The sequence below is a fragment of the Xiphophorus couchianus genome, chromosome 11, assembly GCF_001444195.1.
Source record: "Xiphophorus couchianus chromosome 11, X_couchianus-1.0, whole genome shotgun sequence".
Lineage (NCBI taxonomy): Eukaryota > Metazoa > Chordata > Actinopteri > Cyprinodontiformes > Poeciliidae > Xiphophorus > Xiphophorus couchianus.
The window spans coordinates 4,815,262-5,103,619 of NC_040238.1; the positions used below are offsets into that span (position 1 = coordinate 4,815,262).

General features: G+C 38.7%; 1 protein-coding gene and 3 long non-coding RNA genes across 6 annotated transcripts; 2 read left to right on the forward strand and 2 right to left on the reverse strand.

Moving 5' to 3' along the window:
* The first annotated feature begins 2,462 nt into the window (after positions 1–2,462).
* On the forward strand, positions 2,463–14,471 carry LOC114153446 (uncharacterized). Its single transcript, XR_003597328.1, has 3 exons — positions 2,463–2,591; positions 13,276–13,485; positions 14,211–14,471. It is a non-coding gene; the product is annotated as an uncharacterized LOC114153446 (long non-coding RNA).
* A 617-nt stretch (positions 14,472–15,088) lies between these two features.
* fstl4 (follistatin-like 4) lies at positions 15,089–225,339 on the reverse strand. Of its 3 annotated transcripts, none has more exons than XM_028031338.1 (16): positions 224,528–225,339; positions 204,249–204,397; positions 197,418–197,451; positions 145,929–146,171; positions 89,642–89,832; positions 86,284–86,404; positions 53,398–53,564; positions 49,985–50,105; positions 46,693–46,854; positions 41,221–41,355; positions 37,108–37,134; positions 35,335–35,453; positions 32,952–33,101; positions 27,221–27,328; positions 21,475–21,584; positions 15,089–21,331 (listed from the first exon to the last, which is right to left on the reverse strand). In XM_028031338.1, the coding sequence occupies exons 2-16, from the start codon at positions 204,390–204,392 to the stop codon at positions 20,629–20,631; spliced, it is 2,535 nt and encodes an 844-aa protein (XP_027887139.1). In that variant the 5' UTR covers positions 204,393–204,397; positions 224,528–225,339; the 3' UTR covers positions 15,089–20,628. The 3 variants fall into 3 exon arrangements, with proteins under 3 accessions (XP_027887139.1, XP_027887140.1, XP_027887142.1); XM_028031339.1 differs by lacking the exon at positions 224,528–225,339 and adding an exon at positions 207,207–207,467; XM_028031341.1 differs by lacking the exons at positions 197,418–197,451; positions 204,249–204,397; positions 224,528–225,339 and adding an exon at positions 147,363–147,535.
* On the forward strand, positions 29,625–43,236 carry LOC114153072 (uncharacterized). Its single transcript, XR_003597270.1, has 3 exons — positions 29,625–29,788; positions 42,345–42,391; positions 43,081–43,236. It is a non-coding gene; the product is annotated as an uncharacterized LOC114153072 (long non-coding RNA).
* A 2,126-nt stretch (positions 225,340–227,465) lies between the features above and the next one.
* LOC114153071 (uncharacterized) lies at positions 227,466–231,437 on the reverse strand. Its single transcript, XR_003597269.1, has 3 exons — positions 231,203–231,437; positions 230,995–231,126; positions 227,466–228,186 (listed from the first exon to the last, which is right to left on the reverse strand). It is a non-coding gene; the product is annotated as an uncharacterized LOC114153071 (long non-coding RNA).
* Between the last annotated feature and the right edge of the window lie 56,921 nt (positions 231,438–288,358).

Genomic DNA, 288,358 nt, shown 5'->3' on the forward strand with positions numbered 1-288,358 from the left:
GTCAGAGTTTCATTGGTTAGACTGATGGGAAATAAAATAAGACAGGTTCATGTGTGCAACACTTTGTAGGAATAAAAATGTAAATCATGTGACAAAATACAAACAACTTTACAGGAATTAACTTCTGGTGTAAATTCAGCTGATAATTAACTGATAATTGTTTTTATATTTCTGCAGAACAACTTGCACTTGAAGAGCTTTGCAACTTTTCCTAAACTATTTTGGTGTAACATCTGTCACACCAAACTCTATTAGGCGGTCTATAGCTGGCTTTTTTTTCGTTAAATATATATAATTGGCCTTTAAAACAGCCCTCTTACAAATGTATTTTTAAACGCATGATGTCTAAAGTGAGCCAAACTCTTTCTCTTTGCTTTGCTTTCCTCTGTTGCAAATCTGACAGTCAATAGTTTACAGCAAAGCTTAGAGTTGAAATGAAGCATAGTGCAATATGCTGTAAGTTTTCCTGCCAGACAGATTTGCCTAAGCAGCAGTGAGCTCAATGACCCGATTCCCTATCAACAAAAAGGGAGAAGACATGAAATATGTCACTTTTCTTGCTTTATGCTCTGCTAGGGTGAGGCAGATCTGAATGCAAGTGGGAAGCAGACACCTCCACATTTCCCTCTTTCTGCCTCAGGTGGGAATCTGAGTCATGCCGTCTGTGCAGCTTATGGAGGTGTGACATGTTTTCCAAATTGCACGTCATGTCATTGTCTGTATCTTAAAAACCCAAAGTCACCAAGCATTTAGCTGCTCCTCTTCCATGATTATCTTTGACTCGCCCCATGCTGCGGATTCAGAGCCTGGAGCCTGAGACTTAGTGCAAATGTTCGACTCACAGCAGGGAAATCGCTTTAAATGTAAAATTACATTTTACATACTTGTCTAGAATGTAAACACAACATTTTTAATAATTAAACATACTAGATTTAATTTAATTGCTGCATAAATTGCAGTTTTTAATTTCTAGAATCCATGAATGCAATGTAAGTCGTTGTCTCTGAGCCGAGACGTATTTATGCTCTGAACATTTCCTTACATTAAATCACACACAGCAGTGTCATCGCCATAAAAACATAATTGTAATTTAAAGACAAAAATCTGATGTTTGGGGGTTTATTTTTTATTTTGCTGCACTAAAATAAGTCCCAAACTTAAAATACACCTTCCAAATAATTTTCTGTACAACTGAGCAACATAATGAAGGATATCAGACTGTTGGTACTAGGCAGATTAAAATGGTGAACATCACATTTTATTTTAAGAGGACATAAACAAGCAGAAATTGTTTAGTCATACTGTTGGTCTCTTGAAAATGGGAAAGAAAAAAAAACAACAGAAAACTCCCTAAAGATGTCAAAAAGGACTCAACTCCTAAAAGGCTTTACTGGAACTTCAGATGGTCTAAAAAAAGTTTTTGAATTCCCTTCAAACCAGGAGTCAAAAAATCGTGGTAAAGGTTTCTTATTTTTTCTGAGCCAGTCCTTGAGAGTTGATGTTCTGCAACTTTTAGAGTTTTCTCTGGTCCAAATAAGAGAATCAAATGAGTGCATAACTTCCTCCTGATGAGATTCAGCGCTACAGAGTCCTGATAATGACCTGAATATTTAACTGAGGCTTGTTTGAAGCAGATGCATCCAAAGGTTGCAGGACATCGTCCCCCAAGTAACTCTAGATATGAGGTTTACACAGAAGCTAAATTGGCTCTGTGGATCAAAACCGACACCAAGGACTGAATATACAAAGTATTCATGAAGGCCCGGCCTCAAGCATCTGTGTGGGTGTCCTGCTTTCTTTCTCCTTTTTTTGGAGTTTTCATAGCTGGTAATGAAGCAATGAAAGCTGGACACAATGTTGGGTGAGAGAAATATTAGATATGCAATGAAAATAAGATATTCGAGGGGAGATGACAAAGGTCGACATTTAATTTGCTTTTCTTGATTGAAAATGATGAGAGATTTTCAAATGCAGGGAAGTGCATTTGAAAATGAAGTGTAGAATAAAGCTGACCCAGAGAGCAAAAAGCAGAAATTAAGTGGTTAAAATGTATTTATCTGCGTTATTTTCTCTTTTGGTGTGGCCGCTGTGATTTTTAAACCTGCAATACAAAGAAACCGGACTAATTCCGTCATGTTTGTAGAACGTGGCGATAGTCATAATCAAACAGGATGAAGTATTTCATTAAGTATATAGAGTCATGGTTAGTAACATTTTAACAAACTAAATGTAATTATGTAAAATGAAATTACTGACCAATTCTTGAAGAAGTGAAACAGGACAGTTCACATTAATATTTAATTTCAAGTTAACACATAAATATGTGTTTGTTGTGTTTAATTCTAGTAAAGATATGATTTTGTTACATGTTAACCTAATGAAATAAGTTTGTTTTGTGTGAATACAACAAAATTTAGTTAGGTGAATTAGCCCACCGATACCTCTCTTGGCCATAAGGGGGCAGTAATCCAACAATAAAACTGCACTAAAAGAAAAACCAGTTTAAACCGGATTAGTCTGGATGTTCATCCGCAGACTACGGTGGTGATCCCGCCACTTTCTGAGTCCCAATTTTCTCAAAGTTTGATCAGGTAAGGATTATTTTTTTCTACCAGTTTGCTGTTATTGTTGTTTATTTATAATGTACTTAAAAAATATGTGAGGAGCGGTTGGGGGTGGCAGAGACAGGAACAGATTTAACGGCTCAAACTAAACAGGCCGCCTGTTCAACCCCGGTAGGATAGAAGAAGTAGTCCGTCAAAATGAATTGGCAAAGGCTTACGTGTTGAATGGGGCGATCTGTGCTTCTCTCGTTTTTATTTTATTTTAACTCGGCGCCCATCACCTGGTCCATCTTTCTTTTAAAATGGTCTACCTGTATGTTACTTTTGCGGGAGGGTTTGCCTGTATTGGAATTTATATTATCTCTCTATGAAAGCTATTTTTCGTTTAATATAAAAGAGAAATGTGTTTAGTCCTCTCTTGCATCTTGACAAAAACCAAACTGTTTATAGATTTATATCCAGGGAGAAAACATATTTTACATAACAGAACATGAGTCATATTTTATATAAATATGGTAGAAATCAGGATGCTAAGACCATTTTTGTGACAGATTCCTGTCAAGGGGCCAATAGGCGAAACCAAACCAGTAATTTCTATCAATGGAGAAATCCTCCAACCGAAAAAATCGGCGTCCGATTTTTGAAGAAAGAATTTTTGCTCAGTTTCTTCTTCAGTGGTTTTTGTGTAATTTCCTTCAGTTATTATTGATGCAGCGCCCCCAAAGGCGAGGAGGGGAACAGGAACAGGTTTTTCAATTAGCTCGGTAAAAAAAACGAACCGCAGCAGCTGGAAATGTAATAAATGTCCGAGTCTACCGAACTATCAGGTGTGAAAACATCCTTCTAGATTTCAACCAACAGCTCTACTGAGGAAAAAGACATAAAAACACAGACTAGAGCTTTTTCTTCCCTGCAAAGCTTAAATTGCATGGAGGAAGGAGCTTTATGCTTGTCAAAACCTCAAGAGAACTGGAACTTTGGTTTGATGTCTAAAAATACACAGCAGAAATTGCCAGTGTTGCAGCAATGTGCCAATTAAGGATGAGGTTATGAGGTAAGCCAGTGATAACAATAAGGAGCACGGCTTTTTCAACCCACCAACGCGTTACATGAAGGGGAGGAGAAAAACTGTAAAAACAACTTCCTCTAGTCAAGACATAAATCACATGGTGGTGTGTGATTCACCTGCGGTGTAATAGTTACTGTTCAGGGTGATTGTAATTAGAAGCCTTTGTGTTTGTAGTACAAGCAGTCTTCAGTTTCTAATTATTAAATTCTTCAAACATTAATTTCATTTCAGCTCTTGTCAGGTTTTAGTAACATGCTAATCAACAATCTCTTCATATTTCTGAGTATATCTGTAAATGTCAAACAGCTGTTGCTCCTAGTTTTGAATGGGAATAATTTCCTTTGACTTTTATTAAGTGGATGTGTAAATTACAAGGTGGAGGCTCAGCATGTGCAGTAGTCTTCAATTAATCAGATTAATGGTTTAAATTGAGGGATTTTATGAAAAGTCTCTTTTTATGGAAAGTATAGCTGGAAAACTAATTTATAAAATACATTTGATGGCATCAGAAAAGGTGGGAGAAACATCCAGACTTATAAACTAAAATTGTAAATAAAAAGGATACATTTTTATTAAAATCTGACTGGTATCTAAAAAGTCATAAATGAGATAAGTATAATTAATGAAATTATTTAAAAGCGAAAAAAAGCCAAAGTGCCATAAAACAACAAAGAAAAAAGTTGAAACTGAGAATCCTCGATTCCTAACGTTTTTATAGGTTTGATATTTCACTGAACCCTGAAAGTTATGTTAGCTTCAACTTTCTATTTGACCTTTGGATTTCTGTTTGGAGTAGATGACTCTTTATGACTTCACTTTCATTTAGAAAAGGAATGAAGGAAAAACTGTTTCTGAATGTCATGTTTATCAGGTTTATTACCCTGTTAGTGCAACTTGAGAGGAAGCTGTGAGGACACATCTTTATTGCAATTATTTCAAAACTTGTGTTTATTGCACAAGCTCCTACTTAGCTTTATCTTATTTCAGGTGCACTAAGACATTTTCACTAAAAAGTAGACCAAAACTACTTGGTAATATTTTGTTTTTGCAGTGAAATAAACCAAATCCTGTCACCTGAGCATAAATCCCTGTTATTATTTCCCTCTGCTTTCCTTTCAGAAACGTAGCTGTGAACTGTCTAATTGTGCTCGTTTCTCAGCTCTGTAGAGGCATGTCTGTGTGACAAAGAAAATGTAATTGTGTTTGAGGGTGAGGGCTGTGAGTGTGACAGGATGTGCAGCTGCTCTCTTGTTCACAGCTGACTTCCTGTTTGTATTTGTGTGCCATCGCTGCTGATGAGTTATTGACTGCTGTGTTCAAAGCTGTATAAACAGACTCTTCCTCCCTCTGGAGGGCAACCAGATCATGTGCTCTTGTAGCTACAAAGGAGTCTGGCCAGCATGGATCATCGGTTGTTCTAATCAAATTAAGGTCAAATCAGGAGAAAAAGAAAATCTGTCCATACAGTGACCCAAATCTGGACCGCTGTAGCTTTTATGTGACTCCAGACGCCAAATTACAACAATTTTCTCAAGTTTATAATCCAAACTCAACAAATCCCCAATTAGTGCATAAATGTGCAATTTGTTTTTTTTTTTTGCGAAAATCGTCAATTATTTGGTTTGTTATGCTAACTCCCACCTGAAGGTGGCAGTATTTACCATTTTTACGACACTGCTTCGTCCACCTTATTTGATGTTGATACGGCAGGTAACAAAAGTCACATTTAATGTCAGATATTAATATTGCAAAATTCCTTGCAAAAATGTCTAAATTAGCAACATGAATTTTGTGATTTTGATTGCAAAAATCAAAATTTTTGATTTCACATGAAAAGATGTGCAATATCATTTAGTTTTAAAAATTCCAGATGCAGAGACCGATATTATTTTTGTAGATTAATGGGTTTTATCAATACATGCTGGTTCAGTCGGCCCTTTGAGAACATTAGTGTCAAACTTAATTTCATTTTGTGCCGCATCAAAATCGTTAAAGGATCAAAATCTGTTGACATTTTTAACTTCCTGTCTTCAGAACAGGAAAGAAAACTGTCCAATTTGTTAGATTTTTTTTACAGAACAATAAATCAGTTTATAAGAAACTTAGTTTTGCCATGTAGATGCCAACAGGGCTAAAAGTTGAAAAGTTGATCTACAATAAATATTTATTTTTGAAAAAAAACATCGAACTTCTTTATTTGCTTGATTTTTTGTTGTTTTTCTATTCCACAGTTTTGGCCCATATGACAAAAAGTTTGGATACAAAAAGTTCATCCATATCGTCTTACGTTTTTTTAAAAGCTTTTCCACTAAATTTAATGCAACCTTGAGGAAATTCAAATGCAGAAAGAAGAAAGTAACCCAGTGGTTTGTTTTTCATCACAGAAATGAACAGCTGGTTAACAAAATGAATAAAATCCATTGCATCTAATGAAATCTTCTGCTGCAAACCGTCTGACCTCCAGTGGAGCATGTCCTCATGTTACATGCATGTGTCGCCTTTCTGTCCCATTACAGCTTTCTTAATGAATCATGACAACATGTAATGAAGTAATTTTCTGGCAGGTATGGTGTGCTGTCCTGCTGTGCTGTCAGCTTCAACACCAAACCTGATGTCTCTTATTTATAGCGGGAGCCAGATGCAGCTGCCTTCCTTTAAATAATTAACTGCTGAAGACTAAGTTAATGTGCGGACGCGCAGTCTCCTCTTTGACCCATCTGTCAAGCAGAGAGACTAAGAAACTGTCAGTGGAAATAAACAGACTTAAGATAACAGCTTAACAAATTGTACGCAGCTGGCAGCCATTGCTTGCCACTTACTCAACACACCTAACACTGCAAAAAGAGAAAACGAGTCTGTCAGTATTATTACTGTTATGCTCCAATTTGGATCCGTCACCAGGGCTGGAAAACTTGCCCATCAAATGTTATTAATGTAATTATAATGCTGTCAACGTCTTAATCAGCAATAATATTAACCTGATCTGATTCAACATGACAATACAATTCAGTTAATATATGCTTTCAGACAGAGAAAATGTTTGGTTAGGTTTGTCTGATATTCTTCAAAAATCAGCAACATTATGAAATGATTATCCATTTTGTTTTTGGGACATTTCTATAGAGATGTAAAGATAATGAACCACCTCCATATTTCTCAAAGGAAAGTTTGTGGAATGTGGTTTCTGTCAACTTTTACATTTGTCTAAATTATAAATTGTCACACTGCAAAAACATAAAATCTTACCAACTATTTTTTATCCAGTTTCTGGTGCAAATATCTTAATACACTTGAAATAAACGAAACTAACTTAAATAACGTTTCAGTAAGATAATATACATCAAAAAGTTCTTGCTCCTCTGGAGGATTGTTTCACAGAGAACTGTGCCGTTACCTAGCAACCCTGACCAAGTCCAGCCCGTTATCTAGCAACCCAGTTCTAGTTACATTGGCAGACTACTTTACTAAAAATGGGGAAAAAATCTTGTAAGTAAAATAATCTGCCAGTGGAGCAAATATTTTTTTAATATTAAGGAATTATTGATTTAAAACAAGCTCATATTTATTGGTGAAAAGTTACTTGGAAGTTAATTCTGTCTTATTTCAAGTGTAATAAGATATTTTCACTAGGAACTAAATCGAAACTACTTGGGGTTTTTTCTGTGCATTGGCCAGTAAACATTACTGATTGGATACATACAAAAAGAAAAAGAAATGGCAGCTCAACGAAACATTTATATGCTGATTAAGAAATGAAGATATAAATTTACAACAAAACAAAATGTTTTGATTTACATTGGACCCCCGGTATTTGTGGGTCCAGTAGCTAAAATCTGCAACTACTTGAGAACTCCTCTAAAAACAATTACAGCTGCCTATTTAATAGCTCAAACACAAATTTACCCTAACATGCAAACTGTTAGCAGTTCAGCCAATTAGCTCCAAGGAAAATAAATGGCGCTTTGGGATTGGCTGATTTGAAAACATCAACCAGTCATGTGAAGTGGCATTCTGTCAGTATTTCAGCTTCCAAGCTGTGTTATTTTAAAATATTGTAAATGTGCTCTATGAAAAAAAAGTAAATTAGGGAATATAAATATCCTTTGTGTGGTTTTATAAATATGTAGTAAGAAAAGAAATGAAAATAATAATCTGGAAACAATTATTCTACTTCTATAAATACTATTTCACACTCCTGCAGTTAGTCGTGTATTCATGAGACCCAGGTTTCAGTTTATTTAAAGAGGACAGTTGCTTTTAACTTAATATTTCTCTCATCAAATAATATTCAGTGATTTGTTTGCAGCTGAAATGTCATGATGTCGAGGTGACATACTTCCTGTAAAGCTGCTTCATGTGTTTTGCAGCTTGACGGTTTTGAAAATATTTCAGTTTTTAATGAGTCTGGCTGCTTTTAAATAATCAAACTTTAACTGCAAAATCTGAACAGATTCCTAAAATATGAAAACTTTTATATGTGGAAAAAATAGGAAGGGCTGTTTTTAAAAAGTCTATACCTACTAATGGGTAGTAGCTAGTTACATTTACTCAATTACATTTGCATAACTTTTTTGAGAAAAAAATACTTTTAGGAGTATTTTGTCTTTACTCTTGAGTAATTTCTTGGACGGCTATTTTCTACTTTTACTTGAGTATAATTTTGAAGTATTCTTCCATTTATACTTTCAGAGTCATTATGATGTAGTATATCGGTCTCAGTATGTGATTTTGAAAGTTAATTTAGCTAAATTCCATAAACATGAACCAGTACTAATGCAACTAATCGGTAGAGTTCACACTTTAGAATGAGAATGAGAATCTTTTAAAACCCAGTCCTTAAACCTCAGAGTACTTTAGCTCAAGCTGCGTCTCCTAATCTTTACTCAAGTGTTTCCCACTCTGAGGTCCTGCTTCATGCTGAACTGGCGCCTCCTGAAAGTTGTAGATTGTGACGCTTTTCTCTGCTGCTTCACAGTCAACAACCAAAAAGTCAAATCAGTTTTGATGTTGCTTGGATTGCTTTTGTTGGACAGTTACCCACAAAACAAAATCTAAAAACCTTGATTTTCTATTTTATGTCTGGTTATTTTAATTATTGTGGAGCTTTTGTTTTGTCTTGAGACGCTATGAATTACAGCAACTTCTGAAGTTTGCTTTATTTTCCTAATATTATTCACCTGCACAGCTTGAAAGTGACTTCCTGTTTGGTGTGTTTTTGTTTTCACTTCATATCTGAAATGAAATGGTCCCTCATGTAACACGTTAATTATATTGAAATTAAGCTTCAATTTCCACCAAATCAAATTGTTCCCTACTAAAATAAACCAACTGCACTGATTTAAAAAAAAAAAAAACAAGTGTAGTTGAGTAAATGCAACTAGTTACTGCCCAACTAACTTTGATTAGTTTGATTAGCCTTTGATTAAGGCTGAAATATTTGAGACAAATGGTTCAGTTGGCATGGAAATATGAACAGTGGCTTTGCAACATGTCAATGTTGACCAGGCCTGACAGTTGTTGTGTTTGTTGTTTAGGCATTTTGGTGTTCAAAATATTAAATCAACTATTTATCTATTTAAAGCAAATTGATGTCACCTTTGTAAAAATCATTGGATAAAAACCATAAATGAACATTTCTCATGATTATTTAAGAGTTTTAGACTTTATAGACAGCCCACTAAGGAAGTTGAAGATTATGTTACAGTAAGTACTGCATAAAAATGTTGGATTCAAATAATAATCACTAACATATCCTTTAACTCTGCAGTGGAGCAGCTTATATTTTCTGAATTTATTGATACTCCTTATGCAAACAGTGCGTTTTGAACTATCTGTGTGAGTGTGTGTTAAGTCTGGGAAGCCTTCTCTGTCCTGTCAGTGACACACACACAGCAGACCTCCTGCTTTCTGGATGGCTGACTACTGAAGAGGGATAAGACTGAAGTCTTAGTTGTTCCAAATCGGTTTGGGCCGCTGCCAACTGCAAAGCACATTTCATCGTCTGCAGGAGCCTCCACTGCTGTGCAGAGTTTCACTCAGCTGAAAACTGAAAGCTGAGGACTCTTTTTCATCAAATAGATTTGTTCCCTCCAAAATAAAGCGGCTGCATTGATTTCTTTTGCTGACAGCAACCAGTGAAACTTTGACTGGTTACATGGAAATTAGAGTTCAGGTTCTGTATATCAAGATGATGTATATCAGACAATGGCAGTTAGAACTCAATCAATCAATCAATCAATCAATCAATCAATCAATCAATCAATCAATCAATCAACTAATCAATCAACTAATCAATCAACCAATCAATCAATCAATCAATCAAGTTTATTTATGTAGCACATTTCAACAGCAAGGCAGTTCAAAGTGCTTTATATCGTAAAAATACAAAGTCATAAAACACAGTCAATAATTGAAGCATTACAATGACCAGATAAAATCTCAGTATCTGAGAACGGTTTTATGCTTAAACATGTTTTATAAAGTCCATAAATCTATTCTAACTTGTTACAAAGGAAGAAGCCCAATGATAGTAAAGTTCTTTCATTTCCTTGTTGGTTGCAGTTTGGTGTGAAACTTTACAGTTTGCATAATAAAACTTTTGTACCAACTTACCAAATTCAGTTCAACTTTTTCAGCTGTTCCAGATCAAATTGGAGGTTTGAAACTTGAGATCAATTCAGCTGTAAGAATAAGATTAAATCATCCTTTATTTGTACAAACGTCATTTTCTTAAGCTTCTTGTGTCCTGAATGGGTCAGAATAATAAAAGCTCTCAGCTGAACATACTAAGTAACAAGCGCCATCTCTTGTTTATATTTCTGGTCTCTTTATGGCCCCAGACGGCACCATAATGTTTATAACTCCACCTTTAATGTTTCACAAAGACGGAGCAAATGGGACTCCTTGTTGTACAGTGTGATGAATTATGCATGTATTCTAATAAACAGAGGTATCTTTGCCCTTTAGAGGGATTTTTCTCTCACATACAGAATACATAAACGCATTGCTATATTTATATGTAGTATAGAATATTTTCTCTTATGGAAATTTGTTATAAGATTAATGCTGTGGGGGATAAAAGATGTGGTTTTGTTAGCAATTACTGTTAATGGTTTTGAGCAGGAAAGTTAGGTATGTGGCCAAAAAGCAAATGGATTTTTTCATCATAATCCCGCAGCAGCTCTGATGTTCAATTTAATCATCTGTGCTTTTGTAAAACAGAATCAACAGGCAGGACACTGAAAACACACTCACTGTTTCTGAGGATTTTCTCCTCAAACAGGAAAAATCCACCGGTGGCCAAAAACACGATCCTGGAAGAATCACACAGACTCACTCATCCAGATTCCCTTCAGTCTGGAGAAACGCAGCTTCCTTCACTTTCAGCTGTTACCTTCACATTTCCTCACACAAGAAGAAAATTCAGATTTTCCCAGTTGAAGGATCAAACTCAACAAAAGATTCATATCAGTAAGAATATTCTGTAGAATATTCCTCAGATGTAAATAATTCATCTTTCACTTTGGCCTTGCCAACAGAATATCTGCCTCTCCTCTCAAATTTTGACTTTATGAAGCGATAAATCATATTATATTAGCACGTTTGATGTCTGTTGTTTCAGATTTCCTGAGTGGCATCTTAACTGTCTTGAGAACAAGTTATCCATTAAATCAGTCGTTATTTATGACGGTTATTAATCTGTGCTCAGTGAAGCGCCTTCACTCTGCGGCTGATATAACTTCTCTCTCTTACTTGTTTTTGCTCTGATTCTTATTTTATGAACTTTTTCCTGCCTCCTGCCCTCTGGCTGCTGGAAAACCTTTAGATTCATAACTCCATTAAATATAATTGATTGAGCTGGAACATCTTGATTGCAAATTAAACCTTTTTACAAAATATTTTTAGCAGTACTCACAAAATCAGTAATTCCATATAAAATCAAAACACTTCAACGTTATTCTTCTTTGTAATCATTGAGAAAACAGATTCTCTGGCAGAGCGTGGAAAACGTTTGACTTGACATGGAAATAATGAAACATGAAGATTCACCGTCACAAACGCCACAAAGCAAAAACAAAATCAAACTTTGACATATAGAGAGAAACCAAATAATTTATAATCCCAGCATGGCTGTTCGTGCTTTGGCTTCCTGCTCCCAAATTTACCAGAAGGAAAAGAAAACTGCACAAAACTACATTTAATACAAATAAAAGGGACAATGTTGAATTTAAGTCTGACAATTAATTAATAATTTTAAATATTTTGTAAAACTGAAGCTGCTTTTACTAATCATCACTGCTGATAGAATCAATACATAACATATTGATACATCTTTTTTTTAACCAGGAAGTTAGTAAATATAAATATGATTATTTATGACACTTTCCAGTCATTTCCCTAGAAAAAGGGTTTTGATTAGTTGATCAGTTGTTGTGCTTATTGGTAATGTAACTACTAACATTTACTCAATTATATTTACTTTAGTAACTTTTTATTTAAAAAGTTTTACCTGAGTAATTTTATTAAGTATCTCTACTCTCGAGTAAAATGTCTGGATCTTCTTGTTTGGGTCCTCTACTCGCAGCCTCTGAACGTTTCAGAGTGAAATGTGGAAACTTTCATCTCTCCGTATCCCGCTGAGTCTCGCTCTCTGAAACGGTCCGACCACGGAACGTGTGGGTCCCACTGCAGCTGAGGTGTCGGTAATATTGACGATATTATCGTTCCATCTGATGACGGTTGTGATGAAAAGTGTCAGAAATGAAGGTTTGCTCAGCAAAAAGCTTCATACACAAATTATTTCATCTCTCAGCACCGGCCTGCAAAGCGCCCAGTCGTCCTTCACTAACTGGTTTGAAACCAGAGGCAAAATGTGACGATTTACCAAATGTTGGTATTTTAATTTATATAAGTAACAAATAATAATAATAATCAGGCAAAATAATTTTTTTCCAAATCAGTTTCTTTCAATAAGAAACGTGTTAAACTGTAACAGAAGCTGCAGGTGTTTTTCTGTTTCTGGTTAAAACATGTTTGTTTTTCATTCAAGGGTAAAAAAATCCAGAAATTTTACTCAAGAGTAGAAATACTTTATGATAAAATTACTCAAGTAAAAGTAAAAATAAAACATAAATGTACATAAAAAAGAAAGTACGTTCACAAGTAAATGTGTTGCTGTCCGACTCTAACCAGGATTAATGATGGAAAAGCAGGAAAATGTTTTCCTCTCTGCAGCTGGACGTTGAAAATCTTTACTTTTACTAAACGATTGTATTGTCTGATTATGTTGGTTGTAAAACACATTTCTGTTTGTTCTGTTTTGATCAGATATATTAGATTGTGATTCACTTTGTCCATTTTCGTTAATTTATTTTAATTACATTGCATCCAATATTAGACGTAATCTTAAGACCAAGCTTTTGCATTTGAATAAACCCAAAAACTTAAAGAATTTATTCAAAAGCAATCCATATTTATAACATAGTTTTAACAATCAATTATAACAACGTTAGTTATAACTGATTAATTGTTTTTGGGCTCTTTAAGTAAAAATGTTGATACAAAACGTTGTAGCAATCCGAAAGTTGCTTTCATGGTTTTCCAGTTTCACCATTAATAAATCAGTCTGTGTTTAAACTGCAGGCTTGTGGCTGGATGGAAACAAAATGGCTGCTTTCCTGCAATGAAAAGTGAGACCTGCTGAGAACAGATGCAGAGTTTGTGCTGATCTCAGTCGCTCTGTCATCCCAACGTGGACCGGATCCCAGAACGGTTCACACTCCTGCAGACGCCCTGCCAGCATGAACCGGATAAAAATAAACCTACTGATGAAACACAATCGGCCTATTTAAAGTAAAAAAACACAGAAAAATTAACACATTTTCTCATTTGTTTCTTTATGTTCGCAGGCTTCATATTGGCTGTTTGGTGTCATTAAGGGAAGAAACACGAGAAACAGCAAACATGTTTTAACCAAAATCCACCAGACAGACACAAACCTGCAGCTCCTGTTAAAGTTTAACCCTACAAACCTCAACCCAAGTTTTTTAAGGACCAAAATTACAATAATTCAATAAGAATTTTTTCCAAATCAGTTTCTTTCAATAAAAAACATCTGAAACTGCAGGTGAATTTTTGGTTAAAACATGTTTTTTATTGAGTGGATGGAAAATCCAGAAATTTTACTCAAGTAAGAGCAGAAATACTTTATAATAAAATTACTTAAAGTGAAAATAAACTACATTTTTCAAAAGCTTTACTTAAATACCCAACTCTGATATTAAATGATTTATAATTTGATGAGTTATTCTCAGTACTTGATTAAACTTTTTACCAAATATAATTTCTTGGACGGAAACGTTTTAGTTTTAAAATCATGTTGAATTATTGTAATTTCTGGATTCTCTTCTCCGTCTGAATGCAGTAACTTGCCTGTTCTTTCCGTCTTTCTTCTCTTTAAAAGCTTTTGACACGTCGGCGTCTTGTGGTTTCACCATCCTGTAATTATCCTGCTGAATGATTACCTGTAAATGCTCTGCAGACAGATTGAGATCTGCTCACTCATTTCAAACCTCCAGGGAGGCGTTTCTTCAGGTTTACACCAGATGTTGAAAAGGTGTAAACGCGCTTCCTGTCAGCGCCGCCGCCACCGAACAGACGCGTTTCCACGTCGCCTCGGCTCACACAGGCGGAGCTGTTTTCTCCTCAGGCTTCACTCGGTGAAGTGAGATCTCCAGTCAGGCAAGTGTTTGGTTTTTTTACCGCTATGGACAAAGAAATGGTTCATATGTGAAAACTGGGATTGTGGATGCAAAGTAAAACTGAGTGACGGCTTACAACAATTTGAGAAACTGTTTCCTTTTTTTGCAGAAAGAAGTTTATAAGAAATTTTTACTGCCTGTAAACGAGACTTAATTTACTTTAAAGATTCATTAATCCATGTGCAAACTAACACACTGCATAACTGCTTTAGACATTTGGTAACATTTTCAAAGTCAGGGAAATGTTCAGTTAAATCACACTGCTGCTAAATCATCAGCACCAATCCGAGATTAAACTACCACTCAGAGCTTAATCTATGCTAATCTAATAATCTTAGATTAAACTATGATTGTTAGCGTTTTGAATCTCTTTAGTTCAGATAGTTTATAATTATTTCATCTTTTTAGTTTATAAAAAAACATTATTTTAATCCACACTTAATGAAAACTATCCTCAGTCAGTTTTGCTTTTTGTAAAACGTCCCTGAAAAAATTTGTAATTTTATTTATGCATGCAGATCAGAAATGTTTCAAATTAATATTTTAAAGGGAGCTGCTAATACAATATCACAGATTAAACTTTATTTGACTGATTTTGCATTTAGATGTAAATTAGAAATGCTGCACCTTTATCATCAAACTTTAACCATTTATACCAACTTAGTTGGAAAAACCGACTCTGAACCACATGAAAATGATTTTAACAATATATTTATTTCCATTTTTTTCTTACAAAACAATTCCCTCATAAACCAGAACACACAAAATGCATAAAGAAAACTGTACAGGTTCATGTCATGTCAGAAGGTGTCCTATCTGGAACAATGTTATCTACAGCAGTGGTTCTATCACACTGAGCAGCGCGGCTCTACGCCGCTGCTCTTCGGCCTAAAACAGGAACGCTGATCCACAGAACGACAGCAGCAGCCAGAATCATCGGTTTGCTCTCGCTCCTTGGCTCAGCAGTGGTGTGTCTTACTGAAAAGTGACTTTTACAAGCAGCTTTTGGGCGATCAGTGCGAGGTCAGAGGTCATGTTGCAGAGTTGTTTGGTTACATGCAGGATTCAGATTTAGATGGGAGTGAATTTGGATCATTATGTAGTTGGAACTTCAGACAGCAGAGCCAAAAACAAGTTCAACATTTATTTAAAAAAATAAAACGACAGCATAACGTATTCAGACACGTTTGTCTTCTCAGTGCAACAGTGGTCTAAGAAACATCAACAAATCGCTGTTGATATTCTCAAAATTGTCTTTAGTTTTAAATGTTGCATTAGCAGCAAATATCTTCAGACAAATAATTAAACTAAACTGGGGTTGCTACATGCTAACACCACACTTTGACATCTTAGTTTGTGGATTTCATTTTTAAGATGTTTGACCTGCCAAAATAAAAGCCGGCAACATTTCATTTAAATGGCTGTGAGTACTTGTGATCTGCAGAGTTAAATTTCTGTTTTTCTTCATTTTAGCGTGTTACAACCACAAACCTCAGTGCTTTTTATTTAGATTTATTGATATTTTGTTTGAATATGATGTAGATTTGTGAAGTGAAAGAAAAGAGGATGTTTTGTTTGGGACATTTCTGCCAACTTTGAACAATTAAAACTAATATTTGCTCTTTGTGAAATGGTTCAGGCTCAGATTGGATTCTCAAGCCATTTTTTTGTTGAGATTTTGTATATCCTTTGAATGAAATCTATGTATTGCAGCTCTGTCTGTTAGTGCTGGAAGGCAAATATTCACCACAATCTGATATCTTTTTCTGCCACACATTCATGAACGGCTAAAAGTTTAATTTTAATCTCATCTGATCTGACACTTTCTACATGTTTTCTGTCATCTTCTGGTTTTTAACAGTTAGTTTCCAAATCACCAGATGCTTGTGTATTGCACCTTTAAATTTAAAGTAATTTTAATGACATGCCAGAAAACGATGGATTCACTGCCGTTTTCTCCCTCATGTTGCTGCGCTTTGCTGGTCAGCTGGCTCAAATAAAGCTTAGGAAAGGTTTAAATAGAATTTTGTGGAAAATGTAGCTGTAAGCAGGATGTCTGTTAAGCTGGCAGATAATCTAATTGATTTTCCACCTGATATCAGTTTGATGTAAATATAAAATTCTTAAATTAAAATATACCATTTCTCAGAAAAATAGCTATTTTTGTGTCTCTTCCCTAGACGTGAGATATGTGGAATCCTGTTCTAGTAGTTTTGGATTTTATAACTTAATTTTTTGATTAGAGAAAAGAGGATTTAATGCATTTTATCCTACTTTAGGATGTTCTACGTACTTTGAAATTTGTGGTCGTAACGTCGCAAATATGCAGAATGATGAAATGTTTAATCTGTACTCACAGAAAAATCACATGAACCTCTAGAAACTCATGTAAAAACTCATAATTGTTGATAAAAATGTCTCCATTCTGCCTCAAACTAAATTGTTGTGGCTGCAGACAAAACACTAAATGCACAAGTTAACTATTTAGCAAAACGCACAAATCTTCTGATGAGAAATGCTGAATAAGTGAGCTGCCTTCATGATCCAAAGGATCAACGTTTATAGTAACAACATCTTAGCTACATAATGTAGATTAAGGCATTGTGTGAATTTAGAGCAACTAACTAAAACTAAAAAGTAAAGATTTGGATCTCTTGAATTTATCCACTGAAGCACCGCGGCTAATGAGGTTAGCTTAAAAACTGATTACATTTGAGCAAAAGAAGCAAAGTTTCTGTCATGACACACATGTGACCTAAACAGATTAATTTTTTATTTACGTTTATTATTATTAATGTAGCAAGTCACTCAGAATAACGTCGTTAAAACTGTAAATGAATAAAACGTTAATTTATCCAGATAGTTTTCAGGTTTTGCTCTCAGATTTGAGGTTTAAATTTTGTAGCATTTTGTTGACTTTGTTCATACAGCGCATAACTGCATGAATAATTAATATACTGCAAAAACGTACTATATTACCAAGTATTTTAGTCTAGTTTCTAGCATAAATAGCTTTATAGACTAAATTAAATTAAATATAACTTATTAGCAAGATACAGAAGCTGTTTTAAGTAAATTTAACTGCCAGTAGAACAAGAACTTTTTCATAAATATTAAGTAAATATTTACTTAAAACAAGCTTCTATATCTTGCTGAATATACTTGTAAGTTTTGTCTTAATTCAAGAGTAACATTTTATAAGCACTAGAAAAAAACACTAAAAATACTTGGTAAGATTGTTTTTGCAGTGTATCTCTTCGTTTTGATTCCTGCTTTCTGCTGCTGAAGACGGAAAGTTAAGTTAAAGTTTTCAGACTTTTTGATAACTGCTGCTGTGTTATTCTAAATATATGATTTTCCTTAATCATCTACAAATAGACCTAGAATCAGCTTTCTGACTAATCTCATCATTTGAAACAAAAGTTGCTCATCAGCCGTTGTGGTCCGATATGTGAGTCCATTAAGCGAGTCGTCCAAGCTGAGCATTGGTGTGCAGAGCAGCCCTGCTGTTGAGAGGCAGATGTGCTTAGTGAGGCTTTCTTGTTCCAGTCATTATTACAGCAGCACAGAAGCTGCAGAGATGTCTGGCTGCTAATAGCTCATCATTGCGATGATTAGTGCAACTGCAGAAACACAATTACACCAAGAATGATGCAGTTCGGCTGGAGAAAATGTGCTATTCTCATACAAAGAGTTGCTGGTGTTCATTTAGTAACTTCTCTAAGAATCCATGAACCCATTGCAGCGCAACGTCACACACCAGATCCGGCCCCCGGCTTCCTGCTGGAGGGCAAAAAGCTGCTTGCTAACGATGACTAGCATTGGTTTTATCACGTTATATCAAGTTGTCAATATAACGTGATAAACATTACATGTTCGTTTTATATATGAAAGAAAAAGAAACAGAGCGTTGCTGCTAATTGTCATCACTACAACTAGATAAGGTAAGAAAAAAGTTTAAATGTAAAAAAAATAGGGAGAGGGAAGTAGATCAGTTATGCTAGCTTGACTATGACAAACGTAACATGTTGCAGAATTCAGTGGGTTTTAGTTAAATTAAAAAGTAAAGGAAAAGGCGACCTAAGCACCAATTATAACAGATGATCAGTACAGCAGGTGTTTAAATTAGCTAACCAACCACCGCTGTGTTAGCTTAGCAGTTAGCAGCGGTAGCTAATGTACCACAGCGATCACTTATTAATAATCACAAAATTAAGCCTGAACTCATAAAAGTATAACAGACCGAATGTTCTGCTCTGTGTGGGAAATGTTGGAGTGATTTTTGGTGTTGAATCCTGATACATTAAGTGGCATTGTTGTCAGTTGCTATGACAACCAGTCTGTGTGTAACGTAGTTGACAGAGCAAAAAAAAGAGGTTTTGAGTTTTTGTTCAACGACTTTTTCTGTGTTATTTTCCCTTTGCTGTGGCGCTCTGCACTGAATGAAAACCAGATCCAGTTAACGGTTCTGCCAGCGCCGCCGTGGATGGAAAAGGAAACAATCGTCTTTTTGCTCTCCAGCGTTGTGCTGGAAAAATGTAAAAAACAGCATGCAACGGGTCCATGGGATTATTAACCTTACAGCTAGCTTATATTCTCAGTGGTTTTGTATAAATTACATATTGCTAATGGTTTGCAAAGATAAAGAATATATTTTAATAAACAGTTACACAGCTTGCTTGAACTTGCTTATGTTTTTAAAACGTTTTACAGCCACAAAATATTTCTGGAGTACCACTGCTGTGATTTAAACTCCTTTCCAAGAGATTTTCTAAACTCAAACTGCAGCCATGTTTCCCATCCAGCGGATTTGAGAATCAGTCGGTCGGGTGTGAAAGAACGAAGGACGGCAATTCCTGAGAACCAAGCTGATTATTGGATAGTTGAGCTTTCTGCTTCTGTTGTTTAACAGAAACGCTGTGTATAATTTCAAAAACAAGCATTTAAGTTTCTCAAACAGCAGATTATTTGTGTTTCAGCCAGCTGACTGGCAGTGTGCAGAGAAAACTCCAAATGCTTTTTTCTGGCATCTCATTTAATCCTTGTAGGCCGAATGTGTCGACAGCCAAATTTGCAGTATCGTAATTCAGTGACACTTTGCGCCATCTGAAAAAATTCCAACGGTTTCTGAGACGTTGCGCTTTCCAGGCAATGTCAGGTTATGTCACTTCCTGCCAGAGCAGGAAGTGAAATTAATCTGAGGGCCACTCTTAATAGAAGGTAAATTATGAAAATGACTATTATGTTGAAATTTCCAGTTATGGATAAATGAGCGAATCATTTACTCACAGGAGATTTAAAGCACTTCGTACAGTTAAAATAATCCAGGTGAAGTTTTTAAACTTGGGGCTCAAAGGGTTAAACCAGAACTTCTTAAAACGTGGACGCCTGTTGATGTTCTGAATGGATGCACAAATGCTCATCAGATTGGATGTACGATGCTGCTTTTCCTCGGCCTCAGAGTAAAACGGAGCCGTTGCCTCGATGGATCGGCTTAGTGGTGTTTTTAGGCTTCACAGCGCGGCGCTGTGCTGTAAACATGGCTAACAGCGAGTTGGGGGAGATTAAACCATTGTGGAGATCGCTACATACTTTCTGTTTCCTCTGCGACTGAAGCATCCAGAGTTACTTAATGGACCAATTGGACTCTTTGGATAGGCAATGGAAATAGAGGGAATTAGATAAGTGCATGAAGCCAACCTCTGCCAGTATGAATGAAAGCTTTCAGAGAGTACAGTACAATACCATGAGTGAACATGTTCGCTTTTAAAAGGACTCAGAACACTACACACTAGAGGCAGACAAGACAGACTGGTGACTATATGCAGCACTGGTGAGAACGACAAACATGAGATTAACAAAACTGGGAAAGCTTTTTATTCTTAAAAAAAAGTGAGCATTGTGCATAGTTCATAGTTGTTACTTTCGCCTCTTCAGGTACCTATTTGCTGTGATAACATGGAAGGAAGTGCAATAATGTACAATTCTGTAGAGTTAAGTGCACATAGATCACTGTTGCACTGAACGGCATTGACACTTTCTCCCAATAGAACTATCACAACAGATTTTCTTAGTATTTTCTCTATTTTTAGGTGTATTTTGATACGTCTCTCAGGCGTGTTTCCCCTCTCAGTCCCAGGTTGGGTTCACGTAAATCTTAATGATAGGTAATTTGGCCTGATTTCTTATTTACTTCTAATTCTAAGTCTCCGTTTTTCCGGCTTTTCTTTTTTACTCATACCTCTCCAACCCAGACCACTGTGTTGGCTCTTTTGATGTCTGAAACCTCGCAGTGTGGCGTTCTCTGTTTGCCGTCCAGGATGAAGAGCGACTCGACCGACGGCGTCACCAGATACTGTCCGAACAAGCCGCTGGAGACGATCACTCGGTTGGCCCCCCCCCACGGCCAGGCCTGGGCGGCCAGGGGCTCTTTGAGGCTCCGGAGAACCTCCGTGCGTCCTGATGACAGATCGGCAAACAGCAGGTCTGAGCCCGACCCGGACGCCGCCACCAACATGTGCTGGTTCGATTCCGTGAAAGAAGGCTGGAAAACCATATCGGAGACGCTTATGGACTCGTCCAGTTCCTGGTTTAGCGTTAGCTCTCCCTGGAAGGACACCGTCTGAACCGTCAGCTTGGAGCGCCTCGGGTCCGGCGTCACGACGTAGCGACCGTCTGGCGACACGTAAGCCTGGCCTGTAATGTTGTGATTGGGGCCGATGACGGTGTCCGTCACGCTGTCGACGAGGAGCTGGGCCGGAGCGCCCAGAAGGCTCTTGCTCTGGCACTGGATGAAGTAGAAGCCGCTCAGGTGTGTGTAGGCCATGCTGGCCGGGATGCAGCTGTAGTTCTTCAGGCTGATGGTCTTGACGCGGTGGAAGGTCTCCAGGTCAATCTTGTGGACCGCCGGCTCATTTTTCAGGAAGACGAATGCAAACCTACACAGACGAAGATCAAACAGGAGGTTAATTACCTGTCAAGGCTTTTTTGGAGGGGACGGGATTATTACACAAGGAAATTCTCATTTGCTCTGATTGAGCAAGCAGGAAGGCTACTGGAGAGTCAGACGTGGCTGGTTTACCTCACGTGAGTTATGATGAGGTTAGTTGGCGGGATGAAGAAATCTGTCACCCTTTGGAAAGTGGTTCGGATGGCGTGATGAACTTCACCCACACTGGCTTGAGGAATTACCTGGAAACACCAGAAATATGCAGAAACTTGAGCTTTCTGTAAACTTTGTTGTACGTAGTTCCCACAAGTCTGAACCGGAAGTGATCGGCGCCATCTTGGTAGGCAAACAATAGATGAACCACGGCTTCCCAACAACAAACACAAAGTTTACTGACCAAATTCAAAAGAAATTTATATAAACATATTGGCTGTAAATTGTCAGATGACGATTTACTGTGATATATTTCACTACTTAGTGAACAGGAAGAGTTTGTACAACATGGAGGAGCTTTGTAAAGGATGTAGGAAATCTTTCTGGTGACTGGCAGAGTGAGTTCAGGTAATAACATCCATGAAGGCTACATGTCCGTCTTAGCTAGCAGAAAAAAAGCTACATTAGCTAATTTTGCAGTACGCAGTAAATATCACTGATATTTATCACTTTTACCCAGAGGTGGGTAGAGTACTCAATAGTTATGTACTTATATTATTTATAAGTAGATTAGAAGATTAGAACTTTGCTGTAGATTAGAGTTTTGTCTGTTCAAGTATATAAATGAATCCCTTCCGATAAGCAGTATGTGATATTTTAGCTCCTCCTGAACACCTTGGGATTTGTTTTTTCTTCTTGTCAGGTAAAACGAAGGCTCATCTGTCAGATCCTAACCACCAGAGCTTGTTCAGGTGACACCCTCATACATCCTGGAGCAGATAAACATCTGCAGTTTATGACCTGAGCCGATGATATGTGGCTCTGCCTCAGTTCTCTGTAGCAGCGTCTCACTCAGAGATGGTTGTCTCAGGAGAACAAGCCGCTGTAAAAGCCTCATCTTTCATGTCAGCCTCCTGGCTCTGAATCAGCAAGTTTGCAAAGTGAAGCGAATGTTCGTCGACCTTTGATTCACCTCGGAAAGTTCTCAAAACACGAATCATCCTCATAACATGGCGATCAGGTCCGAGTCAAATCGGACCGAAGTGTTTGACAAAAGTAAAATGCCCTTTGACCCGCTGTGCCGTCTTCTTTATTTTGTAGACGTTTGTCCTTCTGTCCCCCACAGGAGACTCACGGTTGGTTTAAAATGACAGTTTTGTTATTCTTTGTTACTAATATCAATTATTGCCATTTTGGTCCTTAAAATACCAAAATTTACACTTTATATTTTGGTCCGTCTGATGATGTAAGTTACTTTTTTAAAATTATTTTATTTCCATTTTTTTCTCCGAAGAGTTTTTGCGGCGCTAGTGGCTCATATTTTTTTCTACAGCAGGCAGACAGGAGAGGGGGGAGGACATGCGGCAAAGGTCGCCGGGACCGGGAGTCGAACCCGCGACATCCGCGTCGAGGACTGTGGGGCGTGCTAACCCGCTGCACCACCACAGCACGCCCCAAAGATGATGTAAGTTTTGAATATTAAATGATTGATCATTTGATCAGTTACTCAGTATTTGAGTACTTTTCACCAAATACTTCTTTTATCTTCAGTATTTTCTTGGACAGCTGCTTTTTGACTCTGACTTCAGTAATATTTTGGATGTTCTACCAACCATTGATTTCTTTTTAACCAACTGTACAACTGTGTTCCCCTATTGCATAAAGTAACCAACTTATTAAGTCAGACTTTATTGACCCGCCTCCTTCTTGGGTGGACAAAAAGAAACAAGTTATTAATGTCTCAGTCCCACAAAATGCTCTTTTTTACATTTCTCTGGACAAACCAGCTTGTTTAAACAGAACACAGCTTCGTTTTAAAGAAAGAAAGAAAAAACCTCGTTAACAAAATGTCATTAGCAGCACTGCAGAGCCGTGGCAGTGATGGGAGTTAATGAGTTTAATCTACAATCACTCATGTATTATTAGGCAGCCGCCGTGCTGCAGGTGCTCTCCATTAATGCCACAGGCGCCTTTGTTAAAGCTCATCCACTCAGCGACCCGCTGGAGTTTCACTCCGACCCAAAACCAAACGGGATTTGGTTCTGGCACAGCGGAGAGTATTCACTCTGCAGGATTTGGACGTTTCTAAATTTAATACTAATCCTAACAATGGTTCTATTAATTCGTCATTTAGAAAATTCAATAAACCTTCCAAGGTGTTTTAATATTACTGCTTGTATTGCGTGTCACACTGGATTACTCTTCTTGTCGCTCCTGAGAAGCAATAACCCGTATTATGGATTATATTATGGATTATGAGGAAAATACTCAATCAGTGTTTGATTCTTAAATTAAAAGTGTAACTTAAGAAAATGATCAAAAGCCTGCAGGATGAATCAATTTTGTTTTTCTCCACATTATGTCAGTCAAATTACATTATAATTACAATTATTTCACTGGAAGCATTTTCTTGCTTTATTAGTGAATTTATGGATGTCACATTTGACCTTTCACCTTTTAACCACCATGGCAACTTGTATTAACCAGAAAACGGTTAATGCAAGTTGTTTGGTAGGAAGTAATTGTTCAAATGATCATTTATTCAATGATCATTGATCATATATTTATTATGAAATTGCTCCTTTTGAGAAAAGGCAGTTAATCCTAATATCAGTTTTCTATTGACTCTGCATCATGTAGCCTAGCATGGAAACAGCTGCTTAGCATCTCTGTATGTTAAGTTGCTCCGGTTTAAGGGGAAACGTTGTTTATGAAATAAATCATAACTTGTGGATTCAGGTAAAGTCGGTAATTTGATCAACACTCAGGAGTTTCGGGTCGGTTTCTAAACTAGCTGTTTAAAACTGTTTTGAATCCCGTTTATGAGCAGAACCAGGTGAGTTACATGAACCCGACCTGAACAAGAAGAAACTGAAAAGCTGAAACCGTTTTCAGTCGCTCTGTCCGGTTCTTTCTCTCCATCACGGCGTCTCCAATGATTCAGTTCAAAGGTTCAGCAGGTATTTTTATTTACTACAATGAATTAAATATGTTCACTGAATCCTGTTTATGCAGATGTGTACATTTAGTTATAATTACATTTTTTTAAGGCCATTTGTCACCCTGACCTTTAGGTGACCTTTCCTACCATCATTTCCTGTTTCTCCTGTTTTCTTTTTCAAACTCAAACACTTTTCACCAGAAAACGTTGTTGCACCTTCTTCTACTCAGTTGTGTTGCTTGTTGTGTCATCACCATGTTGTTTACTGCGTTTAGAAATGAGCTGATTATTTCACCAGTTCTCATGCAGGACTGGGAAGGCCGTGTCCGTCTCTGACTGGGAGATTTCTGCTCTCGTCTTTGATGAATCGACAGCCACTCTGATATTTACTCAGAGTTACTGAACCGTCCTGAAGCCCAGCGGTTCTCAAACCGTCACACGTGTTGGAGCCGCTGAAGCGAAGCCACATCGCTGCTGCCGAACGGGTCAATTACTTTCACTTCAAATGACATTAACATTATCAGAACATTTATTTGCGTTGTGATCCATGTAGCCTGCAACCCATTATGCGGCTTCCGTGCAATTGCGTTTTTTGATAGATTCATGCCCTGCTCTCTAATTATTCATTACTTCTGGAGGTTTGCAGGGACGAGATGAAAAACATTTCTGTGCTAAACGTCTCTCTCTCTCTCGCTCGCTCTCTCTGGTTGTTTCAGATTAAATGAGGCTGAAATTATTTTGTCTGAACAAAATATTTGAATCAAATCCAAATCATTTACCAACCAAAGCTGAAGCACTAAAAACTCAAATAAATTGTACTTTTTCATTCTGCGCTCAGACTTGCTGCCTGTTGTTTGGCCTCACAGATTGAAACTCAGCAGAAACTGTGAAAACCAACACAGATGGTGAGTTTCCCATAGTGGCACCTTTAGATCTGCAGAAAGACAAATATTCAGTAACTAATAGAAACTTTACAGAGTTTGTCTGCAAAACATCAGCATGACGAGGTGAATCCAGATTACAGATTAGATTCTTTTTTTGCTGTTGTAATTTTAACTTAAATCCTAATTTAACATCATTTTTGTCAGGTTCTTCTGGAAGTTTATTTTCTGTTCAAACAGTTTTCCTGTCTACTGTGACCACATGCATGCTCAGCATGAGCTGCAAATTTAATGTGGTGATGCGATCAACTGTCCTCTGCAAAGTCAGCCAGTTCCTCTGGAAAACATTTTAGCTGCTGGAAGAATAAAGTGATTTATAACTGGGGTAATAAAATTACATCTTCTGTGACGTATTTCTGTAATAAACAGTCTTTGTTTTATTCAAGCATAGTGTCAGAATCAGTTTGGTAAAAGGTTTTGGAAACGTCTCCTGAGATTTACACTAAAAGTATGAAGTCAGTTCTGCTTGAAGGAGAAAACGATCCAAAACATAAAGAAATGATTCACTGGGCACAAAATGAACATCAGTCATTATAATCTCAGATTAAAGATTGAAATATTATTCAAAGTTTGAGGAGTGAAATGAGAGATTAAACGCTGGTTTATGTTAACAGGAGTTCCAATAATTGTGAAGTGATGGATTTTACTAAATATTTAAAATATATTCTTATTTTTAAATGAACTTTGTCTTTTTCCACATCTTTGCTAAACGTGGTAATCTGTAACCGTGACGACGCCACCTTCACATTTTTCCACCTGTACTCATGAAAACCAGCAGCTGTGCTGGAAAAAGATTCATTCATCTCTAATTGCTCATTCAAACAGAAACATAATAAATTTGATTGCATATCACCTCTGCGTATTTGTTAGAGCAAACAGACAGAACTTCCCCAAAGAGCGAGCAGAACCCGGCTGCGATGGGATCCCCTCCCTCCACGTTTGTGTTTGTTCCAGAGATTATGATCAGCAAACACAAAACCTTAAAACAACACCATCATCGACCCTCTGCAGCCGCGCTCTCCTCGCTCATCTGGGCCGGTTCCCCTGAGGTGGATTAAACACAGCCACACCTGCGATCATCCCTCATCTGTGAAGCCTCCAGCGCCAGCGGTCCGAAGGGACGCCAGGCCTGCAGCTGCTGCTTTGCTGCTAACCGCTCTGAAACATGGATAGTTTAGCTGCTGCAACGCATCACGTTTAAATCACACCAACACAACTGAGCTCAATTAGTTATCAGGAACGGGTTCTTTACTCTGAGCCGCCTGCATAGTGGAGCCCTGGTGTAAAAACGAGGCAGCAGCAGCAGCGCTGCTTCAACATCTGCGTTGCACAAACTGACATTACAAAAATTAATTTGCTTAATGGAAACAAACTCATGTTTTTCCATAAAAAAGCTGCAGGATGATGTGGTTTTTCAGCCGTACTGAAATAGATATATGTCGCTGTAACAGGATGTTACTACTGGCGAAAACCACAAAGAAGACAACAGGAAGTAGTCTTCTTCTTGGTTTGTAGTTTGTTTTTTCGGCTGTGAGCTCTCACAGCATCACAGTTCATTAAAAGTTTTGTTTCATTCCAACGTGTTGAATCCACAATATAGTTTCCACAAAACGCAACAAATAGGCGGGGCTTATCGCCAAGACACCGATGGCTCCTCTGATTGGCTGTTCACATCCACGTCATTTTTATTTAATGTCATTTAATGGAAACACCACAATTGCAAAATACAGACTAAAGATTTGTGGACATTTAATATTTTCCATATTGACATCAGAGTATTGGAAAATTTAACGATCATGGCTGATCAATGCAAAGTAATATAACATTTACATGTCACTCTTACCTGGAGAGTTGGGTGAGTTTTGTCCATGTCGCCCCAGGTAATAATCCACACCTGGTCATGTGACTTATCGTAGAGCATCTTCACAGGAAACGGGTCTGTTGCCACCGCCTAGAGGTCAAAACGAGGAGAAACGGCTAAAATGTTTTAACTACACCAGAAAAAGATGCAGCAAAAAGCAGAGCTTGAGAAACAGCAGCAATAATTCAGATGAAAACTGGAAAAGCTTCAACATCCCTGAAACATTTTTACATTTTGGCACATTAGACCCTTTAATGTAGGCGTGTCCAAAGTCGGTCCTCAAGGGCCGGCATCCTGCATGTTTTTGTTCTCTCCCTGGTTGTAGTAACAACCTTCTCAGCTTGTCAATGTTCTCCTAAGGCCTCTAATGAGCCATCATTGGATCCAGGTGCATTAAACCAGGGAGAGAACTAAAACACACAGGATGGCGGCCCTCCAGGACCGACTTTGGACACCCCTGCACAGACCAACACAAAGTCCAACTGATTGAAAATGTTTTTCAATCTGAAGAGAGTGGAGAGCATTTTTAACAACAAAACAACATTACCGGTGTGGTTAGTGTCATTATGTTGAGCAAATTTAATTTAAATTTGTTCCATAGACAGGGAGACCACTGATCTGAGTCATTATAATGTATTCTGGTCCTGCTGGAGGAAACCCTACAGACTAGCCCAAAGTGCTTTGGAGCCTCTAACGGGTCCAAAGAATCTGGCTAAAGAACAGATTTGTGGAGTCAGCAGCTGCTTTGCGTTCTACTTTACTGAACTTTTGACCTCTTGTCTTTTATTTGCCAACTAATGCAGCAACAAACCAGATTCTGTTAAGACTGTAAGGCGTTTGAAATATTTAAAATAGTTTCTGAATAAAAAAAATCTGGTATCAAACTACCAGAGAAGACATTTTAATAATACGAAGATATGAATGTAACTACAAGGTTTGGCCTGCAGCAGCCCCTGAAGTTAGTTTTGGGTTTTCTCTGCGGTTACCGTCTGTCCAGCTGAGCAACGAATAAATACAAGAAAACATATTAATTCAAACAGTAAGGTTTTATATACTGAGGATTAACTTTCATTTTTTAAATACATCTAACAGGAGGCGTCACTAACAGAGTGACACCTTTTAAAATGCTGTGAACTCAAACCTTTGCTCAGGTTACAGATTTTATTTTTGGATTTTAGCTGCTCTGAAATCATCAGATTAATTATCCTGCTGCTTGGAGCTGGAAGGACAGATTTAATGTTGGATTCAGTGCAGACTAATAACCAAGAAATGCTTTGGATACGTTGATAAAACTAACACCAGCTGGGATAAACTTTGCATGAACTGTGAATGAACAGATTTAGACTCAGGAGAGGCGTCAGGGAAACGATGAGACGCTGTACTGTACTGTGCTGGATGTACTGTATGTACTGTACAGTATGTACTGTATGTACTGTTTGTACTGTTTGCTGCTGGAGACGCTTTAATGATTCTGTCTGAAACGCAACATGAGCAAGAATAGACAGAATACACAATAAAGCAGGGAGAGGAAAGAACACGGAGGGATCGGCGAGGTGAGGGAATAAACTCAACCTCAGATCTGCTGCAATGTCAACAACAAGGAATAACACAATCCATTAGCCGGTCTGTGGCCGGGCGGCCGGCCGGCGGGGAGCTGCTGACACGCTCACCAGCAGCTCTGCTGTCAGTAATGGGGGGTGCAGCCCTCTGCTCCGCTCCGGTCAGCCAAATGTCAACTCAGCGTGAGTCTATGAACACTTTGAGGAGAAGCTCTGCGTGTTTTCAGTGTGATGGGAGCAAAGGTAACGCTGAGGCCGGGCCCTCAATACTGCAGCCTGGGAGCCAGTCCACCAGCATGTTGAAACCGATGGAGCAAGAACTTAGAGGTGACCTACTGAGCAGGTAGGGGTCGCTCTAAACATCTTCAAATCTGCCTCTGTCTCTTTAAATCCAAACAAGCTGCTGGCCACGCCCCCAACTCAACGCTTACACTCACACAAGAAAATGGCTGCAAACAGATTAACTATTATAGAACCGTACATCTTTGAAAAGCAGAAGTGGAGCCTCCTGCACAAACAACCAGAATGTAGCGGGTGGTTTCTGGGTGTCTTTTCCAGCAGCCATTGTACAATGCATAGAGCGGAAAAACCAGCTGACTAACCGTGCTGGAGCGGCGGGCTCTGCTGCAGTTGCTAGGTAACGGTCAGTGCCTGTGTTAGATTAAAGTTTTTTAAATGGCTCATTTTCCAGACACCAAGAAATGTTAACATATTGCCAATAAGTGGCTGTTTTGTTTGTTATGTTTTTTAGTGCATAGTCTGTTTTCAGAAGCAGCTGAGATTTAAATGGAATTACAAAAATGTACAAAATGTGAATTTTGCAAAATCTCGGTTTTAAAAATGCTCTGGTCATGGATTCTGCCGTCTCCTCTCTGCTTCTAAGGGACATTTTTGAAAGAGAAGTGCATTGTGCCTGAGACACCAGAGAGGGAGAAGAAAGAGGAGGAGGAATGGAAGATGCATTAACCCTCTGCAGCCAGAGGCCAGCCAGGTGAGCCGCAGCGCTCAGAAAGGGCAATGAAGGATGGGAAAGAGGTTTTCCAGTGTTTGATGGAGTAAAACAGGGAAGTGAGCAGCTGGTGGGTCACAGGATGATAAAGGTTGAAGCAAAGTGTCAGGAAAACATCTTTATGGACGTAATGTGCCTTTCTTCTTCCACTACAGAACTAGTATTATTCTTAATTGAAGATAAAATGTTATATTTGATAGAATTAGAAGTTATCTTTGATCTGATTATACCTGAAAGAACTAGGGATTTATTTAGACATGCAGAACTGTTAATAGATTTAAAAAAAAAAGATTTTAAATACAATAATGTTAACAATATCTCAGTGTATCAAAGTAACAGGGAATGAAAGTTTGTAAAACCCCCCAAAACAAATAAGAACTCAAAGACATTGTAGGGTGACATCATGAATGCAAGATCCCGCCCCAGCTTCCTGCTGGAGGGCAAAAAGCTGCTTGCTAACGATGCTTAGCATCAGTTTTAGCTGTCAAGTTGTCAACATAACGTGCTAAATCTTAAATGTTCGTCTGATATAAAAGAAGAATAATGAACGGAGAGCTTTGCTACTAATTGTCAACACTATAACAACTAGATAACAAGGTCAGAAAAAGTTTTAAAGAAAATACCAAAGGAGAGGGAAGTAGGTCAGTCATGCTAGCTTGACTATGACAACCTAAACATGTTGATGTGCTGCAGAATTCAGTGTGTTTTAGTTCAGTTAAAAAACTCAACAACAAATCATCAGTAGAGCAGATGTTTAAATTAGCTAACCTACCACTGCTGTGTTAGCTTAGCTAATAGCAGGTGTAGCTAATTAACCATCACTGTTAGCCAGTAGCAGAGGTAGTTATTAGCAGCAGCAGCTAATCTATCACAACAATCACCTATTAATAATCACATTGAGCCTGAAAACATAAAACTGTAACGAACTGAATGTTTTGTTCTCTGAGGGAAATGTTTGAGTGTTTTTTGGTGTTAAATCCTGAAACATTAGCGAGTTGTTGTCAGTTGCTATGGCAACGAGTCTCCTTGTAGCAAAAACGACACAGAGTGCGAGAAAAAAGTGGTTTTGAGTTTTTGTTCAACGATTGTTTTTGCGTTATTTTCCCTTTGCTGCAGCGATCTAAATTAATAAAACTTCATCTCCAGGTTTCATTTGTTAACGGTTTTACGCTACGGATGGAAAGGAAAAGTATCGTCTTCTTGCCCTCCAGCTTTGTGCACAGGCACAAAATTTCTACATGTAAACAATAACATGCAACTATGTTTCTACAACTGAACTAATAAATCACCATAAATTCTAAAACTAAACCAAAAGTTAAAAAACAGATTAGAAACAAATTGTTACTGATTGGGAGAAAAATCTCTAATTATTGTAAATCAGAACCTGAGATTGAAAATGAGCAACATTTCAGCAGCAGTAGTTTGTTTGGATGACCTTTGACTCGTCTGCCCTCGGGCCACTTGTTTCCCCACATAATGAGGCCGTTTAACTGGTTTAACTGGTTTATAACGACATGTTTGCTCTGCTGCCTGCGCAGCGCCTGTCCCTCTTCCTCTTTGTCTCTTACTCAAGCTTTCAGCTAATATCCTTCCGTCTCTCCCACCTCCTTCGCCTTGAGTTTGGCCAATTTCCTCTCTTCCTGCTCCTCAGTATAAATGATGCTGACCCTCTGAGGGGCCCTGAGGGGCCCTGAGGGGTTCGGGCTCTAAACAGCCGTTACAGGTAAGATAAATGGCAGCGCAGCCGGCACCCACCTGGGCAGCACAACGCTGCAGGTAGCCTGATTTATCTTACCTAGCATACATGCCGAGACAACATGCATGTAAAGATGTGAATATTTAGTGTTTCCTTTAAGTTCTGACTTCTTATTTCAGCTGAGGATCAAAGGGGACAAAAGGTCAAAGGGCACACTGCAAAAACACTAAATCTGAAGTATTTGTGCCCAATTTCTAGTGAAAATAAAGCAAAATTAACTAACAAGCAACTTTTCAGCAAGAACTATGAGCTTAATATCGATTAAAAATATTATATTGTTCCCTATTATTTCACTTATGACAAGATATTTTTAGTAAAATAATCTGCCAATAGAAGCAGACGTTTGTCATCAATATTAAGGAATTATTGACTCAAAACAAGCTGAAAAGTTGCTTGTAAATTAATTTTCTCTGATTTCAATGATTTTAAGTGCATTAACATATTTTGTGTTTTTGCAGAATATTTTGGAAATAAATGAATAAATCTTAAACTTTTGTCATTACAAACACAAACTTCAGAGAATGTTATTTGTTTTTTATGCAATAAACCAACAAAAGTTTATGATTATTCTTCACTAGTCAAACCAACTGACTCCACATTAGGAAATAATCTGTTGCTTTAATCTCTGCAGAAACGCAGCTCTTCCAGATGTTTCTGGAGAATGTTAGTGGATAAACCATGAAGACAAAGACAGACCGCAGCAGATCTGGGACAGATGTGTAGAGATTTTTAAAGCAGAGCTCGGTTATTAAACCAATATTTCACCCCGACGGATCGCTGGCCGGTCCATTATCCAGCATCCTGTAGTCCATGCACTTTCCAAACTCTCCTTTTGCCGCCAGTTATAAAGCTAAACCTGTTAGCTTAGCACTAACAACCAAACCAGATGCCGACCAGAACATAAGCTGTGAAGATCTGGACCAAACAAACCACTGAATCAGTTCATTTATTGTCCTGGGTTTCCTTTAAATACAACATTAGCACTATTTTAACAAATTTTACTCCTGTAAAAGTAAAAACTAACCATCCAAGAGTAAAAAAGTCTACTCAAGTTAATAATCATTTAATATTTAAAATTACATCCAAAATGTAAAATTAAGTGGACATTTTGATATTTTATAAACAAAAATGATAATAATTCATATTAATATAAAAAATAACAAAATCAGGCAAAATAAAATGTTTCCAAATCAGTTTGTTTGAATAAAATCTTCATAAACTTTAATAAAAGCAGCAGGAGTCTGTCTGGTGGATTTCTGGTTAAAACATGTTTGTCTTTCATTCAGTGGGAAGAAAATCCAGAAATTTTACTCAAGTAAAAATAAAATACGAATGAAAGTAAATTTTTTCAAAAAGTTCCTGATGGTTTATAGCTGCAGCTGGTCTCACCTGAACCACTTTCTGGGCCTGGATATCGACGACCAGCAGCCGGCTCTGGAGCGGCTGGGTCACGTAGACGTACTTCTCCCTGACGTTGACGGCTGAAGACCAAACGCAGCGCTGCGGAGACACGCCCTCACCTTTAGGACACATCTCCTCCTGAGGAAATCGGATGAAACAAGCAGAAACGTTAGCAGCAGATTCACAGGCACTGGGATCATCACCGAGTGATTCAGTCCGTTTAAGAAGATATTTTTGAGGGATAATTCAGCCTGTTGGATCGGTTTCACCTGATCTAAGGATGCTAAAGTTTAAGAGGAGCTGAGCTGCCTGTGTAGCTTCTGTAGAGTTCAGTTATCACTTTATGCCACCAGTACAAACATTGACCCTTGACCTGATGTGAAACCAGTGAAAAGATGAGGGAGCAAAAAGTCTTTGCCTGTAAAACATTCCTGTGAATCAAAACTCTAAAACTGTTGTTAACCTTATTAGCTACTGATTCTATTTTATGATTAAAAAGTGTATTTTAATCATAAAGTGAACTAGCGGCAGTCCAGATTACTTAAACAGAGTGAAATTAAACTTTAGTTTTTTTGCACTAAAAAATATTTTTGTAACCAAATCGTAACATTAGCATTGCTAGCTAGTTGCCGTACTTTTACTGTTTGTATGAATCCTTCACATCTTTTCTGCCACTTCAAAATCCTGCTGCACAAAAGATTTCAAACTGGTTCTGATTAGGAGCATAAAGAAGAACCACTGTAACACAGACTGCTACAGGAGAAACTCAGCCACTGAAAAAACACAAAATCTTACCAAGTAGCTTTTTATTAGTTTCTAGTGCAAATATCTTAATACATTTCAAATAAAAATAACTTACAATTTGTTAGCAAGATGTAAGAGCTTATTTTAAATATATAACTTTTTAATATTGATGAAAAAGTTCCAGTTCCACCGGCAGATTATTTCGCTTAGACATTTTCCCCTGTTATAAGTGAAATAATCTGCGTTTTCATCAATATTGAGGATTTAAAACAAGCTCTTATATCTTACTGAAAGTTTCATCTGATTTCAAATGTACTAAGATATTTGCAGTAGAAATCTGACCAAAAATACTTGGTAATATTTTGTGTTTTTGCAGTGTTGGAGTAACTTACTGCAACATGACGTACAGATTTTATTTTTAAATTTGTTGTTTCCACATTTTTAATTTGACTTATGACTCTTAAAGCAAAAATCACATTCAAAACAACCAAATTCCCTTAAATTAAAGTTCTCCATCATAAATCATCTCATCCGACCTCAGAGCCGCCAGACGGCTCTTCACTTTGACCACAAATATACGATCTCATTTCCTTCCACTTAATGTTTTGCACTGATGATGCTTTTGATAATTGGTAATATAAAAATAATAAATTATCAGGTAGAATCTTTAAAACCTGTCCTGAGCTTTTCTGATCCACTCAGAAACTTTAATTCAGATTTAAACCCAAACTATCCTGGTTTTCTAACCCACTAAGCCCAGAGAAGCCGGACACACACCAACATCTGGACTCAGGAACTGGCCGCCACACGGCTTCCTGCGTTTACATCGATCCTTAACACCATCACACTCCTGAAAAACCCAGTTTTCCTCTGGAAAACAAGAATCTTGGACCTTTAAAGGCTCTCGTTCAGATCCAGTGGATGAAAAGCCCAGGGGTCAAAGGTGGACTGTGTTCACCGTTTAGTTGGAAGCCATTGACTAATGGACACAAATAATCCCATTATATTTAGAAAAGCAGAGTCACATTGTGACAGCAGGAGGAGGGAGGACAGAGGAAATCAACCTGGACTGAAAACCGCTGTAGGAAGATTTAATAAAGAACAAATTTAATAATCTGAAGATTTGATATGCAATTTGAAGAGGAAAAATAAGAGTCGTACCAATATTTCCAAATAACTTGATGACTGTCGCCGCTGTTTAATAGAAACTGAACACAAAATGTTCAGCAAAGACCAGAAGCTTCACTGCGTAATACTTTGGTGCCTCTCTCACACTTTCATCCGCCATTGTACAAAGAGACCGGCCACGGAAACAGCGGCTCGTCCCAACGCATTTAAACCCAAAACGTTAAAACGCTCAGACATTTGGTGTGAACACAGCATACTTCCTTTTTCTGAAAAAGAAAAGTCTGGCATATATTTGTATTCAAACATTCAAGTCACCAAGAAAGGAGAGAATCATCCTACAGTTTTACACCAATAACTGAAACACATCTAGACTTCACCTGGCTTTTCTCTTTAGCATGTTCAAACATAAGCAACAACATGTAGCTTCCCTTTGGGATCTAAAAGGTTTTGCAAAAGTTGAGTTGGTCTGAGCAGGTTTTCATGGTTCAGATCTACGTACGTAGGTCGCGACAATCCTCTCTGTCCGCTTCAGGTGTCTCCGTATTTCACATTCGCTGGGCTGCAGGACGGTGATGCCTTCATCAGAAAACACGTAAAACATGTTTCCCACACTCAACCCTACAGCAGGACAAGAAAGGAAATGTTGTCAAAATGTCGCCTTAAAAAGAACAAATGCAGTCTGAGCCACTCTAAATGCCACTCTTGTCAAATCTGGCATGTGATGGACATTTCAATTTCAGAGGGACTCAGTGGGACTCCTGTTAGCGAGCCATTATATTAGCAGGCTGGGACAGTGTGCAGGCCTTCAGACGCTGCTGTCAGCTGGATGAAGCTGCAGCAGGAGGATCAAGACACGGCGGCTCTAAATATCCCAGATCCAAGGGAAAAACGAGCCATTTGCATAATAAAATACAGTACCGCTTTTCTAAATGTCATTCTGTATCGCAGTCTCTCTCAAACTGTGGTTCCCAGGCGCCCCCTAGTGGTCCGCCAAGTACTGAGTGTAAACAACCTTTTATTTAAGGTGGCTTGAGCTCAAAGTTCAACGCTGCAGCTAGCTTACCACAGCACTGTGTTTAAAAATAAAACCGGGTCACTAAAAAGAAAAGCTGAAGATACCGGTGGAAAGTTTAGAATCCATAAATTCAAAACTCACAATAACTCAAAATGTCCCGAGTCGACTTGTTCGTGGTTTTATTTCAGCCAGTCACATTTACGAAACAGCGCCATCTTTCACATTAGGAGGAACAAACACAATGAGTTCAGAGACTAATATTCTGATGTCAGGCTGTGTATAGTAAGATGTTGTGTCGTCGTGGGGGCAGTTTAAGGTCAGGTGGTCTGTGAGAGTTTGTTAAATGTTGTAAGTGATGCTGCCTGACAGAGTTTGAGAAACCGCCGCATCGGGCTGGGAATCAAGAGCCGGTTCAGTTCCTTGGAACCATTTCGCTGCTTGCTTAACGATTCTTCTAATCAGATCCCGTAACGTACTAGCATCCTGACGTATCGAACACGCTCCGTATTTTTGCTTTAGAAAACATCCAAGATGGCGTCGCAGCAGAAGCGCTCCACAACATGTTTATATTCCACCGAAAGATGAAACCGGGCCGCTGGAACATGTGCAGAACTTCAACTCCATTAAAACGGGGAAATACATCCAGCGTCCTCCAACAGCCTGCAACCAATCTGTATGAATGTAAAGTGTTTGATATGTTGCTTAGCAACAACTGTGCCTCTTAAAGGGGCGGAGCTTCAAGCGTTAAACTGCTGGTTTAATGGTGACCCAGATGAAGATCTTGGACTTCATACCAACTTTACAACTTCAAGATTTCAAACACATTTGCTGGTAAAGTCATGAAAAAGTCTTAAATATATTGGAAAAGGTAAAAACTAAAGTTTATTGTGATACTTTCCTACTTATTCAACTGAACCTTAAAGTAAAAATCACATTAAGCTTCTGTTGATTTTGTATAAAATGTATTTATAAAGGAAAACCCACAAAGCTGTTTTCATTGTAGCCACAAAACTGGATCTGCCATAAAATATGGATTGTTTCCCTTTTTCCTCCTCAAAATGATTAAAGTAAAACCTCTGCTCCTCTATTTTCTCTTTCTGGTTGGGACTTGCAGACAACATTTGCCTGGAGGAAACAACTTTGTGGGATCTTTAGGTCAGTGGAGTCAGTAAATCTGCTGACCTCTCAAAACAAGCCTGCAACAACTTCAAGTGCATAAAGAAAAAACATATATTTTAAGAACTGATAATGTATTACCTTCTTCTCTCCAAAGGATGTTTGCAACTGCAGAGAAGAAAAGAGGTGGAAAAGGAAGAAAAACATTAATTAATCTTAGCTTACACATATGCTGCAGCTGCAAATTGTTCCTCACTGGTGATGACAGGCCATGTTTTCTTCCAACTCTGAAGTTTATTATTTTTCCTTAGTGGAGACATGCAGACAGTTTTTCAGTTTAATGAAATGTCTAATTAAATCTCTCTAAGCACTGAACATCATCTCATAAAAGTGATGCAATCTCCTCAAAAGAAATATTTGCAAAACAAAGTATTTTCCAGTAGGATCAGTGTGCACCTTTAAGCAGTCCATAAAACATAAACATCCAAATTTCCATAAACATTTAATTTATCATTTCATTTGAGTCGGCTGAGATAAAGGGGTTTTCTTTGTTTTAGATTCTAACATGGTTGCTTATGGTTTATTGATGAAGCTCTTGGTAAACTTTGAAGCTTTTATGAATAAACTAACATTTCACATCAGCTTCTGAGAAAGTGAGTATTTTCAGATTCATTTGGTTTTTTTCAGGGTTTTTATTCTTTTCGTTGACTTGGCTCGTCCCAAAGACGTCCAGGAATTTGATTCTCCATCTAAAATCAAAGCCAAATAAATGCTTAAAATCTTACAGTACAATAATTCATTACATTTCATTATTGCTACACAGTTTTTAAATCAATTGTTTGTCTTCCACTAATAAACACAGAAAACACAAAATTGTACCAAGTATTTTTGGTCTAGTTTTTAGCACAAATATCTTAGCACACTTGAAATAAGACAAACGTAAAAGTCATTTTTCAGCAAGATATAGAAGCATGTTTGAAGTAAATAATAATAATGAAAAAGTTCTGGCTGGTTCTATTAGCAGATAAATTAACTTGTAACGTGAAAAATGTCTTGTTACAAGTGAAATAATCTGCCAATGAAACTAAAACTTTTTCATCAGCTGCTATGATATTCAGACAATGAATCACCTAAAAGGCACAAACCTTTGTCAGATCTTTTTAAAAAATATTTGACTTCCACAAAATCTACATTTGCTAAAGTGCTAGGTCAGGCTAATGCTAGCGTTTGTACTCGGTTCTGACAAACACCAACTGACAGATGATCAGTAAAGCAGGTAATCTACCACCGCTGTGTTAGCTTAGCTAATAGCCGCTAATCTACCACAGTGATCAATTATTAATAATTGCAAAATAAACATGACTCCTGAAAACATAAAACTGTAACAGACTGAATGTTCTGCTCTGTTTCTCACTGTTTTTTTTTTTGCTGAATCCTGATACATGTGGTGGTGTTGTTGCCAGTTGCTATGGCAACAAATCTGTGTGTAACGTAGCCGACACAGAGAGCAAGACAAAAGCTATATATCCAGGTTTCATTTAGTTAATTGTTAAACTTCTGGATGTAAACAATAAAACGCCAGCGGTGCGTAGCATCTGAATACATATTAAGCTAATCTTGTGTGATCAAGGCTAAACAGAAAGGTTTTAGTTTTTTTTGTTTTGTCATTATCATAATAAAACATAACCTCTAATGTTCATCCTGAACTGTCCTGGGATATCTGGGAGCTGAAACAGGGAGTCCAGTCTCTTCCAGTGAGAATCAATAAAAAACCAAATGATAAAAGAAAATATTTGGCTTCTTTTGTTGCACAAACAGTGAAACCAACAACTGGAATCAGAAACTTGGTTGGAAATCAATCAATCTAAATCTGTCCCAGAACCTTTTTTATAATAACTTTTCTTAACATTATGACAAAAGCATCAAACCTGCACTGAACCTGTCATAAAATGCTACAGCCACATCCGTCACATATTCTGCTAAATGCAGCTAAGAGAAATCAGACCCTGCTAACCTGTGTACCTACCGATTCACTTCTCTGTTCTCAGAATCATGATCTGCTCATCGTTCCTCTGCAGATTAGAAACAGAGGATCGGCCTTTCAGGCCCTGCGGCTGTGAAACTATCTGCTTTAATCACTCAGTTCTTTAAAAAACACTTAAAATAAAATCTGTTCTTTCAGGCCTGAGCCTTCGGTACATCCTGGATTTAGCAGCTGTCTATTTGCATATGTTCTTATACCGGCTTCTTTCATGTTTTTATTTCTATTGACCTTTAACTAATCTAATGTCTTTAGATCTCTTCTGATCTTAAGTGCTTTGTGAGTGTGCCGATGAAAAGGGTTTTATAAATAAATCAATTATTCATCCATGGTTGGCTCTGTAAATGACGGGATCTTGATCTAAGTGGATGTTATCTCAATGTGTTCGACAGGGATTAGAAATGTACATTTGCATTTCTAAGCTACAGATTCTACAGTTTTAAAAATAAAAACAAATTATACAGTAAAACATTTTTTCAAAGCTTCAGATTTTTTCCAGGAGCCTGGTTCTCATACATTCTTTATGAGAATAAATAAATCTCTTAACTTCATTTTTCTTTTTCTAACCGTCTTTCAAGGATGGAATAACAATATAACTTTGCTCACCTAAGAAGACCAAAAATCTAAATGAATTTATGCATTTTATCGATTCCACACGGGCAGAAAGTTATACATATGATAATAATTGGATAAATATCCATTAGCAAATTTAGGTCCACTTCTTCTGGCCACCCAAAAGCTTCTGGTATTAATAAGATTTTATTAAATGTGGGATTTGACATGAATCCAATGTGAATAGAGTTGATATAAACATTTCAGGCTCAAAGTGTGACATCCGGAAAAAAGTAAAAATAAATTTCAAATTTGTGCACCATTTTTAAAAAACATCACTGTTGTGTAATCCTTCAAATTAAAAATATAAAAAAGTTGTAAATAAACGTTAATAAAATCTTCACTGGAATGGAAAGGAATAAAAACTGTTTCTAAAAATATTCTCTAAAATGTCAGATAATCTAAAGAACTTCCACTTTAAAGATTTACAGATTAGAAAAATAAAACTGTTCAGTTTGTATTTTGTTAATTGTCTGATTCTTATTGGCAGGCCTGATAAAAGCTAATCTAAGATAATAATCTATCTTAGATTATTAGATTATTTTAAATACCTTAAAATCTCAGTTTACAAACATAAATCCTCAGGGAGCTTTGAAAAAATAAAATGCGATTAAAACCTGATTTTAAAACCTCTAGATTATTAAATTAGTGTAATTTTTAAGCAGTAGTATCTATATTTAGCGTTTACTACTTCAAAAAGGTTAAAAAACAAACATTGAATCTTTTCTAAAACTGTGACTAAATTAAACTAGATTCATCATCTCTCTGCTTGAAACACATTTATTGTTTTTAATCAGTTACGTAATTTTTGACATGAATTCCCTCTCACATGTAAATGAATGAGGGCTGCACAGTGGCGCAGTTGGTAGCACTGTTGCCTTGCAGCAAGAAGGTCCTGGGTTCGATTCCCGGCCGGGGTCTTTCTGCATGGAGTTTGCATGTTCTCCCTGTGCATGCGTGGGTTCTCTCCGGGTACTCCGGCTTCCTCCCACAGTCCAAAAACATGACTGTCAGGTCAATTGGTTTCTCTAAATTCTCCCTAGGTGTGAGTGTGTGTGTGCAGGGTTGTTTGTCCTGTATGTCTCTGTGTTGCCCTGCGACAGACTGGCGACCTGTCCAGGGTGTACCCCGCCTCTCGCCCGGAACGTAGCTGGAGATGGGCACCAGCAACCCTCCCGACCCCATTAGGGACAAGGGTGAACAGAAAATGGATGGATGGATGGATGGATGTAAATGAATGTTTTATTGGTTTCTGCTTTTGACTCCAAATCATTTTATCACGTTAAGAAAAACAAATGAATTAGATTTACTTGTCCTCATTTACTTTTGGGTCAGATCTTTTATTTTCATGTTTTATTATTTTACGCTGCGTTACGTCATTTGTTTTATTTTTTATTTAGGATGTTTGCTTTTAAATGTAGCACAGAAATAACCCAGGTCCCTCTTGAAAATGAGATCTAGATCTCAACGGGGTTTACCTGATTGAATAAATAAAATAAAAACACTAGTAACAGAATGTTAAATGACCCAGCACCGTCAACCATTTTTGGAAACTTGTGCAGCATGCATCTGAGCGGTAAATGAAATAAAATGTGACTTGCGTGTTTTCTTGGCTGAATCTTCCACGAACAGAGAGGAGATGTCCTCGTCCACTCCCACCTCGTTCTTGGCGATGCAGGTGTAAGCGCCGGTGTCTTCGTAACGCACGCTGCCGATGAACAGCTCGCTGGCATTAGCTACCAGGAGAGCAAACAGAAAGCAAACAATAAACGGCAGGTTCTCTACGCTACAAACCCCCTGCATGTTCTTGTTTACATCTGGAAAAGTCGCACAACGCTGGAGGGCAAAAAGACGATTCTTTTCCTTTCCATCCGTAGCGGCGCTGCAGCCGTAGAACCGTTAATAACTGAAACCTGAGATGAAGCTGTTATTAGTTTAGTGCAGAGCGGCGCAGGAAAGGGAAAATAACGCGGAAAAAACGTTAACAAATAACTCAAAACCACTTTTTCTCGCTCTCTGTCTCGGTTATGCTATGGCCGACTCGTTGCCATAGCAACAGCGCAACTACACGTTTCAGGATTCAACACCAAAAAACACTGAAACATTTCCCAGTTTTATTTAAATCACACATACATTTAAGATTTATCCTGTTATATTGACAACTTGACAGCTAAAATAAATGCTAGTCGTCGTTAGCCAGCAGCTTTCTGTCTTTCACAGAGATAAAACATATTTACACACATTCAGGTCAAGTCAGTGTTTGACCTCTGCATATACAGCAGACATCATAACAGCCTCATGTTTATAATCAACTGGATGTAAAGGAACCAACTGAGCAGAGGGAAATGATTACCCATAAACACCAGCTTCTACTTTAAGGTGCGGAGGAGGAAAACGGTTTAATCACCTGGAAAAATGGCCTCATGAGATCGTGTGTTACTCCATGTGTAACGTAATACACACAACACCATGAATCACTGTTGCTCTGCGATAGTAGTTAATACGAATCATTTGGATCGCTGCAGCTGCTGGTTCGATTCCCAGAATCAGGAGAAGATTTCCTTCAGCTAAAGTCACAGGAATAAACTGCAGGAAGCCACAGAAACAACAGAGCAAACCTTCTTCATCCTGAACAACACTGCATTGTTCTGGCTCTATAGAAGCAGGTGATGTAGATTGTATTAAGAAAAAATCCATCATCAAAGTCAAACTCTGATGTTTGCAGAAGCTGTGGTGCAGCGGCACCCTGACCCGTCCGGCTCCGATCACCAGGTGAGCCGGCGCCGCAGTGCAGCTCACAGGTCACTTTCTGCAGAAACATTAAAGGAAGATCCAGTTCCTGTCTGGGAACAAACACACGGATCTTTTTACTCACTGTTAGAACCGATTATTTCTTCTTTTATGCTCATATTTACATCCTGATTCTATCAGATGATTCTCACTTAAAGAGTTAGGCTCCATTTTTATTTTCTAAATACTTTGAGCTGTAAAATAACGCTTCAAAATACCTAAAGAATTTTTTAATATTTCACAATATATTAAATGCAAATTATTTTTTAATTTAATATATTTTGAATTATACATTAATATATATTTATAAATACATTAAATTCATATTAATGTATTACAAATTCTAATAGAATTTAAATGTAATATTTTTTAAAATATCTAAATATATTTTTAAAAATATATTGATATATCAAAATATCTTAGTATATATTGAAATACAGGGCTGTATTATTTATTAATGTATTAATATATATTTCAAAATATATTAAATTCAGATTATATTACAATATATTCAAATATATTAACTTGGATTTAATATATTTTGAAGTATTATTTACTACATTTATTGATATATTGTGTTAATATATTTTAATATATCTTGAAATCAACTGTATGATTTAGTTTTTTTTGTTGCATTCAGAGAATCTGAACCAAACATTTTATTTCTCCAGGTGGTTCTGGTGGTTCGTTCTGAACGTGTTGGTCGTTTATGGGCCCCTGAACCAGAGGAAGCTCTCAGTCTGAGTGTCAGTGGGTTGGTTATAGGCTGTTACCAACGGTAACGACCCACACTAGGCAAATAAACTCTCCTTAATGAGAATCAGGCCGTAAAGGAGCGGGTCCGCTCCGTTCTCACAGAACATCCAGAAAGCTGATATTTTAATTCTAGTCTTTCTTGATCCGCCGTCTCTTTGCTTTTCAGAGCCTTTTTGTTGCCAGAGGAGCAAAATGAAGGAAGTTTGGCTGCAACCCTGAGAGGAGAAGCCGATCGCCCAGGACGACGCTGAAAGTTTTACTTTCATACTGAAGTTCTTTCTCCATGTTTCTGAAAAAGTATTTTATAAAAATCCTCTTGCATCTACTACAGAGGTCACAAAATATTTCATATTTTTAATTCTAATTACATAAACTATTAAGGTTTTTTTATTTTTACGTGGCAAATAAACAAACCAAACATGATAATTTATTGAAATTGGCCAAGAATTCAGATTTCTGTAGTTTGTTGTATATTTAGAGGATGATGCAGGTTTGAAAGATTAAAAACAAAAAACAGCAAAGCCCATTTTAATAAATGGCGCCTCCAAGTCTGGATTTTAGTAAAAGTCACTGGATGTTTGTTGTTAATAAATTAAAGTAAAAGGAAATTTAATTGACCTTTTCTTCCCCCATCAGTGAAAATTTGACCAACATTGATTTGACCTGCCTGAACCAGCAAACCCTTTTTGGAGTCCTTAGAGGGGGTACTGGAGAGTGCTCCTCCTGGGGACTCCCTTGTTCTGCTGGGGGACTTCAACGCTCACGTGGGCAACGACAGTGAGACCTGGAGGGGCGTGGTTGGGAGGAACGGCCCACCCGACCTGAACTCGAGCGGTGTTCTGTTGCTGGACTTCTGTGCTCGCCATGGATTGTCCATAACGAACACCATGTTCAAGCATAAGGGTGTCCATATGTGCACTTGGCACCTGGACACCCTAGGCCGCAGTTCGATGATCGACTTTGTCATCGTTTCATCGGATCTGCGGCCGTATGTCTTGGACACTCGGGTGAAGAGAGGTGCGGAGCTGTCCACTGACCACTACCTGGTGGTGAGTTGGCTCCGGTGGCGGGGGCGAAAGCCGGTCAGACCTGGCAGGCCCAAACGTGTTGTGAGGGTCTGCTGGGAACGTCTGGCGGAATCCCCTGTGAGACGGAGCTTTAACTCCCATCTCCGGCAAAACTTCGAACACGTCCCGGGGGAGGTGGGGGACATGGAGTCTGAGTGGACCGTGTTCCGTGCCTCCATTGTCGAGGCGGCCGATCGGAGCTGTGGCCGCAAGGTTGTCGGTGCCTGTCGCGGCGGCAACCCTCGAACCCGTTGGTGGACACCTTCGGTGAGGGATGCCGTCAGGCTGAAGAAGGAGTCCTATCGAGCCTTTTTGGCCTGTGGGACTCCGGAAGCAGCTGATGGGTACCGGCGGGCGAAGCGGCATGCGGCTCGGGCGGTTGCTGAGGCAAAAACTCGGGTGTGGGAGGAGTTTGGAGAGGCCATGGAGAAAGACTTCCGCACGGCTTCGAGGCGATTCTGGTCCACCATCCGGCGTCTCAGGGGGGGGAAGCGGTGCAGCACCAACACTGTTTATAGTGGGGATGGTGTGCTGCTGACCTCTACTCGGGACGTTGTGGGCCGGTGGGCAGAGTACTTCGAAGACCTCCTCAACCCCACCAACATGCCTTCCACTGAGGAAGCGGAGCCTGGGGACTCTGGGTTGGGCTCTCCAATCTCTGGGGGCGAGGTCGCCGAGGTGGTTAAAAAGCTCCTCGGTGGCAGGGCCCCGGGGGTGGATGAGATCCGCCCGGAGTTCCTTAAGGCTCTGGATGTTGTAGGGTTGTGTTGGTTGACGCGACTCTGCAATATCGCATGGACATCGGGGGCAGTTCCCCTGGATTGGCAGACTGGGGTGGTGGTCCCCCTGTTCAAAAAGGGGGACCGGAGGGTGTGCTCCAATTATAGAGGGGTCACACTCTTAAGCCTCCCTGGCAAGGTCTATTCAGGGGTCCTGGAGAGGAGGGTCCGTCGGATAGTCGAACCTCGGATTCAGGAAGAGCAGTGTGGTTTTCGTCCTGGTCGTGGAACACTGGACCAGCTCTACACCCTCAGCAGGGTCCTGGAGGGTGCATGGGAGTTCGCCCAACCAGTCTACATGTGTTTTGTGGACTTGGAGAAGGCGTTCGACCGTGTCCCTCGGGGAGCCCTGTGGGGGGTTCTCCGGGAGTATGGGGTACCGGGCCCTTTGATACGGGCTGTCAGGTCCCTGTATGACCGGTGTCAGAGTCTGGTCCGCATTGCCGGCAGTAAGTCGGGCTCGTTTCCGGTGAGAGTTGGACTCCGCCAGGGCTGCCCTTTGTCACCGATTCTGTTCATCACTTTCATGGACAGAATTTCTAGGCGCAGCCAAGGTGTTGAGGGGATCCGATTTGGTGGCCTCAGGATCTCATCTCTGCTTTTCGCAGACGATGTGGTCCTTTTGGCTTCATCAGATCGTGATCTGCAGCTCTCGCTGGAGCGGTTCGCAGCCGAGTGTGAAGCGGCCGGGATGGGGATCAGTGCCTCCAAATCCGAGGCCATGGTCTTGAGCCGGAAAAGGGTAGAGTGCCTTCTCCGGGTCAGGGGGGGTGTCCTGCCCCAAGTGGAGGAGTTTAAGTATCTCGGGATCTTGTTCACGAATGGGGGAAGAAGGGAGCGGGAGATCGACAGGCGGATTGGCGCAGCGTCTGCTGTCAAGCGGGCGCTGTACCGGTCCGTCGTGGTGAAGAGAGAGCTGAGCCAAGAAGCGAAGCTCTCGATTTACCGGTCGATCTACGTTCCCACCCTCATCTATGGTCATGAGCTTTGGGTCATGACCGAAAGAACGAGATCGCGGATACAAGCGGCCGAAATGGGTTTTCTCCGTAGGGTGTCTGGGCTCTTCCTTAGAGATAGGGTGAGAAGCTCAGTCATCCGGGAGGGACTCAGAGTAGAGCCGCTGCTCCTTCACATCGAGAGGAGCCAGTTGAGGTGGCTTGGGCATCTGGTCAGGATGCCTCCTGGACGCCTCCCTGGTGAGGTGTTCCGGGCACGTCCCACCGGGAGGAGGCCCCGGGGAAGACCCAGGACACGCTGGAGGGACTATGTCTCTCGGCTGGCCTGGGAACGCCTCGGGATTCCCCCGGAGGAGCTGGAAGAAGTGGCTGGGGAGAGGGAAGTCTGGGCCTCCCTTCTGAAGCTGCTACCCCCGCGACCCGACCTCGGATAAGCGGAAGAAGATGGATGGATGGATGGATGAACCAGCAAAGTCATTTTGAAGCTTTTCTTGAACTGTGATCAAGACAAAGTTGTTTGAAGGGCCGCTAACGGCCCCCGAACCACAGTTTGAACAACCCTGCAGAGTTATGAGGCTGAATTTGTCTTGATAACAAATCTTGCTGGATAAATTGTCCCAGAAGAAAAACGATAAGTCATGCAAATGGAAATGACTGATTGATTGATAGTTTATTGTACCGCTGCTCTGCAGTTTCTGCTGAAACAACCTGCTGCAGCTGCTCACCTATGAGGGAGAGTTGAGTGGAGGAGCTGAGCTGCAGATCCATGCCGTTCTTCAGCCAGAGCAGTTTGGGGTCAGGGATGCCGTCGGCGTGGCAGTGCAGGCTGGCCGACACGCCGGGCTCCTGGGCCTGCGTCTCCGGGTAAACCAGGATCACCGGAGGGACTGGGCAGACAGCAGAGGGACAAGTGAAGCCATAATTACGTCCCGTTTCATGGTGGGCCGCAAATCCCAGGGGATAAAAAACACAAACACCCAAACGCTCCGTGGCAGAGAGAAATTTATCTCACCCCACCATGAAATATATTCACAAACAACAAGAACGCGAGAGCTCTGGGGGGCCGTTATTACAGCTCCGGCCGGTTGGACGACTCTGCCACTTACTGCGTCCTCTGGGGGGACGAGTGCAAATGAATGCTGAAGAATTGAAAGTCAAAGGAAATATGAGGTAATAGTTTGCATGAGCAGGTAGGATTCAGTTCGACGCTGATGCAAACCTGCTGCTCTCATTTTCAAGAGCCTACATCACTTTAACCTTTAACCTCAGTAAATCTGATGACACCCTGGATCTTTACGTTTATTTTTAGTCACTATTAAGGTTGGTTTAACATTTTATTATAGTCACATACTGAACATTTTCTTTTTATTGTATCCCTCTTTCCAAAAGTCTTCAAATCTCTGGAAACTTTTCAGGATTGTCTGTCAGTCGCACATCAGATTTATTTATGTAGCATTTTAAAAATGCTAAAAAAAAAAAAGGCACATCAACATGTGCAGGAGGAAGCTGGAATCGAACCTACAACCTTCCGATCGCAAGACGACTACTCAACCATACAGGGAATTACTGACTTAAAACAAGCGATGTCTAAGCTAGTGCACTGGAAATAAGACAAAACTAAGATTTACACTAGAAACTAGACCAAATTATGTGGTAATATTTAGTATTTTTTGCAGTGTAGTACTTATGTCAAGCTGTTAGAGCTTCAGCCTGTTGACTCGATGAAAACCAGAAACACCACAGAGCTGGCGGTAAGGACTCGTCGTTTCCTCTTTCAAAAAAAGGAAATTCGCCCCAAATCCTCCATGGATTCTCCTGCATGTTTTGGCTCTTAAAACAACTGTTGTTTACTTCACTGGAAGTCGTACTTTACAACTCCTTTTCAGTGTTTATTAGGTGTTACTTTATGGCGCAAACACCTTTTCAACAGCGATGGCGTCACACTCGTAAGTGCTAAAATAATATAGAGCAGAGTTTTACACTGCAGTTCTGTGTACTTAGGGAAAGCTGAAGCTGCAGCATTGTCATTCTCCTCAGCGAACAGATTGCTTTAATAGCGAAGAGGGATGCAAACCGCCCACTTAGTCTAATGTGGCACTTGGCTCCACTCCATTCCACCTTATCTCACCTCCTCCTATCTGTTTTTGAAATACCCTGAATACCCAAAGCAAACATTTGGTAATTGCCCTCTGCTGATAACGCCTCCCCAGACATCTTCTCTGTCTGCATGGCTCCTCATAAGAAGAAAATCTGCTGTGTTTTGTTTCATATTAATTAGCTTCATTTATTTAGTGGGCAGAAAAACCAAGCGATCACATATTTTTATTGAAAAAGTTTTAATTAGGGGTTGAGGAGGTCAGAAATTTGAAACTGTGTTCTGATGTTACCAGTTTTTCTACCAGCTCTGGTTTGTTTGTGGATTTTTAGAAAAATAAAATATCCTGTGGCGTTTGTTCTTCAAAAGGAGAAGCTTTAAATAATCAGATCTAATACTATATATGCAGGCAGAGCCAGCCCAAAGCATAAGAAAACTAAAAATACCAAAAATAATTTCAGAATATTCTATTTAAAATGCATAGAGCTGTTACTAAATACTGTAAAATTATTTATTTAAATTAATTTGGAAAAGTATTTACAGCACTAAAGCTATGGCATGTTATTGTTTATATTCATGCGCTCGACCCTGGAGGGCGAAAAGACGATTCTCCTCCTTTCCATCCGTAGCGGCGCTGCTGCAGTAAAACCGTTTACTAAATGAAACCTGAAGATGTAAATATTAACGCAGGTCAGCGCTGCAAAAGGGAAAAAATAACGCAGAATAAAGCAAAACCACTTTTTTCTTGCTCTGTGTCGGCTGCGCTACACCAGACTTGTTGCCATGGTAACTGACCACTTCATGCATCAGGATTCAACAACAAAAAAACATTTCCCACGCAGAACATTCAGTCAGTTATGTTTTTAGGCTTTATGTTTACTTCGCGATTATTAATAATTGATCACTGTGGTAGATTAGCTACACTGCTATTAGCCAAGCTAACACAGCAATGGTAGATTAGCTACACTGCTATTAGCTAAGCTCACACAGCAATGGTAGATTAGCTACACTGCTATTAGCTAAGCTAACACAGCGGTGGTAGATTAGCTCTACTGATCCTCTGTCAAAGTTGATGTGTGGGTCGCCTTTTTAAAATTTTAACTGAACCAAAGCAGACCAAATTCCACAGCCCATCTACATGTTAGGGTTGTCATAGTCAAGCTAGCATAACTGATCTACTTCTCTCTTCCTCGCTATTTTTTCCAAAAATTAAAACTTTTTCCTAACCTTGTTATCCAGATGTTGTAGTGTTGACAATTAGTAGATAATCACTGCATCCATTTTTCTTTTGCATATCAGGTGTACATTTAAGATTTGGTGCTTTATATTGATAACAGCTAAAACCAATTCCAGTCATCGTTAGTGAGCAGCGAGGGGCCGGATCCTGCATGCGTGACGTCACGCTGTAACGGGTCCATGAGTTTACATTCATGTTCAAAGAACTCCAAACCAGATTTTATCAGTTTGTTTATCTGAACTAATTACACAGTGCGTGGTTTTATTTTGAAGAGCTGGAAGTGAGAAATTAAGATGAGTTTTCTTTTGAAAGTCTCCAAAGTAATTTCTTACAGAATTCACTTTGTCTTCATTATTATGATGCTAAAACAAACATGAAATTAATAACCCACCTTCCTGAAACAACCTGGGCTGATAAATTAAAAAGACATGAAAATATGAAAATCTCTGTCAGATCTCTGGATCCATACATACTGATCATTGAAGGCAATGACTTTTAAATTGGCTTCTGATTGGCCTCTCTAACCCAGACTACCCAGTAGTTTGTTGTTCCATTTTTATTTGAAATGCAACAAAACAAAAAAGTATTTTTCTGCCGTCTTTCCTGGCGTCCACAAAGTAGGACAAGGACAAATGTTTTTAACATTTCTTCTGAAATTTTAGGAAAGAAATGAGCCACTACTGACCATTCACCTGCAGCACATGAGTCTGATAGAGGTCTTCATAGCCATAGGCATGGCAGCTGTAGTTCCCCATGTGTATTGTTGTCACCTTGGTGATGTACAGCGAGCCGTCGTCCCCAAAGTCCTGCAACACAAGGAAGAGATGGAAGAGAGGAATTAGGACTGGTGGAGATGGGAAAAGAAGCGAGACTGGAGAAGGTGGTGAAGAATTGGGTGCAGCAGATCCACAGGGAGCCGGTGGGAAACGTAGGCAGCTTGATAGACTGCAGAGAGGAGGACTGCAACAACAGGGAATGATGGGAAGAGACAGGGGAGAGAAAGAGTGATGGGGGAAGGAAGACAAACCATGAATCAAGGGTTTCCCTGTTGAGCTGAAGCAGGCAGTTGGGGATTTGATCCTGCTCTCCCCTCATGACGCTGCCTCAGTCTGATAAATGGCAAGGGTTAAAAATATAAAGCCCATTAGACTGATGAATGGAGCCAGAGTTGTTGGTGCAGCGTGAGCCAATCAGCAGGGACTTCCTGCTACAAGTTAGCGTGAATTAAAGCATTAAACTCTCTGCTGTCCCACCAAGCGGTAGATCTGACGGATCCGACATGACGTTTAAACTTTAAATGGTAAAAACACAAAATCTCACTAAGTAGTCTGGTCTGGTTTCTAGGACAAATATCTTAGTACACTTGAAATAATAAAACAAAATCAACAACAAGAAATAAGAGCTTTTTAAAGTCATTAATTCCCTAATATTGATGAGAAAGTTCTAGTTCCACTGGCAGATTATTTTAATAAAAATATGGGGAAATATTTAGTTGGAACTGGAACTTTTTTACCAACATTAATGATTTAAATCAAGCTCCTATCTTAGTGAAAAGTTACTTGTAAGTTAATTTTCTCTTATTTCAAGTGCACTAAGACATTTCACTAGGAACTAGATGAAATCTACGCGGTGTGATTTTGTGTTTTTTCAGTGTCGTAAACATGACAGTGAATGAAGAATCAAGTCTAGCCTTTGAACAAAAAATGAGCCAGAGGTTATTCTTTGTGTTACAGTTGAAAACATCTTTTATTCTGTCTGAAGAACATGAGCACATGAACTAAAGTCGAGGACATTTTATTCAATTTTTGCACAAATCTACTTGCACTTTAATTAGTAATAATGCAGAATATATTTTCTGTTAAATTACATTTTTAATTTGGCCTTAGTGTGACTTCCTTGACAAGAACAGTTGATAAAAATCAGATGAATGAAACATTTATCACATCCAAGTGAATTAAATGTTTTTTTGGAGCCTGATTTATCTGCATATTTTTCTACAATCCGGTTTAAAACATAAAGTCCTTCTCTTCTTCTATTTCCTCCAATGGATCCATGCAGCCAAACATTAAGTTTAATTCATTTCTTTTGTTTTGGCTTCAGCAGTTCGCCAGCAGCCATTGCGCCGGCCCCGGTCTGTGTGAGATCCACTGTGTGCGGTGCAGAGCTGCAGGCTGACATTCCCGTTGGAGTCACGGCCCCAACATGTGAGGCTGTTTATCCGCTCATCACCCCAGCAGACCAACATGCTGCTCATTAACTTGCAATCAGCACATTGTGATAAAGCCACGCTGAGCTTCCACCCAAACAGAAAGCGTTCATTAAGCGCAGAGCTTACATTAATCGTATTGTTTCATGGAGGATGCTCGGCAATCATTGTTCTCTTATTTCCACTCGTTTGTTCGTTTTCTTGTAATTAGTCTTCCACCCTCCTGCAGCCGAATATCGGAGATGAAGGAAGACAACCACTTCGCTTTTGTCTGCAGGAACATAAATTGTGCAAACTTAAACCACAAAGTAAAGACATGAGTATAAATCAGCTGAGATACTCTCAGGGTTCTTTACGGCTCTCAGCAGCATCGTAATTTTCACATTTTGCATTTCAAAACCGGGCTGTAATTAGTTTACTTTAATATAAATGTGAAGAGAACACCCAGCGCGCCTCTTGCTGCTAAAATCAACCAGATATTAATTAGGCAGCCCACTCACATTAAGTAATAGGTTTTATTTAGAAGTTCAATGTATTTTTATGTGGTAATTATGCCAGAAACTACAAAGTCTCAGATCAGAGAAACTCATCCAGGCTTTAGTTTCTCTTTAGTGGCTTTGATTCCTGCAGCAGCGTCTTCACAGGTCTGATTGACAACCCAACAGTCCAGAACGCTGCTGCTGGAGTTCTGACTAGAACCAGGAGGATAGAGACACCACCCAGTTCTACATCACCCAGTTCTACACCACCCAGTTCTACATCACCCAGTTCTACATCACCTGTCTCTCAGTCCTTCACTGAGAGACTCTAAACTACAGCCGGTAGTTTATAAATCACTGCATTAAAGATTAAAGATCTACTGCTGTTAGATCCTTCCAGATCTCTCAAACATGGAGAAGCAGCTTTCAGCTTCTATGCACCATAAATCTGGAATAAATTTCCAGAAAACTGAAAAACTGCTGAAACACTGAGTTCCTCTAAATCTAGACTAAAAACCCGCCTGATGCTTTGATGAAACATTTGATGATTTTGATGGCAGAACTTGGAAAAAAAACAATGCTTCAGTTGTTGATGACTTTGTGTTTTATGATGTAAAATCCTTTGAACTGCCTTGATGTTGAAATGTGCTACAGAAAAAACCTGATTGATTGATTGATTGATCTGTGTGACTGATTATAAGTGGAAAGAAAACTATCCATCCATCCATCCATCCATTTTCTGGTCACCCTTGTCCCTAATGGGGTCGGGAGGGTTGCTGGTGCCCATCTCCAGCTACGTTCCGGGCGAGAGGCGGGGTACACCCTGGACAGGTCGCCAGTCTGTCGCAGGGCAACACAGAGACACACAGGACAAACAACCATGCACACACACACTCACACCTAGGGAGAATTTAGAGAAACCAATTGACCTGACAGTCATGTTTTTGGACTATGGGAGGAAGCCGGAGTACCCGGAGAGAACCCACGCATGCACAGGGAGAACATGCAAACTCCATGCAGAAAGACCCCGGCCGGGAATCGAACCCAGGACCTTCTTGCTGCAAGGCAACAGTGCTACCAACTGCGCCACTGTGCAGCCCGAAAACTATCCAAACTATGCATATTATATTTTCATTTTATAAAAACGTCACAAAGCTTCAGACTGTTTACCTACTAGATTAATGCAGCGTTCATTGATCCTCATAACAAATTTCAAAGTGTTCTTAACGCCATGTTAGTATTAACACTTTGTTTTCTTTCTTAATTGAAAGTAAAATTACATGAGTGAAAATTATTTAGTGATTGAAATTAATTGGTTATTGGAGGAATAATGGATCCAGAACCAATATTTGTGGTCTGTACTCTCTGCTGTGGCCTCAGGAAACAAAACATCCAGTAACAGTTTGGACTCACGTTGATGTCCTCCAGGTCCAGGAAGTTCAGGATGATGCCGTTCCTCTTCCAGATGATGGGCGGGCGCAGCGTTCCCTGGATGGCGCAGGTGAGGACGGCGCTGAGGCCCACCGTTACGGTCGAGGTGCTGATTCGCTGATCCTCCGCCAGGCTCAGCTGCACAACTTCTGTTGGTTTGAAGCAAATCAATCAGAACAGATGAAGGAGGCAAAATGGAGGAAAACGAGGAGGACGGAAAAACAGGCAGGTTTTAAATCACATCTAAATGTTTGTGCTGATGAGGTGAAACTGCAGCCAAGTTAATTGGTCTGATTACCGCCGGGGCACAGAGGACAAACATCTGCCCACTGTGAAGATGGATCAGAACCACGGATCAGAACCATGTCTCATTCCTCTCAACAGGGACATTTATTTTTCTCAACATTCCTCTTTGTGTTGTAAATATCACATAATACACAATTATTATTATTATTACCACAAATGATAATTTGATACAGTAAATCCCAACATTATTTAACCATCAGTTTACAGGAACAATCAAACATTTTTATGTTTCCTCTGGTATTTTTGATATTTTATCTCATGACTAAGAAACCATCACCCTAATTTTTAGATTCCTTCACATATTCCCCATCAGATTTAAGTTGAGACTCCAAAACATTATTTTCACTTCAAATCAGAAAAAATATGTTGGTAAAATTAAAAGATTACTAAATAGGACAACTCTGGGCTTTGGAAGAACATGTCAATATGTGTAAACATTCATCCATTCATCCCTCTGGGTTTGGGAGGAGCCAATGGGCGAGAGGCGAGGTCACCTGGACGGGTCACACCTGGACGGGTCACCAGTCCATTGCAGTAAAACAACAATATTTTATATATATATATATATATATATATATATATATATATATATATATATATATATATATATATATATATATAAATATATAAATATATAAGGAGGACAAAAATAGAGTATTTCCAAAATTTAAATTGTCTGGGATTTTATTGAATGTCTCAAGTGAAGTAAAATATCTTGGCCATGTGTCGACAGACCGTCTGTCTGATGATGAGGACATTTACCGTCAGGTTCGGATGTTCTGCGCTCAGGCAAATATCCTGGTCCGTAAGTTTGGATTCTGTTCTGATGAAGTGAAACTGAACTTGTTAAGGTCATATTGTACATCACTGCATACTGCACATTTGTGGTGCAATTTTAAAAAAGCCAGTCTTCAAAGATTGAAGGTGGCTTATAATGATGCACTGAGAATCTTGTTAAATAAACCCAGATGGACCTGAGCCAGTGAACTCGCGTCAGCACTTTGATGGCTGTTTTAAGAAAGCTTATGTATAAATTTATTTGTCGTTTAAATGAGTCTAATAATAGAATTATAATACTGTTGACTAATGTTAAATATAGTGCAGTATAGTACTCACCTGTACTCTGGAGACATTGGTATGATTCTGAATGGCTAGGAGTCGTTTTTTATTGTACTTTTTATTCTTTTATTGTCTTTGTTTTCCTTTTTATGTAATCTGGACTCTGAGTCTGTAATAAAATCTATCTATATACACACACACACACTTTTTCAGAAGCCAACAAAAAGTATTTTGTTTTATTTGCTCCAAAACCTAAAATTTGAAAGAAATGTTTGTTTACTTTGATACTTCACCCAAACTTGACATTGTAGTTCTTTTTTTTATTTTGTAGTAGTATAATATAATATACTATGTAGTAATATACTACTACATAATTATTTAGTTTTTTAAATTTGCTGACCTCTGACCTTAACTGTTCTTGTTTTTTGCAGCTGAACTGGGTGAGTACAGCAGACTTATGGTTTCTCAGAGATAACTCTGCTACATTTTTCAGACCTCTTCGTTCCCTTCAGTTCTATCTGACACCACTATCCGCATCCATACGTCTGTTTATTGTATCATAACTTTGCAACATAAAGTCAAACAAATCTTTACTGTTATGACAGAATGCCAGCGATAAGGCCAGTGGAAACAAACCTTCACTCCAGCAGCCACAGGTGACAGTATTTCATTGTCCAAACAGACTTCAGGTAAGATGGCTAACAGGCTCTGAGATGTTTGTGGGAAGCCTCCTGTCACAATGCAGACTTTGACAAAAGCAGTTGTAAAGGACCCGAGGATATTAGCTGTCTGTTCCTCGCAGCTCTCCCAGTGACAGATGAATGCGGGATGACGGCTCGGTCTGCCAGTGGCTTCTCAAAACGCCCTGGGTGCTGTACATCGCCGCTCCAACCAAATTATAACTCAGCACATCAGTAATCTGGGTGGCAGGACAGGCTTTGAGTGCCATGTGACAGATGAGAGATGAAGTGCATTGATCTGGCTTAGAGGGCCAGTTTCAGGTCGCGCTGTGAATCTCAACTAGACGCCAACGATACCAGACTGGTGAGGTTTGCAAAGTCAGCAGGAGCAGCCGACTGTTCAGACGGACATCTGAGGCCGCTTTGTATCGATTCTTTAAAAGGGAGACGAGAATGTAACGGCTTAAAAGTCTGCTGGTGAGAAAATCTCTTTAGAGTTCAGTTCAGCTGTAATTAATAAGACTGTGGCAGATAAAGCACAGTGAGGCAGAGAGGTTATTTTAACAGCTACAGCTGGAACATACAAGCAAATACTGCCTCTCTGGAGTCCAGGCTGGAGCGCTTAAACATGTAAAAACAGGAGGGCTCGGGAGGAAACAACTGAAATCTGCTTATTGAGGATGACTTGCTGTTTAAATATTTGCATACATACAAACATACATTTTCCTGAGAGCTTCCTTTAGATAATAGTTGTACAGATAGTGATTTCACCTGCAATACCTTTAATAACGCTTGAATATTGGCTTTTTAAATGAGAAAATAAAACAATGAGAAGTATTAAAAACTTTCTCTGCGTGTAATGTGACGTTAATAACATCTAATGAACAACTACTGCTGCCGGAGAATAAATATAACCATTAAAAAATAACTTGGGTTTATACATGTGGAAACCATGAAACCTGCCAATAACTTGATTCAGTTCTAACATTTAATGTTCACTTCTGAATCAGGTCAGGTTACAAAGGATCAAATCGTTTATGTTGCACCACAAATGGCCCCCGGGCCGCACATTGGACACCCTGTCAGCTGAACATGTTTCCAGCAAGAGGAAAATGGAAGAAATTCATACTGAGTTCAAATCTCAGAAACAGGAAAAGAGTTGAATGAAATAAGAAAAATGCAGAGAGAACGAAGAAAAGCATGAAAAATAAAACCTTGAAAAAAAAGGAAAACACAGCTGGAGTCAGAGAGAATTTAAAAAACTAACTGATATTTGACTTGAAACAGGTAATAAGATTTTAAAAAATGTCTTTCCATGTGTCAGGATGAAGAGACATTTGATGCAGAGCAGGTCGAATATCTGGAGTTTGTCCCTTTTCTCCCTCCGTACGAGGCGAGCCCCTGGTCAGCGAGAGAGAGACGTCAAACCAGGACGCAGAGAGGAGGAGCGCAGCGACGTCTTTTTAAAGAGAAGCAGGAAGGACGCCTGCAGGAACCATGAGGGGGAGAAAACCGGTACAAAGGTCAAAGGTGAAGCTGTGGGATGCAGTGAGCCGGACCAGAAACTAAAGAAAACTATTTCACAAAAACAAAATATGAAAAGAACAGGTACATTGTTGTTTTGGAAATCAGTGTACAAAAAAACAAAACTAAAATGCAAAGAGTGCTTCAATACAACACTGCAAAAAACTAAATCTTACCAAGTATTTTTGTCCAGGTCCTACAGCAAAGAAATGGGGATTTTATTTACAAATTAATTGACTTCAGTAGTTAGATACCGAGTTGTTTTAATTGGGATATCAGAGTACAGGTAACTATTCAAATGAATTCCACATTTTCACACTTATTTGAAAAAAATAAATAGATCTGAAAACCATGTGTTGGTTTAACACATAAAATCCTAATATAATGTGAAAAGTTTTACTTGTAAAAGTCACAGTAAGTAAACATGTTGGTACTGTCAGCAAATTTATAATTTAGTTCCAAAGATTGTAATTGACCTTCAGATGGTTTTACTTGAGCTTAATTTGCGCAGGTGGTCTTAATGGGACCCAAGATCTCATTTACAAGAGAGACCTGCTTTTAAATTGCAAACAGCAGCAAAAAAATGTAGAAGTTACTAAGATATGAGCTAAAAACAAGAGCAAGTTTTAAACACCACAAATGGGAATGAGCGATATAAACTTCATACGGTAGAAACAATAGAAATTTAGCCAACAATATAGATCTGTAATCTACCGGCTAACTGCGGCAATGCTTGTTGATGATGTAACCGATCGGCATCAATACAGAGGAAGCAGGAAGCAGCGCAACAGAGGGCAAGGGAAGAGCTCATTAAAAAGGCAGATGCAAAAAACATTAATTATCTTTACCTGGTTTTGATTTAACCTCCGGCGGTTTTAGCGCGAAGCTCAGGAGGAGCACAGCAGATGTCACGGTCAGACAGCGGGGAAGCGAGGGATAAAGGCACAGGGCAAAGCTCGCCGAGTCCAATGGACCTGGTTTCTCACCTCTTACCATGATGCTCAGTAGAAGCACAACAAATTTCACGATCGGACAGCAAGGAAGCTCCAAAACCATGCAAAAAGAAAAAACTCGTAAAAGTGCACAATGCGACCCCACAGGAGCGAGCACAGAGTCAAAACCAGTGCGGTTTAAATGACCCCGTCTCTTAAGACCTCAGGAAGGTTAAACAGACCAGGAGCAGAAAAATGTAATCTGCAGTGTGTGGAAGAGAGAAAATACAAGCAATTTGTTGTTTAATGAAGCAGCAATGCTGCCGATTGGTTCCAGTCACAACACTGGAACAAAAGGCAGGATTTTACGCAGACATCCATTACATTAAAGTTATTATGTTTCTATATAGAGATATATTTTCCATTTATATATTTAACTTTGAGTCACCCATCGAGATTTTCAGGGAGACCTGGCAATGATTGGCAGCAGCATAAAACTGAAGATACATACAAATATCCACAAAAATGACCCAAAAAAACGTTTCAACACATAATATATATATTCCACTCAAGTAGTATGTGATTGTTTTTAGTTTCTAATGTAAGTTTAATACAAATCATATCACCAGCCATCACATTATGATATGAATTTTATGTCACATTCCTGACCACAAACCAGCTGGGATGTTAAAAACAGCGACGCCTGAGCAGCTTTGCCTCTCCTGATTAGTCATGAGCGCATGAACCTGATGACTAAGATGAAGTTGAGAGAGAAACCACACAAACCTGCTCTCTGTGAGAACCAGGTCTTCATGCCTGACTCTTCAGATCCCCCCATTTATGTCACCGCACGGCGGCGGTGTCACTGTTCTGACATCACTTCCCCTCCGTTCATGTAAATCATGTACGACACGCTGGATTACTCATATTCATGAAGAGCTAGTCTGATTTGATCTGATCTGCTAGATTAATTATTTTACCCACTGCAGAGTGAAAAGCATCTGCTGCCAAACCCAACACGGATTTATTAAATAAAAGACTTCTTTAACAGCAACTTTAATTAAACTAAATGTAATTTTTAACATGTTTTGTTCAGCTTGATGGCTGCTATGCAACAATGAAATATCAGGGTAACCAGGGATTCTTTTGGACTGTAAGAGTCAAACACAAAGATCCAATAATAGTAGCACATGCTAACATTATTAATGTCATTTAAAGGAGCAGAAAGAAATACTCAAGTGCCTTAAAAGGGGACATATCACAAAAAAATCCACTTTTTAGTCCTTAAACGCATCTTGTAGTCAAAGTTCAGGGATGCCAAAGTTACGAGTGAATAAGTTAAACTCTTTGGTTGTGGAGTGAAATAACACACAACTCATTATAATGTCACACAGCCTCATCAAAGCGCCTGGTTGAATTTCATTTTTCTTGGAAATGTCACCACATCAGTGGGGAAAGTCCTCTGTGCAAAGACGAACGCTTCAACAAGCTTCACCAGTATCTAGAAGAATTTGACAAAATAATTTGTCGGACTGAAGGTTCAGTTCATTCTCTCTATGGAAACACTTGAATAACAAACTTTATATTAGATATAAATTCATTGTATGTTTATATCTTAGTTATTGTCTTGATAGCAGTAGCATTGGGCCTTCTGCTAATGTTAGCACTGTGTGCTAGCTTTTACCTTCTTACATTAGGGTGACCAAACGTCCGTATTTCCCGGGACATGTCCGTATTTCACGTCCTGTCCCGGGCGTCCCGGGTTTTTTTTAGAAAGCGAGGAAATGTCCTGTTTTTTAAATTACCTGCATTGGACCATTAAATTTACAGGCACTAGGGCACTGCGCTGCGTGTGACGTAATCCCTGAGCCGCGTCAGTGCGGGCAGCCCTGTTCTTAATCAGAAGATAGATAGCGTGGCTGCCAGTACGCCAACAACATGCCAAAGCCCCCCTGCTACAACGTGTCCTGGTTTTCCCAACTGAAAATATGGTCACCCTACCTTACATACAGTATATACTGTATCTGTACTGTATGGTTGGATTAGGATTATAAATGCATTATTTCAGTCGGTCTTGTTGCTAGTGTCAGCTAACTCATTAGCTAACTCGTTAACTGTGTTGAGGCTTGTTTATGAGATGAAAGGCATTTTCTGTCTTGAATTTATGAGTGGAGAAGGACATGTCTTCCATCGTTGACCTCTTTTAATCAATTCAGTGATAAAAGGTTGATGGCATCTCTGCTCTCAAACTACAAAAATGGCCGAATGTGGTGGAGTGGAGCGCTCTGTGATCTGGAGGGGGTGAAGTGTCTCAGATGCATTTAAAAGAGACGCCACCAAAATCAGATGCTCTAAGACACAACTCAGATTTTAAAAAATGGTCAAAGACAGAAAATATTCACTTAACGCGAAATTTGACCCCAAAGTTACCTTGTTAAGATACTAATCCTGCCCACAGCATCATAGATCCTCCACTGTACTTAACAGGAGTCTGCATTATGCTTTATTGACATTCATGTTATATGTTAGATACTAAATTATTTTATTAATGTAGACAAAGTACAGTTTGTATTTTCCATTATTTTAGTGTGAGATTACACTGCTGTAGTAAAAGTTCATCTAACTGCACATTGGATGAGTATCCAATTCATTTCAAGAGTTTACAGAATGTATTTTAATGATTTTAACTGACTGAAATCTGGAAACAGAACAACCCTTTCTGTGTAATTTGTGCAGTTTGAGTATCTAACATGCACCTTGACGGAGAATGTGGAGAAAATCTGCTGCAATTATGCAGGGAATTTTCATGTTAATGGAAAAATAGCTTTAAGTTCCTCTCCAAGTCACACAGACTTTCATGTACAAACACACAGCTGATGGTGGAAAATGCAGTGACCTGCCCACTGGGAGCAGAGTCAGGGCTCAAGGACGCGCTCATGTGCAGTCAGGACCGATCTTCTGATTAATGGCAGATGTGCTGAACATCCTGAGCCGCAGCTTTTAACCCATACTTCATCTTTAAAAATATCTCCTGTTTTTACTGCAACCCAGCTTACAATTCACCTTCATTACTGCATCCATTTAAAAAACAATTATTGTAAAGTTTCCTGAACATAATGACAGCAGCAGGTACGTACAGTACATGTAATGAGACAGAACTCCCACTGGAACCCGGAGAGAGCACAAATTATCTCGGAGTGTCACTGTGCATTTGTTATGAACTCGGCTCTCTGCAGGCGGCCTGCAGCCTTTAGTAAATACATCATCAATATTTCAAACACACTGACACCAAATTAATGACACGCAGCATTTCTCTTCAGCCAATCAATAACTACACACTCTCTTAATCATATTCATACTGTATATACTTCACGTATTATTTAAATGTTACACGCAGCCTGATCATTTGCTGTGTTTCATGCATAAAGGCTCCGGCTCGTCTGCATCTCTTTTGTTAAACAAGCACTTATTCTCTCTCACGGATATGCAGAAAATCATGCTTTTTCAGTGAGTGCTGGGTGGTGATTATTCATGGGAAGGATAGCGGGGATGAGCAATCAGTGGCCAGCTCATTAATCATGCTGGATGCAGACCCTTAATCTCCTCCACAGGTACAGAGGAATCCTCTGTTAACTCTTCCTCTCTCTTTCCACCCACCAGCTCATTTTCTCCCGTTCGCATCTTCGGCTGCAGCTCTCTGTCCTTCGCAGAACCTCTAACCCTCTCCATATCTATGTGACTGTAACTGCCTGTCAATCTCTTTTTCTCCTTCTCTGTGCTTCTATTATGCTTTTCTCCTTCTCCTTTCGTTCCACTTGATGTGCGTCTTTGCCCGGCTGTCTCTCCATTTGCTGCAAAAGCCAAATGTTAGCTGCGTTTTCCTGAAGGACTCCTTAACTAGGCAGTGAATATGCCTTGTTAGGATCACAGACCAAAAGATTGGGGGCAAAAACGAGGCAAGTATAGTAAAAATGTGAGCAGTAGGGACTATTTTAGGAAAATATGTCACAAATTGCATCAATAAAGTGACTCCAGAGGATTTCTGCTGAATATCTGTCAAAGGCTGATATGCTGCCAGGGAAACATTCAGAAGAAAACGGAGGGCGATTTCTGGTGAGGATGGAACAGTTCAACAAAACTGCTACACAACATGGAGGCATACAAACTGGAAAGAATTATTTTTATTGCATGAGAAAAACTTCACAGTTAATACACTCACTGGTGCCAAGAGACTAGATGTTTTAAGAACTCTTCTACAGTTCCTCAGCCGCAGAGACAGAAATTTCCTCAAAGAAATTTATAATTTACATGACGTCACCAATCAGTCGGTCAGAGAGATTTAGAGGAAAGTCGTGGTGCCATCCCGACAGCCGTTACCCAGACAGAGGGCGGGGTACCATTTATTACATCCCCAAAACCCAAACGGAGTCTGGAATAAGTTGAATGAAACTGATAGACAACGACTACCACATGTTCATCTGCACAGAGGTAACTGATAGCAAAGATAAAAAAATTCTCTCATAAAAACACTTATTGATAGTCAAATCAAAGGTCAATAAGTGGAGGTAGTTATGCTTAACTGTGTGTGTAAATTTGATTCTCAGAGTTCTGTAAAGGTTGTGACCCAAACTGGAAAGCACTAACCCTTACTAAAGCTGATGAGTTCGATATGAGTGAAGTGGTTTTTAAAACGAGCCTCCATATTTCCATCCAGCTTCCTTTTATTCCTCTCAGCTGCTAGCATGCACAGCCAAAACTTAACCCAGCTGGCTGGGAGCTAATGCCAGCACCTGGGCCCTTTGCCACTCTTTGGTGTGATTGCTGTTCTTATGCTATTGTTTGGTTCAACATGTGAAAACCTGCAGGGGCCAAACAGACACAGGCTTAATTGTAAAAGTCACACAGACACTGTCCAGGATTTATATGGTTGAAATGGTAGATTTAGAGAGCTGTGTTTGTTTTTATCATCCACTGGTTTGAATATTTACTTTGTTCTGAAGTACATAAAAATGTAACATGTCCTGTTCTTATGCTTTGTTTGCAAGGAAACCAAAGCAGCTTTTATCAGTTTAATGCCTCATTTTCGTTTGTCGGAAAGGATAATAAAAATCTAGTTTAGGTGATAGATTGGAAAGAAAAAAATCTTATCTTCTCACTTTTATTTGATAAAAGTGAGAACACCAAGTCTCAGAGGCTGAAAAAGCCATCCTGCTCTGGGAGGATTAGTGCCAACAAGCTGACAGTCTGGAGCTAATCTCCCATACTTCATTTGGCCGGATGAGATCCAATTCATTAAAACTATATTCTCATCTGACAGCAGCATAAGATCTCTGACAATCTCAGTAATCTTTCATCTTTATGGAAATAAAAGGCCTGGATGTATCTGCTTACTGTAAAACTCTGGAGCATCTTGTGACAGCCTGGCTAAGTGCTCTTTCTTGTAGGAAAGCCATTTGAGTTTTGCAGCCAGCAACAACTCGGCTCTGCTGGAGCCGGAGCGTGACCCGACCCGAGGGCCCGCCTCTGCCCAGGCAGAACGCACAATAAGAAGAGTTTGGCTGTATGTGTCCAAATGCATCAGCAGGACTAGTTATTTAAGCTCTGTGGGAAATCTTTGTGAGCGTGCAGACTTTGAAGCATTCACAAACATTTTAAAAACAGCATGGCTACTGCTGCAGGAAGGCCTGTAATGCTCTTTATTTACACTGGAACGAGGGCGAAACACTGAGGGTAAGGAGCGAGGGTATTTTATGCTCTAAAATAATACACAGAATTCAGTTTCAAACAGGAAATTAGATGTTTGTTTGACTTCAGCTGAATTTTAATTTTTATTTAAACTTAAGTCTTATATGCCTACTTTTCCCTTACATTTTTAATTAAATCAGTTAAATCCTCACATATTACTTATATTCAATAATTTACTACTGATTTCATATCACATGTTGTAGTTCTAATCCCTAAATTAAAAGATTTGGTCTCTCAGGATGATCAATTTTGCTAGATGATAAATTGTCCCAGACGTTATTGCGATAAACCAAAGGAAAACAAAAAAAAAGCGAAAAGGTTGATCTGACCAGAACCAAGCTGAAACTTTGTGACATCTTAAAGACTCAATATGCAGAAAAAAAACACAATACTAAAAATGAGCTGCAAAAAACTGGATTCAGAAATGTAATGTAAAGGAGGACTGAGTCAGAAAACTGCAGACCGAATTTACCTGTCCCAGGTAAGTTAGGCCAGAAATCAGGGAAGATCAGGACCAATCCAACAACAGGAAGCAGAAAAATCTTCATTCACTTTATTATTAATGGTAAATGATAATAAAGTTTTATTATTAAAACTTTTACTTGTCAATTTCCAAAAACTTAACCAGATAAATGATTTTACTCCTGTTTCTGTAAAAAGTAGTTTCCTTTTATGCATCGGCTCCTCATCGCTTATTCCAAAGGTGTTTCACGGGTTTTATGATTAATGGTCTCAATAGGTTAGATAGTCCCAAAATAGATTCTCTATATTGAGAAAAATTACTTTAAATAAAGCGACAAAGGCCTTATTTTAACAGTAGGAATGTCGGTAAAACACAAGGCCGGACCGGGCCTCATTGATCTGTTCTGACAGAGTAATTTGGGTGAGAAATGGCAGAGGTTCAAGTGTTGTCAACAACAATAACAAAGCGCACCTGGGATGAAATGCAAAAGATAAAAAATGGTGTCATTTTTACATGATGTAAAGTTTGACCTTTATCAGTTTTCCAATTACGGATCAAAGTCTGGTGAATTTATATGACCTGATTCTACCTGCATCAAATTTTCACAGCTTTTAGTTTAGTTTGCTAAACAGCTTATTTTCAGATTTTCATCTAAATGATGACTAATATGCACGATGAAGCTGTTTCCACCATCTTGGAAGGCCAGGTGACATGGCATCACCGCCTCATGGTTAAACTGCTGCTGCTGCTTTACTGCAGTAAAATTCATGCTGCAATATTTTGTCAAAATCAACTCAAATCATTTGGATTTTCAATCTTTTCAAGCATAAAAAATTCATCCATACAACTTGGATCATGTTTTGCAAAGGTCAAACACGACACTTTGTAACTGTTAATATCTCAGCTTTTCACATCCAATCTGAAGGCATTTCTTTGCAAACGGCCACAAACGAAGGACTTATTGTAGTTTTACAGACACGCTGAGCAACGCTTTGGCCTTGAATCTGAAACGGTGCAACATCGAGTCCATCGCTCTTGGAAAAGTGCTTCTTCACATGTCAGAGATAATTACCCTCAACTAAAAATACCCTTTTGGCTTCATTTCTATATTAAAGTGGTACAGACCAGAGTTTGGTAATAACCAGTTGAAACTTTAACAGTAAAGAAAAGTAAATTTTTTATTTACTTATACCTGAGTAATTTTATTATGAAGTATTTCTACTCTTACTTGAGTAAAATTTTCTACCCACTGAATGAAAATCAAACATGTTTTAACCAAAAATTCACCAGAAACAGACTCACCTGCAGTTTTTGTTAAAGTTTGAGACGTTTTTTATTGAAAGAAACCGATTTGGAAAAAAAGTCTTGTTATTTTTTGTTACCTGTATGAATTATTGTCATTTTGGTTCTTGAAATATCAAAATGTCCTCTTAACTTTATATTTTGGTCCATCTGATGTAATTTTTAAATATTAAATGATTATTTGATCAGTTACTCAGTACTTGCATAGACTTTTTAACCAAACAGTTTTTACGAGTAATTTCTTGGACGGTTCCTTTTTTCTTTTACTTGAATAAAAATATATTGAAGCAGTGCTATTCTTATTTTAGTATAATTTTTGGGTACTCTACACTTGCCTGGCTACAAGATAAAATTTACTCTCAAGCTGAGGCCTTTGACTTTAAGAATTACCCATTTTTAAATAAGTTTATATTTCTTCCATATTTTGTATTAATAACTAAACTTGTGGTTGTAGTTTCATAATATAATTCTTGTCTATTTTACTGTAGAAATAAGAACTTATTTATAGATTGTTTTCATGCAATCAAAAACGAAGGTATAATTATTTCTCTTCTGGTCTTTTTATTGTGGGTAATAATAAAACATATGCTGATTAATTGGGAGAAAGTGAAGCAAACAGTGACTGCAGCACTGCTCTATTATATCAGCTAACAGGCTTTTAAAAAGCTGCTGATGAGTTGATGAAGTTGATTAATTGCTGGATAATTTATCCTGAAGTACTCCCTCAGTAATGAATTATGGGAGAGTAAACTTTGTCTACAGCACGTTTACTCCACTCTGCTAAATCATTATGGATCCTCCAAGCATGACAGGAATCTTGGAAATAACTCTGAAAGTTTCAGGCTAAATACCTGCATGCTTGCTGATTAAATTAGACGTAGGCAGCGCAGCAGCTCGGAGGGAGAAGCGTCTGCTCAAAGAAATGATCCCCAAGCGGACCTGTAATGACCCCGTGTGTGTTTACAGCAGATAGTATGCTAATTTCTGCACACACAACCCGCCGCATTAAGCATGCAGGTTACCAAACGCTGCAGCACAGCGTCGGTATGGAGGGTTGCACAGCTCTGCCATCATGGCTGTTCTGCCCATTATAACTGATTTTACAGGTGGCGTCTGTATTGGGAAGCTAACATATTTATAGGCCTGTCACAATAATCCATAAATCCATTAATCGCACGATAACCTAAACTCAATAATTTCCATTTGCATGATTTATTGTTTTTCTGTTTTCTCTCTTTCTACCATAAACTGGATGATAAAACTCTTCAGTCTGGTGCTTTTTAAACAACCTGCTTTTTAAAAGATTATTTTTTGAATTTTATTTGTTGTTCCTGTTGTTTTGTTTATTTATTTTGGATATTTAAAATGTCTTCCAGTTTCAGTGTTAAATGCTCATTAAATGGTAAATGGACTGAACTTATGTAGCGCTTTTCCAGTCATTTTGACTTTTACACTAGAGTCACATTCACAAACGCATTTATACACCGATACGCAGATCAGTAGGCAATTTGGGGTTAAGTGCCTTGCCCAGAGGCACATCGACATGTGGCAGGAATCGAACCTACAACCTTCCGATCGCAAGACGACTACTCTACCAAAGCGCCACAGTCGCCCATTAGAATTTAAAGTCATTAATCTTTGACATTGTGCTTGAAAATCTTCTCAAAACAACAACAATATTATCGTTTATCACAATAAATTCTGGGACAATTTATCATCCAGCTTAATTTATCGCGGAATCTTCATTCTGCTTCCACCAAACATTCAGTTTCTCAACACATTTTAAGTAAACTTTAAATTCTAATGAACATAAGACGCTGAAACTTGCAGACGTTTTAAATATTCAAAAATAATAAAACAAAACAAATAAAATTAATTATAATGTTTCAGTAAGCAACATTTTCCTTCAAAACCAGATCTAGTTGAGACCACAGCACCAGACTGGAGACTTTTATCATCCAGTGTTTGGTAGAAAGAGAAAAACAATAAATCATGCATATAGAAAATATTGAGTTTGTTTTAGTTTATCATGTGATAAATTGATTTATTGCTTATTGCGACAGGTTGGATTCAACTGGCCGACAGGACGCATGGAAAGTCGCTGAGGTCACAGCAGGTCAGCAGACTGGACGGTAAATCAAAAGGTTGTTTCTGGTCAAATTCATGGAAAATCCGGTTGAAAATTCATTAGGTTTTACAGTTGAACCCAGAAAAACCTAATATTTAACGTTTTTGTGTTTGTTAAACACAAATGGTTTCTATAATGTAACACTTGGTGTTTCTGATGCGTTTGTTTCTCGCGGCCGGGTCGGGCCGTCCAAACAGCTCCACTACTCTGACATTAATATACATTTAATACACTGACATTAAAATTTAAGATTTCTCTCTGGATTTCTGGGCTTCAGTACAGCAACTCATCAATGAGGATTGACCAGTTGCTGCTTCTGATGTAAGATTTTGCCTGGAAAAACAAAGCAACTAAACAATGAAATTGGCATTTAAAAAAAAAAGTCTAAACGTAAAACAATCTCAGCATTTGTAGTTTGAACAGACGGATCAGTAGGAGCCTGCAGCAGGCTCAGCAGAGCTCAGTTTTCCTGCTGGGACTCTGGACTCCTGAGAATCAAGACTTTGGTGATTCCAGGTTGCTCTGCTGTGATCAACATCTTTTTCCCCTCATTCTTCAAACTGTTTGACTGTTTCAACTTCCTGAAGCCATCAAGGATGCTCTCTGAAGGTCAGCTGAATGAAATCCTTTGACAGCCACTAAACGGTTATGGCTGCTGGTATGAATGGTCAGCAGGACTACTTTAATTCTTTTTAACAGTTAAAGAAAAGCTCCGGCTTCCTGTGGCAAAACTAATTTAAACTTCTCTAAGAAAAAAGTGTCTTCTCCTCAGAGCAACTTCTGCTGAAACACAGAAGGTTATCTGCAGAAATATCTTTCACAAAGTTTAGTGATGCTTGGTGTTGGGATACCAAAATGAAATGAGGACAATTCTGCAGGTTTACCTCATTTACAGCAAATTATACTGCAAAACACAAAATCTTACCAAGTAATTTTAGTCTAGTTTCTAGTTCAAATATCTTATTTGCTGGAAGAAGTTCTTGTTCTATTAAAGTAACTTGTAAAGTTAAAGTTACTTATAAAATGGAAAAAATGTCATTACCAGTGAAATAATCTGCTAATGGAAATAGATTTTTTTAAAAAAAAATCAATATTAAGGAATTATTTATTTAAAACAAGCATCAATAACTTGCTAAAACATTATTTCTAAGTTAGTTGTGTCTCATTTAAAGTGTATTAGGATATTTGCACTAGAAACCAAACAAAAATACTTGGTAAGGTTCTGCATTTTTGCTGCATAGGCTGCATGTTTTGTTTTTTCCATAAAAGATTACTTTAAATTTATTTTACAATTTTAGATTTTCAATACTTTTTTAATCATTTTAATAGATTAGGAATTTCTAAAAGGGATTCAGGAATGGTTTTCTGTAGCGCCACTGTCTCTTTTCTCTGAGAAAACAGAGGACAGATATTCTGCTGGACGTTTCAGGACTGGCCTGCAGATGAACGAGTTCAGACCCAGTCAGACCAGTTAGACTGCAGGAAAATGGACTGAAGAGAAGAAAAGGTCAAAGTTGTCCTAAACTCTGGATTCTGCTGACAGTGAACCGTTGCTTCTCCAAATGTCCAATGGGATCATTTATAATATCACCTAAAAACACCGTCATTAATAAAGAATTGGAAAACATCCCAGCTTCACCCTCCACTGCAGGAGCAATTTAGTGATAGAAGATTTTTTCCAGTACAGTGGAGGAGAAACATGACAGCACAAGTGGTTCAGGGATGAAAACATTAAAATGTTGGATCTATGGCCATAAAACTCTGCAGACCTTAATCTCATTGAGAAATGTTGGTGGAAAAGATGCGACTCTCAGAGCGTTGATGAAGCAGAAACATGTCAAAATTATCCTGAATTTTGCCCATAAGTTGATATTCAGTATGTCAGGGTCAATTCTGGAAGATAAAATTTGCATAAACTAGATATAATTTGCAATTCTTGAAAAAAAGATATTTGTGTTAATTTCTGAAGTTCATTATATGATGTAAACATCCAGAGGCGGGTAGAGTACCTAAGAATTATAATAAAGAAATACTTCATAATAAAATCACTCAAACAAAAATAAAATACACCTAAAAGTAATGTTTTTCCAAAAAGTTACTCAAGTAACTGTAATGGAGTAAATGTAACTAGTTCCTGCCCGACTCTGCTAACGTCTAGCAGAGTGATGTAACTTATGGCTCCATTCAGACATAAGAGCTTTGACAACTTTTGCTTTAGGCACAAATTCAACGTTTTCTCCCAGTTCTCATCAGAAGAAAGCATTCACAGCGTCTAAATATTCAGAATAAAGTTCAAAAGAATTGAAAAGAAGACAACCCAAACCGTTAATGAGCCTGTAAGAGAGGGAAAGAAAGAAAACCTCCACTTGCGTAGAAATGCGACCTTGTCACAGTTGGTGACCTGCCTGTTAGCGGCTGCCTCTGTTGTATCGCGTTGTTCTACGTTGCATCATCCTCTAACTTATGCAGTTTGGTGAATTTGAGAAAACACATTTTACAGACTCTGCTCCTCACACTGCTAAAAAACAAATACTGTCACAGTTGATAGTCCAGGTTGAGTAACGTGTGTCTACCTCTGTCCTCTTAAAAGCATCAGAAAACAGAGGAGAAAAGCACAGATGTTTTCCTGAATTACTTCCTCAGATTAAGAGTTTAGATGCCCTCTGGCTGAAACACATCCAAATCTAAATTACCAGCTGAGATTGATACATCTGGACACTTAAATCATCCAGGTAAACATGCCTGAACAGGACAAAACAAATGACAAAAACCAACAACTGTCCACTTGTACAAATGGTTCAAGTTTTATTCTATAAGTAGTTTGTAAAGTTAAGTAGATTAAAACATCTGCTGATCATATTTATTCAGCCCCTTTATTCTGCAACTCTAAATAAAATGCAGTCTAACCAAGTTTTTTAAAGAGCCATATTCTCTTTAATATGAGAATATGGTCGAGAGGAGAGCTGCATTAATCACAGGGTTAAATAAAAATAAACAATCCACCTATGAACAATGGAGAAACATGGCTAACCTTACCCTCAGGGATGAGATGAGCTGTGGACGTCGCTCTATTTACCTTCTGAAAATCAAAAATACAAACATCAATATTTGAGTCTTCACCTTTCATGTCAACATGTACGTCATTACTTTCAAAATAAAATATTTTGAAATCCTAATATTTAGTCAGACTTTTGGTGCGTGACCTGATAATCACCACTGATGGAAACCAACATCTGCTAACTTCACATTCAGCTTTAAATGCTTCAGTTGTTTCCAAACAGGTTGACATGTTGTTCACACCTTTTCTCTCTGCTCTTCCTGACCTTAAGGGACATGATAAAATATTTATTCATTACCTTCTATTTATCTTCAGGATCTTTATCTCTTTCCATGCCTCGACTTTTCTCCTAAAGGCTCCTAGTTAATAACATAAGCAGGTGATGCATTTTTACAGTCTAAATATCTGCTTTCAGTATGGAAACAGTAAAAAGGAGAGACTCTAAACCAGGGGTGGGCAACTCCAGGCCTGGAGGGCCGGTCTCCTGCAACTTTTAGATGCGTCTCTACTTCAACACACCTGAGTCAAATAATGAGGTCATTAGCAGGACTCTGGAGAACTTGACTGCACTTAGGAGGTGATTCAGCTGTTGGATTCAGGTGTGTTGGACCAGGGAGACATCTAAGAGTTGCAGGACACCGGCCCTCGAGGACCAGGATTGCCCACCCCTGCTCTAAACTTTGTGTTGGACATGATTATCTGAGCGTTTTGGATGTTTTGAACAGGTACAGGAAGTAAAACCTCATCTTACTACTTTTACTTTCATTCCTCCAAAGATCTCCATTATTTGTTTGGAGATCAGTTTGTTGCCATGTTTGTTGGCCCTGGCCTCCATTCAGCCGAGAAAAGAAAAACTTCTTTCATTAAATGCAACCTTATCAGTATTAGCATACCATCTGGAACAACTTTCTGATGATTTGCACAAAACAGATGTTTGCCCAAAGAAAACAGGTCTGACTGCATCTATTGGACAATATTTCTTTCCCTCACACACAGCAGTGTGAGGTTATCCAGCTGTGACTGATTTCATAGCTGTGCTCTCACCTTGATTGGTCGTTTCCCATTTTATATTTATTTTCCAAGTAAAAATGCCTTTCATATCTCTTTACTGTCTCTTCCTTGTTCTGAAAGTGCATTTTCAGAGCTGATAAAAGTGGTTGCTAGAGGGGATTTGCCAAGTATGATGAGAGGAAAATAATGGAAGCAAAGGACCTCAATGCAAGCAGACATTAAGCCAGAGTAGACACACACCCATACGAATACACACTTGTTTGAAATTGAAGAAGGGTGTTAAAATAAGGAGGAGAGAGAGGAGATTGTTTCACCGCAGAGGCAAGACAAAGACCAAATCAATGGAGGCATGATAATAAATTATGTCCTTGCTAGAAACGAGTTAAAGAAGAGAGATAAAAGCAGACCACATGCTGTGCCACTAACAGCCTGGAGGCTGCTGTCTGTGAATTATGGTGTGCTGAAACACACTCGCTGCCCTAGGGGCCCATCGGCTGCAAACCAAAGGGGAACGGGGAAAAAGTCGTAGTAAGAAAGTGTCTAAGAGATGAGGGGACCAGAAAATAGATGTCAGAGAGGATAACGGGTCAAACCGAAGGCCCTGGAGGCGCAGAGGAGCGTGGATTTACATCTCTATGCCTAATTAGAGACATAACGATGAAATTAAAGTGGGGAAAATGAAAGACGGATAGATGGAGATAGAGGGATTCCGAGAAGCGGAAACTGCGGGTGAAATTATTCAGCGTGTGGGTAATTATGAAGGATATTAGATGTCTGGTCGGACGGTGAGTGTGTCACCAATCAGAAGTCATAACTTAATAATCCTAACATGATACTCTGGATGCACCGTCAGAGTTTAACAAGTGGATTTTTCCCCAGTGCAACATTACGTCCACTTAGCGGTTAGGAATACTCAACCAAACTGAAGAGATGGTCGCCAACAGGAGAGGGTGGAAATTACTCTGAGTCTTCCTCTTGTTCTACCCAGACACCCTGCTGGGCCTGTGGGCTTGATTTAAGTTAGCCTTTACAGCTAAACAGCTAAATGGGCTGAATTTACACACCGACTGCTGTTTTAGTGGAACACTGTCCAGCTGAGGGGAAGGACTCGGTTTCAGGAAACGTCTTTTCAGATTTACCAAGATCCTAATCAGCAGCTGAGCTTCACCAGGTGAAGCCTGAAACTAAAATACTTTAAAAGTAATTCATATTCTGGAAAACCTAACAGTTTATTTAGTTAATGTAGAGTTTCATTTAAACTTTATGCATCATCCATCTTTGCTGGTATCATACTCAGCCTTTGGTTTGTAATTTACATGCACATATTTCCCTTAAACTCTTATCTTTTTCCCTTGTAATAAATTTGAAGTTGTTTTTAGTAGTTTTTATAATCCTAAAACTATATTTCATTACGGATCCCAAACAAAGTGAACTCCGTAAAAACTAGGCTGCACTTATGAGTTCATCCGAATATTTTAGAAAATCAAACAAGTTGATTTATTGAATACAATACTTTGCCCTTCATTTCATATTATTGACAGAAACCAAACACCAGTCTAGTTTCTACACCAAACAATGTTCAAGACATATTTTACCATAACAGTAATTGTTTCTTCCAATTAGATGCCTGGACTAAAGTTTCTAAATTAAACACAAATTGCCCACCACGAAGAGTAAACCAGCATGTCAACTAACGTTTTGCACAAAACCCAAAAACATAATATTTACCATTTACTTTACAATTATAAGCCAAAATGTAGCAAAGTTCCAGGTTTTATACAACATTTCCCAAAAGTTGTTATGTGAGCTAATAAATATTTGTTGTAAAGTTTCAATTCCAGTTTTAAATTAAAAGGATATTCCTATCTGAGTTTTTACAGGTGGATATTTTACACTTAGGCAGTGTAAACTGGTTCCAATTGGTTCCAATTAATTGACACAAAGACTCAGATCTTCTCTAAATCTGGAGAAACAAATCTCCAGAAAAAAAAGAAAGACACTGTTTTTATTCATTTATTACTTTTTACATATTTGTGCCATAAAAAATGGAGTAGAGGTGAAAACACACCAACAGTTTCACATCTTAAACCCAAAATGGTCAGTTTTAAGTATGAACAATTAATTTTTAGCAGCATAATGACACTCCGCAATCTTTCACTTCTTATTTGCGAGTTAATTACTCTGAAGTACAATAACTAAACCCGTTTATGTTGAAGTCTGGTAGAGGTTTGTGAAGCTCAGTGAATAATGCCTAATAGAAGCAGTGCAACAGAAGCATATCTATAACATCATAAACAGGCAGATGGCCCACTGCCTCCATTTGTCCTTTGAGAACTGCTCTCGTCTTCCTTTGTGTGGACGCACACTGGAGCTGAAACGTTTCAGCGTGAAGACGATCCCTCTGTTTCATAAAAGATGCTCACTACTGAGCCTGGGAATGTCCAGGGCTGCATCTGAAACTACACAAATCTGTAACGTCTAACTGTTAATCGTTCACTTCGCTCAATTTGCCTCCTTAACTCTAGTTCTCCTTTTATTTTCCGTTTCTCCTATCCGCAGGGAATTAGCTGCATCAGGAAAGTGTTCCACAAAATAAATAATTTACAGATTAAACAGACAGCCACAGTTGCTATGGCAACCTACTGGGCATCTCTTACTATTGTATTCACATCACGGCAAGGTGACCACGGCTTTGAGGCGATGCTTCTCTGTGCCTGTTCCTATGAGATGCAGCATCGTCTCTGTATTAAAGTGTATGGTCAATGTACATTAAGTAAAAATGGCTGAATTACAAATAACTACTTGTGATGAATCTGACTGTTTAAATCCTGATTGTTCAACAATAATTTTATGTTTCCCTGCTATAAGACGTGATTGGTAGCAACGCCCGGTTGACAGAGATGTTTCTGTACCGAGGCATGGATCATTTCTGTCACATGTTCTGCTGCAAAGCAGTTTATGCAAATGCAATACAAATATGACAGAAATTATTCAATTACACTATTTCTTAATCTCATGTTATGCTATGCAAACGCTCTGTCTGTTCGGATGAATTTTCACTCATGTCAGGATGCTGAACGGCACATTTTCTAAATTATTCAGAGTGATAGTTATGTCAGGACTGATGGTCAGATGATCATTAAATCTAGGCGGCTGTGCATCATCAGAATACATTCATGTATTCTTTATGAATAATGCATAAGATTGGGTGGTATAAAGGTTTATCACTAAATATTGCAATGACAAAAGCAACGTTAACTCACTCTTTTCTTCTCCCTTGGTCTTGGGATCATTGAGATAATATAATGAGTTTCCAAGGACAGTTAAAGTCCATCCAAGTGTCCAGATTTATTCAAGCAGAGCTTTTAATGCCTTGCACTTGAAATATTATAGTCTAGCAAATATTGTGTCATAGCAGTCCCATAAATCTGGCAGTACATAAAACGGAAAGCTTCACAAAGTGTTCCAGGGTTTCTACCAAACTGAGTAAGATTCATTACAAATTAAAGACGAAATTAATTCACTTGATTTTACTTTATAATTTAAGTAAAACAATTTAATAACCTTTGACATGTTTCCAAGCAAATTCTAATTAACTTATACATTTCCAAATCAAATGATAGAAGACAAAAGTTACAAAAATGTTTTAATTGTATTTTCCTTGAGACAACTTAACAGCTTTCGTTTGCAGGCTTATGTGGGAGGATAAATTCTTTCTGACAGTTTTCTGCTGCCTTGCATCATGGGGCTTATAGTTTTGTTACAGCACTAAGTCAGAACTAATTTAAAGCTTGCAGCTCATTTTGCAAAAAAAAAAAAGAAATTAAAAATTAAGAAGCAATGAATATATCAACTTACAAATTTAAGACATAAAGTCAAGACCTACAGCAGTTTGGTAAATCTGGGTCTATTTGTGAGATTATTGAATATAAGGAAACTAAAAGCCTTCCAGAAACCCCTTCAGATCCTTTCTCCCCTGGTTGTAAGCCTATTGATGGTTCTTATATTTCACATTAGATTTCCTTTCACTCAACAACACGTATTGATCCGCGGGTGTAAACAACCAGAGGCGTTAAAGAGGCGCTGATGTTTTTCATGTTCTTATGGCGAGCCTGCTCCATTTATGTTTTTGCAGAATTTAAATGCTGCATCACTTATTTGAGTTCATATTAACATGACTGTAGTGGCAGAAAATATCATCTTTCTCCATGTTTAAGCTCATTAAACACGTGTTATATTACTAAGGGTCTAATTAAAGTACTGCAGAAAAATCTCATGTCACCACAGCAACTGGCTCGGCTTCATAAGAGGTTAATAACCTCATCTCCATGCAGCACTGTAAATTCTTCTAGAGTTAGATATTCCTCACAAACATGTCCTTTTCCACCTTAATCACATTAAGCTTACAAACCACCAGAGGTGGGGACTCGAGTCACATGACTTGGACTCGAGTCAGACTCGAGTCGTTAAAATCACGACTTGAGACTTGACTTGAAAAAATGCTCAAAGACTCGGACTTGACTTTGACTTTCATGCCATTGACTTGGGACTTGACTCGACTTGAAGCTGTTTACTTGAAAAGACTTGATATTTTTTACTCAAAGTCTTAAAATTTAAAACACATTATTTATAAAGTGGCGTCATTAATTAATGTCACTCATTCCGTATCAATATGCGCAGACCGTCACTATGGTTTTCCTCTCTCCTTATGTATGTATGTGTACGTAGCTGCAGCACAACCAATCAAATTAACAGGATTTGGACGTTTAAAAAAACGCGGCAAAGCTACAGAGCTCAGGGAACGAAATACGAAATAACCGCTCGAATATGCTTCCGCGAGTAATTTCTTTTGGCTACGTAGGTTATGAACTTTCGACTAAAAACCGAACTGCAACTTGTAAAACATGCAAGAAGAGAATATCGGATGGAGATGCCACGACGTCCAACTTTGTCCGGCATTTGAAGCTTCACAAAGATCGGTAGGTGGCGCTTTTCTTTTGCTGTAAGATAGCTGACTTTAGCTAACTTCGTGTTAGCTAAAGGGTTAAATTGGTGATTATTTACCATAAATCCGGTCCTTCAAATGCCTCCACAAATAATGTGCACCGTGTTAGCTCAGGAAGCCGGTGGATAGTGAGCGGGGCTCCGGAACAGAAAGCAGATTCTGGACCTGAACACAGGGAACAGAGTCTCTCTGTCCCATCATGATGATGAGCCGGGTCTAGTATCATCTAAGGATGGTTGGTGTATTTGAAGACATCTACGTTGGAAAATTATATTGACAATATATTGTTTACTGCAGTCAGTGCATTAAGTCAACTGTTTTTGACTTAATGCACTGACCGGCGTGACTGTCACATGTCGCACAGAACCCATTTCCAGATTTCTATCATTTGAGATAAATACATATTTTAAAAAGAACAAATGGTCTATTATTTGAATTTTATGTATAATTGCAAATTATAAAAAAAATAAAAATAAAAACGACTCGAAATGACTTGAAATTAAAGGTTCCTGACTTGAGACTTGACTCGACTTTTGCCTGTCTTTACTTGAGACTTGACTCGGACTTGAGGACAAAGACTTGAGACTTACTTGAGACTTGCAACACAGTGACTTGGTCACACCTCTGCAAACCACAATCAATATAATGAGATAAAAAAATATGATAAACTGGAAATGACTGACAGCCCTCCTTCAGGTGAAGTACGCATCTTTTAGTTTCATTTATGGGTGAAGTTGGAGAAGCAAAGTTCTGATTTTTTTGTGAATCATGATCACCTGGATTCCAGCACAAGTTAGCACAAAGCAGCTAGTCGGTCAAAAGCTATTTTATTTTGGTGGACCATTTACTTAAAGTCTTATATCAGCAAACTGCATTTTAAAGCCATTACATTATTGTCCAAAAATGTTTTTTTTTCTTTGCATTAGAACAGAACCACCCAATATGGCTTCCTCTGAAATGATCTGAATGTAAATAACCATTTATTTACAGTGATGTGGGCCATTGCAGCTTACCAAAGGATTGTGTTTAAAAAAGAAAAAGTGGCTTAAAACTGGATCATTTAAAAACAAAACCTGAAGAAACCGGTGCAAAGTTTCTGAACATTATTAAGATACATTCTGTACCACAGGCATGTAGATCCAAGCTGTGCTGAATGTGTTAAGATGACGAGACGGCGAGCAGCGCTGCACCCCACACTGACCAGCTGCATCTTAACACCCAAAATAAAATGATTTATGTTGGGCTATTTACTGGCTGAACTTTAATTATCCTTCTAAATTACAAATGGCCCTAAAATGTTATTAGTGCACACAACACTTGTAGTAAAGAACTTGTTTGGTTTTCATGTGTCTTCCATCACTGGAAAGCTTGGCAGGTAAATGAGTCAAAACGCCCCGAGTCGACATGTTCATGGTTTTATCATGGCCAGTCACATTTACAAAACTATGAGTTGGGAGATTAATATTTTCATTTCATGTTGTTTATGTTAAGATGTGTTATTGTGGGGCAATTTCAAGTTAGATGGTCTGTGAGTGTTGGTTAAACGTCCTCGGCCTGAAAAAGTTTGAGAAGCTCCTAAAAGGCAAACTTTGCTTTCAGTATATTCAGTATACTGAGATATTCAGTAAAATCCAGGCAGGTTTCAGATAAACATGTTTCTCTTTAATGCTGTTCTGAAAGGGAAGTTAAATCACTGCTAACCTTAAAACAATCCACACAGCATCTTCTAGAAAACCTCAAAGTGAGCTTCAGATGTGTTCTGATTGGGGAGCAAACCACCAACGGATCACACAGGAAAGTGTAATTTTTTAAATAACACGAAGCTGCAGAGCCTCAGGCAGAAAGTAAATCTGTCTTGGATTAAAGCCTTTACAGTCCCTTACCTGTTAGTGCGGCTCGTGGACAATGGGTAATTACCCAGGAATAGAGATGACACTTGGAAAGCACCATAGCCCCATATTCACACTGGCAATTAGATGTTAAGGTCCAGTGAGCCGTAATGAGGCATCAGACACAGGCGAGGTGGAGTGGTGTGGTAATGATTTAAAATGAGAAGAATTAAAAGAAGAGAACAGGATTTTCAGGGAAATAAATCAGAATTGTGTGTAAAGGTTGAAGGCATATTAAAGTACAACAGATAAGAAAAGGGTACGGACAGCAAACAATGGAAGGTGCAGGCCATGTTCAGAGGAAAGAAAAGACTCCAGGATCTCCATTTCAAAGTGACTTTGCGGTTGACGGCTCCGCTGGAGGTCGCTCACCCACTCAGCTGTCAGAGAACAACAGGCGCCTCTTGTAAAAGTGAGATCTGATCTCAGCGAGATCATTTCAGCAGATTAAGGGCAAACTTGAGCAACATAAAAGATCAAACCCTGGCAGGTGCAGCAACAAAGAGACATTATCTGGCAACACAGGAATGTAAATGTCCAACATGGTGGCAGAGTTTAAAGAATAATCATTCTGAGACACAAAGCAATGTACCCGACTGACCACTTAACTGGATACAACACAAAGCAAATCCATCAAAGAAATGGCAGAAACTCAATCCTGAAGTCATTTAGAGAAGAGAAGATGACTCCTAAAGTTAAAACAGAGCATTGGGAAGGAAGAAGGAGATTTGAGTCACTTTGAAAGGCTGATTTTTATACACTGGGGTGTCCAAAGTGTGGTTCAGGGGCCATTTGTGGCAGCTGACTGCAATCTGGCCATCCAACACTTTTAGTAATTTTTAAAGGATGATATTTTCCATGGCAAGTTTATTTCTTCTTAAAAGGAAAATATTAAGTATAGCAGAGAGACTTTTTTTTTAGTTAGCCTTTAATTTTTATTGCTATTATTATTGTGTTCTTTTACATTACTAAAATTTGTTTTTATCACATTTTGATAAATTGACTCAAACTGAATGAGTTATGTACGCATAAAAACCTCCTCTTGAGTTAAATTAAAACTTGTTTTTGTTTATCTGCAGACAGAAATGCTCCTTTAATTAAAACCCTTGAAGCTGCTCTTCTACTTGCTGATTGTTTCTTTGCAATTAGATATCCAGACAAAGTGGCTGCAGTCCTCCCCGTTCTGTTTCTTATAATCATTAAGTTCTCCTCTTGCGTTAGTGAAGGTAAAACCAAATTACTGAGAAATGTGAGACTTCGTGACATGAAGCCAGATCCTCCCATAAACTGCTCCACATAAGCATCAGGAGACACAAACCTCTCACCACAAACTGACTGCTTCTCTCACCAGGCCATCAATTACAACTATAATATTTCATTTCCCCCATTTCTTCCACAGGTCTATCGCTTTAGATAGGAAGCACCAACACTCGTCCAAGGCTTCCCTCATATCCTGTTCATCCATTTCAGCTCCTTGTCTTCTCATTCTCATCCTCCCTCTTGGTGTCTCCTTTACTTTCTTGATAAATTAGTAAGAGCTGCTGAGTGGTGCTGCCAGTGCTGCTCGGGATCTCCTTATAATTACACTCCTTACTGGAGTCATGGAAAGGAAATACAGCAGAGGATTAGCTGAGAAAGGAGCAGCTGCTTTAGGAGCAGCAGGAGGAAACAATAAGAAAGTTGCCCTGGTTTAAATTACAAACAGTTGTTCTTTTTAAGTAAGAAAAGTCAATTTTTGCTTAAGGTGTATTCCTTTGAAACAATGAATCTCAAAATGGACTTGTTGGATATTCAATCAAAGAAAAAGCTTTAAAAACATGACTGAAGTTCAGATTTTAAGAAGAATGTTGACCTGTGTGTATTTTTAAGGGTTCTTCTCCCAGAAAAGATTTAAGCCAACGTTGTTATTACAGCCGGTAGAATATAACTCAAAGTTTGCCAGCTTGCATCGCCACATCAGCGCCAAAGTATTTCTCGATGACTAAGTTTTGATTTCACAGATTTAACTGGAACTGTGCTGACATGTACCAAGCTGAATTATCAGTAAGTCATATTAAAAACGTATAATAAGCTTGCTGGTGTTAGCACATCTCTATATGTCTTTACGTAAACAAATGTCAGACTATATATCTTGGTGCTGTTATCAGATCACTCTAGCTGTTCTTAGCTGAGTTAATTTTGTGTTGAGCAGCAATAACACTTATATAACCCAGAGTGGTAAACATTTCACATGACCGATTTTTATTTCTGTGGATTATTAAAGGGCTATATAAATAAATAGGGCTTTGAGAAAATGATATCCTTGTTATTTTTCTCTGTGTTGTTCCTGATTCTGCTGTAAAATGTTTGAATTAATGGTAAAGATTTACAGAATCAGCTCCCGCAGACTGATGGAGCCATCTTCATTCTCCTGCCTGCTTCTGTCTCGGCGGGACCTGGAGGGTTTCCACTGCTCTCCATGTTCCCGTCTGTACGCCAGATGCACCACATTCTCAACAGGATCACACGCTGAGGCCCCTAATTTCTCAGTGGAAAATTAAAGCGCACCAGTGCTGCTGTGCATCAATCCTCCTGTGATGGAAAGTTCCCTTCTGGCATGCTGATCTGACAAATGCAACAGTTTCAGTGACAAAACCAGCAAACAAATCTCCTCCCTGATTATCTGGAGAGGCTCTGAACGCGATGCAGGCCGACAGTTCAGACAAAAGAAATTACAAAATCAGAGCCAGATCTTTATGTATGCTGTTAAAATTTTAAGTGATACTAAAAAATATTAAATATTTTTACAAACAAAAATCCAACAACTTTTATGTGAAGTTGTATTCATCCTTACTGTACTTAGTCCAAGGGTTTGGTAAAAAGTCTACTCACGTAGAGTAACTGACCAAATTATTAAACATTTAATATTTACAATTTCATTATGAATTGGACCAAAATATAAAAATAAGTTGAAATTTTGGCATTTTAAGGACCAAAATGACAATATTTCATGAGTAGCAACAAATAAAATGTTTCCAAATCAGTTTTTTTCAATAAAAAACTTCAGAAACCTTAACAGAAACTGCAGGTGTGTGTTTGTGTCCGATGAGTTTCTGGTTAAAACGTGTTTTTCACTCAGTGGGTAGAAAATCCAGAAATTTTATTTGAGTAAAAAGTACTGCGTAGTAAAGTAAATTTTCTCCAAAAGTTACCCCAGTAAATGTAACTAGTAACAGCTTTGTTAGTCAGTAAACGTTAAGCAAGCGAATGTGGAAGAAGGAGCACAAGCTGGAAGCAACCAAATGTTTTTTCCAATGGGCCATAAAACTAAAACAGACCAACAGAGACATAGTGGTGGCAGCATCATGCTGTGGGTAAACATTTCTTCACTAGGACAATAAAGTCGATCAGAGATTTTTTGAAGATGGATGCAGTGAAACAGAAGTGATGCCTAGTCAGCGTTAATGGTTAATGATGTGGTGCATTAACTGCAGCTTCTGTAGGGAATTAAGTTTGGATGAACATAACACACTGATTTACCATATCCGGCTCTTTCTATTGCAGAACTATGAGGCAAGAAAGCCATAAAAGCCAAATAAATGCAACAAAGTCTTTCAAATGCAAAGACTTTGAAAACAACAGGATACATATCCAATTTAGTACCACATATACAGGAAAGACATGAGAGATCTCTGCATTGAACCCCATTGAAAACCTCCTGGTTATTCCACCAAATATAGATTTCTGAACTCGTCCTGAGTAAAATCATTAGTATTGTTATTCCTAAATGAGTATCAGCCACTTTTCTTTACATTATTTGAGGTCTGAAAGAACTGCATCTTTTTTCCTCTTTTTCTGCAAATACTAAATTACTGCTTGGAATTTCAGAGACATGTCAGTAAGACATAGAACAAATGTTCACTTTACTCAAACTTAAGTAGAATCAGAGAAACTGATTATTTTATTTTTTTCCGGAGCTGTAGATGTGATTATAGACGTGAGAATTGGGTGGAAACTTGGATAGAGGTTAGATATGGACCAAAAATACAGATTTTGGTCACAATGTGAACATAGTCTTAGAAATTGTACATTCCTAAATCTGTTTTAGTTTGTAGCTATCCTTTAGAAATGACGTTCACAGAAGTTTTATCGACTTAATTTAGGAAAATGTTCATCAACAGCCAGTATTTTTACTGAGAATCTCACTGCTGCCGTTTGAATAGTTTTCCAATAAACTGTACATAACATGCAGATAATGTACTTCTGCATTGTAGCACGTTTCCTTTAGGGAGCTCTGACCTTGTGTGTGGGTGTGTATATATGTATATATTACACCTGTAGGCCATAGAGCTCTCTCAATAATCCCTCTCACTTATCGACTCTACTGTTAATGCACTGCTGCCTTTAGCTGTACAGTTAATGCGATCCGATAGCAGCTTTCATGTCTGTGAGGCAAATTCCTGCACATTTGCTATTGTGTAATTACAGGGTTTTGATTCTGATACAAAGGGCATCTCCTCCTCCACAATAATGACAGTGTAATGAATATTAGGAAACACAAGCCTGTGAACCTGCGAACCATTAGGGAACCGCAGTGCTGATTCAAAGCTATTAGGTTGTTATCTCTGTCCTGCAATAAGCTCCAAAAGAATGGGAATTATTCTGTTGCACAGAGCAGTCGCTCTTTTCTCAGGCTTTATTGAGCAAACCTGCAGAATTATTGGTGTAAAATGCACCAGAGAAAACATTGACAACATTCCCCTCCAGTTTATCTCTTCTTACCTCCAGGAAACGAGACTTCAGGCTCAGATTCCCAGGAATGTGTGATAACCTTGCAGCATGAACTCACGCTTATCAAAGGGATTATTACAGGATTTACAATCATTTTATGGCTGCATTTACTGATTGAATTAGACACACAATTGTAAATCTGATTGCTCTGACTACTTTCTGTAGTTAATTATCCATAATCTCTATGGATAAATCAGTTAAAACCTGCAGTCTTTAGGAAAGGAAAAGGTGTTGAAGCATTTCTGTTCTGTTCAGCAGCCGAGCCGAAGAGACAGGAGAGCAGAAAACATGACAGAATAAGGAGCAGTGGATCGATAGGAATGCAATCAGGACTATTCGCCAACCATATTTTCTAATCAACTTGTTGCAAAAAAGAAAAAGAAAAAATATATAACAAGATTCATGTGGCAAGACAGCAAAACATTGTGATGCGCTTGTCAAGATTTATGTGTTCGATTAGTGGTGAGTTTTACAGGACAGGAGGAAACCACAAAACAAGGCAGCACACAAATAAATAAAGTAGCTTAAAAATCAATTTATGACCCTTTTACTTTTCCACATTTTGTCCCAGTGTCACCACACACTTAAGTGGTTTTACTGGGACTGTTTGTGACAAACCAACAGAGAGAAGAGAAACATTTAGAAGTGGAAAAAAATGAGATGAGATTTGTATTCATTTCATTTTTTTAAATAAACTAAATCTGTGGATCCAACTTCAGAAGAAATTAGCTAATAGTCTGCTTGTGTAATTTAATTTGATAAATTTGTTCTGAGAAGGGAAACAGGATCAGGTTTTATTAAAGGGTGTTAGATTAAAGTTTACCATTACAACAACTTTGTCAGAAATATTTTTGATAAAAACACTGAACAGTCTACAGTATTATTATTACTGTGTTGTTTTTACATCTAAAATAAATATTTATCAAATAAAGTCTATTGTTACAACTAATGGATCATTTAAAAGATCTTCAACATGTCAAATAAAGTTATTTTAAGAGTTTTCACCTGCTTCAGCCGCCTGTGCTGCTGGCCGAATCCAAATCCTGTCTGACGGGTCACAATAAACATTTCAAAGTTTTTACAGGTCAATTTTTTGTAACCTGGTAAATGTGGCCACAGTTCAAACTGTATGCACATTTCCTAAAGTTTACATTTTAGTTAAAAGACTTTAAAATGTCACCAAGAGCTGTGGGGAATAAGTTCACCTGAAATCAGATATTTGGCCTGAAAAATAAAAATAAAAAAAACATGAAAAAAATACCATCATTCTGGTGCATAATTTTCCTGCTTCTTTCCAAGTTTAAATCTGCATTGTCAATTTCCTCCCTGCTAAGCACACCTGCGATTCCTGGCTCTGCTGTTTCCCAGATCATTTACTGGATATAGAATTGAGATTATTCCAAGACATGCACACACACACACACACACACACACACACACACACACACACACACACACACACACACACACACGCCTACACACACACAATCATGATAAATCGCACAATTTAACAGCATCCACATGACCTAAAATACCAGATGTGCCACTCATACATAATGACTCCCTGTGGTTGTTGCCTTTCCACCGACCAACACTTAACCTTGAGCTTTATCTGATCAATATCTTGTTATTGGTCCCTCCCCACCTCTTCAGCTGCTTGTCAAACACAAAATGCTTTGACAAACTCAGCCTAATACCCCGTGGGCAAATCTGCAGGTAGATAAATAGTCAGATTTCTGCCCATCTGGAAAGCAGCAGCCAGCGGTGAGAAGTTTTCCGCTGTAGCCTCTCGCTGAATTAACGGCTAAGCTTAATAGAGCATCACCAGATGAAATTAAAGGCTCACAAATGGCCGACTGCCATTGTTAACTGCTGTCCTCACACATTTCCCATCACCTTGCAGGACCTGACCTCTTCTTCTACTCATGTCTGAAGTGACGTTTGGAGGAGGGGCGTCGGTTTTTAAATCGTAACGTGGTTCCCATGGCGACTGGAAAATGTTCAGGTTGGCGTTTCAGTGGCTTTAGTGAGAGGATGGTGATCATTGGTCCTAATGAGGCGGAAGCTCCCAGCGGTCGTTCAGATGCTCTAATCAAGGCTGAGGCCGGGCGCATGGCGACCGCGCAATCATCATTTGATCTGAAACACTTTCATCCTGATTGATGCAATGGTGGCGCTGAGTGGAGAGGAAGGGATGCTGGCCCGCTTTAATTGGTGCAAATGGACAGTTTTTGTTTCCAACTACAGCCGACATATGGACTGAAGTGGACGCAATTCAAAGTGTGTTTTATATAAACCAGATGGTGAAATTATAATCTTCACTGTGGATGTTGATATGATATGGATGGAGTGTTTAGAATTAAGTTATCAATAAAACATTAAACAACAATCTGATGACAAAATACAATGCTTTGATAGCCGACTGTGTTTCTATGACTTTGTATTTTTATGATGTAAAGGACTTTGAAATGCCTTGTTGCTGAAATGTGCTGCGCAAACAAAGTTGATTGATAAGTTAGAGAAAACAGATGTGATTTCTTGGTTCTTTAAATTGCCAAAGAACAACAAGATTTTCCAGCAGATAACAGGAAGAGATAATATGTTATATTTTGTTTTTCGTCATGAAAAAATTCTTGATTTTAAAATGTTCTGCAACATCTTTGCTGTTTTAGTAATGCTTGCTAACCACAATATTTTATAATCATTTCGAATCAAACCTTGTTTTGCAGAACATCTTACTTATACACACACATCTTAACGTTTCTGCTCCTATAAACATAAAATAGCCACTTCCAGCAGGAATACGAGTATTAAATATTTCCAACGCTATTCTGATATCTTCCTACATAACGGCTCTAATTGAGAAATAAAAAAAAAAAAACAGGCCAAAGCTCAACAACAACCAGCGATGGTAGATTGGCCACAAAACACTGACTGGTGGAAACAACGAACAAAAACATTCAGATCTCTCTGAAAGCAAAGATGTGAAAACTTACGGAAAGCTGTGTAAAACTCATGAAGGCTCAGATGTCCATCGTTGTTGTAGTCGTCGTAACGCAGCAGGTCCTGCATGGTGCACTCCAACAAGCTGCTCTCCATCTGCTCCTTCATCGATATCTGCAGACAGATCGCATCAGTAAATTGAAATGTCTCACTAGAACTATGAAGTGTCTTCTTCCTTTTGCTCCAAATATTCCCAATTTGATTATGAAAATTTTAAGAAAATAAACTCAAATGTTAAACAAGATGTCAAATAAAAAAATGTATATTTCAGATCACGCTGTTCAGCTAGGCAGTGGTCCTGCATTATTTCACCATTTAAAGTAAAGAATATTGAGGAGAGTCTCCAAACTGCTGCAGCTGCTCGTCGATATTTTTTCCAGACCGTTTTTACCTGAACGCCTCACAAAATAAGCCGGCAGGGTTGCTGGTCAGAGTCAAGTGCAGCCTCCAACTTCACACAATCACAAAAGTACAGCGTGTAATTTCCTTCCTCGGCGTCTCAGTGGCGCAGCGTCAGATCAACTTTAACCTCCGTTCTGATTCTCTGGTTTCACCCCAAAGGCAACAGAGGAACATCCAGTCAAACCCGAGAACGTTCTGCAGAAAGGAGGGAACGCTTTGGCTTTAATGACCTCAGTTTTAAAGTCAATGGACCATTAACTATTTAACCACATATAAAAAAAACCACATTTGTTTAGATTGATATGTCAAGGATTTATTTAGTTCTCTCCCTTACAATCTACAATATGGAATAAAATTCATATCACATCATACACATTGTGATGGTTCGCGGTAACAATATTTATCGCGATATGATTTGTATAAATCTTACAATACAAACAAAAATATCACATAATTGAGTGGAATATATACATCTGTATGTGTTAAAACTCGTTTCTTTGTGGATGTTATTTGTCTGTAATGTTTAAGTGTTTTGCTTTATGCCCATCATTGCCAGGCCTCCATTAAAAGTCTCACTTTAAGCACCGATCCCTCCTGCACTCGCAGGAGGGATCGGTGTCTGCCCCGCTGTCTGCCCCGCTGTCTGCCCCGCTGTCTGCCCCGCTGTCTGCCCCGCTGTCTGCCGCGCTCCTCTAGAGCGTTGCACTCAGACCGCCGGAGGTTGAACCCAAACCAGGTCCAGATCGTTGATGATATCTGAGCCAACATTAATGAGCTCTTCCTTTACGCTCCCCTCCACACGTCTTCTCGCTTCCTCTGTTTTGATGCTGACCGGTTGCATCATCGCCGTGTTTAGCCGCTAGACTACAACTCTCCATCGTAGGCCTAATTTCTACCATACATCTCACACATTCCTACTCTACAGTTAGAGTAAAAAACTAGATTCTTCTATCAGATTCTCATTTAAGTTTTGCAGAATGCATCATAGAAAACATTACCACAGGCTGTTTTCATAACTGATTATTGTACTACTTTGCTTTTTAACAAATAAGTTGCAAATACATGAGGACAGCAAGCTTACATCACACAGAAAGGAGAATTATAATCATGTTGCTTTATATTCAAACTCGGTTGTCAGTAGAAGGAGAATGGCTGTGAATAACAGAGAGCTTCAAAAGGAAAACATTAAGCTGTTTGAAAATAAGACGAACAAAAAACTATAGCTTCCATAACAGAATTACCAATCCCATCAAATCTGCCAAAACACAAACAAATTATTCAAGAGGCAGAGATTTCTCCATTGCCCTATTTGCAAACTCTATAGAAAAACCTCAAAAGCATCCAACACAGCGAGAGAATATTACAGATTTAGAAGCATTTTGCATGAAGAATGAGCAAAATCCCCCAAAGAAGAAGAAAAAGCCTCTTAGCTGTCACAGAGTTTAAAGGCCATGAAACATGCAAAGCAGATTGTTAGAGTGTAGATGCTGCAAAGAGCTGATGGATTTTTTTTCTTTTGGTTGCTTGAAAGCATAAATTTATCTAGATTAAATTAGTAGTCAGATTTAATTTTATGATTTACAGAAATTAGATCCTGAGAAGTGCAGTGTGAAAGAATCTAAAGGTAATGTAAGGAAAGCTGCATCATATGTCTCATTCCTGGTCTGTAACTATAACCCCGTCTTCCCAGTAATCTTCTTTTAAATGGTTTATATGGACACGCACATGTGACATGGCAGATTAAAGGATGTGAAACTTTTTATGCACCCTCAGCCGACTGCTGCCATATGTCTGCTGTCACAGGGTGCTCTGCCCTGGGGCGTCTGAATAAAACATCTTCAGACCCTCAGTAAAAGGACTTCACCATCCAACATTATCTGTGACAAAAGGCAGATCGCCGAGTGAAGATGCTGCGGATGGATGACTGCACTTCCACTTTGATCCGGAAAGCCGTCATCGATGCAAAGCAGAACTCATGAATTCCTACATGATAAGAATGTCTTATCAAGGGAGTTCTCTGCGTTATTAAATCTTTTAATGCAGCGCTGACATAAAAGGGTGAAGTCTCTTAACTTTTTTTTCCTCCTATTGTAAAAACTGAATAAAACTTGTTGGATTTTCACACAATCATCCAACAAAAGACCAGCATTCTGTAGCACTTTAAGACTATTTGGAGGTGCTAATAAATGCTCAGCTTCTTATGAGATTATTAAAAACAACGTTTGGGTTTATGACACACAAGAAATGAGAGATTAATGGAGATTTCCATTTCCTGGTAGCAGACGATGCTCACAATTACTGACCAGAAAAATCAGTTGTTTAACTTTAAAGACTCATATCTAATTAAACACACAATAAATGCATTAATATTTGTTAAAACTTAAACAAAAAATCTTGTTAATACTTTATAGTTGAATTGCAAACCACAACACTGGTTTAAGGGACGTATGAATATAAAAACTGATCTGATTGACTCGTACATGCAAACATTTTTAAAAGTGTGCTAATTTGGATTAAGTCAGTTTATTGTCATTTGGTAATCAGAATCAAAAATGTACTTTTAGAAGTATTTCTACTTTTACTTGAGTCAAATTCTGGATTTTCTTCCCACTGAATGAAAATCAAACATGTTTTAACCAAAGATCACCGGACAGACTCACCTGCGGCTTCTGTTAAAGTTTCAGGAGGAAGTGACGTATTGAAAGAAACTTATTAGGGAAAATTTTGTTTTGCCTGATTTTTTGTTATTCACATGAATTATTATAATTTTGGTCCTTAAAATACCAAGATTTCAACTTAACTTCATATTCTGGATGTAATTCTTAAATTTTAATTTGATGAGTAACTCTGTACTCAGAGTAGACTTTTCACCAAATACGTTTTTACTGAGTGAAAATATGTTGAAGTAGTTGCTACTCGTACTTTTTAGGCACTCTGAATAAAACTCACCTTCTCCAGTTCGTCGCTGATCAGCCGACCGTCTTCGTTTCCATCCAGGTATTTAAACATGGCGTCCACCAGCGCCCTCTTCTCCTCCATGTCACGCTGCTGGCTCCGCTCGCCGCTCCCCAGCGCTTTCGGTTGCATCTCCAGGAGCGTGCTCTTCAGCTTGTTGTACTCTGACATGGTGCATGCGCTGCCTGCAAGGGTAAACACACAGACATGGATAAAAAGACATTTAAATAATCTCGATTATACAAGCTTTTGGATTGTAGCTGTAAATTGGATTTAATGTGCTAGTGTGTTTAATAGTGGGAGTAGAGGAAAAAAGGGTTAGAGAGAAATGTAGCGTGTGTATCTGCACACGCATGTGTGTCCTTGAGACCTCATCTAAGGAGATGAAGCTTATATTTGCACGGTTTGTTTCAGAGCCTTTTGGTTTCTGAGGTTCTAAATAATTACATATAATCCCTGAATTCACATTACAGACAAAGGTAAATGTTCTCATTTAGTGCATTTTGAACGACATGGCATATTGTTGCCTGGATGTTGTGTTGTGGCTTTGAAGCTTAAATGTAAAACAATATTGGTTGCTGCGGCGGCGCAGAGGCAAAGCACTCCACACATGGAGTCGCAGGTTCAATTCCCAGCCTGGCGACATTTGCCGCACGTCTCTCTCATTACCCTCTTTGCTGTCTGACTTCTTTCAAATAAAGGACAGTAGAGCCAACAAAAGACCTTATAAAAAAGGTGTAAAACAGGGTAAAAAACTGTTTTCTTAATTACATTTATCCAAAGAGTCCCAAGAATAACAATACGTTTATTTTTTTACTCTTCTAAGTAAATGTTTATCCAAAAAATGTGTAAGGAGGAAGTGACTAAGCATGCAAAATATGGAAGAAGAAAGAATGTTTTCTTTCAGTGTGGAGAGTGAAGCTGGTCGTAGTTTATAGGAAACTGGATGGAGTTAAATGATTTCCAGTAAAAGTCACATTGATGGAAAGATTTGAAATAAACAAATTAAGCTCACACATTCTAGCATCCCAAACTGAGACCAGAGGAGAGAATCTCCTCATCCAATAAAGCTAAATAAAAACCAAGCAACATGCCGAGTTCAACAGTCTGATTCTTCTGGGTCAGCAACTCATTTTGATTCCACACCTGTAGCGTTATTTACCAAGGTGTTAACACTGTCCAATAACGAGGTTCCAGCTGGGCGACAGCTGAGAAAAGCTCCTTCCAGACCAGACTCTTTCTAAACGCACATCTGGTTCCCATACAAACACAAACAGCAGAACGTCTGATACCCAAAGAAAAGGTCGAGGTTTAATTAAACCCTCAACAACCTGAGGAGTCCAGGAAGGAGTTTAATAACCAACATGGGGGAGTAACTAGTAACTCAGGAAAAATACTTTTAGGAGTATTTTTACTATGCTTTACTTTTACTTGAGTAATTTTATGAAGTTTTTATCAAGGTGGATTTTCTACCCACTGAATGAAAAACAAACATGTTTAACCAGAAATTCACCAGAAACAGAAACAGACTTTAACAGGTTTTTTATTAAAAGAAACTGATTTGGAAACATTTTGCCTCATTTTATTATTTTTTGTTACTTGTATGAATTATTGTCATTTTAGTTCTTAAAATACCAAAATTTCCACTGAACTTCATCTTTTGTTCCATCTGATGATGTAATTGTAAATATTAAATGACTGATCAGTTACTCAGTACTTGAGTAAATTTAAACCAAATACATTTTACTCTTAGATGGCTGGATGGATACTTTCTACTTTTACTTGAGTGAAAATATGTCGATGTAGTTCTATTCTGACTTGTATATTATTTTTGGATACTAATGCTTATTCATGCAATTCATAAATGACATAAAATATTTAATGTTTTAGCAAAAGGAAGTTTTGCAACTTTGACTACAATAACACGTTTACTTTTTTAAAGAATTCATAAATACTGTCTGTACATGATGTAAGTTTTTAATGCAGGAAAGTTATTTCCTTAATTTCCTCCGTGGAATGGACCTTGCTCTGTAATTTAGTGGGGGAACAACACATTCGCTGTAGCTGCAGGAGTTCAGCGATGCTCAGTGATCAGAGTAAAAATGGAAGGCCTCTTGTACCTGCTAATGAATTACTTACAGAAGAAAGTCACATTACAGTCCAATTTGTGAGAGAGCAAACAAGGTTTTAGAGAGGACTTCTAATTTGTAGTACTCAGATTTACTAATCAACTTCATCCATCAAAGTGTTTTGCTAAATGTTGGTCAATTTAAAAAGGTTACAGGTACAATAAATCACATTAAACTCTGCATATTTCTAACTCGACTGAAAAGCGAGACACAAATGACACTGTTGACCCTTCGAAGACTCTGAAAGCCATGCAGCAGAGACAATGCGCATTCTTCCCTGCAAGCAGGCAGTCACGTCAAGGTCTTTGCTAAATCCATGCTCAATGTTATTCCTGCAAGGCGAATGAGGCGTGAGAAGGCTCAGATATTAGGGATCATCACCTGACCGTCATCTCTGTCCTCGCACCGCAGGGACAGAAATAAATTCACCTCCATGCCAATTTAGATCTTGTCATATACGGCAGGAATTAGGCTCTCCTTGCCCCAGTCTCACCGCGCTGCTTCACAATCTATGCAGCAGATAGCAAGGGCACCTGTGAGAAAACTGTTTACTAAATATTTAACATACATTCTGCTGCACCAATATTTTAAGACTGAAGCAGAAGCAGAGCTGAGTGCTACAGAGAGTCATGTCTGCTCTGTAAACCTCCTGTCCTTTGACTCCAGATTTCTTATTTTGCTGAGCGCAGCAGCTGAAGACGTGGCAGAGAAATATCCGTCTGCATTACGGAGGATCCACCTCTTACTGCTGCTTTATTGCTCAGGAGGGACCTGGACTCTCTTTACAGCCTGTTTGAAATATTAGTTATTTAAGTGAGCGTGCCAAAGCGGCTCGGACGCTCAATGTGCTTCTCTTCTCCCTGAAACGTTCTGCAAACTTAAACCTGGGAGGAGTCCAGCAGAGAAACAAATGGAAAGTAGGAGGAAACTTCAAGGTGAAAGGAAAACTACTGGTAAAGTACAGAAGCTACAGCAGGACTCCTGCAGTGTTGTCAGGCAGAAAGCTACAAAGCACATGCCAACTTCAGCACCACTAGCGGGCAGGTAGCTGTAGTCTCTCAAAAATCATTTAAATTTAATCTCTCAGTTTTTCTTGCTTTTGAATCGATAGCAGGTCTTCATAAGCCAACTCTGTCAACAACAACTCAACAACTATTACCGTTAAAACGTTAAAACGTAGTCTAAAAAACTCACCGTCTCATCTGGGGGTTTTATAATAATGTGGTTCTTTAATATTAAAAAACTTTTTTTACACAAACTTTATAAAGTTCCACTCTGACTCTTCATATTTAGAGACAATTGAGTAAATTGTTTAGTTTCTAGAACAGACAGGCATAAACTGCACTTCAATTTAATATCTGATGAAATATGCATCATCAAATTGCTTAAAGATCACATTTTTAAAAACTAAAGAATAAAGTCAACCCTAAAAAAAGTTAATTAAGAAAAGCCTAGTGCATTTCATAAATAAATCAAATAAATATTGAGCGTAACTCGTCCAGGTTCAGTGTGACTGAGGAACACGACTCACTAGCAATTATCCATCAATATGTGATTTATGCAAGTCAAATGTTGCTTTATTGAAAAAATTGTCAAATTAATATTAATGGAAAAATAGGTCAACGTTGCTACACGTCTAGTAGAAGTAAATTAGTGCATAAAAACATCAGTATTTCCTGGGCACTGGGGCGTTTGGCGACCCAAAGCATCAATCCTTCATGTGATGAAACCTCCCACAGTGCCCTGCAGCATGTAAAAGTGCTCTGCGTTAAATTTATGTATGCCTGACCTCCTCTGGCTGAGATGATGGGATTATTTACTGCCATGCTGCCTGTATGCTAGTAAGATGCAACAGTGATGGACCTCCCCTCCAGATAATTATGGATATGATGGACACTTTCTGCTCCTGAGGGCAGCTGGGTCTGAGAGAGCACAGCCAATCTGGGATGGGTGACACAAGCCACAGAAGAACCACATACTGCATAATCGCAGCTGGCAGCTGTTTAAATCGGCTTACTGTGAGCTTCATAGTTTATACAGAACTTCCTCTGTGACAGAAACTACTTCAATATTCCTCTTGTTGCTTTTTCCAAATGCTCTTATTTAAATCAGAGAACGCAAAATGTTCACCTATTGACCTTTTGCAACTACGTCACTCAGGAATTAGCAATAAATCAATTAATGAAATGATAAATTAAAACGAGCTCAATAATTTCCATTTGTGTGATTTATCATTTTTCTCTTTTCTATCTTTCTACCAAACACTGGATGGTCTCAACTAAACCTTTTTTTTCTTTTAGGAAAATTTCATTTACAGAGACTTTATAATCCATTTTATTTGTTGTTTCTGTTTTGTTTATTCATTTAATGTCTTACAGTTCCAGCATTAAATGCTTGTTAGAATTGAAAGGTTACTGAGCTTTAAGAATGCATTCGTCCATTGTTATGGATATTATCTGAAAATGGACTCAAAACAACATCGTTTTTCATGATAACTTCTGGGACAATTTATTGCCCACAAAAATTTGTTATCATGACATCAACAACGTCATTTAATTGCTTGAGGGATGGGAGTGTTGAACAGAACGACTGAAAATGTTTTTTCCAGTTTTTTGTGGTTTCTTCTTATTCGAGTCGAGTTAATTTGTGAACGTAACTCATCTGGTTGGGCTTTGGATTCCCAAACGTTTTAAACAGCTAGTTTAGAAACCGACCCGAACCTCCTGAGTGTTGGTCAAATTACCGACGTTACCTGAATTCACACCACATGATTTATGTCACTGTGTCCTAAACAGCGCTTCCCCTGAAACCAGAGATGCTAACCAGCTGTTTTCCATACATGCTAGGCTACATGACGGTGTGGCACTGTCTCCATGGTAACCAATGATTAGACATGTACCTTCTCCATAATGTGATGTTTGGCATCTTTCTCATCATATTTACTTATAAAGTATATGAATGTTAATATTCATACTTTGTAAAAAGTGTTTGCAGCAAATCTGCGATTACACCAAAAGTTGACAGTCATTATGATTGACAGCCGCCACAACTTTCCTCACTAAAAATTATAAAATAAAAAGACAAATTTGCTTTCTGTCCTTGCCTGTGCAGCCGACTGCGCAGCACCCTATGAATATTTTAAAGTGAAATCAATTAAATAAAAGCGATATTAAACTACCAGCTGCTTGTTTCTAGATTAGCTTTTAAAGAGAGCACTGGTTGTTTTGACGTCCGTCATGGCGCAGTTCTGAAAAGCGTGACATCACGTGCAAAGGGTCAGTAATAAAATGATGTTATTTTAAAATAGTGAGGACTGCTGTCCAGGAAGAAAGTGTGATTCAGTCTGGGTTCTAAAATATCTTGTGTAGGAGAGCTGGGAGATGCAACAGTAAAACTGAGGCTCAGAAAAGGAGGGACTGGAGGGATCAGTCAGTGGGATCAACTGAGATGCAACAGCAGACTACTGAGTCTAAGCGATTTTTATTTTCAGAATTAATATCTTACGGGGGAGATCACGTGGGTCCGGACCAAGATGGACGCTTGAGGCTCTTCTCCGCTCCAGGCTAAAAATAATTTTACATCTTCCTCCAGTTAAACTCGTTCTTGTCTACTTTGAAACATTTCGGGGATGCCTCGATCACAACGTGAAAAAGATTTCCCAATCTTTTCCCCGCCGGGTTCTTCCACCAAGAAGAAAACCGTTCCGAGGGAATCAAGTCAGGGTGAGGCTAATGCTAGCGTCTCGGAGCTAGCCGACCAAACTACAATGGAGCTGATTTTATCTGAGGTAAAGTCGTTGGCCTCCCGGATGAAAGATATGGATGCATCCATCGGCACCCGACTCGATACTATTGATGTCGCATTGGGCGATTTAAGGGCCTCTGTCGGTTCGGTCCAGAGCTCCCTGTCGCTGCTCTCTAGCAGAGCGGCGGACTTGGAAAAACGCATGGAGGAGGCCGAGGGGAGAATCTCCGGGACGGAGGACAGCCTCGGCGCCCACGGGACAAGCATGGCCGCCATGGAGAAGATAGTGGAACAGCTACAGCTAAAAATAGATGACTTGGAGAACCGTGGTCGGCGTAAAAACTTAAAAATCATTAACTTACCAGAGAAAGTAGAGGGCAACACTCCTCTTGTGGACTTTCTCCAAGAAATGCTACCGACCTTGGTCGGTTTACCAGCTGATCATCCAGCATTGGAGACCGAACGGGCCCACAGGGCTTTAGCTCCTGCTCCGGCCCCGAATAAACCACCACGAAGTATCCTGGTTCGTTTCTTGAGATATTCGCACAGAGAGGCTGTGCTTAATGCAGCAAAGAAGAAGCGTGACATATTCCATGACGGCTCTCAACTGAGATTCTACCCCGACCTGTCGGCGGAGGTCCTGAGGAGAAGGAGAATTTGGTGCTGTGGTGAAGGAGCGGATCCGCCGCGACAAATACCGTGGATTCGCTTATCCCGCTCGCCTCAGATGTCTTCATGAGGGGCGAATCCGTTTTTTCGATACATCTGAGGCTGCCGCTGCATTTCTGGACTCGCTTAAATGAGGTATTCTGTTTATTATTGTTTCTTTTTTCCTGCTTTATTCAGGAAATTTGGAGGAAGATGGACTTTATACCCACGCTGAGACCTAAAAAACAATTTCTCTTTTTCTCCTTTTTGAACTTACTATGTTGGGAGGCCTCTCACTGTGGCTAAATCTTATTTCATTTTTTTGCCTGGACCACGGATGGTGTTTTGAGCATCCAGTTGTCGCTGTGATCGAACTTAGAATCGGGAGTTGTATGCTGTTTGGAAACGTTAGTGACATCTTTTTGGGTTGTTCTTTTCTGTCGTTTGGGGACAGGATAGGGGAGGGTGAATGCTGCTGTTTGCAGATTCAGTATTTTATTTATTTTATTTGTTTTTATGTTAAATGTCAGGAACCTAAATGTGTTTTTTCTCTTTTTTATACATGCACAAATGTCTATGTACAGCCCAACCTATTCAAATATGACACCCAGGGTTTAAGAGCTGTTTTCTGCCCTTATAGTTTGTATGTCTGGCTCTCTTAGGATTGTTACCTGGAATGTACAGGGACTGGGCCATGTGATCAAGAAGAAGAAGGTTTTGTCTTTCTTGAAAAAAAATAAACTTGACATAGCACTATTACAAGAAACTAGGTTATCTGCTACAGAACATTTGAAACTTAAAAGGGACTGGGTAGGTAATGTATATTTCTCCGCCCATTCACAAAATAAGAAGGGTACGGCCATTCTCATACACAAGAACCTTCCTTTTATTCTGGAGCATGAGGAGAAGGATTCAGAGGGGAGATTTATTCTAATTACAGGGTCGATCCATGGACAACATATAACTATTCTCAATGTATACGCTCCTAATGATGACTCGCCTCAGTTTATGTCACGAATGATCTTATTATTTAACCATCATTGCAAAGGAATTGGTTTTTTGGCTGGTGACTTTAATTGCGTAATGAACGCATCTCTGGATAGGTCCTCCTCTGCGAAATTGTCGAACCCAAAAGCTTCAGCTGTCCTAAAAAACTTATGCACAGATACTGGTTTGATAGATATTTGGCGACATTTACGTCCTAAAACAAGGGACTATACATTTTATTCACATCCCCATAACTCTTACTCCAGGCTGGATTATTTTTTTATCCCCAAATCGCTTTCACACTCAGTTCAAAGCTGTAACTTAGACCCCATAGTCTTGTCAGATCATGCACCAGTATTTTTAAGTGTTGCTCCAGTATTACGTATGCCTAGAACTTTCACTTGGAAATTCAATACCTCCTTTTTAGATAATAAATCCTTTTGCAACTTTGTCCGGAATAACTTATTGCAGTTCTGGCTTGACAACAAAAACTCTCCTGTATCTTCTGCTATGATCTGGGATGCAGCAAAAGCTACTTTGCGCGGCCATCTTATTTCTTACTGCTCTCACCAGAAAGCGGCTCTAGCGGAGAGAAGAAATAACCTTGAAAAAGAGGTGATTCGACTAGAACAAATACACAAACAATCACCAACATTGTCAAATTTAAAGGCACTAATGGCTGTTAAATCTGAGCTTAATATAGACTACACCCGCCAAGTTCAGAAATTATTACTTTATACTAAACAGAAATACTATGAATTTGGTAATAAGTCCAGTCACATGCTTTCTCATTTATTGAAAAATCAAGTTAATAGTCGCTTAATCAATATGATAAGAACGCAAAACGAAGACGTCTCATATGACCCAATAATTATCAACAGCACTTTCCGGGATTTTTACACATCTCTATACAATACAGACATGGCTGACCCAGAAGATATCACCTCCTATTTGAGCAATATATCTCTACCTTCTGTCACGGGAGAGGACCGTGCTTTTTTAGATGCTGCAATCACTCCGGAGGAAGTTTGGGCTGCAATTAAATCTATGCCAAACGGAAAGTGTCCTGGACCTGACGGGTTTCCATTGGAATTTTTTAAGTCATTTTGGCCAGAGATTCAACCAATATTAATGCCCGCTGTTAATGACATTCTGAGAAATGGCATCCCCCCCTCGTGGAGACACGCTTCCATCAGTCTTCTTTTAAAAGAAGGTAAAAGTCCCCTGGACTGTTCCTCCTTCAGACCTATTAGTTTGCTTAACGTTGACTATAAAATTGCGGCAAAAGTTTTGGCCCGGAGATTGGAAAATATCCTCCCTAAAATAATAAACCCAGATCAGGCAGGTTTTATAAAAATGAGATATGGCAGACAATATACGACGCGTTCTTAATGTTGTTCAGTACCTTAACACTCACAAAAAGCCTGCAGTAATTGTTTCCCTTGATGCCGAGAAGGCCTTTGACCGAGTTGAATGGCAGTTTCTTTTTCAGGTGTTACATAAATTCGGTCTGGGCCCAAATTTCATCAACCTGGTTAAAAGCTTTTATTCAGACCCAACAGCCTCAGTTAACACAAATGGCTTGATGTCTGAGCCTTTTAAGATTCGTAGGGGCTGTAGGCAGGGGTGCCCCCTCTCACCCTTACTGTTTACATTGTTTATTGAACCTCTGGCCGAGATCATCAGGACTAATCCAGATGTATCTGGAATCAATATAGGCGGTAGAAATCATGTAATTTCACTATTCGCAGATGATGTACTTCTGTATGTGTGCAATCCTGAGAAATCAATTCCAGCTATCTTGGAATCTATGGCCACGTTCAGTGCTTTGTCAGGATACAAAATCAACTTAGGAAAGTCTGTCGCCACCCCTTTCGGCATCCCCCCAGAACAGTCCATGCAATCTCCCTTTCAAATATCTACGAGAGGCTTCAAGTATCTGGGTATTTTTGTTACACATGATCTGAATAATCTTTTTGGAGCTAATTATTCACCTCTAATTCAGAAGATAAAACACGATTTAATAAAATGGGCTCCCCTGCCTACTTCTTTCTTAGGGAGAATCAATATTATAAAAATGAATATTCTTCCGCGACTTAATTATTTATATCAAAATCTTCCCTGCTACTTATCTCCTGCACACTTTAAGTCACTAAATTCTCATTTATCTCGCTTTGTTTGGAACAACAAACACCCAAGAGTTAAGTTTTCTATATTAACTAAGCCAAAACATCTTGGAGGACTGTCATTACCATCCCTGCAACTTTATTATTGGGCAGCACAACTTAAAATAATTTCAAAATGGTTTATGGATAGAAGTAACTCTTTATGGTTAGATCTGGAATCCCAATCCTGTTTCCCCAGCAAACTTAATTCTCTTTTCTTTATAAGTGGCATAGACCAAATACCCCATCTCAGAAGCAACTTTATTGTTTATAATACCTTGCTGGCTTGGCGAGATGTGAAGAAATATCTTAATATCTCTCCCATCCTCTCTTCTTGGTCGTCGTTAACCTTGAACCCAGATTTACCAGCGGAGATTAGAAACATTGGTTTGTCTGAATGGTCATCTAGGGGACTGTCAATTATTATGGACATACTGGACTCTGACTCTGTTAAACCCTTTGAACAAATTAAGGCCAATTTCAATATTTCTAATAGAGATTTTTATAAATACCTACAGATCCGTCATTTTGTGAACTCTCTCAGGAGAACAGGAGACTTACGCACAAGATTGTCAGAGTTAGAAAATATAATTGTCATGACCAAATCTCCAAAAGGACTTATCTCCAAGATATATAGTTTATTATCTGGCTCCGACTCCTCAGCTTACGATGCTATGAAGCTGGTGTGGGAACATGATCTAGGGCTGAAGTTTGATCTAGCAGATTGGGAGGAAATTTGTATTGGGGTTTTTCCCAAATGCACCTCAGTTTCTATACATGAGCAGAACTTTAAATTTTTCTACCGAACTTATTATACACCTGTTCGCCTTCGGAGGATGTTTCCAGACACTTTAGATCTTTGTCGTAAATGCAAAATACATAGAGGCACACTTATTCATCTGTTTTGGTCTTGCAATTGTATTCAAGTTTTCTGGAAAGCAGTTCATCTGATGATACAAGAGATCTTTGGTAAACGGTTCCCACTAACTCCCTCCTTCTGTCTTTTTAATCATGCTTCGGAAATTCTATATAATGCAGATACTAAACATTTGCTTGTAATCCTCTTATTTCTGGCCAAGAAATGCATATTACTGAGATGGACAGCACCGCAGGCCCCTACGGTTGATATGTGGATTTCACAAATCTTTGATATTGTTTTAGTTGAAAAGTTGACTCATGATCTTCATCAAAATTCAGACAAATTCTGGAGGATCTGGGACCCAGTACAATCTTTCTTACAGAGAATGTAATCTTTATTTATCTTATTAATTTACTTGTTTTTTTTTTTTCTTTTTTTTATTTCTTTACATTTAACATATCGTTCACTTGGCTGTCTGGGAGTTTTGACTACTTAGAATGTTGCCTGGGAATGTCTGTCTGTACTTTGTGTATGTGGGCTGTATGTATGTTTTGTTTTTTTTGTTGTTGTTTTTTTCTTTAACCTTTTTCCATGTTGATACTGTTGTGCTCCTTGTTTATTTGGGGTGGGTTGTTTTTGTTTACTTTTGTTGATGTTTACATATAGTAAAAAAACCAATAAACAAATATTTAAAAAAAAAAAAAAAAAAAGAATTAATATCTTACATTAAGTTGCTGCTCTGAGCTATGATCCTATTTCTGTGAAGCAGAGTTGATCCATAGTTTAACCGACTCCCACTCTTCCTGGCAAACATAACTTACAGTAGTTTAAAAACGACACCCTTAGACTTCCTGAGTAAAGACGAGCCGTCTGCCAGTTTGCCTCTGTTCGTACGGCAGAGTGGATCGCTGTGTGTTCAGGAAGCCTTATCGGTCCCTGCAGCTGGGAGCCACTAAATGAGAAACCTATTGCACATCCAGAGTTATTGGTAAAGCAATGAAGGAGAAATAGTAGAGCAGCTTTCACTACCTGCCTACATGCATGTCAGCGAGCCCAACGTTATCGGGTCTGTACACGTCGGACCCGACCGTCTCTCACTCTGGATCAAATCGCTCCAGATTCAAAGCGCTTCCATTACAAATGTGCGCAAATCTTTGTCTGCATTCTGCAAACGTCAAAAAATAAAAACTATTTGGTTCTCGCAGTGTTTCCATTAAATGAGAAATGAAATTAGTCACGTGAAAAAGTTTGATGATGTCATAAGGCATTAAAAATCATGGAAGCAAAGTCCTGCCTATTTGCGCTGTCAATCATGTCCGTGTACACGCTGATCAATGTTTTAATGGCGGAGAAACAACTTACTGTTACAGGAAAACTATTTCCTCGCTGTCATCAGTGGCTATGCTAACTAGCCTTAGCATTAATGAAATTGGATGTTTTCACAGATTTTGTTTCTCATATACTATCAGAACATAAAACATTTTCTTTCATAAACCCAGCTTTAAAGATGTTTCTTTAAGCGGTTTCTGCACATCTCAGCTGGTGATCCTGGAAACCTGTGACTTATTACCCAACGAGGTCGTTATGGTTCACAACAGATTTATAACTCTAAAAGGTACCAAGACTATTGGACCTGTGTATTTATATAAAGTGCAGTGATTTCAGAGCTGATAGCCAGCAGCTGATGCATACCTAGTAAAATGTCACCAATGCACAACATCGAATAGCTTCATGAAGAGAGAAAAGTCCTGCTTTTCTTTTGAGTGTTTCTACCTGCTTCTACCTCTGCCAAGCTTTGTCATTATTTTTACTTTGGCGCTTTAATTTTGCTATTAGCACTATAATGGATTTAGAACGAGTTTTCTTACTCTCATGATGACTCTTTGGATTAATTATCTACAAACTTGAATGGTTTGCAAATATCCAGTTTTCACGTTAACCACAAACACTTAAACTTGAAATGAAGGACAAAAAAGCTGATCACAGCTCATTTTATATAAATTTAAATCTTTAAAGCTTTTCAAAGCGTCAGAGTCCTAAAAAGCACTATATAAGTTTGATGTATTATTATTTATCATCTGTCTCTTCTGTATAAATTTGATTCCACCCTTTACAAGAATTTTAAATGGTTTTCCACAAACAGCTGGGAATTTAATGATCTAAAACCCTTTTTTGTTTGTTTTAAATTTATAAAAAGAAAAAATGACCAATACATCCAGTTGTCCTGAGTTTACTGTACATTTTTATTAACCTACATAAAACTACAGAAAATTGACTGCTTTTATACTTGCTGCAACATCAATTGCCCAATTCGGGATACGAATAAATCTGAAATCTGGTTTGTGAAGAAACCACTTATTCTGGAGAACTAAAGGACAATTTTAGCAAAAAAAAAAAAAAATTAAAACTGTCCAACTAAAGAAAAGTGAAGTAAAATTTATTTTAAGCTAGCTAATCATTTCACAACTTTCATTTAGTACTTTTGCTAAATGTTTGTGCTGATGATTCACATTTAGCAACTAAATTTACAAAATACTCAGACAACTCTTGGAAATTTGGTTATTTGTCTCAAATAATATCGATATTTTTAATCACCGAATTTTGGTCCACTTGACTTCTAAAAGTGGGAAAATATATATTTTTTATTTTAAAAAAATTTATCCACTCATTGAATTTAAGAGATTTCTTATGATTTACTGTTAGTAGATTGGTATTTTTAAGCTTTACAAAAATAACACTGCTAGAAACAAACACCAAACAAAAGAAATATATTTGATACATATTTGAATCTAGGCATCGTTTTGATTTTTTACTGCACCACCAAACACAGTTATATTTGCCCTTTGGCCCCAAAGCTCCGGTGAAGCGGCTCAAGCCCCCAAAAATAATTACAAAGGTCCTGCTTCCGCTAAGAGATTAAGATGGGGAACAAGCGGCGGTGTTGATTACATTTTTAGCGTCTCTCCCTCACACCTGCAGTTCCTGTAATCCCCAGACATTTCCCGGTTCTGGCTGAGGCCTGCGAGCCGCTGCCTGATCATCCCATGAGCATACACATTTTAAATTGCCTGAATGAGGAGGCTGGAGGAAATGGATGCCTCTGGCTGAATGTGCCCCTCTGACAACGCAGCGCCCCGGACCAACTTATCACGTTACCCCTCACAAACAGCTCGACCTTGTGCAGAGTTTTTAGAGGTTGGCGCAGACAGAAAGAGCAAGCTGGAGGCTGAACACTTTTAGGCAAATAGATTCTTACTGTCTGATGGCTTTTCACACATTTGTAAAGTTTATTTTTTGCCAAAACAACCAAATTAGCATCGCATGATATTAGGAAAGTATGAATAAGCTCAGATGCATGCAAACTATCATTTCTATTAAAATCTGTCAGTTGAGGGCATCAAGAACATTATTTTCTAAATATTGAGCCCAATGAGTTATGCTATTACAATATTACACATATTGATACTTTGGTGATTAAATTAAGACATATTGTGCAGCTTTTATGTAAATGAGTCCTCTGTGCTTCCAGCTGAGCGATATAGTAGTAGCATATCCTCTCTGGACATAATTAGGTGTTTGCTAACCGAAATTGCAACTCAGAGAATCAAACAGCAGTGACTCGATTCCCTCAGACATCTAAAGTAGCAAAGACAACTTGCTATAAACAAGCTGAGCATCTGAATCAGGGAAAGAGTGGATTTATTTGGTTTTAAAGCACATTGGTTTTTCCAAAGGCTCACATAACCAGGACATCAACAGTTTGGAAACACTGCAAAAAACACAAAATCTTACCAAGTAATTTTGGTTAAAGTTCTAAAAAAATCTCTTAGTACACTTGAAATTAAACAAAACTAACTTACAGGTAACTTTCCAGCATGAAATATGAAATTGTTTTAAGTAGGTAATTCCTTAGTATTGATGAAAAAAATCATGTTCAATTGGCAGATATTTTCCCCATAAGTTTAGTAAAATATTCTGCCAATGTAACTAGTAATTTTTCCATCAATATTTAAGAATTATTTACTTAAAACAAGCTCATATTTTGTGCTGAAAAGTTATTCATAAGTTAGTTTTATCTCATCTCAAGTCTACTAAGATATTTGCTCTAGAAATTAGACCAAAAATACTTGGTAGGATTTTGTGTTTTTACAGTGTAAACATGATCTGGTTCAACAATCTGGATTTCAGCTGAAGATAGGAAGCACAGATCCATCCAGGGTCTTTTGAATATATCAAAGTGGTGGCAGTGTAAACACGTTGGCAGCCTCTATGCTGTAATGAAGTGTTTAAATGTCTCTGTACTGTACAAACCTACTGTAGGTTTACTGCTGACCACAGTCACTCGTCTTCTGATTCATACCTCCATACCATTTCACACAGATCAAGTCATTTGAAGCTGGTTTGTTAACCATGACATGGAGTTCAGTCACAAGATCCCAATCAACGGAGAACGTTTGGGATTTGGTCAAACAGGAAATCTGTCAGCTGACAACAGGATCCATCACGGTCAATATGGGCGAAGGAACGTTTTCAACACCTTGTTGAGTCTGTGCAGAATGTAAGGCAGCTCAGAAAGTATCAGAGACCAATCAGGGACTGGTGAAATGGATGCAATAGAGTGGCCACTGAGGGCATTTGTGTTTGGATTCATTGGGTGAATTTGGAGAGGATATTTTAGGAGTTTAACGGTTTTTAATGTTGAATATTGTCCTTTAGGATGTGCAGCAGTTGCTTTTGTTCTCGCAGTCGCTGCACTTCAGCTCTGAATGAATTTCCCTTATGGGACAATAAAGTAGATCTTAATGTTTTTAACATTACAAAGAGCTGTAATGAGTTCCCTCCGCATGGTGCCTGGGCTCTCTGTTAGCGATGGGGCAAGGAGCTTGGCATTCTGGGAGGAACTGGGAGTAGAGCTGCTGCTACTCCACATCGAAAGGAGTCTTTATCTATTCCGGATCCCCCTGAACGCCTCTGTTCAGGTGTTTTGAACCTGTCCTTCCAGGCAGAGGACCAGGACACGCTGGAAGGACATGTCTCTGCCCCGCGATTCGATTCCCTGATCAACAGATGACGACAACTATGAATATTAACATTTGTTCATTTCTGAACAAATGAGATGGTGGGATTTTATAAATGAAATTTTAAGTCATGAAGAAAAAAAAAGTATTTTTTCTTGTTCTTCTCAAAAGAACATCCATAAATAATGCAACAGTAGTAACTACATTTTTCTAACCCGAGTATTTTTGTCTCTCATCATTTCAAGCACTACATTTCCATGTTGCTACTCTCCAGTGTGAAAAGTCCTGGCCCTATTTTGGACTGCGTCTTGCACTTGTGTCTCTAAGTGAAGCCGGGGAAAAAATAACACTCTGCACATTTGTTATTTCTGGGCTGAAATGTTGCTGGAATCCTCTGTGGAAAGGATCAGCAGCAAAACATCCAGAGGAGTCTTAATGAAACTTAAGAAACTTAAGCTGTTATTACTTCAAATTTCACATTTCTGTCTCTGCGCAGTGAAGCGATTCATCCCCAGGGTTTATTAGACCTCATACATGTATATCTGCATCCATCATGTTAAAATATTAAGACTTTTCTTGTTGAACTTGTGAAATAAAAAATATAGTTTATGTATTTTCTGATTTAGGGACGGTAATCAAAATAAAAATTGAAATTTGTGATTTTTGGACTTGTTAAATTGTGGATAAAATAAACCAAAAAATGCCAATTAAATATTTTGAGAACTTGGACATTTTCTGATGACAAAAAACTATACATTTGTGAGAAAAATAAGTTTTTCATGAGTAAAGGCATAAACTTAGAATATCAAAACGTGGATAATCTGACTTTGTAAAGTTGGAAATTTGTAAGAAAACCAAACTCAAACATTTTCTGAGATTTTAAAAGTAATTTGCAAAAATAAATGCCAGAAGATCTCTAAGGTTGAGGTGGTTTTGACAGAGAATTTTCATGCTTATTCTTGAAAATGTGTAAAACTATTCTCCAAGTTTCTTTGTTTTTTGGTGTGAATTTACTCCTCTGTGGATCCAACACAGATCCAAGAAAGAGCTGGACTGCGAGCTTTTTGTTTGGTAAAGGCAGCAGATACAAGGCCGCATGTGCAACCGTCTTTCCCTTATGCAGATGATGCTGTTCACTGCCAAAAAAACTCAATCTTACCAAGTATTTTAGTTTCTAGTGCAAATATCTTTATTCACTTGAAGTAAGACAAAAATAACTTGCAAGTAACATTTCACCAAGAAATAATTGTCAATAATTGTTTAATATTCATTGAAAAGTACAAGTTCCAGATTATTTCACTTATAAAATTGGAAAAATGTCTTGTTATAAGTGCAATTATCTGCCACTGGCACTAGAACTTTTTCATCAATATTATTATTGCTGGGGATGTTTAGGTAAGATGCATAGAATGTATTTAGTGCTTCTAAATAAAAGTATCTTTAACAGATACTCATAGTTGAGTTTGTAGAAGCCCAACTAAGGGCGGTTCATTTAAAAAAGAAAAGAAAGAAAAAACAATTTGAGACTGAAAATAGTATTTTCTTTGGGGCTTAGAGTCGGCACCCAGTGCAGGTCAAAGCAGATCTCAGGTTTCATCCACACTGCGTACAGAAACTCACTTGGCTGCAGCAGTAGGCTGATATTGACTCACAGTTTACAGTTGGCTACTCTCTTCCCAAACAGGTAGATATACTAGCAGGGCAGGTCATTATCCAGAAAGCAGAAACTAATGAAGGGGAAAATTAACAAAAGGCAAACATCACATCCATTTCTGTAAATTTCCTCCCCGGCGCCGGTTCCCAGGGCTTTGCTGCCTGCACACTCCACCTTCTGAAGATATCTGGGTCACAGATCTGCTACCACAAGAGGGAAGTTGTCAAAACCAAAGGGGGGAATGGAAACTGGATTTATTTTCTGCAGTAAAGTCATGATTTACGATTGATAATAAAGTGACCTAAATGAGGAGAGTTATTCAGACTTTTCTACCACCAGAATATTTTTGGAAAGACCGTTGTGTAAATATACAGATGCATTTCTCACTGGGCCAAGGCAAGACAAAATGAAATTAATTTTAACTTTGTTCTTGGTAACTGGCAGACAAGAAATGCTTTTTTAGGCCTTGTCCACATGGACAGCTGATAAACCAAATAGATATTGATAATATTTGGCTTTTTATCCATTAAATATCACTAAAAACGACTGATGATAAAACCTCTAGCCAAAGTTTTGTGTATGAACATTGGAAACCGGAGATTTAACGGTAAATGCAGTTTGCAACAAATAATGTGGCGCTGATGTCACATATGTGACCATTGTCACCGTTTGTCCATGCAGTAGAGGAAAGACGGCTGCTGTCACAGACACTGGTCTAGCAGGTTTGTGTGGATGAACACTTTTCTTAAATCGATGAGGTGTGGATGATACTTGAGATTATTTTATTAGGGCTGTAACAAATCCAGTAGTTCAATTATTAAAATACTTTGTGGCAAATGATCTGCCTTGAAGCTTTGATCAATTTTGTTTTGTTTTATTATCCCGCCGTGCTCCAGACGGGTGATTATTTGTATTGCACAACGCTTTCACTTTCGCCTACGAGTTGTTGACAATGCTAATCGGTAGCTTTACGAAAGAATCGGAAAATAAATTTACCACCATCCTGGTCACAACAAATGCGTGGCAGATCTGTTTTTATGAATGAGGAAGGAACCAAATCCTGTCGCCAACATGAAGACATAAGTTACAAATGTCTTGGCAAAGTGCGAGTTGATCTATGAAACTGACTGAAGATGAATACATAAACTAAAAACTGGTTTATAGACATTTTTATGAGCAACTTTGTAAACCCTCTGCTTTATAATTAAATTGAATTTCATATGTTTGCATTATTTTTGCCCATGTTGACTTAAAAATGGAGCCATTATTGTTGCAGGTTAATTTTCCAAACTGCAGATAGTAATTGTTAGGGATGCACAAATATGAAAATCGGACTGATGTTGATATCTGATGTTAATACTGCTGTTGTAGCAGTATTTACCGATATTTTACTTTATCAAATTTTTTTATTCGATTACTTGATTAATCGTAAGAATAATCAATAGATTATTCGATTGCTAAAATCATTTACAACATCCCTATATTTCATAGAAATGTCTCCTCTACATCGTTTCAGAAAGATCCGGCGATGTGTCATCCAGGAGTAGACACAGCATCAGGAATGAAGGACTAACACTAAAACAATGAGTTATTTTTCCTGTCAGCTGAAATCCCATCTTTCACAGTTATTTAAATTCCTTTAAGCATCGTGGCTCACAGATCCCAGACCAAACCTGTGATATCCGTCCCCTTTCGCCCAGCAGCGTCCCTCAGCACACGCGTACCGGATGAGCTGCCTCTGCTGATCATTTCCTCCATGTCATGCAACGCCATGCTTCCCAGATAAATTTACACTCCAGTCGAGTGCTGTAGCATTTTATTTTCCCATGAATACATAAGGAAGGAAATTATACCGAGCTACGCTTTGTTTATGATACAGGTTTTTATATTCTATGTTAGTCCAGGTTGATATTCCAACCAGATTCAAGTTTAAAATAAAACCAGTGACCTATATTTGCATTTTAAAAACAATAAAGTTATTTGTTTAAAGCTGCGTTAGATGATGAAGACAGAAACAAAGAAATGAGTTATACTCCTCAACCTTCACCGCTTGACTGAATATAGAAATCCATATGCATGAGAAGTAGTTTTGCATATTCAAGGCCAGATAATGAACTTTGATATTAAATGAATATGTTTAAATATGAGGAGGGAGGCAGGGGAACAAATTTAGGCCAGTTGGTCATAAGTAGTGCATATGACGCGTAACGGTAAACCCTGGAGTCCTGCTTGTTGAGGTGACTAATTAGAGTACAATAGGGAAACACAGTTCATCACTGTACTTTCTGTAATTACCCAAACCCCAGTGCATGATGAATTATGGGTCAACTCATCATCTTTTGAATAAAATCAAAGCAAGAAAAAGTGAAAAGTGGCAAAATGGAGCCAGTTTAGGTGAATTAATGCAACACAAAGCAGGTGGAGAAATCCTGTGATTCAGAGAAGATCCAGAAATATTTTCAAATAAAATAATAATAATAATAATAATAAAACATGTCTGTATGATCAAAAACACAGAAAATGTTTAACTTAAGTAGAGTGAAATGTTTTCTGTCATGTTTTAAAAAGTGAGAGTCTTCTTTTGCAGTTTGGCTAGTTAATTTCTAAATATATATTTTTAAATAATGATGAGTCCCAGCCTCTCAATGACTTGGAGTTCGTGGAAAAAAAAATATTTTTATGATTATTGAGAAGGATTTAAATCATTTCTTAAATAATCTCTCAGATTTTGTTCTCCTTTCACATTATTTTATCTCTTGAGAGAAACATAATTCCTCAATCTTAATGAAGTTTTAGTTACATTGGCAGATAATTTTACTAAAAATATGGAGAAAATATCTTGTTATAAGTGAAATAATCTGGCAATGGAACAAGTTTTTTTTCATAAATATTAAGGAACTATTGATGTAAAAATAGCTCAAAAGTTAATTGTAAGTTAATTTGGTCTTACTTCATATTTTGACCAGATATTAGACCAAAACTACTTGGTAAGACTTTGTGTTTTTGCAGTGTTCCTGTTAAAAATCTTGTATTTTGTGAATTGTTTTTCTAAAAATAAAAAAAAAGAAAAGTAGTTGTTTTTATCAAGCCCTTCAGCTGCACGTCGTCCTCTGGCTGCTTTGATGAGTCTGACCCAGTGAGATCGGAGAGCTGAGGATGAATCATTAACCAGTTTCTGCTTTGGTTCATCAATCACTGTTTTGTTTTGTTGACCAATGAATGTGTCTGCTCAGGTATGTAGCACAAACTAAAAGCAATACAACTGCAAATTCAGTCAAAAACAGACATTTACAAAGAAAAAACAGTATTTTTTCTATTGTTGTCGGTCTGAAGTCAGAACAAAGCTTCACTGGTTTTAGCTCAGTAAACTGACAAACAGTCTTTAACATTCAGGTCAAATCAAGAGAAACCTGTGGATACGTCTTAAACTGCTTACCTCTGTGACAACATGGAAACAAAAATCATTCAATACAGCAGGAAGAAAACTGCAGTTCTCCACAAATCGATGCACGCAGGGCCACATTCACATACTTAAAACAATAATCATATGCACTTAAAAACTAAAGTGTTACAATATCTAGTTTTTGAACTGCTTATCTCTGTTTCCCAGAGATAAATGAGTTCTTTTACAAAATGTGTTCATATAAATTGCACAATTAAAGTTATGCTAGTATCAGAATCATGTTTGTCTCAACAACTAAAAAATAAAATGTTCCTACTGGCTGATATTTCAAATTTTCAGCAGTGGTACAGATGGACGGAGTCCGTTCAGTTCAGTGAACCTGAGACTCTGAACTAATTAGATTTTCAATTTAAAAAAGTCTGATTATAGCAGAAAAAACAGTTCATGAAATGGTTCAATCTGAAGTGTTGGCTGTCTCTGGTACTGATTTAAAGTGATGAAATAATTTATGCATTTTATTTTTTCTTCATCTAAAACCCATCAATGATCAGCCATTTGGTTTTTAAACACAAAAAGCTACAGGCAGAAGTAATGTCCGACTTCATCTCTCCACAGAGGAGATGATAAACATTTCTGGTGGAATATATTCAGGTGGCCACGCCTTCATCTGTTAATGGTGCAGCGTTCACTGATTCACAATCTGCCTTGGAGTCGGAGCACATAACAGAGTTACAGCAAAGCTCTCTCTGGGCTGATGTAATTAATCAGCTGGGAATAATTAACGAACAAAGAAAATTTAAACAATTACAAGGCCAAACAGCGGGGAAACAGCAACCACCTCTGAGGGAGACAGATAGAAGTACAGATCAGTAATTATATGCTTTAAACTTTAATGAGACAAGTGTTGCTGCAGATTCTTTTAAACATCTAAGATTTCTAATTAAAGCCTCTGAATCCTCAGTTTCATTTATTTGCTAATCAATCATTACTCATTTAAAATGGTGAGCTGATAGTCGCTGCATGTATTTAAATTTAAATATCTGATGTCTTATCTGTGATCAAACCAAATGAAGTGAAGCATGTGGTTATAGTAGAAATATGCTGGTATATTTCTGTAACTGAACGCTAAGCTGCCGTTCAGTTACAGAAATATAAATATAAGTAGAAAAAAACCTAAAAATAATACCAAAACTAATCTGAATATTTTTTTTTTTAGAACTGTTAGAAGATGAATGTTAGGTATTTTACTTGAAGGAGGAATTTTCACTGTAAAACATATTTTTACTCTTATATTTCATATGAAACCAATTATGCATTTTCTACTTTTCCCCTCATTTTAACAAGAATAACCAAAGGCAACAACAAGTAATATGGATGTTAAGATGTTAAATAATAAGTTCTCAGCTAACCTCACAGAAATTAATAAGTGCTTTTGACAGAAAGCACTTAAAATCCAAAAGAGTGTCAGAGTCTGACAGAGATGTGTTTAACATATTGATCAACTCTTTGACTATTAGTGGATGTTAAACGGCAGCATCATCCTAGTTGTTACTTTTACTCTTGTTTCTGCAGTCTAGTCAAAAAATATAAGGAGTATATATTGCAGTCTGCAGCAATAGATATGTGATTAAAGCAGAATTGTGAATTTTAAGTATTATAGTAATTAAATCTACATATCAAACCATTTATCTATAAAAGAAAGAGAAGGATGCAGAGAATTGTGAAAATTTTGGCATAATTTGACCAAAACTAATCCTGTCTAAATAACTACAGAGAATCATAGGCGAATAAAAATGGAGCCTCATTTTTTTTAGTTTCTTGTGCCTCTTGCTGTAAAAAAGCACAGAGAAAACTTGTTCTTTGGACACAAAAGCTTCATGTGTTACAGAGACGCTTTGTGTATTAGCAGCATCTGTGGTTGGACTTGGGAGATAATTCATATTATTAGTCTCAAAGCCTGAAATCTTTTCTTAAGATGATATCCTCGTGGGTTTGAAACGGAGCATTTTTCCTACATTATGTTAATCCAGAAGATGCTCCAGTGGCTCTGCTGAGCTTAAAAGGACATGAAGGATTCCTCAATCCTTAACGGTTTTTATCTCTGAAAATCAAAAAGTTAAATTCAAAACTTTAAACTAAATTTTAATTGATTTGGAAACGTAATTGAACCCTTTCAACAATCCTAAATGTTAAAACTGTAGTGTGAAAAGAAAAGTTTAATATCCTCCTAACACCACTAAATATGCACAAAAAAAAGAAAAAAAAAGAGTCAGAATCACCTTATTATAAATGTGATACCCTAGCCTGGAAAACTGTCTTAACCAGGCTGCCGTAGATTTATTTAGAGCCGTCAACAACCTCTCCAAAATTCAACATGCATCACAGAAATACTCCACTTCTATTAAAATACATCAGAGCTACTCAGTTGTTACCTCTGACCCAATATTACTCCTTAAACACGATACGCCTTGCATAATAGGCAATGCGTTAATGCAGATTCACTCACCTCAGCATGCAAAATGCTTGGAGTGCCTCCAAAGATCAACTTTCAGAAGAATTAAGCTACTGATTTGATTTGTGAGCATTGCAACTGATCTTTCAGACAGTTAGGCAAACTTTAATATGGATATATCATGCTTTTAAATACTTCAACATATTTTTACCCAAGTAAAAGTAAAATGAAGCTGTCCAAGAAATTACTCATGAGTAAAAAAGTATTTGGTAAAAAGTAACTGATGAAATTATCATTCATTTGATATTGAAAATTAAATTACATAAACAGATGTACCAAAATATAAAGTTACGTTGAAATTTTGGTATTTTAAAAACCAAAATGACAATGACTCAACAAAAAAATAAAATCCAGCAAAATAATTTTTGCGAATGAGTTTCTTTCAACAAAAAACTTATGAAACTTTAACAGAAACTGTAGGTGTGTGTCTGAGTCTGGTGAATTTTTGGTTAAAACAAGTTTGTTTTTCATTCAGTGGGTAGAAAATTCTAAAATTTTACTCAAGTAAGACCAGAAATACTTTATAATAACTCAAGGAAAAGGAAAAGGTACAGGGGAGAAAATACTCATACAAGTACATTTTTACAAAAATGTCACTCAAATGTAACTATCAGCTGCCCAGAGCAGAACTGCAGTACAACCATACCAACTACCTACAACATGGAGTGTAGTTTAACTACAGTGTCCATGCATGTCAGATGCCTATTCAAATACAAAAACAACCACAATATGAATAAAGTAAAAAAAAATATATATATATATATATATATATATATATATATATATATATATTAAAAAGCCTCCCGTTAGCCAATAAGGAGTTAGCTAACGGGCGTTAAAAACGTCACTGAGTGAATTAGCATTATGTATTCCCCAAGACAAAAAACAGCAAAAACAAAGCCAGAAAATTATGTCCCAAACATGCAGTAGTTATTATATCCACAAGGAGCTGCTAACAGCTAGCAGAAGCAAAAGGCTCAATGCTACTATCAAACCAACGGCCATTAGCTCATTATAAACTCACACAAGTCATGTCAGAAAATAGCTTTGCTGACATTTTAGCATTATTAGCAGCTTACTGCCTTCCTGCGTCTCTCCTTTCAGTAGACAGAAGCAAATGACCGTCAATCAAAATCCCTCTTGGTACTGGCGGAGGTCGGTGAGTGCTCCAAAAACGGACTTTCCCCATCGATAAAGGTAAATTCCCGAGAAAAATAAAATTTAACCAAACACTTCGAAGCGGCTCTGATTCCGGGGGCCGATGAAAGGAATCCTGGGCGTTAATACACGGCAGAACCGAACATTTTGACTCGATTCATAGCAACTTAGGCAGAACTGAACTTGGACTACAAAATCGCTGCGAAGAGAGAAAATGGCCGATTCACAAAACTGATTAACCGGAAGTCATGACCTATTTTAGCAGTTCCACAGTCGGTGCAATGACGTCACGGATAAGCAAAAGGTTATGATAAATAGAGGAAAAATAGATAGACTGAAAAATATATCGCATAAAGAATATAAAGATATCTACGCAGCACCGGGAGAAAATTTATTTATTTTTTTGTTTTGTTTGCACTCCTAAATACTCAATATGTCACCTTTAAATAATAATAATAATAATAAAAGTTCTAATAAAAAATACATAAATAGGAGAGTGGCATGAAGGCATACTAAAAGCGACACATATTTTTAACATGTAGCTGTTACCAGACGTACCGCTTATTGTCTGCAAATAATAAATAGAGATTAACTTAATGCAAACAAATCTGTTTTTGTTTTGATAAGATTTTTGCTAAGTGGTGTAATAAAATTAACCTTTTATCATTGTGTTGTAAATAGGACTGAATAGGAATTGGATTAAATTGACCAAAAGTGGCTGTAAAGTGCCTGAATTGATAAGCTGAACTTAAGTAAAAATATAATTTCATAATCTTTCAAGTTACATATTTTCAGATATGTGAACTGCAATATTTCATATTTCAATTTATCTGAATTTGTTTTTACGTTTTATTTAATGACACTGATAGTAAAAATGATTGATCATTTAAGGATTTAAAATCGCTTCAGCTAAAACTTTCTACATGCAACAGTTTGCTGCTCTGATGCTTCTGTTTCCGTAATGTCCTTGAATGCACCTAACAAGGACATTTTGATTACAACCAGATCAAGGGCTGGACTTTAAAATACCTGTTGTTATTTTCAGCACCTTGCAGACATTACAGCTCATTCCAGATAGCCGAAGGGAAGCTGAGCATGTGTCAGGATAAAAGGTACCAAAAGTTAAAGGGCTCCTTTGATGTATCGCCATGATGAGAAGCAGCGCTAGCAGAGTTGAAGCAATTCAGTTTGAAAAGCACCTTGGCTTCCATAAACATGGTCAAAGGGGTGAAGAATAATGGTTATAAAATTAAAGCTGCACATGTGAATTTATACTGGTAAGGAAACAGGAGAACTGATCATGATGGGAAGGTTGTTCAGTGTAAATGTTGGAACGTCTGTCTGGTGAATATTTCCCGAGTCTCTTTCAATGAACGTGTGGGAATGTCAAAACTTTCTCCAGCTGAACAGAAACGAAACTCAAGTTATGAATGAGGAACAAAATCCAGTTATTGATCTAGAGTTATAGATCTAGAATCAATGCACAGCTTCAGTTGTTACAGCTGGAAACTAGAGATCAGGCTGACCTCTGACCTCTGACCTACCCTTCGGTTCCAAAGTGGGCCTTCTAGCAGCTGCAGAACATTTCCAGAACCAGAGGCCTCATGCATAAAACAGTTTGCAGTTTTCACACTAAAACTTGGCGCATGGAAAAATTTAGGAAAGTGCGGCGCACAAAAAAAGTCGGATGCATAAAGCCGTGGCCGCGCACCTTTCCTTTATAAATCCTGATTTGTGGGAAACAGAGCAGCTGCTGCTCCGCCTGTCGCCTCCATAAATACATATTAATGTAAGTTAGTATAAATACCCGGAAGTCTGCCGCCGCGTAAAGCAGTAACCATGGCAACTTCCTTGTTTGAAGCAGTATAAGTATTTTTAATAATAATAATTACATATTTTATTTAAATTGTGCTTTGATGACACATAATATCACCTCAAAAAAATAAAAATAAATTTTAAAGAAAAAAAATCCAAATTTAAAAAATAAAAAGAAAGAGATCCTGCAGCAGAGCGTTCAGCTGCTAAAGACAGTCAGAGAGTCTCTGAGTGGGAATGTGGACGATTATTGTAAATACTAGATGCTTCATGTCCATAAGGTGCATTCACATTGCGGGTAGCTCGACTGAAGGATGACTGCAGCTGGACCAGTACCGGTACCGCACGGCTCTTTTGCTCAGAGCTCCAGGATGATCAGTCTGGATTAATCTGATCGCTCATAAATCATCATCAACATTTCCCAGCAGATCGATCTGATCTCTGATCATCGTTCCCTTGGCCATGTTCTCCATCTGAGCCAAAGCTCCTCAGGTAGCGGCTCACCTTTACGCAGCTACTGATATACCTGTGACTGCATTCACACCTTGATCACCTTAAAAATAATCAAGCCTGTTGATTATTTTTAATCAGCAGGTTGGAGTTAATCTGCTGATCCAACTCTGTTTTCTTCTTTTAGTGAGAATGAAATAACCCATAGATGCATTTTGCGCTTCGGCGCTCGGACCAATGAGTTTCATCTTTATGAGACAAAAACTGAGGATAAGTACTATTTACATTCGAGCGAGGTTTTCACATACTTTTATTGGATGGAGGCCAGATTATCATGGGGATCCACAGATTATGTGATTAAATTGAACCAAAACAATTTTTACTGGAGAGTTATGTGGATTCAATAATTAACTAAACTGCAACAAGATTTAATAAGTGTTTGCTCAATAAAACTGGCTTCTCATAATTGTGGAATCAAAACAAAAACATGCAAAAGCTTTTACAGTTTCAGGGATGCATACAAGAGAGGAGATAAATATTCATCAGTTTGTTTGCTTCTGATGGTTTTATTTTAACAGATGGGAGCCTAAAGAAAGCTGACACACATTCCTTTCTGTATTGATCCGTCTCCCTCTCGCCTGTAATTCTCCTCCTCTAAAGCGTGTTATTTCTTTCTCCTTGGAGTGCTACAGCGCTCGCTGGTGATGGGGCATGTGAGGGCGACTGCCACCAGCGCCGCCGCCGCTGCAGCCACTTCATGATTTAATCAGGATGAGACACACTGAGACTTTGTTTATCCGTTTGATCGAATATTTTCCTACCTGCGCCTCCATCACACATCAGTCCTCCAGCGTTTCTCTGTAATGTCGCTCCAGCGGCGCGGTTTAGAGCCGACGCTGATGACAGATCTATTATCTGTGGCTTCTTGTAAGCCGTGCATGTTCCTGACATCCTGTTCACATGCACAGACACGTGCATTCCTGCAGATTCTTATGCATCAGCTGCAGAAGATGTCTTACTCTCAGATACATCAATAAGCTTCATTTAGCAGAGAAAAGTAAAATGATGTTTTTCTAATGGTTTATTGTATTTTTAAAACAGAAAGATACGTAGAACTACTGATGGATTACAGTAAGTCATGAGGATTGATGAGTTTTAATGTTTCCCATGTGCAGTAAGGTGTTTCATGTAGGAACTGAAATGGTTCTTGTGTTGCTGTCTAATCAAAGTCCTGATGCATCATGCTAAGTTGGTGCAGAGAGTTGGTGCAAGTTTTCCATCTGCATCAAATTTTCTCAACGATGCAGAAATCTGAATTTTAAATCCTGCAATGTGATTGATGAGCAGTAATCAATTCAAGGCTTCTATTCCATCTTCAGTGTATTTATTATGAATATATGCAAATTGATCTGTCTGAGAATTATATCTAACGTCATCCAAGAAAGTATTAATATGATGCTTTCAAGATCATTTTCCATTTGCATTTTTCTAGAGTTGACATTTTTAAACCCTAAAACGTTATGAACTGTTATAGAGGTAGTTCCTTTATGAATGACAAAACACATTTTAACTAAACAAAGGATTTGATTTTATTCATTGTATCAACATCTAAGTTTACTTCAAAGAATATTATCTATTTGAAAAATATGGACTGTGCTAAAAAAACCACTAAGTATGAAATGCTGTAAACAACAGAGGGACTATAAGGCCATAATGTTGGTGAAAAGTCACCAACACGCCTCTGACTCGAATCAAGAACAGCTGAATACATTTTCAAAATTGCTTCGCTTTTAAGTCACAACTATTCTAACGGTAGCTTATGATTATGATAATTATTGTAATCTGTCTTTGTTCAATGGACAAAAAAAATCTGATGACATTTTCTGTAACTTCAAAACCAAAGTAGAGAAAGCGAGACTGAACTCTGACAGAAATTACTCGTATCGTATGAAAGGGATTAATAACATGACATCAACAGCATGATCAGGTTTCAGGCAGAAAAAACGAGACGCTTTTAATACTTTGGTAAACACACAAAAGGCTGAACATCAAAGCTGTTTGTGTGTTTTCATCATGTGGAGAGCAGCTGTTCTGTCCAGGCAGAGGAACTTCAAGAACTGGAAGGATATTAAAACAACAAATCCAACTAAAACACTGGATGGAAACATCAAATAAAAGCCTCGCTTTGTTCCCACCAACTGAACTAAACATTTGTAACAAAAAGAAAAAACTTAAAATCTTTAGTACAATCCAAGAAAATGTTTTTCCTGACAACAAAAAAATATGAATGAATGATTCACTGCAAAAACACAAAATCCTTCCAGGTATTTTTGTTTAGCTTCTATTGCAAATATCTTATTACACTTCAAATAAAATAAAACTAACTTACAAATAACTTTCCAGCAACATGTAGGAGTTTGATTTAAGTTACTAAATATTTCTAGTTCCACTGGCAAAGAGAACTGTGCTGTTACCTAGCAACCCCAGTCCATCACCTAGCAACCCCAGCCAAGCCCAGGCCGTTACCTAGCAACCCAGTTCTAGTTACATTGGCGGATCATTTCACTTTTCACAAGACATTTTTCCAATGTTATAAATGAAATAATCTGCAATCTTTCATCAATAATAAGAAATATTGATGAAAAATCTCACTGAAAAGTTACTTGTCACTTAGATTTGTCTTATTTTAAATGTACCAACATATTTGCTCTAAACATTTAAACTAATAGACCAAGATAAATACAGCAGAAAAGCAAAAACAAATAACAGGACTGCATTGACCAAACAATCACTCCAAATATTCCTTAATTTAAATCAAACTATATTCATATGAATGGTCCGGTCAAAGTCAGGACCAAAATCCAAGTGAAAATTTGGGGAAAAACTTTCTTCACCCAATCAGAGAAAATCCATCAATCACTTTACTTTTGTTTATCATATAAAACTAAAAAATAGCTTTGAAGTTTGTAATTTAAACATGTTTGAAGGATCAGAACTGCAAACTGGATAAAGTCCAACTCTCTCCCTCTAACACACACGTAATGCAAAGTTATTTCAGATTTTGCTAATATTACCAGGACTCCACTTCTTGCCAAGGGGCCTATCATGATGAACAATGTTTGCATAGTTGGAGAGCATCATTAGCTCCCTGCTAAGTGTTAGCGCGCGGCGCGGCGGTGAGCGGCCATGTCCTGGCATCTCACCTGATCTCTGAGAAGGAAAATCCTCAGGTGAAAATCTCCTCGGCCTTCTCCTCCATCCAAGCAGAAATCTATTCATCAGCGATATAATGAGGCATGGCCACATCTGCAGTACAGCTAGACCGCTGCACACACACACACACACACACACCCACACACAGGCCTGCAGGCTTCACAGGTTCACATCCATTTCTATGGAGGCCGAAGTTTATTGTATGGCTGCACTTAGATACTCAGTTTTTATGGGAATGGGATATAAAAGAAAGATTAATGATTCTCTGAAGTGGAAAATATGGTATGAAGAAGACAAAAGATGTTAGAGGACTACCAGCAGTATTCAACATCATAAGCACATGGAATAAAACAGCATATTGTTATTAATCTATGAGGCAGTGAATTATTGAATGGAAAGCAGGAGGAAAATTAGTTATATATGTATGAGAATATCATATTTCTACTGTTTAAACCTGATTTTTTATTAGTTCCTGGATTTATTGCAGCCAAAAGTTACTAAATAATGAAACAAATACCTGCAGAAACATGTTGGATTATCTAACGTCTAGAAAAATACAAACACAATATTCAGGCTGTAAAAGGGAAACATGCAGAAAACACAGGAAGGAAGACATGAAGGATAAAAACAATAAATTAATGTGTAAATTAATGACAGAGATTTGGTAGAAACAGGAGTCAATGTTGGGACAAAACTAAAAATCAGCTGTAATCAGCTGCCAACACGTGAGACAGGAATGCAAAGGTTTCTTGTTTTGGAAATTATAACTGAATATTCATGGATTCCACTTTTTAAATGTTTTTATTGTCTAATTTTCATTGTCAAACTGAAAAAAAGTTTAATTTTAATGTGTTTGGAATCTGTTTTCAATGCATTTATCCTCAGATGAAGTTAAGTGGAGGTGACTGAATTATTTTAAACATTTGGATCTTTTTGGATTCACTTCACATCAAACTCCAGCAAACTGCACAGTGACACAAAAACCTCAAATCTCCTGCAGAGACGGTTGAAACACGGTTCTGTTGATGCCACATCTGAAGCACTGACCCGATTACAGACCCATAAATTAGACTCCATTAAAGTCCAGATAATTGTAGTAGTTCTTTATATCTGTGTCGCCCTTTTCCCTCCGTTTTTAAATCTTTAGCTTTCAGTAAACATAAAATTCCTAGTGACTGACATATTTATCTGTTTGAGATTTGAGAAAATTATGAGGCTTATACTTTAATGAAACGAGTAAAACTCACATATACAACACATTAATTAGATTTAAAATCTTAAAAATAAAGCAGCTAAAAGAAATTAGTGTTGAAAGAAAAGTTTAATCTGAAACCACAGAGATTTTATCCTCAGTAGAATCAAAAGGAAGTTTGAATTTGTTATTTAGGTAAATATAAAGATCTGTCATGATGACTGTTTCTCATTTATTACAATAGCTGTATTTGGTAAAAAGTTTACTCAAGTACTGAGTAACTGATCAGACATTTAGTATTTAAAAATTACATCATCAGATGGACCAAAATATAAAGTTAAATGGAAATTTTTGGTATTTTAAGGACCGAAATGGCAATAATCCATATAAGTAACATAAAATAAAATGTTTCTAAATCAGTTTCTTTCAATAAAAACTGATGAAACTTTAACAGAAACTGCAGGTGAGTGTCTGTTTCTGGTGGGTTTCTGGTTAAAACTTGTTTTGTTTTTCATTCAGTGGGAAGAAAATCCAGAAATTTAACTCTAGTAAGAGCAGAAATACTTTATAATAAAATTACTAATCTGCAAGGAAACAACCGAGACTCATAAGAGGTTCATCGGTTCAGTGGAAATATTGACAAGACATCATTTTTTAAAGTGAGCATAAAGACTAAATCAGTGTTTTGTCTGAGGATCAGTGTGATTTCGGTTTTATCTGAAGCAGTTCTGTTTTTATTCTGCTCCCTACATCTCTCTCTCAGAGCTTTTCACGTCTTTTAAAGCAAACTGATCAATATGCTTCCATTTCTCACCATGCTTCCTGCTAAATGGGGTTATTTTTTTAAACGATTGCCATCAGAGCCTCTGGCTAAATTTAACTCCTGTTGTTACACAGGAGTTAAAGTCTCTGATTTAGTCAGTTTGTTTTTTTTCCAACCCCACCAAAACTGAAGCTCAAATAAATCTGGGTAACAATCTGTATTTTTCACTTTTTACAACGATGTCGAAAGTGCAGCTGCTGGTTGGTGTGTGTGCTCCGCCTGTCCCAACAGAGCGGAGCACACAGTTAGTGTTTAGCTGCTCAGAAAGCAGCTAAACACTAACAAACACAACAACCTTTTCTCTAAGTTTCATCTGCAACATCTGTAAAAACAACGAAACACAGCGCTCTGAAATATGTTAGAAATGGAATTATCAACAAGTCAGATCAAAACAGAGAATTAACATGCTAACATTAGCATAGCATTTCAGAAAACTCTCATGACAACAGCAGAAGAAAATGTACAAAATAAATTTACTATAGACTGCAGATGGATTTGTTGAGTCAAATATTTAGGTTGAAGTATGGGTGCGATGTTGTTAGCGCATTAGCTAATGCTAATGCAATAATATGTTGTCTCCAATTCAGTCAACATATTAAGGAAAAAACTGCCTTCAATAAGTATGAATGTGAAAACAGATATTTCTGAGAAAATACACATTAATGCAGGTATTGCACTATGCGTCACTGATAGGAAATTAAAAATTAAAAACTCAATTTTTGATTCAAAAAAGCAATAAGGAAAGGTAGGCAAACCAAAGTCAATGTTGTTTTAATTAGTGAAAGTTCTCCAGGATTTTCCAACTCTACAATGAATCTGAATGTAAGGCATGTAAATAATGAAGCTTTCATTAAATAAATGGCTGTTAGGAGTGGTATATATTATAAAATATTATATTAAACCCATTCATACAGCCTGGAGGATACACACAATGTTCTTCTGAGTAAAAGTCAAGACAAACAGAAAATCCTCCACAGGGCAACTTTAACTGCTCAGAAGTGAGTTTTCAAATCTGCACAGTAAATTATTTAGGACAAAGCAAATGAGCAAACAGGGGACTAACTCACCCACTGTTCATTTTAAAATACAACCCACCGTCAACACAGCTTAATATAGTGTGATTTTTTATATTCCATATATTTGTAAAGACCTGTAGAAAAAATTAGCAAACCCATAATCTCAGAAGTGAGTTGCAACAACGTAAACAGTACATATTTATACAAAAAATATATAATGGTGCAAAAGTAAAGAATGAGGAAAATACTGTTTTTTCCCACTCTGACAATTTCAGCCTTTTAGTAATTATACAGAATTACATCCAGGATTTCTTTTGTCTCTTTATCATTATGTGTCATTTCTATATCCAGCACACAGAGATAAGATAACGCTAGCAGGATAAATTCAATCTGGGTGTAAAACAGACTTTTTATTATCTGTAATGCATTAGTTCACGTGTGTCAAACTCAAGGCTGGTGGGCCAAATCTGGCCCACAATAAATATTTACGTGGCCCTTTATGCTCTAGAAAGTCACATAAGTCAAACTTCAAGGTAACAGTTTTATTTTATACTGGAGCAAAATTACATCACTCTGAAAATATGTTAAATATTATTGACTGATTAAGATACAAGAGATGGAAACTCATCAATCTGGCAAAAAATGTTGATTTTGATTAAATATTAAGAAGTACACATCAAATATAATATTTTAGCACCTTGTGAATGGATACTTTGACCTTTTTTCCTGCTGTTTTTGGTTTTTTACATTATATATATATATACTGCTCAAAAAAATAAAGGGAACACTTTAAGTGTTAAACACCGGTTTAAGTGTTCCCTTTATTTTTTTGAGCAGTGTATATATATATATATTATATTTATATAAAAATAAGTTACTTGATTGATTGAGACAGTTAAAAAAAAGAGCTTATTTTTTAAATGGAAACTATATGAAAAGTAAGTTACTTGATTGAAACAATTTTTAAAAAACAGAGTTTTATAAATCAATGAATAAATCAATGAATTCCCTTTGAGGACATTCGTGATTCTGATGAGCCCCAACATTCCTGCATTAGCTGCTACATTTTCTCCCCAACAGTAAAATCCTTTATTTACTCCAGACATATTTGAGCTACCAGAAGATTCTTCCTTGTAAGAAAAACACATTTCTGGTTGTTATAATTGACATTAGGTTGTTTTTGGTCCAGATTTGAGTTCTGGAAAGTGTGCGGTTCACAGCAGCAGGGAGCGGCGCCGGGAGGCCCGGTTTCAGTAGAACGGGTTCAGAGCCAGTCAATGACGGGCTTTAGATGCTCGTGGTTTGTTGCATCAAAGACCTGCAGCTAAAAGGCGATTGGTCCTCAGAAAGGATTCTGGGAAAGTCGGAGAAATTAGAGCGGCTTTAAAACAGGAGTGGATGAAGAAACTGTTTGTTTCATTATTCCAGCTGGAAAATGATGTTTATGACAGGAGATGGACAGATTTTTTAAAAATATGACATAAACCTCGATGTACAGTCGTATTCAACAAACTAAAATATTATTTAAAGGTTCATTTATTTCAGTAAGTGATTTGTTTACACACAGATGTTTTCAAGCCTTTATTTCTAATAATTATAATGATTTTATGATTATAAGCTTCACATAAAGCATGTTTATAATCTACCTTGAAGTTATAAGATGTGTCAAAATTATGTTGCAAAATCTGTTGAAAATATTTTTAAATAAGTAATTTACTGCAAAAAATTACAAACAAAAATAGTGAAATTGATGTGAAAACAGTTTAAGTTCTAACCGTTTATCGATGCGTTCTGGCCCTTTAAGAACATTTGTGATCGTCATGACAACACGGTTGACGCCTCTGTCCTTAGAAAACACTTTAAATTCACTTCTGCCTCTTCTCATCTCTGTTGCCCCACATGTTTGAGCTGGGGGAACATTTACGTTAAGTTTTTAGCTAAAGCAAAGCGTGCGGCGCCGCGCCTCCCACATGCTTAACTCTGACAAATGTCAGCAGTAGTTTACTGCCTCCATGCTGCCAAGTGGCTCTGCTTACCAGGAGATTTAAATATGCAGGTTTTATTTTGGCGGAGGGGGGAGGGGTTTGTTTTAGGGTTGTTTTTGTATTTTTATCTCTTTCCAGAGTAATTGGTTTAGAAAATGAGTTTGTCCACAGCCCAGGTTTAATTGGAATTAAACACAAATGGAACTATGCACCTGTCTTGCTCCCAGATAAACAGTCTATAAATGTCTACCTAAGCTAATAGCATTAAACAAAATGTGCTTGTGTAGGTGAGGCTCCAGCTTTATGTATGGTGCTGCTGACATGAGTGTTTTAGTAAAAATGAGCTCATTTCACTGAAGGTCAGTGAAAACATGCAATCAGCTTTCAGGTAAACAGATTTCATCTTATTGTTCTGATCAAATTATGAATCATTCAATATTTTAAAATTACATCTAAAATATAGTTAAGTAGAAAATGACAGTAATTCATCTAACAAAAAAATACCAAAATCCATCAAAATAATTTTTCCAGATCAGTTTCTTTCAATAAAATCTTCTGAAACTTTAACAGAAACTGCAGGTGTTTGTCTGTCTGGTGAATTCTGGTTCAAACATGTTTATTTTTCATTCAGTTGGAAGAAAATCCAGAGATTTTACTCCAGTAAGAGAAGAAATACTTCATAATAAAGTTAGTAAATGTAATTAGTTACTACCCAGTTCTGTCTGTTTTCCCAGGATATTTTAAATAACAGTCTGAGCGACAAACCAAAAGGTAAAATAGATTGTAGAGTTGATTTGTTTCTGATGTCCCTTCCTTCTCTAATTACCAGTTGATTCCTCTGTGTTGCCAAATTAAATCAGGAAGGATCTGAAGGGCGATTCCCAGACGGTTATTGATTATAGTTATGTGAGTATTCTTCAAGCATCCATCCTGCCTCAGCGGTAAACACCTGTTTCAGTAATTAGCCTCTGGTGCGTTCAGTCGGAGACTGCTGTAAAATAACAGTTAATACTCTCACCCTCCCCACTGCATGAAAAACAAACATGTTTTAACCAAAAGCCACCAGACAATCACATCAAAGTCTCTGTTAAGTTTCAGACGTTTTTTATTGAAAGAAACTGATTTGGAATAAATTATTCTGCTGGATTTTGGTGTTTGTTGAATCATTGTTATTTTGGTTTTTAAAATACCAAAATTTCCAATTAACTTTATATTTTAGTCCATCTGATGATGCAGTTTAATTTTAAATATTAAATGATTGATAATTTGATCAGTTACTTGAGTAGATTTTATACCAAATACTTTTTTTCACTCAAGTCATTTCTTGACTTGTTAACTTTTTACTTTTATTTGAGTAAAGATATATTGAAGTATTTCTACTCTTACTTGTGTATAAGTTTTAGTTTCTCTGCCTTCCTCTGGGTTTTGTTTCTTTAAATGTTGTTAAAATGACATCAGAGCAACTAAAAGGTTTTAAAATAAAAACACTTATCTGTTTATCTGAGCACATAAATATAAAAATAACAGCTCAGACTGAATGTGCACCAAATTATCCTGTTTGTATCCAAGTGCAGCACAGCTGGCTGATACAAGAATATAGAAAAGCATCATGTATGGCTGACAGGCTTGTCACTGGAAAACCTAAAACTCCAGGTTTTACAGGATAACCTGATGCCTTTAAATCCTCACTGTGAAGGATGTGAAGGGAAGGTACCGATCCTTGGTAGCTTTATTAGCTAGGTGTGTCAGCTAACTGCTGCTTTCTGAAGGATGGCATGTATTAAAAATATATAATATATAATGTATATGTAAAATATGCAGTAAAACATTTAGATGACTATAAAAAGAATAGCAGGAGTCTAAAACTCTTCAAAGCCAAATATTTCTGCCCTGTGGTAACCATGTAGAAAACTAAATATTGTTTTTGGGCATTTTCTGTTGGTTCAGTGTTTTTTAATTTCTGAGAATAAAGCCCTTAATCCATAAAACAGAGGTAAGAAATGACTCTTTTCCACACAAAGTTTCATTAGGGGGTAAAGATACTTCAGAAATACTTTATAGTCCTGCTGAATTTCAGAAAATAGATGAACTGCGATAAAATCTAAATCTAAATCTGACAGACATTCATAACAGAAGCTCTGATCTCTGTGAGCCATTTGAATGCAGTGGCCTGAATCCCCGTCACAAAACTCAGGAGGCGGAGCGTCGCTTTGAGTTAGACAGATTAATGCAGGACGGAGCGGGAGGGACGGCCGCATTACGCTGGAACCGGGGAGGGAACGCACCGGAGAGGGAACGCACCGGAGAGGGAACGAACCGGAGAGGGGACGCGTCGGAGAGGGAACGCACCGGGGTGGGAACGCACCGGAGAGGGAACGCGTCGGAGAGGGAACGCACCGGAGAGGGAACGCACCGGAGAGGGAACGCACCGGAGAGGGAACGAACCGGAGAGGGGACGCGTCGGAGAGGGAACGCACCGGGGTGGGAACGCACCGGAGAGGGAACGCGTCGGAGAGGGAACGCACCGGAGAGGGAACGCACCGGGGTGGGAACGCACCGGAGAGGGAACGCGTCGGAGAGGGAACGAACCGGAGAGGGAACGCGTCGGAGAGGGAACGCACCGGAGAGGGAACGCGTCGGAGAGAGAACGCACCGGAGAGGGAACGCGCCGGAGAGGGAACGAACCGGAGAGGGAATGCGTCGGAGAGGGTACGCACCGGAGGGGGAACGAACCGGAGAGGGAACGCACCGGGGTGGGAACGCACCGGAGAGGGAACGCGTCGGAGAGGGAACGAACCGGAGAGGGAACGCGTCGGAGAGGGAATGCACCGGGGTGGGAACGCACCGGAGAGGGAACGCACCAGGGTGGGAACGCACCAGGGTGGGAACGCACCGGAGAGGGAACGCACCGGGGAGGGAACGCACCGGAGAAGGAACACACCGGGGAGGGAACGCACCGGGGTGGGATCGCACCGGAGAGGGAACGCACCGGAGAGGGGAGGGAACATGCAGGAGAAGGAACGCACCGGACCGGACCGCTCGCCTTCAGCAAAACGAAAGACAAATGGAAGGTGAGGGACAGAGAACCGCAGGACGGGAGAAGAAGAAGAAGAGATCCAACAAAAGCAAGGAGGAAAAATAAACCTGAGAGGAAATTCAAGTAATACAAGTTTACTTTTCGACAGTTTCTACAAATTTACCTGTAACAAGTTAAAAAGTTACACAAAAATCTAAAATTATATTCAATTTAATAATAAAGCAACATTTCTAAAACATGTATATTCTCCAGTTTTAGTTTGTTTTCAACTAAAACAATTTAATGGATGAACTCTGCCAAGAAATTATTTTTTACCCACGTTAGCGACGGGATTTGGCTCCTTTGCCTGAGAAACAGAAAGGCATCGGAATCGCCACGATGCGCTCCAACTCCCTTCGGTTGCGATCAGGATGGTAGGAAATTGATTTTCCAGTTCGTTCATAAAGCTGCATTCACGCTAATCTATGAAATATTCCCGTATTCCCTGGACAGGACTCGGAAATTGGTGCTAGCAGTTAGCATTCGTCAGTAACTCAATTATTTATGATTCGTTGCGCAGCATGAGATCGTCCAGACAGGCAGGGTGTTCCTGAAGGAGGGGACGCTCATGAAGCTGTCCAGGAAAGTCATGCAGCCGAGAATGTTTTTTCTGTTTAATGTTTAATTTTTCTGTTTAATCACCCGGCTGGAACTCGGTGCACTAAAAAATAAAACATAATTTAATGAAGTATCAATCAAGGAATCGTTACAGCCCAGTTTTATATATTTTTAACCAATTCTGCATCCTGTTCATCTGCAAGATAAAAATAGATAAACATCCAGTCTCGTGACTAAACAAATTTACAAATATTTTTAAACCGAAGGAGAACATGGAAACTCTAGAAAATGGGCAGAACCAGGAATAAAAGCTGGGCCATCAGTGACCTCACATCAAAAACCTTTATTCATTATTTTAAGCCGAGACGTACCTGGTTGCATCGTTCTAAAAATATCAAGTAATGAAATGAAATGATGTTTATACTGAATGAATTAACTAAAAATAAAATGAAAAGCACTCTATTTTTTACAAAAGAGGACTTCCAGAACTATCCTCAGTCTTGCTTCATCAGATTATGAGAAAAACTTTCCTTTCTTAATTCTTTTTACCAAATGGAAAAACTGTGTTTAGTTTCTACTGGAAAGACGATTTGTGCAAATCAGTGCAGAAGCGACATAAGAGGACATGGAGGAGGAGGAGAGGGACTAAGGGACCCAGAATGAAGCGGATGAGTGAATAACTAGTGAGGGCAGAAGGAGGGAAGAACGGGAAGAGAAGGTGGCAAAGCGGAGGAGCAGAGGGGGACAGAAGAGGAGCATGCAGATGGCTCTGAGAGCTGGGTTGAGGCTCCGGGGACACAAAAGAAGACATGATGTAGCTGTAGGGATGGTTGCTTCATTGGGCTGCTTGCGCTAGAAAAGAAGGCAGAGATGGAAGTCACTTTGTAAGCTCTGGGGCCTCCAGCCCGGTGTGTGTGTGTCAGTTGGGGTAGGAAGTGTGTTTTTGGCCGGCCACCGGTGCAGCGTTGCATGGCGAATTACCCTGCAGCAAAGAGACGCATTCAGATCCGCTTTCCTTCTGTGCTCATTTTTGCAAATGTCTCTTTTCTTTTCTCCTTTTTTTCTGCAGACAACACTGTAGCCATTCTTCAGAAGCAATTATTGAAGCTGGGATGCAGTGTTTGTTTACCATGAAAGTGACCTGCCACTCAGGATTTCAATTATCATCCTCTCTGCCAGCGAACCCAATCGTACACACAGAAGAATAACATCCAGCGCCGATAAGGCAGAACGCTCCGGCGCTGGCCACAGTGGATATTATTACATCAAACCAGATAAGACAACTATTACATTTGACGTGTGCATGAGTAGCTGCTGTTATCTCACAGGTTGTCATCTGGGAACAACATGACAGACAAAAAATAACAAAAGGGTTGTATCATGACTCCTATTCAACTCTTTTTGGATATCATCTTTATGTGAAAACAGAAAATGTTTATCAAAGACCTTCAGGATGCAGGTAAGACCTGAAAAATCAAACTCATCTGTGCAGATGAGTCTGTGTCCATTGGGTGAGAGGAAAGACAAGTGACCATTCATCACATACACACCACTACCTAAAGCCAACGGCTAGGAGAGGAAATTAAAACTCCGTCAGTCTGTTTTTATTCATTTTGTTCCTAAATGTGAGCGGGAACTCTTGGGAATATGGATGTTACGCTGAGGGATGGGAGTGTTGAACAGAGCGACTGAAAATGTTTCTTCCAGGTTTCTTCTTGTTCAAGTCGAGTTAATTTGTGAACGTAACTCACCTGGTTGGGCTTTGGATTCCCAAACGTTTTAAACAGCTAGTTTAGAAACCGACCCGAACCTCCTGAGTGTTGGTCAAATTACCGACTTTACCTGAATTCACACCACATGATTTATGTCACTGTGTCATAAACAGCGCTTCCCCTGAAACCAGAACTTAAAAACGTACAAAAGACGAGATGCTAACCAACTTCTTCCAAACATGCTAGGCTACATGACGGTGCAGCACTGTCTCCATGGTTACCAATGATTAGAGCCGTACCTTCTCCATAATGTGATATTTTATATATTTCTAATTGTGTTTAATTATAAAGTATATGAACGTTTCTCTTCTTACCTGGTAAAAAGCAACCATTTGTAAAGTGAAACAGAAGCGATGTTAGACGTCTGTTCTTAGCTTTAAATGAGAGCCGTTTTGACGCCGTCGTGGCGCAGTGGGCGGAGCTCTGGGGAGCGTGACATCACGAGCAAAGGGTCAATATCTGATGGTGTTTTAAATACCAAAAGAAAAAAGGTTACACTAACTGGACTGCATTCACATCGTTTCAATAAGATTCTGCAATGTCAGGAGATTTAGTTCCATTTAGTGTCGCTTTAATTTTTCACCAATATCCCGGATTGATGATGATCGAGTCCCAAAGATTCTCCATGAGGTTCAGGTCTGGACTCTGCCATCCAACAGGAGGCTCGTACCTATTGGTTTATTAGGTCCAGGCGGTGACTTTATTTTTAACCAAGCAGTGTATTTATTAAGTAGCATCCAGTTGATTTTATGCATTTTGTTAAGCAAACTGCTACTAACTGCTAAACTACACACCTGCAAACCTGCAAAGCATTTAAGAAACTAACATTAGATCACCTGACTTACAGAAACAAAGATTCAGGCTCTGCTCAGTGAGCAGTTCAGCCAGCAGTGGTTCTCAGAGAGGCGGCTGCTGGACGACCTGCTTTAAAGTTTCCTTTTTTCAACGTGCTCAAACAAATGCTCAGCCTGAAGAGAGCGACTGCAGATGAGGAGCAGCAGAATTAGCAAGCAGAGAAATAAACAGCAATTTCCTCCATCCAGCTGTAAGTAATTCGTTTGAAGAGCCATGACTAATTCATGTGAAATGCTATCCATCAGCAACGCCTTAAATTGCAATGAAGCCCACTTCAGTAATTTGGCTGTTTTGCATGAAAATGAGGCCAAAGAGAAGAAAACATTAAATGTTACAAAGATCTGGAGTCAAACTGGAACCAGATCTCAAACTGGTTCAGGAAACTGATCACATTTTCCACTTTTATCCTTTATTCACACATTTATCATTTTTAGCAACTTCTGATCTGACAACTTGCTGAGATTTAAACTTCTTTTTATTTAATATTTTTTTTCTCAGCTTATTTAATACTTTTACATTTCTCACATACATTGAAAATGTGTCACTTTAAAACTAAAAACTTTAAGGCATCAGGTTTAAGGAAAAGGTAAAGCATAATTGTTGCCCATTCTCTTCAGTCTAAATACTTATTAAATAGTGGGAATATAAAACTAAATAAGGAGTAAAAATTATATTTATGATGTATTTAATTTGCCAGAGCTCCTTTCTTGTAATTTTCCCCCAAGATGCAAGAATTATCTGCAATATTTCGAAGCCCTTTGGATCAGTAGCGACTTTCTGAACTGTTTCAATCTATAAACTCCAGCAGAATGAGGAAATCCTGTTTTAACAGAAAGAATCCAGCAGATCTGAAAAAGGACCAAATATATGAAAATAAAATGGTATGTTCTGCCATTTTTGGTAAATTTACAGCTTAAACATAATTCCAAGAAAACAGCTTCAGTAATGGAGTAAAATAAAACAAAAATAGCAGCCAGTCTAAAAATAAAGTTTGGGAAACCCTTCAGACAGCTGGGGAACGATTAATCAAGAGCACTTTAAAGAAAATGTAGCCTTTAGGGGAGATTTAATCCTGCAACTTGCTGTAGTTTGAGTTATGATGTGTACTAAGCTGAACAGATGGTAAAAGCAGCGAAATAATTAAAGATCTGAAGAGTTTATTTAAAGCCTTATTTGGTAACGAGTGTGTTGGGAGCAGGAGTGTGTAGCGTGGAAAACGGAGCAAAGAACTATTTGGTAAAAAGTTTACTCAAGTACTGAGTAACTGATAAAACTATCAATCATTTAATATTTAAAAATTACATCATCAGACGAAACAAAATATAAAGTTAAATGGAGATTTTGGTATTTTAACAACCAAAATTACAATAATTTTAAAAACCCAACAAAATCAAACAAAGGAAAAAAATCCAAATCAGTTTCTTTTATTATAAAACTTATAAAACTTTAACAGAAACTGCAGGTTTGTGTCTGAGTCTGATGGATTTCTGGTTAAAACATGTTTGATTTTCATTCAGTTGGTAGAAAATACAGAAATTTTACTCAAGAGCAGAAATACTTTATAAAAAAATTACTCAAGTAAAAATAAAATACACCTCAAAGTAATTTTTTTCAAAAACGTTATGCAATTTAATGCAACTAGTTACGACAGTCCAAGTAAAGGAGCTGCAGGTGAAACCCGATTAAAATGCGTCTGACAACCTGCTGAATAAACCTGCTGAGATTCTCAGAGACAAACTCCTTAAAAAACAACAGAAGCTACAATCGGCTGCGGCGCTGCACCCGGCCCAACGGCGCAGCGCCGGGACCAGATGTGTCAGAACAAAATCCAGCTGAGGTCGCTTCGACGGCTCCGACACGAGTCCAGAAACAGGAAGGTCAGCTGTGCTCAGGTTTTCAGAGGAAACCTTAAGGGACGAGCGTGAAAACAATAACAGGCCTGATGATTTCCCTCCAGCAGCTGTTGGGGTCGTCACTCCCTCCGGATCGGAGAGCGGCAGCGTTCTCCAAAGTCAGCAGATTATGAAGGAATCGTAACTCAATGATGCAAATCGCTTCTGCTGTGCTGAGAGACCAGTAACCAAGGTCAAGGGCGTCAAGTGACAGCTTATTGTTTGGATGGCCTGACCATGAAACAAGAGGAAAAGATAAAAAATGTCTAGTTTCAAAGACGGTATCAAGTGAAGAACAACCTGTTTTAGAAGATGGTGAGCATTAAAACCTTCCTGAGGGTCAGCCATTAGAACTACTGAATATAGGAACGAACCGATCCGCTTCTTTACTTCCAATACCGATATCTGAGGGTTAGAATCGGCTGATACGATCCGATACTGAAGATCAGAGCTGAGCTGACTTAAAATGTTACAGATAAATGCATTTGATAACTCTGCACCAGTACAACCAATTAAATACACCAATAGCTTCACAGGGTTGGTCAAACATTTAAAAACAACTTTAATCCATTCAGTGCAATTAGCAGTAAAACAGACAAAAATAAAAAAAAACTTTCAAATGGATCAGAAAGTCCAATTATGTATACAACAACCAATTAAAGTAAATATAGAAACTAAAACTGACAAATACTTCAGTGCAATCAAAGTAAATATAATTTAATAATAAATAATAAACATAAGGTCAGAACTCAAAGCATAGAATTAGACTGAATAGATCTGCTCTTATAGATCGGGGACTTTGTCATCGATACCAAATCTGTAATTTTTAAAATATTGATATCGGATCAGTGCATCTCTATTGAAAAATAAAAGATTTTCATTGTAATACAAGAAAAAGAAACATTGAATGTATTAAAATAGATCATAAATACGCAGAAGAGCAGAAACAAACTGGTTGTGACTGAACCTCAGGGAGCCTTTCGTGTTGCTAACGCAGAACAATCAGGGAGATAAATCTCTTATGTGCAGCTTTTAGAGAGAGCAACACCAGTAGCTGAAGTGCCTGGGTCAAATAAAGGCCGTGTGGGAACACTGGGAGTATTTTAGCTGAGGATTCAGTCAGAGAGCTGGAACCACACTGAGCTGCGCTCGTTGGCGATGCGGACTCATTTTTCTGCCCTCTGGTCAAACTGTTGAGCCGGCAGGGAGGAAATGTAAAATCTGACAACCCAGATTAGACGGGACTGAGGAGAAGAAAAGCACGAGGTTTTATGAATGGAGCAACGTAACAGCAAAGATGTTCTGATAAAAAAGAAGAAGAGAATCATTTAATACAGGATTAGAGAAACTATTGAACTGTAAACATTTATCTAAGGGTTTCTCCCAATCACATCCTGCTCCTTTTGTAAGCAAATATTTGTACATTTCAATTTTAACGGTTTTTCCATTTGTTGTGTTCAAAACAAAATAAAATAATAGAGAACTATCAAAACAATACAAATGATTACTTCCAGTTATACATTTAGATTTGGGATCCAATAAGTAAGTCTTTCTAGTATTAACTGTTTAAGTATTTTGCTGCTCACTAACGATGACTAGCATTGGTTTTAGCTGCCAAGTTATTAACTTAACACACTAAATCTTAAATGTACGCCTGATGAATAAAAGAAAAAGGGACGCAGAGCTTTACTACTAACTTTCAACACTGTGTATGACAACTAGATAAGGCCTGGAAAAAGTTTTAATTAAGAAAGAAAATAGAAAGGGAGAGGGAAGTAGAGTTATGCTAGCTTGACTATGAAAACCTTAACATGTAGATGTGCTGTAGAATTAGATAACATGTAGAATTCGGTGCGTTTCATTTCAGTAACAATTTTCAAAAAGTGAAAAACACCAACTCTAACTCTAAGCCAAAATCATCAGCAGAGCAGATGTTTAAATCTACTACTGTAGCTAATAGCAGCTAATCTACCTCAGCGATCAATTATTAATAATTACAAAATAAACGTCAATCCTGAAAAGATCAAACTGTAGCAGACTGAGTACTCTGTTCTTTATGTGGGAAATGTTTGACTGTTTTTTGGTGTTGAATCCTGATATGTTAGTGGAGTTGTTAGCCAGTCGCTATGGCAACGAGTCAGCGTGTAGCATAGCCAACACAGAGAGCGAGAAAAACGTGGTTTTGAGTTCTTCAATGGTTTCTTTGCGTTATTTTTCCTGAAGCACTAAATGAATAATATCTACACCTCCAGGTTTCATTTTGTTCACGGTTTCAACGCTGCGGATGGAAAGGATAAACAGTAACATACAAATACATATACCGAGTATTTGCTACCATTAGAAAGACTTATCAGCAAATCACTACGTACACTTCAGTTTGTTTAAGAGTTATAGACTGAACATATTTGGGAAATCTTCTGGTTATCAGGTTTTATAATATGTAAACATTCTCTCATGACATTTTGTTTCAGAATAAGTCAAAATGAATCAGGAAAACATTTCAGAAAGATGTTGATCTTGCTAAAGGTAGATTTTCCATCAGGTTTATCTTTCTTTTAGACCATGAAATGCTGTGGAAATCATAAAAACAATGAGCTCAGACTCCACAGGCCAACTTCATTTCAAGGCAGTACAGTTGGTAAGTAAACACTTGACAAGTAGACGGCCTGTTTTCTCTGAAACAGAAATGACAGCATGACTTCTGTTTACACAGCCTTATCTGAGAAAGACTTCCTGAACAGCACATTTCTGACAAACCAAACTGGTGTGCCCTTATTTTATCTTTTCTGGATACGTTCACAGTGACTGGCTGAATTTTCATTTGCCTGCTGTGACCAGTCAGAAATGCAGGCAGGAAGTCAGGAGGTGATGAAGCTCATGTTTAGTGTTATTCATGTTAGCATGCTCTGCTTCGCTGCAGTCTCACCTGGTGTTCATTTCTCCTTGCCAAAGCTTATTCAGTTAGTACATTTATTCATTTAGATGGATTATAAACAGTGATGATGGATTTTTATTACAGTTTAAACAGCAGGTTTAATCTGAGAGTAATTTAAAGGGATTTTTTCTCATTAAACTCGGGGCTGGACAGCAACTCAATAGCAATATGTATCGTGATGGACACGTGATCAATATCAATAGATAATAGCTGATAGAATATTCAATAATTTCACTAACTCCAGAACCGCACGGCATTCTGGGAGATGTAGGAGGAAGAAAAGCTCTAGCTGCAAAAACTCTCGAGATCAGCTAAGTTAGATCGGTGGAATCGACCAACGTTCTCACTCTTTGGTTACCTAGCAACTCACTCACTCTTTGGTTACCTAGCAACAACCTGCTGGGTAACTGGTGCAGCAGCAGTTTCAGGTTTCGCCACCGTTCCTCAAAATGTCACACCACCAATATGGCAGGATTTCAGACATTAAAAACAATAAACTAATCAATAATTATAGATATTGGCTGATATATTTAAGCTGCAGGCCAAGACAAACAGAGAGTCTTTGGCCATGTAATAAATCCTGAAACATTTTTCAAATTTGGTTTATCTGAAATAAAACAAACAAAAAAAGAAACCAGGTTGGAGATCAAATCATAACCAACAAGAAGAAAAGTTCAGGTTTAAATAAAAGGCTTGTAGTCGGGTCATTATGGACTCTCTGTTCATATCTTACTCTGGGAACAAGTGACGTGGAACCAAACATGGTACATTTTTAACTCCAGGCTTATTAATGCGGCACACAGGCAAGTGTTTGCATTTGTCAGACCCAGCCAGGGTCACTTTGCCTCAAGACGTTGTTTATATTTTTATTTATTTCTCTTTTTTTCTCCCAGGCTCACTTTCTGCTTAAGCTCTGAACCAATTTAACACAGACCGGGAATGTAGGGAGAAGCTTGACAGAGTCACTCAAATCCCCGTCTGCACTATATTGGGGGCATAGCTGGAGAAAAATGAGGGTAAGAGATAGAGGAGAGGAAAGTAGTGTGTAAGGCGGGGTGAGCTGAGGGGAAAGAAACAGATCTACATTGGGATGAAGGGTGAGCAGTGCGCTTATGTCTGGTGATACTAAACAAGAGCTGCTTGGCAAAGATATTATTTCTCTTGCTAGCAATTGAAATGCATCTTTGCACTAATCATTAAATGTATCCATTAAGCTAATTAATGACTATTTAAAATAATGAATCATTTAAGTCTTAAGGCACATTTTTCTGTAAAAGAATTAGCAACAGTAGAATAAGTATGTGACTAATGAGCATTCCCGCAACAAGGCAGTTGAAAGTACAAAAATACAAAGTCATCAACAATTGAAACATTTTCCAAGTGGCATCATTACACATCAAAATGTTGGTTAGTGTTTTATTTATAATGTTTCTAAAGCAACTCTAACCAGCTGGTAAGAATCACCTGCTAGAAACTTTGTTGTTTTGCTCATACAAATGACTCAAAGCCTTCTGGAGAGAAATGTTGAGGGCACAAATGTAGCTTCTTTGGAAGTTGTTTTTGTCTTCAACATAAACAATAACTGAGGTAAAATTAGCCTTCCTGTGTTTACTCTGTAGATGAACCCATCCGGTGAAAAACATATCAACATCTGAACCGTTTCGAGGTAATGATGAGTTTAGTGCATCACAAACAGCAATTTTATTAGTTAATAGGAAAATTACACCATATTTAGTCCAACATGTTCAACTAATCACTTTAAAGAAACTCAGTGTTTCTGCAGTTTTACAGTTTTCTGGAAGATTGTTCCAGATCTGTGGTACTTAGAAGCTGAATGCTGCTTCTCCATGTTTGGCTCTGGTTCTGATGCAGAGTAGGACCAGAACCAGAAGACCTTAGAGGCCTGGAAGGTTTTTTTTAACATCACAAAAGATAAAAGGCAGAAGAAACATTTGATAAAGTCAGTATTAGCCATAAGCTGTTGGTGTCGAAATTTCATTTCATAATAAGTTAAAGTTGCTTCTTCTAATTTGCTCATATCTCCTATTTCAATTATGAATGTGACCCTACAGAGGAGGCAGGCGAGCTAAGCACAAGAAAGGCTAATCATCCCAGAAGCTAAATGTAGCGCCTCAGAGTGCGGCTCATGTCTGGGAAGGCCGAGCGATAGGCAGCGCCAGCGCCGTGACAGGCGTGTCAAAATCTCTTAGGCGTGAATAAACATCCACCTGAATGCAGCAGCACACGTATTAAACCTCTGAATGTCAGAGCAGCAGCATATCCAGCTCAGAGTGTGTGTTCTTATGGATTAATAGTCTTTGAAAAGGATCGGAGTCGGTGCCAGAGAAAAGCAAAGAGGAGAAAAATAAAAATAAGTGAGTTATACAAAGAAATCAACATGATGATCATCGTCAATTAAAGACGGGACAAACGAACTGCGCTTATTCTGCGATTCATTAACAAAATTATTTACAGCTCTACATTGACATAAAGTGAATAAACATCTGAATAAAATTTCCTGGCTTGGAAATTAATTCTTCTACCTTCTACTAGGTTTTGTTTTCCTTTAACTTGATGGTCAATAGATGGTAAGTTTATATTTATTCATTTGTGCTCATGATTCACACAAGCCACATAATTGAAATAAAATAAAATCAGTTTGTTTACATCAGAAACACAGAATCCTTGAGAAAGTAAAGTTTCCAAACAGTGTGGGAGGTCAGAGGTCAAAGAGCGCTCCTGGTGTCCCTGATGTTTCTGAGGCGGGGGACCAGAACCGGGCCGGGGGAACATCTATCTGGGCCAGAGCGTCCGTTCCACAGCAAATGAATCCCAAGTAATGACTCTGTGGGGAAGAGATCTACCTAATGAGGAAGGAGCCACGTGACTGCTGGGGGAGAACAACAGGAGAGGAAGCAGCAGGATGGTGCGGAGTGCTCATTAATAAACACGCTGTCAGGGAGAGTTTGTGTGAACAAGTTGACATGTTAGCAGTTCATCCTGGCCTGATAACCATGTTAACCTAACAGAGCTGCTGGATGGACTTTGGAGTCAGACGCTTAATATTTTGCGTCAAAATCACTTGATGCTGTTTTTTCATCGCCGGTCTCTTTGTACAACGGCGGGTGAAACAGAGAGCGGCACCAAAATATTATGCAGTGAAGCTTCTGCAATCATAACAGAGGCTCAGACGTCTCTGTTCAATATTTTGTGTTCACTTTCTATTGAACAAACAACGGCGACGGCTGATAACGGCTCGACGCGCGTTGGAGCCTCTTTCCTTCTTCCTTCTCTCGGTTACTTTGAACAATGGCGGATAAAATATTGAGAGAGTTTTGGTTTTATTTACTGAAATCAACAGAATGTCGCCGTCGTGTTTGAATTCATCAGATAATTCAAAGGTTCGTGAGTTTCACAAGCTAGCTGGGCGCTAACGAGCGTCGCTGAGCTGTTTTTGTTTCACCTGAGCCCAGTTTGATGACCTGCTAACCGCATCGGAGCCTGCGTCTCCTGGCCACCTACAGGCCACTACATCACATAGCAGAGTGTCTCTGATTGGTCGATGGTTCTCAAACTCCAGCGTCAGCCATGATGGATGCGCTTGGCTCTTGTCAAAAGCTCAAGACCCTCAAACTGCTTCAACTGCACATCACTAAACGCGCCGCAACGCCCCTCGACTCGACGCGTGTCCACATGAACGTAAACCAGAGTCTCCTGATGCTCAAATCGCGTTTGCTGTGAACGCAGCACTACGATTTCAACTCAAGATGCACCAATTGGATTTTTATGGCCGATCGACGATTATCAACCTTTAAAAAGCCTGACCAATTCCAGTTTCAGCTGACACCAATATTCTTTGTCTAAAATGTTGCTAAATATTGTAAGAAAGTCGCTGATTTTGCAACAGTGAGGCGATTATTGTTACTGTAAAGGTTTGGACATGACCCATCAGTCAGACCTTCACTACTGAGCAGTAGAGGACGGAGGCTGATTCTTAAACCTTTTCTGATGTAGATGAGATCAGCTTCACATGGAAAAATCAGCCCATCTCCCAAAATGAAGGAAATCTGTGCTGATAAATCAGTGCATCTCTAATTTAAACCTGTATTGTCGTCTAGACGTGTCCGCATTCGATCTGCTAAAATCGTTTCAGTTTTAAACAGAATAAATCATGAAGTATTTCTTGTTGACAAAATCATCTGACATCTCGTCACCAAAAGAGGAATCCAAGCAGTGCAAACACAAACAGAAAAGTCGCTGATTCGCTGTACTGTACCACCTCTGTGTACACAGCTGAAGTTACAGTGACTGAACTCGTGTCAGACGTTAATCCTCTTGGTGAGTGCAGAGCGTTTGTGTGGCCCAGTTAATGGCTGCAGTCACAAGAGGAGGCAGAAGGTTAGTGAAGACGGAGGGACAGCGCTCCTGGCTGATGCAACAACTGCAGCTGCTACATAAATCCTGCTCTGATGGGTTGAGGCTGCGCTTACATTGAAGGCTGTGTAGAAAATGGATGGCTGTTGCCTTTTCTACACCGATGTGGGTGTAGCAAAGGGACTGGGAGAAATGTATAAAAATGGACTTGAAATCTGGAAACATCTTTTGTATTCCAGATTATTTAGATTTCTGATAACCAATTATTACATTTCTAACTCCCAGGATTTACACCACAGCTGCATGCTAACACACAGTTCCTACAACAGGAAGTGATCTGCGCCATCTTGGCAAACGCAGCACAAAACATAGCGGACCCACGGCTTCCAGACCAACATCGAGAAAATATGTAGAAACTCTTAACCAATGTGTGAGAGAAAGATACGTGAACAAAATGGCTGCTGTCGGGATCAAACTGAGACAGAAGAGAAATACGTCACATAAGCTGCCTCCGATCTCAAACTATGATATATTTCACTACTTGGTGAACAGGAAGAGTGTTTACAACATGGAGGAGCTTCAGACAATCAATGTTTAAACGGATTTATAAAGGACGTACAAACACTTTGCGTAACAAGGTTCTGGCAGAGAGAGAACATGTAAAACACGTAGGCTACATGTCTGTCTCAGCTAGCAGGTAAAAGCTACACTAGCTAAGCTAATGTTGCTAGTTCAGCAGTTAGTACTACAGTAAATATCACTGATATTTATTTATATTAATAAACATATATTAATTTATTAACATGAACAAAGTGAGAGCTAGCTCTAAGCTTATGGCTTGTTTATTGTTGTCATAGCAACTTGCCTGCCAAGATGGCTGAAAGCTGTAAAGTTCACGGATGTGTGACGTCACATGAGAGCTATTTATAGCTTTAGCAGGAAGCTAATCTTTTAACAACAGTGGAAACCATCTTAATTATGCAAATAAATTGGAGCTACATGTCACAATATTTGATTCTCAACACATTCTGTCAAACTTTGCATGTAAATAACAGTTAATAACTGAAAGAAGGAATTAAATCTTTATTTCCAACATGTAAATAGTTTCCAGCAGAAAACCTCCTGCCTGGGCGTGCCGTGGTGGCGTAGCGGTTAGCGCGACCCACATTTGGAGGCCTTCAGTCCTCGACGCGGCCGTCGCGGGTTCGACTCCCGGACCCGACGATATTTGCCGCATGTCTTCCCCCCTCTCCTTCCTTGTTTCCTGTCAGCCTGCTGTCATATAAGGGGCACTAGAGCCACAAAAGACCCCTGGAGGGGTAAAAAAAAAAAAGAAATTAAGAAAACCTCCTGCCTGCATCTGACTCATAAGTCAGGAATATCTAAATCTTTTCCATATTATGAACATTTATACCTATTATTTGAGCTGTTAAATCACCCAGTCCCAGAAATGTACAGATACAATTAATTAATTGCTCTGCAGTTTATAGAGTCCGGTTCCACGTAGATCAAACAACCAAACATTATCCTCCTGAAAACAGCGTCCTTAAAACTTAGCAATCTTTTATTATATTTTTTAACACCAAAGAAACCAAGAAATACGCATCACTTTTCTAAAAAAAAAAAAAGGTCTACTCTCTGTAAGAGAAGCCTGTGAATTATTTAACAGACAAGAAATCTATACGTTCTATGGAAGCAAGCAGCACCATGAAGATCATGTCAAATATTTCTCCAACAAGGTCTATAATTCCAAAACCATGCATCACTTCACGATTATCCACAACTTTGTGTTTATCACATAAAAATAGCCTGAATTCTGCAATTCTTATTGGACCAAACGGGATCAACAGGGAATCTTTCAGGAGAAATGTGCATGATAGACAGATAAATCACTGTCCTGCTTTAAAGAAAACACGTCATCATAACCCTAATTATGACCCGAAGGTCGCTGAAGGTCAGCAGGTCCCCTGCAGAGCGTCATTCATCACTGATGAAGTGCTTCTACCTGGACGCACTGAAGAGCGAGCGTCCTAAACAAAGTCCGTTTGGACCGGAGGCTTCCTATTCATCACCATGATGAGAGCCATTAATCTGCTGCAGAGGCTCATAATCACAGGCAGGATGAGAACGAGACAGAGACCCCAAACATCTGTGATTGTGATGCTAATTTCAACAATCAGTCCACTGATTGCCAAATGTAATGAGATTTTTAAATGTGTAAATCAGATTATGTCCCTTTTAGGCTGAAATGCCTAAAATGAAGTCTAATACTGCAGGCTCCTGATTTCCTGTTTTATTTATTCACTAACATTCCTAAAAAGGTAAATTATTAATAATTCTCATATGATCCAGAATGTTGGGTCTTAAAAATGTTTGTTGTAGGAAAAACAAAATGTTGACAAGCAGGAAAAACCTGCATCTCAACCATTTACTGACCTTAACTCTGTATTTTAGTCTGTAATAAAATACAGACTAAAATATTTTATTATAAATATAACGGCTGTGATGAGCCGTTTGTGTATCCAGCATGTTAATAATTATAAATGTTTTTTTACCAACAGCCCTTCGTTGAAATAAATCTAACATAAATTATAATATTATTGATGAAAACATTAAATGTTTTGTGCAACTATTTAAATAATTTGATAACTTTATCCATGTCTTATTCATTCAACCATTTGTTTGTTTTTTTTTGGTAATTTATGAAATATGTAAATCTTTGAACTTACAGCAAACAGCAAATTTGGATTTGCTCAAAATAATCCAATCTTGGTAAATGAAAATAAAATACAACTCAAAGAAAAAATTAAGAAAAGTTTCTACTTTAGGCACCATTTAAAACTGTGTATAATTTAAAGTATTTTTATATAACCTTTTTTAACAACTCCAGTGAAAAATCCCAGCAGTACGGAAGAGGATTAGGGACACGAAAAAATAAAAAAAATAATTCTGACTTTAATCTCAGAATTTTTTTTTTTGTTTTTTCGGTGGCCCTAATCCTCTTCCGTACAACAGAACACAAAGTTTTCTTAAATATTTTCTGAAAAGTAAGTGAATAAAAGCATCCAGGTGATTATAATGCTCTCATAAAAACAGGACTTTCTGCCTTAGAGGGAAAATGATGCTCTCATTGTAGCCACTTAATGTCAGATAGTTTTGTTAATTTCCGCTCAGAAAGCAAAGTAATCTCTTTTATGGTAAAGTCTTTGTGCTGCTGAAAACCTTTTCAGCTCAGAATAATCCTAAAAATGCTGCACAACAAATCCTGTTATCCTGCTTTGCCTCTATTTTACTCCGAATCATCTGTCACTTTTATTTGTATATGGGAATTTATATTATAATTTAAAGTACTGAACACAAACAACAAAGTCCCATCAAGCCAGAGGTTTATTACCATCTTCAGAAATCATGTGCAAAACATTTTTTACGACAAAAATCCAACCAAGTCAGAAGAAAACCTTTCCTTCTGCTTCAAAGAGAATATTTGGTTTCCACAGACGGAGCTAAACTCCTTCACCTCGGCTGCCATGTTTGCCCCAGCAGGGCGACTGCAGCTTGGAGCGCAGAACCAAGTTACCTCGCCCCAACCGCCTGAGGATAAAGTAGATAAAATGTATTTTTAATAAAACACATGAAACTAAGCATGTCAGGCCTCTCTCCTTGAAGAAAGCTGAATTTTTCTTTGATGCTCATAAGAAAACATGTGAAGTTACATGATTTACACTGGAAGGTAAAACAGAAAACACAGGAAACACCAGATTACCAACAACGACAAAAATACAGCAAAACTGTCTGCTTACTGTAAATTCACCATTACAGAAACTAGACTAAAAAATACTTGGTAAGATTTTGTGTTTTTACAGTATAGAAATGATGATGTAAACACTTAGATGAGATATATTCATAATTCAGCCTTCGTGGCACTAGCGCTCATCATCTATCAGCCAATCAGAGAAGACGTTGGCGTCTCATTCAGGAGTGGGAGCGCTAAGCCCCGCCCACCTGCTACCAACCAAAAAGACTTCCTGTTGTCTTCATTGTTGTTTCCACCAGTAGTAACATCCTGCTGTTGATGGTGTGACTACGTGTTCCAGCTGAAAACCAGCACTACGACTTTCGATCAGAACTGGTGTGTTTCCATTAAGCAAATTTATTTTCATAATTTTAATTTGTGCAGTTCTATTGTTAATGGAAACGCAGATATTGTCAAAAAGTTGAGAAGTTATTCCAAGATCTATTCCTGAACAAATTAACTTTCAGTTAGAACAAGCACAGAGAAACCAGAACTGACAAAATGCTACTTTGTTAAAGATTTTTACTTTTTAGGAAAATTGCTGCAACTGAAATCAAGTACGTCTCAGTTTTTATTCCTTTTTAATCAAACTTAAATAAAATTTTTATTTTGTCATTTATCTACCTGTGATGTAATTATTGAGAAGCCTTGTGGTCAGCTGTAAATGAGCTTCATGAATAAATTAAACTTTGTTGGCAGTGCAGCGTGAATAAATAGATGAAAGTCAACTGACTGGTTTTGGCCCTGAGCTGCAGGAAATCAGTTTTCAGGTTTATCACATTTAAAAGTAAATCTTTCCTCCAAAAATCAGAAAACCAGGATAAAAGTTTTGGTTTTTTTACAATGTGCTTTTAAGGCCTCTATTTTTTAGGCATACAGATTGTTGGGTTTGATTAAAATGAACCAAGAGATAAAACTGCAAGCGCTAAATAAAAGTAAAACTCTCTCTGCAGCTAAACAAGTTGAGGCTGAATCTGAGCCACATGTTGTTGGATCCAACAGACGTGAATTCAACGTTTGATTTCCTGATCTGCGTCCGCCAACACCGACTGCGATTGTAAAAACCACTTAAGCAGCCAAAGTGAGACATGTCTACCAATGATGCCTTTGTCTGTCAACTGCAATAATTACTCACAATTTACAAACACACACAAATACGATGCTCAGGACTTATTCCCAGCGTTTTCAATCTCCCGCTGGTTTGCATTCAGACATCAAGTTTAAGCTTAATGTGGCGACTGAACATCCCAAATGTGGATTAGATATGCATGGCGGTGTCTGCCAGCAACGCTTCCCTCCCTAATGTGACATGACAAAAAGTGCTGCCAGCTCTGTATGTGTGCATCTGTTTTTTAAAGTTGTGCTGACATGCAACCAAAAATAACCAGAGCTTTAACTTTCTTTTTTTAAACATCTACTGTGGAAGGAACGATTTTAAAAGGTTTCATGTGAGAGTGATCTGACAAGCAACTGGAAACAGGAGAAAACTTCTCCAAACTCCTGATCCAGTGCTTTCTAAAACTGGCAAACAACAACTTTAAATTTTAATATCCAAATTAAAACCACTGATGTGCAACATCTATAACTGACCCATCTGGTTGTGTTTAGTAATTTGTAAAAATATGTTTGTAAGTCTTTGCAAGCTCTGAATAATCTGAGTTTGGTACATAAAATAAAAAACAGCTTAAATAAAAACGGATACTGTTGCTTATTTAGGCATCATTTAAAATTGTTTATGAATTAAAATATTTTTTAGACAATCTTATTAAATCATATTGGCTGAGGGAGCAATTCTAATGAAAAATCACAAAGTTTTACTTAAATATTCCTGTGAAAAAAAAACTGAATTAAAGCATCCAGGTGAATATTTATGTTTTATTTGAATGTGAAACTTTTTTAGCCATTTAATGTCTGAATGCAGCAGGAGATTAAAAACACTGAGAATAAGTCAAGGGTTTTGTTTTTTGGTTATTAAAAGCTTTAATATCCAACTTCAAAAGTGTAATTTCTACCGGATCAGATCTGAAACTGACCTTTTATAACAAGAAAAAAAAATGCTCATACAGGAAACTTTGTCAGAAATAAGAAATAAAACGTATCCAGCACCAAACAAACTTCATAAACTGCGGGATAAACCCAGATCACGTTCTACTTTTCATCAGTCCCACCTATTAATCCTAATAAAGGTAAGTTTGACTCAGACCGAGTCGTTTCAGTTTTCCAGCCGGAGCTCTGAGCTCAGTGACCAGACTGACCTTTGAAGAAGCAGTCTTTGCTGTGCACCACGTAGATCCGCCGCCTCTCCAGGCAGGCGGTGCGGTAAACCTCGCAGTGGTTCTCGTAAAACCTGCCGTCCGAGCCGCACACAGGCACAAAGGAGGGCCGACATTTTTCCTGGCACACGCACTCGGCGCGCCCGCTTTCCGCCATCAGCACACACTGCCGGCCTCTTCCACAGTAGGTCCTGTGACACGGGTCTTCCTCTGCATCAGAATGAGCTGCAGGAAACAGAAAGTACAAGATTTTACTGCTTCCTGCATAAAATTCAAAGCAGAAAATTACAAATTTCTAATTAAAAATCATCCAAAAATGCAGTTTTATTGTAGTCGTATATGGACCCGTTGCAGCGTGACATCACACTGTAGATCAGTGGGCAAAAAGCTGCTCACTAAGTCTGGCTAGCTTTGGTTTAGCTGTCAAGTTACCAACATAACGCGCTAAATCTTAAACGTACGCCTGATATATAAAACAAAAGGGATGCAGAGCTGTGATACTAACAGTCAGCACCACAACAACTAGATAACACAGTCAGGAAAAAATTTTAATTAAGAAAGAAAATAGCGAAGGAGAGGGAAGTAGCTCAGTTACGCTAGCTTGACTATAACAACCGTAACATGTAGATGTGCTGCAGAATTTGATGTGTTTCTGTCCAGGTACAAAATAAAAAATAAAGTCGACCTAAACACCAACTCTGACAGATCATCAGCAGAGCAGATGTTTACATTAGCTAATCAACCACCGCCTTCTTAGCTTAGCTAATAGCAGCGTTAGCTAATCTGCCACTGGTGTGTTAGCTTAGCTAGTAGCAGAGGTAGCTAATCTATCACAGCGATCACTTATTAGTAATCACAAAATAAACATCTAGAAAACATAAAACTGTAACCGACTGAATGTTCTGCTCTCTGTGTGGGAAACGTTTGAGTGTTTTCTGGTGTTGAATCCTGATACAGGTAGAGGTGGTGTTGTCAGTTGCTATGGCAACGAGTCTGAGTGTAGCTTAACTGATAGAGAGAGCAAAGGGGAAAAAAAGTGGTTTTGTTGTTCTGAACAGTTTTTCTGCGTTTTCGTCTCTTTGCTGCTCTGCTTCACCTCCAGGTTTCATTTTAACGGTTTTACAAGAATCGTGTTTCTTCGCTCCAGCGTTGTGTTTATGTGGGAAATTTCCACATGTAAACAACAACATGCAGTTATAAACTCCATTGGTTGAATAATAACTGATCTTTGACAAATATGTAAAGAAATCAATAATTTAATTTAATCTTGATGACAAGTTAAACGTCTCCATCAGTAAAAGAAGGAAAGGCTGTAAATCAGGGTGAGACCAGAAATAGAAAAGCATAAACTGACGTTATACACCTCAGATTCAGCGCTGTGTTAACAAGGAAATACTTTTTTTAACCACTGCTTACCAACTGTTAGGTGTCCGTATCAACACCTCTCTGCACTCATTTACACATTCAGATGTGAAAACTATGATATTCATACAGGAGCAGATCCTGGTGGAGCTGCAAATGTTGCAAAGCTGCTTGTTTCTCTGGTGTGTTGGACAGAAACCAAAGCAAACCCAAACGTGTCGGTGACGTCATCGTCTCCACGGCAACAGAACAAACTTTACGGCACCATAACATCGTTTTAGACTATTTTAAATAATATATGGGAATGGCTTTCTCAACAATCAATAAACTTTACAGTCTGATGGACATTTAACACTGGAAAACATTTTAAATATCCAAAATAAATAAATAAAAATGAATTATGAAGTCTCCTAGTTGAGACCAAAGAACCAGACTGAAGACTTTTATCATCCAGGTTTGGGTTAAAAAAAGATCTAGTTTTGATTTATCATGTTATTAATGATAAATTTGTTGATTATTGTGACAGCCCTGCTCTGTATATTTCAATGTCTTCAAAAAGTCAATTTATTTTCAGTAATTCAGTCAAACAAAACTAAAATTCACTGTTTAAATAAACATGGTTATTTGTTTATTTCTGTTCATTTTTTATGACAGATCGTGAAAATGATCATTTCAGTTACTTTTTATGTTATAACATTATATAACATTCCTATATTCTAATTTGACTATTTTGTATCTTTTTTCCAAATTTAATGAATCATTTAATTAATATTCCCACCAATTAAGGAAGTTTTACTACAGAAATGCTTTTGTACAAGAAAGTGTCCAGAAATATTCCTTCTCCAGCAGATTTATAAAAAAAATTTAATTAACTAAAGTTTATTTTTGGCAGGAAATGACACGGGTTTATATGAAAATATAAAATAATATAAAAGAAGAACAAAATCTTATAAAATGATTTCAATCCTTCTCAATAATCATAATGTTTGGCGCTGAGCGGTCGGGTCTGAGCCTGGGCCTTTATTTATGCATATCTGGAAATTAACAAGATAAAACACTTTTTTTAAAACATGATGGAAACACTGCAGAGAAACTTCACATTCTGCTTGGGTTTGTGTTTCTGATCATACAGACTGATTTTTTTCTGTCACAATTATTAAACTACTCTTCAAATTGTTATAAAACATCAAAAAGTGCCAAAAATACATCAGTCCAGACGCCTGTAATAAGGATCCAGTCCTCTGAAACGAGCTATTTTGAGATAAAATAAAAGACTGAAGAAAAGCAATCTCCAGCCCTGCTGAGTTTCATTTCTGTATTTCCTTTTAAAAATTTAAAGCACTTCTTTCTGTCACTTTATTTTTTCACCTTTTGATGTTAACAAGCTTCGCTTTTTAGGAATCCAGGCCAAACATAAAGGAGCTGCTGGCTGCAGCAATCTGAGCAAACAAATCGCACCACATGAAATGTTCGGAGTCGAGCAGAAGGCACACGGACATAAACTGCTTCAGATTACCAAAACAAGCTAATGTGTGCAGCTAAATCTGATACTGCTGCTCGTAACGTTTCATTGTAGTTGAGAGACGACAGAAGCGGATCTGGACTGTTAAAGGAGTAAACATTCCTCCCAGCTTCATCCTCGTCCTCCGCTCTATTATCCCTCTGTGAAATAAGGCTGAAAAGCTAAAAAGCATATTGGCTTAGTGTGCAGGAAGCTCAGGCTGTGCTCTTATAATCAAACTGCTGAAAACAGAAATTGAATTTGCCTCAAGTATAATCATATCTCCACTCTCAGCATATTAAATAACAGAGATAATGCGCCGCCGTCGGAGGACAATAGTTTAGTAATTGCATGAAGGAGATTTCAGGTTTGGTGCAGAGGTCACCGGCAGCACACACACATTTCACACACCTTACCTGGAAGGACCAAAATATTCATTCAGGTTGGTGTTGCAATAGAACAACGTTCAACGTATTCGTTTTATTTTAGGTGAACAAGAAGTTCAGAAAGAAAAACACTCACGAAATTACAAAGCTTAAAGTTTATCCCTCTACAGACGGGGAGATGATAACAATAAACAACAATAAACAACAAATAATAAACAACAATAAAATACAAGTAATGCACTATAAAAATATGGCCCTGATAAGAAAAGCTACGGTAAGTTTTTCCCAAACAAAGTTTGCTGAAACGTAAATGTTTGGTGGTGAGGTGACACTGAACATCAACCTGAACTACAGTAAAACACGGCGGTGGCAGTATTGTGCTGCTGGTTAGTGGAAACATTTGAGAGGCTCAGAAATTTCTGGTTGTTCTGTGGAAACATTCAGCTGGATGAATTTTAACTGATACCAAATTCATAACACTTTATTTCCCTCACAGGTCAGTTAGTTTTGTCTCTAAGGTATTTATACTGGAAACCAAAATGACTTGGTAAGACTTTGTGTTTTTGCAGTGTAAACTGTTTGATCCAGGAAATTAAACTGAAAACATTTTTTGAAAAACGTTTAGTAGTATTTTATTTTATTTTATTTTTACTCTTAAATGAGTAAAATTTCTGTATTTTCTTCCCACTGAATGAAAATCAAACTCGTTTTAAAACTCCCCAGACTTTCTGTTAAAGTTTCTGAAGTTTTTTATTGAAAGAAACTGATTTGGAAAAACTTTATTTTATTTTGTTACTTATATGAATTATTGTTTTTTTGTTCCTTAAAATACCAAAATTTCCACTTAACTTTATATTTTGTATGCAATTTTTAAATATTGAATGATAATTTTTAGACAATACTTTTTTACTCTTATTTTTAGTTACTCTACCCTCCTCTGCTAATATTACACCATTCATAAATGTGGGAAAAGTAATTTAGCAGTAAAATCAATAACCCCAGAGCGAGAAAGCCCACAGGAACGCCCCGCCTGACCCAACATGGCCGCTCTTTGTTATAATTAAGTGTTGGAAATGAGAGGAGGCTGTGGTTTGGGGTTCTGCCAGGTTAGCGCTCCGATGGGAACGCGAGGCGGACGCTGTGCGTAAGACGGGCTCAGCTCCGTTTTATCCAGTTGGCTAATTGTTCTGCGTGTCTCGGCCAGGCATCTGTGGGAAATGCAAAGCAGCCCCGCTCCCTCGCCACCTCGCCGCGCATGTCAAGGTCAGGGACGATTACAAGATCGTTTGTATTCTCCAAGCACGAGAGATTAAACGCTTAGCAACAACCGTCCAGCGGCAGCAGCCCGCTTCGTCTTCCTCTCAGCGTCTTCGTCACGTCGGAGAAACAGAACATGAACAAAAGCAAAACTGCATGAAAGCTACATTTACAAAACAAAGCTGTCTGACATTTAGCTAAGTCTTTCATCTGCTTTGTCTCTGTGCTGTTTGCGGCTGCGGCTTGTTTAAGAGGCTGAAAGTGGCGTCTGGTAATCCTCCCTGTCTAAGCTGCTGGCACAATGTTATTCAATGGATGAGGCGAAGAACGGTGCCAGGACAAACCCGGGCTGACCAACCGGGTCCAGTCCAGGCCTCCTGTCACTCTAATGCCGTCATTTCTGTTCTGGCCCCCGGGGCGCCGTCTTTTCTCCTCCTCCTCCTCAGCAGACCAAGCATGTCCACTCTCTTTGCTCTTTCAGGCTAAATCTGCAGATTTTCCATAAGAAAACAAAACTCCAGCCGCACTTTTAAGAAATAACAAAAGTTCTGCTGTGAAGCTTAAAAGCAAAACTTTCTCCAGCTGAACAGAAACTCAAGTTATTAAAGAGGAACGATCTAGAGTTATAGATCTAGAGTCAACACACAGCTCCAGTTCTTCCAGCTGGAAACTAGAGATCAGGCTGACCTCTGACCTCTGACCCTTGGGTTCCAGAGTGAGCCTTCTAACAGCTGCAGAACATTTCCAGAACCAGAGACTAAAGTCTCGGATCAGAGAAACTCATCCAGGCTTTAGTTTCTCTTTAGTGGCTTTGATTCCTGCAGCAGCGTCTTCACGGGTCTGATTGACAACCCAACAGTCCAGAACGCTGCTGCTGGAGTTCTGACTAGAACCAGGAGGATAGAGACACCACCTGGTTCTACATCACCCAGTTCTACACCATCCAGTTCTACAGTCCTTCACTGAGAGACTTTAAACTACAGCTGGTAGTTTATAAATCACTGCATTAAAGATTAAAGATCTGTTGCTGTTGGATCCTTCCAGATCTCTCAAACATGGAGGAGCATCTTTCAGCTTCTATGCACCACAAATCTGGAACAAACTTCCAGAAAACTGAAAAACAGCCGAAACACTGAGTTCCTCTAAATCTAGACTAAAAACCTGCCTGGTTAGAGTTGATATAGATTTATAATAAATGACACATTGACCAACATTTTGATGTGCAATGATGACAACACTTAAAGTAACTGTGTGTTTTATGACTTTATGTTTTATGATGTAAACAGTTTGAACTGCCTTGTTGCTGAAATGTGCTACACAAATAAGATTTGATTGATTGATTGATTGATACCATCCTCATAGGCCTAAACTTCATATTTATTTTAGGCTTTGCTTTTTTAATGTCCTTCAGGAAAGATTATAAAACATTTGGTTTTATTATGGATTATTCAATGAAAAAACTTCAGATTCTTTAACAGAAACTGCAGGTCTGAGTCTGGTGAAATTTTGGTTAAAACATATTTGTTTTTCATTCAGTGGGTAGAAAATCCAGAAATTGTACTCAGGTAAGAGTAGAAATACTCCTAAAAGGAAATTCTTTCAAAAATGTTATCCAAGTAAATGCAGGTAGTTACTGCCCAACTCTGGAAATAAACTCCAAGAATTGGCTACAAAAGGTGTGTTGAAGATGCAACTAGGAGACATTTACCTGAAAGTGAGTCGAGGTTCGATCCGATTAAAGTAAATCAGCACCGAGTTAAAACTCATTTCGTCTGACCAGAAGTTTGTCTGAACATGAGTGACAAGGCAGCAGCCATTCAGCAGAGCCACTGACATTTTTCACAATACTTTCCTTCTTCAGCTCCTTTCCCAAGTAGATGAAAGCGTAAGAGGCCCAGCATGTCTGATTCTGCTGGGAGAAGCCACAATGCAGAGCCTCAGCTCTGACTGAGTCATTGTGGGAAAGCAAATGAATCCAGAGTGAGGTGTACAATGCGTCTCGGCGCCCCACAGCGAAACCATTCAGACCACAGGGAAGGAAGCAGACTAAGAATGTCACTTTCCTCTTGAAGCAAATTCCTAAATCCGTTTAATAAACTTAAGCTATTGCATAAGTACCTCAGGCTAGGGTCTGCATTTAACATTTAAAGACAATCACCAAAACATTATTTATTTTGTAGTTAATCCAGCCTCACTGTATTTGCAGCTGCTGATATATTTCCCTCAGAGACGTAAGAATACCACTGAGCATCCCACTAACTAGACTGGAAGTTCATTCACCCTGCTGCTGTGGGCCGCCGCCTGGACCAGGGCTACATTATTCATCTCTCCAAGCTAAGAAACGCTACACCATTCAGTCACAAATCTTTCAGGACAATTTACGACATGTTTCTGTTTCTTTCAGATTTTCACCCAAATGATCTGGAATCAACAAAAGGAGTGGTGTTTTCATTTTACGAGCTTTTTTAAAGCTAAAGGAAGGACAGACGAACGCTGGATGTGTTTCTCCACCTGGGCAGAGCCCAGGGACGTCTGCAGATCGGACAGATGATTCTATTTGCCCTGTAGCAGCTGTAGATAATTAAATATTGAGACACACTGTCAAACACTGTCTTCCCTGTGCTGCTCAGTCGGACAAAGCGCTCCTGACATGCACACAGCGCTTGAATATCAATGGATACCTGCATCCCTTGGTGCTAGGTAAGATATGCTGCAGTGTTCACCAGAGATAACAACTAACTTATTTTTGCTGCATTGTACCAAATAATTTAATTTTTCTGTGTAAACAGAGGGATGGAGTAGGAATAAGATTTACTGGGCAGGATTCAGGATTCAGTGAGTATTTATAGGCCTGACATGATAAATTGTTACAGAAGTTATTGCAATAAATGATAATATTGTTGTCTTGAGATCATTTTCAAGTAATATAATGGCAGTATCATTGTTATGTTGATTAAAATGGACTTACTTTATTTAGTATGGAAACACTAGCGTATCAGCTAAAATGGGCTAAAATGCTAAGGTTAGCTTAAATGCTGTCAGTAGCAGGTTGGCTAACATTGACTTTTTCCATTCAGTAACCTCAACACAACTAATAGATAAAGAATCAGCAAAAACGCTTATTTGGACGTAGTTTTTCACCAACTACGTTGCCATGGTAACTCGAAAAGGCAACAGAAGTAGCACTTCCTTCTCGAGATCAAGCCGCACGTTTTGATATATCTATTCTGAACGCAGCGGTTCGAGTCGCATTAACGATGACGGAACAAAAGTAGATAAAGAGACACCTTATTGGGTGCAGAACAATAGGTGCCGGCCAATCACTGCATGGGGCAGGCCGCAAAAAAAATGCAAGAACACATTCTATTAAGCTTTAAACTCTAACAGCAACATTTCCCTAATTATAATTAGCATGTTGACTAACAGTGAGTCACTCCCTCAGTATGGAAAATAGTACTGTGTAAATTAAAATTAGCCAAAATGCTAAGGTTAGCTGAAATGCTGTCAGTAGCATGTGGGATATCACTAGCATGTTGACCTTCACTAGCATGTTGACCTTCACTAGCATGTTGGCCTTCACTAGCATGTTGGCCTACACTAGCATGTTAACCTTCACTAGCATGGTGGCCTACTAGCATGTTGGCCTTCACTAGCATGTTGGCCTTCACTAGCATGTTAGCCTACACTAGCATGTTGACCTTCACTAGCATGTTGGCCTACTAGCATGTTGACCTACACTAAGCATGTTAGCCTATTAGCATGGTGGCCTACTAGCATGTTGGCCTTCACTAGCATGTTGGCCTTCACTAGCATGTTGGCCTTCACTAGCATGTTGACCTTCACTAGCATGTTGGCCTACTAGCATGTTGACCTACACTAAGCATGTTAGCCTATTAGCATGGTGGCCTACTAGCATGTTGGCCTTCACTAGCATGTTGGCCTTCACTAGCATGTTGGCCTTCACTAGCATGTTGGCCTACACTAGCATGTTGACCTTCACTAGCATGTTGGCCTTCACTAGCATGTTGGCCTACTAGCATGGTGGCCTACTAGCATGTTGACCTACACTAGCATGTTGGCCTTCACTAGCATGTTGGCCTACTAGCATGGTGGCCTACTAGCATGTTGACCTACACTAGCATGTTGGCCTTCACTAGCATGTTGGCCTTCACTAGCATGTTGGCCTTCACTAGCATGTTGACCTTCACTAGCATGTTGGCCTTCACTAGCATGTTGGCCTTCACTAGCATGTTGGCCTACTAGCATGTTGACCTTCACTAGCATGTTGGCCTTCACTAGCATGTTGGCCTTCACTAGCATGTTGGCCTACTAGCATGTTGACCTACACTAAGCATGTTAGCCTATTAGCATGGTGGCCTACTAGCATGTTGACCTACACTAAGCATGTTGGCCTATTAGCATGGTGGCCTACTAGCATGTTGACCTACTAGCATGTTGGCCTACTAGCATGTTGACCTACTAGCATGTTGACCTACTAGCATGTTGACCTACTAGCATGTTGACCTACAAGCATGTTGAAGCTATGATAAAAACATGTCCCATCTCAATCATGGAGTTTTTGTCCGAAGCCAAAAGGAGTAGAATAACAAGCGCCTGCCATGCCATGGAGAGCACTGTCCTTAAAAAAGGTTCACTGAGACCAAAACACCAGACTGAAGACATTTATCATCCAGTTTCTGGTAGAAAAAGAGAAAAGATTTAAGCAATAAATCATGAAGACAGAAATTATTGAGCACCTTTTAATTTATCGTATTACTGTGTTTACAAACAAATACTTCCTGTTCCTACACCCACATCCTCACTAAGACTCCAACTATCTGCATGTGGGTTAAGCTGCTAGCAGCTGTCCGGCTCTCCTGGCAGCAGGTGGAGGCGCCTGATGGAGCCGTCAGCCGACATCATGTCTTCAGGAACACCAACTGATTGCTGTACCCAGGAAACGACGGCCATCACAACCGTTCAGCCCAGGAACTTACTTATGATCCTTCCATCCAGAGTTAATGAATTACATCTTTAAGTTTTACGGGCAGAGCGGAAACTGCAGCACCAAGAGCTGGCAAGGCCTCATAAGCAGCAGCAGAGGCCAGATGCTCTTTACATTTTCCTTCATTTGCATCTTCCCTGATCAATAATCCCGGGACGGCGAGACAAACATCAGGACGAGAGAAAAGTGGAGTCAGCACATCTTAACAAGAACAATTAATCAGCCTGGATACTTTCTGTTTCTGTTTATTGATCTTTGGCTGTGTGTTATTGCATTATTATTATTATGCCATTACCATTACATTACATAAAAATGATCAAAACTACGATACTATCATTTATCGCAATAAATTCTGGTAAATTTTATTATCGTGACAGGCCTGCGCACAACCTGACGGCAGAAACGATCACTAGTTGCCATGGTTACCTGCAATTATCTGGCTGTTTTAGGGTTAGCTAGCAGGTTGTCAGCGTACTACTACTGTTGATCACATCATTGATGTTAGTGACCCACTAATGACCCAAACGCATTGCATGCTGGGTAGTGGATAAAAGGTGAGAGAAAAAAGCCCAAACTTTAGCGACAGAATATTACTATCAATATTAAAGCCATTTTATTCAGTGAGACCATCAGAGAAATGCTGAGTCCCTCTAAACAGGATGAATGTATCCATGGTGAGCAAAACACCAGAACAGGGTTTTCCTAAAACAAAATCTCATTAAAATAAAGAACTCAAATTTAGCCTGAAAAGAACAAATAAAATGCAAAAATTTTTTCCTATTTTGTCACAATTAGTGAAAAAATAAACATGCAGCTGCAGCCATGAAGGCAGGAGAAAAACCAAACCATCAGAAATTAAAAATGAACTGGAAGTGGTGCGTCGTTTACTGGGCTAAAATTATTTTATTAGCCTAATTGTAAGTAGCTTAAATAGTTGGACCAACATATTCTTGCTTGATTGATGCAGGCGACATGTGCAGCAGTCAGCGCCGACGTCCACTGATGATCCACCTATAAGATGATTCACAATAACTAGTTTAGTTATAAACTTATAGTCAAGTTTTTAAATGTGTTTTAGGTAAAAAGTTATGAGCAGATTCTGTCTCATCTGATGTTTCTAAATTTCTTGGCATCTCCAGAATTCGTTCCTCCTGGAGGCTGGAGCCGACAACCAGCGAGGTCGAGACTAAAGCCAAGTCAGTGGGACGCACAGCCTCCCACTTCCTGTTTAAATAACAATCTGCTTCTATGGAAGAACAACTGTGCCAAACCAAACAGGACAAGCTTAAAGGTTTAGAAAATGGTGCTAACATCGTTAGCTGTTAGCTTCTACAGGTCCAACTAATCTGGTTAAAACAAATCAAGATAAATAAAATTAGAGCAGTTCAGGGATTAATGACTTTAAACACAATCTTACTTCAAAGATCTTGAAATATCACTTTAAACATATATTTTTATGAAATCTATAGAGTGCTGGATAAATCTGATCTGATCTTATTTCCTTTTGTTTATGTTTTCAATTCTCCAACTATAAACTGCTCTTCATGAGTTATGAATTATTTTAATAAATATGTAACAAACTTTTCAGTCACAACTGATGATTTAAGGATGAGCAGGGAAAATATCTGATCCACATAAAACACTAAGCACAGTTAATTGTGGGAATAGAAAAAAATCATAAAGCTCCAAATTACCTGTAAGGGGGAAAAAGTGCATTTTATTTTGTATTTCTCTGAGAAAAGATGGGCTGATTTTGGCTGCAGGTGATAAAATGAGCAGAAGAATAAAAGCTAAAGTTAAATATGTAGAGGCAGCAGAACCTTGTGCAGCGTGGGAATGCTAAGCTTTAGCAGCACATGCAAACCGCTAGCAAGTGGCATGTCAAAGCCCGACAGGAATCCCTTTTCCACTCAGTGGGTTGCCCACCTCAGAGGACTCAAAATGATTAGGTAGAAAGCCTTCACCTTCTGGAATAATGAATTTCTGATTCAGCCTCAGGAAAACTACGGTCATTAAATATCTAGAAAAGCTAAGAAAGAGTAAAAAATTTGCTTCTTGGTCAGGCAGTTTGTGAAACTTTGGAAATTGAGCCTTTAAATTAATTTTAACTGATTGGAATTAAACCCTGAAGGAGGAGAAACTATTGACTTCATCAACGAGTTACATCTGATAAGTTATGTAAAAACAGCAAGCAGGGAGAAACCAACAAGCCAGGAAGATCTGGATAAAAATAAAACTAATTATCTGAGCAAGTTTCACAAATTGTGATGGTTAAAATCTGCAGGCTTGTGATGTATAGTGTTAAGTATTTATTGAGAAAGGTTTGGAGGAACGGGCCGGAGGTTCTGGTGTCGTTCAATCAAACTGAAAAACTGCAGCAGCGAAAACTGCAGAACTTAATGCTGGTTCTGACAGAAATGTGTCAAAATAAACAATCACACAATAAATTAAAAGGAGCTGAATAATCTCCATTTGCATGATTTATAATTTTTCTCTTTTCTCTCTTTCTACCAAAAACTGGATAGTAAAAGTCTTCAGTCTGCTGCTTTGGTCTCAACCAGCCTTTTTTTGAAGGGCAATTTTGTTTCATAACTTCATAATTTGTTGTTGTTTCTGTTGTTTTATTTATTTTGGATATTTAAAATGTTTTCCAGTTCCAGTGTTAAATATTCATTAGAATTGAAAGTTTCGTAATCTTTGAGAAACTTGCATTAGTATTATATCATTATGTTACTTGAAAATGTACTCAACAACAACAATATTACAGTTTATCGCCATGACTTCTGGGACAATTTACTGCTTCACAACATGTGAAATGTGACAATATACATCAGGAACAATGACCTGAATTGGAGACACCAACTTGAGTCGAAAAATGAAAGACTTGTGATCTAAAGACTTGACTTGGGGAAAACGTCCCAGTTTCACTGCTGAAAAGTCCAACAAAGGGAACATCAGCGTCAGAAACGGAGCACATGTTGGAAGAAGCAGTGGTCAGATGAATCACGTTATCTTTTATATCACATGGACACTATAAAGGGGGAACATTACGAGAAGATGGCCAGCCTGCAGAAGGAAATGTAATGTTACTTTGACAGCTAGCTAAGCATTGTTGCAGATAATGTGCTACAGCTCAGGAATAATTCACCTTCCTACAAAACAAAAATGGTTCAGGTGAGATCTGAGGAGCAAACAGAGTGAGGTGCTCAAAATTCCCCAAATCCTAAACCAGCTCAGCATCTGCAGGATGTGCTGAACGATTAGTCCATCCACAAGGACTGCACCTCACAACCAACAGGACGTAAAGGATCTATGGAGCACATGTTTGATTGGTCAGGGCAGTTTTGTCAGCTAGCAGATAAACCACCTCAAATTGACAAGATTCACCCTCATAAATCTTCTCTACATTCTTTAGTGTACTTTACTTCACAAGCCTCTCAAAGCTGCTGGATCCATTGCAGCGTGACGTCACAAGATCCCGCCCCTAGCTTCCTGCTGGAGGGCAAAAAGCTGCTCGCTAACTATGACTAGCATTGGTTTTAACTGTTGTCAACACAATGCACAAAATCTTAAATGTGTGTTTGATATATATAAAAGAAAAACACAATGCTTTGCTACTAATGGTCAACACTACGGCAACTAGAAAAGGTCAGGTAAAGTTTTCATTTTAAAAAATAGCAAAGGAGAGGGAAGTAGCTCAGTTATGCTAGCTTGACTATGACAACCTCAACATGTAGATGTGCTGTGGAATTCTGCATGTTTAGGTTCAGATGAAAAATTTAAAAAAGGCAATTTAAACACCAACACTGACAGATCATCAGTAGAGCAGGAGTTTAAATTAGCTAATCTACCACCACTGTGTTAGCTTAGCTGTTAGCAGCAGTAGCTAATGTACCACAGCGATCACTTATTAATAATCACAAAATAAACATCAAGCCTGAAATCATAAAACTGTAACAGACTGAATGTTCTGCTCTGTGTGGGAACAGTTTTCATTTAGTTCACGGTCCATGTTGCTACTTGGTGCTAGCATGATAGTAGCATGGTGCTAGCATGGTGCTATCCAGGTGAACCTCTTTAAGTGTTCAGTGAGTGAAGATGTGTATGTATAATAATGTTTGTCTATATTTCATGTAACAACTCAGTGCTTTAAATCCCAGTAGTTTTCTCCTTTAAACTGAGAAGCTGCCATTTCAGATCTGAGTTTTCACAGCAACATTTGCACAACAAAAGCAAAATACGGAGAAAAGCTCCAACATTCCTCCTTTAACTTTTCTACATTTATGCATGTGTATGTAGCAGAAAGTCCTTTTTATTGATCTCTGGTTGACTTTATTTACAGCGTAATTCAAAGCTGCACTCCCATACAAAGCAACAGTACGGTGGAAAAGGTCCGCTCACCCTGCATCCCTCCTATTTACATACTTTTACCAACGCAGCAAAGATTAAATAAGAATTCAACTCTATTTTTCAGAAGCAGGCTGAACATGTGAGTGTTGGGAGGTAAATAAAGCTCCTCTGGGACTGTGGTGGAGAAAAGATGGAACATCCCTCTTGTGCCCATAATCTAAAACTTCAAGCACTGAATTAAAATTTCATCTCTCTGTTTGTCTACAGATGTACCAGTGAGACAGAAAGGAAAAACTAAATTCTTGCTCTAGCATGTAAACAGCTGTTTCTTTTCATGAAAAATGCATCATTTTCGTAGCTGGGGAAGCTCATTGTTCCAGCTCGCTGCTCCTCGTCTCTTCATTATCAACAACATCTTAATCCCATTGATCCATCTTCAGCCTCGTTTTGCTTCCTCCTTCCTCCATTTATCTCTGTATTTATACACCTCTCTACAACATATAGAGCATTTCTGCTGACACCACAGCAGCACCTCCCTCGCTGCGGGACTCTGGGAAAACAGAGACTGAAGAGACCCGATGGCCTTGCTCCTTCAGCAGAGATGACTAATAACCCCTGCAGGGCAGAGGCCTGCAGAGCGGCGGCGCGGAGGTTCCTCTGCTGGGTGGGCTTTGCTGCTGCGCTCCACGCTGACAGCTTTGTGCACAAAGTATTTTATGTCCATCTGGAGGGAGGGAACATCCCTGGCAAGAACAGGTTCCTATTAAAGAGTGCTTACTCAAATATGGGAGTTTTACGCTGTTCAAAGAGGACAGGGCGGTTATGCTTCGGTGATTACAGGTTATTCTGACTACTTGCATTCTGCGAAAAAATGAGAAGATAAAACTTTATGAGACAGAAGTTCCTTCAAGACAATTTGTCAGTGAAAATATTTATGTAGCATATGAGTTCATTTTTACAGTACGGAGCCCATAGCAGACAGGGGGAAAAAATTTGTGTTCCTTCGCAATAAATGAGCAAAAAGATCATAATCTATTTAGTATACAGTCACAAAAGTCAATCTAAAATTACGCCTTTAAAGAGAATGAGTGAAAATATGTAACTGATTAAAAATCAATTTCTTCCCTGCATGTTTATGTCTGTTTGTGTGAGGTTGGGATTGGACCGTCCCTTTAAACCGTTCAGACTCCCGGCACAAAAATACTCAAACTGTCAGACAGACAGGGCGTTACTATAACAACTCACAGGGTAATAAACTGTTTCTGTTTCTATCTTAGAAGGGATGAAGGAGATGCAGAGCCTGTGTTTGACCTTTGTGGTGCATTTCTATCCTGAAGATATAAAACTTCAGATTTTTCACAAACGAGATATTTATGAAAACGTTATAGAGCAGAACGTACAGTGGCCACCATAGAAAAACATTCAGTACTCAAGTATGACGCATGAACTGTTCAGTGTGTTACTGTGAGAAAACACAAAACAATAAAAACCTTCCTTAAAATGGAGCCCCCTAGAGGACTGGAGGACTTTTTCCTTTTGCGTTAAAGTACTGCGTTCCCTCGCTGCGATGTGTCGGTCGGTTCATGCAGCAAAACTGAAAATCCTTCTGATAGAAAGTTCAACATTATTGGAATACAGACACATTTACATACATTTGAAATGGAGACGCAGCTCTACAGGGAGCAACTGCAACTGTTTCTCCTCCTTCTGTGGACCAATCAGACAGCAGGACGGATTATTTCCTGCTTTACTTTATGATCATCCAAACAGCAGCTGGATGCTAATATTCCCACATCCTGATGATAAAGGATGGGTCTGCTGTCAGAGTGAATGTTTATTTTCCTTGCTGCCTCCCGTCCTGGTCGAACAGAAAACCCGACTCCTGCACAACGGCGGCCCAGGAAGCCAGACAGGTCCGCTGTACTGAGGAGAAGGACAAGATGTTTGGTCACACTAGCTGCACCCGCTTGTCCTTCCACAATCACAAACTTTCATCGCCATCCTCAGAGGAACTTTCCTCTCGCTCTGAGCCCACCTGAGAACAGGTGAGTTTTCTGAAGTGAATGTAAAACGTGGCGCTTCGTTTCAGGATGAGGAAACTGCAGACAGATCCACACAGGCTGACGTTTCTCTCACTGCGCGACGTTTTCCTGACGCTGTAATCCAGATTTAACACGTTTGACTCACAGTCATGAAAATACACTGTAAAAACACAAAATCCTACCAAGTATCTTTGGTCTACACTGTAAATAACTTAGTACACTTGAAATAAGACAAAACTAACTTACAGGACACTTTTCAGCAAGATGTAGGATCTTGTTTTGAGTTCATCATTTCTTAGTAATGGAGGAAAAGTACTATTATTATTTTACTTATAAAAAGGGAATCCTAAGTTGTTACAAGTTAAATAATCTGCAAACGGAATAAGTATTTTTGTAGCAATATTTAGGAATTATTGACTTAAAACAAACTTTTACACGTTGCTGAAAAGTTACTTGGTAGTTTTGTCTCATTTCAAGTGATACTTGGTAAGATTTGTAAGATTTGCAGTGCACTTGCTAAATTTATTGTACAGAATCAGTTCCACATTTCACTGGTGACAAATAAAAGTTTGTGGTTAAATTGGATATAAAGTTTTGCAGTGCACTGTATTTTTTTAAAAACCAAACCCATTTAGAGACAAGAACAGAAAACTGCAGGGTTTTACCAGAGTCCATGTTCTGCAGCTTCATGCAGATGGAGGCAGCTGCTGTTTGTCAACTTGCTTTAAATCTGTTGAATAAATTAACCAGCGCGCCGCAGCTTTAAGCTAAATCTGTCTGTAAACAGCTTGAGAATCATGTCAACAGCCTTTATGTCGCAAAGACCAAAAATAAACTGCTGGAGGTTTAAAAGTTGGCAAACAGCAGAGGAGAGAAGAGAACGAAAAAATTATAATCAAGAGTAGAAACTTGTTTCTCCTCAAGGAAAAGTAAAGAGTAAAAAAGTATTTGGTATAAAATCTACTCCAGTACTGAGTATTATCATTATCCATCATTTAATATTTTAAAATTACATCATCAGACAGACCAAAACATAAAGTTAACTGGAAACTTTGGTATTTTAAGGTCCAAAGTAGCAATAATTCATATAAGTAACAAAAATAACAAAAGGATTTTTTCCAATCAGTTTCTTTCAATAAAAACTTCAGAAACTTTAACAGAAGCTGCAGGTTTGTGTCTGAGTCTGGAGGGTTTCTGGTTAAAACAGGTTTGATTTTCATTCAGTGGGAAGAAAATCCAGAAATTTTACTCGAGAGTAAAAATACTTAATAATAAAATTACTCAAGTAAAAAGTACAGCGTAGTAAAAATACTCCTGAAAGTACAGATCTTCGAAAAAGTGACTCAAGTGAAACGTTACAGAATATTAAACGAGAATCCTTCAGGGTTTCATTATTTTAGCCAAAACTTGACAAGTTTTGGCTAAAAGTTGTTAAACCTGTTAAACTAAAAGCTGTTTTAGTTTAACAGGTTTGTTAACAAACCTGTTTTAGTTTCACAGCAGCAGAAACTAATGACTGATGACTAAAACATCAGATAAATATTACTAAACTGTGACTTTTTTATGATGAAAAATCAGCATCTGAGTAAGTTTAGTGTTTAGTTTATCAGTTCAGACGAGGAGGGAACATCTGATGTGACTTTATGATAGCAAACCAAACAATTTCCTCTGAAAGTGCCGACGTTTAGGTTTAATTATCTACATTAAGCCCCAAAAAAACTAAATTAATGCTTTGAGATACAATAACTGTGATAAAGGCGAAACATTTAGTGATAAAACAGGTTAAAGTAACAATATCAACGCTACGGCAATCTAAAAGCAGAGTAAACAATATGAAAAGAAACACGTATATGTAATTATTCTGTAAATAAATGTACATTTGAGGAGCAGCAAAAGGTTTCAACTTCTTTTTTTGTCAACTAGGAGCTGAAATGATTTTCTGTGGCTTCACAGGAAACAGGAATAATTTATTCAGTGCATCCGTTCTGGATTTAAAGAGCATAAATTATATACAGAGTGTGGATGACATTTATGGATATGGTTTCATGAAAACAAGTGTCATTTCAAACATAAAAGACTATTTGCATTTCAAATATAGAAAAACCCAAAGAAACTCTACAGAAACACAAAGCTACATTTAAATAAAAAGCTACTCTGATGAAAATATCTACTCTGTCAATTTTACATAAAAACTTTGATCAAGTAAAAGTAGTGCAGACATGGTTAGATCTGTTACAATAAATAAATTAATCACATAATAAATGAAACTGAATCATTTCCATGATTTATCGCCTCAGTCTGGTGTTTTGGTCCCAACTAGCCACTTTTTTGCTGATTTTTGTTTTGGGTTGATATGTTGTATGTTTGAACAATTATTCCTCTTGGTTTAACATGGAAGGAGTTTTACTTTTTTACAGGCTAACATTTTATTTGAGTGACTGTCAGGAATAAGAAGGAGTCTTCATGAATAGTTAGGGTTCCTGTCATGACGGGTCATTCAGTAAATAATGACTCTTAAGACAAAGTAGCATTAAAAGTGTCATTATTTACTGAATGACACGTCATGACAACAGTCTAATGAATTCATGTTCATGTCAGTTTTATGCACAGCCCTTCAAATGAAGTGTTACCTTTCACCTTTGAACCGTTTCTTTACTTTGACAGAGCCATGCTCCCAACAGGCAGAGTCATAAATTATTCCTATAAAGAGAGACTAAGGCAAAACTGTTCAACCCTGAAGGTCATGTCAGGACACCAGAGATACAGAAAAATAATCACTAAAGCTCAAAACATGACATCAGCTTTATCTGATCACTTTCATATAAAAACCAAAAAGTAAAGATGATGCAGCTCAGCTGGCAAATTAAAATAATGCTGAGAATTCGAGTAATTTATTAATGGAAGGTTCTGGTGATTACAGATCAATGGGAAAACAAATGTATATTTATTTATCAAAACTGATAATAATGGTTTCCATGTTGACACCAGATCTGTAACCTTATTGGACAAACTGCAGACAACAGCGAAGGAACGGCGCCGACAGCATCAGACCCAAACCCGACAGGACCAGACCCAAACCCGACAGGACCAGACCCAAACCCGACAGGATCAGACCCAAACCCGACAGGACCAGACCCAAACCCGACAGGACCAGACCCAAACCCGACAGGATCAGACCCAAACCCGACAGCATCAGACCCAAACCCGACAGGATCAGACCCAAACCCGACAGCATCAGACCCAAACCCGACAGGACCAGACCCAAACCCGACAGGATCAGACCCAAACCCGACAGGACCAGACCCAAACCCGACAGGACCAGACCCAAACCCGACAGGATCAGACCCAAACCCGACAGCATCAGACCCAAACCCGACAGCATCGGACCCAAACCCGACAGGACCGGACCCAAACCCGACAGGACCGGACCCAAACCCGACAGGATCAGACCCAAACCCGACAGGACCAGACCCAAACCCGACATGATCAGACCCAAACCCGACAGGACCTGACCCAAACCCGACCGGACCAGACCCAAACCCGACAGGACCAGACCCAAACCCAACAGAATCAGACCCAAACCCGACAGGATCAGACCCAAACCCGACAGCATCAGACCCAAACCCGACAGCATCAGACCCAAACCCGACAGGATCAGACCCAAACCCGACAGGACCAGACCCAAACCCGACAGGATCAGACCCAAACCCGACAGGACCTGACCCAAACCCGACCGGACCAGACCCAAACCTGACAGGACCAGACCCAAACCCGACAGGATCGGACCCAAACCCGAAGGCCCAAATAAAACATCCACATCTATTCCCACTTCCAAAGCTGGCAGCTCTAATGTTAAAGTTATGATTTGCCTCCAGGTGCCCAACAGGCACAGTGAGAAAACAGATGTAGACGGTTTTTCCTTTTTGTAACATATTTAAATGACAGACAAGAAAAGAGGAAAGAGCCAAACAAAAAAAACTTCAACAATGAAAGTAAATAAATAAAAACAAAGACATCTGGTGACCGAGTTCTTCGGCTTCATAATGCCAGAAGACAAAAATATTAAAAAATAGCAAAAAGTGGCAAAGATCAGCGGAAATGTGACCTTTCACTGTAAAAACACAAAATAGAACCAAGTAAATTTAGTCCAACTTATAGCGCAAAACTAACTTACAAGCAAGATATGAGTTTGTTTTAAGTTAATTAATTCCTTAATATGAGGGAAAAGTTCTAATTCCATTAGATTATTTCACTTATAACCTGGAAAAATGTTGTTATAATTTAAATAATCTGTAAATTATCCTCAACTTTATTAATGAGGATAATTTGACTTAAAACAAGCTCATATTTTGAGGAAAACTTACTTGCAAGTCAGTTTGTATTATTTCCAGATATTTAAACTAGGCCAAAATCACTTGGTAAGGTTTTGTGTTTTTACAGTGTTTGATCAACATTTCTCTCTCAGCTTGGCCTCAGTCTGACGTTTCATAATTATGTTTCTGTTTAATTCATTATAACGAGAAGTTCAGATGGTTAGAACTGAAAACTGATTTCTTTGTTATTACAATATTAAAAATAAACATAAATAATTTCAGACATGTTTCAGTTTTTTGACTGAATAAATTCTAGGATTTCTACACATCCTTAGCCGTTCATGTGCAAATACATTTTCATGTTCTCTTCTTAAAATCATTAAAGTTAATGATTTTTATGTTCATTAACTTTAATTTGCATCGTTCAGGTTTTATGTGCTCAAACAATTTGTATAAATGCATAAAGTGGGAAAAATGAATTTGTGAATAAATTAAATTTCTGTTGATAACTTATTGCCATTTTCCACAGATGAATCTGTAAACAGACGAGTTTCAGCTAAACTTTATTTAGGAGCATCAGAGTAAACATGGTTTCGTACATGGTTTTATATTTTAAATGTTTTCAGAAACCTTCACATTTTCTCACTATAAATGTGAATATTGAGGTTTTTAATGTGACTAATAAACTCAAAGTCACACATAATTGGGTCATATTGACATGTTTTACTTTTTTTAAAAGTTACGTAAAGAATATGAAAACTGAGAAACATGGAAATCTTATTTTTGTGCGGCTCTACCTCTAATATAAAACCTTGCTTACATTGGCAGCATTGTCTCCTAATTTAAAATTGAAATCCACGGAGAGTTTGGAGAATCTCCACTCCTCTGAAACCAGAGGAGATTTCATGGCCTTAAATCCCTTCGGATCTTCTGCTCGTGTTTTTCTGCTTTTGAAATCCCTCCTCCCCGCTCTGTGTCACCAGATTGGGTCTCGTCCGTGATGAGAAGGGCCAGACAGACGCACCGCTGACCGCTCGCTGCTCCTCCCTCAGATGCCTGCCTGGCTTCGCCTCTTTTCCCGTCCGTTTGCTTCAGGTTTCATTCCTGTAGCTTTTTTTTTCATCCTCTGCTCTGCTGCTCCACTTCTCTAACATCAGGGGTGTCCAAACTTTTTCCACGTGGGCCAAAACTGTCGACGTCACGGGAAAAAACCCATATAAAAACTAAAATATAAAACATATAAAAACAATAAAGTAGCCTGATATTTATTGTAGATACAAAATTGAAAGGGATTTTTTTGACTGATTGATTGGAGAGAAAAAACGAGAAAATTTCTGCCAGAAAGTCAGAAATTTTCTAGAAAATTTTCAAATTTTACAATTGAAATTCAGAAATTTCCAAATTCCTTTGTAGAATTTTTTTTATATTAATCTAAAAAAATCTGAAACTTTTTTTTCTAGAAAATTTCAGAGTTTTTTTTGGCATAAATGTACTAATAAATTCGCTGTAGTAAATTTTGCACATTTGCTGTTTTAAAAGAAAAGCGTCTAGTTCTCAGTTTCTTTTGGACTCAATTTAATAAATGTATTTTCAGTAATAACAACAGTATTTGGGTCACTTCCTTTCTAAACACGAACTGTGCTTCGCCAAATTTAATAGAGAAGAAAAGCTGATTTGGTTGCAGCAAACTAAAAGTCTCTGGATAAACTGGACATTTTGTTAAAACTTGGTTATAAAAACACAAATACTTCGTGTCTTTACATTTTCCTGTGTAAGAAAATTATGCCGGTAACAACTTTTACCCTGATTACAGATTAAAAATCTCCATCTGCATCTATGGGTCAAATTTGTATCATTTTTTAAATCAGTCCCAGGACCTCAGATTGGACACCCTGGTTTAAAAGGTGGTTAATGTTGAACTGACTGGAGATCAGTCATTTAGTAAAGAATGACAGATACATGGAAAGATGCATTATTGGACTATAAAACCATTTGAAAATGTCCTGGAACAGAACTCACTGAACATTTGCCAATATTTGGCTAATTTTTCTGTTATTTCAAGGTTAGTTTTGTTATATTTGAGATGTATGGAGAGTAAAGAAAGTTTAAAGTGCCGCACAACAACTTTAATTTTTAGTTTATTGGCCTAGACCCTAAAAACTTGGTGCTGGGAGGTGAGTTCACAGAAAGGGCAAGACGGGAACACTCAGCTTCAATCAGATCACAATCCATAATAGATGGTCATGTAAATATCTTATGAGAAGGAGCAATGGAGAAAATTACTTAGGACCACACACACACACACACACACACACACACACGCACACACACACACACACACACACACACACGCACACACACACACACACAACGAACCACAAGTGTAGAAACCGCGCCTGGAAGCAGAAGACAACCATCCGAAAAGAAAAAAAAACGTGTAATAGAGGGCATTTATCTAATATTCATGCTGAATCTTAATGGAGCTGCTCTTGTTTTTAAGGTTGTCAGAGTGAATGCTCAACACAAACAGAACCGCAGAACACCGAGACGTCTCCAACGGGATCCACCTCCTACATCACAAACAAATCTCTCTCTTTGTGTGCAACTTTAAATAAATAAAACTTTAAAAATGTAGTTACAAGAAAAATGTTTGGCACTAAAACCAAACACACAGTGTTGTAAGGCGTCCGGCCAGCCACCGACCTGCTTGGTTTGTCTCCGGATTAGACCGGAACGGGCCGCAGTGCTGGTGAACTCCTCTCAGACTGCCTGCTGTTCCTCACAGAGAATTTATATGTTTTTGTATAAACTGTTTGCATAGATCCGCTCACAAGTCTCCTATTTTTGTCATTGCCTTTAAGCCAGGCGTGACAAATGGGGGCTCGTCCGGGACGACAATAGCAATGAGACTGCCAGGCAGCAACAGTCTTCAGTCAGAGGCTTTTTAGAGTCACCGCAAGACTGACTGCTACTGTAGATCCTTTCTGACGATTATTTAGTTCATGACAACATTTAATTTCCCGTTGAGATTGAATTGATTTGAAATCCCAAATTAATACACAAATGCTGCAAAAACATGCCAAAATGCAAACTTTTACCAAATATTTTTAGTTCAGTTTCTAGTGCAAATATCTTAATATATTTGAAATAAGAGAAAACTAACTTATAAGTAACTTTTCAGCAAGAACAATAGCATGTGTGAAGTCAAAAAATCCTTAATATTGATGAAAATGTTTTAGTTCCATTGGCAGATTATTTACTAAAAATATGGCGAAAATATCTTATTTTACTTTCTTAATTCCTTTCAGATTTTTTCCAGCCCTCTCTATTTCCATTCACTATAAAGTGCATTTCACTCCCATCTGTCAAAACTTCAGCTGCAGTTATATTTTAAATAAGTGACATCTAATGTGGTTGTCTTTAGGTTAGCATCACTTTAGCTAACTTCTTTAGATTTAGCTCACATTTATTGTTTTCAGACTTTATCAGCAAAGATTCACAGCAAAACTGTGTCTAAGCAGAGAGAGTCATCATATCTTCACACACAGTCGAACCTTTCAGTCTCTGCTGTTCGCCGTCTGGGCGGCCGTGATACTATGAGTGCTGATGCGGTGCTAAGCCCTGCAGAGCTCCCCAGGGAAGCACTAAAAGCAAACCCTGACCCTGTTGACCATCAATAATTCAGCAGAAATCAGGGTTAGAGTAAGTGCACTGAAAAACGGCACAGTGTTTCTACCGCCTGCAGTCTCCGCCATCATAAAGTTTGCATAAGGCTCAGGCTTCTGGTAGCCGTCAGGCAGGACGGATGTTAGCTCCATTACTGTTAAAACAGATGAACAGTAGAGGGAGGCGGAGGGGTTAACCACGGACCAGACTGGGCCCGTTCTGAGACCCAGTTGGCCATCAGAAAAGCACCAACAGAGTGGATGTAGGAGGCCATCTGCAACTGGCTGACCAGCTGGCTGTCCTACTGGGAACTCTGTCAGCCGAGGAAGAACGACGGCAAACTGACAAGCAGGTCTGAGAGCGATGAATAAATGAGGAAGTGGAAGGTTCAGGAGTTTATATTTGCTCTTGTTTCGGAGTGAAGACGTCAAAACTATTCCTGTAAAACAGAGAGGCTGTGGAAATGATGGGACAGGAAAATATATTTAGACCAAACGCTTTTAACAGCAAAACTCTGAAATGTAAGATACGATTAGCTGCCATTGACTACATAGTTGGGTAATTTAACATTTTAAAATAAATTTGCTTAATTGAAACACAACGTTTTAAAAGAAACTAGTAGTTTGATAAGTTTTGGTTTTTCAGTCGTATCGTAATGAATGTATTTCACAAAACTGCAATGGAAAAATGTTTCTGCATCACAAACCATGAAACGGACGACAGGAAGTAGTTGGAGGATCATGGTGCCGTATTTCTTTTACTGACTTATCGCATAAACAAACCGGGATTTCAATTGAGTTTCTTAATTAATGGAAAAACCGCAAAATTGTTTTTCTGCGTCTATATTCAGCAAATATTGACAAAGTTTTGCGCACATTTCTAACGGGAATGTTTTAATAACCCTAAATAAAATCTAGTGCAACTGATTGTCTTCAGAAGTTGCCTAATATGCAAACAAGGACAACCTGAGTGCAGCTCAACTAATTCTGTGGTTCTGTGAAGGTTTCATACGTCAGTTTAAAAGCAGCTGTGAACAAACAGAAAACCTGAATAAGAAACTGCAGGAGGGGCAGAAATGTGGAGGAAAACTCAGGACACATTTATATCAAGTCAAGCTGACGTCCAGACTGAACTACCTGGGAATTTGTTAGATTTAATCTGATTGTCATTATCTCTCTAAAGAGCTGAGAAAAAATCTTATCCAAATCTGATGACCTTCATTTCTACAAAGTATCAACTTTTTAAGAGTTTTTATTTGATAAAAAATTATAATATGCATCATTCTAAACTCTTTCTGCTTGTCATCAGACAAAACAGGAAAATAACTCAGCATTTTCTGTTTTCTTTGACATTAAACTTGTAAACATTTTTCAGTTAATGCAAAGCAGAACCAATAACAAACGTGTGGATTTAATGTGGGCGGTTTAAATCAAACTGGTTTAAAGTTCTGTTGGCATTAAACAGGTGAGCAGGATTAGCATTTTTATGGAGTTTCTCTGGCCTTCCTGCCCTCAGCGCTCTGTAAAGAGGAGAGACAGCAGATAGGATGTTAATTAAGGACCAAAAGAACCACAATGGGAACGATATCATGGCTGCATTGTGTTATCCAAGATAGGAATAAATTGAATCATAGTGAAAACTGTGGAGGAAGCAGTGCAGAGGGAAAAAACCCCAAAACAAAGCCAGAACGGTTCAATAATTTAAACATTTTAACACGTTATGATTTAGGATGAGGTCACAATTCAAGGTTATAGATATTAACTAGAATAATGTAGACTTACGTTGCATTTATCTTAACAAAAAATAGAAACACAACACTGACTCTCTTGATCAAGACAAATTATATTTCACAGCAAATATGTCCATTATGAATAAATAACTAATACTCGAGCAAAAACAAATCAATTTTTGATGCTTTATCCTTTTGAAAATCTCAGTTGGGATCATAAAATTGTTTCAGAAGCTGAAAGGTTTGAATTCATGACTGTAAATAAACCACAGAGTTTAGAGATTAAACAAAAACAGCAATAAAATATTCAGATTTATAAAAACACCAACAGGAGAAAGTGGGACGTTGATTGATTTAGAATAATATCCGGGTTTCCCTCAGTGTATCATAAGCCTGGCGGGCCACCAGGCTTAGCATTGTTAATTTATTAGTTATTTTAAAGATTGCCCTTTTTTAAGACTTTATAGTTGGTGTTTAGGTATTAATCTTCAAGTCTTCCAAAAACGCAGAACTATCAAATGATATTTTCAAACTTCCTGTCAACTTTAAACATGTTTAACTCAAGAACCCGGCGGGCTGGACGGCGGGCTGGACGGCTGACCTGGCGCTCTGAGCTCCAGGCTCAGCAACGTTTCTGGGGGAAACACTGAATATATTTACAAAAATAAACAGGCTGCACATCCTACAAGTAATTTTACAACATTTGTTGTTTTTTTTCTGAATTTGGGTGAGAATAAAACCATCTCTCTCCAGAGAGTCACACAGAGATAATGCAGCCGCTGCAGAAACAAAACCACTGCAGCCACAGAACAACAAGGAATCCCACAGGATGAGTGAAAATGGAGAAAAGGATTACACACATAAACAACACAAAGAGCCACTACAGCATGTCCTCTGAACTCCTCTTCCTTGGTGTTTTTTAACACCAATTCTCACCATTTCCCTCCCTCTCTCCGCTCCTTTGCTCGCCCGTTGAAACACTCTCATGCATGGATAAAGACATTAATTGTTTATTTCTCTTTGTCGGCAGCTGACAACACCCGTAGAATAAGAGACACGACTCTAATGGAAGTAAGAAATGACTCAGTTGGCTGAATAAAATCAAAGTGACATGAAGCTCAGCTGGAATCAGAGCAAAAAGAATGATAGGTATTCATTGCTGCTGACAGCGTCTGCAGCCGGCGCCGCAGCAGATAAGGAAAGTTGGCAAAGCCAGAATAAAATGGCAAACACTGCCAAACCACGTCAAAGGGTATTTGTAATTGTATTCTTACTTTGCCAAGAAAGACGAAAAAGAAGAACGACTCCACAGATACCTCATGCATCGACCAAAACTGCTGACAATGTTTTGAATCAGAAAATGTTCAATATTTTATAAAAATACACTTTTGCATTTCAGACTTAGTTCAGTTCATTAAAGTGCAATAAAAGTAATTTGCCTCCCTTCAGTTTTTGTCTGTCACACTTAAACACTAAAACAGAAAAACAGAGACAATACAAAACACAGCTATCTAAACAAATGTAAAAATAAAGCCACCCTGTTTATTAAATCATAAAAGAGATGATTAAATGTATCTTTTTGGCTTTGTCTCACTAGTTTCATGCAGACTTGCAAACTGTTTGACCTGCAGACTCAACAAATCACTTCAGTAGAAGAAATTTATCTCAAAAAGCAACATGTCGTAACCTGAGCTACAGAAATTATAGAACAAATGAGAAACGGTCACTAAGTAACATCCATCCGTCTGGAACAGGTAAAGTTATTCCAGCAGGAAAACCATTATAACCACCAGAGAAAACCTGCAACAGTGGTGAAGCTTTACGACGATCGAGTTTATCAAACATTCATCCAGAAAGTCACAAAAGCAGCAGATCATCATCTGAAGTGCAGAACGCCTCATAATCCGACCAGAAACCAGCGTAAGAAAGAGAGGAAGAAGCAAAACACAAGAACTGGATTTATTTATCCTCAGGTTACAGTAGAAATATCTCAACATGTTTTTACTCAAGTAAAAATATCAAGGAATTTAAAACTTGATATTTATTGACGCTCTCATGGGACCAAAAGCAGAAAATAGTGAAACAAAAACAAAATTCATGAAATTGAATTTATTCCACCTCATTTTTCCCAGTGATGATAAATGATCCAATAAAGGCTCTGTGAACGTTGCATGTTTTTATATATAAAATAAATGTTTTAAAGCTAAATAAATAAACTTATTCCCCAATAGCAGCAACACTGAAAAGGCAAAAAGCAAATTATATGATGAACAAATTATGCTGATCAATTACACAATTAATTACTTTAACAGTTAAATAGTCTGTACTTGGATCCTTTAATAGTTTCTTTGTCACAACATTATAAGATCTAATTTGTTTAATTGATGCTATAAAACATTATATATTGATCAGAATTATATCTTTTGTTTTACGTGATTAATAAATTAAAGCTTGTAAATCAGGTCTATTCTTCAAAAAGGAAACATTTCTGATCATCTCTGGTGCTGCTTCCCACTCAAACAGGGAGCAGCAGCAAACATGATTTATTCATTTTTTAAAAGATTTAAAAGAATATTCCTTTCATGTCTGGTCATCATTGTGTTTCAGTAAAACCAAACGGCTGAATTAAAGAAACGTAACGAAGCAGAGAAGGTCTGATCATTAAAAACGCTGCGTTACGTTTTTTCAGACGTACGTTAACCTTCAGGCATAATTACTCAGCAAAAACAAAATCTTAATGCGACGATCTTAGTACAAGTACAATAAGAAATTAACACACAAGTAACTTTTGAGCAGATCAAAAACTCAACTATTTCTCAATATTCAGGTGAAAAAGTTATTTTACTTTTTATGAGTTAAATAATCTGCAAATGTAATAAGTACTTTTTAAGATAAATTAGAAGGAATTATTTACTTAAACCAGGCTCATATATCTTGCTAAAAATTTCTTTTAAGTCAGTTTTATCTTTTTTTAAGTGTATTAAGATATTTGCACTAGAAGCTAAACACAAATGCCTGGTAAATTTAGTGTTTTTGCAGTGTAAAGCATTCTGTTGTTAATGTTGGCTGATTTCAAAACGTTCCCAGAAGTTTCAGTTCTTCTGACTGTGATGCTCTGCAGACACAGAGAATAATTCAGTGACTGCCAGCACTTTTACTTCCTATAACAGGTAATCCAAAGATCATTAGTAACAGCACAGGCTTTTTTTATTTATGAAGCATTAAAAACCTTTGCTGGAAGGTGACTGATGCAGAGCTGCTTTCACGCATCTGTGAGGCTTCCTGTTGACGCATCGCCTCATTTCTGCCAACCAGACTCACTTTTCAAGTTACTTTATGTTTCCAGACTTTTACATCTTCAAACTTTTACACTCACGTTCAGCAACAAGAGGGAAATAACTTTTCCCCCTGCAGTAGGAAAGCTGTTCATCTGGAATATTGGATCTGTGTCAAAAGCTACGTCTCAATTAGTCTCAACGGGATTTGTTTGGAGTTTAAGCAACAGCAGACAGAACTCAAAAATACTATCTTTATAAAAACAGACATTTCCATGAATTCTTATTACAACAACTAGATAAGAAGGTTAGAAAAAAGATTTAAGGAAAACAATGGTGAGGGAGAGAGAAGTAGCTCGGTTATGCTAGCTTGACTATGACAACCGTAGCATGTAGATGTGCTGCAGAATTCAGTGTTTTGGTTCAGTTAAGAAATAAAAAACTGGTCGTCCTAAACACAAACGCTGACACATCATCAGTACAGCAGGTGTTTAAATGAGCTAATCGACCACCGCAGTGTTAGCTCAGCTAATAGCAGCAGTAGCTAATCTACCACAGCGATCCATAATTAATAATCACAAAATAATCATCAAATCTGAAAACATAAAGCTGTAATAGACAGTTGTTATGGCAACAAGTCTAGTTTTTTAGTCTTAACACAATCAAAATAAGATAAAATAACTTAAGTAACTATTCAGCAAAATCACAAAATCTTACCAAGTAATTTTAGTTTAGATTCTAGTGCAAATATCTTAAATACAACAAACTAGCTTGCAATTAAGTCTTAAGGCTTGTTTTAAAGTAATAATTCCTTAATATTAATGATTAAGTACTTGTTCCACTGGCAGATTATTTTACTAACAATATATTTTCCTATGTTATAAGTTAAATGATCTGCCAAAGGAACAAGAACTTACTGAGAAAAACCTGGTAAGATTTTGGGTTTTTGCAGTGTAAACATAGAGCCAGAGCTGCAATTATAGATCAAAATACATGAAGTTTTTGATTTATCTGAAGCAAAACTCAAAAATGTTTTTTTTTGTCTGGCCTTGACTTCATCATGTAAGAAAAATGAGTAACGTATTCAGACTTGGTTGCAAAGATCTTGTGATTGCAGTGAAATCTGGTTCTGCAGACTAAATATATATAAATAAAAATAAAAAATGCATTCCTCACCTTTTGCAGATCCTCTCATTTTTCTTTCACTTCTCATTTTTTTGCTGCTTTGTGTTGGTCCATGACATGAAATCTTAATTAAATCTACTGAAGTGTGTTTTTATACAATTTCATAAAATGTGAAAAAAACAAAATTCAAGGAGTGAGATTGATTTTTGCAAAGCACTTTGATTTTTTGTGCAGGCAAACACTTCATGTGTGGTATTTTAACAGTTCCATTACTGTGGAGAATCCACAAAACCAGCAGCAATTCTCAGGGAAGAAAAAAAGTAAATGGCCAACCAAATCACCCTGACATTTCACGCTGATACTCTTCCCCTGATCCATAGAGCTGCCTGCTGTATGACAGCCAATGGAGACGGATGAGTCTGCCCGTCTCTGAACAATATAGGATGCAGCCAACCATGCAAGCAGTGATAAGAGTCGACGTTATCACCCTGCAGACTTTTTCCCATGGGAGAAGTTTTGCAGCGTTCACTTCTTTTTACTCATCCTGTCCAGAACCATCCCAACATGCCATCATTTCTCATACATTTAAAGAAGCAGCAGGTCTTTAATGATGATGTAATTGAGAAAATGTCAACGCTTGGAGGCACTTTGTCAATTTCTAAATGTCACACTAAAACTCACTTCAGATTCCCAAGAATGAAGGATCCTTTTAGTCATTTTACCACGTCTTTTTCTAATATTATTATCAAAACTGTTTATTGTTATCATACGTCCTGCAGCACCAGGTGGTTCTGACCCGAAACACAGTCAATTTATACTGAAGCCTCAAATAAAGAAACAAAACTCTCACAAATAGACCTGGCACTTGATTTCATGCTTCATGAGAAAAGTGGCAACCAGCAGCAACCAGCAGCCTCAGCAGCAATCAGCAGCAACTGCAGCAACCAGCAGCCTCAGCAGCAACTGTAGCAACTGCAGCCTCAGCAGCCTCAGCAGCAACTGCAGCCTCAGCAGCAACTGCAGCCTCAGCAGCAACCAGCAGCAACCAGCAGCCTCAGGGGCAACCAGCAGCAACTGCAGCAACCAGCAGCCTCAGCAGCAACTGCAGCAACCAGCAGCCTCAGCAGCAACCAGCAGCCTCAGCAGCAACCAGCAGCAACCAGCAGCAACCAGCAGCAACCAGCAGCCTCAGCAGAGACGGGAAGGAGCCACTTTGGGCCAAAACTTAAAGGAAATGGGAAATATAACATTTATTTTAAATTAAATGAAAGAGTGAGAGGCAGTACTTGAAAAAACATTAGCTATAAGTTTGATCAGCAGAGATCTGTTCAACAAAATGCTCAAAAAGTGAGAAAAAATAATTTAATTTTAAATGATAAAAAGTTAAATCTGCAAACTAATAAATTGTTACCAACTGAAGTGGTAAACTTACCAACTTAATAAACTTATTAGAAGAGCTGCTTAAACAGTCGACACTAAGCACATTAACTAATAAGGGTATAAAATAAAAAGCATGAGGTCACTCAGAGCACAAAGCATAGAATTAGACTGAATAGATCTGCTTTTTATAGATCACCAATATCTCACCTAGATTTCTAGTCAATATTGGGACCGATACAGATATTGATATCGGATCACAACGGCTGAGGGAGGATCTTTAGATCTTTGGTGTTTGACTGAATCTGTGTAAATATCAGAAAAACGGGATTTAATTTATTTATAAATTACTCAAAATTAAAAATTATGGCATAAATCTGAATTTAGTTCAGAGAAGATATTTCCCTCCAAACCTTCAGGAAGATGTTTCTGTTCCTCCCCGTTTGGCTTTAACTGGACTGGTAAGCAGCTTTTTATGTCCATGAAAATAACCTTCTAAATCAAAAAAGTGAAGTTATATTTATTATTTTACATGAACTTAATAAAAAAGCACTTTGGATATTACTGAAATGTTTTTATTTCATTCTAAAATAAAACCAGATAAGAATAATTATTGTGTAATAATAAACATCTTTACCGTTGATCCTCGTCATTTTCCACCATTTAATCTTAATAAAGGTTAATTTTCTGCAGTTTCAGAGAAGCCAGATCATCATCTGACATCCCGTTGGACCATCGCTGGAAGCCGGTCCTCAAACCAATCAACCCTCTTGATTGCTGCTGATTAGAGGTGAACCAGCCAATCAAACGCTCTGGAAAATCAAGGTGGCCTTCCTGACAAAATAAAAATAAATCCTCCTCCTCATTTCAGTGTAAATGCTTTCCATCTCTGCACTCAGACGATTCCTCGGCTTGTGAGACGTGAAAACAGCAGCCAGCTGAATATTTGTCCTTCAAGCTAAAAGTGAGGAGAGGAGACTGAGCAATTAATGAAAACAAAGCCACAATTCCCGGATGCCTTCGAATCATCCTCTCTTCGGGTTTGTTCCCGTTTTTCCCAACTGCCATCAAGGCCATAAATATCACTTATCACGCTAAGCGACTTCTCTCTGGAGAGAGAGACTAAAGAGGAGCACAGAAACGTCCACAGGTTGGACTGGCTGCCAAGAGAAATGGCATCCATCAACGTTAGCTGAGCTGCAGATTCAGTAACGACTGAATCCAGTCATGCAGATACAGCAACGGGGGCGGGAGGGGCAAGAGAGAGATTCAAGAGACTCTCATTGTCCAGCTGGTTGATGCTGAGAAAGGAGGAAAGGACAGAGGAGGCAGAGTTTCCAAAGGCTGCAGGAGTAGAGATACTTCAACGCATTTACACTCAAGTAGAAGTGAAACGTATTTGATAAAAAGTTTACTCAAGTACTGAGTAACTGAGCAAATTATCATATTTAGAAATTACATTATCAGATGGAGCAAAATGAAAAGTTATAAAGTAGAAATTTGGGTATTTTAAGAACCAAAACGAGGAAAAAGTCACAAAATCAGGCAAAGCAAACTTTTTCTTACCAATACATTTTTTTATGAAGCTTTAACAGAAACTGCAGTTGTGTGTCTGTGTTTTGGTTAAAACACGTTTTTTTTTCATTCAGTCAGAAGAAAATCCAGAAATTTTATTCAAGAGTAGAAATACTTCATAATAAAATTACTCCAGTAAACGTAGCAAAAATCCTGCTAACAGCACATTTCCTCAGAAAAGTTACTCAAGTAAATGTAACTGAGTAAATGTAACTAGTTACTATCCAGCTCTGATAGTAACCGACGTCCAGCCACTGAAGCTTCGGTCATTTTCTCGCCGTTTACCCAGCATGCAATGCGTTTGCGTCATTAATGGGTCTCTAATATCAAATTAACAGCAGAGCTTTTTTTTCACGCTGTGATAAATAGTTACGCTAACAACATGCTAGCAGATGCTGAAACGGCTAGATAAATGCAGGTAACCGTGGCAACCAGTGACAGTTTAAAGGTCGAGCGGCTCTTTCTGCAGCGAGCGTCCGCTGTCCTTACAACCAAATAATTCCTCTACAGTGTTTGTTGTTTAACACTTTCAAGTTAAATCTGATAACTTTGCCGCGCTGATCAGAGCAGCTGTGTAATAAAACTTCTCCTTCAAACGAAGCTTCGGCAGCGAGCTTTTCTCTTTAAATTAGCCGGAGTTAGTGAGCTGAGCCCGGGCTCCTGGCTCGGCTCCCGGAGCGAGCAGAGGATGCCTCGCCTTGCCTACTCATCACTGCTCAGCAGGACCTGGCAGCACCGCTGGGGCCTGAAGGGAGGCATACTTCTGCACCAGCTCTCTGATAAACCCTGCTGTAAATCTCGCCTCTGGATCCCAGGATCCCATCTGAGGGTTCCTGCCATGCTTCCTGCTCCACATCTGCTAGTTTTGTTCCAACTTTCATACTGCAGACAAATTAATCTCTTATGAGATTAGTGGGTTTTTCTGTCGTTTGTCATTAGCACAAACAGCAGGAGGTATAATTATAAATAAATAGAGCAGTATGCAGGGTGGAAATTTTTACAAATCAGCAGAACAAGAAGAAGTAGATGTAAAAATAACCAGCATGGTATACCGTCGACTCCAGTTTATTATAAATAGAAACTTTGAAGAGTTACAGAAAAATGGATCCAGAAGGTTTATAGTTCAAAATCAGCACCGATTTCCAACAAACATTCAACCAGAGGGAGGAAAAGTTCCCAAAAATATTACTGAGGCAAGAGCAGCAGCACTAATACGTATTTTCACTCCAGTGAAAGTGAAAAGTACCAATCAAAGAAATTACCCAAATAAAAAGTATTTGGTAATAAGATTACTCAAGTACTGAGTAACTGATCAAATTATTAATCATTTAATATCTAAAATTACATCTGAGATATAAAGCTAAGTGGAAAAAGTACAATAATTCACACAAGTAACAAAAATCTACCAAAATAAATGTTTCCAAATAAATCAGTTTCTTTCAATAAAAAACTTCAGAAACTTTAACAGAAACTGCAGCTTTGTGTCTGAGTCTGGAGGGTTTCTGGTTAAAACAGGTTTGATTTCATTCAGTGGGAAGAAAATCCAGAGATTTTACTCAACAGTGGAAATACTTCATAATAAAATTACTCAAGTAAAAGTAAAGTATTAGTAAAGTAAAGTAGTAGTAAAATACTGTTAAAAGTATATGCATATTTTTAAATGTCACTACATATATGTAACTGCTGCTCTTCAGTTTTTGGGTGATCTACTGACCTCTGCTTATTACAATAATTCAATAATTCTTTAATGATGAAAAATTACTTGCCTGATTATTTCATTTCTAAATGGGAACAATGTCTTAGTGGAACAAGAACCTTTATCAATATTAAGGAATTGCTTACTTAAAACAAGATCCTATATCTTCCTGAAAAGTTACTTGTATTTTAGTTTTTCTTATTTTAAGTGTGCTAAGATATTTGAAACTAGATCAAAAATACTTACTAAGATTCTGCATTTCAAAATCAAAATACTTTTAGTAGTTTGCTGCTCCTGTATAGTTAAACACTGATATGAGGTAAGCTAATTACAAATGATGCTTATGATACACATAGGATTGATGAAGCATGTGCTGCAGTGGGTGGCAGCAGAAGGCTGAAGCGTTGTGTTTTATGTGAAAACAAACTGCTAAAACATCGATTTCTGCAGGAAAGAGGAAGAAAAACAGCAACTGTGGAACATGGTACATGTGAATAATCTTTGTTTAATGTTATCAATATTACATCAAGGACAAAGCAACTTTAGTGCTGCTGTGTTTTCACAGTTTCAAGTCTCTTGGAAGGAGAACTGTGTTATTTAGCTGGGCTAGCGTTGGCTGTGGGCACCGAGCGAACCGAAGCTCACTCATTCTCCTCGCCTCATAGACTCACATTAACGCTGAGAGTCTTTCAGACACCGCTGGGTTCACTTCAGAGTCAGGTGGACTGGGATCAATACTGCGTAGTGATAAAGCTGCAGCAAGGAGGCACCAACTCTATTTTTATCTCTACCTCAACAATTACAGAAAGAAAACAAAGAAGTGTTTTCTCATAAAGCACAGGTCAAATTTTATGGGTTGAATTTCTTGATTTGATTCACCACCGTCGTAGAGCAGAGGGCCAAACTTTTAAAGTTGCCTCAACATTTTTAGTATTTTAAATTTTAACTACAAAAACCATTACATTTTTTTTTTTTTTTTACTTTGTAAATAAACAGAATATTTTAATGAAACAAGCAAAGCAGTGCGATTTCTGTAGCTTTTTGTACATTTGAAGGATGGAGTTCACTCAGCATCTAGTCTAGGCATCATGATTGCTTTTGAGAAAATTCTTCATAAATGGGAACAAACTGGAGCAAAAGTAAATTTTATAGCATAAACTGTCAGAAGACATACTGCTGTCATTTTATGCTAAGTTGAAGGTCCAGCCAATATGAAACTTCTGATATGGGAAACTACATATCAATGTTTTTACGTCTGCTGGAGGAAAAAAGACGATTCTTTTCCGTCCAAAGCGCCGCTGCACCAAAAATCACTCAAACATTTCCCACAAAGAGCAGAACATTCAGTCTGTTACAGTTGTATCTTTTCAGGCTCAAAGTTTCTTTTGCGATTATTAATAAGCGATCGCTGTGGCAGATGTTGCTGCTGTTAGCTATGCTAGCACAGCAGTGGCAGATTAGCTAATTTAAACACCTGCTCTATTGATGATCTGTCAGAGATAGTATTTAGGTTGTAGTTTTTATATTTAACTGAACAGAAACAACAAATTCTGCAGCACATCTACATGTTAAGATTGTCAAAGTCAAGCTAGCATAACTGAGCTACTTCCCTCGCTATTTTTTTCTTAATTAAAACTTTTCCCGACCTTGTTATCTAGTTTAGTTTAGTGTTGACAATTAGTCAAAGCTCTGCGTCCCTTTTTCTTTTATATATCAGGTGTACATTTAAGATTTAGCACGTTATGTTAACAACAGCTAAAACCGATGCTAGTCTTCGTTAACCGCAGCTTTTTGCCCTCCAGAAGGATGCTGGCTGTGGGAACTTGGGCGTGTGACGTGTCACTGCAGGGGATCCATAGCAGAGATTTATTTGTTGAATTGATTTACAGAACAAACAAAACGAATTGGCTTCAGTTTCCTTTAAGAACATCCAGAGCTCCGGCCTGAGTGATGATATTCAATCTGCCATCAAATATTTAAGATTTCAGTCCAACATGATTGTATACATGCCAAATAGAAGAGTAACGGATGCTACAGAAGCATTTAAAAACCCACAGCTGAAAGCAGGAGTCCAGGGCTGCAGATACTGAATCAACAGTCTTCCACTGAATAACTACGATTAAAGTTTAATGGTTTTAGTTTTCTTCTCTGCAGCCGTTTGTGATCCATGTCTTGCAAGGAAACATTTTTTCCTTGAATCTTTTGATTGTAGGAAGAGTGTGTTTACTCTCATGAGGTAGAAAAAGTTTTATGTTGCATCTGAATATGAATTTATGATTGAATTGTTCTGCATCAAATCATGTTGAGATGACATCTGTAGAGATTTGCTGCTTTATAAAGAAAATTAATTCAAACTGAACTGCACTCACATCTGCACTTCTGTTTAAGTGTAAAGATTTTTAATATTGTTGGTTTGATAATAAATATTGATGTCTCATGGCAACACAGTTTCAACCAACAGGAATCTAGAGCTGTAATGATTCGAGTTCCTCGATAATTAAAATTCATCTAAGCTTTGTTAAATTATGTTTTACAGTGTAGCCCACCATTTTAGTTCATTCCTTAAGTGTACTAAGAAATCTGACGTAGAAACTAGACACTAAATACCTGCTAAGAATAGATTTTGTGTTTTTGCAGTGTGTCAACTCATCTGCATTCATTGTCCAAACTCAGGTGAATTCATAACAGCATCGGTCTCCTGGCACAACAATCAGCTCTCCACTCTTTAGCATTCAGGAACTGATTACCAGCCAGCATTCCTTCAAGCAATAAGTTTCAATGATAGCTCATTTGTTATTTTATCTTGAACCTCAATAGAAGCCCTTTTCATAACCTTTTTTGTTATTATTTACAAAATAAAACAAACTAGTTTCCCCCAGAAAAAGGTGCTGGACTTTGCAGCATTGTTTTCCAATTATTGCTCAGTATTTGATATGCTTTTCAGTCTGAAACCATTTAAATTTGTGGCATTCAATGTTATTTACTCTCAAGATTGTACTAAAATCCATTTGAAGAATGTGTGACAGTCCATAGAGGAATGGATATAATTCATAAGGTTCTACGTTATTATTCCTGGGGAAAATAATGAGAAGCCACAACAGAGGAAGCATAATGTTTTATAGCAGCTCCATTCCATACTAATGCTCACAGGTTTCTGCTTGCATGAATACCAACGAAGAAGAAGCATAGATCTGAACAAAGGCACAGCCTCTAATCCTTGATAAGAATGGCTTCTTGTTTTTTTATTTTCCAGAACGAAGCATCCGTCTCTTAAATGCAAATAATGGAAAACACTCCATTATGTGGGACAGCTGAACTCCACTGAAGATTTCCTATAGAAAACATTTCAAATGTACAGAAATAAAGCAACAATGTGTAAGATTCAGGTGTGATACAACTTGATCAATAATCTAATTGCATTTGTTATTAAAGGGTAATATTGTTATATTGTTAATCCAAATTAACATTTTGTAAAGACAGTCTGTTATTTCTTTAGATCAATCACTTCTGAAGGAAGACAATTAATTACTTACAACAAACAAAAGGTTACAACAATAAGAAAATAAATAAAGTACCAGAGGTCGAGTACTTAAAAACTATAGCACCACTTCAACATATTTTTACTGAAGTAAAAGTAAAAAGTGTCCAAGAAATGACTCGGGAGTAAAAATGTGTTTGGGGGGCGTGCTGTGGTGGCGCAGCGGGTTAGCACGCCCCCCGTTTGGAGGCCTTAGTCCTCGACGCGGACGAGAAACTTTAACAGAAACTGCATGTGTGTGTCTGTCTGGTGACTTTTTACTTATTACAACATGTTTGTTTTTCATTCAGAATCCAGAAATTTTACTCAAGAGTACAAATACTTCATAATAAAATTACTCAAGTGAAAAGAATAGAGCAGTGAAAATACTTCTAAAAGTATTTTTTTTTCACAAAAAGTTACTCAAGTAAATGTAATCAGTTACTACAGTTACAACTGGCATCATAAATTTAATCATGCAAACGTGACTGTGCAGGAGCCGGTCCGTGATTGGCTCCCAGAAAACGACGGAGACGTCCAATTGGTGGCCTGCTGGAGGTGACAGATATAAAAGCTGCCGACTTCCTGGAAAAATCCATCCTCAGCTGATCTCAACCGGCCACACCGTTCGTTAAAAACACCGTTCGTTAAAAACGCTGCTTGTTAAAAACAGCTTGTAAAAATTCTTGGAGTTTGTAGGCGTGAGCTGCCGTTAATGTTACCTTAGTTTTCTCATGTTTTTCTTAATTATTGAGGTAACTTTTTGTCATTTGGTTTATTTACTTTCAAATAGATAAGTTCTGGTTAATATTCGGATAGTTTCCTTTTTGTTTATTGTTTTCAGCACTATAGCTCACTCTGAAGCTGTATATTCCACTGGTTATAACAAATAATAATATTGTAATAAATAAAATGTTTATCTTTGTGTGTCGGCTGCTTGAGATCTGAGGAGGATGGATCCTTCATGTCATGATCTGGCCACCCCTAGACGGCTCACAACACTACCCACCTCTGGAAAGACGATACTCACTCATTGAGTTGTAGTATTACTACGCTGCCTTGCAAGGAAATTTAATGGTGCCTGCTTTTTCTAGCATTACTGTTTAAATTTCATGTGTGCTGCTCTGTGCAAGTGCAAAAATCAAATGTAACAATCCCTGTGGCCTCTGCCGACCTCCAGGAAAGGAATCGTTGCATTATTCAGTTGACTTTGTTAAATCGAACTGCGACTCCGACAGAGAAACAGATGTTGCCTGGCGCTCTGACCTCTCACCATTAACAGCTGGTACAGAGTTATACTGGTTAGGGGGGCGACCTTTACCTCCAGGCCTTAGGGACAAACTGCTTAGTCGTTTCCTCAAACCAATAATCACATCAATTTGTCAGGTTGGTGAATATTACACTGCAAAAACATGAAGTCTAACCAAGGAACTAGACCAAAATTACTTGGTAAGATTTTGTGCTTTTGCAGTGTAAGCAACATCCAGTGAAACTAGGGATTTCATTTTACAGTGAAAAATCATAAAAATCAAATTAGTTTAAGGAAAAATCAGAGTTGTGCTGAATAATCTGAGGCGTCTTGTTTCACCGAACAGAGAAGTTTGTTATGATGGGTCCCACGCAGGATGACAGCTGAGTTATCACTTTGCTCTCAGAGACACGGCTCCTTCCAACACTTCAAAATAACCACGCTATCTGATTTCACACCTTTCCTGCTGCTGAGTAGCAATTTCACCAAAAAGCTCTCCTTTCTGTTGTTTCTTTAACCAATGACACCCTAATTCATTGGCTGCCCTGGTTGCAGGGACCCGGAGCGTCGGCGCTGATGCACTCAGGGTGAAGAGCCTCTCCACCGGGCCCAGCTGTCGTCAACACACCTGGAAGTCTGCTCCGCTATAACACTTTCTATTTGCACAAATTGCTCCATTTGTGTTTAAACATGACAGCCAATTCCCAAAAACGACTGGACGCCGTGTCTCGTCTCCAGGGAAACAGAGACGTGAGGGATAAATGAGATAGTCTCTTCATTGCTTTGTCGTTAAGAGAAATTTTTATTTTATGCTCTAAAAACTGCATGAAAAAAATCTGAAACCACTGCTTCAGTTTAAATGTTTTTCAACTGGGAGCATCAAATTATGAGCACAGTTTCATTAACAGCAAGTGCTGGACTACAGTCAGAGTAAATTACATTTACTTGAGTAGACTTTTTACCAAATACTTTTTACTCAAGTAACTTTTTTCTTTTACTTGAATAAAAATACGTTAAAGTAGTGCTACTCTTACTTGAGCACAATCTGAGTACTCTGCCCTCCTCCGGCTAGATGAGCTTGATTTAAATCAATAACTGTTTAAAGTTGAGGAAAACGTACTTGTTCAATTGGCAGATTATTTATAGAATGGAAACAATGTCATGTTATAAGCAGTGTTGTATAAAGTACTGAAATCTCAGAGTCAAGTAAAAGTACAAGTACCTCTCCAAAATATGACTTTGGTAAAAGTCGAAGTCACTGACTGAAATGTTACTTGAGTTAAAGTCTTAAAGTATCTGAAACTTCTTGTACTTAAGTATGGAAATTACTGTAAAAATGGATGTACTCAAGTAATGTAATGAAAAGTAAAACAAAGCAAATGCAGTTTGAATGACTTTTTTTATATTCTGGTAAACTTGTCAAATACACTTAAAATAATGTACCCAACCAAGTGCAGGCAAAATTAAACCTGCTAATAGATATACCTGCAGGCATCATTTAGTTAAGAAAATTAGGTGCTTTACCTATAGCACAAGGTTAACTTAACCTGCTTTACAACTGAACCAGCTTCTTAGTAAACCCTCCAGGACAGAAAATACAAAGTTTTTGTAAGCCTTAAGTTTTCCCTTCAAGTAAGGTCAGTGCTGAAAATGAGAAAAATAAATAGTACAGAAAATGCGGCCAACATGAAGAAAAAGATCTGTTACGATTACTCTACTTCACAAATCAGTGAATCAGTCAATGCTACAGTCAGTAGGTGGTGCACACAACTGGTCATTATGCAAAAGAAAAAAGAATTGGGAGGGAAATGCAGCTTATTGGCATCTGTAAACCTGGTTTTGAACTTGCATGCCTTTCCTATATTCGTTAAATTTAGTCTAAATTGCTATCGCTATGGTTTCTGTCCCCCCTTGAACAGAGGAGTCTAGGTAGCCTGCTACAGTCAACATTAAGCCTCAGCTAAATACACCACGTATGGAACTGAAACAATGCCAAACAAAGTTAATTTATACAGGTAACGTTATGGTCAAGATTTCTCAATAGTGCCTAGTGACCAAGCTATAGTTACTGAAACAGGAGGATTATAACCATTTCATAAGAAGTTACCTCGACGTGTTTCTTCAAGTTGGACGGGGAGTTTTTGTAAGATAGAATTTCCACATCTTCGGGCAGGAATAACATAAACTGCATGCGGTACAACGAATCTTTAACACCCACGAAAGAGTGTATTGTGTTTAAATAAGACCATGGGCTCTCATCACCAGCTGGTGGTTCTGCTGGAGCCGTGTCCGACGTAGTTGCAGTCGTTGTGGTCTCCGTCTCATCCTCCATGTGGCTGCTGCTGATTGCGAGACTTGCTTTGTGTTTAATGGGAGAAGCGAAACAGGTGTATCCTATTGGTGGTGATGAACAAGCCCAGGCAAGTAGGCTACGGACTTTGTTGCGGTCAATCAGTAGGTGGGGTCAAAACACTTTGTTTCTCTCTCTCGCTTTTTTGTAACGAGTAACTAAACCACACATTGAAAATGTATCGGAGTAAAAGTACGCAATTAAGTTCGGAAATATAGTGAAGTAAAAGTGAAAGTTATTAAAAATTTTCATACTCGAGGAAAGTATGAAGTACTCCAAAATATACTTAAGTAAAGTAGTGAAGTGTTTTTACTTCGTTACTATACAACACTGGTTATAAGTGAATTTATCTGCCAATGGAACGAGGACTGGGTTGCTAATGGCTGGGCTCGGCTGAGGTTGCTAGGCAACGGGCTGGGCTCGGCTGAGGTTGCTAGGTAACGACGCAATTCTTTGGCTCTGAAACAATCCGCCAGTGCAACAAGAAGTTTTTCATCAATATTAAGGAGTTATTTACTTTAAAAAAAGCTTTTAGATGTTGCTGAAAAGTCACTTGTAAATTTGTTTTTCTTGTTTCAAGTTAAACTAGACAAAAAAGGCTTTGCAAGCTTATGTGTTTTTGCAGTGCATTAAGCAGAGAATCTACTCCATATATCTGGTACCAACAGAGTTAAAAAGAGGAACAATAATGAAGCAACTTGTGGGCATAATGTTTTGTGACTGAGCAGCAAAACTAAACTGGAAGATTACATTGTTCAATTGTGAGTAGAAGAAAAACAGGTGAGAATCGGATGAAGGAATCGCTTCAGAGACGTTTGATACGTTTCACAAAGCAATTCAGGTCCGACAGAGGAGAGAGTTACAGGAGCGCATGAGGCAGCTGTGATTAAATTTGCAACAGAACATGAACAAGAAGATAGCAGCTTGTGGTGTTTAAATCCAGCCTACATGCTCCTGTTAGCACACAGCCTGTTTAGGCGTGAGGGGTGGATTCAATCAAAACTGGAATTTCACCACCCAAACAAGACGTTTAAAAGGTAAATTTACTTTTCAGGAGAGCGCTTAAACTTTTAAAATGAAAGGGAAGAAAACAACAGAAAACATGATTCAAGATGATCAACCGCTTGAGGTGGTGATGTGTTGAAACAACCTGCAGTCACGACAGGAAATATAATAAACAGCAGCAAGAGAGTAAAACCGTCTCATCTCACAAACCGAGTCTGAGGCCAAAGGTCAACAATGTGAACAACTGGACACTGCAGAAAGACTGGAGTTCACTAAACGCTGCACAGTGGGAGCATGAACAGAATAACGTTTCAGCACATCATGCAATCAAAAACAGAGGACCAGTAAACCGATCTGATCAGTTTTATTTATGCATTCAAATGTATCCGTTTTATGACATGAAGTAGACAGTTCTCACTCAAATGTGTCTAAATTTTCATTGTCAGGAAGCCAAAAAGCAATGACGGAAATATAGTCATATTCAATAAATTAGAATGTGTTACAACGAGGCTCATGCGGCAGAATAAAGTGGTTTGGAAAAAACAACTCTGTAGAAATGGATAACATTTTTGCTAAATAATCAAGTTTTTCTCCCAAATGATTAGACAAATCATTGCAGAAATACTTACAACTTCAAACCACTTTCATTAGCAATAAATACTTAGATTACAAATAAACTGTAGAAAGTTACTGAAAAGATTAAATCAGATGAGAAGTACAGTAGCTCTATAGTTTCCTAAACTCTTAAAATCATCATCATCCAGCTACTTCCTGTCGTCTTCTTCGGAGTTTCCGCCAGTAGTAACATCCGGCTGCTAATCATGTGACTCACGTGATGTAAAAAAAGTGCTTCAGTAGCAGTTTTGTGAAATAAATCAAAAGAGAAAATAATAAATCATGCAAATAGAAATTTAGGTTTTTTATTTATGAGATTAATTGATTTGTTGTTAACTTTAAAACTGCCCTGCTCAGTCGCTCCCTGATGCTCAAACATTTAAACCAGGAGAGCCCAAACATTTTGTTGGAAAATTAATAGAGAACCAAGAAAATAAATAAATCAAAATCAAGTAAATAATCCTCCAATTCCATTTTGTTTTAAGTTATTTTAACCGTAGATGCAAAACAGAAAATGGATTTCGCAGTTTTAAAAGAGCTTTCATCAAAGTTTTCACATTATTTTGGACTCGATTGAATTTATTTCCAGTTATAAGAGCAGAATTTGGGTCACTTTCTTCCAAAATATTTGCTAAATTTAGCCAAGTTTAATAAATTAAATAAAAGTTGGTTTGTGTACAGCAGAGTCGGCCTTCAGTAAAAATACGTGGATAGACGAGATTCTAATTATTATTTACTTAACATTTTCCATTAAAACAAACTGGTATCATTCTTGAACTGCAGCTGTGGGCCACAACAAACAGCCCAAGGTTTAAAACCACCAAACCTTGGTGATGCAATATGACAAATATGTGACATCTTCTACATTTATGCCAATAAATATGTGCGACTGCAGCTAAATTACTTTGACGTTCCTCATAGATGGTAACGTTTGGACAATCTGCAAACGTTAGATTCTCCAAACTGCATATTTAATTCCCAACACACCCTGAAAGGCAGAATCCTGGCAAGCACACACACGTCTGCTGCCAAACCTGGACAAAGGTAATTGCTTGTCATATTTAGGGAAATTACGTGGGAAACACGAGCGCCTCATTAAAACGCTCTTTAGATTCCATACCAGTCGGTTTGATTCATGTTGGTGTCGCTCTGTCCTGACAGGCTCTGCCGCTGCGATCACCAGGTTGATTTCTCACACTCACCACTTTATTGTTGCATCATTTATTTCACCCAGGATCCTACAGTCACTTCAGGGCGCTACGTCTGGATGAACGTCTTCATTTAAATACAAAAAATAATCAATTTGTTACCAATAGGACGTCAAGAACTGTTTGAGAGAATGAATACAAAATACTGAATAACTACAAAATAACTACAAAGGTTACAAAGGTGAACTTTTGTGCTATACAGCTTTTTATTCTTTTTAAATTTGTAACTAGATATGCTTTTACCTTTATCGCTAACTTTTGGATATCGTGATGTGAATTGTCTCTTTTGAGATAATAAATAAACACAAACATTTGCCATAAATCCTGTGAAGGAGACACATTAGAGCAAAGTTAATACAGCTGAATGCCATATTTTTCAGATTTGCACTTGCAAAAACATGCATTTATTTTTTCTCTTTACAATAAACAACCAAACCTATTTAATAGAAAACATGTTCACCTTTGCACTGTGTTTTTTTAGTATCTTCAAACTGAAAATGGCTGAATTGTTTCACTAATGTGAAAAATAAAGTCGATTTTAAATCCCAGCCTGCATAGACTCAGGATTTCAGCCTAGTTGCACACCGATTGGACGTGTTAGTATTTTCTACAAGACACCAAACAAGTCAATATTTCTTGAAGAGCAGCATTAAATCCTCCATCAGAGCTCCAGAAAGTGGAAGAATCGATTGAAAAGCCATTCAATATAAAAGGTTTTCATTCAGCGCGTCGTCTTTCTGTATGCAGATATAAATTCAGACTATAGATGCAGATGTTTGGACCTGCAGACAGACAGAGGGAGCCGAGCGCACAGCCATATAATCTGAAGTGAAAAGCAATCATTTTTGTTCTCAGGTCATAAAGCCGTCTGTGGTTGATGTGTAAAGCAGGAAAAATTGAAGGTAAGAAGAAAAGCTTTGCAGTGACGCCAAAGATCACACAGCAGCTGCTGCGTCACTGAGGATTTGACCTCTGGATGAAAAGGTGACAAGTAAAGGAGAGTGGAAGATAATTGGAATAATTAGAGGAGATTAGAATAATTTAAAACAATTCTAAGCAGCATATCTGCTTAAGAACAGATTTTCTAACAGAAAATAGAAAATCACAAATTAAAAAGTTCCTTTGTGCTTCACATAAAAACATATAACTCAACTGAAGGATAACTATTCCCTAATTGCAGAAAACTGTCAATATGTGGGAAATAATAGAACATTTGTGTGTAAATCATCCTTTTTTATTGGTCTTAGATAATATTATTACTTTATGAGAAAGAGAGTTGGGAATTTTCATCATTTGTAAGACATGCTGAAACTCAAAAGATAACAAAAAAATCTCATCACCGCATTCATTGAAAGAAAAAGTCAACTGGACAATAAATCAATATTTTCCATGATGGGCTTTAGCTAAGCCAGGTTGGTGGAATCAAACTCACAATGGCAATCAGTTTATCAGTTTATTTTTAACTGATTTAAAAATAAGAAACGGAGTGAAAACTTTGAAGAATTTGAATTAATGCGTTCAAACAACATTTCATTTCCCTTTGGGATCCATAAAGTATTTCTGAATTAAAAACAGGAAAGGCAAGTTTGGCAGCATTACGTTCAATTCAAATTTCAGACATTTTAGACATTTTAGACATGCTAAATGAAGTGTTAGTCAACAGGCTGGTGATAACCCACGTCCCACTGCTGTCGTCAGCATGCTAATCGCTCTATAAGCTCTCATGCTAACATTAGCCTTACAGCTAAAACAAGAATTTTAGCTAATTTTTGATTTATTAGCAATATTTATCATACTGAATGAACTAAGTCAACATACTGAATGTAGTAAGTATGATTCTCTGAGTACATGTTAGCTAAGCTTAGCATAGGTGCTAATTTTCAGCACCAGGATGCTCTGTTCAAACAGACAGGACCCGTTTAAAATTCTTCAGAAATTTTAAAATATTTAAAACACAAAACTGACTGATATGAAATGCTTCCTCCACAAGAAAATGAGTTAAAAATTGAACTATTTGTGAATAAACTGAACCTTGTTCTCATGTTGGTGCGTTTTTCTATGAATCATTTCCTGGTCGTTATATGAATGTGTCCATCTTTCCAGTTGCGCTGAATCTTTGTGAGCGTCCAGGTTTGGCTGCTGCTGCTGCTGCTTGCAGCGTCAGATTAAGTGTTATGGAGCGAGCCGCTGTCCGTCCCTCCGACCCCCTGGAGCAGCTCAACGTCCTCCTTCAGCCCGTCATCAGGGTCGGCAGGCAAACTCAAAATGGAGCCACAACTGTCACTACAGAGAAATCACCTTTTTGTCTTTGACTTTCACACTTTTGCTAATAATTATGATAACATAAAACATGTTCAGCCTGTGAACTGAATCAAATCTCAAGCCTGACCAGATTTATGTTCATGAGTATTTATGCTCACAGCTTCACCTGCAGGTAGTTTTGTTTTATCGAAATGGATTTTATTTCAGTAATTTGATAATGTCCTCCATGACTCAGTGAACCTTTTGCCTGATCATTTTTATTGCTTCACAGTTAAATCATTTTTCAAACATTCCTGACATGAGCGAGGTAGTGGCGTACGACTTATGGGAGTGAAAAGTTCTGCTTGTGCAAACTAATCATCTAGTGCTCACACAAACTGTCATAATTTTTACATTTTCTGAATCAAATATAGATTCTTCCAAAGAAAAGCTTAAATCATTTGATTCCTTACAGTAAATTAAAACCTACACACAGCTGATAACCTTTTAAAACTATGTAAACATATTTTATACTACAAACATTCAAATCACAATAGCCTCCACCTGCAGAGGGCGCCATTTTGATTCTTTATTCGAGGCGTTGAAAATTAAAATTACTGAGAACCATGAACAAGTTAGACTTTTTTTAAACAATAAAAAGGCATAACAGTCATTTACTCAATGAATAATAACTTTATTTCTGTTACTTGTTTACTTTTGTTCCTAATAGTAAAATAAAACTAAAACAATATTTTTCTAAAATTTGCCGCTGATGGTTTGTTTGAAGACTTCTGTCCATGTTTTTCATTTTGGTTGTTTGTTGAAACTTTTCTATTTTTTAAAAAGTTTAACAACTGCAGTGATTTTTTTATTATTTCAGACATCTTTACTGCTTCACAGTTAAATCATGTTTCAGTCGAGGTAGTGAAGGACAGTTTATGGAAGAGGCAACAAACTTATTAACATTCAGCAACATGCTTCAGTCAGAGGCCTCTTCTGTTTTGTTGCAACACTGACTGCTACACAAGATCTTATCACCATCTGCAATGACTCTTTGAAGATACTTTGAGTTGAAATATTATTTATCCCAAAGGGAAATTGAAAGTATTTTTGCCTGAATTGACGTTGCTTCATTCATTGACTCCTTTCTACATGAACATAAATTATATATAAACCGAAGACGAGTGAAGAAATCTGAACCATAAGAACAGCTGTTAGCATCTGGCCACCACTCATCCATCAACACCAGCAGCTGAATTCATTGTATCACTAAAAACTTCCCCCACTTTGTGACAGGCCATTAATAATAGCTCACACTAAATATTAACGTCTTTTGTTCTACATGCCCTAGATTTACTCAAACATTTGTGTAAGTGTTTGCTGCGGCTCAGCAGGGGACTAAAAAAGAAAAACAATGTCAAGATCTCCTGACACCTAATAAAAAACGTGCAATGAAATATTTTCTATAAGAGTTTAATAATTTGAATTTTCCTGTCACTACTCTCTTCATGTTTTAGAAGCAGTTTTACTACAGAGGTGGGAAAATGTCAACAGCATGTCATGAATGAAATCATGATTTATACATCAAAACATTGATTATTAATCTTCACTAATTGGACCAAATCCAGCTCACTTTCCTCGTTTCTTTGTCACAATCTGGTCCGATTTTTATTTCTTCTTTGCTCTTAGATTCTCCATCCCCACAGAGACGCTGACAATGGCTGAATAATTAAGGAGTCGACTTCAGATCCGTCTCATCCCCTCCACTCCTCTCCATGCTGCCTCCGTCTCCTCTCAGCTTCCTGCCCAGTCGTTTGCTGCTTATTACAGAGTCTCTCTGTCAACCTTGTCCCATCTAATTCTCACCCAATTACAATCTAAATGAACCACAGGCCTGCTTAACTTGCTTTGCCTCTTGCCATTGTTTAATTTGTGACGGTAACAAACTCCGATTAGGCCTCTGCAAAGGTTCATAAATTAAGGACTCAAGACCAAATTAATCTCCATTCCCTGGAAAGATAAATGAGGAATATTCAATTTTTCCACATGGATCCCACTGACAAGAATGAGGAGTAAATAATGTAAAAATGACAAGAAGTGACCTTTAAACCACGAGCTAACCTTCATGCACAATCTCTGTAACAAAGAAAGTTTCGATTAGAAATGAGTCGAGTTGATTAATGTCACCGTCTGAGTGGGAGCTAAAAACACAAAGGATGGACAGAAAATTTAAAAACACAGAAAGTCATTTTTACAATATGATAACTGAAATGTTCCTATTTCTGTGATCATGTTGTCTGTTCAGTTTCTGCATCAATTTGTACCTTCAATTGTAAAGAAATGTGGTTTTATTTTTAACTACTTTGGTTGATAAGTGCTAATTATGGGTCGTATTTAAAAAATAAAAAATAAAAATAAGAGTTGAGAATGTTATGAGTATTTCTCTTCAGATAAATAAAACTGGTGGGAAAGGGACTCATTCTTATTTTTTGTTTTCCTTCATTTAGTTATTTTTTTAACGAAAATCTAGAGATCTTTAAAATAATAACCTATATAAATACTAATCATTATATTTGAGGACTGTTTTGTGAGAGATGTCTGCAGGAAACTGTGGGAAGCAGCCTGCTGAGGAGTGAAAAGGAGGAACGAAACATTCCGGCGTTGATTGTCCAGAGGAACTGCAAACCTTTAGTTTTATCTTATGAAATAAGCTTTTGAATATTGTATGAAAGAGTTGTTTTCTTGTGCACACTGAATGTAACTGAAGAGTTCCAGTTCCTAACCCTTACCCAGATTGAATAGCGTACACTAGGATGATTGACAGCACTAATCCCCGTCTCCTGGCTCTGATTGGTTGTTTCTGGGCAATCAGAGCAAGTGGTTCATTTTTGCAACAGAACTGGGAGGAAGAGGAAGAGTGCAACTTGTTTCTGACTCATATTAAACTGACAGTTTTAACAAATATGGAAAAATATATATGCAGCTCTGGAAACAAAAATAAGAGACCACTTAAAATGATCAGTGTCTCTGATTTTACTTATTATAGGTATGTTTAAGTAAAATGAACATTGTTCTTTTATTCCATGATCGACTGACGACATGTCTCCGAAATTCCAAACAAAATTTAGTATTTACAGAAAAGGAGGAAAAAAGATGCAGTGCTTTCAGATCTCAAATAATGCAAAGAAAACAATTTCATATTCACTGAGAAGCAACAATACTAATGTTTTAACTCAGGAAGAGTTCAGAAACCAATATTTGCTGGAATAACCAGGAGGTTTTCAACGGGATTCATTTTAAGTGATTTATATGAGTAACTTCCTCTGCAGTCACTTTACAAGGTTTCCATACATAAATATATTCAAAATAATGCAATCATATAGATCAAATTTTAATTTCATTAATGTCATAAAAACCATTTTTATATCAAAGGGAACTTAAAACTGGAGATTGGTCAACATTCAGTAGGACGACGAACCAAATTATGTGATAAAAAAACAGCACAGAAATGATCAAAATATAAAAAATAAATAAATAAAGTTGCTCCCTACAGGAAGACCAAAATCCTGAAGATAACTGTTGTGTTGACTTGCAGTGCATAGACCTCTCTGTCTGTTCTGAACGATCCAACCTTGTAAAAGGCTCTAAGATTAAGTGCCGTCCTCTTGGCAAATGGAGGTCGTTCAATACCAGTCACTGTGCAAGCAGCGATTCTGTTAAAAACGTTTCAGTGTTGGGATTTTTCCCGCTTCATCAACATTATAGAAATGAAAGCTTAAATTTTCTGGTCATTTCTGAGAATAAGATTAAAAGTCTGATGGAAACTGGACTGAATTTTAGGCTTTTTTGTCACTTTTTAAACCATGAGCACCAATAAATGTGGCTGACGCCGACGTAGAGCTAACTGGCTACTCAGCGTAACGACTGAGATCATGACAGGCACAAATCACTAAAGCTGAATGCCAGGAAAAAAACTCAGAAACATCGTTTTCCACGTCTGACAGGGACAAACAAACATCTGACAGCAAAATAATTAGTTACATGTCAGAGAGGGTGTCACTAAAAATAGACGCAAAAACACAAAATGTTTGGTCTAGTCTCCAGTGGAAATATATTAGTACACTTAAAATAAGACAAAAATAATTCACAAGTAACTTCTCAGCAACATATAGAAGCTGATGAGGTTCTAACTATTCTGAAAGATGGGTTATATATAATCTATATATATATATATATATATATATATATATATAAAATGGCCCCCGGGGCCAAACTCTGGACACCCTGAACTAAGATATCTGCACTAGAAACTAGAGCAAATGTACTTGTGTTTTACTTGTGTTTTTGCAGTGGGTTTGTGCAGATTTCACACATTGGTTTGTGGAGCAAAGTTACACCAGAAACCATTTCCAATAAATAAATATCATGGTGCTGGAGCAACAGGCGGGATTTCTCATGTTTTTCAGAGATATTTTATTATCAAAAGCCCATTTTATCAGAGCCATTTAGAGCAGAATTACTTGTTTCCCAGTAATCAGAGGACAGAAGCACAGCAGAAGAAAAACCATATTGTGACGGCATATTCTGAAAAATGCTGTTTTGGTTTGAACACTGTAAGCGTACTCACACTGATCGATGCTCCCGTCTGCTTTCTCCTTCTCCTGCAAACAGAGAACACACACAGGATTGGTTATTACACGAGCTCAGAGGAGCGAGGGCAACACAGCAGCCGCCTCTCTGCCACTTTTCACATGTCATCCGTTACTCTGCCTTCTCCTCTTCTCTGAAACAAACAGTCAACGGCACAAAGCAAGGGCAAACAGAGAAGGAGTAAAAAACGCTGGTGGGTGACAGCAGAAAAAACTCAATCATTAATTGGAAACACAAGGCGTCAACATATTGTTCAGGAATCTTTATTTGGATGTCAAACCGGATGAGCGGCGCGTCATTCAGCGGTTTGAAACAGACATCATGTGTCCAGCTGGTGCATGTCTGTCATTTATGACATTTAAAGATTTAAAGCATTTTTGGGGTGATGGAAATTTTTTCTGCCCTGGCATTTCTGTTTAGCTGTGACCATTGGTAACGTTTCAGCAGATTACCTGAGTAAAATTCCTAGATTTTACTCAGGTAAGAGTAGAAATACTTCATAATAAAATTACATTGTAAAAATACTCCTAAAGGTAAATGTAACTATTTCCCACCCAAGTCTGTATGTAGAATATATGTGTAATATTTTAGCATATGAGATGCTTTGATGCTTATTAGTGACCAATCAGTTGAGCTTTTTTTTAGGATTTGAAGAAACGTGTCATCTGGAGACGCGCTTCATTAGCATATGCAGGAGAAACAACCATCGACATGATATTTGAAAATAGAGCAGCGCAGTCTTTCAGAGCAACGCCACTCCAGAACAATCCGATATCCGGCAGCATTTGAAGTGCAGTGACATTTTGCGTTCTTGTCCCTCAGCATGGATGCCAGCGGTAATGAGCCTCACTGATAAAAGCAGCGTGTGTGTGTGTGTGTGTGTGTGTGTGTGTGTCTGTCTGACGTCCAACCCCAGGAGACCCGGACTCCCACGGGGAACGCAGCGGTTGTCAAACCTTCTGCATCTCCATTCCTCTTTCCTCGCCGCTGATGCCATCTGTCTATCTTAATTGCAGACATTCTTCCTCATGATGCCCAGATAAAACTGAGCGGTTTGATCAATTGATTAAAGATTTAAATCAAGCACAGGGGTGACAGCACGGCTCTGAGCTCCTTTCTAAAAATACAGTTTGCTCTGACAAACAAAAGCTGTTTTTGTCACTTTATTTTACACATTTAGACTTTAGGTGTTCACATGTAATTAGCAGTAACCTGATTTTCTTGCTGCTGCTTTCTGTGCTTGGATGAGTTTATAGTTCCCATCTGATTTAATCTGAGCAAATAGGACAAATCAGCAGGGTTTAAGGGAAAAAGGAGCCAGTTCTTTCTCCTGGAAATAGAGGTTGGCAGGTGTATTTTTAAATACAACTTTTGTTTTTCCGTCAACTAGATAAGTGTTGCAGTCCTGACAGATGCGGTGTGAATAATTGGGAGTAGAGAGGATTCAGATCTTTTAACCTTTGTTGCCTCAGGCTGGCGTCTTGACTTCAGGCGATATCGCAGACAGGAATTAGAGGAATACGTTAAATGAGGGCAACATCTTTACCATAATGTAGGGCAGGGGAGTCCAAAGTGAGGCGCGGGGGCCATTTGGGGGTCTTAGACTGATTTTGTGCGGCCCCAAACTGCAATTCAAAAATGATACAAATTTGGCCCGTATGCAGATGTAGACTTTTAATTTGTAATCAGGGTAAAAAAATGTTACCAACATACTTTAGTTTTAACAAAAGGTAAAAATGTTTTTTCAGAGACACTGCTGTACCCAAATCAGCTTTTATTCTGTATTAAGTTTGGCTAAATATAGCAGGCGTTCCCTGTTATTACTTAAAATAAATGTATTCAATGGAGTCCAAAAGAAACTAGATGCTTTTCTCTTAAAACATCAAACATTTAAAATCTGCTGCTGCGTTTTAGGGCCACAGTAGAAAAAACACCAGGACATTTCAAACAACAACAATAATCTGAAATTTTGAATTCTCAATTTTTTCCAGAAAAAAAATTATAGATTACTGTATTTTCTATAAGGTGCACCGCATTATAAGGCGCACCTTCAATAAATGGCCCATTTTAAAACTTTTTTCATATATAAGGCGCACCGCATTACAAGGCGCATAGAATAGCCGCTACAGTAGAGGCTGGGGTTACGTTATGCATCATTAGATGGAGCTGCGCTAAAGGGAATGTCAACAAAACAGTCAGATAGGTCAGTCAAACTTTATTAATAGATTACAAACCAGCGTTCTGAAAACTCTGTTCATTCCCAAAATGAATGAACAGCTGTTGCTTCCTCCACTTCCACTATAACCATTGATTGGTTCATGTTAAATTCTCTGCTGCTGCTCTGTTCCCCTGTTCTACTGCGTCACTGATCGCCTTCAGCTTAAACTGCGTCGTCAGCTCGTCTCTTAATAGGAGCCATTTTGGGGTCTTTACACAAAACCCAGCCTGCACCGCGCGCTTCTTCTTCTACGGGGGAAATGAAGTCGGCGGCTGCTTACCGTAGTTGCGAGACCAGTTGTGGCTCAATATTGGTCCATATATAAGGCGCACTGTCGGCTTTTGAGAAAATTGAAGGTTTTTAGGTGCGCCTTGTAGTGCGGAAAATACGCTAATAGAAATTTTATAGAAAAAAAAACTTGAAAGTTTCTGAAAATTTTTATAGAAAATTTCTGAGTTTCTGGTGGAAATGTTCTCCTGTTTTGCCCTAATAGAGCGCCATAAAAAATACCTTCTCAGGTTTTGTATCTACTATAAATATCAGGCCTCTTTTTTTTTTTTTTTTTTTAATACCCCGCAAGGGGTCTTTTATGTGAGCTCTAGTGTCCCTTTTTCAAAGTAGGCTGACAGGAAAAGGGGAAGGAGAGGGGGGAAGACATGCGGTAAACGTCGTCGGGTCCGGGAGTCGAACCCGCGACGGCCGCGTCGAGGCTATGTTTGCCTGAATGTGGGTCGCGCTAACCCCTCCGCCACCACGGCACGCCCAATATCAGGCCTCTTTATGTGATTGATTTTAGGTTTTGTGCAGAAACTAATCACTAAAGCTGGCATTTAAAAGGTCAAAATGCATCTATGAATATCTGCTATGGATAGACGTTATATGTGGTGACGACTGGAATTGAAAATGGCGTTCATAAAAATATTGAATTGCACGTTTATCAATATGGTAATCAGGAAATGGACACACATCCCATCATATCCTAGTTTAAGCAGATTTTTTAAACCAGGCACCAAAGTGATGAAATCAGATTTACTGTAACTTAATTTACAACATCTGGCAGTTTTAATATAAAAGTGTTGCGTTTATTCGACTCATATTCTGCTTCACACTGAGGAGAGTTTAGTTTACAAACCCAATAGAACGATTGGAGCTTCTAGATAAAAATACCAGAAACAAATCTCTGCGCATCCCTTTAAATCCCCCATGCAGCAATAATCTGGCATCGCTACGGAGACTGACATTTTGTGCAAAAGCAATTTGAAAAACAATTCAGATTGTTGTAAAGTAAATATTGTTCTAAATCCACAGCAACGCAGGCAGGTTTCATTAAAGATTCATGTTTCAACATGTATATAAATATGTTCCTCTCCTGTTTCATGTTTATCAGTTATGGAGGAGTTTCAATGCATTAACACTTTATAATCTGAGATCAAGACACAACAATAACCCCAGAAAAACAGTAAGAACAAAAGAGGAATCATTGTTTTCACAGGATTAATGAACTACTACTAATAATAATTACAATATATCTAATCTTCCTTCCTTTTTATAAAAACTTGGAAATATCCTGCAGCTTTTACTGGTTTTTCCTGTGATCTTCAAAAAAACAGCAAAGAAACATTTTTTATTGACAGTTTATTTAAATCCTAAATAAAGTGGATTTTATTTTGAACACATGTAGAGGTTGAGGTTCAGACAAAACAGCAGCAAATAAACTGACAGGACAAAATATCAGATCTATGATCAATACATCTATAATAGACCCTTTAGTCTCATGTGAGAACAAGAAAACAAACAAATTGGCTTAAAATGACCAATAATTTAAACTACGGTGTTATGATGACTGATTGTAGAGTTACAGCTAGGCCTGTCACGATAGCAAATTTTGCTGATTGTCTCAAAAAATTATTGCGATAAACGATAATATTGTTTGAAGACCTTTTTACACTGATTTAATGGAAATGACATAATAATGCATGTGATTTCCTGCCAAAGATAGATACACTTTATTTTCAAAAGAATATTTAACACTGGAGCTGATAAACAAAATAAACAAAACAACCAAAAACAAAATGGATTCTCAGTCTCCATTAACAAAAAATGTACTTGATAAAAACTAAACAACATAAAGCCAAAGTGGAAATAAATACTGCATTCAACCAAAAGAGTGCAGATTATGAAGTCTGTATATTATGTTGCCCTTCAGTAATAATTAGATTTAAATAGAGAAGATGGGCACATCGACTACCTGATGCAATAGTTCACACTACATGATTTTTTGCTCCTATTTTTCCCCTTATAACAATCTTAAACCGTTGGTCTTTCTAAGATTGTGTGGTGTGTTATGGTAGATCATCGTTGCTCTGATCTAAATCAGGGTTTTCCCCACTGGGATCTTAAGGCAGCCTGTTGAATGTGACAGGTAGCCAATCAGAAAGCGAGGATTCTCCTCTGTGTTTTCTGAGGGGAAATTACGTCGGGGAATCCCAAACAGCGGCGCAACCCGAAGTCCAGCTGACGTGGAAACAACATTAATGTTTATTCAAATAATATAGAAATGACAAGAGGAGGAGTTGGAGCTAAATTGCTACTGCAGTTGATAAACCCGGTAACTTTTCAGCTGTTCTTCGTTAACGTGACATAAACAGGTTCTAATGATTTTCATTCGGTCAGGACTTTACTCTGACACTAGCCACATGCATTGCAGGTAGATTGTAGTAAAGCATTGATTAATGCCTGGTTTTAAAATTAGTTCACTGAACTTGTAGCCATTATTTTGTTCCCATTGTTGGACACCACACGGCAGGAACGAACCGGATCGAACCGTTATACCTAGGATTTCTGTCGGCTAATGTGTGATCTGTCAGGTTTTGAAAATGGGCCGACAATCAGCCATGTTGTGTGCGCTGGGCTTTACACTAAGGAAATGAGAAAGGGAGGGTCAGTGGAGAGCACCGGAGTTGAGCCTTTTTTCATTCGGTGTCATCAACAGAAGAGAAAAAGGCCGGAAGAGACGATAATGCCGATAATTGAAATGACGTCGATAGTTTTAATTTATCGTACGATTAATCGATTTATCGTTTATCGCGACAGGCCTAGTTACAGCCAATAAAAAGGAGAGAAATTTAATTATTAGCTCATGTAAGAAGTTTGATTATTTTATTTTAATACATCCAAATACCTGAGGAGAGTCTGAGAAAAATAAAACAATCACATCTGTGGATGAGGCTGCAGAGACTCCAGGCATGTTTGATTAAAATACCAAACCCATATTTTACCTGTTTCTTTCCTCTCAAATTACTCATTTCCACCCAGATCTTTACTTTATTAACCAACATTTAAGCTGCAGAAAATGCTATCACTATTATTTGTCTCTTGTTGTTAAATCAGCTTCATGAACTTTAATTTCTGAGTTAAAACCAAAACTATTTTATTGTCGACTTAAATTGCATTTTCAAGGTGGAATTAAACCACCTTCAAATGTTTTACAGTGTGTAGCAGGTCAATAATGCAGCTTTAATAAACGCTCCTTTACATAGTAAGGAGGATGAAACTCTCATAAGCTGCTAACAAAATGAATCACTATGAACTGTGGATAGTTTGTATAAAATCTTTACCATTTTGTAAAAATCCCTTCATGCAAAAAATAACTTCCCATTTGTTCCAAGCAAGAATTTAAGGTCAAATCTGGGCAGATTCACATGAATGCATTCAGGTTTGAATAAGTTGTGAGGTTTTTTCCTGAACCGTTGAAAGGTTGGAGTCGGTTGGGGCTGCAGAAAACCAAATGAGTAAAACTGAAGGCTTTCTTATGCAGATAGCTCTGCCCCAATTAACTGGGAACACTTAGCATTTAGCTTTCCTCTGCACTTAAAGCATTTTCATAACACTTTGAAGAAGTGGAGGATGGCATATATTTGACTAAAAGATTATAATATTTTTGTGGAGTGGTCTTTATTTAAGAGCAGAGTGGTTATGGGATTTGCAGAAACCATAAAGAAACACTAAATGTGCTCATTGGATTAAAGGCTTATGAGTAAGAGGGTTATGTGTAAAACAAACAGGGACAAACTGCATAAACAGAAATGAAAAGAATGGAAATTGGCCCCTGCCTGTGATGGCAGATCCTCATGTTTTTGTTTTTGAAATGTTTTCACATTTTGATTACAGCCAGAAACTGTAAAGGTTTGGTTTTTATTCTGCAGCGTTTCCTTCCCCACAGTCCTTCTGATCCAATATTCATTCAAACTGAAGAAAAACTTTAACGTTAGTTATCTTGCATATTTCTTAGACTTTTATTTACTTTTTTCTCGTGTGCTTGACGTGTGTTGTTCTTAAATATATGGTCATTTTACCAGCGTGTCATAAAGCATAGGGGCCATGGTTTGTTAAATTTTAACAAATGTAAAAATTTTAGCTACATTTTAAAATTTTTTACACTTTTGTTACATTTTAACATCGGCAACTATGTAAAATGAAATGATTGAACAATCAGAGAGATGGAGTGGCCAATCCAGGAACTTTGCTTGTAATGTCCACACCCAATGAAACTTTATTTCTTTTATTCTGAAAAGCCGTGAGGATGCTTACCATGGAGTGTGACTCCTGGTGGGAGGTGTGGGACTTGGCGGCTGCATCCGTGCCGCCTCGTCGGCTGCTCCTGTGACCTTCAGCTGTCCAGCATCCCAACGTTCCCAGCAGAACCACCACAACCCAAACACCCAGGATGCCCATTTTATCTGGAGAAGAACACGAGAAAAAGCCCAAAACAACAATAAATACATCGACCAACTGTGCTGCACATAAAAAGATCCAACATTTCCATAAACCCGCTGCATGTTGTTGTTGATATCCAGAAATTTTGCACATGCGCAGAACGCTGGAGCAAAAGACGATTCCTTTCCTTTCTATCCTGCAGCGCTGCAGCAGTAAAACCGTTAAAATGAAACCTGGAGGTGAAGCTATTAATGTGGTGCATTAAACCATTGAAGAACAACACAAAATCACTTTTTTCTCGCTCTACACACAGACTCGTTGCCATAGCAACTGACAACAACGCCACTTCATGCATCAGGATTAAACACCAAAAATCACTGAAACATTTCCCACTCAAAGAGCAGTTTCATGTTTTTAGGCTTGATGTTTATTTTGCGATTATTGATAAGCAATTTGAGTGGTAGATTAGCTACCGCTGCTAGTAGCTAAGCTAACACAGCAGTGGTAGCTAATTTAAACACCTGCTCTACTGATGATCTGTCAGAGTTGGTGTGTGCCTTTATTTATTCTGCAGCACATCTACTTGTTACGGTTGTCATAGTCAAGCTAGCATAACTGAGCTACTTCCCTCTCCTTTGCTATTTTCTTTCTTAATTAAAACTTTTCCCTGACCTTGTTATCTAGTTGTTGCAGTGTTGATTATTAGTAACAAAGCATTGCATCGATTTTTCTTTTATATATCAGGCGTACATTTCAGATTTATCGCGTTATGTTGACAACTTGCTGGAAGCGGGATCTTGTGACGCTGCAACAGATCCATAAGTAGCACCTTGATATTCATTTGTTTTTGACCACAATGTCATCTCTTTAAGTAGATTAAGTAGATTTAAATATTGTTTGAAAATTGTGTCCAACTGATTTTTATTTGTAACTTTGACAGTGTCCCATCACATTTTAGCTCCGAGTTTAATCCGTTTTGAAAGGAAACGCTTTTTGATGACTTTATTTGGTTGGCAGTGAATCAGTTTGCCTCTCAGAGGAGATTAAAAAAGATCAGAGGAAATTCAGATCACTGGCTTTGTGATTTCAACAGCAGTCTAACGGACATGAGCATGACAGCATGAAGCTAGCAGTTACTACTGCTCGTTTCTTGAAAAAATGTATTTATACTGTGCCTTATAACTGTTTTACATTCTAACATTTTCTTCTGATTTACAAATACAGACTATGCACAAATGTATCCAGGTAAAATATGAAGATTCACTGAAACCATATAGTACAACCAGAGGCCTGTTTGCACAGACTGCATAATGAAGCCGTGCACACATCAAAGGCCAAACTGATGAAGGATAATTATCTGTATTACAAAAGAACATAGAAAATCTTTTGATGTCAACAAAGAAGCAATACTTTGATGAGTCAAAAAATTAGAAAATAAAAGAGAAGCGCTGGCCTAGGAGCTTAAAATATAAACTCAATTTTCACACCTTCTCATTGACACATCCAGCTTTAAAAACGGGATTTCACCTGAAACAGAAACGCTGCATTGCATTTATGTTGCATTATTGAGTTTCCCATGTCACAGAAAAATCATAACATTTAATATCAGAGAACTCATCGTCAACATCATTTATTGCAAACAAAAAAATCATTATAATTGACAAAAATAAAGGCTGTAAAATAAATTATTACTGCATATTAATATACAACTACTAAAATATGAAGCTAGAAGCTAAACTTATTCAGCTTTTCAGTGGCGGTTGGAAAGAAGCTTCTATTAACCTTTAAAAAACTGATATTTTCGAGAAGAGTTTGTCTAAATTATTACAGAAATAAATTTATTTCTTGGTGACCTTTTTCATTATATTAACATCTAGACACTAAAGGAACAAAACCCCAAAGTGACATTGCACTAGAAGTATCGGCTGGTATAGTATTATCAAAACTCATGACTCCAGTTCTGAAAGGGTTTGGATTTTGGAAAAAAGTTATGCTTTCTGTGTGCAGGAACACTTGAGGGATAAATAATGAAGACAATGGAGACTGCAGAGTTTGGGGAAAAACGGCTGGAAGCAACAGAAAAGTTTGGGAAACGGCAGTAAATCGAGAAGCTTCTGCCATTTCCTCCTACTTTAAGCTGCCAAAACACTGTAAATAACCATCAACTCCTGTAATATTTACATTTCTACCCTTTAATCTGTGGTCTTTTTCAAGGCCACCTTAAGATGAATCTTTTGTCTTTCTCCTTTGGTTCTGTTAGCTGATCTACTTTACTTTGGGTTTAACTGTACAGACTCAACAGATTGTTGTTGACCTTCCAACAAATATACTTTCATCCAAACATTGTTTTCCATTATTGACCATTTGCAACTGCGTCACGTGATCACAGGCGCCATAATGGAGGGGAAATGACATGGATGGGAGTATTGGACAGAGCGACTGAACATGTTTTCCCAAGTTGTTTTTTCGTGGTTTCTTCTTGTTCAAGTTGAGTTAATTTGTGAACGTAACTCACCTGTTGGGCTCATAAACGGCTAGTTTAGAAACCGACCCGAACCTCCTGAGTGTTGGTCAAATTACCGACTTTACCTGAATTCACACCACATGATTTATGTCACTGTGTCATAAACAGCGTTTCCCCTGAAACCAGAACAAATTAAAAACGTACAAAAGACGAGATGCTAACCAGCTTCTTCCAAACATGCTAGGCTACATGACGGTGCAGCACTGTCTCCATGGTTACCAATGATTAGACGCTAATGTTTAGACGCGATATTTGGCATATTTCTAACCATATTTACTTATAAACTATATCAACATTAGTCTTCTTACCTTGTAAAAAGCTTTCGCTGCTAATCCATGATTGCACCGAGATTCAGCTGCTATCCATCTTTCCTCTTTAAAAGTTATACAACAAAATAACAAGCTTGGTTTCTATCCCGGTGTATTTATTCAGTGACAGGAACTGACCCGCGCAGCTCCCTGCCACCATTTTAAAGGGAAATCAACTGAATAGACGCATTTTGAGGCTGCCGGTGATCTGACTGACTGACTGACTGACTGTTTTTAGCGCTTTGGTCAGTCATGGCGGAGTGGGCGGAGTCCGGAGAGCGTGACGTCACGTGCACAGGCTCAACGCAGGTTTGGCAGCGCAGCGCTGAGCAGCATGACTTTACTCTTTCTGTTGCGTTTTGAATTTATGACGGTATAGAAGTGGAATTAACAACAAAAACTCAGCAAAATACTTGCAAACATCTCAGTGTTTTTCTTTTTAAATGTCTAAAAAAATGTCTAAGTATTTTAAAGCTGCATTGTTAGTGAAAACCAGCTTTTTGTTCCTAAAGTTGCTGTTTGCTTGATTCTAAAAAAGGTTTAATCAGTGGAAAATCAGTTGTAAAATACACAACTGACAGACTAATTCAAAATATGTTGACATGTTCTGGGAAGCCGTCAGCCGCTGTAATGATCGCTCTTACATAAACAGCTTTATTTGTTCAAATGATACCTTCAGTATATTACATTTTATGAAGTTATTTACATTTATCTTGTGTTCATGAGTATTTTGTTGTTGAGTTGAACTCTAAATCCATTTTTAAAATGGGGATTTTCTTTTATGTTAGTTTTGCACATAATGTTTGAGTTCTTCAAAAATATGAGGATGAAAAACTTTTCACCAGCTTGTCTGTCAAACTGTTTAATTTGTCTAGCTATTTAGTTATTCAATTTTTTCAATTCACACCGTTATGTACTTTTTGGGTTAATAAATATATTTAAAATGGAAAAATAGAATTTAGAAAAATTAAAAATGGAAAACTGGTTTTATAAAGCTCTATGAATGAGAATAAAGTGCTTTATGTTTTTTTAATTTTATCTTTTATTTTTCTATACAGCAAGTTAAGAGGTTTCTACTTAACTTAATAAATATGTAAGTTTAATAGTGAAAGAAACCCACAATTTTCTGTTTATTCTGTCAGTATTTAATACAGCTGAAAAAAAAAATTTTTTGCTTTAATTCATAATTTTCTGAAAAATGTAACCATTTAAATCAGAACTCTTGACACAAGAAAAAAACATTTTTTTAAGAAAATGGTTGCCAACATAATTAGTTGTTGGTTGATCGATAAGATTATTCACCTTTAGATTAACTTATAAATCGACAACTTTCATCACTAACATACCAACGTTTTGCTCAAAGGCCTTTAAATGTGTCTAATTAACAAAACCAGAGATAAATTTAATTGTTCATGAATATTATGTGTCTATTATTGATGTTAAACGAACAAACATCATGAGTCCTGTGAATGTAAACATCACTTTGAGGAAACAAGGACAGTTTTCAGCCAGCCTGTTAGCCGGCGGCTAACGGGTCATCATAGATGAGAGCTGGTGAAATTAAACACCAAATGAGATCTGCCAGTCACTGTCGTAATGTGCTGGCTTGGCCTCCAGGCACTGACCCACACACACACACACACATACACACATCTGGCTGCATGCACTGAATGATGTTAAATTCATCAGAAGTGAGGAAAAAGCATCAGCAGACAGTAATTTGACCAGAATATTAAAGGGTTGTACAGTAGAAGAGTCTTCTTAAAGCTGGAACAATCATTGGTAGCTCTTCAAACTCAGTTTGATTTTCAGACCTTAAAATGCACTAAAATTACCCATCAGAGCGTTTTATTTATGAGTCTCTCTTTTAAACGTTCAGTTTTCCATCCATCCATCCATTTTCTGTTCACCCTTGTCCCTAATGGGGTCGGGAGGGTTGTTGGTGCCTATCTCCAGCTACGTTCCGGGCGAGAGGCGGGGCACACCCCGGACAGGTCGCCTGTCTGTCGCAGGGCAACACAGAGACATACAGGACAAACAACCCTGCACACACACACTCACACCTAGGGAGAATTTAGAGAAACCAATTGACCTTACAGTCATGTTTTTGGACTGTGGGAGGAAGCCGGAGTACCCGGAGAGAACCCACGCATGCACAGGGAGAACATGCAAACTCCATGCAGAAAGACCCCGGCCGGGAACCGAACCCAGGACCTTCTTGCTGCAAGGCAACAGTGCTACCAACTGCGCCACTGTGCAGCCCACGTTCAGTTTTCAGGAGATAAAAGTATCCCACTTGGCCAGAGCGTCTGGGAATGATTCATATTCAGGCTCCTGCTTTTTGCTAGAAAGTTTCCTTGCCACTTTTTTGCTGAAATAACAAGAAGACAGCAGGCAGATAGTCCAGTAATAATGTGTTTTGAGATGAAAATTTCAAGAAAAAGATCATAAAACAGGAGGATAAATGCAAATCCTCTTTAGTTTCACAGTTTATTCTCAACTTGGACGAGTCAGCGCATTAAATAAATGCAATAACTGAAGTTAACCTTTAACTGCAGTCATTTTTCCAAATCAACTCGAGTTTTAAAGCACACTGTCAACCTGAAAGCCCAGGGACCAAATCTGCTCCGCCGGAGCTTTTCATGTGGCCCTTTAGACTCCAAATTACTTCAATAAGTTCCTCCAGTTTTTCACAAATCCTCATCAAAATCAACAGATTCCCACATTTTATCAACACATTCTGGCACAACCGGCCCTTTAAGAACATTCAGATTTTGATCAAATGAAACTGAGTTTGAGTTTTAGAGCATCGAATTCCCTGAAAACACAAAGTAAACCGTAAGAGATCTGAGTTCTCCTTCAAGCTGCTGTCATCAGAACAATATCAGCTTTAAGATTTAAAAGCAGAGTTTTGGCCCCAATAAGCAGATTTTGTTTAAATAAGAAATGGAGCATTTTTTTTATTAAACGAAAATCTCTCTTCAGGAATAAATGATTCATTGTTTGAGCTTGTAAGGCAGCAAAGTTACAGAAACCAGGAAGAAAAGATTTAATCTAATATTTCTTTAGCACTTCTTGAATTAAATATTGTCCTAAAACACAAATGTTTAAAAATTATAAATGATATCTGTCAACATGCCAACTGTGACAAGAAGATGCAGAGCGGAACCAGAATCAGAACCAGAATCAGAACCAGAAGGTTGATCCAACAGCAGCAGATCTTTAATCTTTAATTCAGTGATTTATAAATTACCAGCTGTAGTTTAAAGTCTCTCAGTGAAGGACTGTAGAACCAGGTGGTGTAGAACCGGGTGGTGTCTCTATCCTCCTGGTTCTAGTCAGAACTCCAGCAGCAGCGTTCTGGACCGTTGGGTTGTCAATCAGACCTGTGAAGACGCTGCTGCAGGAAACTAGACTTAGACTTAGACTTAGACTTGTACTTAGGGTTAGGGTTAGGTAAGTTACCAGCAGCTCCCAGGCAAAAAACAAAGATAACACACAGTAAGCAAAAGTGCAAAAGAATACAAAATACAAATTAAATACTAAGGTACACACCAAATGTGAGTAACCAAAACCTTAAATTATGCAAGAAACAAGGAATAAGAATATAGAATATAAGAATATAAGTAAATATAAATACAACACAAAAAAATATATATATAAGAATTTGGCGGATAGATTGACCAGTGATATCGTATTGCACTATGTGGTTTGACCTGATAAGTATGGAGAAAAATACAAGGGGTCACTACTCCTTCCACCCTCTGTCCTGTGTCACCTCCCCCCCCCCCAATGAGGAGTTGTACAGTCTGAAGGCATGGGGGACAAAAGAGTTCTTAAATCTATTGGTCCGGCACTTGGGAAGCAGCAGTCTGTCACTGAACCGGCTCCTCTGGCTGCTGATGACGGCGTGTAGAGGGTGGCTGCTATCGTTCATGATGTCCAGCAGTTTGTTCAGTGTCCTCGCCTCTGCCACCGTCACCAGAGAGTCCAGCTTCACAGAGCCGGCACGCCTGGTCAGTTTGTCCAGTCTGGACGTGTCCTTCTTGGATATGCTGCCTCCCCAGCACACCACGGTGTAGAAGAGGACACTGGCAATCACAGACTGGTAGAACATCCAGAGCAGTTTGCTGCAGATGTTAAAGGACCGCAGTCTCCTCAGGAAGTACATCCTGCTCTGCACTTTCCCATACAGGTGGCTAGTGTGTTTTGACCAATCCAGTTTACTGTCCAGCCACAGCCCGAGGTATTTGTAGGCGTCCACGACCTCAACCTCAGTTCCCTCTAATGTGACTGGTCTCGGCTTTGGTCTGGTCCTCCCAAAGTCTATAACCAGCTCCTTCGTCTTAGCGGTGTTGAGTTCCAGGTGGTTTGTGTGGCACCAGAGAGCAAAGTCCCTCACCAGACAGCGATACTCCTCCTCTCTGTCGTCCCTGATACATCCTACTATGGCTGTGTCATCAGCATACTTCTGTATGTGACACAGCTCCGAGTTGTAGTGGAAGTCAGAGGAGTACAGGGTGAAGAGAAGAGGGGCCAGCACTGTGCCCTGGGGGGCTCCTGTGCTGCTGACCACAGTGTCAGACACGGTGTCCTTCAGCCTGACATACTGCGGCCTGTTGGTGAGATAACTATGGATCCAGTTGACCAGGTGCGGGTCTACTCCCATGCTGTTTAGTTTATCCTGGAGCAGAAGGGGCTGGATTGTATTAAAGGCACTGGAGAAGTCCAAAAATAGGATCCTCACCGTGCCGCTGCCCTTATCCAGGTGGGAGTGGGCCCGGTGCAGCAGGTAGAGGATGGCATCCTCCACACCAACATCTGACTGGTAGGCGAATTGCAGGAGATCCTGGGCATGTTCCACCTGGGGTCTGAGGAGGCCGAGGAAGAGCCGCTCCAACGTCTTCATCAGGTGTGAAGTAAGTGCCACGGGCCGAAAGTCATTCAGCTCGCTGGGCCTGTTCTTCTTGGGCACTGGGACGATGCAGGATGTCTTCCAGAGGGTGGGCACTTCCCTTAGCTGCAGGCTGAGGTTGAAGATCCGCTGTAGTGGCTCTCCCAGTTCAGTAGTGCAGGTCTTCAGCAGCCTTGGACACACCTGGTCTGGCCCTGCTGCTTTCCTGGGCTTGAGCTTCCTCAGCTGTTCTCTGACCTGGTCTGTGGTGAAGTGGGGCGGGGGTTGTGCTGAGGTGTGTGGGGGGGTTGTCAGTGTAGTGTTGTCTGGGGGGAGGTGTGTGGTAAGGAGCAGGGGTGGCTGCAGTGAGAGAGGGGGTTGGGGGGCCATGAACTGGTTGAACCTGTTGAAGAAGTTGTTCAGTTCGTTTGCCCTCTCCATTGTTCCCCCAACGACTCTGGTCTTTGTGTTGAGGCCAGTGATGGTCCTCACACCTTCCCAGACCTCCTTCATGTTGTTCTCTCTCAGCTTCTGCTCCACCTTTCTCCTGTAACTGTCTTTTGCTTCCCTCACACACTGTTTCACCTCCTGCTGTGCTGCCTTCATGGCCTCCCTGTCTCCTCTCCTGAAGGCAGCCTTCTTCTTATTGAGGACAGTTTTGACTTCCCGCGTTACCCATGGCTTGTTATTAGGGTAACAGCGGACAGTCTTGGCAGGGGATACCACATCTGCACAGAAGTTCAGATAGTCTGTCAGGCAGTGTGTCAGCCCCTCTATGTCCTTGCTATGCGGGCTGAACAGTGCATCCCAGTCCGTGGTGTTATAACAGTCTCTCAGAGCACTCTCCATCTCAGGGGACCACCTCCTGATGGAGCGGGATGTTGTAGGCTGCTTTTGGACCAGGGGGGTGTACAGTGGCTGTAAGTGAACGAGGTTGTGATCTGACTTCCCTAGTGGGGGCAGGGATGTTGCTCTGTATGCATCCCTCACATTGGCATACAGGAGGTCGATTGTCCTGTTATTCCTAGTGTGGCAGTCAACAGCTTGGTGGAAAGTGGCCAAAGTAGAGTCCAAAGTCACATGGTTGAAGTCCCCAGAAATTATAATAAAAGCGTCAGGATGTTGTGTCTGTAGCCTTGCTGTGACAGAGTGGATTTTTTCACATGCAGTGGTAGCGTCCGCTCTCGGTGGGATGTAAACGCAGATGGAGATCACGTGACTAAACTCCCTCGGCAGGTAGTATGGCCGCAGGCTAACGGCTAATAGCTCGAGGTCCCGGCAACACCAAACAGTCTTTACAGTGATATGTCCTGGGTTACACCATCGGTTGTTCACATACATGATGATTCCTCCACCTTTTCTTTTACCGCTCGCTTTCGTGTCCCTATCAGCCCTCACAGCGGTGAATCCTGGCAGGTCCACGTTAGCATCCAGCACGAGGTGGTTTAGCCATGTCTCTGTAAAGATGAACAAGCTGCTCTCTCTGTAGATCCGCTGGTTGTTCAGTGCAGACAGCTCATCGATCTTGTTCGGCAGCGAGTTCACATTCCCCATGATCACAGTGGGAATCGATGGCTTGTATAGCCTCCTATTGTCCGCTAGCTTGGCCTTCAGTTTAGCCTTGCAGCCCCTCGGTCTCCTCCTCAGCTCCACCGGAATGTTGTGCCTTATGCCGGCTTGTCCCATTGTTCTCCAGTCCAGCAGTTCCTCTCTTGAATAAGTGAGAAAAAAGTCTCCTGGTTGCGTATTTGGTTTGAAATTATCCATGGGATAAATAAAGAGCACACACAGCAACTTAAGAAGTTTAAGAAAAAAGCTAAAAACTAAAAACTGGAGAGCTACTGGAGAGGCAGCCGTCTCCCACAGCGCCAAAGTGTAAAGCCTGGATGAGTTTTTCTGATCTGAGACTTTAGTCTCTGGTCCTGGAAATGTTCTGCAGCTGCTAGAAGGCTCACTCTGGAACCCAAGGGTCAGGTCAGAGGTCAGCCTGATCTCCAGTTTCCAGCTGTAACAACTGAAGCTGAGCGTTGACTCTAGATCTATAACTCTAGATCGTTCCTCTTTAATAACTTCAGTTTCTGTTCAGCTTGAGAAAGTTGTGGCACATCCACACATCTGCTCAGTGATTGGATGGGTTCAAAGGTCACCTGGTGACATCATGATGTAGAGCTGTGTATCACCTGTGTAGCTCTGGTAGTTAACCTTATTTCCTGCTAAGCCTGAGCCAATAGGAGCGTATGGGGTCCTAGGACTGAGCCTTGGGGTTCCCCACATATCACAGACCTTCATGCTTTGGCTCAACACCTGGTTTGTTTGCAGGTGGCAGAAATGCTTTTCACAAATTACATTATAATAAAGGAAACTAAAACAGGAAGACGGCGGGACAGAGGCTGAAATACTTTAGTTTCCCGGTCAGTAATGATTTGGACCAAAGCCTAAAATCATGACTGAGCGTTCCCAGTGACTCCATCCTTCTTAAAAAGCTGAAACTCCAGTAGAAGTGAAGCTGGAGCATAAATGAAGACAAGCAGTCGTTGCTCTCTGCTCTGCAGCTCTCCAGGTAGGATTGCTGTCACAGTTACAAATGACACACGCAGTTCCACTCAAGACACTCGTTTCACGCTCAGCGTGCTTTTTTCCTCCCTGCAAGTTGCTGAGTATTTAAAAAACGATACAAAAGAACAGAGCGCTGGAAGGATGGAGAAAGTATCATGTGTGAGTGATTTCCCCGGCTAGAGTCAGAGCTTCATTTTTAAGCTAAACTACTGAAAAGAGTCATGCATTAGAAATATCCACTGGTTAACGTTTTCCCAAATACAGTAAAAAATAAATGGCCGTTGTCAATCCCTCCATGTTCCCCCCAAATGGTGCACGGCCCATTTTGGAACAAACCTCTCTACACTCGGCGCCTCACACTGACGCCCGTCTCTTCAGGAACGTCGCCTGCCTGCGCTCAGGTTCCACACAGACACTTCTTCACCCTGATCCAAACAGAACCGGTGGGAGAATCGCATTCTGCCCGATCCGGGTTTCTCTGCTTTGTCTTCCTCCGCCTGTGTGGTTGGAGGAGATACCAAAGGTGTCAGTCTGTCAGACAGCCGCGCCTCAAAAACCCACTCTGGTTACACTGAACAGGATCTGCAGCTTTCAGGCTTTTCTCTTTCAATGTTTACTTTTTATTTCCATTTTTTATGAATTTCAGAATATCTGGATCAGTATATCTGACAGTCTGTCCTTTGGAAACAGGTTTATGTTTAAACATGCAATGAAAACAGAAAGAACTAATGAAGGAATAAAGAAATGCTGGTATGAAAATAAATTTACTTAATGGAAAAACTCCAAGTTTATTTTTCAATAAAGATTCTGTGCAGATTTTTCAGGTGCATTGAAATTTGTTTATTTTACAAAACTGCAATGAAAACACTTTTTTACATAACAGCCAGATGTTACTACTGGTGGAAACTACGAAGAAAAAAAGGCTACAATTCACACAAGCTAACGAACAACAAGCTAACAAACAAGAAGCTAACGAAAAACAAGCTAATAAACAACAAGCTAATAAACAACAAGCTAGTGAGCAACAAGCTAATGAACAACAAGCTAATGAACAACAAGCTAACAAACAACAAGCTAGTGAACAACAAGCTAACAAACAACAAGCTAACAAACAACAAGCTAGTGAACAACAAGCTAATGAACAACAAGCTAGTGAACAACAAGCTAGTGAACAACAAGGTAATGAACAACAAGCTAGTGAACAACAAGCTAGTGAACAACAAGCTAATGAACAACAAGCTAACAAACAACAAGCTAGTGAACAACAAGCTAGTGAACAACAAGCTAACAAACAACAAGCTAACAAACAACAAGGTAATGAACAACAGTTCCTGGTCCAGTGAGCCAAAGATTCAGATGCTACAGTGAGAATTCAGGGTGAATTCACACCAGTTCTGTTTATTTGGCTTTAATCCAACTCCAGTCCGTTTGCCTAGAATCTCCGTTCAGGTTCTGGAGTTGTGAATACGCAATCGGACTCCCATATGAACCAATAAACTAACTCTGGTTCGCTACAAACCTCGGTCTGGGTTTGGTTGAAGTGAACTCTGGTTCGGTTTGAATGTGAACGCCAAGCGTAGCGGAGCCCGCTCCAAAAGCAGGAATTGGACTACAGCGCAGGGCATTCTGGGTAAATCCAACCAAAGCTAACATGCTAGCCTAGCGCTAGCAGCAGAAATGGCTCCTGGTCTTCAGCCAATGACTAAAGAGAAATCCTCCAACACTAAAATCTGACGCCTCCATCTTGTTTCCATCTGGTGAAGAAGGAAGTTGCTCTCAGTGTCTTCAGAGGTTTTTGTGTCGTTTCCTTCAGTGGTTCTTGGTGCAGCGCCCCCACAGGCCAGGAGGGGAACAGGTTGGTTTGGGTCAGAACCACAGCAGCAGGCGGTGGAGCAGATGATGGAGTTCTGGTTCTAGTAAAACCGGGTCGACCGGAATAACGGAGGAAAAACATTAGTGCTTAAAATATTAAGGCACAGATCCTAATGAAGGTAAAATGATGAGTGAAATAATTTAATTTTGTTTCCTTCGATTAATAACATTAACATCAGAAATTATAGTCTGTTTTTCCAACTTGCCACAGCAGTATCATGTTTTATTTAAAAAAAAAAAAAAAAAACATAAAAAAAATATTTCAAATAAGCCTTGTATGTAAAAACTCTTTTTGTATTAGAAGTAATTTAAATATTTACTTTGAGGTATTTCCAGTCTCTACATATTTGGTTAACGCTGCAGTAGATCCTGTACTTCATACTCTGAGTCATGATTCAAAATAATCTCTTCTACTGGAGAGTCGCAGTAATGATGAAACATGGAGACGCCAGCAGAGATACGGGATTTGCAGATGGTGCTAGTTAGCAGGAATGACCATTTCATTTTATCACTGTGGTTTTATTAACGATGAAACTAATTAAGATTCATCACCAAGATTTAATAAAGCTGCCAGCAGCTGCTGTCTTACACAGTACTGTAAAAAACAAGAAATTACAGTTAGTTCATTTAAAAACAACAGAAACTGACCATCACAGGAAAAAGGTTTAGATAGTGTGTCAAACTGAAGGCCCGAGGGCCAAATCCGGCCCGCCATAAGTTTTCATGTGGCCCTCTGAACTCCAGAAGGACAAAGAAATAAAACTTTATGTGCTTAAATATTTTATCAATCAAATCAAAGCAGTTTTTTTCTGTTTGCCAAATTACATCAATATATTTCTCCAATTCTTTGTGAATTCATGCAAAATCAATTCGTATTGCTAATTTTCTGCAAAGAATGGTCAAAACCCTTGGGTTAGCAGATGCTAACTGTTTCTTCCTTCTACTCCACTGCTGCCTCAGTCTGTGATTGATAAGAAATAAAATAAAATCACATTTACTGTCAAACATGAGTGGAAATATTTCAGATTTATCTCCATAAAATCAAAAGTAAATCATGAAAACAATTCTGGAGGGAAAACATGTTGAGTATTTAAATCAGTATCATCAAACACACACACAGCTATTTATTAAGATTATTAATAAAGTTTTATACCTTCTGGTTCAAGCGGCCATTTAAGAACAAAAGAGGCTTAAATTGAAATAAATATTTCAAATAAAAGTCACCATTTAGGAAGAAAACCTCCAACAGAGGAGGAAAAGTCATTACAGCAATTAGAGCGTGTGACCGCAGCGTATGGAGATTAGATCAGTGAATGTTTTCATTTTGAAGAGAAGCAGCAGCACACGAGGCCTTTTAGACAGAAAAGTTGCAGTCGCTTCTCCGAAGCTTCGGCTTCACAAACAGCTTCCAAACAAACCAACGTTCGTCCTCAGAAATGGGAGAAACACAGGAAGAACAACGGCTGCTGCTTCTCAGTAACACAACGTAGTTTCCATAACCAGACTGGAGCCGTTGGCGTTGAAGCCCATCATGGCTGTCAGGTGCGTCTGAAAGGAGCACAAACGGAGAGCGACTTGTTACATCCAGAAACTCCCTGCAGGCTTTGTGACAGAGCTGAGGGGGAAACGGATACCGGGGGTTTCTGCTGCTTGGCCAACACCACTGCGTCTGCTCATCACAGAACCGCAAAAATACCATCCAGATGATATGAAACAGGAAGAAACGGCTGCAGCATGCAGAGCCGACCGGCCGTCTACATTCACCAAACATGAACCTTTTTTCGTTCTGCGGTTTCTAAAGATGCAACTGAACTGAAAATATCGACGCATCATTTTGAATTTATTCCAGTTTTTCCTCATTCAAACAGGAAAACCCAGAGTAACATGAAAAAGTTTATTGCTTTTTATCTGAGACGGCATTACCTATCTGGACGCACTGTGGATCTTCTACGGAGCTACATTGGTGCCATGACGTTTGTTCAAAAGAAAAACAGAAAAAAGTTTAAAAAAAGATCTGAAACTGAAAAATTATTTTGAAACTGAAAGAAATTGAAGATTTGAAACTACTTCTCAGCATTTATTTTCAGTTCCACAACTTTTTTCAGTTTCATTTTCTTTCCTTTTGAACAAACCTTATGGCCTGATAAACTCCATACTCTTCAATCATTCAGAAAGTCGTCCAGAACCAGAACTGAAGCGGGTCAGGATGTGCAGAATCAACTCAGTAACTTTTGTCCAGAGCAGAAAACGAACAAACTGAACCAAAACCTTCAAGCTGAAGTCAAACTGACCAAAAGCACAAAGAAAGAAAGAAAAACAGGATAACCTGGAAGAGCGTAGCAGCAGCTACGCTGGTTTTCATGTGCATAAAAAGAAAATTTAATCTGTAGATGGAAGGATCGACGGCCATGAAGAGGATTTCTCTGTGAAGCATCAATACGCCTCGATGCTCAGACACACAGATGACATAAAATAATAAAGTTCTCCTTCAGAAACTCAGAGTTAATATCTTTATTCCCAGCAAGATTTAAGCTTTGGGAGGCAGTCGGATGTAGTCTGCCTCTTCTGCAGGAATAAAAACCCTTTAGCCAAAAATAACATCAAAGCTGTTCAGAGTCTTTAAAGCATCAAAGAATGATGCACTTCTTACATCACTGGTCGAACTTTTCTACAAAGTCAATCAAATTCATTTAAACGTCACCGAGGAGACGAACATGTGATGCTTCGTTTTTGGCATTTTGATGAAAATATTTCTAATTATTTTATTATTATTATTCAAGTCATCAGATCAGTTCTTTGCATTCATCTTAATGTTTTCTTTCTGTAAATGTTTTTACTTGAATTTCTCCTGCAGAACAAGCTGAAGCAGTTTGATAAACAGGACAGATTTATTTATCAAAGACTTTTAGAAATTTGCATCATCTGCCGTTGTTTCAGTCAAAAATGATCTTATAATAAACCAGTTGTACCCGTTAGCAACCGGTGGTTCTTCTGAACCTGCAGCTGTTAATAATGTTCCTCATGTTCCTCCAAAATGTAGAAAAATGACTTCTAATGTGTTAAAATGTAAAGATGATTAAAAACATTCTTCCTGGGCGTTTTCCTGCTGAATGCATAACATTTCCATGAACAGTAACACCAATAAAGTAAAGAATATTCTTTCTTTTCAGGCTGAGAATCACTTAACACAAACAAACACCTATAAATGTGTTTAACATCGTAACAAATACAACCTGAAATTAAAATATTAGTCTCTTAACTCACTTATTGTCCTGAACGAATCGACTTGAGGCGTTTTGAGTTTTTTAGATTCTGAACGTTTGGATTTTAAGCTTTCTAATGACATCAAATAAATGAAAATAAAAAAAGAAATTGTTTCACTACCAAGTGTTGTGTGTATTAATAACATTTTAGGATATTTGTAATTTAGAACCACAATAAAATAAAAATATATTCAAGTTGATTTGGCAGAAACAAAAAAGTTCTTCTTCACCAATAAATATAAAATTATTATCCTGTTCTATCTGTTGTATTTATTCACCGATTAAATCATTTGAATCAGTTAAAAACAATAGTAGCTGTTGACATGTGAGCAGAGCATCATAAGTAAGAAAAGTCGTAAACGACAGAACAGTTCTCACCAACTGAGACTCGTTCACGGCTCCACGCCGTTCAAAAGAATCAAAACGTTCGTGAACGACATCAAAAGGTCTAATCATGAATAATCCTGGAGTTCTTTCTCTCCATCAGTGACCCGGTTTCAACCCACTTATCCATTATTATTTGTGAGCTGACGTCACGACGTCAGCTTACATGCAGTTCCTTCCAGACCACTAGGGGGCGCCTGTGGACCACCAGTTCACAAATCAACTCTTTAAAAGGAAACAAACAAAATTCAAGATTTACTCAGATTCCCAGAAGCACAGCACATAAAACCCGATCAGATGGAAGAATTATAATCAGATTATAATCAGTTTTATTCCGGTAAATAATCTGAATATGATTATTGTCACTGTTTGCATCAGCGACCATCTACAGCGGCGTCCATCAAACACATCAGGCTCAATCTGAAGAAACACAAATGCAGCTCAGAAAAATCTGCAAATCCATCAAAACTTCCTCATCTTGTCATATCTGAAAATAAAAAAGCAGAACAAGCAGATTTTCTTCCTTCTGTTTAAAAACCAGACATTTTGTGGATTCCTGCAGTGTTAATGTGCAGTGTTAATGCATACTTCATTATCCAGCTGTATTTCTATCATTAATGTCTACAAGGTCAGCAGCACTGATCCAAGGTCAGCAGCACTGATCCAAGGTCAAGGACAGGAGTGAAGACGTGACAAAAAAAGTAAAACTCCATGTCAGAGGAAAAACCCAAAATTAATATTTCAGAGAAATCGTCTCATCCTGTTTGCTTCCTTTCTAAAACTCCAGGTTCAAATGGGTCAGGGTTGAACCTCTGTAGGTCAAAAGGTCAGGGTTCGACCTCTGCGGGTCGAACCCTGGTTAATCTTATTATCCTTCCCAGCATGCTCTCGCAGTCTTTGTTGGGGTAGGACTTGGCGAGCGGCGTCACGGCGTGACCGAGGACCGTGTAGGCGTAGTCAAACACCTTTCTTCTTCTTGGCCTCTCCACTGAGTCAGCAGGTCCTCCAACACAAACCATGAAGATCTTCATTATCTGAGCTGAGTGAGTTAAGAATTGAGTTTCTACTATTTACTTGAGTTGCTTTTTTTGAGAAAATTTACTTTTAGGAGTATTTTTACTACGTAGTACTTTTTACTTTTACTTGAGTAAAATTTCTGGGTTTTCTTCCCACTGAATGAAAATCAAACATTTTTAACAAAAAATTTACACAAACCTGCAGTTTTTGTTAAAGTTTCTTTAGTTCTTTATTGAAAGAAACTGATTTTGTTACTTTTTGTCCATAAATTGCAGAAATTTCCACTTAGGTTTACATTTCGGTTCATCTGATGATGTCATTTTTAAATATTAAATTATTAATTTGACACTTTTTACCAAATATATTTTGACTCCAGTCATTTGTTGGCCACTTTTACTTTAATGAAAACGTTGAAGTCGTGCTCCGTTTGTCTCCGGATCAGGACTCTAACCACCCGATGTGAGCCCCGGTTAGAGAGCAGAGCTGGTGAGGCGACCCAGACGCTGATCCTGTACAGCAGGAAGAGCCTGGGTTTGGGGTTTCCTCCAGGAGGGCAGAGGGTCGGGGCATAAAAGAGGCTGAAAGATGGCTGACTAAAGTCGATGCTGAACACAGAGATGGCAGCTGACCTTTCGCTAACCCCTCTCCACGTTTCTCACTCTCTGCTGACTCTTTCCAGGTGGCGGCTCTGTTTGGACTCTGAGCTCATATGGGATGCAGCAGAAAAGGTCATTTCTAGAAGTTCAACATCACTGATCAGAATTTCAAGTGACCGGCGATGTCGGCGACCTGAGGAGATCCAACCAGCCCAGAAACGAGCAGGAAGGTGCAGCGTTGGCCGAGTGATTTCCATCTCCAGGGTCGAGTTTTAAATCCAGAAGGAAACATTTCATCTCTTCAAATGAAAGCTGATCAGCGGCCTGCGTCTGATCGGGTGGCAGCAACACCACAGAAATCTTTGCTTTTGTTTCTGAGCGCAGCTCGACAGAGCCGAGTCACCAGGTGTACGAACCGGTTCACCTGAGGGGACCGCCATGTTGGGCAGGGAAAAATAAATCACCTTTCTGATAAGATGGCGGCTCCAGCTTCCACTTCTGTTGAAGAACAATTGTTACGTCATTAGAAATCAAAAAGCTGCAAGCATCTTGTGGAGCAAGTTAGCATTTTTATACTCAGCTACAAATGAGGGAAATAACAATAAAAAACCAAAACTGTCACTGTGAGGAGAGTCTGGACCTGTTAGTACGTCATAGAAAATATTCAATAAAAAGACGCACAGATGTGTTGGACGTTTTTAACTTGTGAGGTCGGAAACAAACCGACCGGATCTCCTCTGGAAAGTCACAACAATCCGTCCAAAACCAGCCGAGGTCGTTTGAAAAAAACCACAAAGGGCAAAAATAAATAAAACGTGTAGTTTTTATTAAACTTTTCATTCAACTGCAAACCAAGGTGAAGCTATTCTTGTTACATTTTGTGGAACTTTTTTATTTATTCACAGAACCAGAACCAAGCAGCTTTCAGCTTCTATGCACCACAAATCTGGAACAAACGACCAGAAAACTGAAAAACAGCCGAAACGCTGAGCTCCTTTAAATCTGGTTGGAGCTGCTTTTATTCCTGATGGAACATCGATCAACATGTCTGACGTGTTTTGATGATGTGAAGCATTTTGAACTGCCTTGTTGCTGAAAGCTGCTGCACAAATAAACTTGATTGATTAATCAAACCATTTTCGTTCCTGTAAAAATGGTTTGTTTTGATGACATTTCATATAATGAAATCTGATGGAGAAACAAAAAACACGCAGCTGCTGAGTCCAAGGACCGCTCATATTTATATTATTATTATTATTATGCTACATGTGAGGCTAATCGCTGAGTTTTTTCAGCATCTCTGCATCACCCAATCACAGCAATCTGAAATCAAATCGCCCAATAACGATGCAAAACAACAGCGACGCCGCGCAGCAGCGCATCGGAGAGGAAAACTCGCTGCAGCATTTATTCTGTCAGCGTCGCTCAAAAGGTCAATTACATGCTTATGATGATGAATTTAAATGCAGGCTGGAGACCTGGATAAATAGCCTGCCAGACTAAGAGGAGCAGAGCATGAAAACCTGTAGAAAGCCTTTCTCTCACACGCTGCGCTGCAGCAGAAAGGCGTCGCGCCACCGCGGATGAAGTGAAACAGAAGTTACTGTCAGGCGCAAAACGCGTTTAAGCCGCTTCCGCTTTAAATGGTCATCAGCGAAGCTCCAGAAGCTCCAGAAGCTCCAGAAGCCTAATTCAGCTCTAATGACTGGAAGTGTTACGGTAAGGATTGGTGTGTGTGTGTGTGTGTGTGTGTGTGTGTGTGTGTGTGTGTGTGTGTGTGTGTGTGTGTGTGTGTGTGTCTGAGTCATCCCTCTATTAAGCCCGTCTGTGAAGCAACAACCAGCCGTAATCTGCCGGACTCGGTAATGACTCTCCGGACGGCAGCAGCAGCAGCAGCAGCAGCAGCAGCAGCAGTTCTGACTCGGTTCTGGTTGACATCAGACCCGGAGGCTCGGCTTGTTTAATCGCTGCTGACTAGAAGTGGCTTCATCTCCACTTTGATGCTGCTGCGTTTCTTCTTCGTGGCCTCTCCACTGAGTCAGCAGGTCCTCCAGCGAACAGGAAACGTGTCCAGGTGAGAGTGAACCTGGAGTCAGAACTGCACCAAACTGGAAACCAGGGTCACATATTGATCCTGACGCGTGCACGTGCTTTTTGCTGTCCATGCACGCGCAGATGCCCGCAGCTGCACGTGTTGTTTATAAGCTGAAAGGTTTTCATTAAATGCCTTTTCTGTGCATGGATTCACATTCAGGCAGCCTGATGCGGAGCGGAGGATCCGGGCAGGTTCCCGGCGGCAGCCCGCTCCTCCGGCCGGCCGGCCTCTCCTCACTCCCACTGGGGTTTCTTGGCGAAAGCAGCTGATTTAAGTCGATGTTGTTAAGGATTCTCTCCCTTTTCCAGTCCTGTGAGTTTTTTCTGCATGTCTCCAGTTAAAGGTGAAGTCCAGCCTGATGAACTGAGCGGGACCGGGGATCCACGCCGGAGCGTCCAGCGCCGCTCAACCCTGGAGCTCTTTAGTTGTTTTCAGCCGCTGAATGATTTACAGCAGCTGTAGTTGGACCCGGTCACTGCCATCGCCCTGCGCTGTGAGGCTCCATTTCAACTCAGCTGGATTTATTTTCAAATAAAACTATCGCAAATTGTAAGAAAGAAAAGGAGAAACAGCCTCCGCTCACTGAAAAAAAAGAATCTAATCCACCAAACTTGTATCTGCTGAATGTTAAACCAGCTGCTTACCTGAGATCCTCCGAGGAAACGCGCAGAAAGAAACAGATTCCCGCAGCGGTGAGTCCGAACTGTTCTGCCTGTAGTCCCACTGGGTTAATTTCGCGCTGGCGGCTGTTTCAGCGGCGGGCGGCGCGTCCCCAACCCTCAGCGGCGGTCCATCCTGCGGCTCTGCGCGGCTGGTTTCCTCTCCAGCTCGGCTTTCTGCTCTGCCCTATTTCAACTCCTCTCGCGCCGCTCCGCTCCTGACGTCAGCCGCTCCGCGCGCAGCTGCGTCCCGCGACGGAAGGCGACACCTGGGCGTGCGCGCGCGCGCGCGGGGGCTTTGACATCTGTGACGATCTGACAGCGGAAGTCAGACAGAGGAAGGCTTTGAGTCGATCATTAATTCATAATGTTTGTGTTGTTAAGAGGCGCAGCTGCATTAAGCAAAGTAGTTCTTTTATTTCTGATTCGATTCAGAAAGCAGTTCAGTTCATTTACACACCAATTCACAAAAAACGGTTTTCTCAAAAAGCAGAAAGATCCAGTTCATATGGGACAATATATAATCAGTCCAAGTCGATGTGAAGGAGTCAGATTCAGTTCATAATGGTCAGTTATTCATTCCAGTGATTTTCTTTGCAGCAATTAAAAAACCCAAGTAGTTTTCAGATCAACCCTTAAAGAGATGCTTTAAAATCCCCAAAATTCATCCATTAAGTTCGGAAACTATGACGATCATGGAGGAAGGCTGATTTTTTTAATGGTGGATCAAGTTTGTGGGAATTTGCTCAAAGTTTTTCCCCCTAAGAGTCAAATCTGGTTAAAATCATTAAACTAATGATTTGTTCATTGACATTTCATTTATTTTGTTTGCATCACCTGCATAAAGAATCGTTGTATGAAATCTGTATGTATGTAAAGATTGAAAACATAAAAAGGGTGATGGATGTTTACCTTATTAAAACATAAAGACAATTTTCAAACCTTTGGGGTCATAAATTATTTCCAGTTTTGTTGGCCAAAGTTTTTCCATTCTTGGCTTCTGGTCAGGGGCCAAACGAAATCATTTAAAGGGCCACCAATGGCCCGCGGACCACCCTGTGAGCACACTGGTACAGACTTTCAGAAACATGGCTGGTTTCTTTAAGCTGCGTTTCCATTGCAGGCTTTAAGGCTCAATACCAGTTTTTTGTGAAATCAGATGTTTTTGCGCAACTGTTCACATTTCCAAACATATGTGACCTGAATCTTATTTTCTTAATGAGAACTAAATGTGTGGATCATGTGGAGGCTGCAGGAGCGTCACATGCTCAGTATTTGCAGACATTAGCATGGATGCTAACGGTGGAGCGCATCGTGTGATTTTAAAGTTGTTGTCTGTCCAGAGCAGCACTTTAATCCTCATCATAATCCACATTGGTTGTTGTTTTCTTCCTATTTGTTCGTATCAGGATGCAGATTAGAATCAATGACACGGGTCCGACATGTATCGGATTCAGAACCAGACATCCAGGAGCCTTAGGCTGCATTTATAAAAATCCACTCAGTTTTCAGATTGTTATAAAAAGATCACATTTGGTGGCAGTGAGGTGATTTGGATCCCTTCAGGCTGCAGTGTGAATTGTATCGTCTGATTTACACTTTATAAAAGGTTTGATGTGGTTAAAAAACTCAACTTCTGGGACAGGATTAAGAAACTATTTCACACTGAATACTACAGATTAAAGACTTTCACCAGTGAGGGTCTCCAGTCTCAGTCCGCAGATCTACTGTCCTGCTGTTGAATCTCCAACACACCTGAGTTTCCTCATCCGCAGGTCAGGAACAAAACATTCATGTGACTGAGGTCAAAGAAAGGTGCAGCAGCTCTGCAGCATCAGGCCCTCCTGTTGGGCAGAATCCTGTCAAATCCTGCAGAACAAGGTTCCCCGTCGGAAACGTAGAAACAGTAACTCAGAGAAACGTGACTTTCCTTAAGGCTCTTCGATTAAAGGCAACATGTCGTGCAAAGAAAGCATCATGAAAACCAATGAGACTGCAGCTGTAACAGCACAGGTTTAGACTGGAAATTCAACATCTTTTAACAAAATGATAAAAGTTTTCCCAGTCCTGAGGATCAAGACAAATATATGTGTGAGAAAAAGTTGGAAGTGTAAAGCCAGACTCAACTGTTCAGCAGTGAGAAAAGACTGAATGTCGTTTAGTGGCAGGAAATGAGCTGGAAAAATCTGATGTGTTACTTTATCACCTCCCAACGACAGTCTGAAATAAAATATATATGAGCTGGAGAGGATGGCAGAAACTGGACAAACCAGTTCTACAAATAAACTCAAGCTGACCTTCATACGTTTTGAAACTGTCCCAGAATCCAACTGTTCAGGAAGTGTGTTAATAAAATCATTAAGGCGTCCTGGGAGAGCGCATAGAAATGTTTTCCACTGCTCTATTTCTGGATGATCTTCCAGGGAAGCAAAAACCTGCAGAAAATATTAATGGTTGGAGGAAGAAAGGAAAACCCAAATATAGTTACAGCTGATCCACTGAACACTGACATGTTTCAATTCAACAGAATATCTCAGACCAGAGGTGGCTGGTAACTAGTTACATTTACTTCAGTAATTTTATTTTTTTTAAATGTACTTTTTTATTTTTACCTGAGTAATTTTATTATGAAGTATTTCTTCTCTTACTTGAGTAAAATGTTTGGGTGAAATCCCAAAACTAAGCTATGACATGTTAATTATTTCCCTCATCTTCTCTAAAACGCCATAAAAAATTACACTGCAAAAATATTTTCCCTAGTGTGGGCAGGTTAAAACCAAATCCTGCTGACATCTTTTCTTCAAACAGAAAATGAATAACTTTGGGCTGTTCTGTTCCTCTGGCATCACGAGGAACCACAGATTAAAAACTCCACTTTTAATTTGCTCAGTTTAAAGCTGCAGGTGCTGCAGCACTGATTCAGATCAACTCTTATGTGCGTCGTGTTTCCATCACATCGTACGACTGCTGATTTTGAGGAGCGGCCATATTGAAAGGTAAAGTCGGCTTTAGCAGTATTGGGAAATCTCACTTCAGAGAACGTTCCAGTTGATTTTCCCAGATTAGAAGTCCAAATTTCCCGATTCCCAGTACGACTGGAACGCATCATGAATTAGCTTTCAGTTTAAAAGAAGACTTTAGACCACTAATGTGGAGGATGCTCCTTCACGGTTCCTTCTCAAAGTTAAACACGGGTTACAAAGAAACGTGTTTTTTCCTGTCTCTTAAAATCTGCTGACTTGACGTTGGAAGGACTTTTCACCCAACAGAAGCTGGTGGTCTGACCTCGGCTCGAGGAAAGCAAACGGGAAAAACTGCACAGCACAATCAGGCTCAGACAACAAGGACTGTCTTCTACAGAGACACCAGGATGCAAGTGGCACTGAAACATTTATGCTGGTTGTAATATTTATCAACACAAGGACAAAAAATAGGGCACACCGTTTCTTTTCCTAAGGCACAGAAACAACAAAATGTTATCAGAGATGATTTCGTTCCTTTTGTTTCTGTCAGACTGAATATCGCTGGCATTTGTAATCTGTCAGTAACTAACAAAGACTTTCCAGTTGTTTTATATCAGTTCTTCCTCCAGGAGGCCGGAGATCACAGGATCCACACGCCGTGTCCTCCAGGCGCTGAGGCTCCTGGACGATTGGATGGAATCAAAAACTATGTCAGTTTCCTCCAAACTGTCTTTGAGAAATATTTCAATGTTTTCCACGACTCAGCAAAGTCATTTGCATATTTTAGTCTTGTAAAAATCACTTTTCTGTCATGATTACATGTCATTGTATTTTGATATATTAGATCAGGAAAGTTTGAGGTAAAATGAAAGAAAAATAAATAATAATATCCAGATTTTTACTCGTGTTAAGTTATTTCAGCATCATGGACAGAGACTCACTGGGAACCAGAATGTTTTAATAATTTAGTAAAAATCTGCTGAGGAATTAACAGAATCACCACCAGAGTAATGTGGGCATATTCTGCCAAACGAATGTAATCCTGACTCAGAGACAAAACACAACAAGATCAACATTTGAGAAAAATAGGCTTACATTGCATTTCATATTTTACTCTTACTTTGTTTGTTGAAAGTGAAATAAAATCAAATCAGTTTCACTTACAGAAAAAAATAACCTTTTTAAAACATGCTTTAGTTGCTACTGGTTTGTTTAATCCATTACTGATTATTTATCTCTTTATTTTACTTGACTGAAACCATGTAAAACCACGATACTATTACTAAAGCAACAAAATGTTTTTTCAGATTCCTTAACTGAATGTGTGTGAGAGTTATGACCTGCTGAAACCTCCAACGCTCCTATTCATCCGGTTCTGTAGCTGAACGGCCACGCCACGCCACGCGCCGCCGCGCCACGCCGCACCGCGTCACGCCACTCCACGCCGCACCGCGTCACGCCACTCCACGCCGCCGCGCCACGCCGCACCGCGTCACGCCACTCCACGCCAGGCCACGCCACGCGCCGCCGCGCCACGCCGCACCGCGTCACGCCACTCCATGCCGCGCCACGCCAAAACCAAAACAGACCCAGAAATCTGGGCTTTAAGAGAACCTGAGTTTCCAAGACCGACAGACACTTTCATGATGGTTTATTAAGATTATCTACCAAATGACACCAATCATCTCTACTTCTTTACAAAAACTGGAAAAACAAAAACCAAATAGTTTTAATTTAATAGTTTTAATTCAACTTCTAGTGAAAATATTTTACAACACTTGAACTAAGCCAAAACGTATAGCTCCAGTGGTACCGTTACCTAGCAACCTAGCCAAGTCCACCCGTTACCTAGCAACCTACCAACATTACCTAGCAATGTCTAAATCTTAAGGGCACTAAGATATTTGTTTTATGAACTGGACCAGAAAAACTTGGTAAGATTTTGTGTTTTGCAGTGAATGATCTTTATTTCTTTAACAGCAGATCCCATCAGTTTAAAAGCTTCTTGGTTAAAGATGAATTCACATCTCACTCTTCAGGTGTTATTTATAAAAACATTAAAGGAAACCTGCAGAAATGCAATTCAAATTGACAATTAAGGACAACTTTGTGTTGCTGCTGTAACATGGTGATGCATTGTGCATAATAACTACAGTATGAGAAGCTTATTGCTCTGAACAAACCACAGAGTGAATATCCTGACCCGAGTCCAGCTGGACCTGGTCTGAGACCAACGTGGCTTCATGAGGAGTTAGCATCATCATCATCATCATCATCATCATCATAATCATCATCATAATCATAATCATCATCATCATCAGCTGCTGCTTGGGACTGTTTGCGCTCGCAGTCGTACATCAGAAACATAATATCTTCTTCCTACGACCTTAAAGGCGCTGAGGCATGTGTCAGCACTAAAAGGTCTCTCACACACACACACACACACACACACAGGTGCAGCTTTGCAGACAGTAACACTGGGAGATAAAACCATTACTCTTCTTTATGTGCCGTCTCCTCCGGCGCACCGCTGCTCATATTGATGCAATCCTCTCACGCTAAACATACACGTCTAGATCTCCCACAGCATTTAGGACTCTATAAATATCAGCTTCTAGGTGGTAAAAATAGTCCAACGAAACTTTATTAGCTCTCAAATTTCATTAAAGATAAAGAGTTTGGAAGAAAACTGACAAAGGAGTTTTGCTGTTTTACACTTTGAGCACAACCAGCTGATCTGTTCCTGCAGGGATTAAAACCTGCAGCTGGGACTCGACCGACTCGCCCCAAAGACGGTTAAAAGTTACAAATGACCCTAAAATTTACATCTGGGAGCTCCAGTTCGTCCAGCTGGAAACTAGAGATCAGGCTGACCTCTGACCTCTGACCTGACCCTTGGGTTCCAGAGTGAGCCTTCTAGCAGCTGCAGAACATTTCCAGAACCAGAGACTAAAGTCTCAGATCAGAGAAACTCATCCAGTCTTTGATTCCTGCAGCAGCGTCTTCACAGGTCTGATTGACAACCCAACGGTCCAGAACGCCGCTGCTGGAGTTCTGACTAGAACCTGGAGGATAGAGACACCACCCAGTTCTACACCACCCGGTTCTACACCACCCGGTTCTTCAGTCCTTCACTGAGAGAAGAAACTTTAAACTGCTGGTAGTTTATAAATCACTGAATGAATTAAAGATCTTCAGCTTCTATAAACCACAAATCTGGAATAAACTTCCAGAAAACTGCAAAACACTCGAAACACTGAGTTCCTTTAAATCAGGACTAAAAACCTGCCTGGTTAGAGTTGCTTTAGATCGATAATAAATAAAAGACTGACCAACATATTTGATGATTAATGCAATTAACAAAATGTTTTCTGGTTTTCTCAGCAGCTGACTGTTTAGTGTCTCTTAGTATTTTTGTGTTTTATCTGTTTCCAAATAAACTTCATTGATTAGTTTCTCTGTGGTTAAAATTGTGAAAAAGTTAAATACCTTTTAAACAACAGCATGTTGAGATGATTCCATCCTGAAGTCGTCTGTTTGCATCGGCTCACCGGCTGCAGATGACCTCTTAATGTCAAAGCAGGACTTTGATTTCTACGCTGCCCTTTTCATCCGTTTGTTCTAATACACACAAAAAAAATCATGTGTGAAGAAACTCACTGACTCTGAAGAACATTTCTCACTCCAGGTCCAATACCTGAACCACACACCAACACATCTTGTATAATGGCCTTTGTTTCCTCCTTCCTGCTCCAATTTGATGGCAGCACGGCCGCCGGGTTCCCCAGATGACCATTGAGATAGAGCTAACAGATGAAAGCAGCAGTAAGACGCTGGCGGTAATGGTGCTACAGCTCCGGCTTACAGCCCATATTTCTCACTGATGGCTGCGCTGCTCTGCCTCCCTCTGACACCTGCAGGAGTGAGTCTCATAAGAGAGCTGTTAGTATGAGAGAGGGAGAAACATCCAGTGAAGTAGGATCTTGTGCTTCCAGAAACATGTGAGGTTTCTGACATGGTTTTTTTTCCTAACCCCTGAGCTTCACAGGTTGCAGCTGATGCACTTTCAGATCATTAAATCTCTCATTATCATCTGTGGAGTGCAGCAGAAACCGCGAACGTACCGCACGACGTGTTGAGGTGCAAACGAGGCAAACGTGTAGATTAAGTAGATTAAACGCATCAAATCAACAGAACTGCACAGATTAAGACAGTCTGGGTTGTTTGTTTGGATCGGGACCAGGACAAGTTGCCTCACCAACCAACAACTATTTCTGGGTAACGTTCACAAACACTGGAGTGTCTTTGAATTACTTGACCGGTTATAATTTTAACATCACAATTATTTTAAAAACAAAAGAAATTCCCAGCAAAACTCTGTTACAGCTTTCATAATGTGTCATAATGTGTTTTATATTAAACAGTAAAAAATCAAACAGAAACAGAGAATCAATAGTTACCCCCTCTTTAAAACTATAAATGCAGATTTTAGTAGTTGGTAAAAGTCTCCAGTGAGCAGAGGAGGGTTGAGGAGCAAAACTTCAGCAAGAGTAAAAAAGTATTTGGTAAAACGTTATTTATCTGTACTGATCAGTTGATCAGTACTGAGGAACTGATCAGATTGTCAATCATTTGATATTTAAAAATTACAGACCAAAATGTGACAATAAGTGGATATTTTGGTATTTTAAGGACCAAAATGACAAAAAAGAAAAAACAAACAAACAAACAAACAATAAAATGAGGCAAAAAATAATTTCCAAATCAGTTTCTTTCAATATAAAACTTATGAAACTTTAACAAGAACTGGTTACATTTAGCTTAGCGGTTAGCTCATTGATTTCAGTGAGCCTAATTTACAAACTTAAATATAAATCCAGACGTCCATAAGAGATTGTTTGAAAGAACAATTGAAGAAATTAAGATGCCTTTAATATTCATTGAGCACTTTGGTTTAGTTTTGTTGCTAATTGTTGAACAAACTAATTTATGTGGTTTATATTTTAATTTATGTTGAACTTTCTATTTATTGAATACACAGACTGAAAATGATTATATTTAGAAATATTTATTGTGCAAAGAGTGATATTTATTATATTTGTGTGCACACCATGAACAATTGGATGAAATTTATTGAAACAATGCTCCAGTCTTATTTTCAGGCCAGGTGTGACGGCCAGCTGATGGTCCAGAGCTGGAGTCTAAAACCATCTCAGTGTGAAAACTTCTGCTTCAGGAGCCAAAAAACCAATCAAGACGTAATGATTTTAGGATTGAATAAGGTTATCTAGCAGTTTCTTGTTTGCACCTTCATGACGACCTTGACTGTTTAACTCCAAGGACTTCTTCGAACGCTGTAAAGGCTTCGATTTAAGGATGTATATTTCTCTGGTGTTTGAAGCAGTCTTCTCTCACTCTTCAGGATAATTTCCAGAACAGTGTCGGCACTCGGCCAGTTTTTGGTGACACACATGGTGTCATGCATTTCCTGACCAGCATCTCTTGTCGTCCTCTCTCCTCCTTACTGGTGGAGACGTCCAGGTTGCTGCGACCAATGGGATTCTTCCACGTCTCGTCGTCGTAGGGCCAGTAAGGCGCAGTATCCTGACTGGACACATCATCTTCTGTGCTTCACTCCAAACCCACTTACATCTTCAAACCTGGTCAAGAAGCTTCTCTGCTGCACTGTGCAGCAGCCAGTTCAGTTAATGAAGGTGCATAAATATTCACTTAGTTTTTGGTGTGCCGACACTGAATTATGCTTAAGAAAGAGCGAGGGAAAACTGTTCCACAACCCAGAGAACATATTCTTGATCAGTATTTATTGGACGGTTTTACAGCGTTCAGAGATTCTGCTCGCTGAACAGTATAGAGCAAAGAGTGATATTGAGTTTGTGTGCACAAATGCTGTGTTCTGATTGGCTTAACTATTTATTTCTTTATGAGCATTTTACTTGACTGACAGATTTCCACTGATTAATGTAAATCTCTCTCTGTAAATTCAAGGCACTTGCTGCAAACTTCCAGTCTCCTAATCTAGTCCTGAGAAACTGACCTATTGACCTTGTTGTTCGTCAATCATTTAAAGTGATAAATTGCAGAAGATTGTTAAGCAGAGATGCTACATCATAAGTCAGACAAAATCTGTCAGTTACTCGGCTACGTTTGTGCAGTTTTAGCTCTTAAGATATTAATGAAATTTAAGAGTCAAAAGGTCGACCTGAAACTAAAACTAAAAATTAGTGTCAAATGTTTCTGCAGCATAATATTTTATTTGTCGCTCTTTAAAGTTTCCAGAGGTCAGCCAGCTGCCCCCTCACATTTACAAAATTAAACAAATTTGGTGTCAATCAACTCGGCTACATTTCTGCAGCACAGAATGTTTGTGCTGCTTTTACTTTCAAGAAATTGACAATGACCTCAGGAAACGTCTTTAAATGACAGTGGCATACAAATTCTTGCTGCACAAACGTTTACCACAAATTTTGTTGTTTCACTCGGGTAAATTCATCACGTTGCATCGCTCTTCGAGCAAACGAAGATTTCTGAGGAAAAAGAATCGTCCAGATTCTCCAAGAATCCCTAAAAACTAAAATCAGACAGTAGGAAGCAGCGTTTATGCTAAACCAGAGTAATATTTGAAAAGTGAATAAAAATAGTAAATAAATACTTAGTTGAATTATGTGGGTTTACCAAGAAGCTAAGGCTGTTTGAGGAGTTAAGATGTGGAAAAGTTTGGGAACTCCTGGTTTAGAAAATCTGATTTATTAAATTTTTAGGTAATTTAAAAAATATCCAACTGTCTCTTAAAATGCAAGAGTGATTTCATAGTTTTGAACAGAACTGCTTTGCTGTTCAGTGTAATTTCCAGTTCAGTTGACATGAATCACTAACGTTGGTCAGACTGTAAATCTGTTTGCTCCGCAGTTCAGTCATTTCTGGATGCTTTAAAAATAATTCTTGGATTAATCACAGATTTCTCATCTTAATCTCCTGCCGCTGGTGGAGTGTCGACATGTAATCTCAAGCTAATTAGCTTCTTAAACTCATTTCTGTTTTTACATCCATGTCCAAATATCAGCAGTAAATGTATAGCTGTGAAAATAAAACAGATTGACTGAAATACGAGCCTTGAAAGGAAAACCGTCCACAACAGGGTCACTAATAACATTACGTGTCCGAGTGGCATCTAACGGTTCTGCCGTGATTCCCTGACTGAGACGATCCGCCTGAGAGGATTTACCACACCGGAAAACGGAGGCAGATCGCCATTCCTAACAGCTGCAGCAGCGAAGAAAAGCACAAAATGACACATAAAGCAAAAGCTGATTGAGAAACGAGGGATAATCAATGATCCTGCTGCTGGATCCAGTTGGTTTATTTAGTTTTCAGGCCATTATAAAGCAAAACGCTCAAATTCCTAAAAGCTGAGCTGCACTGTCAACAAAACCAAAAGTTAAAGGCTTCTTCTGCAGTGTTGATGTTTAATTGGCTTAATGGATTCAAAGTCCTAAAAAATAGGGGGAAATACTGATGTTCAGAAAATATTAAAATGTAGTTGTGACATTTACTTTATCTAAAGCAGAACTTTGTTTTTTTTTAGTGTAGGATCAGATCTTATTGGGTTCTGGCCATTTTGTACTTTTACTGTTTGTCATTTTGTTAAGAAATAGACATTTTGTTGTATGTGTGGAAAGTCCTCAAAATAAATGTTTTTGGATAGCTGTGTGTTTTTGTTCACTTTTATTTTTGTTGGATCTTGAGTCTAAAGCAGTTTCTACGTTTCTATTTTGCTGTAACTGAATTCAGTCATGTGACTTTAAATCAGAAATTGCGTAAGGTTTCCATTAGGAGTCAAAATTTGCTTCTAGAAAACAATCCAAGCGCTTTAAAAGAAACGCTCAGCCATGTTCTGGCAGGAAGTGAATGTGTTTTGGTGTCTGGAAAAGAAGCAGTTTAAAAAACCTTAAGTTAAGTGACACTTGGTGGGCACTGCCCCGTTACCTAGCAACCCCAACCCCGTTACCTAGCAACCCGATGAGACCTCAAGCAGATTTGGCCAGTTGACTAATAGACATTTGTTTAGTTAAGTCCAAACAACGAAAGAAGTGAAAATGCAAACATGATTCAAATAACAATAAATAAATTGATATGTGGACAGAAATGTCAGAATTGCCAGTCATGTTTGTTTTTTATGCCTCGTTTTGACCCATTTTGATGCGCTTAGAAATTTAGCAGATCAAAACTTTGAGTTTTAGGAGATATAAACTAATTCCTCTGGAATCATAATGTCATCGTCCTAATGGGTTTATAATCCCGAGAGGCTCAAACGATTGAAGCGAGCGCCGGCGTCCAAGACGGATTATAAACGAGCGTCAGCGCTGCCAGCGCTTGGAGTCGGATCGATTCTGTAGACGTGATGTTAGTCATCCGGGCTGAACTGCGTCCAGCTCGGCCCAAAGCTCAGGCGTCCCTGTGAGATCTCCATTAGTTATTAAAAATCTCCATTAGTTATTAAAAATCTCCATTAGTTATTAAAATGCTAAAATGGAACAAAAAATCCAAATGTTCAGTTTTTGCTCATCATTACAATGATGTGAAGGATCCAGTTAAAAAGGACATTTTCTGTTAACTTTATCATTTATTCCAAACTTTAAAACTTTCTGGCAGAAATAAAAAACACGCAGAAATGTATTAATGTTTTACAAATCCAGACAATATTACTTTATCTTGAAAGTTCCTCAGACAACAGCAGACAGAAAATTAGTTACAGAAAAACAGCTTTTACAGATGCTTTGTTGAAAACTTGTCAAAAATATATTTTTCACATTTTATTCAACTTTCTGTTCAACTAATACAAAAAATTATTAACAGCCAAACTGATGTTCTGTTAAATGTCTATAAAATGATTTCTTTTCAAATAAATTTGAAAAGAAATTTATTTTTGAATGATATATTTTGATTCTGGTCTGTTAACATGTTGGATTTAGTTTCACAGAAAAGGAGCAAATTAAAACACACACACACACACACACACACACACACACACACACACACACACACACACACACACACATCCAGTTCATAGTAACAAGCCCAATGTATTTAATCGTTAAATAGAGAAACTAAAATCCTTTAACATTCTTCCATCTAATAGAACGATCTTATCTGGATAAATAGGGAGATTTATTAAAAATAGATGAAATGTTTTATACCCCAACCTGCGAGTTTTGCCTCTTTTAGCTCAAGCCTTCATTAGTTGAGATCAAAAACCTTCTTTTAATATTAAAATGAGCTTAGAGCCATTCTGAATTGAGAGATATGCAGAGCAATTCCAGTTGCAGATTTTGTCATTTTTTCGTTTTACTCTTTTATCGCCTGATGGAAACTACGGCCCTGCGGGTCAGAACCGGGTCACAGGAGGCGTTTACAAACCAAATAAAAAAAACTACATTTAAGCTTCATTCAGATCCTTCAGTTTAGCTGCTGCTTCACATGCAGACAAATAAATACTGTTACCAACTCTGAAGCTTCACAAACCGACTCAAATCCAAACAATTGGAACATTCAGTTTTATTAAAATGATATTTCACATTGTGAAATATCAAACTGCATTATTTATGTATAAAAAATAAATGTTTAACGAGAGGCAAATTCAAAATATGTAGAATCCGCACAAATATGAAAAGATTTTGTCTTGATGTAACTGGAGTCAATGGGATGAACTGAGTACGGAACTAAAACAATGTCCAAACATCAACTAGCTTAAAAATAACGACTAAACTATAATACTGTTTTTGTTGCTATTATTAGTTATATTATTGATAGATTATTATCCATCATTACGATCATTACATTTTATTTTAAAAAAATATATGTAATGCAGATTAAAAGAATTTACAGGGTGAACATTAGAAATTAGTTGGTAATTATTCTGATTTTGTATGTCTGGTTATTATTATTCTGTAGATTTTTCTGTCTTGTTATATTATCATTTATTTTAGCACAGTATATTTACACATTTTTGATAATTACCGAGTCGATAAGTAATATATTTCATTAAATTGAGATTAGATAAATGTTCGCTCCTTTTCAAACAGAAAAGTAATGCTAAGCTAATTATTTTGTTCTTGCATGTTTTCCCTCCTATTGATTACTTATTTTATTGTTAAATCTTTATATGATAAATCTCAGTGGAAGCTTCTCCACGTAAACATCCAGAATAAAAACCCGACTCTTCATAACAGCCACACTAAAAATTATTTTTATTTAGAGGCCGACTGCGACTGGAGGCTGGAATGAAATGAAACTGAACTAAAATGAAAAGTAACACGGTTATAATCAGACGAAGTGTGGGAACAGTGGAGGGACGTGAAGTCTGCTTGTTGAAGCAGGAAGTGAAGCTCGTTTCACCACCAGTGACAAAAAAAGGTTAATATTGACGTTAAGTTGAAACGTAAAGCGTGAAAAAAAGATGTTTTTATAAAAACCCATTACAGAAAATAAATAGGAGCGAGTTTGCTCTAGTTTGTGTGTTCTGGTTATTTTTCTCCGGTTTGTGATCGTCAGCTTCACCTGCGTCTAATTAACTCCCGTGTGAATAAATGCTGCGTTTTTCTTTCCTGCTGCGCCAGCCGATCTTCGGTCTGGTGACAATCATTCAGCTTCGTCTTCCTCCTGCTCGCGTGTTTTGACCTCACTATTAGAATGGAGTCTTGGATAACGTTTGACTTTTTTAGACTAATTACCCGTATATTTATCTCCACTATTTTTAAAACGCCTGTCACTTTGTTTTTTAAGTTAAGCTGCCTGGTTGTTTTTCATAAACATAGATCCACTGAGACAGGAGAAAGGAAACCTGCAGCAAATTGGGGTTTGTAGAGCAGCCAAACATTTAATGAAGGAAACTTTCCACAAGCTGGAACAACTAAAGACACAAAAGGTTAAAATTTGGATTATTTATAGATGATATTTTTAATATTGGAGCATTTGCAGATCACAGAAACATGTCTTTAGTTTGAACTCCTGGACTGGGTTAGCTTGTTGGCTTGTCATGGCTGCCATGACACTATCATACAGCGACCGTCTTCAGTCAGAGGCCTCTACAGATTTGTTGGGACACTGACTGCTACCACAGCACAGCCCGTTTAATCCGTTGCTAACATGTGGTAACGTGTTTTTCTGAGCTGCCTTTAAACACACTGTGCTTGTGTTCATCCAAACGGTTGTTTTCAACTGTAACTGAAAGTGTTTTGGAATGTATAGAGTAGGGCTGTATAATTATATCGATTCTACGATATTTATCGATTTTTCATCCGCAAGAGTCGATACGTTAAACCACAGGGGTCCATAGGTTTATTCCGTCTTTTTAACATGCCTGGTTTGTGACGGCGTAGCAGCAAGACTCCGCCTCCCACAGTCTCACCTTCAGCTTGTGCTTAAAGTGCAAATTATAAACTTCACACCAGTTTTTAAATTGTGTAAATAGGCCAAGAAAAACCGGAGTTATGCTAAAATAAGTGAACCATATTTTTCTGAATGTCAGAGAAATGTTAAAAACCAGCTTTTCCAGTTATGTGAAAGGAAGCGAGCTTCAAACACAAAAAACGAAACATCAGATTCCTTTGTTTTTAGAAATCTCAAATAAATAACAACAGAAACAACAAATAACGATGGGCTGGATTTTGTTGCTAAGAAACTAAATAAAGTTGCACAAGTAACCGTGAAAGAGAAGCAGAACGGAGCAGCGGCAAAAGCAGTGAGATTGTGAAATTGATGCAAAGTTTGTCTACAGAGGCTGATGATCTTCCCACTCAGATCCTGGATCACTGTGGAAACTTTGAGTTTTATCTCAAATCCACATGAATTAAATGACAGAAACTAATTTTCTCACTGCATCTTTGATTCATTTTGTCCAGCTATAGACTGTTGGACTCTGTCCAATCAGAGTCGGGTATTGTGTAGCTGGTGCTTTTAATCGGTTTTCAGTTAATTCAATCCAATTCTATGGAACACAAAATGTCACTAAAATCACTCTGTCCTAAAATCTTTCAGAAAATTGGAAAAGTGCATCTAATCGCATCGTTTGCCAAATATCGTGATACATATCGTATCGTGATCAGAATATCGTATCGTGAGATTACTGCCAGTATTTTACTAATTAATAATGAATTTTCAAGATAATAATCACAACAACTCTGCTCCTAAAAGCAATTTAAGTTCAGAAGAGGTTGAGCTTTTATTTTAAGACTTAAGTATTTAAACTGCTGGGAATTTATATTCATATTCCTTTGTTTAATCAGGTAAACCCCGTTGAGATCTATTTCAGTGAACCAACATCTCAAATGTACATAGAACACAGTTCCTCATACAGCGAGACGGAAACATTTATAAATTAATTCAAATGCAAATGTTTTGATCTTACGTGAGAAATTAAATTGTCCAATTTTCACATATCATGTTAGAACACAATAAATTATCAACTTAAGTTTTTGTTTGCTTTTCATTACTTTGTTTCATCAAAACAAACTCATTACTAGATAAACTAACCTTTTTGTTAATTGTATTTCCCTAAATGATTACCAAATGTGTAAATTAGCAGCTTCTTGTACTTCAATTTTCCCCTAATTAAAAACACAGAAATTCAGAAAAATGTAAATAAACGTAAAAATAATAAGCAGCATTATCCTGGTAAAAGAAAATAAAAAAATAAGTCCTTTATTTTATTTAATTGCCTGTCCACTTCATTTCCAGCCTCCATTTTACGGGTTTGTTTCCTACCGGATCAGCACTTTTCCCTCACATTGCCGCTGGAGCAGGTGTGCAGCCATCGGATTATCACCGTGTTGTAAAGTCAAGAAGGTTTTTATCAAATGCGACTGAACGGCGTCCTGGAAATGACCCGTCCTCCTCTGGTGGGAGTGGGCCGATCTGTCCAGATCTCAAGGACTGAAAAGCTGTAAACAAGTTCTTTAAACACTCGTATAAAGACGCTCAGCTAATAGACTGGAACCCGCCGGGTCATTTTCCTTACCGCAGGGTTTATGTGCAGCTGCTGACTTTGCTTCTGGAAATATTTTACAGATGACTTGACACATTAAGCACCAACTTCTGCATGCAGAAAGGAAAACATTTTGACTTCACATCTTCTGCTCGGCGACCTGAGAGAAGGATTTGTAGTCCTACGGAAATATTGGGTTATTTAAGCCTTTTTTTTCTTTCTTATTTATCTCAGACAAACAAACTCTAGCTGCGTCTCCATCAACCATAGAATTGTGTAAATTCAAACTACAAAAATTTGCTTAATGGAAACAGATGAAAAAACCCTGATGTTTTTCAGCTGTAATGAAATACATTTATTTTGCAGATTTGTAAATTAAACACTTTTTTCGCAGAGTTTCAGCATTGCTGCTTGCAGCACTGAAGGCCTCATGATCAGCTAGGCTAGTAGGTAAAAGCTACATGAGCTGAGCTAATGTTGCTAGTTCAGCATCAAGTACAACAGTAAATATCACTGATATTTATCTCCGTACTACACAGATGTGGTAGAGGACTCACATTGTAATCCAGTAATGGTTGTAATGTTTGGTTATTGTTTATAAATTAGGAATGAGCTCCACGCTGCAGATTGTTACTGTCGTAGCAACAGCTTTCCAAGATGGCTGCCAGTTCAAGAATGTGTTACATCACCTGGGAACTATGAATAAGACGCCAATGTCTCGTCTGATTGGTTGGTAGATGATGAGCGCTAGCGCCACCATGGTTGAATTATGAATGTATTTGTAACGTGATCGAGCTTATTCACTCGTGACTTTAATGTTTTATTTAACGTAAACACTGCAGTCCTGGCGTCTGTATCCTGACGTTAGCAGAAACGGAGCTAATGATGATGAGCGGCGGCCGCTCCACTGCGCTGGTTTTATCTGAAAGGTTTCAGTTCATCTCAGATCTGGGGTCTGGATGGGCGGCGGGTTCATAACTCCTCCCCTCCGAGCGAAGGGCAGCGAGGAGAAGTGGCTGTTTTAGTCATTTGAGCTTTATTGAAGACCGAACAAAAGCCTGCCTGGGAGCTTTTTCCCGCCTGCCCTTCGCTGACAGATGCGTCTCTGCTGCCTGTTGAACTCTAATTATCACACTTTTAGTTTGGACGAGGATAAAAGCGAGAATTTTTTCTCTAACGTATTCCAAAAAAACAAAAAAAGATCCATTTATTCATCCTTTCATTTTCTACGCTGACGGGGTCACGGAGGGGTCGCGCTGATCTGCTGCTTTCATCAGGTGAGAAGCGAGTTTCACCCTGAACACAAAGAGCAAAAAACTTAAATCCGCTGATCACCGCGGCCAGACTGTTAAAGAACAAACCAGGAAATTAGGTAAACTCAATTTGTTAGTTACCGCGGCAACGTCTCCTTTTCTCCTTCATGCGATGACAGAACAAGTTTCTGGTGGGGACCAGAGGAGTCGACAACATGGACAAGCAACAACAAAACGCAACAACACAAATGCCAGAATGGAAGTTATGCTAAATTTCCGAGCATAACATCCGTTATGATTTGTGTTTTTATAAATCCGATCTTTCCCAAACATTCTTCTTCTTCCTCTCTGACTCTGTGAGGACGGACAGATGGAGGAACTGTAGCTGCTTACATTTCACCTTCTTTGCTACACAGGCAGGTTGTAATTAAACATTAGTATTTGTCCATCTAAAACCGAGTTGAATATTTTCTTCTGAAAACGTGTTTCTTAAGCTGCTGTTGTAAAATGTAGTTTCTGACTTTGATCTGCTGAGTAGCAAACATGAAGGAAAAACTGATCCACAGTTCTGGGCTTCAAGTTAATCCTTAGATTTATTCTTTTTTCTTCAAAGACTGGACACCTTAAAACAGCCTCTTCTGAGAAACGCTTTGTTCTCTGCTTGCTTGTTTGTTGGTTTGCTTATGAAGCTGTTAAAATGAAATAAAAAGATCCTAAACTCAAACAATGGACCAAAGTTTTTTCTTTGTGTGAGAAAGTTTAGCACAGAACCAGGCAGAGCATCACATGTTTTTACATCTTATTAACCAGATAAACTGTTAATGCTGCACATCTGAACCACAACTTTAACTTTCCCAAAAGTCTCACCAATGACTCAATAACACGGCTTCTTAATCTCATGCTACGCTAGTCTGAGGTTCTGTCTGCACTGACCAAGTGTCACTTCATAAATCATGTAGTGGCTGATGTTACGTTACTCTGGTAAAGCATTAAACTTTCAGATAGTCAGGCAAATATTAACCATATGTTAATAAACATCCCAAATCATATAATGCATCTTATTCAATGCAGATTCTTGATATTTGTGTGGCAGAACTTCACTGCTTCATTTGTATAAATTAGGCTCAAACAAAAAACATTTTTAAATACATCAACATACTTGACCAGATAAACTGACAGCAGCAATAATAAAAAACCTTAATTATAATTTATTTCTACACATTTATAGTCCAATATGTAGTTTGAAGAGTATTAAATATTTTCATATCAATGACTTTCAAACTCGCTACCAGATTAAAAATGCAGTAGTCTTTAGAAAATGAATAAAGGGCAAAATAAAAAATAAAAAATGTCTGAAACTCACAAAGGACCAAATTGTTTCCTACAAAGTCTGAAAATCACATCACTGGTGCAAACATGTGGTTTTACTCTCGGGAAACTGAAGAGGCTAAATTTAATTCTGCCAATAAAGTATCAAATGATTCAATTCCAACTGGTTCATCACCAAACTGTTTATGATTTTTAAACACAAGCATAGAAGAGACCGACTCCCGCAGGGATCCAGTACAAATACATGAAGATGGCTCAAGACTTTTGCACAATACTGCAACAATCTGCTGTAATGCAACTTTCCCAAACTTTTTAAATTAAGCCAATGGGTTTTTCTCTGCACAAAAAAAGACTACTTTCACTTTAGCCACCACAGAAATCAGTATGCAAGGTTAAAGGAAAAAATACACTTATATCAATCTCTCTTTAAGACAGCCATGAATCATGATTGCTTTACACAAAATTTTATGACAGCAATCAATGTCACTTTACTGATGGATAACTTGAGTGAAAAAGGAAACTCATCTCGAAAAGGCAATAACATTAGGCAGTTAAGTCGTGATGAATGAGGAGACAGTGCAGCAGTCAGGAAGGGAGGAAAGAAGTCAGGAAGGAAGGAGGGAAGGATTGAAGGAAAGAAAGAAGGAAGGAGGGAAGGAAAGAAGGAAAGAAGGAAGGAGGGAAGGAAAGAAAGAAGGAAGGAAAGCTTCTGATTCATCCCCAACACACGCTGGGTTTACCTGCCTGTAAAGCAGCAGCTGGTGCAGAAATACTTCTAAAAGTATTTTGGTTCATTTGAACTGATGAAGTCTGAAGTTCATATAGAATAAAGGTTTAAAATAAATCACATTTTCTCCATTTACCGACGCATTAACATTCAGGAGAGTTTGAATCCAACATCTGGAGCCTAAAGGCGCCGGCGCCGCTCTGAGGTCACCAAACACACGGCATTGTGGGATTCCTTGAAGCCGAGGCTCGGACGCTTACGGACTCCAGCTCAGATGGGAACATCCAACCCAGTGAGGCAGAGGAAGTGATGCGATTCCTCCCTTCCCAAGGTCATCCCACGCTGCAGCGACTCCCACAAACCGTTTCCCCGCTGCAGGGAGAGCGAGCGATGGCCGCTGCAAGTCCTCCAGTTTGAGGCTGAAGGAGAAAATAACTCGTCTGAATTAGTTCCTGCTCTCTCCCTTCTTGCTGGTGTGTGTTTAGTATCTACAAACACACATTTAGTTAATGTCTTAGTAAAGTTCTGCACATTAAAATATCATCAATTACTTCATTCACAGCCCAGAAAAGGCCCAAAATCAAAGCTCAGAAACTTCCTAAGCTTCCTCTCTGACTTCTTAGTTTTTTTGGTGAAAATTTGCAACTTTTAATTTTTTTCTCTCAAATCTACAACGACCCTAATACGCCATCTTAGACATTACTGTTTAAAACTTTTTTTATCTGAAGTGATGGACAGAAATGGCCAAAACGCTGAACTGGAAAGCAATCTGCACCAATCTGCAGACGGACAGCGACACGGTTGGATAACTTAACAACAGAGAGCAAAGCAACGTGTGAAATCAGCACACAGGATCTGAGGAGCGCAGCTTTCTCTCTGGCTTCATCACGGATCTCAGCACCAGACAGGCGGAAGGCGCCGTGGATTATCAGACGGCTGGCAGGCGGCGGAAATGTTTAGCGCTCATTTTAAAGGATCAAAACGTCCAGAGGGGATAACGGCCTGGTAAATAAGAAATCAGATTTTAGTTTGCTTTACCTGAGCTGCACTGTCGCTATGGAAATGAGCAGATCTATAAATCATTTCTATGTTTTAATTCTTAACAGTCAGAGCACATCTACTGTAGATCTGAAGCATTAGAGCATTTCTGTTTTATAAATTTAATTTACATCAGTTTCTGCTCCAATATGTTTCCATAAATCTCCACATCACTTCTGACACAGATATGAACACGACTGTTTTTATCTGTCAGTGACTTTATTCATAAATCTTAATATCAAATGTTGTGATCAGTCGCTCTGTATGTAAATATATTTTACTCTGACTTTATTCATTTTTTGCAGTTACTTTTTACTTTTACTTAAGTAAAAACACATTGAAGTGTGAAATGTTTGGGTACGGCGCCCCTTTGCTGACGGACGGAGACATTTATATCTTGTTGCTGGTTTCTCTTAATAAAATATATTTAACATTTTTAAATTTAAAAGAAAACAATTTTATGTTTCTGCACAAATGATGAGAAAAACAGAACTACAAGCTATTACTGGTACCTTTAGTGTTTAAGTTCAAGTTTATTTATTTATGTATTTATTTATTATTTTTGTCAAAAAGAAAAACAACCATCAAAAATACAAAAAAGACACAACTAGTAAGAAATAGACTATATTTATTCTATTGTGGTATTTAAATGCAATTAAAAAAACTGCATTGGTTGATATACTGTATATGTATATATAGATATATCTATATATATTTATATATATATAGATATATCTATATATATATAGATATATATATATCTATATATATACAATTTTTACCATTCTTGACAACCAGAGGCCAAACAAGATCCTTTTAAGGGCCACAAATGGCCCCCGGACCTCACTTTGGACACCCCTCCATTAGAGTTACATTCCCTATTAAAACTTAAGCGTTTCTCTGCGATACGAAGGATAATTGGGGTTAAAAACAGTCGACATGTGAAAGAAGGAAGCTGAAATCGAACTGTAAGGCGCCCGCTGTCCCACTGAACCACCGTCAGCCAGACACATAAATTTAACCTGGAAACACGAAGAAACCCATTTACTTTGTAATTCAGGACTTCAAAATGAAATGGCAAATGTGGCTCCCTAAGAAATGGGATCGATATCTGAATCAGATGAAGAATCACTTCCATCCCGCTCCCTGGGACGCCCGGATTCGTCTATGTATCATCGATGGCCGGCTGACGGAGCAAACGGTTACACAAAGACGGAGCGACTGCAGGATCAAAGCACTTCCTCAGACGGAGTCCAGAGACGAAAAACTCGCATCATTTATCCGACTAGATGAAACTACAAAACACGGTGCAGCTTTCTGCCTCCTGGAGCGAAGAAAACATGACAAAAACAGATCAAACACAAAGTAAAATATTCAGAGTGGAAGAAAATTACAATCAAGTAAGAGTAATAATACTTTAACATATTTTTATTCAAGAGTAAAAAAGGATTTGGTAAAAAAAAGTTTACTCAAGTACTGAGTAACTGATCAAATTATCATTTAATATTTAAAAATTACATCACCAGACAGACAAAAATATAAAGTTAAGTGGAGATTTTGGTATATTAAGAACCCAAATGGCAATAATTCATATAAGTAGCAAAAAATAACCAAATTCATAAAATAAAAACTTCAGAAACTTTAACAGAAACTGCAGGTGTGAGTCTGGTGGATTTTAAAACGTGTTTGTTTTTCATTCAGAGGGAAGAAAATCCAAAACTTTTACTCAAGTAAGAGTAGAAAGTAAAAATACTGCTAAAAGTAACTTTTTACTCTAGTAAATGTAACTAGTTACTACCCAACTATGATCAGCTGCTAATTTGGTTTAACACTTAATATCTACAGTAGATGCTGAACATGCTCTATATGCTGACGTGTATGGAAGACCAAAACTGACATAATTAAAAATAAAACCAGAAATGAATATAATTTCTTTCACATTTTCATTAAATAGTTACATTTCTTGACAAAATGCATGTGTAAGGAAAAGGAAGAACAAAATACATTTCGGCTTCTATTTTTAATCATATCAGTTTTGGTCCTCCGTAGATGTGACGTTATTTTAGCCATTTATTTTAGAGAAACGTGGAATATTTGGAAACATCCAGTCTGATTTGGTATCGGAGCCGTTTTTATGACCCTGCAGCAGAGCTGGGGAGTAACTAGTTACATTTACTTGAGTAATTTGTTTGAGTACTTTCGTGAGTATTTTTACTACGCTGTACTTTTTACTTCGACCTGAGTAATTTTACTACGAAGTATTTCTACTTGAGTAAAATTTCTGTTTTAAAATCCACCAGACTCAGACACACACTTTTCTGTTACAGGTTTTAGTGAAATAAACTGATTTGGAAAAAATATTTTGTTTTTCATTAATTATATGAATTATTGTCATTTTGGTCCTGAAAATACATAAATTTCCACTTAACTTTATATTTTGGTTTGTCTGTTTGTGTAATTTTTAAATAATAAATGATTGATAATTTGATCAGCCACTCAGTACTTCAGTAAACTTTTTACCAAATACTGTTTTTACTTTTCTTTGACTAAAAATATGCAAAACCTGAAGTATCTCTACTTCAGTTTGAAAAGTCTGAGGAAGTGTGAGGTCAATCAGACCTTCAGAGGGACGGAGAGCCTGACTCTTCCCTCCAATTACCCCGGCCTGCCCCCAGGGGTATTTAGCTCTAATTACTGCCCCCTGGTGGCAAAGGCCAATCACCGCAGGTTAATTGTTTGATCTCTGCCATATGTACAACCTGCCGTCATGTTGATCCACCCGCCCAGCTGCTCCAGTCAAATCACCAAACTTTACTCACAAACCAAAACCTGAACTGATCGCTGCTTTTCAAAATGGCCGACTTTCTTTTTCCATTTTTTAAATGAAAAAATGCAAAGGAAAATTCCTGAAAAACATTTTCAATCAGCTAGCATGTTAGCAATTCTTCAGCCTGAGAATTAACCATAAAAACGACTTTTTTTTCTTCTGCTTCTGGCAAAGTGAGAGTGTCTGCTGCTTTAATTTGCTCTCCAATTTAAGGTGAATTAGAGAGTTTAATTAAAAACAGTCATCTGACGCAGGCAGAAACGAAGACAGTCACAGAAAGATCATGTAAAAGTGTCCTTCCTCTCAAAAGCCTGCAGACGTTTCACAATCTGCTACATTACGTGATTATTTGGTGAGTTTTAAATGAGGCCGTCAGCAGAGGGCCGACCAGGGGTCCAACGTGCGGCGCGGGGGCCATTTATGGCCCTGTGGAGGATTTTATGCCCAAATAAAAACTAAAAATGCAATCTGAAAAAGTTTTAAACTGTCTGATAACGTAAATGTACAAAACCTTTTTTATGTTTTGCATCTACAAAAATCAGACTTTGTTGATTTAAATCACATTTTACATTTTTAACAACGGCAGAAAAGTCTGTTTTAAAGGGGCGGTGTTTATGTACTTGAGTATTTTTTAACCAAATATGTTTTTACTCTTACTTGAGTAATTTACCTCTGATTATCTCCAGTTCTCGTTTCTGAAATTCTAGATTTGGTTTTTGTAAGTTTTTCTGTAAGATCTTTATTTTTCCACAGCCATTCTCCTCATGTCAGTTAATTTAGCTTTATTTGCTCTAAATGCGACTGTTTACACGTAAATGACATTATCTGCAAATAAGACTTGTCTACGTTTGTCATCATGGAAGATCAGATCAAAACTGCCATTTCAATGTTGCATGTACAGAAAATAAATGGTTATTTAGTCATAATTCGTGTTATGAATATTGACACTATCATTGTATAAGTGCGAATGTATGAATGCTGCTTTTTAGAAATAAGTCATTATTTTGACCTTATGTAAACATTTTCTTGCAGGATATTAGTGTTATGCAGTGCAGAAATGTCGATTTCAGGAAGTGACGTAAATTGGACAATGTTCACTGGAGAATAAATGGAAACAAATATCTTCTATAAGTGTCAAAAACCTTAAAAATTCATTTTGTTTTGAAGGTTATTCCTCTGTTTAGAGCACATAAGACGAGTGTGTCCTCGTCTGACTTTGTGTTGTTGTTTAAAAGGGTCAATCAGGTGATTTAAGAAACGGCTCACACACACACACACACACACACGCACACACACACACACACACACACACACAGTGCTCTCGAACAGGAATCCAAATGGCGCTCCCTTGATGGAAAACAGCACATGCAGGGGAAAAGGACAGATATTACACGGATCATTAGTCTCAAATATAAGAAAGGGAGCATCGCCGCAGCCTAATGACGCTTTGATAAGCCCTGTTCTGGAAGCAAACATAATCTGTTGACTTTCAATTCTTTTGTCACACCACCAATGGCAGTTGAGGCAGAATGAAGCATTCTGCAGTAAATGGGCTGCTGTCATGCAGAGCAGCAAAATGTGGGACCCTCTTGAAAAGATAAAAGGAGCTCATGGAGGGGAACGTATAAATATCTGTTTTTTTAGCATTTTCAGCCGAATGTTTACAGCTGCTTCTCATCAGGGCCGACATAAACGCCTGCTGTCTGCCGCCGTTCCATTAGCCGTGAATCATAACAGCGGCTGATGGCGGCAGCAGTTCTCACCTGTCAGGAACCAAAGACAACTACATATTACAGCCACATTACCGCGACACCCAGCAATCCTCGTCTGCTTAGGAGGTAAGAACTGATATCGGTGACGACTGACTGCATGGGAAGAGAAATGCATTACTGTTAACTAAAATGATTTTTTGTCCTCTTCTCATGATAGGAAACGACCCATAAATTCAGCCGCCTCACATGTCATAGAGTCGATATGTTACGTTATTCTGAAACCTGATTCTTACTAGAAAAATAAAATAATGAAGATAAACATTTTCCAACAATTGTTTTGAAAAAACATGTTATTTTTCCTGCACTTCCATCCATTAGCGCCTGCAGTTGTACGAGCCTTGAGATTTAGCTTAAGCAAAAACAAAAAATAAAATTATTGGATTTTTTATTGTCTAAATCTCTTTAGTATTAACTAAATTGTGGAGAAAAAAGGTATTTTGTACATGTGAGGCTGTTGGAGTGTGCTTGTGTCCATCAGTTTAGGTTTGTTTCTTTGGCAGCTTTTTCTGTAAATTAAAAGTGAATGAACAGAGTTTGAACCCTCTGGTAGCGCTAACGCTGCGTTCACACCGAACGCGTCTGATGCTTCAGTTTGGACGTGTTTGCACTTTTAAATCAGACTCTTTACATTTTGCTCTAGACGCGCGTTGCAACGAGTCGTTGCTTCCTGTTACCGGTTTCTTTGTACAATGGTGGATGAAACCAAGAGAGTGGCACCAAAATATTATGTAGTGAGGGTAAAGGCTTCTGCAATCATAACGGAGGCACTGATGCTGAACATTTTGTGTTCAGTTTCTGTTGAACAAACATCGGCGACAGCTGATAACGGCTCGACGAGCGTCGGAGCCTCTGGCCATTTTTTCCTCTTACTTTGAACAATGACGGATGAAATATTGAGAGAGTCTTGGTTTTATTACTCAAATCAACAGAATGTTGTCGTCGGGTAATTCAGAGGTGTTGTGACTTTCACAAGCTATCTGGGCATTGAAGCTAGCAGCTCTCCTCTGGAAGCAAAGAGTAACTACGTTGTTTGTGCAGTTTTAGCCAGGAACAGGCTGTGGTAGTGATCCAGGTCACTCTGACCTGAAAAGGATGTTTGCGTTCTTCAGTAAAGTCAGTCGCATCCAAGAAGTCAGAAGGGAGTTCATGTTTGGACAGATTGAATCCTAACCCAACTTGAAAAAGTCCTCCAGTAGGATGATGAAATGGACCAGATGTGACTTGTGGACAAAGTCTCCAACACACATTCAAAACACACAATCATTTCCGTTGTGTAAATCAATGGGAATGATGCCATTGGTAGAAATGTTCAGGTACACACCAATAGAGATGACTTCCTGTCTTCAATATTTAGTACAATCTTTTTTTAAAGTAGATTGGATCCACTCTTTGTGTGGTTCAGGTTTGTGCTGTTGTGTTCTGGTGGGTCAGGTGCAGTGATAGTTCCTGCAGGCTCCTGCTTCCATCCAAAGTCAAATTATTTGCACTGGACTTCCTGAGAGTAGGCCTCAGTTAACCTGTCTCATGCTGTTTGCACCCCGAGGCGTCCTGTCAAAAAAACAGCCTGACGACAACCTGACAACTCCATCCATCTCTTCTACCCACCGGAGAGAGCAGATCGGATATGGCAATCAATAACATTCGCAATTAGTTTCCCCCCTGAATGCAGGTTGGAGGGGGTTCTGTTGGGTTCTGCTGGGTCCCTGGCACAGCTGGACGGAGTGGAAATGCAGCCACATGTCCTGACATTAGCCAAAGTCTCTGGAGAGCTGCTGACATTTCCATATGTCCACCAAAAAGACGGAGAGGTGTGTGAATTCTAGTGCAATGTTTAGTTTTTCACCTCTGCAGGACGGTCCAGACGTGGCTGCTGGATCCGTATCAAGCTGTAAAAATAGATAAACGTCATTCATCACTGACGATTCTGGACGTTAACCCTGACCAACAGGGCTTAACTGCACAGAGCATACAATTCCCAGCATGCCTCTGTGTCATCTGGACGCCCTCAACAGCCTGCCAAGGCTGCAGAGAGGTGATTGAAATCAGCTTCCTCGCTGTGATTATGTCTTTATGTGAGGAAACGGATTATATCGGGAACAATATGAAGGACAAAAAGATATAGATATATAAACAAAGACATATTTCATAAATCCTGGTGATTTATTAATCTAAGCAGGTGACAGAAGCAAAATATGACCTGTCATTCACGAATGATAAAATGTTCCCCATTTGAGTGTGTAGCCAAGGGCATGTGGAGGCTGCTGGAAAGAAAAGACAGATTAAAACCCTCCATCAACAGCACTTTGATAGATTAGGCCAAACATCCCAGCATGCTCATATTTTCATTTTATAGTGACTTTAAATGTAGTCTGAAAGTTTAACTATTAAAATCCGTCTCTGGTGAGAAACATCTTCCAACAATTTGGTTCTAACTTGACTGAATTCGATTGGGAACAAAAACTCCAACATTTGTTACATTCCCAGCTGCTGCAGTTGGTTTTCTCACTGGACTAATTGGAAAAACCTGTTCCCCTCCTGGCCTGTGGGGGCGCTGCAGCAAGGAATCAACACATAACCGTCTGAAGAAGAAACGGAGTTCAACTTCCTTCTTCACCAAATGGAAACAAAAATGGAGGCTCAGATTTTGGCGGTTGGAGGATTTCTCCATTGACGTAAGTTACTGGTTTGGTTTCGCCGATTAGCCGCTAATGCTAGCGACGCTCCTGCAGCCATTACTGTGTACTATTTATACCCACCAAACCAGACTGTCCCAATGCAGGATGAGCAGAAATATGTCACAAAATGTTTGTAGTTCCCTGATTTCTTACTACATTTCTATAAAATATAGCTGAAACATGTAAAATATGTTTTCTCCCTGCATATAAATATATAAACAGTTTAGTTTCTGTCAATATGAAAGAGAGGACTAAACAAATATATCTTTTATAATGGTCAATAATTACATTTTACATAATTGCCAGTTAAAACTTGTTAAAGTTTAAAAAACCACAGCTCCAATACTTTATGAAATGTTTTGATGATTGTGTTGAATATGGCCAGGATCTACAAACAAACAAGGCAATTATTCCGGTTTTCTGTTGTTTACTGAACGTTTAAAAACCACAGCAAAGGGAAAACAACAACTTTGACCCGCTATTGTTCTGCTTTTCCTCGCTCTCTGGGTCGGCTTTCCTCCACATGCAGACCCGTTGCCATGGCAACCGACAACAACTCCGCTAATGCTCTGCGCTACAGTTAGCTTCCTGCTTTTGGAGCCGTTTCCGGTCCGCTTGGCGTTCACACCGCATTCGAAGTGGGTCAGAGTTCACTTCAACCGAATCCAGAGCGAGGTTTTTAGGCGAACCAGAGTTTGATTTTTTGGTTTGATTAGAGTTCGATTCACATTTCCCCAAATGAACCGAAAAATGAACTAGTTTGATTGAAACGGACCGAACAGGGCCGGTGTGAACGCACCCTTTTGATAATCCAAAGTACTTTATGTTTTTTCCCTTTGCCCGTCTTCTATCCTTTAGTTATGATCACTGGAACTGAAGTGAAACCCAGCATTTCTTTAATCTGTTTCAGTTAGTAAACTCACTTCTAAAATCATCCAAATGCTTATCTATAAAAAATAAAACAAACATACAAAAAATAAAATAATAAAAAACAATTTTCCCTTTTTTGTTTCGAGAAATTATTAATGTTCCTTCAGACTTTTAAAATCCTGGGAGAATGGCAAATAAATATTCAATTTCCCCAGAGGGTACTGGGGGGGGAAAAAGAGACTACACAAGCAAGTTGTTCAGAGTTATTCTGCACAGGAGTGAAAATGCATTAACTCAGCATATTAATAACCTAAACAAATAAGGAGAGATATTCCTTTTTAATAAATGAGGCTTCAGCAATGAGGATACTGATGAAAAGGGATTCTTAAAGCAAAGACAACATTTTATGCAGAAGGAAGAATATGCTCCTTTCTAAAGCCTCATAAAGCAAAACAGAAATGTGGAAATGTGAAGGAAAATAATACACATGAGAGTTTATATGAGAGTTATGCTTTTACAGTATTTGCACAGTACAAATATTTTATTCTTTTCTCTGCAAAATCTCATAAAATTGAACAGATTTAAAGTTTGTGGTTTTATTGTGAAAATGTTGAATGGTTTATAAGGAACTTATGATAAAAATGTACTCACATTTTCTTTTCAGGGTCTCTAAATAAACTGTAAAGAAACATAAATGTGTGTGAAATATAAGTCAGTTTAAGTGAACAGTGTTTATCATCGACCTCGTTGTGTTTGAAGGTTACAGACAGAAATATCAGCAGCGTATGCGGCCATTAAGTCAGAGTTCAACTGTGATGATGACAAATGATGATGTTTTCATGTGAGCCTGCGAATTGGACATCAATAAAGTCTAATGGCATGTCAGACCTATTAATAGATTACCGCGCAGAGCTCATAAAAACACAATATCTCATCAGGCCTACAGGCTCTAATGATCCTAAAGAGTCGAGTCAAGTCGCTGTGGGTTCGTCCCCGGATGGACCTCAGCTGAGACGATGCTGCCAGACCCGTCTAAACCAGGGAGTCCAAACTGTTGGCCATAAGGGCCGAAATTATTCAGTCGAAAGCACTCCGGGGACACAAACATTATTTCATGCGTTTTCGAGCCACATTGTGTCATTTTATAGCACAATCCAGTAATTATTTCACCTTCAGTTGATATAAAATGCTACATATATCAAATGTATTAAAGGGTCTCTGTCTCTTTAAGAAGCTCCTATTCTGAGAGTCCGCCTACAGGAAGTCGTCACAACATAAATACTGCCCCTTTAAAACAAACATTTTCTGCCTTTTTAAATTTTATCTGCTCAGTTATAAACTAAAAACGTAAAATTTAATTTAAATCAACAAAATAGAAACAAAAAATCTTTGTTGAAAAATTTAATCTTTGTAGATGCAAAACAACAAAAAGGTTTTGAACAGTTGTGTTATTACCAGACAGTTTCAAACTTTTAGGGACTGACGGTTTTCTTATTTGGGCTGTAGATGATTTGCGTTGAGTAAAAATGGGTCGAAGTTTGTGGTTCTAGTTTCTCCAAAAGCTAAGATGAAGGCAGAACATTGATAATCGTCATTTATATATAACAATAAAGTTTGGAAAATGGTCCATCTGCAGCAAACACCTACACCTGTGCCAGTGGAGATCAGGGGAGGCAAGTGGGGCAGAGCCTCACCTGTCATAATGGAAAAATATGATAAAATAATTTATATTGCCATTTTCAACCTGTGGTTTGTACTGTAAAATATTTATTTTTTATTTAGCTTAATCAATTTTGATTATTTTTTCTTCAAAATCGCTGAATTTTTGTGGTCTACATTTGTATATCTGATCATGATTAAGTTAGTGCCTCACCAGCTCTGAACCTCACCGCACGTCACCATCCTGTGCACCAGATTTACTCCTTTCTGGAATTGAGGGGGCCGCACAAAATCCTCTGCAGGGCCGTAAATGGCCCCCGGGCCTCACTTTGGACCCCCTGGCTAAAAGCAGGAGCAGATAGATATATCAGTGAGTGTTTATAAGAAGTGAATATACTGACAGATATGAGCAGCAATGTGCGATATTTCTTGAGACATAATTAAAAATAGCTGCTTGCTTAAGAGCCTCAGCATTGAAGGTTTTGATGTTTCGGGTTTTAAATCTGCTTTCTGCTTACTTGACAGTAAATTTCACTATTTAAAGAACAAAATCCTGTTTCTAAATTTAGCAGCTCTTCATATGCTCTGACTGCTCTGCCATTATTTTATGGCTGGTTCAGCTGCATGAATGCAGATCTCACCCTCGGCCCTTTATCCTTAAATTCAGCTCAAATGTTTGCTTAATCTATGCAAATGCAACATGAAATAAAACTACAGATTTTATTTGACATTTATGTAAATCCTTTTCTCACCGTGTATTAAACTTTCTTTTCTGAGATGTTTCTCTCATGACTGTTGAACCTAAATATCCACGACACATAAATAAAATGACAAAGTCAATAAAAACACAGCAGGTAATGATCAGCTGTGTTGATCTGCCATCATTCCTCCTGCATATATTTGACATTCTCCTTTTTGTATGACGTAATATTTAAAACACAGATTTTGTCCATACAATTCTACGTTTTTATTACGTTATATGAAAAATATATCAATAAATTGAGCAAGTTTATCTGTGTAGCACATTTCTCAGTGATGGACGGTACAGGGTGGTGTAGAACCGGGTGGTGTAGAACCGGGTGGTGTAGAACCGGGTGGTGTAGAACCAGGTGGTGTCTTTATTCTCCAGGTTCTAGTCAGAACTCCAGCAGCAGCGTTCTGGACCGTTGGGTTGTCAATCAGACCTGTGAAGATGCTGCTGCAGGAATCAAAGCCACTAAAGAGAAACTAAAGCCTGGATGAGTTTCTCTGATCTGAGACTTTAGTCTCTGGTTCTGGAAATGTTCTGCAGCTGCTAGAAGGCCCACTCTGGAACCCAGAGGTCAGGTCAGAGGGCAGAGGTCAGCCTGATCTCTAGTTTCTGTCTGTAGTAACTGAACCATTTTAGTTCGTCAGACTTGAGTTGTGGTCCGTGTCAGTATGTGTTCGCTCCTTTTTCAGTAAAGACGTTCTTCAGCCACTAAAGCTAAATGTCTGACATGTTTCACTGCTACAGGAGCAAATTTTAGCTCTGCAACATCCTGCTCCCCAACTGGTGAACCTTTTCTTAAGATGCTGCCTTGTTTTAATCTTACAATAAGCGTCATATCACATCCCAACTGCTCTGTTTTGGCGATTATTGCTTAGCTAATTATTGTAATTATTGTTATTTTAAACAAATGCATACAGTTTTCAATTTAGAAATTAAGTCTTTCTTTTATTTTTGTAAAAATAGAAGCATTTTGAGTTCTCTTATTAGAAAACAGTTTGGTATCTAGAGACAAAAATTATATTTATGTTTCTCCTTCACTTCGTCCTTCTCCATGACTTATGTTTAATGTAGTTATGCTCTCTGCAGCCGACACAACCACCTTATTATCCAGCTGGACGTCCAAAGCAAAAAGCAGAACAAAAACATTAAAGGTTTCTGGGAATAAACACAAATAAACTCTCCGTCTTTCAACAGTTAGCCAGAGCTCGGTGATGTGGACTTACAGCTTTATCACGATATTTTGTGATGACAATAAGAACTATTTAACTGTATGGCTCTGACCGTGTGTCACAGCAATAAAAGTCCCACAAACACAAATACTGCTCTTAAAAACATTTCCATCTATAAAACTCTTCCAGTTGCATAAAGAAACAGCACACAGCAACTGCATTTAATCATATTTTCAAATTTATTGGTAATTATCGATACTATCATTGAACAATGGAGAAAATAGGAAAAACATCAACAACACAGACAGTTTGGGGTTTTTAAATATTATCAATTTGAATGTATAGTGACAACAGATCAAAATTCTTATGACAAGATATTTATCACAATAAATGATAAACTATACGATAAATGTTAGCTAAAATATAAAGTCTGGAAAGTAGTTGATCTTGTAAAAAGGTTTGAGAATTAGTACTGTAAAAGTTTCTTTGTTCTTTTTAAACAGAAAGTGTTTGTTTTTTGAGTAAAAACCCCTCAATTGTCCTCTTGGTGAACTGCTTTATGAACAAAGTGGACTGTCATTTCCAAAGCTTCAAATGATCACTTTTCTTTTTGCTTCTTCTCGTCCTGCTCCCTCAGGCCTCCCTGCCGTCTGCCTGCTGTTAGATTTCATGTTCAAGATCTCAACCGGGGAATTGAACTCGTGTTTGGAACGGTTATCCTAAATGATAATTAGCGTGGTATTGATACCACCGGTCTAATCTTCACACGTGGGCCTCCAGCCACCGAGGTAAACATGTGTTATGATCACTTCCCTTAGTGAGAGAAACAAGAGAGGCTTCTTCCTTCAGCTCCCAGTGTCAGCTAATTATTTCTGGCCTCCTGCTGTGCGCTCTCTCCGACTCATCTACTCCAAACTCTCTCATTAGAGTCCACAGGTCAGCTCTCTTCTTCTGCATCAGCTCAATCCTTCTTCTTACTGCCGTTTATCTATTAGCTTAGTTTCCATTATTCATAAAGAAGCTTTTTCTTTGCAAATATTTTTATTATAACCAGTCAAACAAATTTCAGCGTATAATTGTTATTGTACTTCCTGCTGGAGGACAAAAAGCTGCTCGCTATCGATGTCTAGCATTGGTGTTACCTGTAAAGTTGTCAACAGCTAAATCTTAAATGTTCACCTGGTATGTAAAAGAAAAATGAATGCAGAGCTTTGCTACTAATTGTCAACACTATGACAACTAGACAACAAGGTCCGAAAAAGTTTTAGTTTAAAAAATATTGAGGGAGAGGGAAGTAGGTCAGGTATGCTAGCTTGACTATGACAACCGTAACATGTTGATGAGCTGTGGAACTCTGTTTTGGTTCAGTTACAAAGTAAACAGAGGCGACCCACACACCAACTGTGACAGATCGCCAGTAGAGCAGGTGTTAGCATTAGCTAATCAGCCACCACTGTGCTAGCTTAGCAGCTCTAGCTAATCTACCACTGCGATCACTTGTTAATAATAACAAAATAACCATCACTCCAGAAAACATAAAACTGTAACAGACTGAATGCTCTTTGAGTGGGAAATGTTTGCGTGTTTTTTGGTGTTGAATCCTGATACATTAGTGGCGTTGTTGTCGGTTGCTATGGCAACGAGTCAGAGTAGCGTAGCCGACACAGTAAGAAAAAAATGTAATTAGGAGTTGTTTATAGTTATAAACGTTAAAGTTAGTAAAAGTAAAAAAAAAATAGGAAAAGATATGAAAGGAAACAGTTTTTAAAAAAAACCTTTGTCTACATCCTCAAAAAGTGTTTAATTTTCTTAGGATTTAAACACAAAGATGTTAAGGGACTTTTATCAGCGCAGCAATAAAGAACGTCTAGCAATTAAAGATGTAAAAGCAAGAATATCCTTTGAGCAGAATTTGGTGCTAAAAGTTTTTTACGCCGTTTCTTCAGGTCTGATTCCTGCACCGTCACACCAAGCAGAGCCTCAATAATGAGCAAATGCAGCAGTGAGTGGGTGTGATGAATGATTCTTTTTGTAAATCTACCAATGGGAATTAATAAAAGGCAGCACAGGCTAAAATTGACCTTTTCATGAAATAATCCACAGACGAAGAATCTGCAGACCAATTTAAAAACGATTTTACTGCCATCTTAAACTGCTGCTAATGATTCCTAAATCAGTGACTAATGGGAATTTATGCAAAATGAATTACTTAAGATAACCAATAAAGAAATATAGAATTCAATATTTTAATGATTATTGATGCATTAAGTTAGATGCTAAATCTTAGGAGTTTCTTCCATTTCTTTAACAGGTTTTGTTCTTTTTGGACAAGAAATTTCCACTTCCTGTTTGACTATTTTGTATTATATTGAAAACAACAGCAACTCATTCATCTACAGATTACTCAACCATTCTGAAGCACCAAAATTAGTTTATGCATAAGAAAAACATATTTATTTAATAAAAAATTACATCACTAAGCTGTTGTAAAACTGCTTCACTTAGTTTAGTTAGCAATTTAAACTGTTAGACTATAAATGTTGGTTTTTTTACACTTCTAGATGTTATCAGCAGCTGTTTTCAAAAATAAAAATAAATAAAAATGTAACTTATATTATTTTATTGGAGGCCTTAATTTTGTAGTAATTTATAAAAGATGTTAGAAATTACTGAAACATTTTAGTTCTGAACATTTTTATTCAAACATTTCACAGTAAAATTCATCCCAATTCAATTCGTATCCAACTATCTGAATATTCTGAGTCCAGTTAAACCCAGATGCCGTTTGAATGAATAATTTATTGATTATCTTTTGAAGGAGACTCGGCACTGAGCCAGGAAAACTTTCCATGGCAAAGGAAACATTCGGTGTTGTGAAGGAAATATATTTCCTAAATTGAAACATTTCTTTCTTTACATTTTTGTCATTCTTTGACAAACTAATTTTAATGTTGAAGAAATTGAAAATTCAAAAAGGCAGATTGATGAAAAGCTGTAATTTACTTTAGCTTTTAGCAGCAGAACTGAGAGACTGTTCAAGATTTTAATCTGTTTTAGAGAAAATAGAGAATACTGAACCTGAAACAACCTGCAGCAAATAAATCACCAAATAAATCATTTTCCTCCTGGTTTCAGTTTAATGCTTTTTGTTCACTATACAAATTAAATGTATTCTATTTAAAGTGGCAGTATAATTATATCCTTGCAGGCAAACAAATAACTGTCCTTTGACTGTAAACCTCACTTATTGAAAGCTGCATGGACACAAACAGAGGAGCGTATCGTTCATGTTTATCAATGCCAGCTTGTTGAATGCATCTGCATAATGTCCACATATTTCTGCACACAGGATCTGCTGACTCACTCCAAAATAATGAGGTCAATGTTATCTTTCCCATCAAATGTCTTTCTTCATATGTCGGTGGCGTTCCCATTAAACCGATGATTTCTTTTTGTTTTAACATATTTCTAAAAGTGATTTTGATTGGCAGCAGCTGAGGAGAAGCGAGGTGAAGGACAAGCAGCCATTCATGCTCTTAGGCTGAAAAACCAGCCCAAATTGGCTCCATCATAAGCAGGTTTGCCAGCTGTCCATTTAAGCTTCTTGTGTCCCTAAAGTCATTCCTTTATGTCAGGATCAGAGACTATAAATGTGATTTGGGAGGAGAAGCAGCGAAGCCGTGATTGGCGAGTTGGAGCTCTGCGTGCGATCCTGAAGGTCGAGCTCCAGGCGGCGTCAGATTTGGTCTGATTAGCCGGGCTGCTCAAAGATTACTTCAGGTACACACCCTCCGCGCCTCGCTTTTATTAGAGCCATAGGGGTCTTTGCTGTAATTCATGTGAATAAATGGAGTGTTTAAATGATTTATGATTGATTTAGTGGAGATGGAGGTTTCTGCAACACAGATATCAGCATCCGCAGGCGTTTTCCAACTAGCATCATTCATCATCACATGGCCTTCTATGACTAAATCTATTCCAGGGGACAAAATGTGCATTTAGATGTCAGACTGTGTAGTTGATGCTTTTACATCTACAAAAAGGTTTAATATTTTTGACAAATTAAATATTTGGATTATTTGGATTATCTTTTATTTTTTTGGTTTATTGAACAAGTCATAAAATATTAGAAGCATTAATAATAAAATGAAGAGCCTCATGTTAATAAATGGAGCAAAATTTAGACATAATAGAAAAACTAAAACCAACCACCTGTAACCTGTGATGGTTTCCTTTTACACAATTACATATGATGAACATCAAATGAATAAATGTCTTGGGACAAAAATGTTCTGTACATAAATTAAAATAAATATTAACCTAACCCCAAAATGATTAGTACATTTTGGAAATTATTTTTATACAACAAAAAATTATTTTTCCAATAGAAAATGAGACATTTTTCAAAATTATCAGAAAATTTAGTATTTTTTTTTAAAATTATTGTCTTAATTTTAAAAAGTACATTTAATTTTAAAAAATATGTCAAAAGATATGGTTTGTATAATTTTGTTATAAAACTGGTATTAATTTTCTAAATACCTGTGCAAACATGCAAAAAGGTCAAAAGCAAAATAAAGATTGTTTAATTTAAAAATATGGGCGAGTACTTATATTTTATAACATTTGTTAAATAAAATGTAAATTATAAGAATGAAAAAATACTAATTTTGTGTTTCCTATTAATCTTGAAAAATGTCACATTTTCTATCAGAAAAATAACTTTTTGTTGAAATAAAAATAATTGAAAATTTGGTGAATCATTTTGGGTTTAAATTAATAATCATTTTATTAAGATAAGTAAAATTTTGCTCCAAAGACATTTATTCATTTGATGTTCACTATATAAAATCAGGTTAAAGGGAAAAGATCAATTCATTTATAACTTGGGAAAAATTGTGAAATAATCTGCTAATGGAACTCAAACTAGGTTGCTAGGTAACGGGCTGGACTTGGCTGCGGTTGCTAGGTAACGGGCTGGACTTGGCTGCGGTTGCTAGGTAACGGTGCAGTTCTCTTTGTGAAAATCATATTTCTTGCTGTAAGTTAGTTTTGTCTCATTTGAACTACAATATTTGTACATTTTGTGTTTTTGCAGTTTGGGAAAAAAAACGAAGTTCTTTCAGGAAATGACCGTACCAGAGATGAATCTGTTAGTAAAAGATACAAGCAGTCAGGGACATCCTGATAATTGACCAAAATTTACAGCAGATTTTGTATTATTATTATTATTATTACTATTATTATTATTATTATTATTATTATTATTAATTTCTTGTGACTGAAGGAGTTTTAATACAAAGTCTACAAATTTCAAACTGGGTTGCAGTCGGTATTTTAGAAAGCCACTCAAAAAGCTTAATGAAAGTTTTATAAAACTGTACAGAACTGGTCTGAACAGAACCTTAATTCTGTTGTAAACTAGAAAATGTTTTAACTGTCCGGATTGAAATAAGTTTCACATCTACATTGACCTTGAAGTGTCTGATCCTCAAATTACACAATTACATATGATGAACATCAAATGAATAAATGTCTTGGGACAAAAATATTTTTGTCCCAAGACATGGAGAAGCCAAACATCATCTGGAGAATATTTAATAACTGCTTTATTTGGCCACAATGTAAAGAAAAACATAAAATATTAAGGTTGTAGTGGCTTCATGTTGCTGCCTAAAGTACTGGGTCGTTACACAAAGTGAATGAAGTAATGAAGACATGAAGATATTCTTGACTTTCTACAATGAAAACAATTCAGAAAAAAGTGAAAACTAAACAGAGTGAATATATTTATGTTTTTCCTAAATATCTGTAATTATCTATGCAGTATATTAAATCAAATTGCAAGTGAAAGATAATAAAAATGTAAAACTTCTTCTGAGATACTAAAGTAAATAATAACATATTTAAACCCCAGGATGCCCAGAAAGCAAGAACTGAGGTAACACAATCTGAGTAAGTATAGCGCTGATGCATAAAACATAAACTGCACACACATCACATGCATTTTCATATTTGCATATCAGCAGGCAAAATCACAAAGCAGAAATGCTGATGGTAAAGAACAAGGCGGAGAGGGAGAAAGCGTCTACAAACCGCAGCAGATGCAGAGGAGTGAGTGCATTAGAGCTGGATGATCCGCTTCTCCACCTTTGATTCCTCTGTTTTTGCAGCTAATAGACACACAAACATTTATTCATTTTTACCTCAGAGTGGCCAACTTTATATTATTCCTATCTTGATTTGATACAGTGGAGCAGCTGTGTCAAGATGCAAATGCAAACTCATCTGCATTTTGGGTGAAAGTGAACCTAACCTGATGTTTCAGGTTCACAAAAATAATTTCATAAAAAATCTCTGTCATCACACCGGACATTCGACAAACAAACGAACGACCTCCATCACACCAGGTCTGTTCTTAAACACTTAAAGTAATGGGAGGGTCTAAAACAGGCATGTCCAAAGTCCGGCCCAGGGGCCAATCACGGCCCGCGGCCAGATTTCATACGGCCCGCAGCTTCGGTCTTATAATGTATTATTTATGGCCCGCCTGCACTGTGAAACAGAATAAATAAATCATAAAACTTGAAACTGTAATTCCTCCTTTCACCAAATGGTGGCAGCACCACTTTAATACTATCAGTCTCTGCCTCCGTGCAGCGAACCGCTCTCCACTCATTTCTGCCATGGCCACTGCAAAGAAAACAAGTTAACAGTGAGGGCCGCCGCTTTCAAGAGAGATGGGAATTATAATACTTCTTCACTGAAAATCAAGCCAATTGTGCTTGTCTAATTTGTAATGAGACGGTTGCCTTGTTTAAGGATTTCAACGTAAAAGGACACTACCAGACTAAACATGCTAACACATACAACAAGCTAACAGGAAGTGACCGTGCTGAAAAAGTGAAGCAGCTCCAAGCTGCACTGGCATCACAACAGCGATTCTTCACGCGGGCCTGTGAGTCAAAAGAAAATACCACCAAAGCAAGCTACGAAGTTAATGTTAATAGCTAAACATGGCAAACCTTCTACTGAAGGTACATTTATCAAAACTGTGTTATGAAAATGGTGGAGAACATTTTGCCCTGAGAAGAAGCAAGAATTTGAGAAAAATGTTTGCCTGGCAGTAACAGTGTGGCTCTGAGAGTTGAGGACATGAAACTGAGTATTTTGAACGGTAACGTCTGTCACTATCAGCAGTGAAGAGCCAAAAGAACATTTATGCACCTGGATTTATGGCACTTATTTTTATGAAACTCTTGAGTAAGATTTGGTTATGAACCTGTAGATGTGATACAAACTATTACTTTCTGAAAGATATTGTAAATGACGAGCAAAATTCACTTGTTTTAAGATTTAATAATAACAGACAACTTTGCATTACTTATAACTCCTGTTTAAAATGTTCTTGAGGCAAAGATATTTTTAAACTCATGTAAATTTAAGATATTTCATACAGTTTGTTCAATGTTATCTGACTCTCCAGATATGAAAGAAAGGCAGAATTTGGGTTTTTAGAGTTGTTCTCATTTGCCTGAGTGGCTTATATTTGGTTATTTTGTCATTTGAAAAATAAAGATAATTGTGACAATGAAAATTGTGTATTTGCATGAAACTTTTGTAGTTAAAAAATGTCCAGGGCGTGCCGTGGTGGCGTAGGGCGACCCATATTTGGAGGCCTTGAGTCCTCGACGCGGCCGTCGCGGGTTCGATTCCCGGACCCGATGACATTTGCCGCATGTCTTCCCCCCTCTCCTTCCCTGTTTCCTGTCAGCCTGCTGTCACATAAGGGACACTAGAGCCCACAAAAGACCCCCTGGAGGGGTAAAAAAAAAAAATCAAAAAATGTCTGAACAAACTATTGGCCCCCGGGCATCTTCACTTGATCAAATCTGGCCCTCTTTGCAAAAACTTTGGACACCCTTGGTCTAAAAGTTACCAAAGTAATCTAAACAGTTCCAAATCTAAAAATTTATTACAAACTTTGGTTCTCAATTAACTGAAGCACATCCTAACTTCCCAAAGAAAAAGCAATAAATCAATCAATTTCCATTTGCATGATTTATCGTTTCCTTTTTTAACCAAAAACTGGATGACAAAAGTCTTCAGTTTTGGTTTCAACTTTGTTTTTGTTTAGAGAGATTCATAATTCATTTTATTTGTAGTATCTCTTGTTTTGTTCAGTCATTTTGGATATTTAAAATGTCGTCCAGTTCCAGTATTCAATGAAGTTAATATCTTTGGACCTAAAGAGGAATGATCTAGAATATAGATCAGGAGTTATAGATCTAGAGTCAGCGCACAGCTTCAGTTATTCCAGCCAGTTCTACATCACCCAGCTCTATGTCGCCAGTTCTACATCACCCGTCTCTCAGTCCTTCACTGAAAGACTCTAAACTACAGCTGGTAGTTTATAAATCACTGAATTAAAGATTAAAGATCTGCTGCTGTTGGATCCTTCCAGATCTCTCAAACATGGAGGAGCAGCTTTCAGCTTCTATGCACCACAAATCTGGAACAAACTTCCAGAAAACTGAAAAACAGCCGAAACACTGAGTTCCTCTAAATCTAGACTAAAATCCCGCCTGGTTAGAACATAATTAATGAAACTGTGATCAACATCCTGATGTGTCACAACAGCAAAATGTAATGTTTCATTTATTGTCTGTGTTTTATAACTTTGTATTTCATGATGTAAAGCTCTTTGAAAAACCTTGTTGCTGAAATGTGCTGCACAACATTTGATTAACGTTGACTAGAAAGTTTATTAATCTTTGAGAAAATGTTCTTACATTATTATACCATTATTGTTATAGTACTTGAAAATTATCTGAAAACAACAATATAACTTCTGGGACAATTTATCATTTTGTGACAACCCTATTTATGTAAATATATTAAATAAATTAAAAGCCCGCTCATGGTGTCCCCCCCCCCCCAGCTAATATTTTCTGGAGCCGGGTCTGCTAACCGTCTCTGAGCGCTAACCGCCTCCGACAGTCTGTGGAGCAGGCAGGGCTCATCTCGCCTAGCCGCTCGCTCACCTCTAAACGAGGGCTGTCAGGCGCAGCCATAGTGACGCCTGCCACCTCTAATTGGCAGTGCATTAACAATCAAATCAGGCTAATTATCCGGAGCATGGCAGCGAGGAATAATAATCTCAGTGTATGCAACTGTGGCACATTCCTGCTCCGCTGCTGCCATCCTATTTTGCATTTTCTAATTTCTTATGGACAATAGAAGGAAATTAGAAAGCTGGAGGAGTACAACAGATCCAGTGAGAAGGAAAAGACGGCACTGACAGAATATTTAAGCAAAGTTTGTTCAGCTTTGTTAAATCTGTTACGGTCTATAAAATGTTTTGTATAAATTCGTGTTGTGTTTCTGTTTTTCTCTGTAGTTCAGTTTGTCTTAGTTTCACAGTTTTGTGCTTTTGTCTCCATGTTTATTCACTCAGAGTTTTGCTCTTTGCTTGCCAAATAAAGCTAACTTTAATTGTCTGTTACAACACCGGTGTTCTTGTAGGAATACACTCCTTGGTGGATAGATCAACAGTGTTATCTTTTGTCCCATATTATGGTTAAAACATGTTTTAGAACATTAGTTAAGATTAGTAAATGGTACAAAATATGTTTTTTGCACTAGTGGCCTTTATTGAACAGTAAATAGACAGAAAACAGGATGGCGAGAGAGGAGGGAGACACGCAGCAAATGGTGGCAGACCGGGAATCAAACCCAGGACCGCAGCCTACAGGCGCTCCAAATAAAGACACTTTATGGAGGAACATACAGTTAACACTGATTTCAGTGATGTAATGATTTAATCTATTACAGAAGAAGGTTTTATAGCATTATTAAAACAGACAAGGCAACTTTGGAAGAAGGACAAGAAGAGGGAGGAACGTAAAGTTTCTAAAACAACGATTATCATATTCAGAGTTGGAGATGGTGGGTAAGTCAGGTTGTTTATTTTATGTCCAAGTAACTTCACACTTTGCATTTGGAACCATGCATGTTTGAGAAATCATTTAATCTCCATGGCAACCATTCAGCAGTGAAAGTGCCTGAGTGGACCTAGCTCCGCCTTTGAGGCGCAGCTCCTCCCCCACTCAGCTCCTTCAGACTAGCCAGCAGCAATTAGCAAACATCTTGTGAAACTGTGCATCTGCTGAGTTGGTCTAGACTAAAAACCCACCTGCTTTTGTACCATAATAAATTAAACATTAACCAGTTACTTGGAAAAATATATTGTTTCAGTTGATATAAAGAAGTTTGAACTGACTTGTTGAAATGTGCTCAGCAAATAAAATATGATTTGAGCTCCTGCTACTTCTCAAGAATGTTAAAGGGTTAATAGAGGAGCCATGTTGGGATGACGTCCTTCAGAAAGAGCAGGAGTTATTAAAGAGACCGATGATAAATCACCAAGTCAAATTTCTTCTAAGTTGTATTTGATATATAACAAATGCTATGAATGCTTTAATATTTGTTATAAAAATGTTATAGCATTTTTATAACAACTTAAGGTTACCAGTGGTGGGAAGTAACGAAGTACAAGTACTTCGTTACTGTACTTAAGTACAATTTTCGTGTATCTGTACTTTACTTAAGTAGATTTAATAATGGATACTTTCTACTTTTACTCCACTACATTTAACAGTAAGTATCTGTACTTTCTACTTCACTACATTTCTATATAGCGTTTCGTTACTCGTTACATCCAAGACGCATTTCAGTTTTTTGATTTGTTCGTTAGTTTGAAAGTATCCAATGGCGAGAGCAGAATCAGTCCGCTGAACCAATCCAAAGCGGGAAATAACCATTAGGCCCTCCCTCAAGAAGAGCAGCACAGTACGCAGGACCTGCAGAATCATTAACTCCCAGAATGGAGTCCAAGGATAGTCATCCTCCAGAAGACCTGCTCCACCCATGGCCTTATTTAAAACATTTCTTTGAAATAACTGGGTCAAAAAACGCTTCCTGGAGATTCCAATGCCGCCTTTGCCTTCCCCGAAAGCATGAAATTCTATCTTTCAAAAATTCACCATCAAATTTGAAAAAACATATTGAGTTGCTAAACGCTATCGATGTTAAATTAATTTGTGTTAGTGAAGTTTTATGTAATCTTAGCAAGCTTTTTGTTGAACTCGACTGCAGTAAATAAATACGATTACTGTATATTGTTATAAGCTAGCATGAACTTGCAAGTAACAGTGATTACTGCGGTCGTGATCACGTCTCCCGCCATGAATGTTACATATACATTGACGCTAAACTCCTTCACGTCCTGGTTATTGAATAAATGTTAGCGCCATTAAAATAATCTCCATGTAACAGTTACAGTCATATTCAATAAATTAGAATATGGGTTCCAATGAGAGTCCGGCGACATTGGCGGACATGCCCGCCCACAGAGTCAGCCGGACCCCCCCTGCCTGGAAGGTGTTTATTGTCAGCCCCTTTCTGTTAAGAGTTCTCTCAAAATAGCTGGCAGAAAAGTTAAGTTCATGTTTTGTTAGGATGAAAGACTAGATGTTTCCAAATCGCTTGATGTTTGTTAGGTCAGTTTAAAGTCCCTTTTTTCAGGGAAACAATTTTCTTTTGAACGTGTTTATTTTGAATTAAATAAAACATTTCAAAGGTATAATAATTTCTCTCATTTTGCCTAATTACATGTAACCCTGCAGGTCATCCCTGGAATTCTGATGCATAGAATAAAATATCTAAATCTAAACTGTCACAGGGGGTAAACACAATAAAAACATGCTTTATCTGCAGCATTGCTCATTAAAATGGTACATTACTGATTTATTAAAACTAAATACGATAGGTACACTTAATGACATTATATAAGCCGTTAGGTATTATGGTCAGCAAGTACTTTTACTTTTAATACTTAAGTAGTTTTAAAAGCTTGTACTTTCTTACTTTTACTTAAGTAAAATAATAATGTGGTACTTTGACTTTTACTTGAGTAAATTTTTGTCTGTGTATTTGTACTTTTACTTAAGTACATTGTATGAGTACTTTCTCCACCACTGAAGGTTACAAAGCTACTTGATTGTGCTAAAAAATGATTGTATTTGCCTGGAAAATACATAAATCAAAGTGTACGGTTAAAACAAAGTTTTTGTCACAACCAAATCTAGACTCCTTCTGGCTCAGTTTAGCTTTTTTTCCTTTTTGCTCTCAAAGACCCTGAAGCTAGCAACTTCCTGGGAATGGAGACAACAAGAGGGCCTGATCGGCCAATCAGACGTAGGCTTGATTACCATAAAACCAAAATGATGCCGGAATAAAATAATTCTCTTGTTTCTTCCTTCCACACTGTAAAAACAAGCACTGAAAACCGTTTAACTAATCCAGCCAGGTAAAACAGAATGTAAATAACTACTGAATAAAGGGACATGTTCAAAACTCAGTGCTAATATTTAAAGTAAGAATCATTTGTCAAAAAAAAGGAGTACAATCAGACAGGAAAAAGATTAAATCCATCAGGGATATTTGAAATATGGACTTTAAATTTCATAACTATTATTAGTATTAGCCTGAAGGAAAACAAATTACTTGATGCAGAACTTTCAGAAACTAAAACTACAAGAGGAATTTACAGAGAAATGCCAGTAGAGTGATTTCCATTTTATTTCAGCGTCTATAAATGCAAAATAAATTAAAACGATTAAACATTAACCATTCAGTGAGCACACAATCCAATTCTTTAACAATCTGCCCTATTTTACATACTAATAACAAAAACACACATGAGCAATATCATTATAGTCCTACTGCCCAAGATGGATGCTTTGTTTGCTTGCATGTGTCTGGTGTTATGTGGGTCATCCTCTGCCCTCCGTTTCATTTGTTTGGCCTGTAAACCATGAAAGGTTTTGCTTTCAAATGAGTAATTAGGGAACTGAGATGCAGAGCTTTGTTTTATTTGTTTTCCCCTAAAGAGTCTAATAAAGAGCTGAGCGAGAAAATGAGCGAGGTGGAAAAACGACAAATTTGGTCACAACAGGAAGTAAATGTTTCCTTAACAGACTGTCTGCATGTTTAAGCTGCAAGCCAACTGTTTTTATGTACAATGTAAGGAATGTAGAGGAGCTTTATATATTGTTACCAAATTGTTTATCAAAATATGACCAGCAGCAACACAAACACATCTGGACATCGATGATGATGTCCAGTACATAAACTGGATTAAAATGGACACATTTTTTTGTTAAAGATTCTTTAAATCTAACAAAATTCCTGTGAAATGTTAAAAGCACACTAACATTTTAATAAAGAAGTTTCCAGAGATCCAATATATTCAAAGCAAAATCACCACAAACAAAATATTTTGTGGCACAAATGTAACTGAGTCGATTGAAACCAAATTTGGGGGTGGGGGCTGGTTGACCTCTGATGACCTCTACAAACTTTTTTATCAATATCTTTAAAAAGCGGCACAAATGAAAAGTTTTACTGCACAAACATTCAACACCAATTTTGCTTGATTTGAGGGGCTGGTTGACCTTTTGACCAGTGACGTGCGATCAGGGGAGTCATCATGGAAAAATTATATATAATGATAAAATCATTTATATTGCTATTTTCACCCTATGGTTTGTACTATGAAGTATTTATTTTTCATTTAGTTTAACCAATTTTGATTATTTTTTTCTTCAAAATAGGTGAATCTTCACATTTTCCCATTCAAAAGCTCGGAGCGCAGCAGGTGAGGCAGCAGCGAGGTGAGCCTCACCTGAGATTGATCAACCTCCCGCTAACTGCCATTCAATGAGACCAAGTTCCTCCTGTCTGAACGTCGCCAATAAAATGGTTAAAAACATTTAATGTTTGAACTGATTGTCCATAATTTAGCTTATATACATAATGTTCAGTGTTTGTTGTCACCAACTGTGTGTGTAACGTGTTTCTGTGCTGAGCAGCGATCAGAAACCAGAGAACAGATTGGAGGTGAGGCAGGCAGTTCTCTGGCCTCATGGCAGGGGGCGCTCATGATCCAGACATTGTGACTCCACAACTGCAGAGTAAGAGACAGAACCAGCGAGCTAGCCACGGAGCTAGCCGTGGAGCTAGCCATACAGTAAAGTGCAGCGATATATTTATAGTTTTCTCCTCATACCACAGCAATCACGTATTAATAATCGCACAATAAACATTAACCCTAAAACCATGTTACTGCAACAGACTGAATGTTCTGCTCTTTGTGTGGGAAATATTTCAGTGTTTTTGTGGCGTTGTTGTCAGTTGCTATGGCAACGAGTCTGCCATAGCTGTGCTGATACAGAGAGCGAGAAAAACGTGGTTTTGAGTTTTACTTTAACGGTTTTTCCCTTTGCTGTGGAGCACGAAATTAATAATATCTACATGTCCAAGTTTGATTGAGTTAACAGAATTATTCTACGGCGGCTATGATGACATGTAGAAGAAAAGTGTTTTTGCCCTCCAGCTTTGTTCACATGCGTGAAATGTTCTCATGTAAACAATAACATGCAGGGGGTCTATATTTGTAAATCTGATTATGATTAAGTCAGAGCCTCACCAGCTACGACCTCACCGCATGTTACTGCTTTTGACCTAAATGTTATCATCTTACAATGATGATAGTTTACTATTGTAAGATAAACTTTCATTAATATCTTCAAAGCAAAAGCAGCAAAATGATATTTTTTGCTGCACAAATGTAGTCGAGTTGATTGACACCAAATTTGTTTGATTTGAGTAATGCTGGGGGACTGGTTGACCTTTCATGACCTCTGGACACGTTTATTATTATCTTTAAAATTATGGCGGCATAAACAAAAGCTTCGTACTTATATGTGAGGGAGATTTCTGATTGAAAGTTCCTGAACTCCTTACCTAAGAAAAACAATTTTGCAAAATGCTTCAGTAACATCAATTTCAAAGCCACTTGATGTACTCAGATAAAAGGTTTGACTTTTCTGAATTTGGTGGAAGATTATGCTCTTGTAATAAATAAAAATAAAAACTGCACTTCTTATCTAAAGGTGGAGAGTGCTGCATGAATAAAATGTTCTCCTTTGTCTCTTAATGATTTATTTTCTGTCATGACCATGAAAACAAACTCATCCAATCCTCCTCCTCCAGACGCTGACACTGAATTCAATGACCCTTTTATTTTATTCTGTCTCTATTGTTCAAATTACTGTCAGCAGAAGCTGCAGTTTACTGTACATCTTTTTCTTTTTAACTTCTGCTGAAAGCATAAAAGATCATAATCATTTATGTCATATTATGCAACCAGCATGCCATTTTCAGAAATGACAGGGTTAATTAAGCTGTCAAAACATTTTCCTAGGCTGTCCAATCACAGCAGCCGTCTTCTCGTCTTACAATTGACTCAAACCATTGTCACGTCTTTGATAGATGTGGGAAAACAAAACTGCAATTTCTCATTGTAAGATAAAGCTGCAACTTATGATTACACGTGTGGATGAACTAAATCTGTTATTTGAAAGCTGCAGATGAGCCGACATTACAGAACAACGATGGTTTAAACTGAACCAGTGTGTGAAAGGTTGAGTTTAAAAAGACGATGCGTTGATGATGTTTTAATGTTTTCAAAGCTCTTTGAACTGCCTTGTTGATGAAATGTGGCCTACAAATAAACATGATTGATTCATTCATTCATTAACTTCTTAAATAAAAGAAAATGGAAAACAAGACGATTACTGTAAGAGTTTTGCTTTTTGAAACCAATTACTGCAGCAAATCAGCTTTTTTTGCAGATGGCAGCTCACACACACACACACACACCCATTTAATTTGCTCACTTTTTTACCCTCACATACAAATTGACAAACGTGTTTACCATCATTACCAAAAGCTCGCCTGTGCCTCTGCATGCTCGTCAGCACAATTAGCAGAAGGGGAGTAATCGCAGCTCTTTACCTCACCCAGCACAGCTGCGAGCGGATAGAACACCGAACACAATTAACATCCGAAACCCAATTAGCAAACAATGAAAGGTCACACAACCTGATGGTGCTAGTTAGCCACAGAGGAGCTGGATGCTGACAGCGTATCAGGACGGAGAAAGGTCAAAGGTCAACACATGTTCAGTAAGCGGTTTGAACATTTTATCTTTTCAAGAAACTAAATAGTATTTCTTTAATTCTTCAACTTTTGGAAAACAATATAGAAATTAAAATATGTTTTCCTGAATATTGGCCAAGATGTGCGTAAATATGAAATGATTGTTTTTTGGAGCCAGTCCAAGCATTTGGCATCTGGAAGTGAGTGAACGTTAACCAGAGCAGACTGAGCATGTGAACAGTGTAGAATGAGATTAACAGAGTTTACCAGTTTGTTACTGTGAGATTTAATTATTAACTTTTGCTTACACTTCCTAGCATTGGTGCATATGGGTGGCAAATGATGCCTATAAAACTAAATTTTAACATGTGTAAAGAAACCCTTAATAGCCTAGCTTAGCAGGATGCTACAGTTCCACAAGGAGACAAATGTTTAACTTTATTTAGCTAACCCATAACAATTTGATTGTCTGATTTTGATCAAAACTTACTGTTTTATGTAACTACAATTCTCAAAGTATGAGATTGCTGCAAAGTAAAATGAATTAATACATTTTTACCTATTGGGGGAAGTTTATGCAGTTCCTAGAAAATATGTTGACTTAGTCAATTTGCTAAATGTCAAAATAACAACAGAATTTATTCATTCACATTTAGATTTTACATATATTAAGATTACCATACTTTTAAACAATTTGGGAATACCCAAAAATGACTTTCTAACTTTTATTTTACAACACGTCAAACGCTGCTTCCAATCACAGGTAAAAAATTTTAAAAAGTTGGATATCAAAAGATCATTTTGGAACTCCAAAACGTTGGAGTTGTTTTTTGACCCAAAAAAATGTTCTGGCTTTTAGGAAACAGAAATAAGTGATGATTCTACATGAATCATTTCAGAAAGCAATAAACACATTATAAACAAATATCTAGATTAGCCTAGAGTTCAGATCTCACACCATATTCATATAAATATTTGAGGTATGTGCTTTTACTTTTTAGCCAGTTTAGCAACAAAATCTGTATTTAATTAACGGCATAATTGATCAGAAATGATTCAGGTCTTTCCTGTACATTCAGGAGATATTGAAGGTAATATTCCTGACTCTGTTTTTGTTGCAATCTAATTCTATTAATACAATATAAATTTCACTCAAACATTCAGCATGTAAAGTTGTTTGTTTTGCGCTGCATCCAGAAAGATAATTGTTAGCTGAGTGGTGATGTGGTCAGTGGCTGAACTGAGGTAAAGAGAAGAGACAAATATTACAGAGGAGGAAGGAAATAATGTAGTCCAAGATAAGGATGTGATTAAAGTGGAACTGACAGAAAAGGAAGGGTTGGATGTGAGCCTGCAAGAGGATATGAGTGGCACTGACCAAGAAATGTTGGACAGGTAATTACCTTGGAACTGCAAATCTCAGAAATTTAATGGCTGCAGAAAAAAGGTAAAAGACGACGATATAGAGCAGATGAGCAGCAGACTGCAGGGCACTTCTTTTAGAGACGGTTCTTACGCAAGGGACAATTTAGTGAATCGTGTCCACACTATGCATAAAGAACATCCTTGGTGAGACAAGTCTTACATATCGAGGTGGATTAGAAATATGAAAAGAGCCCAAAAGTTAAAGCTCTAAAGTTCACCACCTTTCAATATCCAGAAATCCCAAAGTCAAGGGAAATCTGAACTGAATGGAAGAAAACACGAGTACAGATGGACAAAAGAGACAATTTGAAACTACAGAAGATCCAACAAATTTATAAGTTTAAACAGACTGTAGTGTGTAGCTATGGCGTGTGCACTTGTTGGAAAATAATCCAAATGTTATATTTATGACTGGCTGATCAAGGCCAAGCCCAGACAAACTGTAAAACTGCTTGATTTTGGTCACATTTCTTTGAGAAAGAAACTGATTTTCTCACAAAAAATAAATCCAAACAGTTTGGACAAACTAACCAAACTGTTAGGCTAGCTAAGCTAATCTGTGTAGCCAGATTAGCCTAACTAGCATATTCAGTTCCAAAAACATTCAGTAGCCTTTCTACTTAAAGGAGAAAGACTAATTTATGCGCTTTCTGTGGGACAACACTGTGTTACTATAAAATCTCAATTGATCCGCAGCATTTCAATTGGCTAAAGACACCGATGACTCTGCTGTTGCCGGGCAGAGTAGAGATGGTTAAGAGGCTGAGTACAGAGAGCTGGTGGACAGTGTTGCCAGATTGGGTGAGTTTCCATCCAATTGGGTTGTTTTGAACACATTAGGCTGGAAAAACTATTTTAGAAATGTTTCAGAGAAAAAGTTCTTTCAAAACAACAGAAATGTTTTAATAAAATGCAGTGTTAGTCCACTGTTACACACACTGCTATACAGCCACAATCATCAGAATCTACAACTCTGAAAAACCTGTCCGTTATCCTGCAATAGCTAGCCCCGCCCACTTCATCACGGAGGGCGTACCCGCTCTGTGGGCCACGCCTCCCGGGTGTTGCAAAACTCCATCCCGAAACTGGGATTCCGCTGTTACCCAGTATAGGCAAGACTTTTCCTTAGGTCTTACCGCATTGCTGCCCCACCCGTCCACCTCAGTGGTGTAGTAATACATATCTGAGCAGCGTACCCCATCTTCCCTTGGTACGTCCGGCAAATCCACCACAGGGATTGTGCCGTCATTGATGACTTCCAAAATCAGATGTGCCCAGGTGGTCAGCTCCCAGGGGCCTGTCCAACCTCCATTAACGGCTTGGTCTCTGGCGTCATCTGGGAGTGTACTTAGCCCCTCAGCTGATGGTTGGTACGCGTGAGGCCGATGCACCCGGAAGATCACAGGGGAGTGGTTGGTATTCAATGGTGGAAATGACAGGGATGCTCCAGCAGCTTCATATGGCCAGGCAGCATGAACAGAATCCCACAGGACATCATGGGGCCCTTCTTCCCTCCTCCACACCCATGGATCCGCTTCTTCTGGGGTGTTTGGGGGAGCTGAAGGTCCCGGTAATATTGTCAGTATGGGGCTCCCATGGTTTGGTTGTACTTGCCCATATGTTCTGTAATATCGCAGCGAGCTATAAAACCTCGTCACCTGCCATCCCTCGGCCTGACCTGTCAAAGTCACTTCTCCTCTCCCCAGCTGGTCTTCGCAAGTAGAGCAGTGATGGAGATCGTCCCCATCCTAGAAGCAATAACAGCTTTTTGGTTCTTCATTCTGCCAGCTCCATTGGGTCTCCAACTGAAGTCGGGGCAGGTAACCTACCCGGCAGTTCCCACAGATGGTGTTGTTCAAAACCGTAACCAGAGAGACGCGGAGATGTTGTAGCATCTCTGCGGTGGCTCCTTGTTGCCTGGGTTTCTCACGGCCCGGTCCCTCCCAGGTGATGGGGAGTGGGTTGTTTACTAAACAAACCGGACAGCGACTTTTAGCTTTTGCCCACATCAGCATCTCTCGCTCCTCCGACAGGACTCCCTTTTTAGCCCAATCCAATTTCTTCAGGGCTCGTCCTGCCCAAATCCCTGAAGGTGTTCTTCTAATTACAACCACCCCTTTCACGGTGGCCAGTCCGATATAGGGTGGAATGGTACATGATTCACTGGCCATTTCACCGGCTTCTGTTTCACTTTAGTCAGGAACTGGCTTGAGCTGCTCAACTCCTTGAATCCCTTTTCTTTTCAGCAATACTGTGTTCCTATCCAGTACTTGCTTGACGATGTCAGTGGTCTCAAACTTGGGTTTTACTGCTGCACTTACAGGTTGCTCTCTTGCTTTGACCCACACGCGCTGTCCCTCTCGGAATGGCACAATGGGCGTCAGCTTTTCCTTTTTGTCGCTGGAGCTCCGCCCCACTTCCTTCGTGGTGAACGGCCGTTGGTTGAGCTCCATTGCAGGGGCGGGCCTCTCGGCTCTGCTTCTGTCGTTCAGGGCCTGCCCTATTTCCACCGCCTGTGTGCTCCAACTGTTGGTGTTAGCATTTTTAGCTATCCAGCTTTTCACTAACCCTATGGCTCGCTCCACCACTCCGTTAGCTTGTGGGGTGTAGGGTGGAGAGTAAACTCGCATTACTCCAAACTTCTGACACCATTAGTCAACTTGTGAATTACGGAAATGAGTCCCATTATCCGTGCGCAGCTCTTTCGGGATTCCCTGGGCACTGCATACTTGTTCCAGCATGCCGACAACACTATTGCCGTTTGCTTTCCTGGCTGCTTTTGTAGTTACAAACCCCGACATAGAATCCACCAGCACTAAGAGGTACTTCTCACCTCTTCTTCCTGTTATCCCCATGGGGCCTGCAACATCCATGCAGACTGAACCCCAGGGGACCGTGCTTTTGATGGATAACCCCTCCATCCGCTGCCCTCGGCGACCTGCGTTGTATTGTCCACATACTTCACAGTCCCTTAGCACTCGTTGGACTTGTTTCACTGGGATCCAAAGATCTTGCCCCTCCAGCTCCTTACGGGTAGGTCGTACGCCTGCATGTCCAAGGGCCTCATGCACGCTCCGCACGACCTCGACCACGTACTCTTCTGGGACCTCCCGTCCTCTGGGAGTGCTGTCCCACTTCTCGGTACCGACAAAGACGATCTTTCTTTGCTGGACATAACAGTCCACTTCATCATTCCCACGCCAATGAGCTCCCTCATGCGTGTGTGCTTTTTGATGCTCAACATCTATTTCCAACTGTAGTTTTAGCTCAGCAATCTTTTTCCACAAGTCTTTGTGTGCCACTGGCTTGCCCTTTGCTGTCTCGAAACCATTTTCTTCCCAAATGGCCAAGTCTTCTCTAAGGGCTTGAGCACAGTAGTAACTGTCGGTTACTAACCTGGCACTCTTGATTTTCCTTTTCACCAGCTCCAGCAATCCTTCCAGTACGGCCGTTACTTCTCCGGCTTGAGCGCTACCGGGAGCTTTTCCTTTCTGACGGCATTTTTCCTTGCCGTCTTGCTTCAGAATAAATCCCCAGTATGCCGACTGGTCGGACCCCTTTCTGGATCCATCGGTGTAGATTGTACATTCCGGATGTCCTGGCTTCTCAGGTGTCTCTGGCGGTTTCTTCTTACTGGTGGGTTGTGCTGGCCCAATTTCAAGCTCCGGGTCTAGTAGGATGTCCTCCCATCTTCCCCACCGTGTGTTAGTTGCTTTAGTACTTTCCACGGTACCTTTTCTTAGATACTTATGAACTTGGCTCTGTGTGATGACTTTAACTGGTTGTCCCTGTGCTAGATCCTTCAGCACACCCCAGTAACGAGCTAACACCGCTAGCTCTTTCTCCTCCTGCGGATATTTCTTCTCAACAGAAGTCAGGGTGTAACTCCTGTTGTTGCGCAACACCCCCCCCCTCCTTTCTGTCTCTACTCTCTCACTCTCGTACTTCCTCTTCTGAGAGGGGAGATGTGCTACCAGCTCTCCGTCTAACGGGTCCGTTGAGTTTCCTAAATCTGCTGGGATTTACCCTGTCCAGAACTGAAGTAAACTCTGTTTAAGCTGGTTTCGAGAAACGATTCGCCTGGTTATCTGACGGCCTACATCCAGGTGTCCCACCCTTCTTCCCCCTGTGAATTAGCCAGACTGAGCAGCCTACAGCCAACTAGTTTCACAGAGCACACCTGTTAACGGTCGCTCGTTCTCTATTTTGCAACTTGCATTTGTTATTGAACCAGGTAGGTTTTAGTAACTCGGGCGAGTCCCAAGGATGAGGTTTTAAATATGGGCTACCAGCAACCTAAAAACATTTTCCACCTCTTCCTCTCCAGAATCAAACATCACAGCTATTTTACAACCATCAAAGAACTTTAAGGTGACTCATTAACTGAATGTCCACAACATCTTTAGATTTTCTTTATGCTAAATATTTTATTAGTAAGGCATTTTTGCAAGGGTCAGTACAGCTTAATTCAGTAGCAGAAATAATCAAATAAGTAAAATCAATCATCTAGTCTATCTTTCCCTACTGCTGATACTGAGTACTAAAAAAGGAACCTTAGAGCGAGACGGACGGAGCCTGGCGCCTCGAACCCCAGACCTGGCACGACGACGAAGAAGGTGCGGCAGCAGGAGGAGGAAGTTGATCGACGAAGGCAGGGATCTCTGTAGGTCCGATGAACTTCTTCTCCGCATGGATGGTGAGGTCACACAGGACTTGGTGCTGGCAGGAAAAAAGGCACCAGTTCTTCTTCCTTGTCTTTGTCTTCATCTTTGTCTTTGGGGTCTGAACCCAGCCGATGAGAGAAGTGCGATTCGAAGCCACAGATTGTGGGCCAGACGGGTTGGTCTCCATGTGCAGGACAGTCTCCGGCTCCGTGGCCCCGGCTCTTCTTCAGCTGCAGAGTTCTTTGTCCATCTCGATCTTGGCTCGAAGCTGCCCGGAGGATCCAACGAAAGGTTCCTCTTTTGCACCCACCTTATATAGGGTTCATCTGTCTGCTTAGACAGATGATCTCATATCCGTCACTGTCTTAAGAGACATCATGTCATGATGTCTGTGCCAATGTCTCAGGGTTGCTCAACCTCCTGTTTCCATATAAGGTGCTGATCATCTCTGCTCTCCTGTTAGTTCCCCTTTTTCCCTTCCTGTCACCTTTCACCTACCATCTACCTCCAACATATCAGTGATGTTTAATTGCAGTTTTACAACCTTTTACACCATTTCAAGTTCAATGTCAAAATCACATTTATATCACATTTATTTTCTTTAGCTTCTCTGATTTAGCATTCATTTATAATTTTATAACCATAACTTGTATCACATTTATTTTCTTCAGCTTCTCTGATCTATCATTCATTTATAATTTTATAACCATAACTTATTAATTATTCTTATTATAATCTTAATGTGAGTTATTACAGATGTTTTCTGAAAAGAAACCAAGAATAATCTATTATTCTAATTATTTGATACCAAAGTTACATTTGCTTGTTTTTCTTATAAGTGTTCTCACAAATATAAGTGTAAGTATTATTACAAGTAAATCAATATTAATATAAGTATTTTACTTTGAATCTTATCAAATTACTCAAAATGTTTAGATTTAATTTTTTAAAACTTTCATGCTTTAAAATAGTCTCAGCTATTTTTATAAATCTGCAGGCTGGAAACTTCCTCTTTTTCCAGGAAACCTGCTTTTCCTGTTTAATGACTCTCTCTGACTGACTATGATTTCTTATGATTAGATAGAAAAAAGTAGAATTAAAGCAAAGTTTGCATGAGACAAAAACAACACACACAACTAGATTTATTTTATTGACACTTAAGTCTACTGTTGGGCCTTGATATCACTTGAGTGATTCATTTTAAAGATAACTTTATTTATTATTACTGTTAAACTAACTTTATTGACACTTAAGTCTACTGTTGGGCCCTGATGTCACTTAAGTGATTCATTTTAAAGATAACTTTATTTATTATTACTGTTAAACTAAAATCTCCAGCATGGGGAAGTGGGATGAGCTCGGATTTTCTTGACACTCCACAGGGTAACCAAGCCTCCATTTTCATTACTCACTTTGATCATGGCATCGTCATTCTCACAGCTGATCTCTGCCACCAATCTTTCTGACAAACTTCTTGGCTCCAGTCTCACAGCTGCTTGAATGGCTTTTCTCAATTCTTCCAGGTTCTGTTGATTCGCTGCTGTCCAAACCCAGGGTCTTTTTCCGTCCTTCTCGTCCTCCTCACTCTTTCTCAGGCATTTGTACAAAGGTTTGGCATACTTCTGATAATTGGGTACGTGGTCCCGGACATAGTTGCATAGTCCTAATATTTTCTGTAAGTCATTCTCTGACTGAGGTGGTTGAATGTTCGTCAGCTTTTCTCTGTACCCATCTGACAGTCCCAAGTCCGACGTGACTTGGAAGCCCAGATAATTCACTTGGAACTGTCCAAATTGACATTTCTTGAGGTTTAGCTTCAGGCCTGCCTTGGTGAGGTTTTCTACCACTTTTTGTAGCCTTTCTAGGTGTTCTTCTTCTGTGTCATCAGCAATAAAGACATCATCAATGTACACAGTTGCACCTACGTCCCCCAGTACTTCCATCACTGCTGACTGGAACACGTTTGGGGAGTTCTTGTATCCCTGGGGTAACCTTTGCCACACGTAGCTCTTGCCTTTGTGGGTGAATGCAGTTTTACCTTGCGATTGTCTGGCGAGGCGTAGAGAGAAAAATCCATTGGCTAGGTCGATGCATGACTTGAACTTCTTGACTCGAAGAGTTCTCAGCGCTCCTTGTGGATTGATTAGACTGGCTCGGTTTGCTATTGTTCTCCGATTCAGGGCCTTGAAGTTGATAACTGGTCTCCAACCCCCTCCAGCCGATTCAGGTTTCTTCACCGCCTGGATGGGGCTGTTGGTGATCGGGTTGAGCTCCTCTCTGATGATTTCCAGGGCGCTCAGCTCCTTCACTATCTTGTCCATCTCCTCGACTGCTCCCGGGTTCAGCGGGTACTGCCGGACAGGTGGATGAACCCCACCTTCGATGTGGTGAACAAACTTTGGACCCAAATCCCCACAATCGTTCTTGAACCGTGCCACTTGCGCTGTAACGATGATCTCACGCAGCTTCTCTTTCCCAGCCGGGGAGAAGTCACTCTCTGCGAGCTTCTGTTCTGTCACCGTCGGTATGTCAATCGGTTTGTACCAGTCCTGCTGCCCAGATCCGGTTTGGGTCGGGCCGACTTTCACCAATCTTACTTTCAAACTCGTCAGCCTTCGCTCCAGTCGGCGATGTGTGCCTTTCTTTTTACTGAGTTCGTCTAAGTCTTTTACTGTGAGGAGATTGTAGGGACCTTTCACCCACACTACTCCTTTCCAGGTCCCATATGGCATTTCTTCTATTTTTCCATTAGCAAACTGAACCTTCAGGTGTCCTGCTGTTTCTAGGTCTTTGCGGGTCATAGACACCTCCGCTCCGGTGTCCACCAGGTAGGGTACTCCCTCCACTTTAGCGTAGATTTCGTCCCCTTCCCAGTAGGCATTTTCTAAAATGACCCGCGACCTGGACGTCATTACTTCGGTGACCCCCCGGTCCCGGCTTTACGGGACTCACGGAGGGCCGTCCTCTGTTCTGGGCTCAATTTCCTATACTCCTCATCTGTCAGGAACTGACCTTTCCCTGGCTGGTTTTGTGAAGCCGGCGGGTTGGTCGGTCTCCCTTGTGGTCCTGGTGGTTTCTGCTGGAACGGCCGGTTCTGGAAATTGGATGGTGGTGTTCCCTGTTGAAACGGCCGGCCCTGGAAATTGGATGGCTGTGTGCCTTGCGGGAACGGCCTGCTCTGGAAGTTGGATGGCTGTCTGATGTTGACCCTTCCAGGTGGCTTTGCTGGTTGGCTAGCCTCCTTCTTCCTTTTGTCCTCGTAGTACTGCTGCTCCAGGTCGAATCCCTGCACTGCCACATCCATCTGGGCCACGGTTGTGCTTCTCACTGGCAGTTTCACAAACACAATCTCTCCTCTTCGTCCCTTTGTCACCTCACGCAGTACCTTCACATACCTCGCGGGAGAAACGGTTTGCTTTAGTGTGTGCCAAAGCGGTTCCAACCGGCTTCCTTTGTCCAGCCGTCCTCTAGCTCTCTTCACCTGGGACTCTTCGTCGTCCATGTCCTCCAACACCAATCTCTCATAGTTGCTCTGTGCTGACTCTGTTCCAACCATCGGGTCCGCAGTCACGCTGGTCAGCCACAACTTTTTGGCCCCTTCGTGGTTGGTGGTAGATAGCACGGTTGGCCAAACATCTTTCAAATACTCCTCATTATTTTCGTCTGCGTTTTTACTCCGAATCACCAGCCTTAGATTCTTTAGTTCTGCGTATGCATCTTGTCCAGTAGTAGTGGCCGGTGGTTGGGCCGACACCCCTTGTGGTCTCACCGAGATCTGTGGCCCTGGCTTTGAAGACGTCGCCTGCAGCTCCTCTTCATCAGCCGACACCTCGTCCAGCCTCTGTCGAGTCTCCTTGGAGTACTTGTAGGCAGCTTTCTTCAGTCGTCGCAGCATCACATCATACATAATCCCCATGTATGCATTCCTGAAGTTGGTGGTCAGGGAATAGTGTGCTGTCAGGGTAGAGCAGGATGGTGTCATCAGGATGTTAGCCCACTCCCCGACTGTCGCTTCTACCTCGAGCAGCACCTTGTCTCCCAACCTGCTGGCCCATCCCGCTGGGATCTGGTACTCGGCTTGACCGACCTCTGGTACATACGTACGCCGTCCGTCTTTAGCCTGTACGGGACCCCAGGTCACGTCTCTCGCCAGTCTCTCAGAAGAACCCTCGATGTCAAAGGTTTCTATTTCTTTCTTCTTTCCTCGGTGCTGTCCCGTCCGGAGTGTCTTATGCCCTGTCGGTGGTTGTTTTGGGTCGGAGAAGATGCTGCCGTGATCACTCTCTTCTTCTTCTTCAGAATGTTCGATCCCCTGTTGCTCTTCTCCGTCCTCCGAGTCGCTGATGTCCTCATACTGTTGTTGTCGAGGAGGTTCCCTCCTGGGGGAATTCAGCGGTTGAATCTTAGCTGGTTTCATCGGTCCTACTTCTCTCTGGACCGTCAGCTGCTCATTCTTGACTCTGTCCGTGTTGGGTTGTCTCAGTTCACCGCTGCTTCCCTCGAATGAGAATTCTTTGACGTATCTTGCTGCGTGGGACTCTGGTCCGACTGGTGCTTCCCTCAACTTTATCCTGAGTGGCTCCATAATCTTGGCTTTGCCGGTCTGGATGGTGTTTGAAACTTCACTCTGGGGTATTTTTAAGGGATATTTCTTGATCTCCTGTGCTGGGTGGCTGATGCGGCATTGTTCCTCCATCTCAGTTGCCATTCGTACACCTTGTTCCGTACGGAGTCGATGCATACGGGGGTCAACCACCACCACCACCTCTTTGAACACAAAGAAATGACTGTTGGTCTTGGCTATGTTCACCACTCCGTTCTCTGTGACCGACCTGGCGGTGTCCCCTGGCAAATCTGCCGATCTTAGTCCCTGCACGCTCACCATCACCCTTCTCATGCTTTCGTTGCTGGCAGTCACCAGGCCCCTTTCGAGTCCGTGCCACATCTTCTTCCGATACTCCTCCAGACTCTCTCCTTTCTTGTAAACATCAATTGGGACCAGGATTACGGCACCATAAGGAAGACTGTAGCCCTTCATCATCACTACGTCTCCTTTAGTTTTTACACTACAGGAAGCCTCCAACACCTTTGAATCTTTTTGGTAATATTTCCCAGCTTGGTTTTTAAGGCTGCGTCGGAACTTTCGATTGTGGATCTCGTATTTGTCATTGGTGAACACAATCAGTCCGTCACCTTCAAGGTCCCATATTCCTCCAATAAACTGATAAATCATGAGCCCGGATTGCAGCCTTATGCTGATGGTCTCTGACGGTATTTTGGCCAACTCTCGGGCCCTCCTCCAAGCATCCGACTTCTGAGTCTTTTTCTTGGGGCGGCCGGGGTCCCATAGTTCCTCATCCGATTCCTCTTCGTCCTCGTCGGAACTGCTGCCCGCTGGAGTCTCAGTAGGTGGCAGTGGCTGCCTCCTCTCCGTGCTGTGGACTCGGGGATAAAACCCGACTCCCAGACCCCGTTGAGGGGACCAATCCCTGGCCGCTTCCTCCATCTCTGCCCACTGTTCCTTAGTGAGACTGTCGATGAGCGATCCCTCGTGATTTTCATCATCCGACGGTTCAGGGGGGATTTCATCGTTCCGCGATGATCCCGGTAGAGCTGGGATGTTGTCGTCGCCGTCCGTCAGGTCTATCAGGTCCTGCGGAGCTTGCTTCGGCTGGTTAGTCGGTGTTGTGGCTCTGCTGGGCAGTCGGGAGGGGGCCTCAGCCACCTCCGATTCCGCCTTCTCCGGGGCTCGCTCCTTTCCTTTGATGCCTTTGTAGGTCGACAGTCTCTGCAGGGCTTCTTTACACTCTTTGTACTGACTTACCCCTCTAGCTAGCTGGTTTACCAGGATCCCGTCGATGCCCGCTGCCAATGTAGCGGTCTTCACCACTCCGTCGTACTTTCCAGAGGGGCTGTAAACAATCCGCAACTCACCAGCGGTCCATCTTTCAAGGAGCTCGGCGAACCATTCTAGCCACTCTTTAATCTCCAACTTCTTAGCAACTTTCACTGGGCATTTAACGACCCCCAGTCGGTGACCATCGTTAAGTCGGGAGCAGTAGTATATCTGGGTCTGTATCATGTAGTTCATTGTGTCCCGAACCTTGTTCTCGTTGGTACTATAATGAGATTCGAAGAGAGTCCTTTTCAGTGTCCCAGTCCAGGAATCCAATCCATCACCGAGTAATATCAACATTACAGGAAGTTGCGATATAGTAGTTTGGGAAAGACGGGTTTGATGATTTTCCCCATCTTGGCTGATGTTGCTTGCCCCTTGTCCCTTTGCTGGCTTTGGCAGGGGATCCAGTTCCCCTCTTTCTTCTTCATTCATAGTTGTCTTTGTCTTCGAGTTGCCTATCCCCCAAAGCCTCTCTTTGCGCTCTTGAGTAGGGATGGGTCCAGGCTGTGTTGGCTACTGGCTTCACTGTCTGGATACTATCACTTATCCTCAGCAGAAGCTTTCCCTCACCTGCATGCTATACAGTTACTGCAAGGGTTGTGACTGACGGCCTTATCAGTCACTGTTAACTCTATTCTCTAAGAGTCAACCATCCAAGTGAGCTATTCAGAATCACACATTCTGTTTTTACTGACCTGGTGTATTAGGGCCCGCCTACTTGGCACCGCCCCAAGTTGGGCGCCATGTCCGTTATCCTGCAATAGCTAGCCCCGCCCACTTCATCACAACCCTCCGGGGCTGACTACTGACCAGTTCTCTGTCTAACAGGTCCGGAAAATCTCTAAGACCTGGGTATTACCCTAAATGAGATCTATAAGAGATAATCTATTCAAACTGGTGTCGAAAGCGATTCGTCTAGCTCTAACTACCTCCAATCCAGAAGTTACGACCCTTTTCAGTTAAGAAACAATCAGCTGAGTAGCCCTCACAGCTGCATAATTCCAATAACCACTTCTGTTAACGGTAGCTCGCTTTCTAAAATATAACTCGCTCTTGGAACCGGCTAGACTAAATTTAGTGACTTGGATGTAAGTCCCTGGGTCATTATTTTACTCTCGCCAAAGGAAATTATGAAGCCTCCTCTTTACTAGAACCATGTACATTAATTTTACCTTTATTAGAAGAACTGAAGAATGATTACCTGACTCGATTAATTCCAATGTCCACCAACCTCATTAGAATTTTAGAGTATGAATTTTATTAAGCAAGCTTAAGCAGGAATATGTGACATACAAATCAATAATCAATTGTATATAAATTTGAGAACAGTATAATAAGGTCCACATGTATAACTATACCATGCTGTCTCCTTTCCCTAACCTATGTCACTGTTTCTGAGATGGAATTTTATGGAGCAGAGGCAACTCACACCCAGTTGATGGTGAATCTTGGCAGCAGAGACATCCAGATTCCTTGGACAGAGTCTTTATCCTTGTGCGGAAAAATCCTCCTTAGAATAGTAGCAAAGTAGAACGGGTTTAAATCCTTTAAACCCAGCTCTTTATACCTCCGGGAACTTTGTCTTTTCTCCAAGTCTGTTGCAATGTATTCGGGGTGGAGGCAAGACCGATGGCCGAATCAGGAACTCGGGCTTGGGCGTCCGGAACTTGTCCCTCCTTGGCGGCGCTGAGTATCAAGTCTCCCGTGGTTCCAGGGTGCGGTCCGTTGCTGTTTCCTCTGCTTCTCCGTCTCGTCTCCTTCAGCGCCGCGGACAAAGAACAAGAACTTCTCCTTTTTCGTCTGCTTTTATACGTTTCTCTGCCATGTATGTGTATGGGGAGTTTTAGTTTACGTGGTTTCCTGAACCTCTGCTGATTTTCACGGAAACCCCCGTCGGCCCCTCCTGTCTGCTGACTGGGGTGGAAAGTCCCGTCCTTCCATCAGCGTGTTGATCTTAGCCAACCATACCGTACCACCCATCCTGTGTGTTCTGGCCATCTGTTCAGAACTGCTTGCGACAGCAGGAACTCACAAGTTCCCCTTCTCGTTCCACTCACTATTTTCTCTGTTATTAATCATTAAACACAGTCAACCTATAACCTATAATAAAAACTATTTGCATCAATTTTCAAATCATCACAACTTTGATATTCATTAAGAATTAATCACCTCTTTCTCTTATTATAAATCATCAAACATAATCATCTCATTGTTGTTATTATTACAGATCATTATTCGTACATTTCAGAATCATTCAGTGATTACTTACACACAGTCATTTTACCAATTGTACTCATACATGTCCAACTTAATCATTATAAATCAAAACACAAGATTGCTTTATTTCTTTCAGGCCTTCATGCACCTTTTTCTGCGTGTACCTGGATAGATCTCAAACCCTATACCAGTTTTCTCGACAAACCTTAGATAATGTTAGATACAACACTTCATTTCCCTTTGGGATAAATAAAATACTTCTGAATTGAACTAAAGTAGGGGTCACATAGAGAACATTTATGCAAAACCCACTGCATAAAAGGTGCAGTGAAGTAATTTTCGAAATTTCTTTATTGAAAACGCATAACGCATAAGGAAAAGGAAAAACAAAATATATACATGTCTTGTATAAAACATGTGTAAAGAGTGCAAAAACAAAACATAAATATTTCTGCTTTTATTTTTAATTACGTCAGTTTTGGTCCTCCGTAGAGAAAGGAGCGATCGAGTTGAAGTTAAGCAGCAATCCTCGCTTATTTGTGGTGACAAATCAGTATCTGCTCATTACAGCAGTGTATATTTAGGCAGTTCACTTGGGAGGTTTACCCTATTAAAATTCACAAGGACAGGCATGAAGAGCGAATCTGGATGTTGTTGTTGTTTTGTGTCGTGTATTTGATCAGTAAATAGTTGTATCTGCACGCTTGTGCAGACTTGAGTCGGCATATAAACACTCGGCGCATAAATGATGAAAACCCTGCAGTGAATAATAAGGTCTAGTAGATGAGAGGTGTTTCTAAATTAGGACATTGCATCTTTCATCAGAGTACTAAACTTTATTTATAAGAAGACATAAAATGTCATTTCTCATTTCTCCTGATGGCTCATCAAGAGACTCCACTCCCAACAGTTAAAAAACAAGAGATGCCGACTACAATGGCTTCAGGAACCATTAGTTCCTCTGTTCATGCAGGATATTCAGCAGAGCATTCACAAAGCTCTTTGGTTAGAGCCAAACCAACATGGCAGCCTGTTCGCCGCTGTGCCACTCTCCAACCAAAATGTCCGTCAAATTATCCACAAAACAGCCAAAGAGCAAGAGGTTTTCTAACCAGAGTATATTGAAACTGTGTTATTCTTCTGGAGAAATGAATAAATGAATCTGATTTAGGAGTATGTGTGTGTGTCTGCGTGTGTGTGTGTGTGTCTGCGTGTGTGTGTGTGTGTGTCTGCGTGTGTATATTTTTATTTTTTGCTCCCCCTAGCAAAAAATAAAATTAATACTCTGTAATCTCTGCTAAGATTACAGAGTATTAAAGTTATACAACTTTATATTTCTGTCTCCACCAGTGGTGACACTTGATAGTAGAGCTAAAACTAAAGTAAAATAATTGACAATGTTTTAATTATTGTGCAGTGAGTGGAAACAGGAATCAATAATTTAAGAAAATATGGCTGAACACTAGACATGCATGCTGAAGTGAAGAGTTAGCTGTACTTCAACATATTACTA

What these genes read in the sequence shown, in the direction of transcription:
- fstl4 (XM_028031338.1), bottom strand. Translation starts at nt 204,392, where the DNA reads ATGGGCATCCTGGGTGTTTGGGTTGTGGTGGTTCTGCTGGGAACGTTG. An exon ending in AAACTCACCCAACTCTCCAG is followed by an intron (nt 21,585 to 27,220) that starts GTAAGAGTGACA and finishes TGGTGTTTCCAG; the next exon opens with GTAATTCCTCAAGCCAGTGT. An exon ending in CTCATCATAACTCACGTGAG is followed by an intron (nt 21,332 to 21,474) that starts GTAAACCAGCCA and finishes TCGTCTGTGTAG; the next exon opens with GTTTGCATTCGTCTTCCTGA.